Genomic DNA, 243793 nt, shown 5'->3' with positions numbered 1-243793 from the left:
GACGGGCAGTCACCAGATTCTGATAATGGAGGGGACAGGCGATCACCAGATACTGATAATGGAGGTGACAGGCGGTCACCAGATACTGATGATGGATGGGACAGGCGGTCACCAGATACTGATGATGGAGGGGACGGGCAGTAACTAGATACTGATGATGGAGGGGACGGGTGGTCATCATATACTGATGATGGAAGTCACGGGCGGTCACCAGATACTGATGATGGAGGTGACGGGTGGTAACTAGATACTGATGATGGATGGGACAGGCGGTCACCTGATACTGATGATGGAGGGGACGGGCAGTAACTAGATACTGATGATGGAGGGGACGGGTGGTCATCATATACTGATGATGGAGGTGACAGGCGGTCACCAGATACTGATGATGGATGGGACAGGCGGTCACCTGATACTGATGATGGAGGGGACGGGCAGTAACTAGATACTGTTGATGGAGGGGACGGGTGGTCACCAGATACTGATGATGGATGGGACAGGCGGTCACCTGATACTGATGATGGAGGGGACGGGCAGTAACTAGATACTGATGATGGAGGGGACGGGTGGTCATCATATACTGATGATGGAGGTGACAGGCGGTCACCAGATACTGATGATGGATGGGACAGGCGGTCACCTGATACTGATGATGGAGGGGACGGGCAGTAACTAGATACTGTTGATGGAGGGGACGGGTGGTCACCAGATACTGATGATGGATGGGACAGGCGGTCACCTGATACTGATGATGGAGGGGACGGGCAGTAACTAGATACTGATGATGGAAGTCACGGGCGGTCACCAGATACTGATGATGGAGGTGACGGGCGGTCACCAGATACTGATAATGGATGGGACAGGCGGTCACCAGATACTGATGATGGAGGGGACGGGCGGTCACCAGATACTGATGATGAAGGTGACGGACGGTCACCAGATAGCGATGAAGAAGGGGATGGGTGGTCACCAGATACTGATGATGGAGGGGATGGGCCGTCACCAGATACTGATGATGGAGGTGACGGGCGGTCACCAGATTCTGATAATGGAGGGGACAGGCGGTCACCAGATACTGATGATGGAGGGGACGGGCAGTCACTAGATACTGATGATGGAGGGGACAGGCGGTCACCAGATACTGATGATGAAGGTGACGGACGGTCACCAGATAGCGATGAAGAAGGGGATGGGTGGTCACCAGATACTGATGATGGAGGGGATGGGCCGTCACCAGATACTGATGATGGAGGTGACGGGCGGTCACCAGATTCTGATAATGGAGGGGACAGGCGGTCACCTGATACTGATGATGGAGGGGACGGGCAGTCACTAGATACTGATGATGGAGGGGACGGGTGGTCATCATATACTGATGATGGAAGTCACGGGCGGTCACCAGATACTGATAATGGAGGTGAAGGGTGGTCAGCAGATACTGATGATGGAGGTGACGGGCGGTCACCTGATACTGATGTTGGAGGTGACGGGTGGTCACCAGATACTGATAATGGATGGGACAGGCGGTCACCTGATACTGATGTTGGAGGTGACGGGCGGTCACCAGATACTGATGATGAAGTTGACGGGCGATCACCAGATACTGATGATGGATGGGACAGGCGTTCACCTGATACTGATGTTGGAGGTGACGGGCGGTCACCAGATACTGATGATGGAGGTGACAGCCGGTCACCAGATACTGATGATGGAGGTGACAGGCGGTCACCAGATACTGATGATGGAGGTGACGGGCCGTCACCAGATACTGATGATGGAGGGGACGGGCGGTCAGCAGATACTGATGTTGGAGGAGACGGGCGGTGACCAGATACTGATGATGGAGAGACAAGGGGTCACCAGATATTGATGATGGAGGTGATGGGCGGTCAGCAGTTACTAATGTTGGAGGAGACGGGCGGTCACCAAATACTGATGATGGAGGGGACGGGCGGTCACCAGATACTGATGATGGAGGAGACGGGCGGTGACCAGATACTGATAATGGAGGTGATGGTCGGTCACCAGATACTGATGATGGAGGTGACGGACGGTCACCAGATATTGATAATAGAGGTGATGGGCGGTCACCAGATACTGATGATGGAGGCGACGGTCGGTCACCAGATATTGATTATGGAGGTGACGGTCGGTCACCAGGTATTGATACTAGAGGTGATGGGCGGTCACCAGATACTGATGATGGAGGCGACGGACTGTCACCAGATACTGATGATGGAGGCAACGGACTGTCACCAGATACTGATGATGGAGGCGACGGGCGGTCACCAGATACTGATGATGGAGGTGACAGGCGGTCACCAGATACTGATGATGGAGGAGACGGGTGGTCACCAGATACTGATGATGGAGGTGACAGGCGGTCACCAGATACTGATGATGGAGGAGACGGGTGGTCACCAGATACTGATGATGGAGGCGACGGGCGGTCACCAGATATTGATTATGGAGGTGACGGTCGGTCACCAGGTATTGATAATAGAGGTGATGGGCGGTCACCAGATACTGATGATGGAGGCGACGGACTGTCACCAGATACTGATGATGGAGGCAACGGACTGTCACCAGATACTGATGATGGAGGCGACGGGCGGTCACCAGATACTGATGATGGAGGTGACAGGCGGTCACCAGATACTGATGATGGAGGAGACGGGTGGTCACCAGATACTGATGATGGAGGTGACAGGCGGTCACCAGATACTGATGATGGAGGAGACGGGTGGTCACCAGATACTGATGATGGAGGCGACGGGCGGTCACCAGATACTGATGATGGAGGAGACATGCGGTCACCAGATACTGATGATGGAGGAGACAGGCGGTCACCAGATACTGATGATGGAGGAGACATGCGGTCACCAGATACTGATGATGGAGGAGACAGGCGGTCACCAGATACTGATGATGGAGGAGACGGGTGGTCACCAGATACTGATGATGGAGGTGACAGGCGGTCACCAGATACTGATGATGGATGGGACAGGCGGTCACCAGATACTGATGATGGAGGAGACGGACTGTCACCAGATACTGATGATGGAGGCGACGGGCGGTCACCAGATACTGATGATGGAGGTGACAGGCGGTCACCTGATACTGATGATGGAGGAGACATGCGGTCACCAGATACTGATGATGGAGGAGACAGGCGGTCACCAGATACTGATGATGGAGGTGACAGGCGGTCACCTGATACTGATGATGGAGGAGACATGCGGTCACCAGATACTGATGATGGATGGGACAGGCGGTCACCAGATACTGATGATGGAGGAGACAGGCGGTCACCAGATACTGATGATGGAGGAGACAGGCGGTCACCAGATACTGATGATGGATGGGACAGGCGGTCACCTGATACTGATTTTGGAGGTGAAGGGAGGTCACTAGATACTGATGATGGAGGGGACGGGCGGTCACCAGATTCTGATGATGGAGGAGACGGGCGGTCACCAGATACTGATGATGGAGGTGAAGGTAGGTCACCAGATACTGATAATGGAGGTGACAGGCGGTCACCAGATACTGATGATGGAGGTGAAGGGTGGTCACCAGATACTGATGATGGAGGCGACGGGCGGTCACCAGATACTGATGATGGAGGTGACAGGCGGTCACCAGATACTGATGATGGATGGGACAGGCGGTCACCTGATACTGATGATGGAGGGGACGGACGGTCACCAGATACTGATGATGGAGGAGACAGGTGGTCACCAGATACTGATGATGGAGGAGACGGGTGGTCACCAGATACTGATGATGGAGGTGACAGGCGGTCACCAGATACTGATGATGGATGGGACAGGCGGTCACCAGATACTGATGATGGAGGGGACGGACGGTCACCAGATACTGATGATGGAGGAGACAGGCGGTCACCAGATACTGATGATGGAGGAGACGGGTGGTCACCAGATACTGATGATGGAGGAGACAGGCGGTCACCAGATACTGATGATGGAGGAGACGGGTGGTCACCAGATACTGATGATGGAGGGGACGGACGGTCACCAGATACTGATGATGGAGGAGACAGGCGGTCACCAGATACTGATGATGGAGGAGACAGGCGGTCACCAGATACTGATGATGGAGGAGACAGGCGGTCACCAGATACTGATGATGGAGGAGACGGGTGGTCACCAGATACTGATGTTGAAGGAGACGGGCGGTCACCAGATACTGATGATGGAGGTGAAGGGAGGTCACCAGATACTGATAATGGAGGTGACAGGCGGTCACCTGATACTGATGTTGGAGGTGAAGGGAGGTCACCAGATACTGATGATGGAGGTGACGGGCGGTCACCAGATTCTGATGATGGAGGAGACAGGCGGTCACCAGATACTGATGATGGAGGAGACGGGTGGTCACCAGATACTGATGTTGAAGGAGACGGGCGGTCACCAGATACTGATGATGGAGGTGAAGGGAGGTCACCAGATACTGATAATGGAGGTGACAGGCGGTCACCAGATACTGATGATGGAGGTGATAGGCGGTCACCAGATACTGATGATGGAGGTGACGGGCGGTCACCAGATACTGATGATGAAGGAGACGGGCGGTCACCAGATACTGATGATGGAGGTGACAGGCGGTCACCAGATACTGATGATGGAGGTGACAGGCGGTCACCAGATACTGATGATGAAGGTGACGGGCGGTCACCAGATACTGATGATGGAGGTGATGGTCGGTCACCAGATATTGATTATGGAGGTGACGGTCGGTCACCAGGTATTTATGGGATTTATATTTCTCTTCAGTGGTTTTCTATTTTGTTAGTTGATATAAACTGTTGACTAGAGATGAGCGGATGGATTCGGGGGTCTCCGGTCCGGGTCAGCGGGACCTGGCTGCTTCATGGGAGTTCCACGAACTTCTTCCCTTCCGGCATTCCTGGAGGGGCATTTGATTTGTCAGGACTGGTATCATCATTGCTAATGAGAAGCCAAGCCGGTGCCGCCTGAAGGGGGAGATGCGTGGGCCTCCCGTGCAGCCGCCAGGCTCCGCTCATCTCTACTGTGAACATTTCAGGGCTGGGGTCCTGGGTTCAAATCCCACCAAGGACAACATCTGCAAGGAGTCTGTATGTTCTCCCCGTGTTTGCGTGGGTTTCCTCCGGGTCCTCCGGTTTCCTCCCACATTGCAAAGACATACTGATAGGGAATTTAGATTGTGAGCCCCATCGGGGACAGTGATGATAATGTGTGCAACTGTAAAGCGCTGCCGAATATGTTTGCGCTATATAAAAATAAAGATTATTATTATTTCATACTCTGCAGCGTTTTTCGCCCCCGCCTAGGACTTTTGCACAGGGCTGCACACATGGATGATGAGACTTCTTGTTGCCGCCATCGCTCTGGAGGGGCAGGATCCCCTGGTGATCTCTGTGGGGGGCACACGCTATTTACAGTAAACACTGGAGATTACCGGCCCCGATCACAGACCAGATAGTAGAAGCCAATTTGTATTGATCGGTTTGGAGCCTCGGAGCAGGCTGTGTAGTGAGGGCAGCGCCGCGCCATGACCTGCAGCCCATACAGATCCATGAGCCGAGCATTAGGAGGGCCAGGGTCGGATTACCTCCCCGGGGTGATCTCCCTGTGACCCGCCACTCACGTGTAGATCTATACAAATTACATCTGGAGGTCAGGAGCGGGTGTGGCGCCATTATCAGCAATGTACAGACATTCCTGGAGCCGATCAATGGTGCCCACCGCCCTCATCACCTCTGCTGTCGGTCCTGAGGTCACCGAGCCGCCGGCTCCAGTCACATCCGGTCACTGACGGCTTCTCCCCGAACCCCAGGGACAAGATGCTTCACTGCGCAGACCCCAGCGTGAAGAGCGGCGACCCCAAACCGCGACAAGGCCAACCACTCCGCCAGACAGCGGAGGAAGAACCCCCCAAACATCACTAACACCCCGAACCGCTCTCTGATACTGTAAGAGAATATGGCTGCGATCATCCCGTACCCCGAGTGTCAGTGTCATCCCGTACCCCGAGTGTCAGCGTCATCCCGTACACCGAGTGTCAGCGTCATCCCGTACCCCGAGTGTCAGCGTCATCCCGTACCCCGAGTGTCAGCGTCATCCCGTACCCCGAGTGTCAGCGTCATCCCGTACCCCGAGTGTCAGCGTCATCCCGTACACCGAGTGTCAGCGTCATCCCGTACACCGAGTGTCAGCGTCATCCCGTACCCCGAGTGTCAGCGTCATCCCGTACACCGAGTGTCAGCGTCATCCCGTACACCGAGTGTCAGCGTCATCCCGTACACCGAGTGTCAGCGTCATCCCGTACACCGAGTGTCAGCGTCATCCCGTACACCGAGTGTCAGCGTCATCCCGTACCCCGAGTGTCAGCGTCATCCCGTACCCCGAGTGTCAGCGTCATCCCGTACACCGAGTGTCAGCGTCATCCCGTACACCGAGTGTCAGCGTCATCCCGTACACCGAGTGTCAGCGTCATCCCGTACACCGAGTGTCAGCATCATCCCGTACCCAGAGTGTCAGCATCATCCCGTACCCCGAGTGTCAGCGTCATCCCTTACACCGAGTGTCAGCGTCATCCCGTACCCCGAGTGTCAGCATCATCCCGTACCCCCGAGTGTCAGCGTCATCCCGTACCCCCGAGTGTCAGCGTCATCCCGTACACCGAGTGTCAGCGTCATCCCGTACCCCGAGTGTCAGCATCATCCTGTACCCCGAGTGTCAGCATCATCCCGTACACCGAGTGTCAGCATCATCCCGTACCCAGAGTGTCAGCATCATCCCGTACCCCGAGTGTCAGCGTCATCCCTTACACCGAGTGTCAGCGTCATCCTGTACACCGAGTGTCAGCGTCATCCCGTACACCGAGTGTCAGCGTCATCCCGTACACCGAGTGTCAGCGTCATCCCGTATCCCGAGTGTCAGCGTCATCCCGTACCCCCGAGTGTCAGCATCATCCCGTACCCCGAGTGTCAGCAACATCCCGTACCCCAAGTGTCAGCAACATCCCGTACCCCAAGTGTCAGCATCATCCCGTACCCCGAGTGTCAGCAACATCCCGTACCCCAAGTGTCAGCATCATCCCGTACCCCAAGTGTCAGCATCATCCCGTACACCGAGTGTCAGCATCATCCCGTACCCCCGAGTGTCAGCATCATTATCCTGTGCCCCGAGTGTCAGGATTATCCTTTACCCTGAGTATCAATGTCATAAAGCCAATAATGAAGTGAAGATTACAAGGGAGACCAAGAGCAGTAAAGGGATTTTGTGGGTTTGTCAAAAGTCAAAGGTGCTCTAGGATTTTTAAGGATGAAAATAGTGAAGTGGTCAGAAATTATATTGAGAAGCCGAACTTTTACATTTGTATTTTGCATCTGTTTTCTCTAAGAAAGCAAATGTAACATCAACTGATCTTCACGGGGCCATCAAAGGAATAGAAGAATCTACAATATCTATAAACAGAGCGATGGTGAGGGAACACTGAGCTAATTTACATCTCCTGCTCCAGATGAATTACATCCTAGGGTACTGAAAAGTTAAGGCCCCGTCATACATAGCAATGCACCAGCGATCCCGACCACGATAGGACCAGGTCAGGATCGCTGGTGCATCGCTAAATGGTCGCTAGTGAGCTGCCACACAGGCAGATCTCACAGAGATGTAGTGACGCAGCAGTGGTCGTTACTTACCTGTCAGACGCGGCGATGAAGACGTCCTCCCACCCGCGTCCACGCGTCGCTCGTCGGGCCCAGCAATAAGCCCAGCAGGAAGCAGCCGACGAGAAACGGTCCAGGACGTTCTTGCGCGATCAGCGATAACCAGCGGGGGAGCTGTCGGAGGTAAGTATCACACATAGCGATATCGCTAGCGATATCGCTATGTGTGACGGGGCCTTTAGCAGAGGAAATTGCAGAACTACTAGCCAGAATCTTTGAAAAATCGTGGAAAACAGGAGAAGTCCCAGAAAATTAGAGAAGGGCAAATATTGTCCCTATTTAAAAAAAAAAAAAAAGAAGACGGAGACGGGAAATTACAGGCCAGTTAGCCTTACTTCTGTACCAGGAAAGATCTGTGAACAAATTATTAAACAGCGTGTATGTAAGTACCTGGATAAGAATACAGTAATTAACCAGAGCCAGCATGGGTTTGTAGCAAACAAGACATGCCAGACTCATCTAATTTCCTTCTATGATGGATTCTCTGACTTTGTGGATCAGGGAAATGAGGTAGTTATAGTATATCTCGACTTCAGCAACACATTTGATAAAGTATCTCATACTATCCTTATTGAAAAAATTACCAAGTATGGGATTGACAAGGATATGGTTAGGTGGATTCATAACTGGCTCAATGATTGTACTTAAAGAGTGGTAATAAATGGTCGCACGTCCAATTGGAACCAGAGTGTTTCAAATGGGGTACCGCAAGATTCTGTCCTTGCCCCAGTGTTATAAATGGGGACCACAAGTCTCTGTCCTGACCCAAGTGTTATAAGTGGGGACCACAAGGCTCTGTCCTCACCCCAGTGTTATAAGTGGGGACCACAAGGCTATGTCCTGACCCCAGTGTTGGTCAACATTTTTATAAATGATCTAGATAAGGGAACTGAAGGTAAACTAATCAAATTTGCAGACAATGCAAAGCTAGGAGTGATAGCTAACACCAGAGAAAACAGAGAGGATTCAGAAGGATCTAGAGAAGCTTGAACAATGGACAGCGACTAATAAAATGGCATCAGGGAGAAATGTAAGATTCTACATCTGGGCAAGAAAAACGAAAATTACATCTACACTGCTCAAAAAAATAAAGGGAACACTTAAACAACAGAATATAACTCCAAGTAAATAAAACTTCTGTGAAATCAAACTGTCCACTGAGGAAGCAACACTGACTGACAATCAATGTCACATGCTGTTGTGCAAATGGAATAGACCAGGGTTCCTCAAGGCCCACCAATGGATCATGCTTTCAGGATTTCCTTTGTATTGCACAGGAGATGCAATTATAACCAGAGTAATACTAAGGAAATCCTGAAAACATGATCTGTTGGTGGGCCTTGAGGACTGGAGTTGGGGACCCCTGGAATAGACAACAGATGGAAATTATTGGCAATTATCAAGACACCCTCAATAAAGGAGTGGTTCTGCAGGTGGGGACCACAGACCACATCTCAGTACCAATGCTTTCTGGCTGATGTTTTGGTCACTTTTGAATGTTAGTTGTGCTTTCACACTCGTGGTAGATATAAAGACTTGGCACACACAAACTGTGATTTCCAGTGAAAGATAGTTTTTAATATACAGTATAGATGTTTCGGTCACATTGACCTTCATCACAGTACTAGGTATTGTACTGGTGTTGTTTACACAATACTCTAACAAAGAGCCAAAAGATATAGAATCCCCCCGGGAATAGGGACATAAAGCACAATTGTGCAGGGTCCGTCCGGTGAGTGTGCCGAGTATGGGGCAATGACGCGGCATCCACCACGAGTCAGTGATTCGCGGTGGATGCCGCATCATTGCCCCATACTCAGCACACTCACCGGACGGACCCTGCACAATTGTGCTTTATGTCCCTATTCCCGGGGGGGATTCTATATCTTTTGGCTCTTTGTTAGAGTATTGTGTAAACAACACCAGTACAATACCTAGTACTGTGATGAAGGTCAATGTGACCGAAACATCTATACTGTATGTACAAGACTATCTTTCACTGGAAATCACAGTTTGTGTGTGTGCCAAGTCTTTGTATCTATATGATTATGGATTAGGATCCTACTTGCTGCACCACCGCTCTATAGCTGTGCTAACGGCCTTGATTTCAATTCACACTCGTGTTAGCCTGAGATGGACGCTACAACCCACACAAGTGGCTCAGGTAGTGCAGCTCATCCAGGATGGCACATCAATGCGAGCTGTGGCAAGAAGGCTTGCTGTGTCTGTCAGCGTAGTGTCCAGAGGCTGGAGGCACTACCAGGAGACAGGCCAGTACACTTGGAGACGTGGAGGGGGCCATAGGAGGGCAACAACCCTGCTGCAGGACCGCTACCTCAGCCTTTGTGCAAGGAGGAGCACTGCCAGAGCCCTGCAAAATGACCTCCAGCAGGCCACAAATGTGCAAGTGTCTGCACAAACGGTTAGAAACCAACTCCATTAGGATGGTCTGAATGCCTGACGTCCATAGATGGGGGTTGTGCTCACAGCCCAACACCGTGCGGCCCTCCAAAGAAATGCCACCCCACACCATTACTGACCCACTGCCAAACCAGTCATGCTGAAGGATGTTGCAGGCAGCAGATCGCTCTCCACGGCGTCTCCAGACTGTCACATGTGCTCAGTGTGAACCTGCTATCATCTGTGAAGAGCACAGGGCGCCAGTGGTGAATTTGCCAATCCTAGTGTTCTGTGGCAAATGCCAAGCGTCCTGCATGGTGTTGGGCTGTGAGCACAACCCCCATCTCTGGACATCGGGCACTCAGACCATCCTCATGGAGTAGATTTCTAACCATTTGTGCAGACACATGCACATTTGTGTCCTGCTGGAGGTCATTTTACAGGGCTCTGGCAGTGCTCCTCCTGTTCCTCCTTCCACAAAGGCGGAGGTAGCTGTACTGCTGCTGGGTTGTTGCCCTCCTACTGCCGCCTCCACGTCTCATAGTGTACTGGCCTATCTCCTGGTAGCGCCTCCAGTCTCTGGACACTACGCTGACAGACACAGCAAACCTTCTTGTCACAGCTCGCATTGATGTTCCATCCTGGATGAGCTACACTACCTGAGCCACTTGTGTGGGTTGTAGAGTCTGTCTCTTGTTACCACGAGTGTGAAAGCACAACCAACATTCAAAAGTGACCAAAACATCAGTCAGAAAGCATTGGTACTGAGATGTGGTCTATGGTCCCCACCTCCAGAACCTCACCTTTATTGAGGTAATCAATATATAAAGCTCAAAGTGTGTGTGTGTGTGTGTCCGGGATAGGCATCCGCACCGTCGCAGCTACAGCCACAAAGTTTAGCACAGTCACACGTCTGGACCTCAAGAGCGTCCTAAGCTATGTTGTGAGGTGAAATTTTAACCTCGCGCGCTCCAATTCGCCAAATAATTTTGCCCCTATCTACATACTGGGGAAACAGTGTGTGCGTATCAAGCCCCGCCCCTCATTATGATGTCATAATGGTATAATGGTTGCCAAGGTGACGCTGATGTCATCATAGGTTGCAAGCCCCGCCGCTCACTATGATGTCATAATGGTTGACTATGGGATGGAGGATGTGTGATGGGTATATGGGCACTGGACTATGGGATGGAGGATATGTATGATGGGTATATGGGCACGGGACTATGGGATGGAGGATATGTATGATGGGTATATGGGCACGGGACTATGGGATGGAGGATGTGTGATGGGCATATGGGCACGGGACTATGGGATGGCAGATATGTATGATGGGTATATGGGCACGGGACTATGGGAGGGAGGATGTGTGATGGGTATATGGGCACGGGACTATGGGATGGAGGATGTGTGATGGGTATATGGGCATGGGACTATAGGATGGCAGATATGTATGATGGGTATATGGGCACGGGACTATGGGATGGAGGATATGTATGATGGGTATATGGGCACGGGACTATGGGATGGAGGATGTGTGATGGGTATATGGGCACTGGACTATGGGATGGAGGATAATTATAATTTGTTATAACTAACCACAGTTAGTTACTATGCCCGGGCAGCGCCGGGCTCTTCAGCTAGTTGCCAATAATTTCCATCTGTTGTCTATTCCATTTGCACAACAGCATGTGAAATTGATGGTCAATCAGTGTTGATTCCTAAGTGGACAGTTTGATTTCACAGAAGTTTGATTTACTTGGAGTTATATTCTGTTGTTTAAGTGTTCCCTTTACTTTTTGAGCAGTGTACATAATGGCAGTGTATATAATGGGAGGAATAGCAACAGCACGTGTGAAAAAGATTTGGATATACTAATAGATCACAGAATGCACATGAGTCACCAGTATGATGCAGCAGTAAAAAAGGCAAACACAGTTCTAGGATGTACACACAAGGTCAAAATTGTTGGTACCCCTCGTTTAATATCAGAAAAACCCACAATGGTCACAGGAATAACTTGAATCTGACAAAAGTAATAATAAATCAAAAATCTATGAAAATGAACAAATGAAAGTCAGACATTGCTTTTTAACCATGCTTCCACAGAATCTTTTAAAAATAAATATCATGAACTAGGACTGGACAGAAATGATGGCACCCCTGAAAATAATGTGACAAAAGGGACATGTTACATCGCGGTGTGTCCACTAATTAGCATCACAGGTGTCTACAATCCTGGAGTCAGTGAGTGGCCTGTATAGAGGCTACAGATCCTCACTGTGCTGTGTGGTGACACGGTGTGTATCACACTCAGCATGGACCAGAGGAAGCGAAGGGAAGAGTTATCTCAGAAGATTAGAAAGAAAATTACTGACAACCATGTTACAGGTAAAAGTTATAAGACCATCTCCAAGCAGCTCGATGTTCCTGTGACTACAGGTGCACATATTATTCAGAAATTTAAGCTCGAAAGGACTCTAGCCAACCTCCCTGGACGTGTCCGCAGGAGGAAAACTGATGACAAATCAAAGAGACGGATAATACGAATGGTAACAAAAGAGCCCAGAAAAACTTCTAAATAGATTAAAGGTGAACTTCAAGCTCAAGGAACATCAGTGTCAGATCGCACCATCCGTCGTCGTATGAACCAAAGTGGACTTCATGGGAGACGATCAAGGAGGACACCATTGTTGAAAAAAAAAATCATAAAAAAGCCAGACTGGAATTTGCCAGACTACATGTTGACAAGCCACAAAGCTTCAGGGAGAATGTCTATGGTCAGAAGAGACACAAATGGAACCTTTTGGCAAGGCACATCAGCTCTATGTTCACAGACGGAAAAATGAAGCATATCAAGAAAAGAACACTGCCCCTGCTGTGAAGCATGGAGGAGGCTCTGTTATGTTCTGGGGCTGCTTTGCTGCATCTGGCACAGGGTGTCTAGAATCTGTGCAGGGTACAATGAAATCTCAAGACTATCAAGGCATTCGAGAAAGAAATGTGCTGCCCAGTGTCAGAAAGCTTGGTCTCAGTCGCAGGTCATGGGTCGTGCAACAGGATAATGACCCAAAACACACAGCTAAAAACACCCAAGAATGGCTAAGGGGAAAACATTGGACAATTCTGAAGTGGCCTTCTATGAGCCCTGACCTAAATCCTATGGAGCATCTTTGGAAAGAGCTGAAACATGCCGTCTGGAAAAGGCGACCTTCACACACGAGACAATGGAGCAGTTTGCTCTTGAGGATTGGCCAAAATACCTGTGAGAGGAGCAGAAGTCTCACTGACAGGTACAGGAATCATTTGATTGCAGCGATTGCCCCAAAAGGTTGTGCAACAAAATATTAAGATAAGAGACCATCATTTCTGTCCAGGCCGAATTCATGAGTGTTATTTTTAATAACTTCTGTGGAATCATGGCTGAAAAGCGATGTCTGACTCTCATTTCCATAGATTTTTGATTTATTATTACTTTTGTCAGATTCAAGTTATTTCTGTGACCATTGCGGGTTTCTCTGTCATTAAACGGAGGGCGCCAACAATTTTGACCACGTGTGTATTAAGAGAAGCATAGAGTCCAGATCACGTGAAGTCATTATCCCTCAACTCCTCCTCGGTCAGGCCTCACCTGGATACTGTGTCCAGTTCTGGGCACCATATTATAAAAAAAGATATTGAAAAACTGAAGCAAGTCCAGAGAAGAGCGACCGGGATGGTGAGCGGACTGCAAAGTATGTTCTACGAGGAACGGTTAAAGGATCTGGGAATGTTTAGCTGCAAAAGAGAAGACTGAGAGGAGACTTAATAGCGGTCTACAAATATCTGAAGGGCTGTCACAGTGTAGAGGGATAATAATCATCCTTATTCTCATTTGCACATGGAAACACGAGAAGCAATGGAATAAAAGTGAAAGGATAAAGATCACTGAGGGTGAGCAATGAGTGGAACAGTCTTCCACGAGTGCTGGTGAGTTCTCCTTCAATGGAAGTCTTCACACAGACAGATGTCTGTCTGAGATGGCTTAGTGAATCCTGCATTGAGCAGGGGGGTTGGACACGATGAACTCCGGAGGTCCCGATGACCCTGGGGGTCTCTTCCAACTCTGATATTCTAGGATTGTATCTCGTACCCCGAGTGTCAGTATTATTATCCTTTCAGTATTGCAGCAATTCCAAAATACATGGATCTAGGTCCTATACTGGGAAACATTGTGTATAGCTGTGGGTCAGGTTCGGATCACATTGTTTTTGGGGTTCAGGTGATGCATTTGACTAGATTTGACGGAGTGTACCTGATCACGATCGCTGTCATTGGCCGTGCTGATACAAGCGTTGCTGTTCCACATTGGGGGCTGGACAAGGCAGCGGCTTCAGTGTGCTCCTTCCCCGAGGATCAGCATAGTAGCTGTGAAGTCTCATCGCCGCCACTCAGCAAAACAAACATTAAATTCAAATCTGATTTAATCTGCAGAAATGATTGTAAATAATCGTCTGATCGTCCAGAGATGAGACCATAGAAAAAGTATGAATCACAGAAATGGACTCTTAATATTTGATATAAAATACACCCTCCCCGCCGCCACCAGATCCGCGAGACGCCGGCAAATGATTTATCGGATACATTGGAAACATGCTAATCGCGTGACAGCGAGTGCCTGGGGGGTAATTTATCAAAAAGGACGATGTTGTTGGGGAATCTATATCTAATTACCGGTAATGAATGAGGTGCGGTGCATTAACACTCCAGAGTTTGTTATGGAAATGCGCCGCTCCCAGCAGGCACAACACTTAATTAAGGTGACGCACATCGCACTGCAAACAGCGAGACACGACAACCCCCGATTGTTCTATGAGTTTTCATTAAGATTGTTTTTTTTTTACTCCCCGTTCCATGGCTTATAAAGTGGATAAAACCGAATGTGAGACTCATTACCAGTCGGAGCCGCCGTCCCGAGACCCGCTCTGAATAATAAGCACTAATGATAATTCTCTGCTTATTATATGTGAGCTGCACAGTATAACTTCTTAATCTGTAATTATTAGTGAATCTTTTCAAATTCACCAACACCGATAAATTTTGCTAGAAAACTAAATTCACATCAAATCAACATTATTGCATATCTTACAATTACAAAAAAGTGTAACACTCTGAAGCCCCCTAGGACTGTAGGACTGTATATATACACACTCCAGGTACAGTCACTGCTAACGCCATGACATCCCAAGAACTACTCACTTCCAGCACCAGCCGTTTGTACAGGTTGACTGGACGCCTAAAGGTAGCATATGGCTTTGGGGTGCGGTTTACAGAACAAAAGGAACAGAACTATTAAATTTGATTTTTTAATCCAGAATGATAGACAGTCTGTTGTGATTGGGTCACCGAGGAGGAAAACAAAAACCAAGCTAAGTCACAGAAAACCAGAGAGGTTGGTAACTACGCGGATTGCAGACCCCTGATCCTAACCACACAACTAACAGCAGCCGTGGAGCGTACCTACGATGATTCTAGATGCCTCGTCACAGCGGGAGGACTAAATAAGCCTAAAGCAAGAAAAGGGGAAATGTAAACTGCCCCAGAGCAGACCCCTAAGGAATAGACAGCCCCCACACATGTATTGACGGTGAAACAAGATGAAAGTACAAACACAGGTAGGAAAATAGGCTGAGGAAACGATGGGGCCCACACTAACTAGAAAGGAAAGATACTGTCTGCAATCACGCCAAAAAACCCTGCAAAAAATGTCCAACACTTCTGATAGCAAAAAAACCCCTGAAGTCACTAGACTTCTCCCACTATATCAGCACTCTGGCATATTCTGAGAACAGAGCAAAAAGAGGCCAATCTAATAAGGGACAAAAAGCAAACTGGCACATACAGTAACATAAGAGTGGAAATTCAGCACAGCCCCAGCCGGAGCTGGCTGACCACACAAAAACTGAATTGACCAAACCAAATCAAATGTGAACATTAGCAGAGAAAACTTAGCTTGAGAAGACAGGAACTGAGCTGGAAACCAAGACCTCAGGAGGCAGGAAAAAATCACCAGCATGGGAATCGGGATTCTGCTGTCTTAAATCCAGTCTGAGACTCCAGATGTCCATTCGTCGTCCTCATTATCAGATGGCAGGTCTCTGTTAATTAGATCAGCTTCATTACCTCCTGCCACCACCAGAGGGAGCCCGGAAAGAGAACTCACGACTCCTTTGTCAGCACAAACAGTTCCCTCACCAGAAACCAGAGGCAGACCAGAAAATGAGTTCACAACACAGTCTTTACCAAAAAATATACAAAAGATTTTACTAATGGGACAAAACATACAGCATATAGAGTACATAAAATACACAGGATTAACAAAGAATTTATTATACTGATCACAGAGATGATTCAGCTTAGCGAAGGAGAGTACTTTGATTGAAAACGTTTAGTGACAGGATCGTGCATGCGCGGATATGTATCTCTATACACCCACATAGATCATAATTTGCCGTGACCTTTTAGCAATACCTACAGTAAATTACACTCACACACCCCCTTTGCTGACCTCACGTGGGCCAGGTTGTGGGATGTTCCCAGCAGTCCTGAAGTTGAAAATGTACGTCAGTATCGGATCTATAGAAACCCAGATATTCATAACTTTACGTCAGAGACACAAAGTCTGGGGGGAAAGTTCTATCATCATAGCAGCTCATCATGGAGAGAGCACAATGGGTATTCTGCCTTGCTTGTTCACACCAGGGAGCCTTGGCTTCAATGGGAACTTGAAAGGTTAACCCCCTGGCTATATGTAATTTACCTACTTCCCTATGTCCTCTGTACAATTCCAAGTTAGGGTCCCGTTACACTAAATGATGCACCAGCGATCCCGACAACGATACGACCGGGTCAGGATCGCTGGTGCGTCGCTACATGATCGCTGGTGAGCTCTCACTCAGGCAGACTCACCAGTGATCCGGACCAGCGAGGATGCTGGTAACCAGGGTAAATAGTGGGTAACTAAGGGACGCGCGCGCTACGTTACCCGCTATTTACCTTGGATACCAGCTCCCAGCGGCTGATTACAGCGCTGGGAGCTCGCTGATCGTTGGTCTCCCCCTGTGATGCGTGCTGGCCAGCGGGAGGCCAACGATCAAAAAGTCCCAGGACACTCCTGCACGATCAGCGATAACCGGCGGGGGGGGCGGTCGCTGATGCGAGCCACACACAGCGAGATCGCTGGCGAGAAACTCGATTTCCCCTACCAAGAAATTCTAAGTGTCAAGGATGACCCCAAGGGGTCGCGCAGATCCCACCGCTATCGCCAGTTTGTCAGGGGACACAACTCCAAACGTCAGAACAATTACACAATTGTCTGACGAATGATAGACGAGATCGCAGCTGCTTCCACCGCCAGGCCGATTATTGGGGAACTCACAGTGAGCGTATGGTATATACACCTAGCGTCTGGGCCCTTCCTGATTGCCTGTGTTTCTCACACCTAAGTGTTTTGATCACCAAACAAATGTAAATATTAGAGACAGATAGCAGAAGTAAACACAAAATATCATTTTTAGTAAATAATTTTATTAAGTTTAAGGCAAAGTGAACAAAGTATCGCTCATATCACATATAAAATGTAAATGTACATCGGTTAAAGTTAATTCAAACATGTGGATCAGGCAAATAGCACTGTATTGTGAATACTTTTACCAAGGTAGGAATGGTAAAATAAGAAAAGAAAACAGAAAAAACAGAGAAAGCAAATCAATTCAGATTATACCGTGTCATGGTTAGACTTCTCAAAATAGTATTATAGAAACTATTTTAACTATAAAGACTGAGTGAAGATCAGAAAGAGAGAAGAGGGAAGAAAGAGATAGGTATAGGAAAGAGAAGAGGGTATGAGGGGGGGGGGGAATAGATAGATAGATAGGAGTAAGTCGGGCGTCCAGAGAGCTCATACGCACAAATATCCGAATCTTCATAAAGATTACAAATATCAGTTAAAGGCACCTGGGGGATAAACGACCACAGTATAGTCCCTTATCTGTGCCAAGACGAATATTCCGGAGTCTCTCGGAAAATGAGCCAGGAAGTCCACGTGCTAGCATGTGCATCCCATTTGTCACTGTCATCTGCCATCAGGGATTCCATACGCTCCAATCTATTTATCTCCTCCAAAAATTCCCTCATAGAGGGGGTGGTAGTTGTCTTCCAATGTCTTGGAATAATCATACGAGCAGCGATGAGAAAAAAACGCAAGATACCTCTTTTGGTCACAGAGAGAGATCCAGGAATTAGGGACAGTAAGGCTATTTGAGGAGTGGGGATTACTCGAATACCCGACAGTTGAAAGTACACTTCAAAAATGGAATCCCAGAATGACCTTATCAAGGAGCAATCGCACCATATATGTTTCATAGTACCAATTTCGACTCCGCATCTCCAGCAGGTATCTGGTACTGTGGGGAAGATCTTATGCAGTACGTCAGGGCATCTGTACCAGCGTGTAAGAATTTTAAAATTTTTCTCCTGTGCACTACAAGAAATGGACATTTTATGAGAGAGTGTAAAGATTTTGAGATGATCTTGTTCCGACAACGTAATCTGGAGCTCTCTTTGCCAGGCCTCCAAATACGTTGGGGCACCTTTATACTGGGCTGTACACAAGAGGTTGTAGATCAATGCGATGGCATGTTGCGGCACGGCTTTTAATGAAATTAGGGTCTCAAAGTGTGTAGGTTTGGATAATAGAGCGTTTCCCGGGAATTTCTTTTTTAGAAATGTGGTCAATTGAGTATATTCCAGCCAGGATAATCTCCTCTCCGGGCATGACTCCTGCAAAGCCCCAAAAGACGCCGTTCCAGATAATTTCCTAGCCACCTGTCCCAGTGTAGCTCCGTCTGCGGAGTCCCAACATAAGAAGGTAGATCTTTTCAACGCAGGGGCAAAAGTCTAAATTATTAAAAAGTGAGCTCATACTCCCCGGTCTGTGGGATAAGTTTAATGTCTCCAGATGTCTGTCCCAGAAAAGCATGAGCGCCTGAGTCAGAGGTTGAAACCCCGAGACCGCCGGTCTAAAATATCATTTTTAAGTGAAAAAGAAATCCAAACCTCCAGGGATCCATCAGTCTGAGAATAACAGAAAGTCTGAAGAGTCACATATTTATGCACAGCAGGACTCAGGAATAATGCAAAAGATAAGACAAGTGACACAGCAGAACGATCAGTATGGGAAGGGAAGAAATAGTTGTGACCATAAATATGGAAGCAGTTCATATATAAGGAGGGTGGAAGCTGTAATGTCCTGTGATTGAGGTCTGCACCATGGCTGTGATGCCCCCACATGGTCTGAGGAACACGTTTCTTAGTTGATGTAGAATAATTATTTACAAACTGCTGCTATACCTAGAAGTAACAGCAGAGGGCAACATTAAATAGGATGATCCGGATGTAGCAGAGCCCAGGCGCAGGATGCAGCACATTCACTGTGGGAGGATGAGACTCAGCTGTGCAACTTTACTAGGTCTGCAGGAGGATGAGACTCTGCTGCGCAGCTTTACTAGGTCTGCAGGAGGATGAGACTCAGCTGTGCAACTTTACTAGGTCTGCAGGAGGATGAGACTCAGCTGTGCAACTTTACTAGGTCTGCAGGAGGATGAGACTCTGCTGCGCAGCTTTACTAGGTCTGCAGGAGGATGAGACTCAGCTGTGCAACTTTACTAGGTCTGCAGGAGGATGAGACTCTGCTGCGCAGCTTTACTAGGTCTGCAGGAGGATGTGACATCGGCGCAGCTTTACTAGGTCTGCAGGAGGATGTGACATCGGCGCAGCTTTACTAGGTCTGCAGGAGGATGTGACATCGGCGCAGCTTTACTAGGTCTGCAGGAGGATGACTCTGCTGCGCAGCTTTACTAGGTCTGCAGGAGGATGACTCTGCTGCGCAGCTTTACTAGGTCTGCAGGAGGATGACTCTGCTGCGCAGCTTTACTAGGTCTGCAGGAGGATGTGACATCGGCGCAGCTTTACTAGGTCTGCAGGAGGATGTGACATCGGCGCAGCTTTACTAGGTCTGCAGGAGGATGTGATATCGGCGCAGCTTTACTAGGTCTGCAGGAGGATGTGACATCGGCGCAGCTTTACTAGGTCTGCAGGAGGATGTGACATCGGCGCAGCTTTACTAGGTCCACGGCCGATAAAATCAATCAATAGTGAAACACTTCAAGGGATCAGGAACATAGAAAAGATTCAGGACTGAAGGGACCTGCTGTGGGACCTCCACAGACACAAGCTTGTACTGGACCCTGGTGTTGGGGAATGATCCATCAAGATGTGATGTCAGTTTCTGGTATCAGCCATGTCCGTACAGGAAGCCGCTGCCGCGAACAGGGAATTGGTCTCTCTGTTAATATTAATAAATTAAACACATTTTAGTTTTTTTATCTTTAATTTGATACTTTCCAAAGTAGTTTTCCCACTGTTAACCTTTAGCATAGAATAGGAGATGCCGGACTGATCGCTGGGGGTCCAACAAACCAAACCCCCTCCAATGATCCCCAGAGAGACCAGCTTGAATAAGGAGGATGTGCACACCAGACACTGTCTATGGGACTGCCAGGACTGGACGTGCCATAAACTATGCATGGCGTGAAGGGCAAGCATGCTTCTCCTCGGCTCCTTGGAGAATTGGTGGAAGGTGCCAATGTATGGACTTCCAGGGGTCAGTAAGTCATCCCTTATCTAATGCCTGGGTGATAACCTTCAGTCTTTACAGACTTCAGTCTTTGTAGGTTAATGTCCAGAGATACAAAGACTCATTACTTTATTTTTACAGTGGTTTGAGCTTTGTTTCATTGATACACAGATCCAAATCCTCTACATACACAATTACAGGCAAAAAAATATGATTATCTGCAGCCACCACTAGAGGGAGCTCACTGAATACATTATTCAGTTCCATGTGGACAGTGTATGCAGGGAGCTCCCCCTAGTGGCGGCTGCTGGCAGACAATCAGAGCTGGTGAACGGGTCTATGTAGAGCAGATGAAGCGCTGCAGCATATAAAGAAGCTCTGCAGCACATAGAAGCTCTGCAAAGATTTTGGACAGATGTGAGAATAACCTTTAGGATAACAACTAAAAAGAAATAAACAAAACACAAACAGAAAGAAAAAGAAAAAAAAAAAAAAAAAAAAAAAAAAAATCAATAAAACTGTAACCGCCAGGTTTTAGCTGGCTTTAGAAGGCACTTATAAAATCACAGCAGCCCTTACACCAAGATACAAGGGCGGTCTCTACGTCATCTAAAATGAGGGGATCTTGCTGCTGAACGCGGAGCGGGACGCTTTGATGACGCAGTCTCTGAGGAAGGAGCTGCAGATAGCGGCATACCGCTCCGGATATTTGCGATAATGGCACACGTGATCTGAATTCTCAAAGTCCACAGACTGCGTGGGCAGCTGCCGGCGTCGCCTGCTAGCCACCATGTTCTCAATGTCGCGGTGGGCGATTATGGTGTCACTGGGGGAGTAGAGGTAGAGATGCGGCCAGAGGGACGGGTCGCTCTTCATGGCGTCGTAATGATTTTCATGCAGGAATCGTGTGGCGGGATACAGCAGGACCCTCAAAATAAACACCAAGATAGCAAATAACAGCAGCGCCAGGTAGCGCAGCGGGGGGCTGGTGCGGGGTCTAAGGACTGTGCTCAGTGCTCGCACGGATCCAAGGACATTGCGGTTTCCAGGAGCGCTGTCAAATATGGTGCCAACCACATGGAGTCTGCCAAGCTGGCGGTGGGAGTGCAGCAGCTCCACCATGTAGCGGTACAACATGAAGCCACCATTGCTGAACACGTGGAACATAATGGGATTCTTATCGATCTCATAGTCATACAGGAGCTCCAGGAGCTTCCTCGCCTGATCCCGAAGAGAGCTGAGGCCGAAGGACTCCGCAAAAAAGACGGTGTGCCAGGCGGCCGTGTATCTGATCACAACACAGCCCTGTAAGAACAAGGAAAGCACAAGATCAGGATTAAAAATCATCAGCAAAAAACATTACATTAACCAGTTATAGGATAGAAGATCTCTGCGTGTCGTCAGTCTGAGCAACGTTATGTATAAAACGAGACCGAAGAAGACCAGTCATTAACGACTCTCACAGCTGATGGGCTTACAACATTCGTATTAACTAAAGGTAATCCAGAGCTGCACTGAAAATTCTGCTGACTGCTAATAAAAGATAAAAGATGTAGACAGTCATCAGTACTCCAGAGCTGCACTCACTATTCTGCTGGTGCAGTCACTGTGTACATACATTACATTACTGATCCTGAGCTACCTCCTGTATTATACTCCAGAGCTGCACTCACTATTCTGCTGGTGCAGTCACTGTGTACATACATTACATTGCTGATCCTGAGTTACATCCTGTATTATATTCCAGAGCTGCACTCACTATTCTGCTGGTGCAGTCACTGTGTACATACATTACATTACTGATCCTGAGTTACAACCTGTATTATACCCCAGAGCTGCACTCACTATTCTGCTGGTGCAGTCACTGTGTACATACATTACATTGCTGATCCTGAGTTACACCCTGTATTATACCCCAGAGCTGCACTCACTATTCTGCTGGTGCAGTCACTGTGTACATACATTACATTGCTGATCCTGAGTTACACCCTGTATTATACTCCAGAGCTGCACTCACTATTCTGCTGGTGCAGTCACTGTGTACATACATTACATTGCTGATCCTGAGTTACATCCTGTATTATACCCCAGAGCTGCGCTCACTATTCTGTGTATGCTTTGCGTATGGTCGTCCTATTCCTCCGGCTTCTCAGATAAGAGAGCAGACATATCTTTCCTCTAGTTTCTTTCTCATCTCTGTCCTAATTTCAGGTGAGAATCACGCGCCCGCAGGGGTAGAGGAGTCACTCACTTCCTGGTGATAGATGGAGCTGTACTTCGCTAGGTTCTTGTCCTTACATCCTCCCCATCCGAGCAGAATCACAACTGGCTCCCTCTGCTGGTCCCACTGACAACCTGCAGGAAAAAAGGGCAGTGTTCAATCCCGCTAGGTCTAATTTCGAATCGCAGACTTTGGTTCTCAGTCCGATTTACCAGATACGATGGAGAATGCAGAGATTTCCCATCACCGGCATCTAATCCACTCGTGGACTGTCTGTGTGTGCTCAACAGTAGCTGGGCTTTCTGACATCACGAGGAACAAACGGACACCACTGGAGACACCACACAGCCCCAGTGACGCCACTGGAGACGCCACACGGCCCCAGTGACGCCACACGGCCCCAGTGACGCCACACGGCCCCAGTGACGCCACGCCGCCCCAGTGACGCCACTGGAGACCCCACACCGCCCCAGTGACGCCACACCGCCCCAGTGACGCCACTGGAGACACCACACCGCCCCAGTGACACCACGCAGCCCCGGTGACGCCACTGGAGACACCACGCAGCCCCAGTGACGCCACGCAGCCCCAGTGACGCCACGCAGCCCCAGTGACGCCACGCAGCCCCAGTGACGCCACTGGAGACCCCACACCGCCCCAGTGACCCCACACCGCCCCAGTGACGCCACTGGAGACACCACACCGCCCCAGTGACACCACGCAGCCCCGGTGACGCCACTGGAGACACCACGCAGCCCCAGTGACGCCACGCAGCCCCAGTGACGCCACGCAGCCCCAGTGACGCCACGCAGCCCCAGTGACGCCACGCAGCCCCAGTGACGCCACTGGAGACGCCACACCGCCCCAGTGACGCCACTGGAGACCCCACACCGCCCCAGTGACGCCACTGGAGACCCCACACCGCCCCAGTGACCCCACACCGCCCCAGTGACCCCACACCGCCCCAGTGACGCCACTGGAGACACCACACCGCCCCAGTGACACCACACAGCCCCAGTGACGCCACTGGAGACACCACGCCGCCCCGGTGACGCCACTGGAGACACCACGCAGCCCCGGTGATGCCACTGGAGACACCACGCCGCCCCAGTGACGCCACTGGAGACCCCACGCCGCCCCAGTGACGCCACGCCGCCCCAGTGACGCCACTGGAGACACCACGCAGCCCCAGTGACGCCACGCAGCCCCAGTGACGCCACTGGAGACCACACGCCGCCCCAGTGACGCCACTGGAGACCACACGCCGCCCCAGTGACGCCACGCAGCCCCAGTGACGCCACGCAGCCCCAGTGACGCCACGCAGCCCCAGTGACGCCACTGGAGACCCCACGCCGCCCCAGTGACGCCACTGGAGACCCCACGCCTCCCCAGTGACGCCACGCCGCCCCAGTGGCGCCACTGGAGACGCCACGCCGCCCCAGTGGCGCCACTGGAGACGCCACGCCGCCCCAGTGACGCCACTGGAGACGCCACGCCGCCCCAGTGACGCCACTGGAGACGCCACGCCGCCCCAGTGACGCCACTGGAGACGCCACGCCGCCCCAGTGACGCCACTGGAGACGCCACGCCGCCCCAGTGACGCCACTGGAGACGCCACGCCGCCCCAGTGACGCCACTGGAGACGCCACGCCGCCCCAGTGACGCCACTGGAGACGCCACGCAGCCCCAGTGACGCCACTGGAGACGCCACGCAGCCCCAGTGACGCCACTGGAGACGCCACGCAGCCCCAGTGACGCCACTGGAGACGCCACGCCGCCCCAGTGACGCCACTGGAGACCCCACACCGCCCCAGTGACGTCACTGGAGACGCCACACCGCCCCAGTGACGCCACTGGAGACACCACGCAGCCCCAGTGACGTCTCCCCACGCCTGGCACTGACCCCGTGACGTCTCCCTTGTGCTGCCATGTTTGGGGGACTCTTTTTTCGTTTTCCTGATTTTCCCCTTGAAGCCGCTCTGCAGGACCTGGTTGCTATGGTAACAGCCCCTTTCCCGCCAGGCTCTCGGCAGCCGGCACACTCCATGTGGCGAGCTCTTACCCTGCAGCGCCGGCTCCGGCAGCACGATCGTATAGTCCATGTCTGTATCGGACACGCTGCGCCGCGCCGACCTCCCGACCCCGAGTCCAACAGAGCTGACTCCTCCGCGCCGCCGGAACTCTCTCAGCCACTGAGCCAATCAGCAGCTTCGTAAGAGATCACCTGATCTCACCACGCCCACACTTAGTGATCCTGCACACTGGCTGCCAAAGAGTCCTTAGATATTGTCGCTAAGCAACCTGCCCGCTAGTTCACCCGAAAGTGATTGTTTATAGCTGGATACCCCGCCCCTCAGCTCATATCTGATTGGCCGCCGTAACTTGTCCCTGTATATAATTGGTTCACGTCTTCGTGTCAGTGATTGGTTTTCATGCTTGTTCGAGAGCGCGGGCAGGTGAGAGGGGAGCGTCACCGGACGGGATGAGATACAGCGGGGAGCGTCACAGCAGGACGGGATGAGATACAGCGGGGAGCGTCACGGGACGGGATGAGATGCAGCGGGGAGCGTCACGGGACGGGATGAGATGCAGCGGGGAGCGTCACGGGACGGGATGAGATGCAGCGGGGAGCGTCACGGGACGGGATGAGATGCAGCGGGGAGCGTCACGGGACGGGATGAGATGCAGCGGGGAGCGTCACGGGACGGGATGAGATGCAGCGGGGAGCGTCACGGGACGGGATGAGATGCAGCGGGGAGCGTCACGGGATGAGATGCAGCGGGGAGCGTCACGGGATGAGATGCAGCGGGGAGCGTCACGGGATGAGATGCAGCGGGGAGCGTCACGGGATGAGATGCAGCGGGGAGCGTCACGGGACGGGATGAGATGCAGCGGGGAGCGTCACGGGACGGGATGAGATGGAGCGTGACGGGATGAGATGCAGCGGGGAGCGTGACGGGATGAGATGCAGCGGGGAGCGTGACGGGATGAGATGCAGCGGGGAGCGTGACGGGATGAGATGCAGCGGGGAGCGTGACGGGATGAGATGCAGCGGGGAGCGTCACGGGACGGGATGAGATGCAGCGGGGAGCGTCAGTGTGGTGCTTGCAGGTACGCAGGATGCAGTGACGAGTCGCGAGACAATTTGGTGCTTTCTATAATTACGTTTATAAGACTAGAGGGAACTTTCCTCAGTCTCGGCCTGATCGCCAACAGGTGTAACACGGGTTACTGTTATGAATGAGTCGCCGAAGGAGGGAGAAACAAATACAAGCTAAGTCCAGAAAACCGGAGAGGTTGGTAGCTATCGGATTGCAGACCCCTGAACCTATCCACAACAACTAACAGTAGCCGTGGGGGGTTCCTACGGTGCCCTAGACCCCTCGATCACAACCGGAGAACTAAATAGGCCTAAAGAAAGAAGGGAAATCTAAACTGCCCCAGAGCAGACCCCAAAGCAATAGGCAGCCCCCAACATATAATGACGGTGAAGAAAGATGAAAACACTAACACAGATAGAAAGATAGACTGAGCAAATGATGGGGCCCAAGCTAACTAAAAAGGACAGGATAGAAAAGCTGCTGTCTGCAATCCATAAAAAACCCCACCAAAAAATGTCCCAACCGTCTGATAGGAAAAACAGGCCCTGAAGTCGCTAGGACTTCAAAATGACTATATCAGCACTCAGGTAAATTCTGAAGACAGAGCAAAGAGACAAACTGATCAGAGACAAAAATGGAACTCAGCACACCCCCGACCGGGAATGGCTGAACACCAAAAAACAAGGTAAACAAAACAAAACTAATAAGTTCAATAGCAGAGCAAAAACTTATCTTTGGGAAGCAGGAATCAGACTGGTCTCCAAGAATCCAGCAGAGAAATCACCAGCGACTCAGAAGGGCGTCGGCTGCCTTATATCCAGTCAGAATTTCCTGTTACCCAGTCATCATCTACCAGATCAGGTGTTTGGTAATCAGCCTCACTACCTTCCTTCACCAGAAGAGGGAGTTCATCAGACATCGACAGTGAAGGGGGGAAAATGAACTCACAACAGTACCTCCCCCTTGAGGAGGGGTCACCGAACCCTCATCCACGCCACCAGGGCGATCAGGATGGGCCCGATGAAAGGCACGAACCAATCTTTCGGCATGAATATCAGATGCAGGGACCCAAGAATTATCCTCCTGGCCATAACCTTGCCATTTAACCAAATACTGGAGTCTCCTTCTAGCCAGGCGAGAATCCAGTATCTTCTCAACCTCATATTCCACATTACCTTCAACCAATACAGGGTCTGGAGGTGCCACCACAGGAACTACTGGCTCAACAAACCTCTTTAACAGAGACTTATGAAACACGTTATGGATCTTAAATGTAACAGGAAGAGCCAATCGAAAAGAGACAGGATTAAGAATCTCCAAAATCTTGTAAGGTCCAATAAATCTAGGTTTAAACTTTGGAGAAGCCACCTTCATAGCGATATTCTTTGATGACAACCAAACCATATCACCCACTTTAAACTGGGGACCAATGGTCCTATGCCGGTTGGAAAACCGCTGGGCCTTTTCCTGGGAGAGAGACAACTTATCCACCACTTGGTCCCAGATCTGGTGCATTCTCTCCACCACAGTGTCAACACCTGGGCAGGCAGAAGGCTCCACCTGCCTCGAAGAGAATCGAGGATGAAACCCAAAGATACAAAAAAAAGGTGACATCAAAGTGGCAGAACTAACTCTATTATTTAAAGCAAATTCGGCCAAGGGCAAAAATGAAACCCAATCATCCTGATCGGCAGAAATAAAACATCTCAAATACGACTCCAAGGTCTGGTTTGTTCTCTCCGTCTGCCCATTGGTCTGAGGGTGAAACGCAGAGGAGAAGGACAACTGAATTCCCAGCTTGGAACAGAACGTCCTCCAAAATCTAGACACAAACTGAACTCCTGTGTCAGATACAATGTTCTTAGGAATCCCGTGCAAGCGAACCACCTGTTGCAAAAACAGGGGCACCAACTCAGAGGAAGATGGCAACTTAGGGAGTGGTACAAGATGGACCATCTTAGAGAATCTATCACAAATCACCCAAATAACAGTCATTCTCTGAGAGACAGGCATATCAGAGATAAAATCCATTGAAATATGGGTCCATGGCCTCCTGGGCACCGGCAAAGGCATCAACAATCCACTAGAGCGAGAACAAGGTTTAGACCGAGAGCAAGTCCCACAGGACTGCACAAAATTCCTGACATCACGAGACAAGGTGGGCCACCAAAAAGACCGACTCACCAAATCTCTAGTACCAAAAATACCTGGATGACCAGCCAATGCGGAGCAATGAACTTCAGACATCACTCTCTTCCTCCACTGGTCAGGAACATACAATTTTCCAATGGGACAACACTCAGGTTTGTCCTCCTGAAACTCTTCCAGAGCACGTCTCAAATCGGGCGAGATGGCAGAAAGAACTACCCCCTCACCTAAGATGGTAGCAGGCTTGGTCACAACAGGAGAATCAGCAAAGAAACTCCTAGAGAGGGCGTCTGCCTTGACATTCTTGGTGCCCGGAAGAAAAGAGACCACAAAATCAAAACGTGTGAAAAACAAGGCCCACCTAGCCTGTCTAGGATTCAAGCGTTTGGCCGACTCCAGGTAAATCAAATTCTTGTGGTCAGTAAGGACCACGACTTGATGTTTAGCTCCCGCCAACCAATGTCTCCACTCCTCAAATGCCCATTTCATGGCTAACAGTTCCCGATTCCCCACCTCATAGTTACGTTCGGATGGGGAGAACTTTCGGGAAAAGAAAGCACAGGGATTCATTTTAGATGTTACAGGATCTTTTTGGGACAAAACAGCTCCTGCACCAATCTCAGAAGCGTCCACCTCTACCTGAAACGGGAGTGAGACATCAGGTTGCCGCAAAACCGGAGCAGAAGTGAACCTCCGCTTCAGCTCCTGAAAGGAAGAAACAGCCTCCGGAGACCAATTCAGCACATCAGCACCCTTCTTAGTCAAATCAGTCAATGGTTTGGCAATACCAGAAAAATTAGCTATAAATTTACAATAAAAATTAGCAAAACCCAAAAACTTCTGGAGGGCCTTCAAAGAAGTGGGCTGAACCCAATCATAAATGTCCTGTACCTTGGCCGGGTCCGTTTCAGTAGTTGACGGAGACAAAATAAATCCCAAAAATGAAATCCTCTGTACCCCAAAAAGGCATTTCGATCCCTTGACATACAGGGAATTCTCCCTCAAAATCCGGAACACAGTCCGAACATGTTCCACATGAGAATCCCAATCCTTGGAAAAGATCAAAATATCATCCAGATAGATGATCAAAAATGTATCCACAAAGTCTCGGAATATATCATTCATGAAGCACTGGAAGACAGAAGGGGCATTAGTGAGCCCCAAAGGCATCACCAGGTACTCAAAATGTCCCTCCGGAGTATTAAACGCCGTCTTCCATTCATCCCCATGCTTAATGCGAATAAGATTATACCCCCCCCCCCCCCCCCCGAGGTCAAGCTTGGTAAACCAGCAAGCACCTTTAACTCTGGAGAATAGATCAGAAATCAGGGGTAACGGATACTGATATTTAACGGTAATTTTGTTGAGGGAATGATAGTCAATACGAGGCCTTAATGAACCATCTTTCTTAGCCACGAAAAAAAAAACAGCCCCTAAGGGTGAAGAGGATGGTCTAATATGACCCTTCTCCAACGACTCCTTAATATAGGATCGCATAGCCTTGTGCTCGGGTACAGATAAATTGAAAAGTCGACCCTTGTGAAATTTATACCCAGGGCTCAGCTCAATTGCACAGTCATAACTCCTATGAGGAGGCAAAGACGCAGACTCATTCTCACTAAATACATCATAAAAATCAGCCAAATAGTCAGGAACATCATGCGACTGGGTAGAGGTGGAGAAAACAGGAGCATCACTAAGGGCACACCGACAACCCCAACTCACCACAGACACAGATTTCCAATCCAAAACTGGATTATGGATTTGCAACCAGGGAAACCCCAGAACAATGGTATCATGCAAACTATGCAACACCAAAAATCTGCAATTTTCTTGATGGTCTGGGGCGACCCGCATTACCACCTGGGTCCAAAACTGAGGTTTATTCTTCGCCAAAGGAGTAGCATCAATACCCCTCAAAGGAATAGGCGTCCGCAGAGGTGTCATAGGAAATCCACAACGTTTAGCAAAATCCAAGTCCATCAGGTTCAGAGCTGCTCCTGAATCCACAAAAGCCTTAGCAGAAAATGTGGCCAGGGAGCAGATCAGAGTAATTGCCAGAAGAAACTTAGGTTGAACACCACCCACAGCAAATGTGTGTGTGTGTGCAAAACGTTTCTCTCGTTTAGGGCAGACAGAAATAATATGCGAGGCATCTCCACAGAAGAAACACAGCTCATTACGCCTTCTGAACTCCTGACGTTGCGACCTAGACAAAACTCTATCACATTGCATAGGTTCAGACATTTGTTCAACAGGTGGCAACACCTCTTGTGCGGTCTTGCGTTCACGCAAACGCCGATCAACCTGAATGGTTAATGACGTAGAATCGTCAAGACCAGAGGGAACAGGAAATCCCACCATAGTATTTTTTTTACGGTTTCTGACAAACCCTTCTGAAAGAGAGCTGCCAAGGCACCATCATTCCAGATAGTAAGGACCGCCCACTTTCGGAATTTTTGACAGTACAACTCTGCAGAATCCCGACCCTGGCTCAATGCCAACAGGGCCTTTTCAGCCTGATCAATAGCATTAGGTTCATCTTACAACAACCCCAAGGCTTGAAAAAATGCGTTCACATTAGTAAGAATAGGATCATCAGGCTTCAAAGAAAACGCCCAATCCTGGGGATCGCCGCGCAGCAAAGAGATGACAATTTTAACCTGCTGCGCGGAGCTCCCCGACGAGTTAGGCTTCAAGGCAAAAAATAATTTACAATTCTTAAAATTCAAAAAATTTAGACCGATCCCCAAAAAACACATCAGGAGTAGGGATCTTTGGTTCAGCAGCATGTGAATGAGCAAGATAGGCGGAAATTCCCCGCACTTCAGCAGTGAGCTGCTCCACATGATCAGACAATTGCTTCATCTCCATTGAGCAAGAAACAAAAAAAAAAATTCCCCCTACGGCCTCAGAGACAGAGGAAAAAATATACACAAAAAAAAAAAAAAATTCTGACAAACTATCGGATTGCAGACCCCTGGTACTATCCACAACAAACAGTAGCCGTGGGGGGTTCCTACGGTGCCCTAGACCCCTCGATCACAGCCGGAGAACTAAATAGGCCTAAAGAAAGAAAGGGGAAATCTAAACTGCCCCAGAGCAGACCCCAAAGCAGTAGGCAGCCCCCAACATGTAATGACGGTGAAGCAAGATGAAAACACTAACACAGATAGAAAGATAGGTTGAGCAAACGATGGGGCCCAAGCTAACTAAAAAGGACAGGATAGAAAAGCTGCTGTCTGCAATCCGTAAAAAACCCTACCAAAAAATGTCCCAACCGTCTGATAGGAAAAACAGGCCCTGAAGTCGCTAGGACTTCAAAATGACTATATCAGCACTCAGGTAAATTCTGAAGACAGAGCAAAGAGACAAACTAATCAGAGACAAAAAATGGAATTCGGCACACCCCCGACCGGGAATGGCTGAACACCAAAAAACAAGGTAAACAAAACTAATAAGTTTTTGCTCTGCTATTGAACTTATCTTTGGGAATCAGGAATCAGACTGGTCTCCAAGAATCCAGCAGAGAAATCACCAGCGACTCAGAAGGGCGTCGGCTGCCTTATATCCAGTCAGAATTTCCTGTTACCCAGTCATCATCTACCAGATCAGGTGTTTGGTAATCATCCTCACTACCTTCCTTCACCAGAAGAGGGAGTTCATCAGACATCGACGGCGAAGGGGAAGATGAACTCACAACAGGTTGCCCTCGCAGGGGCTATAGACAAGCAAACACAAATAGGTAGAACACGACTACTTCCGGCAATAGCCGGTCACTATAGGGCCGTGGTATTGCCGACTATGGTTCCTTAATTGTAAAGTCAACTTAGCCGTCCAGACGTCCCTCGCCGTTCGTGTTGGTGGTCTTTCGGCGTAGTAGTTTCTGGGCCCAGTTTCTGAGGTGTTGACGGAGTCTTCACGCCCTCCGGTGCGCTGGTGACACTGGAGCCCCATAGGCCCCGGCGGAGTCCTTGGACGGGTGGGCCGCAGGCCCCGGCCTGGGGCAAGCGGTAGCGATGGGTGGTGGCGAATGACAGGCCACCTGCGCAGCTAGCGGCTGCGACGGGGAGTCCGCGGGTGGCAGGGAACAGGCCGCAGGCTGAGGGGAGGCGGCCGCGGGTGACTGCGGGTAGGCTACAGCCACGGGCTGAGAAGAGGCAGCAGCGGCCGCGGGTTGAACTGAGACCACAGTGGCCGCAGGCTGGAGCAGGGCAGCAAGTCTCAGCCGGTCGCCTTGGCACCGTCCCTCTGGAGTCCTCGGTGAGCGTCCTCTCTGGCACTGGTGGGTCGCTCTAGCTTCCAGTCGCTCCCACACTCTCCTGCAGTCTCTGTCCTGGTCTGCTGACTCATCGTCCGGGGAATTCCCCGCCTCCTTTCTACTGGTCCCTCCCCCAGCCCATCTGTCTGTCAGAACAGTCCATCCCAAATTCTGTCCCCCGGGGACAGTTTTCCCCCAGAACCCAGGTGACCTCTCCTTTGGTTCCGGCCCGGACACTCGACGGGGGCCGTTCATCCCACACTCCCCCGCCCTGTATGCTCGCCAATCCTCGGGCGAGGGTTTTTGTAGACTTGGGTTAGTCTTTTGAGACGACAGTCCTTGTCGCCATACGAACTGGTCCCGTTCGTAATGTTCAGGGGGTTTTCCAACTGTTGACCGCTCGGAGCGTCGAAGCTCGGGTGTAGTGGAGTCTTCAGGGGTGGTGGAGGGTGGTCGACTAGTTGGTTCAGGTGGGATTTCTGGGTCTACTGTAGTGCCACTACTGGGGCGCCCCGCAGATGTGACGGGGAAGTCCTCTTCGTCATCCAGGTCCCAGACCGTAGGCAGGGGGTCAGGGGCCTTGGGGGTCGGTTCGGACCGTGGGGGATCGGTAGACGTACATGGTCGTAACATGTTATGGTGCACAACTCGAGTGAGAGGCGCGTCGTTTCCTTCAGATTGTATTTTCTACACAGGCCCGTCAGGGCTTATTCGGCGTAACACTCGGTACGGGTTCGCCTCCGACCGGGGTTCTAACTTGTTTTGGGGGCGTTGATCAAGTACGAGTACCCGATCCCCAGCTTGAAAGTCAATGGGTGGGAGCAGTGCTCCCCCTTGATGTTCTAGATCTTGGAGCTTCGTGTGGACAATACGGTGGAGGGTCTGCAGCAGATGTCGGAGGTTTCGGACCCACGAGGATACCCCGGGCCAGGGTTGTGGTTCCTCCGGGTTCAAGTCCACCTCCGTAATTCCTTTGCCTTCTTGTCCGAACAGCAATGAGTAGGGGGTGTTAACAGTCACTCGATGCACCCCATTGTTATATACCCACACTAGTTCGGGGACATATTAAGGCCAACGGGCCTTGCGGTCGCTCTCCAGGGTGCGCAGCATTTGGATTAGTGTACGATTGAATCGCTCGCAGGCTCCGTTCCCCTGCGGGTGATATGGTGTAGTCCGCGATTTTATCATTATCGTAAAATTAGTGTAGCTCTTCCATGACTTTTCCTAGGGAGCACGTTCCTTGGTCCGAATGTATTCGTTGTGGACAGCCGTACACTTGAATAAAGTTCTTACAAATCGCATAAGCGGCCAACTCCGCTGTTTGGTCTCGGGTGGGGGTTACCACGGCGAACTTGGTGAAATGATCCACCATAATGAGACAATGTTCATACCCCTGATAGGCAGGACCTATGGTCAGAAAATCCACCGTTAGAAGCTCCAGAGGGGCTGATTTTACAATCGTTTGCACCTGGGCTCGCTGCGCAGGGGGTTTAGCGAGCTCGCACGGGCGGCAGGTTCGACAAGCTTCTACGGCAGCGTGTAAGCCTGGGTTTTACATCATCTGCTGCAACCATTGTAAAGTCTTTTGAGCACCAAAGGGAGCCCCTTTTTCATGGGCTTCCCGGGCCAGTTGGTTGAGATGAGCTCCGGGCATGATCACCTGCCATATCGTAGCTGACGTGGTTCGTGACATGGCCTTTCGATATAAAAGTCCCTTTTTGATGACTAGTTTTTCCCACTGGCGCAGCATCAGCAACATATCTTGGGTCAAATTCTGTCTCTGCGAGCCCGTGGCCATTCATCGGCGCAGGAGTCCAGTTTCTGTATCTTCTTATTGCTGCTGGATCCAGTTGTCGCAGGGTTGTCCCAGCATCCCTCCTAGGAGTCCCGGATGAGGCACTTCTTGCGTGTTGACTGTAAGCGCGGCGGTGGTGAGGGCGAATGGCGTCTCATCTGCTTCTAATTCGTCATCTCGGTTCCTCCCTGGGGTGGTGTGTCAAATTCTGGAGAGCGCGTTGGCGTGCACGTTTTCAGCTCCACGTTTGTAGATGATTTTATAATTGAATTTGGCCATCCGAGCCACCCACCGCTGCTCGAGGGCCCCTAGTTTGGCATTCTCTAAATGGGCTAACAGGTTATCGGTCCGCATTACTACTTCAGAGCCCGCCAGATACCCTGCGACTAGCTCCGTCATTGCCCGCACTACCGCTAGGAGCTCAAGCTTAAAAGAGCTGTAATTGTCTGGGTTGCGTTCGGAGTCGTGCAGCGACCGGCTACCATAGGCGATCACTTTCTCCCGGCCATGCTGCACCTGTGATAACACAGCTCCTAGTCCCTGGAGACTCCCGTCGGTATGCAGGATGAACGGTTGCGAAAAATCCACATATGCCAGTACCGGGGCGTCTGAGAGAGCAGCTTTAAGAGGTCTTGAAACGCATCCTCTTGCGGTTGCTGCCACTGGATCTTCCGTCTATTCGCCCCGGCGGGAGCCCCCTTCAGCAGGTCCTGCAGGGCTCGGGCTCAGTTTGCAAAATTCTTCACGAACCGACGGTAGTAGCCGGCCAACCCCAAGAAGGCCTGCACGTCCTTTACCGTCTCGGGGATAGGCCACCCCTGGATGGCAGCGACCTTTTCCAGGGATGGTCGAACGCCCTCTGCCGAGACGGTATGCCCCAGGTACTCTATCTGGGTACGGAACAGGTGGCATTTCTGGGGCTTTACCTTTAGCCCATACTTCTGCAGCCGGCCGAGCACCTGCCCCAACCGCTTCAGGTGGTCCTCGAACGTGGCGGGATAGATAATGATATCGTCCAGGTATTTCAACGTGGCTTCAAAGTTGAGGTCTCCTAGACACCGCTCCATCAACCGCTGAAAAGTTCCGGGGGCGTTGGCCAGCCCAAACGGCATCCGATTGAACTCGAACAGTCCCATGGGAAGGATGAATGCTGTCTTGGCTCTGTCTTCCTCCGACATCGGTACTTGCCAGTACCCGCTGGCCAGGTCAAGGGTCGAAAAGTATGTTGCGTTCCCCAGGGCGGACAGAGACTCTTCTATGCGGGGCAGTGGATACGAATCCTTGATGGTGCAGGCGTTCAACTTCCGGTAATCCACGCAAAAACGTAGAGTGCCATCTTTTTTTCCGAACCAGGACAATAGGGGCTGCCCAAGGGCTTTGGCTTTCTCGTATGACCCCCTTCCGTAGCATTTGGGCTAATAGAGTTTTCACTTCCTGATATAGCTGCAGTGGTATTTGCCGATACCGCTCCCGGATGGGGCCACTCCTGCCGTGGGGATCCCATGCGTGATGGCCGTGGTACATCCAAAGTCCTCGTGGCTGGCGAAGACACTGTGATATTGCCCAAGGAGTGTCTCTACTTGGAGAAGCTGGGCTGGCGCTAGGCCAGAAAGTTCAGCCCGCATTCTCTCCAGAATGACTCGACCTTTTTGTTGGGCCGCGGACGCGGCAGCCTGTTGGGTTCGTACCGTTACTGCCCAGGGATCTTTGGGGTGCACCCACAACTGGACTGTGGGGTCCGGCAGCAGCTCCTCCAATGGCCTTACTAGTTTGGCCATTTCGACCCGGGGCTTCAGGGTGATATCCTGATCTTCCAGGTTGACACAACGTACCAAGACGGTCCCCTCCCGCACTGTGGCCAGGGAGTGGGCCACCAGGATGCCAGGGTGCAGGCGCTCTGAGTAACATGGTTCCACCTGCACCTCCGCCCTCCAGTAGTATTAGGGCGCGGATCGGCAGAGCCACCACCATCTGCCCCGGAGGAAGCACGAGTGGGGGGGGGGGGCGTCGGCGCGATGACCTTGCCCAGCGCCTCACCCTCCTGACACTCCTGGAGCACTCGTGCCTCCCGCACCAACCGCTGGAAGACCTGCCCATGGGCCGTGCGAGAACCCCACTGACTTGGGGTCTCCTGCGTGGAATCGTTGAGTAGATTGCCGAACTCCCGCAGTACATTCATGCCCAAGATGATTGGATGACGGTCGTTAGTCTCTCCTTGAGTCAGGACCACTCCCCGGCGACCGAGGGATTTACCACTCAATGTCATCTGAAGCCACACCACCCCGGCGACAGGTACCGGCAGTTGGTTTGCGGCCACTAGTCGTATCATGGGTCCCCACTGGGGCCTTGCTGCTTCCGGGAAATGCTGCCAGAAGTACGTTGCCGGCATGGTCGTCACCTGCGACCCCGTATCCACTAGGCACCGCACAGCACGACCCTCAACTTCGGCCCATACTATTGGGCACTTAGCGACCAGTTCTTCGGGACTTCGACCACCCCTCGTTGTTGTGGCTTCTGGCTCCGAGCGGCGTCCCCCATGCCCGGAGCCCTCTAGTTTAATACCCACCCCGGCGGGCATTAATCTCCCGTGCGAAGTGGCCCAGTTCTCCATACTCATAGCACCAGGGCGGTGAGGCTCGGCCACCCCGGGTATTGCGAGGCCCCCAGGGCCTGGAATTGTAGCCAGGTCGGCCGGGCGCGGGCTCCGTTCTTTTCTTCACTTCGGCCAGCTCGCCCCAGATACTATTCAGTTCTTGTCTCATTGCCTCAATCCATTGAGGTTCTTCGACAACGCTTACGGAGGACTCCATGCTCCGGGCTTTTCCCACAGGAGCCGTCATCCCCTGCTCTTGCTCTCGCACGCGGGCCTGACTCCCCACTTCGGAAAAGGCTAAACGTGGGTTCACTCGGACCTGTTCCCCCAATGCCTGCTTAATTAGCGGGTCACGGAGTCCAGTCACTAGCAGGTCACGCAGGGTAATGTCGATGGGCCCTAATCCGTCTTATGGCGGTGTGTAGCTCCTGGAGGGCGTTCATATATTGGGTGATGGTCTCCCCCCTCCCCATGCATCCGACTGAATAACCGGGTTCTCAACTCTCCCATTTCTGTTGGATCCCCGTGGGTCTCTTCCAGGATCTGTAGGACCCTTGCGAAGGTGTTACGACGCCTCGGGCGTCTCAACATTACCGACTTCCGGGCCTCCCCATCTAGTGCCATAAGGGCCACCTCAGCCTCTAAATCGGGGGTCATGGGGTGCATGTGGAAAAGGCCCCGCATACGTTCTGTCCAGCTCCACAACAGCGTATCGGAGCCAGAAAACCGGGGCAGGTTACTCGGCATAGCCCCCAGGGAGATGTTGGAGCGGGGACCCCCGTCATCCACCCTGATCAGGCGCACCGCCATCTGCGCTCGGAGACTGCATCCTGCCGACTACGCCAAATGTGGTATTTGCAGGTACACAGGATACAGTGACAAGTCACGAGACAATTTGGTGCTTTCTAAAATAACGTTTATAAGACTACTTTAGAGGGAACTTTCCTCAGTCTCGGCCTGATCGCCAACAGGGGTAACACGGGTTGCCCTCGCAGGGGCTATAGACAAGCAAACACAAATAGGTAGAACACTACTACTTCCGGCAATAGCCGGTCACTCTGGGGCCGCGGTATGGCCGACTACGGGTCCTTTAATTGTAAAGTCAACTGAGCTGTCCAGACGTCCCTCGCCGTTCGGGTTGGTGGTCTTTCGGCGTAGTAGTTGCTGGGCCCAGTTGCTGAGGCGTTGACGGAGTCTTCGCGCCCTCCGGCGTGCTGGTGACACTGGCGCCCCACAGGCCCCGGCAGAGCCCCTGGACGGGTGGGCCGCAGGCCCCGACCTGGGGCAAGTGGTAGCGATGGGTGATGGCAAATGACAGGCCACCTGCGCAGCTAGCGGCTGCGACGGGGAGTCCGCGGTCAACAGAGGCCTGGGCCCTGCTGCGGACCGGAGCGGGACAGTGGTTGCCGCTGAAGGCACGGTACTGGCCACGGGCGAGAGTGGGGCGGTAGCAGGGAACAGGCCACAGCCGCAGGCTGAGGGGAGGCGGCGGTGGCCTCAGGTGACCGCGGGTAGGCTACAGCCGCGGGCTGAGAAGTGGCCGCGGGCTGGAGTGGGGCAGCAAGTCTCGGTCGGTCGCCTTGGCACCGTCCCTCTGGAGTCCTCGGTGAGCGTCCTCTCTGGCACTGGTGGGTCGCTCTAGCTTCCAGTCGCTCTCCTGCAGTCTCTGTCCCGGTCTGCTGACTCATCGTCCGCGGAATTCCCCGCCTCCTTTATACTGGTCCCTCCCCCAGCCCATCTATCTGTCAGAACGGTCCATCCCCTAATTCTGTCCCCCGGGGACAGTTTCCCCCGGAACCCAGATGACGGCTCCTTTGGTTCCGGCCCGGACACTCGACGGGGGCCGTTCCTCCCACAACAGGACGGGATTAGATACAGCGGGAGTGTCACAGGATGGGATTAGATACAGTAGCCAGTATCCCACAGGATAGGATTAGACGAAAATGGGAAAGCAAGGCCAATGCATATGAACTGTGCCACCAGAAATGCAGAATAAACATCAATTACTTTATTGTCATAGAAGCAAACATGGTAAAAAAACATGTAAAAATGGACAATAACAACAATTACACCGCCATCTCCACATGGGCTAAGAAAAAGCCGTATGCTGTGATATTACAGCGAGTGGTGACAGGTGTGAGGTGGGATATGTACAAACGAAACCGTAAGCACCGAATACCAATAATAATAATGTAATGCAGAACATCAGCATGGATCCATGATCAGTACAGACCCGTGAGTAAAATATGAAATCCACTCATGTAGTGAACAGGACTGGCCAGGCAGATGGTGAGTGGGCGTCCCACAGGTGAGCAGATGGTGAGTGGGCGTCAAACAATAAAAAAAGTTGCAAGGTCCGTCCAGGCATGCCGGCGGACGTGAAAAATGTGGCGGTTCCGCAAAGAAACGGATCCAACGGATGGCCATCTGTCAAGATCCGCCAGTAATGCAACTCAATGGGGAAAAAAATGGATCCGCAAAAAAAAATGGCGGATCCGTTTTTTTTTCAAAACCTGGCGGATTTTGACTGATGGTCAAAAACGGAAGTGTGAAAGAGGCCTTAGTCTGTATCTCTATATACTGTTCTCTTAGTCTGTATCTCTATATACTGTTCTCTTAGTCTGTATCTCTATACGCTGTTCTCTTAGTCTGTATCTCTATACACTGTTCCCTTAGTCTGTATGTCTATACGCTGTTCTCTTAGTCTGTGTCTCTATACGCTGTTCTTAGTCTGTCTCTCTATACGCTGTTCTCTTAGTCTGTCTCTCTATACGCTGTTCTCTTAGTCTGTCTCTCTATACGCTGTTCTCTTAGTCTGTATCTCTATATACTGTTCTCTTAGTCTGTCTCTCTATACGCTGTTCTCTTAGTCTGTCTCTCTATACGCTGTTCTCTTAGTCTGTATCTCTATATACTGTTCTCTTAGTCTGTACGGTGTTCTTAGTCTGTATCTCTATACACTGTTCTCTTAGTCTGTCTCTCTATACACTGTTCCCTTAGTCTGTATCTCTATACGCTGTTCTCTTAGTCTGTATCTCTATACGCTGTTCTCTTAGTCTGTCTCTCTATACACTGTTCCCTTAGTCTGTATGTCTATATGCTGTTCTCTTAGTCTGTCTCTCTATATGCTGTTCTCTTAGTCTGTCTCTCTATACGCTGTTCTTAGTCTGTATCTCTATATACTGTTCTCTTAGTCTGTATCTCTATATACTGTTCCCTTAGTCTGTATGTCTATACGCTGTTCTCTTAGTCTGTCTCTCTATACGCTGTTCTTAGTCTGTATCTCTATATACTGTTCTCTTAGTCTGTCTCTCTATACGCTGTTCTTAGTCTGTATCTCTATATACTGTTCCCTTAGTCTGTATCTCTATATACTGTTCTCTTAGTCTGTACGGTGTTCTTAGTCTGTATCTCTATACACTGTTCCCTTAGTCTGTATGTCTATACGCTGTTCTCTTAGTCTGTCTCTCTATACACTGTTCCCTTAGTCTGTATCTCTATACGCTGTTCTCTTAGTCTGTCTCTCTATACACTGTTCCCTTAGTCTGTATCTCTATACGCTGTTCTCTTAGTCTGTATCTCTATATACTGTTCTCTTAGTCTGTATCTCTATACGCTGTTCTCTTAGTCTGTATCTCTATATACTGTTCTCTTAGTCTGTGTCTCTATACACTGTTCTCTTAGTCTGTATCTCTATACCCTGTTCTCTTAGTCTGTATCTCTATACGCTGTTCTCTTAGTCTGTATCTCTATACGCTGTTCCCTTAGTCTGTATCTCTACGCTGTTCCCTTAGTCTGTATCTCTATACGCTGTTCTCTTAGTCTGTGTCTCTGTACGCTGTTCTCTTAGTCTGTGTCTCTGTACGCTGTTCTCTTAGTCTGTATCTCTATACGCTGTTCTCTTAGTCTGTATCTCTATACGCTGTTCTCTTAGTCTGTATCTCTATACGCTGTTCTCTTAGTCTGTATCTCTATACGCTGTTCCCTTAGTCTGTATCTCTATACGCTGTTCCCTTAGTCTGTATCTCTATACGCTGTTCCCTTAGTCTGTATCTCTATACGCTGTTCTCTTAGTCTGTGTCTCTGTACGCTGTTCTCTTAGTCTGTGTCTCTATACGCTGTTCTCTTAGTCTGTGTCTCTATACGCTGTTCTCTTAGTCTGTATCTCTATACGCTGTTCTCTTAGTCTGTGTCTCTATACGCTGTTCTCTTAGTCTGTATCTCTATACGCTGTTCCCTTAGTCTGTATCTCTATACGCTGTTCCCTTAGTCTGTGTCTCTATACGCTGTTCTCTTAGTCTGTGTCTCTATACGCTGTTCTCTTAGTCTGTGTCTCTATACGCTGTTCTCTTAGTCTGTATCTCTATACGCTGTTCTCTTAGTCTGTATCTCTATACGCTGTTCTCTTAGTCTGTGTCTCTATACGCTGTTCTCTTAGTCTGTATCTCTATACGCTGTTCTCTTAGTCTGTATCTCTATACGCTGTTCTCTTAGTCTGTATCTCTATACGCTGTTCTCTTAGTCTGTATCTCTATACGCTGTTCTCTTAGTCTGTATCTCTATATACTGTTCTCTTAGTCTGTATCTCTATACGCTGTTCTTAGTCTGTGTCTCTATACGCTGTTCTTAGTCTGTATCTCTATATACTGCAATGCGCCATTTTTACACCTGGTGACAGGACCATTAGCGCTAACTGCAGTTCATCTTCCGTACAGGATCTGATCGCCATGTCATCTGTCAAGGAGCAGGAAGCCATCAATCGACTCATGACGTTTTTTAGAGACTGGGACAACGGGAATAAAGTGAAGCGGAGCCGGATCCTGAACGACTTCATCACCTACAACCGGGGAAAGACGGCTCCGGAGCTGGAGCAAGAGTTCTCCCAGGGCGGCAGCTTGTTCTTGGCCCGGCTGACAACCTGGTTACGCCTGTCGTATCCTTCACTTAGTGACACATGGGTCACTGCTCTGCTGCTGCTCTCTGTATACACTGCACTGTACACTAGCATTCCTGTATATACTATATACTGCACCGTACTAGCACTCCTGTATATACTATATACTGCACCGTACTAGCACTCCTGTATATACTATATACTGCACCGTACTAGCACTCCTGTATATACTATATACTGCACAGTACTAGCACTCCTGTATATACTATATACTGCACCGTACTAGCACTCCTGTATATACTATATACTGCACCGTACTAGCACTCCTGTATATACTATATACTGCACCGTACTAGCACTCCTGTATATACTATATACCGCACAGTACTAGCACTCCTGTATATACTATATACTGCACCGTACTAGCACTCCTGTATATACTATATACTGCACCGTACTAGCACTCCTGTATATACTATATACTGCACCGTACTAGCACTCCTGTATATACTATATACCGCACAGTACTAGCACTCCTGTATATACTATATACTGCACAGTACTAGCATTCCTGTATATACTATATACTGCACAGTACTAGCACTCCTGTATATACTATATACTGCACCGTACTAGCACTCCTGTATATACTATATACTGCACCGTACTAGCACTCCTGTATATACTATATACCGCACAGTACTAGCACTCCTGTATATACTATATACTGCACAGTACTAGCATTCCTGTATATACTATATACCGCACAGTACTAGCACTCCTGTATATACTATATACTGCACAGTACTAGCATTCCTGTGTATACTATATACTGCACAGTACTAGCACTCCTGTATATACTATATACTGCACCGTACTAGCACTCCTGTATATACTATATACTGCACCGTACTAGCACTCCTGTATATACTATATACCGCACAGTACTAGCACTCCTGTATATACTATATACCGCACAGTACTAGCACTCCTGTATATACTATATACCGCACAGTACTAGCACTCCTGTATATACTATATACTGCACGGTACTAGCATTCCTGTATATACTATATACTGCACGGTACTAGCATTCCTGTATATACTATATACTGCACAGTACTAGCACTCCTGTATATACTATATACTGCACAGTACTAGCACTCCTGTATATACTATATACTGCACCGTACTAGCACTCCTGTATATACCGCACAGTACTAGCACTCCTGTATATACTATATACTGCACCGTACTAGCATTCCTGTATATACTATATACTGCACAGTACTAGCACTCCTGTATATACTATATACTGCACCGTACTAGCACTCCTGTATATACTATATACTGCCCCAGACTAGCATTCCTGTATATACCGCACAGTACTAGCACTCCTGTATATACTATATACCGCACAGTACTAGCACTCCTGTATATACTATATACTGCACCGTACTAGCATTCCTGTATATACTATATACTGCACCGTACTAGCACTCCTGTATATACTATATACTGCACCTTACTAGTATTTCTGTATATACTATATGCTGCACAGTACTAGCACTCCTGTATATACTATATACTGCACCGTACTAGCACTCCTGTATATACTATATACTGCACCTTACTAGTATTTCTGTATATACTATATACTGCACAGTACTAGCACTCCTGTATATACTATATACTGCCCCAGACTAGCATTCCTGTATATACTGCACAGTACTAGCACTCCTATACAGTATATAGTATATACTGCACCATACTAGCATTCCTGTATATACTATATACTGCACAGTACTAGCACTCCTGTATATAGTATATACTGCACCATACTAGTATTCCTGTATATACTATATACTGCACCGTACTAGCACTCCTATATATACTATATACTGCACCATACTAGCACTCCTGTATATACTATATACAGCACAGTACTAGCACTCCTGTATATAGTATATACTGCACCATACTAGTATTCCTGTATATACTATATACTGCACCGTACTAGCACTCCTATATATACTATATACTGCACCATACTAGCACTCCTGTATATACTATATACTGCACCATACTAGCACTCCTGTATATACTATATACTGCACCATACTAGCACTCCTGTATATACTGCACCATACTAGCACTCCTGTATATAGTATATACTACACCATACTAGCATTCCTGTATATACTATATACTGCACAGTACTAGCACTCCTGTATATAGTATATACTGCACAGTACTAGCACTCCTGTATATACTATATACTGCACAGTACTAGCACTCCTGTATATACTATATACTGCACCGTAATAGCACTCCTGTATATACTATATACTGCACAGTACTAGCACTCCTGTATATACTATATACTGCACCGTAATAGCACTCCTGTATATACTATATACTGCACCGTACTAGCACTCCTGTATATACTATATACTGCACCGTACTAGCACTCCTGTATATACTATATACTGCACCTTACTAGTATTTCTGTATATACTATATACTGCACAGTACTAGCACTCCTGTATATACTATATACTGCACAGTACTAGCACTCCTGTATATACTATATACTGCACCGTACTAGCACTCCTGTATATACTATATACTGCCCCAGACTAGCATTCCTGTATATACTATATACTGCACAGTACTAGCACTCCTGTATATACTATATACTGCACAGTACTAGCACTCCTATATATAGTATATACTGCACCATACTAGCATTCCTGTATATACTATATACTGCACAGTACTAGCACTCCTGTATATACTATATACAGCACAGTACTAGCACTCCTGTATATACTATATACTGCACAGTACTAGCACTCCTGTATATAGTATATACTGCACCGTACTAGCACTCCTATATATACTATATACTGCACCATACTAGCACTCCTGTATATACTATATACTGCACCATACTAGCACTCCTGTATATACTATATACTGCACCATACTAGCACTCCTGTATATACTATATACTGCGCAGTACTAGCACTCCTGTATATACTATATACTGCACCGTACTAGCACTCCTGTATATACTATATACTGCACCATACTAGCACTCCTGTATATACTATATACTGCACCGTACTAGCATTCCTGTATATACTATATACTGCACCGTACTAGCATTCCTGTATATACTATATACTGCACAGTACTAGCACTCCTGTATATACTATATACTGCACCGTACTAGCACTCCTGTATATACTGCACAGTACTAGCACTCCTGTATATACTGCACCGTACTAGCATTCCTGTGTATATACTATATACTGCACCGTACTAGCACTCCTGTATATACTGCACAGTAATAGCACTCCTGTATATACTATATACTGCACAGTACTAGCACTCCTGTATATACTATATACCGCACAGTACTAGCACTCCTGTATATACTGCACAGTACTAGCACTCCTGTATATACTATATACTGCGCAGTACTAGCACTCCTGTATATACTATATACTGCACAGTACTAGCACTCCTGTATATACTGCACCGTACTAGCACTCCTGTATATACTATATACTGCACAGTACTAGCACTCCTGTATATACTATATACCGCACAGTACTAGCACTCCTGTATATACTATATACTGCACAGTACTAGCACTCCTGTATATACTATATACTGCACAGTACTAGCACTCCTGTATATACTATATACTGCACAGTACTAGCACTCCTGTATATACTATATACTGCACAGTACTAGCACTCCTGTATATACTATATACCGCACAGTACTAGCACTCCTGTATATACTGCACAGTACTAGCACTCCTGTATATACTATATACTGCACAGTACTAGCACTCCTGTATATACTATATACTGCACCGTACTAGCACTCCTGTATATACTATATACTGCACAGTACTAGCACTCCTGTATATACTGCACAGTACTAGCACTCCTGTATATACTATATACTGCACAGTACTAGCACTCCTGTATATACTATATACCGCACAGTACTAGCACTCCTGTATATACATACTATATACCGCACAGTACTAGCACTCCTGTATATACTATATATTGCACAGTACTAGCACTCCTGTATATACTGCACAGTACTAGCACTCCTGTATATACTATATACCGCACAGTACTAGCACTCCTGTATATACTATATACCGCACAGTACTAGCACTCCTGTATATACTATATATTGCACAGTACTAGCACTCCTGTATATACTATATACCGCACAGTACTAGCACTCCTGTATATACTGCACAGTACTAGCACTCCTGTATATACTATATACTGCACAGTACTAGCACTCCTGTACAGTCATGGCCAAAAGTATTGACACCCCTGCAATTCTGTCAGATAATATTCAGTTTCTTCCTGAAAATGATTGCAAACACAAATTCTTTGGTATTATTATCTTCATTTAATTTGTCTTAAATGAAAAAACACAAAAGAGAATGAAGCAAAAAGCAAAACATTGATCATTTCACACAAAACTCCAAAAATGGGCCGGACAAAAGTATTGGCACCCTCAGCCTAATACTTGGTTGCACAACCTTTAGCCAAAATAACTGCGACCAACCGCTTCCGGTAACCATCAATGAGTTTCTTGCAATGCTCTGCTGGAATTTTAGACCATTCTTCTTTGGCAAACTGCTCCAGGTCCCTGATATTTGAAGGGTGCCTTCTCCAAACTGCCATTTTTAGATCTCTCCACAGGTGTTCTATGGGATTCAGGTCTGGACTCATTGCTGGCCACCTTAGAAGTCTCCAGTGCTTTCTCTCAAACCATTTTCTAGTGCTTTTTGAAGTGTGTTTTGGGTTATTGTCCTGCTGGAAGACCCATGACCTCTGAGGGAGACCCAGCTTTCTCACACTGGGCCCTAAATTATGCTGCAAAATTTGTTGGTAGTCTTCTGACTTCATAATGCCATGCACACGGTCAAGCAGTCCAGTGCCAGAGGCAGCAAAGCAACCCCAAAACATCAGGGAACCTCCGCCATGTTTGACTGTAGGGACCGTGTACTTTTCTATGAATGCCTCTTTTTTTCTCCTGTAAACTCTATGTTGATGCTTTTGCCCTAAAAGCTCTACTTTTGTCTCATCTGACCAAAGAACATTCTTCCAAAATGTTTTAGGCTTTTTCAGGTAAGTTTTGGCAAACTCCAGCCTGGCTTTTTTATGTCTCGGGGTAAGAAGTGGAGTCTTCCTGGGTCTCCTACCATACAGTCCCTTTTCATTCAGATGCCGACGGATAGTACGGGTTGACACTGTTGTACCCTCGGACTGCAGGGCAGCTCGAACTTGTTTGGATGTTAGTGGAGGTTCTTTATCCAACATCCGCACAATCTTGCGCTGAAATCTCTTGTCAATTTTTCTTTTCCGTCCACATCTAGGGAGGTTAGCCACAGTGCCATGGGCTTTACACTTCTGGATGACACTGCGCACGGTAGACACAGGAACATTCAGGTCTTTGGAGATGGACTTGTAGCCTTGAGATTGCTCATGCTTCCTCACAATTTGGTTTCTCAAGTCCTCAGACAGTTCTTTGGTCTTCTTTCTTTTCTCCATGCTCAATGTGGTACACACAAGGACACAGGACAGAGGTGGAGTCAACTTTAATCCATGTCAACTGGCTGCAAGTGTGATTTAGTTATTGCCAACACCTGTTAGGTGCCACAGGTAAGTTACAGGTGCTGTTAATTACACAAATCAGAGAAGCATCACATGATTTTTCGCACAGTGCCAATACTTTTGTCCACCCTCTTTGTTATGTTTGTTGTGGAATTATATCCAATTTGGCTTTAGGACAATTCTTTTTGTGCTTTTTCATTTAAGACAAATTAAATGAAGATAATAATACCAAAGAATTTGTGTTTTCAGTCATTTTCAGGAAGAAACCGAGTATTATCTGACAGAATTGCAGGGGTGTCAATACTTTTGGCCATGACTGTATATACTATATACTGCACAGTACTAAGTACTAGCACTCCTGTATATACTGCACAGTACTAGCACTCCTGTATATACTATATACTGCACGGTACTAGCACTCCTGTATATACTGCACGGTACTAGCACTCCTGTATATACTATATACTGCACGGTACTAGCATTCCTGTATATACTGCACCGTACTAGCACTCCTGTATATACTGCACTCCTGCATATACTATATACTGCACAGTACTAGCACTCCTGTATATGCTATATACTGCACAGTACTAGCACTCCTGTATATACCGCACAGTACTAGCATTCCTGTATATACTATATACTGCACAGTACTAGCACTCCGGTATATACTGCACCGTACTAGCACTCCTGTATATACTATATACTGCACGGTACTAGCACTCCTGTATATACTATATACTGCACAGTACTAGCACTCCTGTATATGCTATATACTGCACAGTACTAGCACTCCTGTATATACTATATACTGCACAGTACTAGCACTCCTGTATATGCTATATACTGCACAGTACTAGCACTCCTGTATATACTATATACTGCACAGTACTAGCACTCCTGTATATACTGCACGGTACTAGCACTCCTGTATATACTATATACTGCACGGTACTAGCATTCCTGTATATACTGCACCGTACTAGCACTCCTGTATATACTGCACTCCTGCATATACTATATACTGCACAGTACTAGCACTCCTGTATATGCTATATACTGCACAGTACTAGCACTCCTGTATATACCGCACAGTACTAGCATTCCTGTATATACTATATACTGCACAGTACTAGCACTCCGGTATATACTGCACCGTACTAGCACTCCTGTATATACTATATACTGCACGGTACTAGCACTCCTGTATATACTATATACTGCACAGTACTAGCACTCCTGTATATGCTATATACTGCACAGTACTAGCACTCCTGTATATACCGCACAGTACTAGCATTCCTGTATATACTATATACTGCACGGTACTAGCACTCCTGTATATACTATATACTGCACCGTACTAGCACTCCTGTATATACTATATACTGCACAGTACTAGCACTCCTGTATATACTATATACTGCACCGTACTAGCACTCCTGTATATGCTATATACTGCACCGTACTAGCACTCCTGTATATACTGCACAGTACTAGCACTCCTGTATATACTATATACTGCACAGTACTAGCATTCCTGTATATACTATATACTGCACAGTACTAGCACTCCTGTATATGCTATATACTGCACAGTACTAGCACTCCTGTATATGCTATATACTGCACAGTACTAGCACTCCTGTATATACTATATACCGCACAGTACTAGCACTCCTGTATATACTATATACCGCACAGTACTAGCACTCCTGTATATACTATATACCGCACAGTACTAGCACTCCTGTATATACTATATACCGCACAGTACTAGCACTCCTGTATATACTATATACCGCACAGTACTAGCACTCCTGTATATACTATATACCGCACAGTACTAGCACTCCTGTATATACTATATGCTGCACAGTACTAGCACTCCTGTATATACTATATACTGCACAGTACTAGCACTCCTGTATATACTATATACTGCCCCAGACTAGCATTCCTGTATATACTATATACTGCCCCAGACTAGCATTCCTGTATATACTATATACTGCACCGTACTAGCACTCCTGTATATACTATATACAGCACAGTACTAGCACTCCTGTATATACTATATACTGCACAGTACTAGCACTCCTATATATACTATATAATGCACAGTACTAGCACTCCTGTATATACTATATACTGCACAGTACTAGCACTCCTGTATATACTATATACTGCACCGTACTAGCACTCCTGTATATACTATATACTGCACAGTACTAGCACTCCTGTATATACTATATACTGCACAGTACTAGCATTCCTGTTTATACTATACACTGCACCATACTAGCACTCCTGTATACACTGCATAGTACTAGCATTCCTGTGTATACTATATACTGCACCGTACTAGCACTCCTGTATATACTATATACTGCACCGTACTAGCACTCCTGTATATACTATATACTGCACCGTACTAGCACTCCTGTATATACTGCACAGTACTAGCACTCCTGTATATACTATATACTGCACAGTACTAGCACTCCTGTATATACTATATACTGCAAAGTACTAGCACTCCTGTATATACTATATACTGCACAGTACTAGCACTCCTGTATATACTATATACTGCACAGTACTAGCATTCCTGTTTATACTATATACTGCACAGTACTAGCACTCCTGTATATACTATATACTGCACAGTACTAGCATTCCTGTATATACTATATACTGCACAGTACTAGCACTCCTGTATATACTATATACTGCACCGTACTAGCATTCCTGTATATACTATATACTGCACAGTACTAGCACTCCTGTATATACTATATACTGCACCGTACTAGCACTCCTGTATATACTGCACAGTACTAGCACTCCTGTATATACTATATACTGCACAGTACTAGCACTCCTGTATATACTATATACTGCACCGTACTAGCACTCCTGTATATACTATATACTGCACCGTACTAGCATTCCTGTTTAAACTATATACTGCACCGTACTAGCACTCCTGTATATACTATATACCGCACAGTACTAGCACTCCTGTATATACTATATACCGCACAGTACTAGCACTCCTGTATATACTATATACCGCACAGTACTAGCACTCCTGTATATACTATATACCGCACAGTACTAGTACTCCTGTATATACTATATACCGCACAGTACTAGCACTCCTGTATATACTATATACCGCACAGTACTAGCACTCCTGTATATACTATATACCGCACAGTACTAGCACTCCTGTATATACTATATACCGCACAGTACTAGCACTCCTGTATATACTATATACCGCACAGTACTAGCACTCCTGTATATACTATATACCGCACAGTACTAGCACTCCTGTATTTACTATATACCGCACAGTACTAGCACTCCTGTATATACTATATACTGCCCTGGACTAGCACTCCTGTATATACTATATACCGCACAGTACTAGCACTCCTGTATACACTGCATAGTACTAGCACTCCTGTATATTCTATATACTGCACCATACTAGCACTCCTGTATATACTATATACTGCACCGTACTAGCACTCCTGTATATACTATATACTGCACCGTACTAGCACTCCTGTATATACTATATACTGCACCGTACTAGCACTCCTGTATACACTGCATAGTACTAGCACTCCTGTATACACTGCACAGTACTAGCACTCCTGTATATACTATATACTGCACCATACTAGCACTCCTGTATACACTGCATAGTACTAGCACTCCTGTATATTCTATATACTGCACCATACTAGCACTCCTGTATATACTATATACTGCACCGTACTAGCACTCCTGTATATACTATATACTGCACCGTACTAGCACTCCTGTATATACTATATACTGCACCGTACTAGCACTCCTGTATATACTATATACTGCACCGTACTAGCACTCCTGTGTATATACTGCACAGTACTAGCACTCCTGTATATACTATATACTGCACAGTACTAGCACTCCTATATATACTATATACTGCCCCGTGCTAGCATTCCTGTATATACTATATACTGCCCGGTACTAGCACTCCTGTATATACTATATACTGCAAGGTACTAGCATTCCTGTATATACTATATACTGCCCGGTACTAGCATTCCTGTATATACTATATACTGCCCGGTACTAGCACTCCTGTATATACTATATACTGCCCGGTACTAGCACTCCTGTATATACTATATACTGCACGGTACTAGCACTCCTGTATATACTATATACTGCACGGTGCTAGCACTCTTGTGTATACTATATACTGCACCATACTAGCATTCCTGTATATACTATATACTGCACGGTACTAGTATTCCTGTATATGCTATATACTGCACGGTACTAGCACTCCTGTTTATACTATATACTGCACGGTACTAGCAGTCCTGTATATACTATATACTGCACGGTACTAGCACTCCTGTATATACTGCCCCGTGCTAGCACTCCTGTATATACTATATACTGCACAGTACTAGCACTCCTGTATATACTATATACTGCACAGTACTAGCACTCCTGTATATACTATATACTGCACAGTACTAGCAATCCTGTATATACTATATACTGCACCGTACTAGCACTCCTGTATACACTGCATAGTACTAGCACTCTTGTATATACTATATACTGCACCATACTAGCACTCCTGTATATACTATATACTGCACCGTACTAGCACTCCTGTATATACTGCATAGTACTAGCACTCTTGTATATACTATATTTTGCACCATACTAGCACTCCTGTATATACTATATACTGCACCGTACTAGCACTCCTGTATATACTGCATAGTACTAGCACTCTTGTATATACTATATTTTGCACCATACTAGCACTCCTGTATATACTATATACCGCACAGTACTAGCACTCCTGTATATACTATATACTGCCCCGTACTAGCATTCCTGTGTATACTATATACTGCACCGTACTAGCACTCCTGTATATACTATATACTGCACCATACTAGCACTCCTGTATACACTGCATAGTACTAGCACCCTTGTATATACTATATACTGCACCATACTAGCACTCCTGTATATACTATATACTGCCCCGTACTAGCATTCCTGTATATACTATATACTGCACGGTACTAGCACTCCTGTACATACTATATACTGCACAGTACTAGCATTCCTGTATCTACTATATACTGCACCGTACTAGCACTCCTGTATATACTGCACCGTACTAGCACTCCTGTATATACTATATACTGCACAGTACTAGCACTCCTGTATATACTATATGCTGCACCGTACTAGCACTCCTGTATATACTATAGGCTGCACAGTACTAGCACTCCTGTATATACTATATACTGCACCGTACTAGCTCCCCTGTATATACTATATACTGCACGGTACTAGCATTCCTGTATATACTATATACTGCACGGTACTAGCACTCCTGTATATACTATATACTGCACGGTACTAGCACTCCTGTATATACTATATACTGCACGGTACTAGCACTCCTGTATATACTATATACTGCACTGTACTAGCACTCCTGTATATACTGCACCGTACTAGCACTCCTGTATATACTATATACTGCACCGTACTAGCACTCCTGTATATACTATATACTGCACCATACTAGCACTCCTGTATATACTATACACTGCACAGTACTAGCATTCCTGTATATACTATATACTGCACCGTACTAGCATTCCTGTATATACTATATACTGCACGGTACTAGCATACCTGTGTATACTATACACTGGACCATACTAGCACTCCTGTATACACTGCATAGTACTAGCACTCCTGTATATACTATATACTGCACCATACTAGCACTCCTGTATATACTGCACAGTACTAGCACTCCTGTATATACTATATACTGCACCATACTAGCATTCCTGTATATACTATATACTGCACCCTACTAGCACTCCTGTATATACTATATACTGCACCATACTAGCACTCCTGTATATACTATATACTGCACCATACTAGCACTCCTGTATATACTATATACTGCACCATACTAGCACTCCTGTATATACTATATACTGCACCATACTAGCACTCCTGTATATACTGCACAGTACTAGCATACCTGTGTATACTATACACTGCACCATACTAGCACTCCTGTATACACTGCATAGTACTAGCACTCCTGTATATACTATATACTGCACCATACTAGCACTCCTGTATATACTATATACTGCACCATACTAGCACTCCTGTATATACTGCACAGTACTAGCACTCCTGTATATACTATATACTGCACCATACTAGCATTCCTGTGTATACTATATACTGCACCGTACTAGCACTCCTGTATATACAATATACTGCCCCGTACTAGCATTCCTGTATATACTATATACTGCCCCGTACTAGCATTCCTGTATATACTATATACTGCACCGTACTAGCATTCCTGTATATACTATATACTGCCCCGTGCTAGCATTCCTGTATATACTATATACTGCACGGTACTAGCACTCCTGTATATACTATATACTGCACGGTACTAGCACTCCTGTATATACTGCACAGTACTAGCACTCCTGTATATACTATATACTGCACCATACTAGCATTCCTGTGTATACTATATACTGCACCGTACTAGCACTCCTGTATATACAATATACTGCCCCGTACTAGCACTCCTGTATATACTATATACTGCACCGTACTAGCATTCCTGTATATACTATATACTGCACAGTACTAGCATTCCTGTATATACTATATACTGCCCCGTGCTAGCATTCCTGTATATACTATATACTGCACGGTACTAGCACTCCTGTATATACTATATACTGCACGGTACTAGCACTCCTGTATATACTGCACAGTACTAGCACTCCTGTATATACTATATACTGCACCGTACTAGCACTCCTGTATATACTATATACTGCACGGTACTAGCACTCCTGTATATACTATATACTGCACGGTACTAGCACTCCTGTATATAGTATATACTGCACGGTACTAGCACTCCTGTATGTAGTATATACTGCACGGTACTAGCACTCCTGTATATAGTATATACTGCACGGTACTAGCACTCCTGTATATAGTATATACTGCACGGTACTAGCATACCTGTGTATACTATATACTGCACGGTACTAGCATACCTGTGTATACTATACACTGCACCATACTAGCACTCCTGTATATACTATATACTGCACCATACTAGCACTCCTGTATATACTATATACTGCACCATACTAGCACTCCTGTATATACTATATACTGCACCGTACTAGCACTCCTGTATATACTGCACCGTACTAGCACTCCTGTGTATACTATACACTGCACCGTACTAGCACTCCTGTATATACTATATACTGCACAGTACTAGCATTCCTGTGTATACTATATACTGCACAGTACTAGCACTCCTGTATATACTATATACTGCACCATACTAGCACTCCTGTGTATACTATATACTGCACCATACTAGCATTCCTGTGTATACTATACACTGCACCATACTAGCACTCCTGTATATACTGCACCGTACTAGCACTCCTGTATATACTATATACTGCACAGTATTAGCACTCCTGTATATACTATATACTGCACCATACTAGCACTCCTGTATATACTATATACTGCACCGTACTAGCACTCCTGTATATACTGCACCGTACTAGCATTCCTGTATATACTATATACTGCACGGTACTAGCATACCTGTGTATACTATACACTGCACAGTACTAGCACTCCTGTATATACTATATACTGCACCATACTAGCACTCCTGTATATACTATATACTGCACAGTACTAGCATTCCTGTGTATACTATATACTGCACAGTACTAGCACTCCTGTATATACTATATACTGCACCATACTAGCATTCCTGTGTATACTATACACTGCACAGTACTAGCACTCCTGTATATACTGCACAGTACTAGCACTCCTGTGTATACTATATACTGCACCATACTAGCACTCCTGTATATACTATACACTGCACAGTACTAGCACTCCTGTATATACTGCACCGTACTAGCACTCCTGTATATACTATATACTGCACAGTACTAGCACTCCTGTATATACTATATACTGCACCATACTAGTACTCCTGTATATAGTATATACTGCACTGTACTAGCATTCCTGTATATACTATATACTGCACGGTACTAGCACTCCTGTATATACTATATACTGCACCGTACTAGCACTCCTGTATATACTATATACTGCACAGTACTAGCATTCCTGTGTATACTATATACTGCACAGTACTAGCATTCCTGTGTATACTATATACTGCACCGTACTAGCACTCCTGTATATACTATATACTGCACCATACTAGCACTCCTGTATATACTGCACAGTACTAGCATTCCTGTGTATACTATATACTGCACAGTACTAGCACTCCTGTATATACTATATACTGCACCATACTAGCACTCCTGTATATACTGCACAGTACTAGCATTCCTGTGTATACTATATACTGCACAGTACTAGCACTCCTGTATATACTATATACTGCACCATACTAGCACTCCTGTGTATACTATATACTGCACCATACTAGCATTCCTGTGTATACTATACACTGCACCATACTAGCACTCCTGTATATACTGCACCGTACTAGCACTCCTGTATATACTATATACTGCACAGTATTAGCACTCCTGTATATACTCTATACTGCACCATACTAGCACTCCTGTATATACTATATACTGCACCGTACTAGCACTCCTGTATATACTGCACCGTACTAGCATTCCTGTATATACTATATACTGCACGGTACTAGCATACCTGTGTATACTATACACTGCACCGTACTAGCACTCCTGTGTATACTGCACAGTACTAGCACTCCTGTATATACTATATACTGCACAGTACTAGCATTCCTGTGTATACTATATACTGCACAGTACTAGCATTCCTGTGTATACTATATACTGCACCATACTAGCACTCCTGTGTATACTATACACTGCACAGTACTAGCACTCCTGTATATACTGCACCGTACTAGCACTCCTGTATATACTATATACTGCACAGTACTAGCACTCCTGTATATACTATATACTGCACCATACTAGTACTCCTGTATATACTATATACTGCACCGTACTAGCATTCCTGTATATACTATATACTGCACGGTACTAGCATACCTGTGTATACTATACACTGCACCGTACTAGCACTCCTGTATATACTATATACTGCACCGTACTAGCACTCCTGTATATACTATATACTTCACAGTACTAGCATTCCTGTGTATACTATATACTGCACCGTACTAGCACTCCTGTATATACTATATACTGCACAGTACTAGCATTCCTGTGTATACTATATACTGCACCGTACTAGCACTCCTGTATATACTATATACTGCACCGTACTAGCACTCCTGTATATACTATATACTGCACCGTACTAGCACTCCTGTATATACTATATACTGCACGGTACTAGCACTCCTGTATATACTATATACTGCACCATACTAGTACTCCTGTATATACTATATACTGCACCGTACTAGCATTCCTGTATATACTATATACTGCACGGTACTAGCATACCTGTGTATACTATACACTGCACCGTACTAGCACTCCTGTATATACTATATACTGCACCGTACTAGCACTCCTGTATATACTATATACTTCACAGTACTAGCATTCCTGTGTATACTATATACTGCACCGTACTAGCACTCCTGTATATACTATATACTGCACAGTACTAGCATTCCTGTGTATACTATATACTGCACCGTACTAGCACTCCTGTATATACTATATACTGCACCGTACTAGCACTCCTGTATATACTATATACTGCACCGTACTAGCACTCCTGTATATACTATATACTGCACAGTACTAGCATTCCTGTGTATACTATATACTGCACCGTACTAGCACTCCTGTATATACTATATACTGCACCGTACTAGCACTCCTGTATATACTATATACTGCACAGTACTAGCATTCCTGTGTATACTATATACTGCACCGTACTAGCACTCCTGTATATACTATATACTGCACCGTACTAGCACTCCTGTATATACTATATACTGCACCGTACTAGCACTCCTGTATATACTATATACTGCACCGTACTAGCACTCCTGTGTATACTATATACTGCACCGTACTAGCATTCCTGTGTATACTATATACTGCACAGTACTAGCACTCCTGTATATACTGCACAGTACTAGCACTCCTGTATATACTATATACTGCACCATACTAGCACTCCTGTGTATACTATATACTGCACAGTACTAGCACTCCTGTATATACTATATACTGCACCATACTAGCACTCCTGTATATACTATATACTGCACAGTACTAGCACTCCTGTATATACTATATACTGCACAGTACTAGCACTCCTGTATATACTATATACTGCACCATACTAGCACTCCTGTGTATACTATATACTGCACAGTACTAGCACTCCTGTATATACTATATACTGCACCATACTAGCACTCCTGTATATACTATATACTGCACAGTACTAGCACTCCTGTATATACTATATACTGCACAGTACTAGCACTCCTGTATATACTATATACTGCACAGTACTAGCATTCCTGTGTATACTATATACTGCACAGTACTAGCACTCCTGTATATACTATATACTGCACCATACTAGCATTCCTGTGTATATTATACACTGCACAGTACTAGCACTCCTGTATATACTGCACCGTACTAGCACTCCTGTATATACTATATACTGCACAGTACTAGCACTCCTGTATATACTATATACTGCACCGTACTAGCACTCCTGTATATACTGCACCGTACTAGCATTCCTGTATATACTATATACTGCACGGTACTAGCATACCTGTGTATACTATACACTGCACCGTACTAGCACTCCTGTATATACTATATACTGCACAGTACTAGCATTCCTGTGTATACTATATACTGCACCGTACTAGCACTCCTGTATATACTATATACTGCACCGTACTAGCATTCCTGTGTATACTATATACTGCACCGTACTAGCACTCCTGTATATACTATATACTGCACAGTACTAGCACTCCTGTATATACTATATACTGCACCATACTAGCATTCCTGTGTATACTATATACTGCACCGTACTAGCACTCCTGTATATACAATATACTGCCCCGTACTAGCACTCCTGTATATACTATATACTGCACCGTACTAGCATTCCTGTATATACTATATACTGCACAGTACTAGCATTCCTGTATATACTATATACTGCCCCGTGCTAGCATTCCTGTATATACTATATACTGCACGGTACTAGCACTCCTGTATATACTATATACTGCACGGTACTAGCACTCCTGTATATACTGCACCGTACTAGCACTCCTGTATATACTATATACTGCACGGTACTAGCACTCCTGTATATACTATATACTGCACGGTACTAGCACTCCTGTATATACTATATACTGCACTGTACTAGCACTCCTGTATATAGTATATACTGCACGGTACTAGCACTCCTGTATGTAGTATATACTGCACGGTACTAGCACTCCTGTATATAGTATATACTGCACGGTACTAGCACTCCTGTATATAGTATATACTGCACGGTACTAGCATACCTGTGTATACTATATACTGCACGGTACTAGCATACCTGTGTATACTATACACTGCACCATACTAGCACTCCTGTATATACTATATACTGCACCATACTAGCACTCCTGTATATACTATATACTGCACCATACTAGCACTCCTGTATATACTATATACTGCACCGTACTAGCACTCCTGTATATACTGCACCGTACTAGCACTCCTGTGTATACTATACACTGCACCGTACTAGCACTCCTGTATATACTATATACTGCACAGTACTAGCATTCCTGTGTATACTATATACTGCACAGTACTAGCACTCCTGTATATACTATATACTGCACCATACTAGCACTCCTGTGTATACTATATACTGCACCATACTAGCATTCCTGTGTATACTATACACTGCACCATACTAGCACTCCTGTATATACTGCACCGTACTAGCACTCCTGTATATACTATATACTGCACAGTATTAGCACTCCTGTATATACTATATACTGCACCATACTAGCACTCCTGTATATACTATATACTGCACCGTACTAGCACTCCTGTATATACTGCACCGTACTAGCATTCCTGTATATACTATATACTGCACGGTACTAGCATACCTGTGTATACTATACACTGCACAGTACTAGCACTCCTGTATATACTATATACTGCACCATACTAGCATTCCTGTGTATACTATACACTGCACAGTACTAGCACTCCTGTATATACTATATACTGCACAGTACTAGCATTCCTGTGTATACTATATACTGCACAGTACTAGCACTCCTGTATATACTATATACTGCACCATACTAGCATTCCTGTGTATACTATACACTGCACAGTACTAGCACTCCTGTATATACTGCACAGTACTAGCACTCCTGTATATACTATATACTGCACCATACTAGCATTCCTGTGTATACTATACACTGCACAGTACTAGCACTCCTGTATATACTGCACAGTACTAGCACTCCTGTGTATACTATATACTGCACCATACTAGCACTCCTGTATATACTATACACTGCACAGTACTAGCACTCCTGTATATACTGCACCGTACTAGCACTCCTGTATATACTATATACTGCACAGTACTAGCACTCCTGTATATACTATATACTGCACCATACTAGTACTCCTGTATATAGTATATACTGCACTGTACTAGCATTCCTGTATATACTATATACTGCACGGTACTAGCACTCCTGTATATACTATATACTGCACCGTACTAGCACTCCTGTATATACTATATACTGCACAGTACTAGCATTCCTGTGTATACTATATACTGCACAGTACTAGCATTCCTGTGTATACTATATACTGCACCGTACTAGCACTCCTGTATATACTATATACTGCACCATACTAGCACTCCTGTATATACTGCACAGTACTAGCATTCCTGTGTATACTATATACTGCACAGTACTAGCACTCCTGTATATACTATATACTGCACCATACTAGCACTCCTGTATATACTGCACAGTACTAGCATTCCTGTGTATACTATATACTGCACAGTACTAGCACTCCTGTATATACTATATACTGCACCATACTAGCACTCCTGTGTATACTATATACTGCACCATACTAGCATTCCTGTGTATACTATACACTGCACCATACTAGCACTCCTGTATATACTGCACCGTACTAGCACTCCTGTATATACTATATACTGCACAGTATTAGCACTCCTGTATATACTCTATACTGCACCATACTAGCACTCCTGTATATACTATATACTGCACCGTACTAGCACTCCTGTATATACTGCACCGTACTAGCATTCCTGTATATACTATATACTGCACGGTACTAGCATACCTGTGTATACTATACACTGCACCGTACTAGCACTCCTGTGTATACTGCACAGTACTAGCACTCCTGTATATACTATATACTGCACAGTACTAGCATTCCTGTGTATACTATATACTGCACAGTACTAGCATTCCTGTGTATACTATATACTGCACCATACTAGCACTCCTGTGTATACTATACACTGCACAGTACTAGCACTCCTGTATATACTGCACCGTACTAGCACTCCTGTATATACTATATACTGCACAGTACTAGCACTCCTGTATATACTATATACTGCACCATACTAGTACTCCTGTATATACTATATACTGCACCGTACTAGCATTCCTGTATATACTATATACTGCACGGTACTAGCATACCTGTGTATACTATACACTGCACCGTACTAGCACTCCTGTATATACTATATACTGCACCGTACTAGCACTCCTGTATATACTATATACTTCACAGTACTAGCATTCCTGTGTATACTATATACTGCACCGTACTAGCACTCCTGTATATACTATATACTGCACAGTACTAGCATTCCTGTGTATACTATATACTGCACCGTACTAGCACTCCTGTATATACTATATACTGCACCGTACTAGCACTCCTGTATATACTATATACTGCACCGTACTAGCACTCCTGTATATACTATATACTGCACGGTACTAGCACTCCTGTATATACTATATACTGCACCATACTAGTACTCCTGTATATACTATATACTGCACCGTACTAGCATTCCTGTATATACTATATACTGCACGGTACTAGCATACCTGTGTATACTATACACTGCACCGTACTAGCACTCCTGTATATACTATATACTGCACCGTACTAGCACTCCTGTATATACTATATACTTCACAGTACTAGCATTCCTGTGTATACTATATACTGCACCGTACTAGCACTCCTGTATATACTATATACTGCACAGTACTAGCATTCCTGTGTATACTATATACTGCACCGTACTAGCACTCCTGTATATACTATATACTGCACCGTACTAGCACTCCTGTATATACTATATACTGCACCGTACTAGCACTCCTGTATATACTATATACTGCACAGTACTAGCATTCCTGTGTATACTATATACTGCACCGTACTAGCACTCCTGTATATACTATATACTGCACCGTACTAGCACTCCTGTATATACTATATACTGCACAGTACTAGCATTCCTGTGTATACTATATACTGCACCGTACTAGCACTCCTGTATATACTATATACTGCACCGTACTAGCACTCCTGTATATACTATATACTGCACCGTACTAGCACTCCTGTATATACTATATACTGCACCGTACTAGCACTCCTGTGTATACTATATACTGCACCGTACTAGCATTCCTGTGTATACTATATACTGCACAGTACTAGCACTCCTGTATATACTATATACTGCACAGTACTAGCACTCCTGTATATACTATATACTGCACCATACTAGCACTCCTGTGTATACTATATACTGCACAGTACTAGCACTCCTGTATATACTATATACTGCACCATACTAGCACTCCTGTATATACTATATACTGCACAGTACTAGCACTCCTGTATATACTATATACTGCACAGTACTAGCACTCCTGTATATACTATATACTGCACCATACTAGCACTCCTGTGTATACTATATACTGCACAGTACTAGCACTCCTGTATATACTATATACTGCACCATACTAGCACTCCTGTATATACTATATACTGCACAGTACTAGCACTCCTGTATATACTATATACTGCACAGTACTAGCACTCCTGTATATACTATATACTGCACAGTACTAGCATTCCTGTGTATACTATATACTGCACAGTACTAGCACTCCTGTATATACTATATACTGCACCATACTAGCATTCCTGTGTATATTATACACTGCACAGTACTAGCACTCCTGTATATACTGCACCGTACTAGCACTCCTGTATATACTATATACTGCACAGTACTAGCACTCCTGTATATACTATATACTGCACCGTACTAGCACTCCTGTATATACTGCACCGTACTAGCATTCCTGTATATACTATATACTGCACGGTACTAGCATACCTGTGTATACTATACACTGCACCGTACTAGCACTCCTGTATATACTATATACTGCACAGTACTAGCATTCCTGTGTATACTATATACTGCACCGTACTAGCACTCCTGTATATACTATATACTGCACCATACTAGCACTCCTGTATATACTATATACTGCACCATACTAGCACTCCTGTATATACTGCACCGTACTAGCACTCCTGTGTATACTATACACTGCACCGTACTAGCACTCCTGTATATACTATATACTGCACAGTACTAGCATTCCTGTGTATACTATATACTGCACAGTACTAGCACTCCTGTATATACTATATACTGCACCATACTAGCACTCCTGTATATACTATATACTGCACCATACTAGCACTCCTGTATATACTATATACTGCACAGTACTAGCATTCCTGTGTATACTATATACTGCACAGTACTAGCACTCCTGTATATACTATATACTGCACCATACTAGCACTCCTGTATATACTATATACTGCACCATACTAGCACTCCTGTATATACTATATACTGCACAGTACTAGCATTCCTGTGTATACTATATACTGCACCGTACTAGCACTCCTGTGTATACTATATACTGCACAGTACTAGCATTCCTGTGTATACTATATACTGCACAGTACTAGCACTCCTGTGTATACTATACACTGCACCATACTAGCACTCCTGTATATACTGCACCGTACTAGCACTCCTGTATATACTATATACTGCACAGTATTAGCACTCCTGTATATACTATATACTGCACAGTATTAGCACTCCTGTATATACTATATACTGCACCATACTAGCACTCCTGTATATACTATATACTGCACCGTACTAGCACTCCTGTATATACTGCACCGTACTAGCATTCCTGTATATACTATATACTGCACGGTACTAGCATACCTGTGTATACTATACACTGCACCGTACTAGCACTCCTGTGTATACTATATACTGCACAGTACTAGCATTCCTGTGTATACTATATACTGCACAGTACTAGCACTCCTGTATATACTATATACTGCACCATACTAGCACTCCTGTATATACTATATACTGCACCATACTAGCACTCCTGTATATACTGCACAGTACTAGCATTCCTGTGTATACTATATACTGCACAGTACTAGCACTCCTGTATATACTATATACTGCACCATACTAGCATTCCTGTGTATACTATACACTGCACAGTACTAGCACTCCTGTATATACTGCACCGTACTAGCACTCCTGTATATACTATATACTGCACAGTACTAGCACTCCTGTATATACTATATACTGCACCATACTAGTACTCCTGTATATACTATATACTGCACCGTACTAGCACTCCTGTATATACTGCACCGTACTAGCATTCCTGTATATACTATATACTGCACGGTACTAGCATACCTGTGTATACTATACACTGCACCGTACTAGCACTCCTGTATATACTATATACTGCACAGTACTAGCATTCCTGTGTATACTATATACTGCACCGTACTAGCACTCCTGTATATACTATATACTGCACCATACTAGCACTCCTGTATATACTGCACAGTACTAGCATTCCTGTGTATACTATATACTGCACAGTACTAGCACTCCTGTATATACTATATACTGCACGGTACTAGCACTCCTGTATATACTATATACTGCACGGTACTAGCACTCCTGTATATACTATATACTGCACAGTACTAGCACTCCGGTATATACGGCCCCGTGCTAGCACTCCTGTATATACTGCACCGTACTAGCATTCCTGTATATACTATATACTGCACAGTACTAGCACTCCTGTATATACTATATACTGCACAGTACTAGCACTCCTGTATATACTATATACTGCACAGTACTAGCATTCCTGTATATACTATATACTGCACAGTACTAGCATTCCTGTATATACTATATACTGCACAGTACTAGCACTCCTGTATATACTATATACTGCACAGTACTAGCACTCCTGTATATACTGCACAGTACTAGCATTCCTGTATATACTATATACTGCACCGTACTAGCACTCCTGTATATACGGCCCCGTGCTAGCACTCCTGTATATACTGCACCGTACTAGCATTCCTGTGTTGTGAATTTGCTTTCTGGCCTACCTCTGGTTACTAGTGAAAGTAAAGGAGCTGGTTACATTGACAGAGTGGTCGCGAGTTCTCTTTCTGGGCTCCCTCTGGTGGTTACAGGAGGTAATGGAGCTGGCTGGTCTAATTAACAGAGTCTTGCCACCTGATAATGAGGAGGATGACTGGAGATCTGAAGTTTCTGACTGGTTTTAAAGGGAAGGTGCCGTGTTTTTTTATAATTTAATGTGAAAAAGAAAATAGTATAAAAAGATATTGTCCCCTAAGCTTGACTCAGTGGTGTGTATGGATTTTTTTTTTTTTTTCTGTATTAATGCAGCCACTGGGGGCTGCCATCTTACCTCTCTGGCTGCTGAACGACACTTTCCATGCTCATTTACGGCAGTCCCTGGGCGTAAGAGACAATAGTCGGCTGCCGACCCCATCTCTTTCATTGCAGCTGCATCAGGAGTGGACTGGGCACGCCTCTTTGAGCAGCTCAATTCACAGCTGTAGGTGTGGCCAGGCGCCATCTTATTAGAGCCCAGTACTTTCCTTTTAACTTCATTTACACTCTATTGCAAGCCCTGGATGCTGTACTGTTCCACCATAACAGGGCTGGGATGTTCACTCTGCACATACCAGCTGCAGGAGAGGAACCAGTACGGAGACCGAGCTGCTATTTCCAAAATACCCGACCAGCTGCTGCCCCTGCACTTGCAAAACATAGGAGGAGCTGCTCCCTGCTGTTTCAAAACACTTGGCAATCTGCTGAACATCTAATCCTCTCCTGTGTGATACTGACTGCTGAGCCGTGTATCTAATCCTCTCCTGTGTGATACTGACTGCTGAGCCCTGTATCTAATCCTCTCCTGTGTGATACTGCTGAGCCCTGTATCTAATCCTCTCCTGTGTGATACTGACTGCTGAGCCCTGTATCTAATCCTCTCCTGTGTGATACTGACTGCTGAGCCCTGTATCTAATCCTATCCTGTGATACTGACTGCTGAGCTGTGTATCTAATCCTCTCCTGTGTGATACTGACTGCTGAGCCGTGTATCTAATCCTCTCCTGTGTGATACTGACTGCTGAGCCGTGTATCTAATCCTATCCTGTGTGATACTGACTGCTGAGCCGTGTATCTAATCCTCTTCTGTGTGATACTGACTGCTGAGCCGTGTATCTAATCCTCTTCTGTGTGATACTGACTGCTGAGCCATGTATCTAATCCTATCCTGTGTGATACTGACTGCTGAGCCATGTATCTAATCCTATCCTGTGTGATACTGCTCTCCTGAAATACTCTGCTGCTGTCACCCTGCTCCCAGAATCCTTGCTGCCTGCCATCCTCGGTGACCGAAGACCCCATTCCTCTCCTCAGATCCTGTCCTGGCGATGTGTGAAAGCGAGGCGACAGGGGCCTGATATATGGTGGAGGAGCAGGGTGACAGCAGCACAGAGTATTTCAGGAGAGCAGTGTGCTGGTCTGTGGGGGGCGCCCTGTTCGGTGCCAGGGATTGTACATAGAGCGCTGTCTTTTATACACATGGATGGACCGTCTTCTTGTCTGCTCCATAGAAATCCAGGAAACATTTCTGCTGATTGATGGCCTGTTCTGATCCAGACTTTACATGAAAAGACAGTCAGTAACTTTGCAGGCCCCATCAAAATGGCTGCTCACTGTGTTCCTAAATGTCATCCTCTTTTCCCTTAGCAAGCACCCAGAAGGGGAGGAGAGGAGTGACACCACACCCATGTCAGCAGACTCCGCCCATATTTACTCCAGTGCAGTAATGTGAGCTAGTTGCACTAGGTTTTTGTGCCAAACTTCAGTAGCTGCTCCCCCTAGTGTTAACAAGTGGAAATGGCAAACTTTTTAAAATTATTTTTCATATTTTATAAAATTAAAAACAAATGATAATATTTTTTTAAGAAAATGTAAACATTAATTCTTTACATTTTTTTCAATTGCTGAAAAAAAATTTCTCCTTCGTCTCATTGGGGGACACAGAGACTGTGGGTGTGTGCTTCTGCCGTCTGGAGGCTGACACTAAGTATACAAAAAAAGAGTTAGCTCCTCCTCCGCCGCATACACCCTCGCCCCCAGACCGGGCGTAACTCAGTTTTTTGCTTAGTGTCTGATGGAGGCACACGCAGTCTGGAGCTCCAGACTAGTTTTTTTTTTTTTTTTTCGCTTTCTATGAAGATAAGACAGGGGCGACGGATCCTATAGAGAGGGTCCGATCTCCCCAAATCATCAACGGGCGACCACGTGTGAGTAGCCCTCCACGTGTTCTCTCCCGCACCGAGGGACACATCTGGGACTTTTCCCCAGACAACCATTTTTCTTTTTTATTTTGTAAAGAGGTGGCAACGCATCCTGATAAGAGGATTCGGTTTCCCCATAACCTCAACGGGCGAGCACGTGTGAGTGACTCTCCACGTTGTTCCTCTCCTGCAACGCGGGAATTCATTGATGCCCCTTCCACCCCTAGGTAGTGAGACCAAGGGTTGAGTTGGAGGCGCAGGTGAGCTGAGGGATCGAAGATTCGTCCCGGTACCAGAAGCCTCCCCCTCCCTGCCCGGGGATGGAGTTGAGAGCACCCCATGAGAGCCCCCACGGCGGAAGGCCCTGCTCACCTTTTGTTAATAGGGGAAAAGGTCGGGGCCCGGTAGGTCCGCCTCTCTCCCGGAGCACACCGCAAGTTTTCGGAACCCGGTGCTGCCCCCGGCGAGTAACGCCGCACGCCCCGTGTACGGAGTGCGGCCGGAAGCCCCGCCGGCGGCCGCGGCCCCCGCTGCATGAGGAAGTCCGTGGGTACCGCGCGAGGCCCCGCCCGCCGACTTCCGGTGGTAGCCGGAAGCCCCGCCCACTGACTTCCGGTACGGCTTCGCATGTCCGTGGTCGTCCGACAGGAGGAGGCCTGGAACGTTACCTGTGGGTGAGTGCAACCCCGTTTCGAGAGCCGCACTGGTAGTCAAGAAAGGGGTTACCCTCCTCCTCCTTCTACCCTACCTTCAAGCTTGGGCAATATGTCTGGCAAAGGGAAAGCTCACTCTTTCCTGTACGCTGTTTGCGTTTCCTGTGGGGTCAGGCTGCCAAAGGCGCAGGCGGGTAAATTTTGTGAAGCCTGCGAGTCGGGGGACCCCCCAGAATGGGCGGTGTCTTTATCGCATTCTATGTTGTCCCTTACAAGGGCAATTGAATCTCTTCGTGGCCCGGGCAGGGACAAGGATGGTGGTCTGCCAGCGGAAGACAGCTCGTCCACGTCTCAGGACCCTCCGACCGTTAGAGGCCGCTCCAGTACCAGACGAGCTCATGGCAAAAGAGCTCGTTCCCCGTTGGCCGGGCCCTCCGGGGCTTCGGCGGCGGGTATTAGGGCATCTCGTTCCCCGTCGCTAAGCTCAGGGAGCGATCAGGATGAGGGCGAGGAGGCCTGGAATATAGAAAGCCTGGGGTACCAAGACTCGGTGGACAGCCTCATTGAGGCAGTCAACCAGACATTAGAGATCGAGGACGATTTGTCCACGGCCTCAGGTCACAAGGTCTCCTTCAAGAAGACCAGGCGACCGCATAGAAGGTTTGCCACGCATCCGGAGTTCGAGGATCTAGTCCATAAACATAGAGAACACCCGGATAAGCGTTTTGCAATGCAAAAAGCGCTGCAAGCAAAGTATCCGTTTCCTCCTGAGCTCCATAAAGGATGGGTGGAGTTGCCAGTAGTGGACCCACCGGTATCACGTTTAGCATCAAGATCGCTATTGTCGATACCCAGTGGTTCTTCCATCAAGGATCCAACTGATCGCCTCATAGAGGGGCTTGCCCGCTTGATGTATGAGGCAGCAGGGTCGGCTCTAGCCCCCTCCTTTGCGGCAACTTGGGTGGCGAAGGCCATGGTTTCATGGGCGGACGCTCTGCATAAGGCCCTCCAAGACAGGGATCTGCCCGCGGAGATCTTGGAGGTGGCAAATCAGATATCAGGAGCGAGTGATTATCTCATCAGCGCCTCACTGGACGCGGCCAAGTGTTCTGCTGTGGCAGCAGCAAATGCGATCGCCGTTAGGCGAGCATTATGGCTGAGGTTGTGGAAAGCGGATTCTATCTCTAAAAAATCCTTAACCTCTTTGCCTTTTCAGGGCAATCGGTTGTTCGGTGAGAAGCTTGATAAGCTTATCTCAGAAGCCACAGGGGGGAGGAGTAGTTTCCTCCCGCAGCAGAGGAGTTGCCCGGCATTCAGGCAGACGCAGAGGCGTTTTCGGCCCTTTCGTAGCCCCTGGGGGGGGGACTTCGGCCAGGGCATCCACCTCCGCAAACGATGGCCAGAGTAGGGAAAGGCAAACCTCTTACAGGGCCAATCCGCTGGGTAGAGGCCGAGGCCGTTTGCCCAGAGCGAGGGGGGCCAGATCCCAAAAGCCTCCAGCAAAATGACTCGAGGCGCTTCGTACCTACGGACGACAGAGTGGGCGGACGCCTGCTAGGGTTCAGCCACGTTTGGGTCGCAGTGGCACGCGACGCTTGGGTGGCGGAATTGATATCGTCCGGGTACAAGATAGTTTGTCGGACTCCCACCACGGCGATTCTTCCGTTCCCGACTTTCCGGGACAGAATCGCAGGCGGAAGATTTGTTACAGGCTATAATGACGCTACAGCGCAACGGGGTCATTGTCCCAGTGCCGCAAGGCGAAGAGACGCAAGGTTTTTACTCCAACCTGTTTTCGGTCCCCAAAAAAGATGGGACAGTGAGGCCAGTACTGGATCTAAAGATCCTGAACAAATTCATCAGGGTCAGGCGGTTCCGGATGGAATCCCTCCGCTCGGTCATTGCAGCCATGGATCCAGGGGAATTCCTAGCCTCGATCGATGTGCAGGATGCATATCTACACATTCCGATATTTCCTCCACACCAGAGGTTCCTGCGTTTTGCGATCGGAGAGCGACATTTCCAATTTGTGGCTCTGCCCTTCGGTTTGGCCACTGCCCCCAGAGTCTTTACAAAGATAATGGCGGTGGTTATGGCCATCCTGCATGCACGGGGCATAACGGTACTACCTTACCTGGACGACCTTTAGGTAAAGGGGCCGTCGTTTCAGGCGTGCCAGGGGAATGTCAGTATCACACTGGATACCCTGGCCCGTCTAGGCTGGTTGATCAATCGAAGCAAGTCGTCCTTGGTTCCAGCCCAGAGAATCGTATTCCTAGGCATGATTTTCGACACCTCCCGGGAGCTGGTGATCCTCCCTCAGGACAAGGCGCGAAGGATCAAGCAGGGGGTACGGAACCTTCTACAGCCGGGCACCAGATCCATCCGGTACGGCATGAGTGTGTTGGGCAGAATGGTGGCGGCGATGGAGGCAATCCCGTTTGCCCAGTTCCATCTCCGTCCGCTTCAGCATGCGCTCTTGTCAGCATGGGACTGGAGGCTGCTGTCTCTCAGTCATCGGTGCAAGTTGTCTCCGCCGGTCCGACGATCACTCCGATGGTGGACTCGCGACTCGTCTCTGGTCCAGGGGAAACCTTTTCCCCCGGAACAGTGGTTGGTGGTGACGACCGATGCAAGCCTGCACGGTTGGGGAGCAGTTTTCCAGAGTCACACAGCCCAGGGGCGGTGGTCCATTCGGGAGGTAATTCTCCCGATCAACATTCTGGAGATACGGGCAATACGATTGGCCCTGCAACATTTTCAGCGTTTGCTGAGACACCGGCCGGTGCGCATTCAGTCGGACAATGCTACAGCAGTAGCATATGTCAACCATCAAGGGGGCACGCGCAGCCAGGCAGCCATGCGCGAGGTTGGGCTGGTACTGCGTTGGGCAGAGAAGAACCACGTGGTAATTTCGGCGGTGCACATTCCGGGAGTCGAAAACTGGGCGGCAGATTTTCTCAGCCGACAGGGGGTCGCGGCAGGAGAATGGTCCCTGCACCCCGAGGTCTTTCAACAGATCTGCCAACGGTGGGGGACACCAGACGTGGACCTTATGGCATCCAGAGAGAACGCCAAAGTGCAAAGGTTTGTCGCTCGATCCCTCGACCCGCAGGCAATCGCAGCAGACGCTCTGGTGCTCCCGTGGAGCCAGTTTCGTCTCCCGTACTTATTCCCCCCGCTGCCTCTGCTTCCAAGGGTCATCAGAAAAATAAGGAGAGAGAAGGTTCCAGCAATTCTGCTGGCCCCAGACTGGCCCCGGCGGGCCTGGTATGCAGATCTGGTTCATCTAGTGGTGGACGTACCCTGGCGTCTCCCAGATCGGCCGGACTTACTGTCCCAGGGGCCGATCTGCCATCCGAACTTAGGGGCCCTGCGTTTGACGGCGTGGCCATTGAATCTTGGCTGTTAACACAGGCAGGATTCAGGCGCGAGGTGGTGGCCACGATGGTGAGTGCCCGAAAGCCTTCCTCGGCGAGAGTATATCATCGGACTTGGGAAGTTTTTTTCCGTTGGTGTAGGGATCGCGGAGTGGCTCCTCTAGTTTTTTCGATCCCCAACGTACTGGCTTTTCTGCAGGCAGGGCTGGACGCGGGATTGGCTCCGAGTTCGCTCAGAATGCAAATCTCGGCCCTGTCGGTGCTTTTCCAACGAAAGGTCGCTTCCGTCTGGCAGGTTAGGACGTTTATGCAGGGGGTCGAACATTTAGTACCCCCCTATAAGGCGCCGACGGAATCATGGGACCTGAACTTGGTGCTCAGGGCCCTTCAGGAGGCTCCTTTCGAACCATTGCAAGAAGTCTCCTTACCTTACCTGTCCAGAAAGGTCGTTTTTCTGGTAGCTATAACGTCTATTAGGCGGGTTTCGGAATTGGCGGCTTTATCTTGTAAACCGCTGTTTCTGACCTTTTATAAAGATAAGGTAGTTTTAAGGCCAGCTCCTCCCTTCTTGCCGAAGGTTGTGTCTGCATTCCATATCAACGAAGACATTGTCTTACCCTCCTTTTGCCCGGCACCGGTGCACAGGGTAGAAAAGGCATTGCACACCCTGGATCTGGTAAGAGCCCTTAGGAGGTATGTGACAAGGACAGCGCCATTCCGCCAGACAGACTCTCTATTCGTGATTCCAGAAGGGCGGCGGAAGGGGCTCGCTGCGTCCAGAGCGACTTTGGCCAGATGGGTTCGCCTGACGGTCCAAGAATCTTATCAAATCAGTGGCACGCCGGTTCCGGCAGGGATCAAGGCACACTCGGCTCGAGCAGTGGGTGCCTCATGGGCACTGCGACACCAGACTTCAGCGGAGCAGGTGTGCAAAGCAGCTACCTGGTCCAGTTTGCATACGTTTGTCAAACATTATAACGTACATACCCAGGCATCCTCGGATGCAAGCCTGGGAAGAAAGATTCTCCAGGCAGCAGTTGCGCACCTCTAATCAGGGGCGCAAATTAGCATGGACTGGGTGAGCTAAGATCCCGCCCAGAGGACTGCTTTAGAACGTCCCACAGTCTCTGTGTCCCCCAATGAGACGAAGGAGAAACATGGATTTTTGTGAGTACTCACCGTAAAATCCTTTTCTCCGAGATGCTCATTGGGGGACACAGCACCCACCCTATTAGCCAGTTGGCATTTACTTATTTTGAGTTATACAAATCCTTGTGTAAGGATTAGGGTGGCCCCTTTTTCAGACGTATAATTTCTTGCCTGAGTTTAAGGCGCGTTCTCCTACTGCTTATACACTAAACTGAGTTACGCCCGGTCTGGGGCGAGTGTGTATGCGGCGGAGGAGGAGCTAACTCTTTTTTTGTATACTTAGTGTCAGCCTCCAGACGGCAGAAGCACACACCCACAGTCTGTGTCCCCCAATGAGCGTCTCGGAGAAAAGGATTTTACGGTGAGTACTCACAAAAATCCATGTTTTTGGGATGTCACCTTCCCTTTAAGACAGCCGACTCCCTCTATCCCTGCTGGTGATTTTTTTCCTGCCTCCTGAGTTTCCAGCTCAGTCCCTGCATGCTCAGCTAAGTGTTCTTTAGGTATTGTTCACATTTGCTCTGTTTTTTTTTCTATTTCAGCTAGCTCCAGCTGGGGCTGTGCTGAATCACCGTCCATATGTTACTGCCTGTGCCTGTTTGTTTTTGTCCCTTATTAGATTGGGTTTCTTTTTTTCTCTGCTTTCAGAATATACCAGAGTGCTGATATAGTGGGAGAAGTCTAGTATTTTTCTATCAGACGTGTTGGACATATTTTGCAGGGTTTTCTGCGTGATTGCAGACAGTGGCTTTCCTTTTCTGTCCTGTCTAGTCAGTGTGGGCCCCATCGTTTGCTCAGTCTATTTTCCTACCTGCGTTTGTGTTTTCATCTTGTCTCACTGTCAATACATGTTGGGGGCTGTCTATTGCTTTGGGGTCTGCTCTGGGGCAGTTTAGATTTCACCTTTCTTGCTTTAGGCTTAGTTAGCTCTTCGGCTGTGCCGAGGCGTCTAGGATCATCGTAGGCACGCTCCACGGCTACTGCTAGTTGTGTGGATAGGATCAGGGGTCTGCAATCCGGTTAGTTACCAACCTCTCTGGTTTTCTGTGGCTTAGCTTGGGCCTGCTATCCTCATCGGTGACCCAGTCATAACACTCCTGTATATACTATATACTGCCCCGTGCTAGCACTCCTGTATATACTATATGCTGCACGGTACCAAAGCTCCTGTATGTACTATATACTGCACAGTACCCGTCTTCTCTACTGTATACCCTGCACAGTACCCGTCTTTTCTCCAGGTTTTTTGTCCTCCTGTTTTGCCTTCTTATCCTTCCCTTAGTTATATGTTTGGGACGTGTCTTCAGGAAATCCTCCAGTCTATAGCGATATTTCTGTCAGCAGTGAACAGGTAATATCTGCCAGGTTGTCGGTGCTTTCTGATTCCTGCGCTCTCATTTCTGCGCTCCATTTACTGCCCGGTCCATGGGTGATTTCACGTCCTGCCTCTGTCCTCCTCTGGGCCATGGGTGAGAACAAGCGGTATAAAGCTAAAATGGGTTCTGTGGCCCCTTAGAACAGTCCCATTATGGCGTGAGCCCCATTGTTATGGGGAACGCTTTGATTTTGGAGGCGACAGCTCTGATCCTCTGCGCACCTGATACATGGTGGTGTAATACAAATAACTGGATTACTTTTTAATAGCTAACAATAATAAAATCAATGATGTTACACGGCAGCTTTCAAAACTTCTTAGGTCACAAAAAAAGCAGAGGCAGAAACGTTCCTTTATGATGCCATGCCTATGTATGTTTTGTGTAAATATTTGTGTCTCTTCAGATACTCTGCTATAATTGATGCCTGAGGAAGGGCCTTAAGAAGTCTGAGTCAGTGTAAGACCACATTCACACGCTCAGTATTTGGTCAGTATTTCACAACAGTATTTGTAACCAGGAGGGTGATAAATCCAAGAGTGGTGACTAGTTTCTATTCTAGCCACAATACGTTAGCTCGTAACCCGCGCCAAGGGTCCCCACGTTTACGAGTCCCTACACTATACTAATTAGCAAAGCCATTAAAGAAGACTCAGTCTCCAAAAATTAAATTTAGAATCATAGAATGGTAGAGTTGGAAGGGACCTCCTGGGCCATCTGGTCCAACCCCCCCCCTGCTCAAAGCAGGATTCACAAAATCATCCCAGACAGATGTCTGTCCAGCCTCTGATTGAATACTTCTATTGAAGGAGAACTCACCACTTCTCGTGGCAGCCTGTTCCACTCATTGATCACCCTCACTGTCAAAAAGTTTTTTCTAATATCTAATCTGTGTCTCCTCCCATTCAGTTTCATCCCATTGCTTCTAGTCTTTCCTTGTGCAAATGAGAATAAAGTTGATCCTTCTACAATGTGACAGCCCTTTAGATATTTGTAGACAGCTATTAAGTCTCCTCTCAGTCTTCTCTTTTGCAAACTAAACATTCCCAAATCCTGCAACCTTTCCTCATAAGACAGGGTTTGCAGACCGGTCACCATTCTGGTTGCCCTTTTCTGAACTTGCTCCAGTTTGTTGATGTCTTTTTTTAAAATGTGGTGCCCAAAACTGGACACAATATTCCAGATGAGGTCTGACCAAAGAGGAGTAGAGGGCAATAATGACTTCACGTTATCTGGACTGTATGCTTCTGTTAATACATCCTAGAATTGCATTTGCCTTTTTTGCTGCTGCATCACACTGTTGACTCATATTCAGTCTGTGATCTATTAGTATACCCAAGTCTTTTGCACATGTGCTGTTGCTTAGCCCTATTCCTCCCGTTCTGTATATGCTTTTTTTCATTTTTATTGCCCAGATGTAGTACTTTGCATTTTTCCCTGTTAAAAACCATTCTGTTAGCTGCTGCCCACTTCTCCTGTTTATATCTTTTTGAATCCTTTCTCTCTTCTCTAGTATTAGCTATCCCTCCTAGCTTAGTGTCATCAGCAAATTTAATCAGTTTACCCTCAATTCCTTCATCTAAATCATTGATAAAGATGTTGAACAATACAGGGCCCAGGACAGAGCCCTGTGGTACCCCACTTGAGACATTCTTCCAACTGGATGTGCAGCCATTTACGACCACTCTTTGGGTCCGATCACTAAGCCAGTTATGAATCCACCACTCAGTTGCCTTGTCCATTCCATACAAAGTCATTTTTTCAATAAGGATGGTGTGAGATACTTTGTCTAAAATGCTTTCCTGAAGTCAAGATATACTATATCTACAGCATTTCCCTGATCCACCCAGTCAGTGATTCTGTCATAGAAGGAAATTAAGTTAGTCTGACATGACTTATTAGTTACAAACCCATGCTGACTCTGTTTAATCACTTCATTCTTGTCAAGGTACTTACACGCATGTTTAATAATTTGTTCAAAGATCTTTCCTGGTATTGAAGTCAGACTCACCGGCCTATAGTTTCCTGGGTCCACCTTCTTCCCCTTTTTGAAGATTGAAACAACATTTGCTCTGCCCCAGTCTTCTGGGACTTCTCCTGTTCTCCAAGAATTTTCAAAAATTATGGAGGGGAGTTCAATAATTTCTTCTGCTATCTCCTTCAGTACTCTGGGGTGTAGTTCATCTGGACCTGGAGACTTGAATTCATTTAGGTTAGCTAAGTGTTTCCTCACTATCTTTCTGTTTATAGATATCCTGGATTCTTCTATTCCCTTAATAGGACAGTGAAAAACAGTTGATGTTACAGCAGACAAAAAGGCAGCAACACTTGCCTGCCCAGATCTTGGAACAAATGCACTACAGGGTGCAGCCAGCCCATATAGCAAGATGTTAGCAGCACAAGTGCAAAATACCAGATCAACAGCCACTCTCCACATACCCATTCCTGGAGGAGATGACTGCCCAGTATACAATTGCACAATAAAGGCCCGCATGTCTGCTGTTCGAATTTTTGGGGACTGAGTCTTTAGTGGTTTTGTTAATTAGTTTAGTGTCGGGACTCGAAAGTGTGGGGACCCTTGGCACGGGTTACGAGCTTTCGTATTTTGGCCAAAATATCAACTAATACCTCACTATTTATGTAATTTTGGCACTATATTTTTTGGGGTGCAGCGAAGCCCAAACATTTCTGGCCTCGCATGAGGGGTGTTCACACTGATGCATTGAGTGTGCTGGCCAGCCCACCTAATCGAAGAGTAGGGGCGTGACTAATAGGCTTTGTCATGAATTACCAGGGAGGATATATTCATATATCCCACTGCTGCCACCAATTGTCAGGAATTACCAGGGAGGATATATTCGTATATCCCACCGCTGACACCAATTGTCACATACCCGCTTACCAGCACGTGACTTGGGGTTGCGCCTGCAAGGGTTAATCTGCCTACTCTCACTCAGTCCAGCATTCAACCTCTGTCCTATGCTGCAATGGGAGCATAAATCACACCCCGACACAGACCACACACCCCGCTCATACGCGCTGCCACGACTCACCGAATACACGGGTGATGAGTCCCGGAAGTAGTACTACTATGTGCCAATCACCAGGAGCGCACACTCTAAGGCTATGGATTCTTTAGAGCAACAAGGTTCAGACTTATTAATGTTTTAAGCTTTAATATAAAAGTTACAGTGCTTACAATAAAAAAGGATATAAAATTGGAAATAAAAAGTGACATACTAATATGCAAAAACAATGCTAAAATAAAAGGGAGAAAACTTACAGAAATATCGAACTTTGCATCCTGATGCTCTGTCCTTGAGGGAGGGGGGGATATGAAATGGAGCACATCAGCTAGGCTGCCCCTCACTGTGAACAGGCCTAATTTATAGATTAACTTGGAGATCGGATTTCTAGACCAGCCTCTCATGTTAATATTCTAATCCTTGGTTTGTGACTGGACTGTGGTTATTTTACCAATGAATACATTATTTTCTTTGAACACTATTTGTGTGACCTTTCTCATAGATGGATAGTGTCATTCTCCAATTGGCATCTCTTCTTCAAAAGAGCTGGAGGGTGTGAAATGTTTCCGCTTGTGGTTCTCAGTAAAGCCCCCTGGTGAGATTGGAGACAGGAGACTGCCTTCTCAGGATAACATGAGGTCTTGACCTGTGTGGAGAGCTGCAGTGTAAGGACAAATGTTAATTACTGCTGGTCATACATCCTATATACTGTACATATTTCACTACAGGCTGTGAACCAGGCACTGTGCAGTACCCTTGTGTGAACAACGCCCTATGCGGGCCTTTATTGTGCAATTGTACACTGGGCAGTCACCCCCTCCAGGATTGGGTAGGTGGAGAGTGGCTGTTGATCTGGTATTTTGCACCTGTGTTGCTAACATCTTGCTTTATGGGCTGGCTGCACCCTGTAGTGCATTTGTTCCAAGATCTGGGCAGGTAAGTGTTGCTGCCTTCTTGTCTGCTGTTTAAATTGAGTTTCTATTCTACTTTTCCTCTGATTGTTCCTCTCCTGATTTTGGCCACAAATACTGATGTAAAATACTGACCGTGTGAACGTGGCCTTGTACATAGGTTTAATGGGGCAGGATGAGTCTTCAGCCTCTGGACACATAGGCAGGTGTTTGTATTCACTGACAGCAGGCACAGGTCTTGGAAAGCCTCACCTCTTCCCATTTTCACCCGCAGCGGTCGTTACAAGGTGGAGTTTGTGGAGGTCGGGGGAACTCTCACACTACTTGAAATCTTGGGCTTGAAACAGTTAAATGAAGAGCACAAGATGGAGGCTCTCGGGATCCTGCAGATTTTGGCTAGAGCCGGACACCAATACAAAGAGCTGATCTGTGAGAGTTACGGTGAGTGCGGAGATCTGGGTCATGATCGCTCCTCTTATCTCCTATAATAACCCCCATCATTCACCTCCCGGCAGGAGTGCGTGCTGTCGCTGAATGTCTCGCCAATGCCAAGATGGAGGCGACTCAGGAACAGGCGCAGATCTTACTGGAGCTGCTGGCTCATGGGAACCCCAAGTACCAGAGCCAAGTGTACAAGGGTCTGATCGCCCTCTTACCCTGTGCCTCCCCGAAAGTTCAGCACTTGTCTCTACAGACGCTGCGCATCGTCCAGGTAATTGGTGACCGAATATAAACCCCTCAGTGACCGGTTTTCTCCCAGAGCTTGGCAGCTTGATTTGTGGGGCCCTAAATTGGCGTCCATGTTGGTTCTCCATGGTGGCCAGCCAGGGTTCAGCGACCGTCCTCAGATGACACGGCCCCTGTGACGCCATGATTTGTGTCACGCTGGAGGCCTTCTAAAATTCAGAGGCACCAGGATGCCGGCAATACTCCTGGTCCGGCCTCTGCGGAGGACTGACATGGAGGCTGACCCATTGCGCAGGTTTCACACGTCCACCATTCATGGTTGGAGTACGAACCAGCTGCAAGTTTCCTGACTCAGACCTGTGGTGCGGACCGCGATGTCCGGACTGTGATTGTCAGACTAAGCGCAAATTCAGACGCCTGTAAAACACGGTCCGAGTGCAGACCAAGATGTCCGCACCGGCCGTGGGTCTCCCGATCTCACCTCTCCAGACTCTAAGCTGCCGTCAAAAGATGAGAAGGGAAGCGGGCGCGTGTAAAGGGAAGCGGGCGCGTGAAAAGGCCTAAAATATATTGGGAGCCTGTTCTATGCAGCAGACTGAGCTCTTCTTAGCGGGGCTGTTGGGCTCGCTCTGACAGTGATTTGGATGCGTTTTTCCTGCTACTTTTTTGGGGGATAAAACCCGCACGTTTTACATTAGCACCAAACCCTCAGCCCACGTTACTGTTTTCCCTTTGCGTTATTTGACCCGTGCCACGTTTTCTTTTTCTAAAGCCAGATTGTCAATTCTTTCAGTATTTTCCCTTTGAAGCTTTTTCTGCATTTCGTTTTTGTTAACGTGACTTTTTTCTTTTCAGTCTCATGGCATTTTTTGCTGATTTTTACGCCAAAGTCTTTGCAATGAGAATGCTGGTTGTTGAATTTGTCACAAAATAGAGAAAGTGCTATTTTTATGTCTTCAACGCTTTTTATAACGTTGAAAAAGTTACGCCATTAAAGGGGTCGTAGATAACATCACTCCGGGGGGACTGTAATACATTTGTCCCAAATTTTGCAGCTTTTTAAGATGTCACATTTCACCGGGTATCACCGGGCGTAGTGCTGCCCCACGTAGCATCGCCCGGTGGGAGGGTGTAGTAGGGTGTCGCCAAGCGTCATGCTGTGTGACTCTGAGGATAGAAGGAGGGAGAAGACGGTAGATGGATGTTAGGGGAATTACTGTGGGTGACGCTTCTTAAATCTGCGGTGCTGCAGCAAATCGGCCCAACGCTGCGGAGTTGTGAGCGCAATCCTGAAAAGAGCTGCTTACTCCAAACCTCCAATAACACGTGAGACCCCCTGATTACATCACTGGGGGACATCTACGCTCTGTGCCCGGCCTGAACTGCGGATTGTGATTGCTCCCTACAGGACATTGTACAGACGCCTCATCCGGCCATAGTGGATCCGCTGCTGGGGGCGCTGCAGTCCATGCACATGGAGGTGCAATATGAAGGTGAGTGCAGTGATGATATGGCGTTATAATCTCCGGTGTCCGCGCTGATGGCGATATACACTGTGTACGGTTATAATCCCTGACGTCCGCGCTGATGGCGATAAATGTAAAGTGCTGCGGAATATGTCAGCGCTATAGAAATAAAATTTATTATTATTATTATATACACGGTGTACGGTTATAATCTCCGGTGTCCGCGCTGATGGCGATATACACGGTGTACGGTTAGAATCCCTGACGTCTGCGCTGATGGAGATATACATGGTGTACGGTTATAATCTCCGGTGTCCGCGCTGATGGCGATATACACAGTATACGGTTATAATCCCTGACGTCTGCGCTGATGGCGATATACACGGTGTACGGTTATAATCTCCGGTGTCCGCGCTGATGGCGATATACACAGTATACGGTTATAATCCCTGACGTCTGCGCTGATGGCGATATACACGGTGTACGGTTATAATCTCCGGTGTCCGCGCTGATGGCGATATACACGGTGTACGGTTAGAATCCCTGACGTCCGCGCTGATGGTGATATACATGGTGTACGGTTATAATCTCCGGTGTCCGCGCTGATGGCGATATACACGGTGTACGGTTATAATCCCTGACGTCCGCGCTGATGGCGATATACACAGTGTACGGTTATAATCTCCGGTGTCCGCGCTGATGGCGATATACACGGTGTACGGTTATAATCCCTGACGTCCGCGCTGATGGTGATATACATGGTGTACGGTTATAATCTCCGGTGTCCGCGATGATGGCGATATACACGGTGTACGGTTATAATCCCTGACGTCCGCGCTGATGGCGATATACACGGTGTACGGTTATAATCTCCGGTGTCCGCGCTGATGGCGATATACACGGTGTACGGTTATAATCCCTGACGTCCGCGCTGATGGCGATATACACGGTGTACGGTTATAATCTCCGGTGTCCGCGCTGATGGCGATATACACGGTGTACGGTTATAATCCCTGACGTCCGCGCTGATGGCGATATACACTGTGTACGGTTATAATCTCCGGTGTCCGCGCTGATGGCGATATACATGGTGTACGGTTATAATCCCTGACCTCTGCGCTGATGGCGATATACACAGTGTACGGTTATAATCCCTGACCTCCGCGCTGATGGCGATATACACGGTGTACGGTTATAATCTCCGGTGTCCGCGCTGATGGCGATATACATGGTGTACGGTTATAATCCCTGACGTCCGCGCTGATGGCGATATACACGGTGTACGGTTATAATCTCCGGTGTCCGCGCTGATGGCGATATACACGGTGTACGGTTAGAATCCCTGACGTCTGCGCTGATGGCGATATACACGGTGTACGGTTAGAATCCCTGACGTCTGCGCTGATGGCGATATACACGGTGTACGGTTAGAATCCCTGACGTCCGCGCTGATGGCGATATACACGGTGTACGGTTATAATCTCCGGTGTCCGCGCTGATGGCGATATACACGGTGTACGGTTATAATCTCCGGTGTCCGCGCTGATGGCGATATACACGGTGTACGGTTAGAATCCCTGACGTCCGCACTGATGGCGATATACACGGTGTACGGTTATAATCTCCGGTGTCCGCGCTGATGGCGATATACATGGTGTACGGTTATAATCCCTGACCTCTGCGCTGATGGCGATATACACGGTGTACGGTTAGAATCCCTGACGTCCGCACTGATGGCGATATACACGGTGTACGGTTATAATCCCTGACCTCTGCGCTGATGGCGATATACACGGTGTACGGTTATAATCTCCGGTGTCCGCGCTGATGGCGATATACACGGTGTACGGTTATAATCTCCGGTGTCCGCGCTGATGGCGATATACACGGTGTACGGTTAGAATCCCTGACGTCCGCACTGATGGCGATATACACGGTGTACGGTTATAATCCCTGACCTCTGCGCTGATGGCGATATACACGGTGTACGGTTAGAATCCCTGACGTCCGCACTGATGGCGATATACACGGTGTACGGTTATAATCTCCGGTGTCCGCGCTGATGGCGATATACATGGTGTACGGTTATAATCCCTGACCTCTGCGCTGATGGCGATATACACGGTGTACGGTTAGAATCCCTGACGTCCGCACTGATGGCGATATACACGGTGTACGGTTATAATCCCTGACCTCTGCGCTGATGGCGATATACACGGTGTACGGTTAGAATCCCTGACGTCCGCACTGATGGCGATATACACGGTGTACGGTTATAATCTCCGGTGTCCGCGCTGATGGCGATATACACGGTGTACGGTTAGAATCCCTGACGTCCGCACTGATGGCGATATACACGGTGTACGGTTATAATCTCCGGTGTCCGCGCTGATGGCGATATACACGGTGTACGGTTAGAATCCCTGACGTCCGCACTGATGGCGATATACACGGTGTACGGTTATAATCTCCGGTGTCCGAGCTGATGGCGATATACATGGTGTACGGTTATAATCCCTGACCTCTGCGCTGATGGCGATATCCATGGTGTACGGTTATAATCTCTGGTGTCCGCTGATGGCGATATACACGGTGTACATACAGTATATGGTCAGTGGTGCAGTATGTCGATGCTTCTGCAGATAACCACATGGCAGCTCTGACACCTCGTGGTCTGGGTCGGCAGTTCTGGGTGCAGGTCTTTGCTCAGACTGTGGTTTGTAGGGGGCGTTACAGGAAGGACAGACAGCGGCTCTGGCGCCTCTGTGATTTGTGACTGTTTTGCTTCTTGTTAAATCCTCCTGAGAGCTCTGCATGGATCGGAGGGTGAACCTGTGCCCCCCCCCCCCCCCGTTCCCCCTGTGGCAATAAGGGGTCACCACCAGCTAAAAAGCAGATAGGATCGTGCATTATGATGAGCTATTGGGCTGCAGAGGGCCCATATCCCCGTACAGGGGCCCATTCTGTGTCTTCTCCTGTAAGCCGCACATTATAAACTGTGATAATTGACAGAATCCAGTGAAATAGATCTCTACAGTTCTCTGTGCTGATCATCTCTACATATAAAACTGAATATGTGTGTGTATGACCAACCAATCACTAAGCATCTCTCATTTCACCAGAGCTGGTTAAAAGAAGCTGAGCTGTGATTGGTTGCTATGAGCAAGTTTTCCCACTTGACAACACCTCACAGACACTGACATGGTGGGAGAAATCTAGCATCCCCGGGAACATAAGCTCCAGCCGTCGTCTGCCCCAGAGAGGAGCAGAGAGCACATGACAGAAATGAATCCCCCCTCCCTGCCCATATACCCATCACACATCCTCCATCCCGTAGGCATCATCTTCCCTCTTAAAGGAATCTCCGGTATGGAAGTCAGAGCAAATCCATCCAGTGCTTTGGTTTTGACCCCAGGCCTCTCTTAAAGGGAACATTGGTATGGAAGTTAGGACCATTCCACTCAGCTGTGTGGTTCTGACCCCAGGCTGACGGGATGATGCGGGATATTAGTGGTAGTAGTCTGGTGGCTCTGGCTGATGGGATGATGTGGGATATTAGGGGTAGTAGTCCGGTAGCTCTGGCTGACGGGATGATGTGGGATATTAGGGGTAGTAGTCCGGTAGCTCTGGCTGACATGATGATGTGGGATATTAGTGGTAGTAGTCCGGTGGCTCTGGCTGACGGGATGATGTGGGATATTAGGGGTAGTAGTCCGGTGGCTCTGGCTGACATGATGATGTGGGATATTAGGGGTAGTAGTCCGGTAGCTCTGGCTGACATGATGATGTGGGATATTAGTGGTAGTAGTCTGGTGGCTCTGGCTGACGGGATGATGTGGGATATTAGGGGTAGTAGTCCGGTGGCTCTGGCTGACATGATGATGTGGGATATTAGTGGTAGTAGTCTGGTGGCTCTGGCTGACGGGATGATGTGGGATATTAGGGGTAGTAGTCCGGTGGCTCTGGCTGACATGATGATGTGGGATATTAGGGGTAGTAGTCCGGTGGCTCTGGCTGATGGGATGATGTGGGATATTAGTGGTAGTAGTCCGGTAGCTCTGGCTGACGGGATGATGTGGGATATTAGGGGTAGTAGTCCGGTGGCTCTGGCTGACATGATGATGTGGGATATTAGGGGTAGTAGTCCGGTAGCTCTGGCTGACATGATGATGTGGGATATTAGTGGTAGTAGTCCGGTGGCTCTGGCTGACGGGATGATGTGGGATATTAGGGGTAGTAGTCCGGTGGCTCTGGCTGACATGATGATGTGGGATATTAGGGGTAGTAGTCCGGTAGCTCTGGCTGACATGATGATGTGGGATATTAGTGGTAGTAGTCTGGTGGCTCTGGCTGACGGGATGATGTGGGATATTAGGGGTAGTAGTCCGGTGGCTCTGGCTGACATGATGATGTGGGATATTAGTGGTAGTAGTCCGGTGGCTCTGGCTGACGGGATGATGTGGGATATTAGGGGTAGTAGTCCGGTGGCTCTGGCTGACATGATGATGTGGGATATTAGGGGTAGTAGTCCGGTAGCTCTGGCTGACATGATGATGTGGGATATTAGTGGTAGTAGTCTGGTGGCTCTGGCTGACGGGATGATGTGGGATATTAGGGGTAGTAGTCCGGTGGCTCTGGCTGACGGGATGATGTGGGATATTAGGGGTAGTAGTCCGGTGGCTCTGGCTGACATGATGATGTGGGATATTAGGGGTAGTAGTCCGGTAGCTCTGGCTGACATGATGATGTGGGATATTAGTGGTAGTAGTCCGGTAGCTCTGGCTGACATGATGATGTGGGATATTAGTGGTAGTAGTCTGGTGGCTCTGGCTGACGGGATGATGTGGGATATTAGGGGTAGTAGTCCGGTGGCTCTGGCTGACGGGATGATGTGGGATATTAGGGGTAGTAGTCCGGTGGCTCTGGCTGACGGGATGATGTGGGATATTAGGGGTAGTAGTCCGGCGGCTCTGGCTGACGGGATGATGTGGGATGTTAGGGGTAGTAGTCCGGTGGCTCTGGCTGACGGGATGATGTGGGATATTAGTGGTAGTAGTCCGGTGGCTCTGGCTGACGGGATGATGTGGGATATTAGGGGTAGTAGTCCGGTGGCTCTGGCTGATGGGATGATGCGGGATATTAGGGGTAGTAGTCCGGTGGCTCTGGCTGACGGGACGATGCGGGATATTAGGGGTAGTAGTCCGGTGGTTCTGGCTGACGGGATGATGCGGGATATTAGGGGTAGTAGTCCGGTGGCTCTGGCTGACGGGATGATGTGGGATATTAGGGGTAGTAGTCCGGTGGCTCTGGCTGACGGGATGATGTGGGATATTAGGGGTAGTAGTCCGGTGGCTCTGGCTGACGGGATGATGTGGGATATTAGGGGTAGTAGTCCGGTGGCTCTGGCTGACGGGATGATGTGGGATATTAGGGGTAGTAGTCCGGTGGCTCTTGCTGACGGGATGATGCGGGAGATTATAGTGAATGTGACTATGTGGAGTGGGCGGGGCTATACACTCAGCGCTATATTTATATATCTATATATATCTATATTCATTATAATTTGTTATAACTAACTGCAGTTAGTTACTATGCCCGGGCAGCACCGGGCTCTTCAGTTGGTATAGAATAAATACCAGAAATAACTGTATGGATAGTACTAATGATCGTCTGTGCTACGCATGTGAAAGCGTAGTGTGTGTAAATGTCCACAAGAGGGCAGCAGACGATAACGTGTGGAGCGCTGTGTCAAGGGGGAAATGACGCCCCGAGACCCCTGCAGACTATCAATTATACATCACAAATTCAAATTCAAAGAAGCTTTATTGGCAGGACTAAATACACATTAGTTTTGCCAAAGCAACTGTACAGAAGGGAATAGGGATAGGGACTGTAGGGATGTTTGGAAGGGGCTGTAGGAAACGTGGATGGGGCAGATCCAGGGTCGGGGCTATAGAAGTCCATGGCATATCATAGTTCTCTTTCTCGCAGTGTATGATATGCGCTCACATATTGCGCTGCTATCTCCACTGCTCTCTCTTCTTCCCCCAGCAGGATATATGTTTTCTCTTCCTCCTTCATGGTGGTGAAATCCGGGAAGAGATGTGAGAGTCTCCTGAAGTGAGTGTCCCTCACTGCTGAGTATTTGGAGCAGTGTAGCAGGAAGTGGGTCTCATCCTCCAGGGCCTCCTGGTCACAGTGTTGGCACAGTCTTTCCTCCCTGGGCTTGTAGCTCTGCCTGTGTCGGCCGACCTCGATGGCCAGACTGTGGGCACTGAGTCTATACCGGCTCAGGATCTTGCAGTCTCTGGGGTCCGGGACTTTCTCCAGGTATGGGGCCACTATACCGCTATAGACCCCTGCAGACTATCACTTATAGCGCTTCAGATGTTGTATTTTCAGCTACATAACGTCTAATCCTGAGAGTCAGGCGCGTTCACCTTGTGATGGAGAATCCACTGCAGGTCCCCAATCTCCCGCTCCCTGGAGTTCCCCAGGCCTCCCACACATAATGTTCTGCTCTGAGAACATGGCAGACTCCAGGGGTCTCGGTCACTGCAGTAACCCTATAAATGCCGCTCCGGGGGTGGGAAAAGTCCCAGGGAGAAGAGGAGGAATGAGTCAGAGCTCTGGAGGTTATCTGAGGACACATGGGAAGAGCCCTGCAGCCATGTGACGCCCCGCCTCCGGCTGTGATTTGCATATCCCCCAGGATGCACCTGACCCGTCCTCAGAACTGTAACGTTTTTTCGTCCTTTTCCGTTAGTTTTTGTGGTAAAGTTCAGTAACAGATCAGATACATTGTGTCCGGGGGCCGTAGAACGTGGCCCCCACCATCCACCCAGGAGCCGTCCTCTCCGCGGGGGTGATGAGCGCAGCGCAGGCCCCGGGTGACGCCGGCCGCTCTCCTCTCTATACTCTGGTTTCTCTTCAGATCGAATAAATCTTTCGCCTTTTACTAAAGATTTCCGTGGAGAGGAACAATTATGAGTTTCATATAATTTTTTGCTGCCCGGCGCTCGCTGGGTTTCCTGCACTGGTGAAAAGCAGATGAAGAGAAGGTGACGGGACTGGTGCTCCGGCCTCATCACCGTTCTGACCACTGTCCCTTTAGGAGGTGATCACTCTGGAGCGTCTGTGGATCCCGCCGATTCTGAGATTGTGGTTGTTTTCGTGACACATTGTATTTCATGTAACTGGTGACATTTATTCGATATGATTTGTGTTTATGAAAAAAAAAACAACAGAGCGTCATGTCACACAGAATAGTTAATAAATGACATTTCCCACATGTCTACTTCACATCACAATTTTGGAAACATAATTTTTTTTAGTGAGGACGTTATAAGGGTTAAAAGTTGACCAGCGATTTCTCATTTTTCCAACAAAATTGACAATCCATGTTTTTAGGGACCACCTCACATTAGAAGTGAGTGTGGGGGTCAATATAACAGAAAATACCCAAAAGTGCCACCAATCTAAAAACTGCACCCCTCAAGGTGCTCAACACCACATTCAAGACGTTTATTAACCCTTCAGGTGCTTCGCGAGAACTAAAGCAATGTGGAAGGAAAAAATGAACATTTAACTTTTTTCACAAAAAACTTACACTAGAGCCAAACTTTTTTATTTTCATAACTGTATCAGGAGAAAATGGATCACAAAATTTGTTGTGCAATTTCTCTATAGTGCGCCGATACCCCGTATGTGAGGGAAAGCCGCTGTTTGGGCGCATGGCAGGGCTCAGAAGGGAGGGAGCACTGTTTGACTTTTTGAACGCAAAATTGGCTGGAATCGATGACGGGCGCCATGTCGCGTTTGAACACCCCCTGATGTATCTAAACAGTGGAATCCCCCCAATTCAAACTCCAACCCTAACACAGCCCTGCCTCTAATCTTAACCCTAATCCCAACCCCAAAACCACAATCGCAACCCCCAACACTAAGTTCAAAACAACCCTAACTGCAAAGAATGTAAAAAAAATAATAAAATTGTGTTATTATTTTTACCTAGCTAAGGGGGTGATAGGGGGGGGAGGGGGGTTACTACTTTTTTATTTTGCTCATTGTGTTAGGGTCTATCACAGTGATCATAATGAACCAATACGATAAAATCTCTTGTTGCCGGGTACCAGCCTGCAGATCTCAGCGGGCGCACTGCACATGTGTCACCATTTTCTTCCAGGAAGATGACATTTGGGGCCGGGGCAGGAGGATCCGGGGATGGCGGAGGTATCAGGGGGCTCGGGGGACCCTATTCCTTTCTCCTCTGGTATGCGTGATCATTTCAGAGGAGAAATGAATGGAAAACCAGACTTTTTTTTCGTGTGTTGATCGCTGTTATTCGGTGAATAATGGCGATCACAGGACTGGGGACGGTAAAATCCGACCCGAATCATATTCTCCAGGATCTCCGCTACCCCTGGTAGCAGAGTCCCCCGAGATTCTCTGACGTTGGGGGGCGCTATACACTTATTTCTCAGTGCCGTTAAAAAGCAGTGCCGAGGAATAAGTTCCCTTAACTGTTGCCGTTAAAAGGCGTATTGACGGTCATTAAGGGGTTACGATCAAGTGATCTAATGGTCGATTCTTTGGTCATGGTTCGCTACCTGGCGCCTTGTTGTGGGGGAATCGCTTCACTCTCTGCTGCTAGGTGGTCGGATTAGTCCTTGGGCAACGAGAGGCAGCTGAGGAAAAATGGTGGTAAAGCGGGGTTGTGGACGATGACTGAAGCACAAGGCAGACGGCTGGAGGAAGCGGCGCTCTGCCTCTACTTTGATGTAACTTAAGAGAAAAAAGACCAAGCAGAGAATGGCCTGCACACCAATTAAGTCTGATAACACATGATAACCCCCTTGGAGTTCGGGCCTTCGAGCTGTCCTGGCAGTTTTGGACACGTCCTTCTGGCGGATTTCTCCACATTGGAAATCCGTTTGCTCCTGTTTGGAGACGTTACACCACCAGCCTCACTATCAGGACTCGTCGGTTTTCTGCACTGGAAATGAATCCTCCCCTATTTGGATCCGTCCATCGGCTCTATGATCCGGACCTGGCGTTTGGTTTCTACAAGGTTAATATCTTGTTCCGTTTCATCAGAACTGGTTTCTTTTTGATACTATATAGGTAAAAATGATTTGTTATCTCTTTACCTCACACTTGTATATTCCTTCACAGGATTTTCTTTGTCTATTGCCTCATTTTTTCATCGTTGTATATGGTGGACACTGTCTATTTGTACATTATCCCCTCCCAACCTTCCCATTGTTAATGAGGGCGCTTTTTACACATACATGACCATTTGGATATAATATTCAATTCCCAGATGTACAAATATGTGACCTTGGCTGGTTTGAGTACGGTCAAGGTTTTTTGCTATATTATAATATCAAAGCCATGGAGGTCTATATATATATTGTTAACCATCCATTGTACATTTATTATTATGCATATATATTTTATTTTTGGTATATACACACACTTTATGTATGCATAGTGATTACCTTTTTTGCGCACTTACTGGTTGGAGCGCATAAAAATACATTTTGGCTGATTTGCTCCATGTTTTCTCTCTTTAGATGTAGGAGGTACGGTGTGTTTTCATGATTTTGATGGATTATATACATTTTTTCTTACCATGTGATGCATAGACTGTGCCAGGTTAGTGATTATACGGAGGCAAAGGATACTTTTTATTTGTGCTGAAGGTTTTGCAGCCTCTGGTTTGCAGCTTTTCACTAGTTACTGTATCAGACCGGTCTGAATAAACTGAATACACTGCGCAGGTGCAAACAAACCATTACAGCGGTATATGGAATGATCTTGTGGCCTTCCCGCGAGATGGGACAATCCAGTGGTCCTCTCGCGAGATTTCGGTGTGAACGCCGGGCTGCACGAGACATCTTCAGGGCCATGACCGCTGGGGAGTTTTCACACACCAGGTATTATCTACATGCCATTTAAACGCTGAGTTTGGGCCAGCAGGCACACTTCCCATACGCGTGGGGCTGCTCCTCACACCCCTGCTCCATGTCTTCAGCCCTGTCTTAGCTTGATTTTGGATGCCTATGGGCATGATTCCCTTGGCTATCCACAGACTTCATGGGTGCCTGGCCGTCCACCAGCACGTCATCTGGCAATATTGAGCTGCTTTCAGGGTGTTTGCTCATTAGTGGCTCAGTGAGTATGTAGCTACAACTTCTCTTACATCTTAGCAGCCTTATTTGTTTGCAGGCTCCTGAATTGTGGTCCTGGAAAGTTTGTACATTGGGCTGATATATAGGAATCAATGTGGAGACTACATATGTCTGAGAACAAACTCTGCACACATGGTGTATTGTGACGGCTTTTCATGGTCTGTGCTCCATCCCTATTATGGCTGTATGTGATTGTTACAGGCGGGGGTGTCGCATGGACTTCCTTTGTCCTTTTTAATAGTTTTTAGCACGTGTGTTGTGTTTTCCAGTAAAGCATTTTTCTTTGGTTCTTATGTGTTATCAGATGTAATTGGTGTGCAGGCCGCCATTCTTTGGTCTTTTTTCTCTTCCAGTTCATGGTTCTCCATGCCAGGCTTTTGCACCCCCATATATAGAACCCATTGATTGTTTGGGGCACCCCACACCTTTCATACAACATACTGTGATGTAACTCTGAGGAGAAGTGTCGGCATTTCCATGAATCGTGGCCTGAAAGCTGTGGGATGTAAAGGGAGGTTTTCGTGTTTGTGGTCTAATAGTTGGGAAACCGAGGAGTCCGAAGGACGATCTGAAGAAAACTGGAGTCTGGAGCAGTAAACGGAGGCTTCTGTAACGGAAAAACGGGATATTGAGAAACTGCCGGAAGAAGTGAAGACGAAAGGATTGTGTGCGGGGACGATTGCGGGAAGATGAGGAGGCCGACTGTTATCATGGAAGAGTAATAGGAGAAACGGGAGGGAGGAAGAGAAAACCTCTGTAGATATCAACGTGGAAAAGGTAGTAGATAGGAAAGAGAGCGAGAGAGCGGTCACTGTCACCGATACAGAGTCGTGAATATCGTACAGATGAAGATTATAGTGTGGAGCCAATGGATTGTGATGAGAGAAATGGAAAGAAAATGTTGGTATTTGGGCTAAAGGGGAAACTGGTCTGTAATTGGTATGTGAAAAAAGTCCATTTGTTATGTATGTAAGTGTTGTTTGTTTAGGTAATATCTGTGTTAGTTATTTACACATCACCAAACCAGATCTCACACTTTGCACTGACGAAGGGCAGCACCCCGAAACACGGTGTCTGCAAGCGGAGATTCTGGTTTGGGTTTTATCCTAAGTCATGTGACGAGGTAAGGGGCCGACGTTGACTTCTAGGATTGTTACTTCCTGTGGATGGCGCTAGAGATCTAGTCCTCCTGGTGAACTCCTGGTGTTTCCTCCCTCTACTAATGTACCTATACCCGACATTGCCATTTCTGTGTGTGGTTCCACTATTACTCCCCAGCAACATGCCCGCTGTCTTGGGGTCATACTTGATTCCGAGCTTTCCTTTGCCCCCCACATTCGATCACTGGTTCGCTCTTGTCATCTGCACCTCAAAAACATTTCTAGAATTCGACCTTTTCTTACCTTTGACTCTGCAAAAACTCTTACTGTTTCTCTTATTCATTCTCGTCTCGACTATTGTAACTCTCTTCTAATCGGTCTCCCTCTTACCAAACTCTCCCCTCTCCAATCTGTCGTGAATGCTGCAGCCAGGATCATATTCCTCACCAATCGTTACACCGATGCCTCTACCTTGTGCCAGTCATTACACTGGCTACCCATCCACTCCAGAATTCAGTATAAACTTATTACCCTCACCCACAAAGCCCTCCATGGCTCAGCACCACCCTACATCTCCTCCCTTGTTTCAGTATACCACCCTACCCGCGCCCTCCGTTCTGCTTATGACCTGAGGTTAGCATCCTCAATAGTCAGAACCTCCCACTCCCGTCTCCAAGACTTTACACGTGCTGCGCCAATTCTTTGGAATGCACTTCCCAGGTCAATACGATTAGTCCCCAATCCCCACAATTTTAAGCGTGCCCTGAAAACTCATTTATTCAGACTGGCCTATCGCCTCAACACATTAACCTAATCTATCCCTGTGTGGCACAGCCAAAAGTTTTACCATAACTAGGTTCCCGCATCATGTTCCCACATGCTTTATGCATCCATTAGCCCTCTGTGTCTGTACTGTTACACACTTAACACTATGGCTGGTCCATACAATCAGGGGCATCTGTTACCACCCACCTTCCGTGTCTCCCTCTTTCCTCATAGACTGTAAGCTTGCGAGCAGGGCCCTCACTCCTCTTGGTATCTGTTATGATCTATGTGATTATTGTTATGCTGTAATGTCTATTGTCTGTACAAATCCCCTCTGAAATGTAAAGTGCTGCGGAATATGTCGGCGCTATAAAAATAAAATTTATTATTATTATTATTATTAGTCCTCTCTGAAGAGTCTGCAGAGACGATTTGCATTTGTTATTTTATAGACTTAAAGGTCTCTAATGATGAAGGTTAATTTGTGGAAGTTTTCTTCCATGATGGACGATCTGAGCGAGACTGGAAATGGAAAAAAAAAAAAAAATTGCTCCTCTCATCCCCCGTCGCGGTCCCTCCGCGTCCTGTGGCTGTAAGAACGGTCTCCGAAACTCACAGTAACGAGAGAAAAGAAGAAGCCGCGGGTTCAGGATAAGAAAATAAAAAAATGAAACTGATGGAAAGTTCAGAGTTCTCTGCAAAATCCTGCAGCCATGTGACGCCCCGCCTCTGGCTGTGATTTGCATATCCCCCAGGATGCACCTGACCCGTCCTCAGAACTGTAACGTTCTCTCATTATTTTCCGTTAGTTTTTGTAGTAAAGTTCAGTAACAGATCAGATACATTGTGTCCGGGGGCCGGAGAACGTGGCCCCCACCATCCACCCAGGAGCCGTCCTCTCCGCGGGGGTGATGAGCGCAGCGCAGGCCCCGGGTGACGCCGGCCGCTCTCCTCTCTATACTCTGGTTTCTCTTCAGATCGAATAAATCTTTCGCCTTTTACTAAAGATTTCCGTGGAGAGGAACAATTATGAGTTTCGTATAATTTTTTGCTGCCCGGCGCTCGCTGGGCTTCCTGCACTGGTGAATAACAGGTTAATCGGGAAAAATATTCAGAATTGAGAGTTCTCAGTAGTTGATACCTTTTAATGGCTACCTGAAAAGATGGTGACACATTGCAGCTTTCCAGACTCCTCAGGTCTCTTCATCAGGCAAAGACTAATACAACATCTGAAGTCACATATTTATGCACAATACAACACAGAAATAACACAATAGATAAGACAAGTGACGTGAAGCAGAACTATCAATATGGGAGAGGGAGAAACATAAATATAAACATTGGACCAGTTCATAGATAAGGAGTCCGGATGTTTTATGGTCCTCTGATTGGGGTCTAGTTCTGTGTTGTGATGCCCCCACACGGTTTTAAAAGGAAATTCCTTAATTGATGTAAAAAGACATAAATCCATGCGACATATTCATTCCAGCACTGAGAGTGTCAAAGTTCGTTATAAATTTGTACTCCCAGGTTAACCAGGTCCTAGGTTAATCGGGGTGTGATCTCCTGTACAGGAGACTGATGTGCTGACTGACTACTGGGGACTGTAGCTTTTCCTTCCATGATCTCAGCTCTAGATGTGACCTCGCCGGGAGCCCTGGAATCTTCTCCATCGTGTGCTGATGAGCTTGTGGATAGTCACAAATGGGCACAAAAGACAAGAAAAACAACATCCATATCCAAAATGGCAACATCTGGCTCCAGTACTTCAGAGACCTCTATAAAGACATTCCACAGGAAGAACTAAGCCAAGAACAGGAAAGCATAATGGCAAAGCTAAAAGCAATGGAGGAAAAAGTAAAAAATTTCCAAAACCCCGTGGATGCACCTATCACACTACAGGAAGTAGCAGAGAGAATCTCTTCCATAAGATGTAGAAAAGCCGGTGGCCTGGATGGAATCCTACCAGAAATGCTGAAGTACAGCCCACCAGAAATACAGGCCGCAATGGTGAAACTCTTCAATATTGTGCTAAGTGCCGGCTACTTCCCTCCTACCTGGAATCAAGGCCTCATCACACCCATCCACAAGAATGGGGACAGGTATGACCCTGCCAACTACAGAGGAATATGTGTCAGCAGCAACCTGGGAAAACTGTTCAACAGCATCCTGAACAAGAGGATCCTGTTTCCTCACCGAGCACAACGTCCTCAGCAAGAGCCAAGCAGGGTTCATGCCAAACCACCGCACTACCGACCACATCTACACCCTGCACAGCCTCATTCAGAGCCACGTCCATAATACAAAGAACGGGAAGATATACGCCTGTTTCGTGGACTTTAAAAAGGCCTTTGATTCGGTGTAGCACCCAGGCTTATTCCTGAAACTGCTGGAGAGCGGAATAGGAGGAAAGACCTACGATGTCATCAAAAGCTCCTACACCGAGAACCTCTGCAGTGTGAGTGTGAACGGCAGAAGAACGGCCTATTTCCAGCAGCGCCGGGGAGTCAGACAAGGCTGCAGCCTAAGCCCAACGCTCTTCAACATTTACATCAACGAGCTGGCTACCACTCTGGAATCTTCCACAACACCAGGTCTCACCCTCCACGACGCGCAGGTGAAATTCCTGCTGTATGCAGATGACTTGCTGCTTCTGTCACCAACCGAGAAGGGCCTCCAAGACAACCTGAAAATCTTAGAGAAATTCAGCTCCACCTGGGCTCTACCGGTCAACCTAAAGAAAACCAACATCATGGTGTTCCAGAAAAGAAAGAGAAAATCAGACCAGCACCCTTCATTTGTCCTCAACAACTGCGCCCTTACAGGAACGGACAAATATACCTACCTGGGCCTAGAGATTCACCGGTCAGGGAGCTTCTAACAAGCCATAGAGACCCTGAAAGACAAGGCCTGCAAAACCTTCTATGCCATCCGAAGGAAACTCTACCATCTGCAGCCACTGGTGAGGGTCTGGTTAAAAATCTTCGACTCTATCATCGCCCCAATCCTCCTGTATGGCAGCGAAGTCTGGGGCCCTCACACCTACCCAGACTGGTCAAGGTGGGATTCCAGCCCAACAGAAATATTCCACCTGGAATTCTGCAAGCACCTTCTCCAAGTCCATCGGAGCACCTCCAACAGTGCTTGCCGGGCCGAGCTGGGCAGATTCCCTCTACATCTAACGGTTCTAAAGAGGGCACTGTCATTCCGGGCTCACCTACGTAGGAGCAATCCAAGCTCCCATCACCATAAAGCCCTGACACATGTAGGGGAAACAGAAAAACCAAGACCCTCGGAACAGCCCACCCAAACCCAACCAGACCAGACCACCAATCACAGCAACCTGACAAAAGCCGGAGCCAGGAGAGGTACGTAAGTGACTGGAAGAACGACATCATCAGCTCACAGAAACTGACCATGTACCGGAGTCTACAGAGAGACTACAGACTGGCTCCATACCTGGAGAAACTCCCGGACCCCAGAGACCGCAAGATCCTGAGCTGGTATAGACTCAGTGCCCACAGTCTGGCCATCGAATCCGGCCGACACAGGCAGAGCTACAAGCCCAGGGAGGAAAGACTGTGCCAACACTGTGACCAGGAGGCCCTGGAGGATGAGACCCTCTTCCTGCTACACTGCTCCAAGTACTCAGCAGTGAGGGACACTCACTTCACGAGACTCTCACATCTCTTCCTGGATTTCATCACCATGAAGGAGGAAGAGAAAACATATATCCTGCTGGGGGAAGAAGAGAGAGCAGTGGAGATAGCTGCGCGGTATGTGAGTGAATGTCATAGGTTAGTTTCACACTAGCGTTTTTTTTTGCGCTGCGTTTTTGCGCAGTGCAAACGCATACAAGAAACGCATCATGTGTTATGTATGCATTTGCTGCTTTTTTGCGCATGTGTTTTAACAATTTTTTAGCCATTATTCCTCTTAAAACGCATGCGTTTTTAAACGCAGACGTACGCATTTCCATGTGCACATCTGCATTCCCATAGACTGTAATGTGTTTTTTTTGCGCATTCCGTGCGCATGCGTTTTCTTGAGACAGGTCGGATGGACCAAAAATGCAACAGGCAGCGACCGGCGCGCCTGGGCGCACACCACAAAAAAACGCATGCACACGTAAAACGCGTGCAAACGCTAGACCATGCGCTCCCATGTTAAAGATTGGGGAAAAGGATGCATGCACATGTATGCGCAAAAACGCAGCGCTAAAAAACGCTAGTGTGAAACCAGCCATAGACTGTGAGAAAGAGAACTATAATATGCCATGGACTTCTATGGCCCTCACCCTGGATCTGCCCCCATCCACCTTCCCTATGCCATGGACTTCTGTAGCATCATCCTGGATCTGCCCCCATCCACCTTCCCTATGCCATGGACTTCTATAGCCTCATCCTGGATCTGCCCCTATCCCCCCGATCCACCTTCCCTATGCCATGGACTTCTATAGCCTCATCCTGGATCTGCCCCCATCCCCCCATCCACCTTCTCTATGCCATGGACTTCTATGGCCCCCACCCTGGATCTGCCCCCATCCCCCCCATCCACCTTCCCTATGCCATGGACTTCTATTGCCCCATCCTGGATCTGCCCCATCCACCTTTCCTACAGCCCCTTCCCAACATCTCTACAGTCCCTATCCCTATTCCCTTTTGTACACTTGCTTTGGCAAATCTAATGTGTATTTAGTCCTGCCAATAAAGCTTCTTTGAATTTGAATTAGTCCTGTCCCATCCAGTCCTCCAGGGACGCCGGGCGAAGCAGTGGGACATGCAGCAGAGAGGGCCGGTCACCCCTCTGGGGTTTCTTGTACATTTTTTATTTTGGACAAATGCTTGTTCTTCCTTCTGTCGGATCTTCTACCATTTTGCAGTCTTGTTGACAGAAGTCGTGGTTGGGTCCGCAGAGTTTCTGAGTTGTGGCTGAGAATCGTTTTCTGCAGATGATCATTGGTCTTACAGATCACGGCTCCTGGAGCTTCTGCGATATAGGCAGATCCTCCATGGGGCGACCTTTTTCTATTGAAAATATGTTTTGCAGAAATTTATAATGGAAACACTACAATTTACTGTGTCCCAGCACAGCGCATACATGATCACATTCACATTTTATAAGTCTTATGCCTCTCCTAGACTTCGATCACTAGGTCTTCTGGCATGTGGGAGGAAAGCGGGGGACCCAGAGAAAACCTACACAAGCATGGGGGAGATATACAAACTCCCTACAGATGATGTATTAGATGGAGTATGGATCTGGGACCTCGGTTTTGCATAGCTTCAGCGATAGTCACTAAGCCATCTTGCTGCCCGTTCATGGGGGTTTGGACAGCATTTCCCAGGTCATCCTCCAAGGCACCCAACAGGAGCTGTGCAAAACGTCAATCCCAAAAGATGTGCGCAGATGATGTGGGATATTAGGGGTAGTAGTCCGGTGGCTCTGGCTGACGGGATGATGTGGGATATTAGTGGTAGTTGTCCGCTGGCTCTGGCTGACGGGATGATGTGGGATATTAGGGGTAGTAGTCCGGTGGCTCTGGCTGATGGGATGATGTGGGATATTAGGGGTAGTAGTCAGGTGGCTCTGCCTGACGGGATGATGCGGGATATTAGTGGTAGTAGTCCGGTGACTCTGGCTGACAGGATGATGTGGGATATTAGGGGTAGTAGTCCGGTGGCTCTGGCTGACGGGATGATGTGGGATATTAGGGGTAGTAGTCCGGTGGCTCTGGCGGACGGGATGATGTGGGATATTAGGGGTAGTAGTCAGGTGGCTCTGGCTGACGGTATGATGTGGGATATTAGGGGTAGTAGTCCGGTGGCTCCGGCTGACGGGATGATGTGGGATATTAGGGGTAGTAGTCAGGTGGCTCTGGCTGACGGGATGATGCGGGATATTAGGGGTAGTAGTCTGGTGGCTCTGGCTGACGGGATGATGTGGGATATTAGTGGTAGTAGTCCGGTGGCTCTGGCTGACGGGATGATGTGGGATATTAGGGGTAGTAGTCCGGTGGCTCTGGCTGACGGGATGATGTGGGATATTAGGGGTAGTAGTCCGGTGGCTCTGGCTGACGGGATGATGCGGGATATTAGTGGTAGTAGTCCGGTGACTCTGGCTGACAGGATGATGTGGGATATTATGGGTAGTAGTCCGGTGGCTCTGGCTGATGGGATGATGTGGGATATTAGGGGTAGTAGTCAGGTGGCTCTGGCTGACGGCATGATGTGGGATATTAGGGGTAGTAGTCCGGTGGCTCTGGCTGATGGGATGATGTGGGATATTAGGGGTAGTAGTCAGGTGGCTCTGGCTGACGGGATGATGCGGGATATTAGGGGTAGTAGTCTGGTGGCTCTGGCTGACGGGATGATGTGGGATATTAGGGGTAGTAGTCCGGTGGCTCTGGCTGACGGGATGATGTGGGATATTAGGGGTAGTAGTCAGGTGGCTCTGGCTGACGGGATGATGCGGGATATTAGTGGTAGTAGTCCGGTGACTCTGGCTGACGGGATGATGTGGGATATTAGGGGTAGTAGTCCGGTGGCTCTGGCTGATGGGATGATGTGGGATATTAGGGGTAGTAGTCAGGTGGCTCTGGCTGACGGTATGATGTGGGATATTAGGGGTAGTAGTCCGGTGGCTCTGGCTGATGGGATGATGTGGGATATTAGGGGTAGTAGTCAGGTGGCTCTGGCTGACGGGATGATGCGGGATATTAGGGGTAGTAGTCTGGTGGCTCTGGCTGACGGGATGATGCGGGATATTAGGGGTAGTAGTCCGGTGGCTCTGGCTGACGGGATGATGTGGGATATTAGTGGTAGTAGTCCGGTGGCTCTGGCTGACGGGATGATGTGGGATATTAGGGGTAGTAGTCCGGTGGCTCTGGCTGACGGGATGATGCGGGATATTAGGGGTAGTAGTCCGGTGGCTCTGGCTGACGGGATGATGCGGGATATTAGGGGTAGTAGTCCGGTGGCTCTGGCTGACGGGATGATGCGGGATATTAGGGGTAGTAGTCCGGTGGCTCTGGCTGACGGGATGATGCGGGATATTAGTGGTAGTAGTCCGGTGGCTCTGGCTGACGGGATGATGCGGGATATTAGGGGTAGTAGTCCGGTGGCTCTGGCTGACGGGATGATGCGGGATATTAGGGGTAGTAGTCCTGTGGCTCTGGCTGACGGGATGATGCGGGATATTAGTGGTAGTAGTCCGGTGGCTCTGGCTGACGGGATGATGCGGGATATTAGTGGTAGTAGTCCGGTGGCTCTGGCTGACGGGATGATGCGGGATATTAGGGGTAGTAGTCCGGTGGCTCTGGCTGACGGGATGATGCGGGATATTAGGGGTAGTAGTCCGGTGGCTCTGGCTGACGGGATGATGCGGGATATTAGGGGTAGTAGTCCGGTGGCTCTGGCTGACGGGATGATGCGGGATATTAGGGGTAGTAGTCCGGTGGCTCTGGCTGACGGGACGATGCGGGATATTAGGGGTAGTAGTCCGGTGGCTCTGGCTGACGGGACGATGCGGGATATTAGGGGTAGTAGTCCGGTGGCTCTGGCTGACGGGACGATGCGGGATATTAGGGGTAGTATTCCGGTGGCTCTGGCTGACGGGACGATGCGGGATATTAGTGGTAGTAGTCCGGTGGCTCTGGCTGACGGGACGATGCGGGATATTAGTGGTAGTAGTCCGGTGGCTCTGGCTGACGGGACGATGCGGGATATTAGGGGTAGTAGTCCGGTGGCTCTGGCTGACGGGACGATGCGGGATATTAGGGGTAGTAGTCCGGTGGCTCTGGCTGACGGGACGATGCGGGATATTAGTGGTAGTAGTCCGGTGGCTCTGGCTGACGGGACGATGCGGGATATTAGTGGTAGTAGTCCGGTGGCTCTGGCTGACGGGACGATGCGGGATATTAGGGGTAGTAGTCCGGTGGCTCTGGCTGACGGGACGATGCGGGATATTAGGGGTAGTAGACCGGTGGCTCTGGCTGACGGGACGATGCGGGATATTAGTGGTAGTAGTCCGGTGGCTCTGGCTGACGGGACGATGCGGGATATTAGTGGTAGTAGTCCGGTGGCTCTGGCTGACGGGACGATGCGGGATATTAGTGGTAGTATTCCGGTGGCTCTGGCTGACGGGACGATGCGGGATATTAGTGGTAGTAGTCCGGTAGCTCTGGCTGACGGGACGATGCGGGATATTAGGGGTAGTAGTCCGGTGGCTCTGGCTGACGGGATGATGTGGGATATTAGGGGTAGTAGACCGGTAGCTCTGGCTGACGGGATGATGTGGGATATTAGTGGTAGTAGTCCGGTGGCTCTGGCTGATGGGATGATGTGGGATATTAGTGGTAGTAGTCCGGTGGCTCTGGCTGATGGGATGATGTGGGATATTAGTGGTAGTATTCTGGTGGCTCTGGCTGACGGGATGATGTGGGATATTAGTGGTAGTAGTCCGGTAGCTCTGGCTGACGGGATGATGTGGGATATTAGTGGTAGTAGTCCGGTAGCTCTGGCTGACGGGATGATGTGGGATATTAGGGGTAGTAGTCCGGTGGCTCTGGCTGACGGGATGATGTGGGATATTAGTGGTAGTAGTCCGGTGGCTCTGGCTGACGGGATGATGTGGGATATTAGGGGTAGTAGTCCGGTGGCTCTGGCTGATGGGATGATGTGGGATATTAGGGGTAGTAGTCCGGTGGCTCTGGCTGACGGGATGATGTGGGATATTAGGGGTAGTAGTCCGGTGGCTCTGGCTGACGGGATGATGTGGGATATTAGTGGTAGAAGTCCGGTGGCTCTGGCTGACGGGATGATGCGGGAGATTATAGTGAATGTGGCTATGCGGAGTGGGCGGGGCTATACACTCAGCTTTATATATATATATATATATATTTATATATATATATATATATATAATTCATTATAATTTGTTATAACTAACTGTAGTTAGTTACTATGCCCGGGCAGCACCGGGCTCTTCAGTTGGTATAGAATAAATACCAGAAATAACTATGGATAGTACTAATGATCGTCTGTGCTACGACGGTGGCTGACACATGTGAAAGCGTAGTGTGTGTAAATGTCCACAAGAGGGCAGCAGACGATAACGTGTGGAGCGCTGTGACAAGGGGGAAATGACGCCCCGAGACCCCTGCAGACTATCAATTATACATCACAAATTCAGAGAAGCTTTATTGGCAGGACTAAATACACATTAGTTTTGCCAAAGCAACTGTACAAAAGGGAATAGGGATAGGGTCTGTAGGAAAGGTGGATGGGGGGGATTGGGGCATATCCAGGGTGGGGGCCATAGAAGTCCATGGCATATCATAGTTCTCTTTCTCGCAGTCTATGACATTCGCTCACATATTGCGCTTCTATCTCCACTGCTCTCTCTTCTTCCCCCAGCAGGATATATGTTTTCTCTTCCTCCTTCATGGTGGTGAAATCCGGGAAGAGATGTGAGAGTCTCCTGAAGTGAGTGTCCCTCACTGCTGAGTATTTGGAGCAGTGTAGCAGGAAGTGGGTCTCATCCTCCAGGGCCTCCTGGTCACAGTGTTGGCACAGTCTTTCCTCCCTGGGCTTGTAGCTCTGCCTGTGTCGGCCGGATTCGATGGCCAGACTGTGGGCACTGAGTCTATACCGGCTCAGGATCTTGCAGTCTCTGGGGTCCGGGACTTTCTCCAGGTATGGGGCCACTATACCGCTATAGACCCCTGCAGACTATCACTTATAGCGCTTCAGATGTTGTATTTTCAGCTACATAACGTCTAATCCTGAGAGTCAGGCGCGTTCACCTTGTGATGGAGAATCCACTGCAGGTCCCCAATCTCCCGCTCCCTGGAGTTCCCCAGGCCTCCCACACATAATGTTCTGCTCTGAGAACATGGCAGACTCCAGGGGTCTCGGTCACTGCAGTAACCCTATAAATGCTGCTTCGGGGGTGGGAAAAGTCCCAGAGAGAAGAGGAGGAATGAGTCAGAGCTCTGGAGGTTATCTGAGGACACATGGGAAGAGCCCTGCAGCCATGTGACGCCCCGCCTCCGGCTGTGATTTGCATATCCCCCAGGATGCACCTGACCCGTCCTCAGAACTGTAACGTTTTCTCGTCATTTTCCGTTAGTTTTTGTGGTAAAGTTCAGTAACAGATCAGATACATTGTGTCCGGGGGCCGGAGAACGTGGCCCCCACCATCCACCCAGGAGCCGTCCTCTCCGCGGGGGTGATGAGCGCAGCGCAGGCCCCGGGTGACGCCGGCCGCTCTCCTCTCTATACTCTGGTTTCTCTTCCGATCGAATAAATCTTTCGCCTTTTACTAAAGATTTCCGTGGAGAGGAACAATTATGAGTTTCATACAATTTTTTGCTGCCCGGCGCTCGCTGGGCTTCCTGCACTGGTGAAAAGCAGATGAAGAGAAGGTGACGGGACTGGTGCTCCGGCCTCATCACCGTTCTGACCGCTGTCCCTTTAGGAGGTGATCACTCTGGAGCGTCTGTGGATCCCGCCGATTCTGAGATTGTGGTTGTTTTCGTGACACATTGTATTTCATGTAACTGGTGACATTTATTCGATATGATTTGTGTTTATGAAAAAAAAAACAACAGAGCGTCATGTCACACAGAATAGTTAATAAATGACATTTCCCACATGTCTACTTCACATCACAATTTTGGAAACATAATTTTTTTTAGTGAGGACGTTATAAGGGTTAAAAGTTGACCAGCGATTTCTCATTTTTCCAACAAAATTGACAATCCATGTTTTTAGGGACCACCTCACATTAGAAGTGAGTGTGGGGGTCTATATAACAGAAAATACCCAAAAGTGCCACCAATCTAAAAACTGCACCCCTCAAGGTGCTCAACACCACATTCAAGACGTTTATTAACCCTTCAGGTGCTTCGCGAGAACTAAAGCAATGTGGAAGGAAAAAATGAACATTTAACTTTTTTCACAAAAAACTTACACTAGAGCCAAACTTCTTTATTTTCATAACTGTATCAGGAGAAAATGGATCACAAAATTTGTTGTGCAATTTCTCCATAGTGCGCCGATACCCCGTATGTGGGGGAAAGCCGCTGTTTGGGCGCATGGCAGGGCTCAGAAGGGAGGGAGCACTGTTTGACTTTTTGAACGCAAAATTGGCTGGAATCGATGACGGGCGCCATGTCGCGTTTGAACACCCCCTGATGTATCTAAACAGTGGAAACCCCCCAATTCTAACTCCAACCCTAACACAGCCCTGCCCCTAATCTTAACCCTAATCCCAACCCCAAAACCACAATCGCAACCCCCAACACTAAGTTCAAAACAACCCTAACTGCAAAGAATGTAAAAAAAATAATAAAATTGTGTTATTATTTTTACCTAGCTAAGGGGGTGATAGGGGGGGTTACTACTTTTTTATTTTGGTCATTGTGTTAGGGTCTATCACAGTGATCATAATGAACCAATATGATGAAATCTCTTGTTGCCGGGTACCAGCCTGCAGATCTCAGCGGGCGCACTGCACATGTGTCACCATTTTCTTCCAGGAAGATGACATTTGGGGCCGGGGCAGGAGGATCCGGGGATGGCGGAGGTATCAGGGGGCTCGGGGGACCCTATTCCTTTCTCCTCTGGTATGCGTGATCATTTCAGAGGAGAAATGAATGGAAAACCAGACTTTTTTTTCGTGTGTTGATCGCTGTTATTCGGTGAATAATGGCGATCACAGGACTGGGGACGGTAAAATCCGACCCGAATCATATTCTCCAGGATCTCCGCTACCCCTGGTAGCCGAGTCCCCCGAGATTCTCTGACGTTGGGGGGCGCTATACACTTATTTCTCAGTGCCGTTAAAAAGCAGTGCCGAGGAATAAGTTCCCTTAACTGTTGCCGTTAAAAGGCGTATTGACGGTCATTAAGGGGTTACGATCAAGTGATCTAATGGTCTTTGGTCATGGTTCGCTACCTGGCGCCTTGTTGTGGGGGAATCGCTTCACTCTCTGCTGCTAGGTGGTCGGATTAGTCCTTGGGCAACGAGAGGCAGCTGAGGAAAAATGGTGGTAAAGCGGGGTTGTGGACGATGACTGAAGCACAAGGCAGACGGCTGGAGGAAGCGGCGCTCTGCCTCTACTTTGATGTAACTTAAGAGAAAAAAGACCAAGCAGAGAATGGCCTGCACACCAATTAAGTCTGATAACACATGATAACCCCCTTGGAGTTCGGGCCTTCGAGCTGTCCTGGCAGTTTTGGACACGTCCTTCTGGCGGATTTCTCCACATTGGAAATCCGTTTGCTCCTGTTTGGAGACGTTACACCACCAGCCTCACTATCAGGACTCGTCGGTTTTCTGCACTGGAAATGAATCCTCCCCTATTTGGATCCGTCCATCGGCTCTATGATCCGGACCTGGCGTTTGGTTTCTACAAGGTTAATATCTTGTTCCGTTTCATCAGAACTGGTTTCTTTTTGATACTATATAGGTAAAAATGATTTGTTATCTCTTTACCTCACACTTGTATATTCCTTCACAGGATTTTCTTTGTCTATTGCCTCATTTTTTCATCGTTGTATATGGTGGACACTGTCTATTTGTACATTATCCCCTCCCAACCTTCCCATTGTTAATGAGGGCGCTTTTTACACATACATGACCATTTGGATATAATATTCAATTCCCAGATGTACAAATATGTGACCTTGGCTGGTTTGAGTACGGTCAAGGTTTTTTGCTATATTATAATATCAAAGCCATGGAGGTCTATATATATATATATATATTGTTAACCATCTATTGTACATTCATAGAATCGTAGAGTTGGAAGGGACCTCCTGGGCCATCTGGTCCAACCCCCTGCTCAAGCAGGATTTGCTAAATCATCCCAGTCAGATGTCTGTCCAGCCTCTGTTTGAAGACTTCCATTGAAGGAGAACTCACCACTTCTCGTGGCAGCCTGTTCCACTCATTGATCACTCTAACTGTCAAAAAGTTTTTTCTAATATCTAATCTGTGTCTCCTCCCATTCCGTTTCATCCCATTGCTTCTAGTCTTTCCTTGTGCAAATGAGAATAAAGTTGATCCTTCTACAATGTGACAGCCCTTTAGATATTTGTAGACAGCTATTAAGTCTCCTCTCAGTCTTCTCTTTTGCAAACTAAACAATCCTAAATTATGCAACCTTTCCTCATAAAACCGGGTTTGCAGACCGGTCACCATTCTGGTTGCTCTTTTCTGAACTTGCTCCAGTTTGTTGATGTCTTTTTTAAAATGTGGCGCCCAAAACTGGACACAATATTCCAGATGAGGTCTGACCAAAGAGGAGTAGAGGGAAATAATGACTTCACGTGATCTAGACTGTATGCTTCTGTTAATACATCCTAAAATTGCATTTGCCTTTTTTGCTGCTGCATCACACTGTTGACTCATATTCAGTCTGTGATCTATTAGTATATCCAAATCTTTTTCACATGTGCTGTTGCTTAGCCCTATTCCTCCCATTCTTTATATGCTTTTTTCATTTTTATTGCCCAGATGTAGTACTTTGCATTTTTCCCTGTTAAAAACCATTCTGTTAGTTGCTGCCCACTGCTCCAGTTTATTTATATCTTTTTGAATCCTCTCTCTTCTCTAGTATTAGCTATCCCTCCTAGCTTTGTGTCATCAGCAAATGTAATCAGTTTACCCTCAATTCCTTCATCTAAATCGTTGATAAAGATGTTGAACAATACAGGGCCCAGGACAGAGCCCTGTGGTACCCCACTTGAGACATTCTTCCAACTGGATGTTGCAGCCATTTACGACCACTCTTTGGGTCCGATCACTAAGCCAGTTATGAATCCACCTAACCGTTGCCTTGTCCATTCCATACTTAGTCATTTTTTCAATAAGGATTGTATGAGATACTTTGTCAAATGCTTTGCTGAAGTCAAGATATACTATATCTACAGCATTTTCTTGATCCACCCCGTCATAGAAGGAAATTAAGTTAGTCTGACATGACTTATTAGTTACAAACCCATGCTGACTCGGTTTAATCACTTCATTCTTATCCAGGTACTGACATACATGTTGTTTAATAATTTGTTCAAAGATCTTTCCTGGTATAGAAGTCAGACTCACCGGCCTATAGTTGCCTGGGTCCACCTTCTTCCCCTTTTTGAAGATAGGAACAACATTTGCTCTTCTCCAGTCTTCTGGGACTTCTCCTGTTCTCCAAGAATTTTCAAAGATTATGGAGGGGAGTTCAAAAATTTCTTCTGCTATCTCCTTCAGTACTCTGGGGTGTAATTCATCTGGACCTGGAGACTTGAATTCATTTAGGTTAGCTAAGTGTTTCCTCACTATCTTTCTGTTTATAGATATCCTGGATTCTTCTATTCCCTTAATAGGACAGTGAAGAACAGTTGATGTTACATTTCCTTTCTGAGAGAAAACAGATGCAAAATAGGAATTTAAAAGTTCGGCCTTCTCAACATCCTGTCTTACCATTTCATCATTTTCATCCTGTAAAAATCCTATAGCATCTTTGACTTTTCTTTTACTTTTGACATATCCCCAAAATCCTTTTGACATCTCTTGCAAGCCTCGATTCATTGTCAGCTTTAGTTAATCTGATTTGTGCCCTGCAGGTTCTGCATATTATATTATGCATATATAGATTTTATTTTTGGTGTGTGTGTGTGTGTGTGTGTGTGTGTGTGTGTGTGTATATATATATATATATATACACACCAAAAATAAAATCTATATATGCATAATATAATATGCAGAACCTGCAGGGCACAAATCAGATATATATATATATATATATATATATATAATATACACACACTTTATGTATGCATAGTGATTACATTTTTTGCGCACTTACTGGTTGGAGCGCATAAAAATACATTTTGGCTGATTTGCTCCTTTTTTTTTCTCTCTTTAGATGTAGGAGGTACGGTGTGTTTTCATGATTTTGATGGATTATATACATTTTTTCTTACCATGTGATGCATAGACTGTGCCAGGTTAGTGATTATACGGAGGCAAAGGATACTTTTTATTTGTGCTGAAGGTTTTGCAGCCTCTGGTTTGCAGCTTTTCACTAGTTGCTGTATCAGACCGGTCTGAATAAACTGAATACACTGCGCAGGTGCAAACAAACCATTACAGCGGTATATGGAATGATCGTGTGGCCTTCCCGCGAGATGGGACAATCCAGCGGTCCTCTCGCGAGATTTCGGTGTGAACGCCGGGCTGCACGAGACATCTTCAGGGCCATGACCGCTGGGGAGTTTTCACACACCAGGTATTATCTACATGCCATTTAAACGCTGAGTTTGGGCCAGCAGGCACACTTCCCATACGCGTGGGGCTGCTCCTCACACCCCTGCTCCATGTCTTCAGCCCTGTCTTAGCTTGATTTTGGATGCCTATGGGCATGATTCCCTTGGCTATCCACAGACTTCATGGGTGCCTGGCCGTCCACCAGCACGTCATCTGGCAATATTGAGCTGCTTTCAGGGTGTTTGCTCATTAGTGGCTCAGTGAGTATGTAGCTACAACTTCTCTTACATCTTAGCAGCCTTATTTGTTTGCAGGCTCCTGAATTGTAGTCCTGGAAAGTTTGTACATTGGGCTGATATATAGGAATCAATGTGGAGACTACATATGTCTGAGAACAAACTCTGCACACATGGTGTATTGTGACGGCTTTTCATGGTCTGTGCTCCATCCCTATTATGGCTGTATGTGATTGTTACAGGCGGGGGTGTCGCATGGACTTCCTTTGTCCTTTTTAATAGTTTTTAGCACGTGTGTTGTGTTTTCCAGTAAAGCATTTTTCTTCGGTTCTTATGTGTTATCAGATGTAATTGGTGTGCAGGCCGCCATTCTTTGGTCTTTTTTCTCTTCCAGTTCATGGTTCTCTCCATGCCAGGCTTTTGCACCCCCATATATAGAACCCATTGATTGTTTGGGGCACCCCACACCTTTCATACAACATACTGTGATGTAACTCTGAGAAGTGTCGGCATTTCCATGAATCGTGGCCTGAAAGCTGTGGGATGTAAAGGGAGGTTTTCGTGTTTGTGGTCTAATAGTTGGGAAACCGAGGAGTCCGAAGGACGATCTGAAGAAAACTGGAGTCTGGAGCAGTAAACGGAGGCTTCTGTAACGGAAAAACGGGATATTGAGAAACTGCCGGAAGAAGTGAAGACGAAAGGATTGTGTGCGGGGACGATTGCGGGAAGATGAGGAGGCCGACTGTTATCATGGAAGAGTAATAGGAGAAACGGGAGGGAGGAAGAGAAAACCTCTGTAGATATCAACGTGGAAAAGGTAGTAGATAGGAAAGAGAGCGAGAGAGCGGTCACTGTCACCGATACAGAGTCGTGAATATCGTACAGATGAAGATTATAGTGTGGAGCCAATGGATTGTGATGAGAGAAATGGAAAGAAAATGTTGGTATTTGGGCTAAAGGGGAAACTGGTCTGTAATTGGTATGTGAAAAAAGTCCATTTGTTATGTATGTAAGTGTTGTTTGTTTAGGTAATATCTGTGTTAGTTATTTACACATCACCAAACCAGATCTCACACTTTGCACTGACGAAGGGCAGCACCCCGAAACACGGTGTCTGCAAGCGGAGATTCTGGTTTGGGTTTTATCCTAAGTCATGTGACGAGGTAAGGGGCCGACGTTGACTTCTAGGATTGTTACTTCCTGTGGATGGCGCTAGAGATCTAGTCCTCCTGGTGAACTCCTGGTGTTTCCTCCCTCTACTAATGTACCTATACCCGACATTGCCATTTCTGTGTGTGGTTCCACTATTACTCCCCAGCAACATGCCCGCTGTCTTGGGGTCATACTTGATTCCGAGCTTTCCTTTGCCCCCCACATTCGATCACTGGCTCGCTCTTGTCATCTGCACCTCAAAAACATTTCTAGAATTCGACCTTTTCTTACCTTTGACTCTGCAAAAACTCTTACTGTTTCTCTTATTCATTCTCGTCTCGACTATTGTAACTCTCTTCTAATCGGTCTCCCTCTTACCAAACTCTCCCCTCTCCAATCTGTCGTGAATGCTGCAGCCAGGATCATATTCCTCACCAATCGTTACACCGATGCCTCTACCTTGTGCCAGTCATTACACTGGCTACCCATCCACTCCAGAATTCAGTATAAACTTATTACCCTCACCCACAAAGCCCTCCATGGCTCAGCACCACCCTACATCTCCTCCCTTGTTTCTGTATACCACCCTACCCGCGCCCTCCGTTCTGCTTATGACCTGAGGTTAGCATCCTCAATAGTCAGAACCTCCCACTCCCGTCTCCAAGACTTTACACGTGCTGCGCCAATTCTTTGGAATGCACTTCCCAGGTCAATACGATTAGTCCCCAATCCCCACAATTTTAAGCGTGCCCTGAAAACTCATTTATTCAGACTGGCCTATCGCCTCAACACATTAACCTAATCTATCCCTGTGTGGCACAGCCAAAAGTTTTACCATAACTAGGTTCCCGCATCATGTTCCCACATGCTTTATGCATCCATTAGCCCTCTGTGTCTGTACTGTTACACACTTAACATTATGGCTGGTCCATACAATCAGGGCAACTGTTACCACCCACCTTTCGTGTCTCCCTCTTTCCTCATAGACTGTAAGCTTGCGAGCAGGGCCCTCACTCCTCTTGGTATCTGTTATGATCTATGTGATTATTGTTATGCTGTAATGTCTATTGTCTGTACAAATCCCCTCTGAAATGTAAAGTGCTGCGGAATATGTCGGCACTATAAAAATAAAATTTATTATTATTATTATTATTATTAGTCCTCTCTGAAGAGTCTGCAGAGACGATTTGCATTTGTTATTTTATAGACTTAAAGGTCTCTAATGATGAAGGTTAATTTGTGGAAGTTTTCTTCCATGATGGACGATCTGAGCGAGACTGGAAATGGAAAAAAAAAATAAAAAATTGCTCCTCTCATCCCCCGCCGCGGTCCCTCCGCGTCCTGTGGCTGTAAGAACGGTCTCCGAAACTCACAGTAACGAGAGAAAAGAAGAAGCCGCGGGTTCAGGATAAGAAAATAAAAAAATGAAACTGATGGAAAGTTCAGAGTTCTCTGCAAAATCCTGCAGCCATGTGACGCCCCGCCTCTGGCTGTGATTTGCATATCCCCCAGGATGCACCTGACCCGTCCTCAGAACTGTAACGTTCTCTCATTATTTTCCGTTAGTTTTTGTAGTAAAGTTCAGTAACAGATCAGATACATTGTGTCCGGGGGCCGGAGAACGTGGCCCCCACCATCCACCCAGGAGCCGTCCTCTCCGCGGGGGTGATGAGCGCAGCGCAGGCCCCGGGTGACGCCGGCCGCTCTCCTCTCTATACTCTGGTTTCTCTTCAGATCGAATAAATCTTTCGCCTTTTACTAAAGATTTCCGTGGAGAGGAACAATTATGAGTTTCGTATAATTTTTTGCTGCCCGGCGCTCGCTGGGCTTCCTGCACTGGTGAATAACAGGTTAATCGGGAAAAATATTCAGAATTGAGAGTTCTCAGTAGTTGATACCTTTTAATGGCTACCTGAAAAGATGGTGACACATTGCAGCTTTCCAGACTACTCAGGTCTCTTCATCAGGCAAAGACTAATACAACATCTGAAGTCACATATTTATGCACAATACAACACAGAAATAACACAATAGATAAGACAAGTGACGTGAAGCAGAACTATCAATATGGGAGAGGGAGAAACATAAATATAAACATTGGACCAGTTCATAGATAAGGAGTCCGGATGTTTTATGGTCCTCTGATTGGGGTCTAGTTCTGTGTTGTGATGCCCCCACACGGTTTTAAAAGGAAATTCCTTAATTGATGTAAAAAGACATAAATCCATGCGACACATTCATTCCAGCACTGAGAGTGTCAAAGTTCGTTATAAATTTGTACTCCCAGGTTAACCAGGTCCTAGGTTAATCGGGGTGTGATCTCCTGTACAGGAGACTGATGTGCTGACTGACTACTGGGGACTGTAGCTTTTCCTTCCATGATCTCAGCTCTAGATGTGACCTCGCCGGGAGCCCTGGAATCTTCTCCATCGTGTGCTGATGAGCTTGTGGATAGTCACAAATGGGCACAAAAGACAAGAAAAACAACATCCATATCCAAAATGGCAACATCTGGCTCCAGTACTTCAGAGACCTCTATAAAGACATTCCACAGGAAGAACTAAGCCAAGAACAGGAAAGCATAATGGCAAAGCTAAAAGCAATGGAGGAAAAAGTAAAAAATTTCCAAAACCCCGTGGATGCACCAATCACACTACAGGAAGTAGCAGAGAGAATCTCTTCCATAAGATGTAGAAAAGCCGGTGGCCTGGATGGAATCCTACCAGAAATGCTGAAGTACAGCCCACCAGAAATACAGGCCGCAATGGTTAAACTCTTAAATATTGTGCTAAGTGCCGGCTACTTCCCTCCTACCTGGAATCAAGGCCTCATCACACCCATCCACAAGAATGGGGACAGGTATGACCCTGCCAACTACAGAGGAATATGTGTCAGCAGCAACCTGGGAAAACTGTTCAACAGCATCCTGAACAAGAGGATCCTGTTTCCTCACCGAGCACAACGTCCTCAGCAAGAGCCAAGCAGGGTTCATGCCAAACCACCGCACTACCGACCACATCTACACCCTGCACAGCCTCATTCAGAGCCACGTCCATAATACAAAGAACGGGAAGATATACGCCTGTTTCGTGGACTTTAAAAAGGCCTTTGATTCGGTGTAGCACCCAGGCTTATTCCTGAAACTGCTGGAGAGCGGAATAGGAGGAAAGACCTACGATGTTATCAAAAGCTCCTACACCGAGAACCTCTGCAGTGTGAGTGTGAACGGCAGAAGAACGGCCTATTTCCAGCAGCGCCGGGGAGTCAGACAAGGCTGCAGCCTAAACCCAACGCTCTTCAACATTTACATCAACGAGCTGGCTACCACTCTGGAATCTTCCACAACACCAGGTCTCACCCTCCACGACGCGCAGGTGAAATTCCTGCTGTATGCAGATGACTTGCTGCTTCTGTCACCAACCGAGAAGGGCCTCCAAGACAACCTGAAAATCTTAGAGAAATTCAGCTCCACCTGGGCTCTACCGGTCAACCTAAAGAAAACCAACATCATGGTGTTCCAGAAAAGAAAGAGAAAATCAGACCAGCACCCTTCATTTGTCCTCAACAACTGCGCCCTTACAGGAACGGACAAATATACCTACCTGGGCCTAGAGATTCACCGGTCAGGGAGCTTCTAACAAGCCATAGAGACCCTGAAAGACAAGGCCTGCAAAACCTTCTATGCCATCCGAAGGAAACTCTACCATCTGCAGCCACTGGTGAGGGTCTGGTTAAAAATCTTCGACTCTATCATCGCCCCAATCCTCCTGTATGGCAGCGAAGTCTGGGGCCCTCACACCTACCCAGACTGGTCAAGGTGGGATTCCAGCCCAACAGAAATATTCCACCTGGAATTCTGCAAGCACCTTCTCCAAGTCCATCGGAGCACCTCCAACAGTGCTTGCCGGGCCGAGCTGGGCAGATTCCCTCTACATCTAACGGTTCTAAAGAGGGCACTGTCATTCCGGGCTCACCTACGTAGGAGCAATCCAAGCTCCCATCACCATAAAGCCCTGACACATGTAGGGGAAACAGAAAAACCAAGACCCTCGGAACAGCCCACCCAAACCCAACCAGACCAGACCACCAATCACAGCAACCTGACAAAAGCCGGAGCCAGGAGAGGTACGTAAGTGACTGGAAGAACGACATCATCAGCTCACAGAAACTGACCATGTACCGGAGTCTACAGAGAGACTACAGACTGGCTCCATACCTGGAGAAACTCCCGGACCCCAGAGACCGCAAGATCCTGAGCTGGTATAGACTCAGTGCCCACAGTCTGGCCATCGAATCCGGCCGACACAGGCAGAGCTACAAGCCCAGGGAGGAAAGACTGTGCCAACACTGTGACCAGGAGGCCCTGGAGGATGAGACCCACTTCCTGCTACACTGCTCCAAGTACTCAGCAGTGAGGGACACTCACTTCACGAGACTCTCACATCTCTTCCTGGATTTCATCACCATGAAGGAGGAAGAGAAAACATATATCCTGCTGGGGGAAGAAGAGAGAGCAGTGGAGATAGCTGCGCGGTATGTGAGTGAATGTCATAGGTTAGTTTCACACTAGCGTTTTTTTTTGCGCTGCGTTTTTGCGCAGTGCAAACGCATACAAGAAACGCATCATGTGTTATGTATGCATTTGCTGCTTTTTTGCGCATGTGTTTTAACAATTTTTTAGCCATTATTCCTCTTAAAACGCATGCGTTTTTAAACGCAGACGTACGCATTTCCATGCGCACATCTGCATTCCCATAGACTGTAATGTGTTTTTTTTGCGCATTCCGTGCGCATGCGTTTTCTTGAGACAGGTCGGATGGACCAAAAATGCAACAGGCAGCGACCGGCGCGCCTGGGCGCACACCACAAAAAAACGCATGCACACGTAAAACGCGTGCAAACGCTAGACCATGCGCTCCCATGTTAAAGATTGGGGAAAAGGATGCATGCGCATGTATGCGCAAAAACGCAGCGCTAAAAAACGCTAGTGTGAAACCAGCCATAGACTGTGAGAAAGAGAACTATAATATGCCATGGACTTCTATGGCCCTCACCCTGGATCTGCCCCCATCCACCTTCCCTATGCCATGGACTTCTGTAGCATCATCCTGGATCTGCCCCCATCCACCTTCCCTATGCCATGGACTTCTATAGCCTCATCCTGGATCTGCCCCTATCCCCCCGATCCACCTTCCCTATGCCATGGACTTCTATAGCCTCATCCTGGATCTGCCCCCATCCCCCCATCCACCTTCTCTATGCCATGGACTTCTATTGCCCCATCCTGGATCTGCCCCATCCACCTTTCCTACAGCCCCTTCCCAACATCTCTACAGTCCCTATCCCTATTCCCTTTTGTACACTTGCTTTGGCAAATCTAATGTGTATTTAGTCCTGCCAATAAAGCTTCTTTGAATTTGAATTAGTCCTGTCCCATCCAGTCCTCCAGGGACGCCGGGCGAAGCAGTGGGACATGCAGCAGAGAGGGCCGGTCACCCCTCTGGGGTTTCTTGTACATTTTTTATTTTGGACAAATGCTTGTTCTTCCTTCTGTCGGATCTTCTACCATTTTGCAGTCTTGTTGACAGAAGTCGTGGTTGGGTCCGCAGAGTTTCTGAGTTGTGGCTGAGAATCGTTTTCTGCAGATGATCATTGGTCTTACAGATCACGGCTCCTGGAGCTTCTGCGATATAGGCAGATCCTCCATGGGGCGACCTTTTTCTATTGAAATTATAATGTTTTGCAGAAATTTATAATGGAAACACTACAATTTACTGTGTCCCAGCACAGCGCATACATGATCACATTCACATTTTATAAGTCTTATGCCTCTCCTAGACTTCGATCACTAGGTCTTCTGGCATGTGGGAGGAAAGCGGGGGACCCAGAGAAAACCTACACAAGCATGGGGGAGATATACAAACTCCCTACAGATGATGTATTAGATGGAGTATGGATCTGGGACCTCGGTTTTGCATAGCTTCAGCGATAGTCACTAAGCCATCTTGCTGCCCGTTCATGGGGGTTTGGACAGCATATCCCAGGTCATCCTCCAAGGCACCCAACAGGAGCTGTGCAAAACGTCAATCCCAAAAGATGTGCGCAGATGATGTGGGATATTAGGGGTAGTTGTCCGCTGGCTCTGGCTGACGGGATGATGTGGGATATTAGGGGTAGTAGTCCGGTGGCTCTGCCTGACGGGATGATGCGGGATATTAGTGGTAGTAGTCCGGTGACTCTGGCTGACAGGATGATGTGGGATATTAGGGGTAGTAGTCCGGTGGCTCTGCCTGACGGGATGATGCGGGATATTAGTGGTAGTAGTCCGGTGGCTCTGGCTGATGGGATAATGTGGGATATTAGGGGTAGTAGTCCGGTGGCTCTGGCTGATGGGATAATGTGGGATATTAGGAGTAGTAGTCCGGTGGCTCTGGCTGACGGGATGATGCGGGATATTAGTGGTAGTAGTCCGGTGACTCTGGCTGACAGGATGATGTGGGATATTAGGGGTAGTAGTCCGGTGGCTCTGCCTGACGGAATGATGTGGGATATTAGGGGTAGTAGTCCGGTGGCTCTGGCTGATGGGATAATGTGGGATATTAGGAGTAGTAGTCCGGTGGCTCTGGCTGACGGGATGATGTGGGATATTAGTGGTAGTAGTCCGGTGGCTCTGGCTGACGGGATGATGTGGGATATTAGTGGTAGTAGTCCGGTGGCTCTGGCTGATGGGATAATGTGGGATATTAGTGGTAGTAGTCCGGTGGCTCTGGCTGATGGGATAATGTGGGATATTAGGAGTAGTAGTCCGGTGGCTCTGGCTGACGGGATGATGTGGGATATTAGTGGTAGTAGTCCGGTGGCTCTGGCTGACGGGATGATGTGGGATATTAGTGGTAGTAGTCCGGTGGCTCTGGCTGACGGGAGGATGCGGGATATTAGGGGTAGTAGTCCGGTGGCTCTGGCTGACGGGATGATGTGGGATATTAGTGGTAGTAGTCCGGTAGCTCTGGCTGACGGGATGATGTGGGATATTAGGGGTAGTAGTCCGGTGGCTCTGGCTGACGGGATGATGTGGGATATTAGGGGTAGTAGTCAGGTGGCTCTGGCTGACGGTATGATGTGGGATATTAGGGGTAGTAGTCCGCTGGCTCTGGCTGACGGGATGATGCGGGATATTAGGGGTAGTAGTCTGGTGGCTCTGGCTGACGGGATGATGTGGGATATTAGTCCGGTGGCTCTGGCTGACGGGATGATGTGGGATATTAGGGGTAGTAGTCAGGTGGCTCTGGCTGACGGTATGATGTGGGATATTAGGGGTAGTAGTCCGCTGGCTCTGGCTGACGGGATGATGCGGGATATTAGGGGTAGTAGTCCGGTGGCTCTGCCTGACGGGATGATGCGGGATATTAGTGGTAGTAGTCCGGTAGCTCTGACTGACGGGATGATGTGGGATATTAGGAGTAGTAGTCCGGTGGCTCTGGCTGACGGGATGATGTGTGATATTAGTGGTAGTAGTCCGGTGGCTCTGGCTGACGGGATGATGTGGGATATTAGTGGTAGTAGTCCGGTGGCTCTGGCTGACGGGAGGATGCGTGATATTAGGGGTAGTAGTCCGGTGGCTCTGGCTGACGGGATGATGTGGGATATTAGTGGTAGTAGTCCGGTAGCTCTGGCTGACGGGATGATGTGGGATATTAGGGGTAGTAGTCCGGTGGCTCTGGCTGACGGGATGATGTGGGATATTAGGGGTAGTAGTCAGGTGGCTCTGGCTGACGGTATGATGTGGGATATTAGGGGTAGTAGTCCGCTGGCTCTGGCTGACGGGATGATGCGGGATATTAGGGGTAGTAGTCTGGTGGCTCTGGCTGACGGGATGATGTGGGATATTAGGGGTAGTAGTCCGGTGGCTCTGGCTGACGGGATGATGTGGGATATTAGGGGTAGTAGTCAGGTGGCTCTGGCTGACGGTATGATGTGGGATATTAGGGGTAGTAGTCCGCTGGCTCTGGCTGACGGGATGATGCGGGATATTAGGGGTAGTAGTCCGGTGGCTCTGCCTGACGGGATGATGCGGGATATTAGTGGTAGTAGTCCGCTGGCTCTGGCTGACGGGATGATGTGGGATATTAGGGGTAGTAGTCAGGTGGCTCTGCCTGACGGGATGATGCGGGATATTAGTGGTAGTAGTCCGGTGACTCTGGCTGACAGGATGATGTGGGATATTAGGGGTAGTAGTCCGGTGGCTCTGGCTGACGGGATGATGTGGGATATTAGGGGTAGTAGTCAGGTGGCTCTGGCTGACGGTATGATGTGGGATATTAGGGGTAGTAGTCCGGTGGCTCTGGCTGATGGGATGATGTGGGATATTAGGGGTAGTAGTCAGCTGGCTCTGGCTGACGGGATGATGCGGGATATTAGGGGTAGTAGTCTGGTGGCTCTGGCTGACGGGATGATGTGGGATATTAGTGGTAGTAGTCCGGTGGCTCTGGCTGACGGGATGATGTGGGATATTAGGGGTAGTAGTCCGGTGGCTCTGGCTGACGGGATGATGTGGGATATTAGGGGTAGTAGTCCGGTGGCTCTGGCTGACGGGATGATGCGGGATATTAGTGGTAGTAGTCCGGTGACTCTGGCTGACAGGATGATGTGGGATATTAGGGGTAGTAGTCAGGTGGCTCTGGCTGACGGGATGATGCGGGATATTAGGGGTAGTAGTCTGGTGGCTCTGGCTGACGGGATGATGTGGGATATTAGGGGTAGTAGTCCGGTGGCTCTGGCTGATGGGATGATGTGGGATATTAGGGGTAGTAGTCAGGTGGCTCTGGCTGACGGGATGATGCGGGATATTAGGGGTAGTAGTCTGGTGGCTCTGGCTGACGGGATGATGCGGGATATTAGGGGTAGTAGTCCGGTGGCTCTGGCTGACGGGATGATGTGGGATATTAGGGGTAGTAGTCCGGTGGCTCTGGCTGACGGGATGATGTGGGATATTAGGGGTAGTAGTCCGGTGGCTCTGGCTGACGGGATGATGTGGGATATTAGGGGTAGTAGTCCGGTGGCTCTGGCTGACGGGATGATGTGGGATATTAGGGGTAGTAGTCCGGTGGCTCTGGCTGACGGGATGATGTGGGATATTAGTGGTAGTAGTCTGGTGGCTCTGGCTGACGGGATGATGTGGGATATTCGTGGTAGTAGTCCGGTGGCTCTGGCTGATTGGATGATGTGGGATATTAGGAGTAGTAGTCCGGGGGCTCTGGCTGACGGGATGATGTGGGATATTAGGTGTAGTAGTCCAGTGGCTCTGGCTGACGGGATGATGTGGGATATTAGTGGTAGTAGTCCGGTGGCTCTGGCTGACGGGATGATGTGGGATATTAGTGGTAGTAGTCCGGTGGCTCTGGCTGATGGGATAATGTGGGATATTAGTGGTAGTAGTCCGGTGGCTCTGGCTGATGGGATAATGTGGGATATTAGGAGTAGTAGTCCGGTGGCTCTGGCTGACGGGATGATGTGGGATATTAGTGGTAGTAGTCCGGTGGCTCTGGCTGACGGGATGATGTGGGATATTAGTGGTAGTAGTCCGGTGGCTCTGGCTGACGGGAGGATGCGGGATATTAGGGGTAGTAGTCCGGTGGCTCTGGCTGACGGGATGATGTGGGATATTAGTGGTAGTAGTCCGGTAGCTCTGGCTGACGGGATGATGTGGGATATTAGGGGTAGTAGTCCGGTGGCTCTGGCTGACGGGATGATGTGGGATATTAGGGGTAGTAGTCAGGTGGCTCTGGCTGACGGTATGATGTGGGATATTAGGGGTAGTAGTCCGCTGGCTCTGGCTGACGGGATGATGCGGGATATTAGGGGTAGTAGTCTGGTGGCTCTGGCTGACGGGATGATGCGGGATATTAGTGGTAGTAGTCCGGTGGCTCTGGCTGACGGGATGATGCGGGATATTAGGGGTAGTAGTCCGGTGGCTCTGGCTGACGGGATGATGTGGGATATTAGGGGTAGTAGTCCGGTGGCTCTGGCTGACGGGATGATGCGGGATATTAGTGGTAGTAGTCCGGTGGCTCTGGCTGATGGGATAATGTGGGATATTAGTGGTAGTAGTCCGGTGGCTCTGGCTGATGGGATAATGTGGGATATTAGGAGTAGTAGTCCGGTGGCTCTGGCTGACGGGATGATGTGGGATATTAGTGGTAGTAGTCCGGTGGCTCTGGCTGACGGGATGATGTGGGATATTAGTGGTAGTAGTCCGGTGGCTCTGGCTGACGGGATGATGTGGGATATTAGTGGTAGTAGTCCGGTGGCTCTGGCTGACGGGAGGATGCGGGATATTAGGGGTAGTAGTCCGGTGGCTCTGGCTGACGGGATGATGTGGGATATTAGTGGTAGTAGTCCGGTAGCTCTGGCTGACGGGATGATGTGGGATATTAGGGGTAGTAGTCCGGTGGCTCTGGCTGACGGGATGATGTGGGATATTAGGGGTAGTAGTCAGGTGGCTCTGGCTGACGGTATGATGTGGGATATTAGGGGTAGTAGTCCGCTGGCTCTGGCTGACGGGATGATGCGGGATATTAGGGGTAGTAGTCTGGTGGCTCTGGCTGACGGGATGATGCGGGATATTAGTGGTAGTAGTCCGGTGGCTCTGGCTGACGGGATGATGTGGGATATTAGGGGTAGTAGTCCGGTGGCTCTGGCTGATGGGATGATGTGGGATATTAGGGGTAGTAGTCAGGTGCCTCTGGCTGACGGGATGATGCGGGATATTAGGGGTAGTAGTCTGGTGGCTCTGGCTGACGGGATGATGCGGGATATTAGGGGTAGTAGTCCGGTGGCTCTGGCTGACGGGATGATGTGGGATATTAGGGGTAGTAGTCAGGTGGCTCTGGCTGACGGGATGATGCGGGATATTAGGGGTAGTAGTCCGGTGGCTCTGGCTGACGGGATGATGCGGGATATTAGGGGTAGTAGTCCGGTGGCTCTGGCTGACGGGATGATGCGGGATATTAGTGGTAGTAGTCCGGTAGCTCTGGCTGACGGGATGATGCGGGATATTAGGGGTAGTAGTCCGGTGGCTCTGGCTGACGGGATGATGTGGGATATTAGGGGTAGTAGACCGGTAGCTCTGGCTGATGGGATGATGTGGGATATTAGTGGTAGTAGTCCGGTGGCTCTGGCTGATGGGATGATGTGGGATATTAGTGGTAGTAGTCCGGTGGCTCTGGCTGATGGGATGATGTGGGATATTAGTGGTAGTATTCTGGTGGCTCTGGCTGACGGGATGATGTGGGATATTAGTGGTAGTAGTCCGGTAGCTCTGGCTGACGGGATGATGTGGGATATTAGTGGTAGTAGTCCGGTAGCTCTGGCTGATGGGATGATGTGGGATATTAGGGGTAGTAGTCCGGTGGCTCTGGCTGACGGGATGATGCGGGAGATTATAGTGAATGTGGCTATGCGGAGTGGGCGGGGCTATACACTCAGCTTTATATATATATATTATTCATTATAATTTGTTATAACTAACTGTAGTTAGTTACTATGCCCGGGCAGCATCGGGCTCTTCAGTTGGTATAGAATAAATACCAGAAATAACTATGGATAGTACTAATGATCGTCTGTGCTACGACGGTGGCTGACACATGTGAAAGCGTAGTGTGTGTAAATGTCCACAAGAGGGCAGCAGACGATAACGTGTGGAGCGCTGTGACAAGGGGGAAATGACGCCCCGAGACCCCTGCAGACTATCAATTATACATCACAAATTCAGAGAAGCTTTATTGGCAGGACTAAATACACATTAGTTTTGCCAAAGCAACTGTACAAAAGGGAATAGGGATAGGGTCTGTAGGAAAGGTGGATGGGGGGGATGGGGGCAGATCCAGGGTCGGGGCTATAGAAGTCCATAGCATAGGAAAGGTGGATGGGGGCATATCCAGGGTGGGGGCCATAGAAGTCCATGGCATATCATAGTTCTCTTTCTCGCAGTCTATGGCATTCGCTCACATATTGCGCTGCTATCTCCACTGCTCTCTCTTCTTCCCCCAGCAGGATATATGTTTTCTCTTCCTCCTTCATGGTGGTGAAATCCGGGAAGAGATGTGAGAGTCTCCTGAAGTGAGTGTCCCTCACTGCTGAGTATTTGGGGCAGTGTAGCAGGAAGTGGGTCTCATCCTCCAGGGCCTCCTGGTCACAGTGTTGGCACAGTCTTTCCTCCCTGGGCTTGTAGCTCTGCCTGTGTCGGCCGGATTCGATGGCCAGACTGTGGGCACTGAGTCTATACCGGCTCAGGATCTTGCAGTCTCTGGGGTCCGGGAGTTTCTCCAGGTATGGGGCCACTATACCGCTATAGACCCCTGCAGACTATCACTTATAGCGCTTCAGATGTTGTATTTTCAGCTACATAACGTCTAATCCTGAGAGTCAGGCGCGTTCACCTTGTGATGGAGAATCCACTGCAGGTCCCCAATCTCCCGCTCCCTGGAGTTCCCCAGGCCTCCCACACATAACGTTCTGCTCTGAGAACATGGCAGACTCCAGGGCTCTCGGTCACTGCAGTAACCCTATAAATGCCGCTCCGGGGGTGGGAAAAGTCCCAGGGAGAAGAGGAGGAATGAGTCAGAGCTCTGGAGGTTATCTGAGGACACATGGGAAGAGCCCTGCAGCCATGTGACGCCCCGCCTCCGGCTGTGATTTGCATATCCCCCAGGATGCACCTGACCCGTCCTCAGAACTGTAACGTTTTTTCGTCCTTTTCCGTTAGTTTTTGTGGTAAAGTTCAGTAACAGATCAGATACATTGTGTCCGGGGGCCGGAGAACGTGGCCCCCACCATCCACCCAGGAGCCGTCCTCTCCGCGGGGGTGATGAGCGCAGCGCAGGCCCCGGGTGACGCCGGCCGCTCTCCTCTCTATACTCTGGTTTCTCTTCAGATCGAATAAATCTTTCGCCTTTTACTAAAGATTTCCGTGGAGAGGAACAATTATGAGTTTCATATAATTTTTTGCTGCCCGGCGCTCGCTGGGTTTCCTGCACTGGTGAAAAGCAGATGAAGAGAAGGTGACGGGACTGGTGCTCCGGCCTCATCACCGTTCTGACCGCTGTCCCTTTAGGAGGTGATCACTCTGGAGCGTCTGTGGATCCCGCCGATTCTGAGATTGTGGTTGTTTTCGTGACACATTGTATTTCATGTAACTGGTGACATTTATTCGATATGATTTGTGTTTATGAAAAAAAAAACAGCAGAGCGTCATGTCACACAGAATAGTTAATAAATGACATTTCCCACATGTCTACTTCACATCACAATTTTGGAAACATAATTTTTTTTAGTGAGGACGTTATAAGGGTTAAAAGTTGACCAGCGATTTCTCATTTTTCCAACAAAATTGACAATCCATTTTTTTAGGGACCACCTCACATTAGAAGTGAGTGTGGGGGTCAATATAACAGAAAATACCCAAAAGTGCCACCAATCTAAAAACTGCACCCCTCAAGGTGCTCAACACCACATTCAAGACGTTTATTAACCCTTCAGGTGCTTCACGAGAACTAAAGCAATGTGGAAGGAAAAAATGAACATTTAACTTTTTTCACAAAAAACTTACACTAGAGCCAAACTTTTTTATTTTCATAACTGTATCAGGAGAAAATGGATCACAAAATTTGTTGTGCAATTTCTCCATAGTGCGCCGATACCCCGTATGTGGGGGAAAGCCGCTGTTTGGGCGCATGGCAGGGCTCAGAAGGGAGGGAGCACTGTTTGACTTTTTGAACGCAAAATTGGCTGGAATCGATGACGGGCGCCATGTCGCGTTTGAACACCCCCTGATGTATCTAAACAGTGGAAACCCCCCAATTCTAACTCCAACCCTAACACAGCCCTGCCCCTAATCTTAACCCTAATCCCAACCCCAAAACCACAATCGCAACCCCCAACACTAAGTTCAAAACAACCCTAACTGCAAAGAATGTAAAAAAAATAATAAAATTGTGTTATTATTTTTACCTAGCTAAGGGGGTGATAGGGGGGGGAGGGGGGGTTACTACTTTTTTATTTTGCTCATTGTGTTAGGGTCTATCACAGTGATCATAATGAACCAATACGATAAAATCTCTTGTTGCCGGGTACCAGCCTGCAGATCTCAGCGCGCGCACTGCACATGTGTCACCATTTTCTTCCAGGAAGATGACATTTGGGGCCGGGGCAGGAGGATCCGGGGATGGCGGAGGTATCAGGGGGCTCGGGGGACCCTATTCCTTTCTCCTCTGGTATGCGTGATCATTTCAGAGGAGAAATGAATGGAAAACCAGACTTTTTTTTCCTGTGTTGATCGCTGTTATTCGGTGAATAATGGCGATCACAGGACTGGGGACGGTAAAAACCGACCCGAATCATATTCTCCAGGATCTCCGCTACCCCTGGTAGCCGAGTCCCCCGAGATTCTCTGACGTTGGGGGGCGCTATACACTTATTTCTCAGTGCCGTTAAAAAGCAGTGCCGAGGAATAAGTTCCCTTAACTGTTGCCGTTAAAAGGCGTATTGACGGTCATTAAGGGGTTACGATCAAGTGATCTAATGGTCGATTCTTTGGTCATGGTTCGCTACCTGGCGCCTTGTTGTGGGGGAATCGCTTCACTCTCTGCTGCTAGGTGGTCGGATTAGTCCTTGGGCAACGAGAGGCAGCTGAGGAAAAATGGTGGTAAAGCGGGGTTGTGGACGATGACTGAAGCACAAGGCAGACGGCTGGAGGAAGCGGCGCTCTGCCTCTACTTTGATGTAACTTAAGAGAAAAAAGACCAAGCAGAGAATGGCCTGCACACCAATTAAGTCTGATAACACATGATAACCCCCTTGGAGTTCGGGCCTTCGAGCTGTCCTGGCAGTTTTGGACACGTCCTTCTGGCGGATTTCTCCACATTGGAAATCCGTTTGCTCCTGTTTGGAGACGTTACACCACCAGCCTCACTATCAGGACTCGTCGGTTTTCTGCACTGGAAATGAATCCTCCCCTATTTGGATCCGTCCATCGGCTCTATGATCCGGACCTGGCGTTTGGTTTCTACAAGGTTAATATCTTGTTCCGTTTCATCAGAACTGGTTTCTTTTTGATACTATATAGGTAAAAATGATTTGTTATCTCTTTACCTCACACTTGTATATTCCTTCACAGGATTTTCTTTGTCTATTGCCTCATTTTTTCATCGTTGTATATGGTGGACACTGTCTATTTGTACATTATCCCCTCCCAACCTTCCCATTGTTAATGAGGGCGCTTTTTACACATACATGACCATTTGGATATAATATTCAATTCCCAGATGTACAAATATGTGACCTTGGCTGGTTTGAGTACGGTCAAGGTTTTTTGCTATATTATAATATCAAAGCCATGGAGGTCTATATATATTGTTAACCATCCATTGTACATTTATTATTATGCATATATATTTTATTTTTGGTATATACACACACTTTATGTATGCATAGTGATTACCTTTTTTGCGCACTTACTGGTTGGAGCGCATAAAAATACATTTTGGCTGATTTGCTCCATGTTTTCTCTCTTTAGATGTAGGAGGTACGGTGTGTTTTCATGATTTTGATGGATTATATACATTTTTTCTTACCATGTGATGCATAGACGGTGCCAGGTTAGTGATTATACGGAGGCAAAGGATACTTTTTATTTGTGCTGAAGGTTTTGCAGCCTCTGGTTTGCAGCTTTTCACTAGTTACTGTATCAGACCGGTCTGAATAAACTGAATACACTGCGCAGGTGCAAACAAACCATTACAGCGGTATATGGAATGATCTTGTGGCCTTCCCGCGAGATGGGACAATCCAGCGGTCCTCTCGCGAGATTTCGGTGTGAACGCCGGGCTGCACGAGACATCTTCAGGGCCATGACCGCTGGGGAGTTTTCACACACCAGGTATTATCTACATGCCATTTAAACGCTGAGTTTGGGCCAGCAGGCACACTTCCCATACGCGTGGGGCTGCTCCTCACACCCCTGCTCCATGTCTTCAGCCCTGTCTTAGCTTGATTTTGGATGCCTATGGGCATGATTCCCTTGGCTATCCACAGACTTCATGGGTGCCTGGCCGTCCACCAGCACGTCATCTGGCAATATTGAGCTGCTTTCAGGGTGTTTGCTCATTAGTGGCTCAGTGAGTATGTAGCTACAACTTCTCTTACATCTTAGCAGCCTTATTTGTTTGCAGGCTCCTGAATTGTGGTCCTGGAAAGTTTGTACATTGGGCTGATATATAGGAATCAATGTGGAGACTACATATGTCTGAGAACAAACTCTGCACACATGGTGTATTGTGACGGCTTTTCATGGTCTGTGCTCCATCCCTATTATGGCTGTATGTGATTGTTACAGGCGGGGGTGTCGCATGAACTTCCTTTGTCCTTTTTAATAGTTTTTAGCACGTGTGTTGTGTTTTCCAGTAAAGCATTTTTCTTTGGTTCTTATGTGTTATCAGATGTAATTGGTGTGCAGGCCGCCATTCTTTGGTCTTTTTTCTCTTCCAGTTCATGGTTCTCCATGCCAGGCTTTTGCACCCCCATATATAGAACCCATTGATTGTTTGGGGCACCCCACACCTTTCATACAACATACTGTGATGTAACTCTGAGAAGTGTCGGCATTTCCATGAATCGTGGCCTGAAAGCTGTGGGATGTAAAGGGAGGTTTTCGTGTTTGTGGTCTAATAGTTGGGAAACCGAGGAGTCCGAAGGACGATCTGAAGAAAACTGGAGTCTGGAGCAGTAAACGGAGGCTTCTGTAACGGAAAAACGGGATATTGAGAAACTGCCGGAAGAAGTGAAGACGAAAGGATCGTGTGCGGGGACGATTGCAGGAAGATGAGGAGGCCGACTGTTATCATGGAAGAGTAATAGGAGAAACGGGAGGGAGGAAGAGAAAACCTCTGTAGATATCAACGTGGAAAAGGTAGTAGATAGGAAAGAGAGCGAGAGAGCGGTCACTGTCACCGATACAGAGTCGTGAATATCGTACAGATGAAGATTATAGTGTGGAGCCAATGGATTGTGATGAGAGAAATGGAAAAAAAATGTTGGTATTTGGGCTAAAGGGGAAACTGGTCTGTAATTGGTATGTGAAAAAAGTCCATTTGTTATGTATGTAAGTGTTGTTTGTTTAGGTAATATCTGTGTTAGTTATTTACACATCACCAAACCAGATCTCACACTTTGCACTGACGAAGGGCAACACCCCGAAACACGGTGTCTGCAAGCGGAGATTCTGGTTTGGGTTTTATCCTAAGTCATGTGACGAGGTAAGGGGCCGACGTTGACTTCTAGGATTGTTACTTCCTGTGGATGGCGCTAGAGATCTAGTCCTCCTGGTGAACTCCTGGTGTTTCCTCCCTCTACTAATGTACCTATACCCGACATTGCCATTTCCGTGTGTGGTTCCACTATTACTCCCCAGCAACAGGCCCGCTGTCTTGGGGTCATACTTGATTCCGAGCTTTCCTTTGCCCCCCACATTCGATCACTGGTTCGCTCTTGTCATCTGCACCTCAAAAACATTTCTAGAATTCGACCTTTTCTTACCTTTGACTCTGCAAAAACTCTTACTGTTTCTCTTATTCATTCTCGTCTTGACTATTGTAACTCTCTTCTAATCGGTCTCCCTCTTACCAAACTCTCCCCTCTCCAATCTGTCGTGAATGCTGCAGCCAGGATCATATTCCTCACCAATCGTTACACCGATGCCTCTACCTTGTGCCAGTCATTACACTGGCTACCCATCCACTCCAGAATTCAGTATAAACTTATTACCCTCACCCACAAAGCCCTCCATGGCTCAGCACCACCCTACATCTCCTCCCTTGTTTCAGTATACCACCCTACCCGCGCCCTCCGTTCTGCTTATGACCTGAGGTTAGCATCCTCAATAGTCAGAACCTCCCACTCCCGTCTCCAAGACTTTACACGTGCCGCGCCAATTCTTTGGAATGCACTTCCCAGGTCAATACGATTAGTCCCCAATCCCCACAATTTTAAGCGTGCCCTGAAAACTCATTTATTCAGACTGGCCTACCGCCTCAACAGATTAACCTAATCTATCCCTGTGTGGCACAGCCAAAAGTTTTACCATAACCAGGTTCCCCGCATCATGTTCCCACATGCTTTATGCATCCATTAGCCCTCTGTGTCTGTACTGTTACACACTTAACACTATGGCTGGTCCATACAATCAGGGCAACTGTTACCACCCACCTTCCGTGTCTCCCTCTTTCCTCATAGACTGTAAGCTTGCGAGCAGGGCCCTCATTCCTCTTGGTATCTGTTATGATCTATGTGATTATTGTTATGCTGTAATGTCTATTGTCTGTACAAATCCCCTCTGAAATGTAAAGTGCTGCGGAATATGTCGGCGCTATAAAAATAAAATTTATTATTATTATTATTATTATTAGTCCTCTCTGAAGAGTCTGCAGAGACGATTTGCATTTGTTATTTTATAGACTTAAAGGTCTCTAATGATGAAGGTTAATTTGTGGAAGTTTTCTTCCATGATGGACGATCTGAGCGAGACTGGAAATGAAAAAAAAAATAAAAAATTGCTCCTCTCATCCCCCGCCGCGGTCCCTCCGCGTCCTGTGGCTGTAAGAACGGTCTCCGAAATTCACAGTAACGAGAGAAAAGAAGAAGCCGCGGGTTCAGGATAAGAAAATAAAAAAATGAAACTGATGGAAAGTTCAGAGTTCTCTGCAAAATCCTGCAGCCATGTGACGCCCCGCCTCCGGCTGTGATTTGCATATCCCCCAGGATGCACCTGACCCGTCCTCAGAACTGTAACGTTCTCTCATTATTTTCCGTTAGTTTTTGTAGTAAAGTTCAGTAACAGATCAGATACATTGTGTCCGGGGGCCGGAGAACGTGGCCCCCACCATCCACCCAGGAGCCGTCCTCTCCGCGGGGGTGATGAGCGCAGCGCAGGCCCCGGGTGACGCCGGCCGCTCTCCTCTCTATACTCTGGTTTCTCTTCAGATCGAATAAATCTTTCGCCTTTTACTAAAGATTTCCGTGGAGAGGAACAATTATGAGTTTCGTATAATTTTTTGCTGCCCGGCGCTCGCTGGGCTTCCTGCACTGGTGAATAACAGGTTAATCGGGAAAAATATTCAGAATTGAGAGTCCTCAGTGGTTGATACCTTTTAATGGCTACCTGAAAAGATGGTGACACATTGCAGCTTTCCAGACTACTCAGGTCTCTTCATCAGGCAAAGACTAATACAAAATCTGAAGTCACATATTTATGCACAATACAACACAGAAATAACACAATAGATAAGACAAGTGACGTGAAGCAGAACTATCAATATGGGAGAGGGAGAAACATAAATATAAACATTGGACCAGTTCATAGATAAGGAGTCCGGATGTTTTATGGTCCTCTGATTGGGGTCTAGTTCTGTGTTGTGATGCCCCCACACGGTTTTAAAAGGAAATTCCTTAATTGATGTAAAAAGACATAAATCCATGCGACATATTCATTCCAGCACTGAGAGTGTCAAAGTTCGTTATAAATTTGTACTCCCAGGTTAACCAGGTCCTAGGTTAATCGGGGTGTGATCTCCTGTACAGGAGACTGATGTGCTGACTGACTACTGGGGACTGTAGCTTTTCCTTCCATGATCTCAGCTCTAGATGTGACCTCGCCGGGAGCCCTGGAATCTTCTCCATCGTGTGCTGATGAGCTTGTGGATAGTCACAAATGGGCACAAAAGACAAGAAAAACAACATCCATATCCAAAATGGCAACATCTGGCTCCAGTACTTCAGAGACCTCTATAAAGACATTCCACAGGAAGAACTAAGCCAAGAACAGGAAAGCATAATGGCAAAGCTAAAAGCAATGGAGGAAAAAGTAAAAAATTTCCAAAACCCCCTGAATGCACCAATCACACTACAGGAAGTAGCAGAGAGAATCTCTTCCATAAGATGTAGAAAAGCCGGTGGCCTGGATGGAATCCTACCAGAAATGCTGAAGTACAGCCCACCAGAAATACAGGCCGCAATGGTTAAACTCTTCAATATTGTGCTAAGTGCCGGCTACTTCCCTCCTACCTGGAATCAAGGCCTCATCACACCCATCCACAAGAATGGGGACAGGTATGACCCAGCCAACTACAGAGGAATATGTGTCAGCAGCAACCTGGGAAAACTGTTCAACAGCATCCTGAACAAGAGGATCCTCAGTTTCCTCACCGAGCACAACGTCCTCAGCAAGAGCCAAGCAGGGTTCATGCCAAACCACCGCACTACTGACCACATCTACACCCTGCACAGCCTCATTCAGAGCCACGTGCACAATACAAAGAACGGGAAGATATACGCCTGTTTCGTGGACTTTAAAAAGGCCTTTGATTCGGTGTGGCACCCAGGCTTATTCCTGAAACTGCTGGAGAGCGGAATAGGAGGAAAGACCTACGATGTCATCAAAAGCTCCTACACCGAGAACCTCTGCAGCGTGAGTGTGAACGGCAGAAGAACGGCCTATTTCCAGCAGCGCCGGGGAGTCAGACAAGGCTGCAGCCTAAACCCAACGCTCTTCAACATTTACATCAACGAGCTGGCTACCACTCTGGAATCTTCCACAGCACCAGGTCTCACCCTCCACGACGTGCAGGTGAAATTCCTGCTGTATGCAGATGACTTGCTGCTTCTGTCACCAACCGAGAAGGGCCTCCAAGACAACCTGAAAATCTTAGAGAAATTCAGCTCCACCTGGGCTCTACCGGTCAACCTAAAGAAAACCAACATCATGGTGTTCAAAAAAAAAAAAAAGGGAAAATCAGACCAGCACCCTTCATTTGTCCTCAACAACCGCGCACTTACAGGAACGGACAAATATACCTATCTGGGCCTAGAGATTCACCGGTCAGGGAGCTTCTAACAAGCCATAGAGACCCTGAAAGACAAGGCCTGCAAAACCTTCTATGCCATCCGAAGGAAACTCTACCATCTGCAGCCACTGGTGAGGGTCTGGTTAAAAATCTTCGACTCTATCATCGCCCCAATCCTCCTGTATGGCAGCGAAGTCTGGGGCCCTCACACCTACCCAGACTGGTCAAGGTGGGATTCCAGCCCAACAAAAATATTCCACCTGGAATTCTGCAAGCACCTTCTCCAAGTCCATCGGAGCACCTCCAACAGTGCTTGCCGGGCCGAGCTGGGCAGATTCCCTCTACACCTAACGGTTCTAAAGAGGGCACTGTCATTCCGGGCTCACCTACGTAGGAGCAATCCAAGCTCCCATCACCATAAAGCCCTGACACATGTAGGGGAAACAGAAAAACCAAGACCCTCGGAACAGCCCACCCAAACCCAACCAGACCAGACCACCAATCACAGCAACCTGACAAAAGCCGGAGCCAGGAGAGGTACGTAAGTGACTGGAAGAACGACATCATCAGCTCACAGAAACTGACCATGTACCAGAGTCTACAGAGAGACTACAGACTGGCCCCATACCTGGAGAAACTCCCGGACCCCAGAGACCGCAAGATCCTGAGCCGGTATAGACTCAGTGCCCACAGTCTGGCCATCGAATCCGGCCGACACAGGCAGAGCTACAAGCCCGGGAGGAAAGACTGTGCCAACACTGTGACCAGGAGGCCCTGGAGGTTGAGACCCACTTCCTGCTACACTGCTCCAAATACTCAGCAGTGAGGGACACTCACTTCACGAGACTCTCACATCTTTTCCCGGATTTCATCACCATGAAGGAGGAAGAGAAAACATATATCCTGCTGGGGGAAGAAGAGAGAGCAGTGGAGATAGCTGCGCGGTATGTGAGTGAATGTCATAGGTTAGTTTCACACTAGCGTTTTTTTTGCGCTGCGTTTTTGCGCAGTGCAGACGCATACAAGAAACGCATCATGTGTTATGTATGCATTTGCTGCTTTTTTGCGCATGTGTTTTAACAATTTTTTAGCCATTATTCCTCTTAAAACGCATGCGTTTTTAAACGCAGACGTACGCATTTCCATGCGCACATCTGCATTCCCATAGACTGTAATGTGTTTTTTTTGCGCATTCCGTGCGCATGCGTTTTCTTGAGACAGGTCGGATGGACCAAAAATGAAACAGGCAGCGACCGGCGCGCCTGGGCGCACACTACAAAAAAACGCATGCGCACGTAAAACGCGTGCAAACGCTAGACCATGCGCTCCCATGTTAAAGATTGGGGAAAAGGATGCATGCGCATGTATGCGCAAAAACGCAGCGCTAAAAAACGCTAGTGTGAAACCAGCCATAGACTGTGAGAAAGCGAACTATAATATGCCATGGACTTCTATAGCCCCACCCAGGATCTGCCCCCATCCCCATCCACCTTCCCTATGCCATGGACTTCTATAACCCCCACCCTGGATCTGCCCCCATCCCCCCATCCACCTTCCCTATGCCATGGACTTCTATAGCCCCACCCTGGATCTGCCCCCATCCCCCCCATCCACCTTCCCTATGCCATGGACTTCTATAACCCCCACCCTGGATCTGCCCCCATCCACCTTCCCTATGCCATGGACTTCTATAGCCCCGCCCTGGATCTGCCCCCATTCCCCCCATCCACCTTCCCTATGCCATGGACTTCTATGGCCCCCATCCTGGATCTGCCCCATCCACCTTTCCTACAGCCCCTACCCAACATCTCTACAGTCCCTATCCCTATTCCCTTTTGTACACTTGCTTTGGCAAATCTAATGTGTATTTAGTCCTGCCAATAAAGCTTCTTTGAATTTGAATTAGTCCTGTCCCATCCAGTCCTCCAGGGACGCCGGGCGAAGCAGTGGGACATGCAGCAGAGAGGGCCGGTCACCCCTCTGGGGTTTCTTGTACATTTTTTATTTTGGACAAATGCTTGTTCTTCCTTCTGTCGGATCTTCTACCATTTTGCAGTCTTGTTGACAGAAGTCGTGGTTGGGTCCGCAGAGTTTCTGAGTTGTGGCTGAGAATCGTTTTCTGCAGATGATCATTGGTCTTACAGATGACGGCTCCTGGAGCTTCTGCGATATAGGCAGATCCTCCATGGGGCGACCTTTTTCTATTGAAATTATAATGTTTTGCAGAAATTTATAATGGAAACACTACAATTTACTGTGTCCCAGCACAGCGCATACATGATCACATTCACATTTTATAAGTCTTATGCCTCTCCTAGACTTCGATCACTAGGTCTTCTGGCATGTGGGAGGAAAGCGGGGGACCCAGAGAAAACCTACACAAGCATGGGGGAGATATACAAACTCCCTACAGATGATGTATTAGATGGAGTATGGATCTGGGACCTCGGTTTTGCATAGCTTCAGCGATAGTCACTAAGCCATCTTGCTGCCCGTTCATGGGGGTTTGGACAGCATTTCCCAGGTCATCCTCCAAGGCACCCAACAGGAGCTGTGCAAAACGTCAATCCCAAAAGACGTGCGCAGATGATGTGGGATATTAGTGGTAGTAGTCCGGTGGCTCTGGCTGACGGGATGATGTGGGATATTAGGGGTAGTAGTCCGGTGGCTCTGGCTGATGGGATGATGTGGGATATTAGGGGTAGTAGTCCGGTGGCTCTGGCTGACATGATGATGTGGGATATTAGTGGTAGTAGTCCGGTGGCTCTGGCTGATGGGATGATGTGGGATATTAGTGGTAGTAGTCCGGTGGCTCTGGCTGACGGGATGATGTGGGATATTAGTGGTAGTAGTCCGGTGGCTCTGGCTGACGGGATGATGCGGGATATTAGTGGTAGTAGTCCGGTGGCTCTGGCTGACGGGATGATGCGGGATATTAGTGGTAGTAGTCCGGTGGCTCTGGCTGACGGGATGATGCGGGATATTAGTGGTAGTAGTCCGGGGGCTCTGGCTGACGGGATGATGCGGGATATTAGTCGTAGTAATCCGGTGGCTCTGGCTGACGGGATGATGTGGGATATTAGTGGTAGTAGTCCGGTGGCTCTGGCTGACGGGATGATGCGGGATATTAGTGGTAGTAGTCCGGTGGCTCTGGCTGACGGGATGATGCGGGATATTAGTGGTAGTAGTCCGGTGGCTCTGGCTGACAGGATGATGCGGGATATTAGTGGTAGTAGTCCGGTGGGTCTGGTTGACGTGATGATGTGGGATATTAGTGGTAGTAGTCCGGTGGCTCTGGCTGACGGGATGATGTGGGATATTAGTGGAAGTAGTCCGGTGGCTCTGGCTGACGGGATGATGTGGGATATTAGTGGTAGTAGTCCGGTGGCTCTGGCTGACGGGATGATGTGGGATATTAGGGACAGTAGTCCGGTGGCTCTGGCTGACAGGATGATGTGGGATATTAGGGGTAGTAGTCCGGTGGCTCTGGCTGACGGGAAGATGTGGGATATTAGGGGTAGTAGTCCGGTGGCTCTGGCTGACGGGATGATGTTGGATATTAGGGGTAGTAGTCCGGTGGCTCTGGCTGACGGGATGATGTGGGATATTAGTGGTACTAGTCCGGTGGCTCTGACTGACGGGAGGATGTGGGATATTAGGGGTAGTAGTCCGGTGGCTCTGGCTGACGGGATGATGTGGGATATTAGGGACAGTAGTCCGGTGGCTCTGGCTGACGGCATGATGTGGGATATTAGGGGTAGTAGTCCGGTGGCTCTGGCTGACGGGAAGATGTGGGATATTAGGGGTAGTAGTCCGGTGGCTCTGGCTGACGGGACGATGTGGGATATTAGGGGTAGTAGTCCGGTGGCTCTGGCTGACGGGACGATGTGAGATATTAGGGGTAGTAGTCCGGTGGCTCTGGCTGACGGGACGATGTGGGATATTAGTGGAAGTAGTCCGGTGGCTCTGGCTGACGGGACGATGTGGGATATTAGTGGTAGTAGTCCGGTGGCTCTGGCTGACGGGATGATGTGGGATATTAGGGATAGTAGTCCGGTGGCTCTGGCTGACGGGATGATGTGGGATATTAGTGGTAGTAGTCCGGTGGCTCTGGCTGACGGGATGATGTGGGATATTAGGGGTAGTAGTCCGGTGGCTCTGGCTGACGGGATGATGTGAGATATTAGGGGTAGTAGTCCGGTGGCTCTGGCTGACGGGACGATGTGGGATATTAGGGGTAGTAGTCCGGTGGCTCTGGCTGACGGGACGATGTGGGATATTAGTGGTAGTAGTCCGGTGGCTCTGGCTGACGGGACGATGTGGGATATTAGTGGTAGTAGTCCGGTGGCTCTGGCTGACGGGGCGATGTGGGATATTAGGGGTAGTAGTCCGGTGGCTCTGGCTGACGGGAGGATGTGGGATATTAGGGGTAGTAGTCCGGTGGCTCTTGCTGACGGGATGATGCGGGAGATTATAGTGAATGTGACTATGTGGAGTGGGCGGGGCTATACACTCAGCTTTATATATATATATATATTATTCATTATAATTTGTTATAACTAACTGTAGTTAGTTACTATGCCCGGGCAGCACCGGGCTCTTCAGTTGGTATAGAATAAATACCAGAAATAACTATGGATAGTACTAATGATCGTCTGTTCTACGACGGTGGCTGACACATGTGAAAGCGTAGTGTGTGTAAATGTCCACAAGAGGGCAGCAGACGATAACGTGTGGAGCGCTGTGACAAGGGGGAAATGACGCCCCGAGACCCCTGCAGACTATCAATTATACATCACAAATTCAGAGAAGCTTTATTGGCAGGACTAAATACACATTAGTTTTGCCAAAGCAACTGTACAAAAGGGAATGGGGATAGGGACTGTAGGGATGTTGGGTAGGGCCTGTAGGAAAGGTGGATGGGGGCATATCCAGGGTGGGGGCCATAGAAGTCCATGGCATATCATCAGAGTTCTCTTTCTCGCAGTCTGACATGCGCTCACATACCGCACTGCTATCTCCACTGCTCTCTCTTCTTCCCCCAGCAGGATATATGTTTTCTCTTCCTCCTTCATGGTGGTGAAATCCGGGAAGAGATGTGAGAGTCTCGTGAAGTGAGTGTCCCTCACTGCTGAGTACTTGGAGCAGTGTAGCAGGAAGTGGGTCTCATCCTCCAGGGCCTCCTGGTCACAGTGTTGGCACAGTCTTTCCTCCCTGGGCTTGTAGCTCTGCCTGTGTCGGCCGACCTCGATGGCCAGACTGTGGGCACTGAGTCTATACCGGCTCAGGATCTTGCAGTCTCTGGGGTCCGGGACTTTCTCCAGGTATGGGGCCACTATACCGCTATAGACCCCTGCAGACTATCACTTATAGCGCTTCAGATGTTGTATTTTCAGCTACATAACGTCTAATCCTGAGAGTCAGGCGCGTTCACCTTGTGATGGAGAATCCACTGCAGGTCCCCAATCTCCCGCTCCCTGGAGTTCCCCAGGCCTCCCACACATAACGTTCTGCTCTGAGAACATGGCAGACTCCAGGGCTCTCGGTCACTGCAGTAACCCTATAAATGCTGCTCCGGGGGTGGGAAAAGTCCCAGGGAGAAGAGGAAGGAGTCAGAGCTCTGGAGGTGATCTGAGGACACATGGGAAGAGCTCTGCAGCCATGTGACGCCCCGCCTCCAGCTGTGATTTGCATATCCCCCAGGATGCACCTGACCCGTCCTCAGAACTGTAACGTTTTCTCGTCATTTTCCGTTAGTTTTTGTGGTAAAGTTCAGTAACAGATCAGATACATTGTGTCCGGGGGCCGGAGAACGTGGCCCCCACCATCCACCCAGGAGCCGTCCTCTCCGCGGGGGTGATGAGCGCAGCGCAGGCCCCGGGTGACGCCGGCCGCTCTCCTCTCTATACTCTGGTTTCTCTTCAGATCGAATAAATCTTTCGCCTTTTACTAAAGATTTCCGTGGAGAGGAACAATTATGAGTTTCATATAATTTTTTGCTGCCCGGCGCTCGCTGGGTTTCCTGCACTGGTGAAAAGCAGATGAAGAGAAGGTGACGGGACTGGTGCTCCGGCCTCATCACCGTTCTGACCGCTGTCCCTTTAGGAGGTGATCACTCTGGAGCGTCTGTGGATCCCGCCGATTCTGAGATTGTGGTTGTTTTCGTGACACATTGTATTTCATGTAACTGGTGACATTTATTCGATATGATTTGTGTTTATGAAAAAAAAAACAGCAGAGCGTCATGTCACCCAGAATAGTTAATAAATGACATTTCCCACATGTCTACTTTACATCACAATTTTGGAAACATAATTTTTTTCAGTGAGGACGTTATAAGGGTTAAAAGTTGACCAGCGATTTCTCATTTTTCCAACAAAATTGACAAAACCATGTTTTTAGGGACCACCTCACATTAGAAGTGAGTGTGGGGGTCAATATAACAGAAAATACCCAAAAGTGCCACCAATCTAAAAACTGCACCCCTCAAGGTGCTCAACACCACATTCAAGACGTTTATTAACCCTTCAGGTGCTTCGCGAGAACTAAAGCAATGTGGAAGGAAAAAATGAACATTTAACTTTTTCACAAAAAACTTACACTAGAGCCAAACTTCTTTATTTTCATAACTGTATCAGGAGAAAATGGATCACAAAATTTGTTGTGCAATTTCTCTATAGTGCGCCGATACCCCGTATGTGAGGGAAAGCCGCTGTTTGGGCGCATGGCAGGGCTCAGAAGGGAGGGAGCACTGTTTGACTTTTTGAATGCAAAATTGGCTGGAATCGATGACGGGCGCCATGTCGCGTTTGAACACCCCCTGATGTATCTAAACAGTGTAAACCCCCCAATTCTAACTCCAACCCTAACACAGCCCTGCCCCTAATCTCAACCCTAATCCCAACCACACCCCCAACCCTAACCTCAAAACAACCCTATCCCAACCCTAACTGCAAAGTATGTAAAAAAATAAATAAAAAATTGTGTTTTATTATTTTTACCTAGCTAAGGGGGTGATAGAGGGGGGAGGGGGGGTTACAACTTTTTTATTTTGGTCATTGTGTTAGGGTCTATCACAGTGATCATAATGAACCAATATGATGAAATCTCTTGTTGCCGGGTACCAGCCTGCAGATCTCAGCGGGCGCACTGCACGTGTCACCATTTTCTTCCAGGAAGATGACATTTGGGGCCGGAGCAGGAGGATCCGGGGATGGCGGAGGTATCAGGGGGCTCGGGGGACCCTATTCCTTTCTCCTCTGGTATGCGTGATCATTTCAGAGGAGAAATGAATGGAAAACCAGACTTTTTTTTTCGTGTGTGTTGATCGCTGTTATTCGGTGAATAATGGCGATCACAGGACTGGGGACGGTAAAATCCGACCCGAATCATATTCCCCAGGATCTCCGCTACACCTGGTAGCAGAGTCCCCCGAGATTCTCTGACGTTGGGGGGCGCTATACACTTATTTCTCAGTGCCGTTAAAAAGCAGTGCCGAGGAATAAGTTCCCTTAACTGTTGCCGTTAAGAGGCGTATTGACGGTCATTAAGGGGTTACGATCAAGTTATCTAATGGTCGATTCCTTGGTCATGGTTCGCTACCTGGCGCCTTGTTGTGGGGGAATCGCTTCACTCTCTGCTGCTAGGTGGTCGGATTAGTCCTTGGGCAACGAGAGGCAGCTGAGGAAAAATGGTGGTAAAGCGGGGTTGTGGACGATGACTGAAGCACAAGGCAGACGGCTGGAGGAAGCGGCGCTCTGCCTCTGTTGGAGACTTGGCTTCAGGCAGGAATTACTTTGATGTAACTATTGAGAAACTGGCGGAAGTGAAGACGAAAGGATTGTGTGCGGGGACGATTGCGGGAAGATGAGGAGGCCGACTGTTATCATGGAAGGGTAATAGGAGAAACGGGAGGAAGGAAGAGAAAACCTCTGTAGATATGAACGTGGAAAAGGTAGTAGATAGGAAAGAGAGCGAGAGAGCGGTCACTGTCACCGATACAGAGTCGTGAATATCGTACAGATGAAGATTATAGTGTGGAGCCAATGGATTGTGATGAGAGAAATGGAAAGAAAATGTTGGTATTTGGGCTAAAGGGGAAACTGGTCTGTAATTGGTATGTGAAAAAAGTCCATTTGTTATGTATGTAAGTGTTGTTTGTTTAGGTAATATCTGTGTTAGTTATTTACACATCACCAAACCAGATCTCACACTTTGCACTGACGAAGGGCAGCACCCCGAAACACGGTGTCTGCAAACGGAGATTCTGGTTTGGGTTTTATCCTAAGTCATGTGACGAGGTAAGGGGCCGACGTTGACTTCTAGGATTGTTACTTCCTGTGGATGGCGCTAGAGATCTAGTCCTCTCTGAAGAGTCTGCAGAGATGATTTGCATTTGTTATTTTATAGACTTAAAGGTCTCTAATGATGAAGGTTTATTTGTGGAAGTTTTCTTCCATGATGGACTATCTGAGCGAGACTAGAAAAGGAAAAAAAAAAAAAAAATCGCTTCTCTCAGCCGCCGCCGCCGCGGTCCCTCCGCGTCCTGTGACTGTAAGAACGGTCTCCGAAACTCACAGTAACGGGAGAAAAGAAGAAGCCGTGGGTTCAGGATAAGAAAATAAAAAAAATAAAACTGATGGAAAGTTCAGAGTTCTCTGCAAAATCCTGCAGTCATGTGACCCCCCCCCGCCTGTGATTTGCATATCCCCCAGGATGCACCTGACCCGTCCTCAGAACTGTAACGTTTTCTCATTACTTTCCGTTAGTTTTTGTAGTAAAGTTCAGTAACAGATCAGATACATCGTGTCCGGAGGCCGGAGAACGTGGCCCCCACCATCCACCCAGGAGCCGTCCTCTCCGCGGGGGTGATGGGCGCAGCGCAGGCCCCGGGTGACGCCGGCCGTTCTCTTGTCTATACTCTGGTTTCTCTTCAGATCGAATAAATCTTTCGCCTTTTACTAAAGATTTCCGTGGAGAGGAACAATTATGAGTTTTGTATAATTTTTTGATGCCCGGCGCTCGCTGGGTTTCCTGCACTGGTGAAAAGCAGATTAATCGGAGTGTCCTGTTATGGCGAGTAATGTACTGATTTATCACTGCTCCATCTATCAGGAGCGCCATAATGTCATCTGTCACCATTACTCCAGCACCACCCTGAGGCTAAGTGCACATGTAAATTACCGCGAGAATTCCGGAATTCCAGTCCGCTGGAAAATCGCATTTTAAATTCCCGCGATTTTCCCGCGGAAAAACTAGCATTTTGCAAGCGTATTTAGCTTGCAAAATGCTAGCGTTTTTCCAAGCGATCTGTAGCATCGCTTGGAGAACTGATTGACAGGTTGGTCACACTCGTCAAACATAGTGTTTGACGAGTGTGACCAACTTTTTACTACTGAGGCCGCCTATGCGGCATCAGTAGTAAAAGATAGAATGTAAAAAAAAATAAGAAATGGTGTTATTCTTACCCTCCGACGTCCCGCGCAGCCGTTCCCAGTAATCCTTTGCGAAAATGCCCGCGATGACGTTCGTTCTCGCGGGATCGCGATGTCTCGCGGTTATTCGCGATGACGTCGCGCGAATGACCGCGAGACTTCGCGATCCCACGAGAACAGACGCCATCGCGGGCATTTTCGCAAAGGATTACTGGGAACGGATGCGTGATGAGAAGCGGGAAGACTGCGCGTGACGTCGGAGGGTGAGAATAACAATATTTTTTATTTTTAAATTCTTTTTTTTACAGGGATATGGTACCCAAAGCCTGGAGGACAGTCTCCTCTCCTCCGGACCGTGGGTACCATCCGCAATTGTTCTGCTTACTTTCCGCATGGTGAGCTCAGCCACATGCGGGAAGTAAGCGGAACAATGCATTCCTATGGGTGCGGGATCGCCGCGATTCCGCAAATTAATGAGCATGCTGCGGTTTTTACCGCGTAGCGATTCCGCCGCGGTAAAAACCGCAGCATTAGCACAGTATTGCGGAATCCCATAGGAATGCATGGGATGCTTATTTTTCGCGGCAAAATCACGCGATTTAAACCGCCGCGGAAACGCGAAAAAAACGCCACGTGTGAACTCAGCCTGATAGTACCAGCTTTTTCTGCTTGTTTGTAAGGTTGCCGCACTGCTACATGGACAGGTCTTCAGACATGTGTCCTATACATTCCAACCCCCCTTGTTCAGAAAGTCAGACGGAATCCCCCAACCAAGGGCCAAGCCGGGGGAAGGTGGTTGGACCGGCCTGGCCCTCCATAGTAAACTGAGAAGCCGGAGTCTGATGATTTTGTCTTTTTATGGGGACTCTGGCAACAATTTTCTTCCTTCAGAACAGCCAGAATGTTGACGTTCAGTTCCCTGGGAAAGTAATCAGCACAAAAACTTCTAGGTGTGGATAATGCCGGAAGTGTATGTCCGCGTATGCAGCAGGCTCAGGAGCTGTGTTGTACAGCCGGCATCTGCATGTAAGTGTAATGACAACAGCCACAATCGCTGCGATTTAACTACACTGCTCAAAAAAAATAAAGGGAACACTAAAACAACAGAATATAACTCCCAAGTAAATCAAACCTCTGTGAAATCAAACTGTCCACATAGGAAGCAACACTGACTGACAATCAATTTCACATGCTGTTGTGCAAATGGAATAGACAACAGATGGAAATTATTGGCAATTATCAAGACACCCTCAATAACGGAGTAGTTCTGCAGCTGGGGACCACAGACCACATCTCAGTACCAATGCCTTCTGGCTGATGTTTTGGTCACTTTTGAATGCTGGTTGTGCTTTCACACTCGTAGTAGCATGAGACGGACTCTACAACCCACACAAGTGTCTCAGATAGTGTAGCTCATCCAGGATGGCACATCAATGCGAGCTGTGGCAAGAAGGTTTGCTGTGTCTGTCAGCGTAGTGTCCAGAGGCTGGAAGCGCTACCAGGAGTCAGGCCAGTACACCAGGAGATGTGGAGGGGGCCGTAGGAGGGCAACAACCCAGCAGCAGGACCGCTACCTCCGCCTTTGTGCAAGGAGGAACAGGAGGAGCACTGCCAGAGTCCTGCAAAATGACCTCCAGCAGGCCACAAATGTGCATGTGTCTGCACAAATGGTTAGAAACCGACTCCATGAGGATAGTCTGAGGGCCCAACGTCCACAGATGGGGGTTGTGCTCACAGCCCAACAACGTGCAGGACGCTTGCCATTTGCCACAGAACACCAGGATTGGCAAATTCGCCACTGGCGCCCTGTGCTCTTCACAGATGAAAGCAGGTTAACAGAGCACATGTGACAGATGTGAGAGTCTGGAGACACTGTGGAGAGCGATCTGCTGCCTGGAACATCCTTCAGCTTGACCGGTTTGGCAGTGGGTCAGTAATGGTGTGGGGTGGCATTTCTTTAGAGGGGTGCACAGCCCTCCATGTGCTTGCCAGAGGTAGCCTGACTGCTATTAGGTACCGAGATGAGATCCTCAGATCCCTTGTGAGACCATATGCTGGTTGCGGTTGGCCCTGGGTTCCTCCTAATGCAGGACAATGCCAGACCTCATGTGGCTGGAGTTTGTCAGCAGTTCCTGCAAGATGAAGGCACTGAAGCTATGGACTGGCCCGCCCGTTCCCCAGACCTGAATCCGATTGAGCCCATCTGGGACATCGTATCTCGCTCCATCCACCAACGTCACGTTGCACCAGACTGTCCTGGAGTTGGCAGATGCTTTAGTCCTGGTTTGGGAGGAGATCCCTCAGGAGACCATCCGCCGCCTCAACAGGAGCATGCCCAGGCGTTGTACTGTGGGGAGGTTATACAGGCACGTGGAGGCCACACACAGTACTGAGCTTCATTTTGACTTGTTTTAAGGACATTACATTCCACTTTAATTTTGTGTGTGACTCCAAATCCAGGCCTCCATTGGTTAATACATTTGATTTCCATTGATGATTTTTGTGTGATTTTGTTGTCAGCACATTCACCTTTGTACAGAACAAAGTATTCAGTGAGAATATTTCATTCATTCAGATCTAGGTTGTGTTATTTGAGTGTTCCCTTTATTTTTGAGCAGTGTATTTAGATGCCACAGACAGGCAGCTGCAGTGATCGCTGGTGCATGGGGGCCTATGGGTCATAATAGCAGCCGGGCGTCTGCTGGTACTTGAGGTGCAGTCTGTTGCCGGGCTTCATGGGAGGCTGTCAGTACAATGCTCTGGGACAGCAGTATGTAGACTGAGGCCCTGATTCATCGCTGCCTTTGCGTGTTTTTTTTCTAGTTTTGTGTAACTTTCTGTTTGCCTCCAATTATTCTATTTGCGCCTTTTTTGAAGTTTGTCTTATATTTCCTCACCTGCTGTTATTTTTTTCCGCTTACTGAGCAGAGTTTAGCGATTTTGAGATGTTTTTGGCTTTTTCATCAATTGCATCTTTTTAAAAATCTGTAAAATGTTGTGCCCCCCGCCGCCCCCTGGGTGGTCTTATGCTTCCTTCAAAAAGGAAATAAGTGATAGGAAAAAGGTTAATTTTTGACTTTGTACCAAATTCATTAACCACCTGCGCCATTTGTAAGCATTTGGCGCAATAATAGTGAGCGATATTAGAAGACAAAAGAAGAAAAGTGAAGTAAAAGTCTCAGAAATGATGAATCGGGGCCATAATGCCACAATTGCTGTTTTCAGTGGCCGCATATCTCAGAAAAGAACATCATAATGGTATCAAGAAAGCTTCAGCCGTCACCGAGCTCCAAGGACGGGAAATGTAAAACAAAACCATAATTTTCTGAGACCAATAACGTTCACAAAGATCTGAATTTATAAACCACTAAAACAACAATAATAATAACGCCCGTCTAGTTCTGGCCACAGTCGCGTTTCGCTGCATTTTGTCTCCCGTTCACTTCACCGTACAGATGAGTCACTGGAAAGTAACAGTCGCCGCACTTGGTAAAAGCAGGTAATCCACTTGTTCTACCATTGTACAAGATCGGGGGTCGGGCAGATCACGGCTCCTGGAGGTTCTGCAATGTAGGGAGATCCTCCATGGGGCAACCTGTACCCATCCAAAAATTCCTCTCACATAAGCAGTGAGGAGCCAGGTGTCACCTGCCTCGTTATTTCCTTACTCATTAGTTTAAGGCATACCCTCCCTGTGTGACCCCGGAGCTGTCGCCCTGTGGGGCCCCCGGACTGTATTAGGGAGAGCTGATTGGCGCCTCCTCCGCCTCGTGTCACACGGTGGAATTACATAATAGTCAGTGCTCGGTGATGAGGACGAGGTGTGAAATAATCGTACATAACCTATTAATAATACACCCTTGAATGATCATCTCAGGTGAAATGCATTATGGGTAGTGACGACTTCAGATTGCCGCCACCCACTTGTTGTGTAGTGCCGCCATCATGCACTGTAAAGCCTGGGAATAATAATCCTATGTCCACATCCAGAACCTGCAGTGATCTCCTGCTGGATCCCGTGTGCCCAGAATTGTCCGGTTTCATCAGAGGCCGTAGTATGGCGGCATTCTGCGCTAGCAGTAATATGGCGGCACATGAGCTGTATATTGATGTGGTGCTGCCTGGTGTCAGACACCTCGTTATGACGGCTCTATGGAAGGCAGCATTTTCTGTGCATCATTTCTTGAGACTCCCGGGATCTGACAGCAGCTTTTTTCTTCCTACTCATTTTGACAAATCTCATTTCTTACTGCCCAAGTGGAAGATACAGAAAGGAAATGGAGACATGCTCTGCCCACAGGCTGTGCCTCATCTACATAATACCCATGATGCACCAAGACGCTGATGGACTAATATACACAACACTCTCTCCATTAAAAGGAAATGCGTACATCAGATCCATTGGTACACAAAGCTCTGGACAGTACCGCAACCACCCTACATCTCCTCATCTGTCCACCACCCTGTCTTCTCCTCAGTGCTGCACTGCCCTAAATCTCCTCAACTGTCCACCACCGTCTTCTCCACAGTGCTGCACCGCCATACCTCTCATCTGTCCATCACCCTCTTCTCCACAGTGCTGCACCGCCATACATCTCCTCATCTGTCCATCACCCTGTCCTCTCTACAGTTCTGCACCGCCCTACATCTCCTCCTCATCTGTCCACCACCCTGTCTTCTCCACAGTGCTGCACCGCCATACATCTCATCTGTCCACCACCCTGTCCTCTCTACAGTGCTGCACCGCCCTACATCTCCTCATCTGTCCACCACCGTCTTCTCCACAGTGCTGCACCGCCCTACATCTCCTCATCTGTCCACCACCGTCTTCTCCACAGTGCTGCACCGCCCTACATCTCATCTGTCCACCACCCTGTCCTCTCTACAGCGCTGCACCGCCCTACATCTCCTTCTCATCTGTCTACGTTACCCATCCTCTCTACAGTGCTGCACCACAGATAAGTCATCATACAGATGAGTCACTGGCATGTAACAGTCGCTGCCCTTGGTAGAAGTAGACAAATAATTATTTTGTTGTTCTATCATTGCACAAGATCGGGGTCAGGCAGATCACTGCTCCTGGAGGTTCTGCAATGTAGGGAAATCCTCCCTGAGGTGACCTGTACCCTTCAAAAAATTCCTCTCACATAAGCAGTGAGGAGCCAGGTGTCAGCTGCCTCATAAATTTCCTTACTCAGTTTAGGCCCCATTACACATAACGATGTCCCAGCGATCCCACCAACGATCTGACATGGATGGGATCGCTGGGACATCGTTAGCCAGCCCCTCCAGCGATCAGGACCAGCGAGCAAGCTGGTTTGTAATGTAAACATCGTGTATCCAGGAGCCGCAGCTCCTGGATACCCAATGTTTACATTAGAAACCAGCGTCGCTGATCGCTGGTCTCTCTCTGCCACACGCAGTGATGTGTGCTGGCCAGCGGGAGACCAGTGATCAAAAAATGTCCCAGGCCGATCAAGCACGATCAGCGATCCCCGTCACACACAGCGATCTCGTTGGCGAGATCGCTGTGGTGTCACAAAATCAGCAGTTGTGCACTCTGGTAAGTCTGAGAACAGGTCCCTATTTCTCTGGAACAGTTCCTGGCGCTGCTGTTTCTGGGCCTTCGACAGCGTCTCCGCTATGGTGACACCTCCAACATTGCCTTCTAACTTGCCCAGCAATCAAGGCGTTTTAGCCGGTTCTCTGTCTTGCCACGGCTTGATGAGGTTTACATGGTTGATCTGATATGGTTTCCATCTTCCTGGCTGATGAATCTTATAGTTTACCTCACCAAGCTTCTCCACAACTTCATACGTCCCTTGCCATTTGGCCAAGAACTTGCTCTTCACAGTAGGAATTGGCACACAAACTCGGTCTCCTGGATTAAACTGCCTCACTCTGGCTGACTGGTTTTAGACCCTGGCCTGAGCTCTTGTGCCTGGAGATGTCCTTTTATGATGGGCACCACCTTTGCAATCCTCTGCTGCGTCAGTGCCACAAGTTCAATGACGCTTCTGTGGGGGGTGACTTCGGCTTCCTAGGTTTCTTTGGCTATATCCAGGAGACCTCGTGGATGTTGGCCATACAAAAGTTCAAAGGGTGAGAACCCCGTAGAAGCCTGTGGAACCTCATGGATGGAAAAGAGCAGATACGGTAACCTCTCGACAAGGCCATCCGTCTGAGGATGGTACACTGAAGTCCTAAACTGGGAGATTTGCAGGAACTTGCATAACTCCCTCATCAGCTTTCTCCTAAAAGGTGTTCCCTGGTCGGTCAGGATCTCCTTCGGTAAATCTGTATAGGAAAATGCATGTACCAATTTGCAGGCTATACTCTTCGTGGAGGAGTTTCTCAGGGGAATTGCCTCAGGATAGCATGTGGCAAAGTCCAGGATGACCAATATATACTGATGCCCACGAGCAGATTTAACCAGGGGACCGACCAAGTCCATAGCAATTCTCTCGAACGGCACTTCAATAATGGCACAAGGGTACTCCGAAAGTGAGAGGTGGGGGCGGTTAACTGACATGTGGGGCAGAACCTGCAATAGTTTAATATTTCCCGGTGACACCTGGGCCAATAGAATCTGTTCCTGCTTTTTTTCCTCTCCCAGATGTCCCCCCAACACCTTCCATCTATAGGGGCCCGGCGCTATTAACTGTTCCACCAGCTCCTCCCACACTTTCGTGACCCGATACAATTCCCCACTCATAAAATAGGGAAACCTTGTGTCCGCCCGACTCCTGTGCAACCCCATTAATGACAGCGACATTATTGAAGGCTTCTTTCAGAGTTGGGTCCCTATGTTGTACAGACCCAACATTCTCACTGGTCACCCTTAACTCTGGAAAGTCAGACACATGGGACACTTCCTCTTCATCCCCCACAAGGGCACAAAAGGGGAAACAGCCTGCCTCTGGGTGTGGTGATACCTTATTAGGGTTCACTGGTTTCCTGTTCACATCAGTGACCTCAGAACCCTTCCCCCACATATCCCAAAATAAACAAAAGTCCCGGCCTATAATAATAGGGTGCAACAAGTCTCGAACGACGCAGACCTCATGGGATTCAGTACCATGGGCTGCTTCAATGTCCTCTCTGGCCATAGGGTATTCCTTCGCGTCACCATATATGCACTGAACGCCGACTTTTTCCCCCGGGATCAGTTAGAGAGGAAACATGACCCCCACAAGGGTCACCAGACTCCCGGAGTCTAACAGTGCCATTACCTCCCTCCCGTTCACCTTCATGGGACACTCTTGAGGCCCCTTTTTGGGTGGAGAGTTCACACTGCAAGCCGGATATGCATATTATGAACTACGACGTCCCATCTGCTCAGGGGTCAGGGGACAACGGGCGGCTATATGGCCTGGGCCGTGGCACCTCCAGCAAACAATATCACCTGTAGGGACCTTGGGCACCACCTCCCCTGCCCCTTTGGACACCCCACCCCCTTTTGGGCCTTTGCCCCCGTGTGGGAGGACCCCCCCAGTATGGACTGGGCTGCTTTCCCATGGAACCTTCAACCTCCTGGTATCTCTGGACCAGTCCAACCACTTCATCAGCATACTGGGGATCACCCTGGGGAACCCAAGTCTGCAAGGGTCTCGGCAGGGAGTCCATTACTACCCGTTCTACCATCTGCACAGGCGTAGAGGACTCTGGCTGCAGCCACTTCTGGACCAGGTGCAACAGGTCAAACATTCGAGAGTGTGGTGGTTTGTCCCTGTGATACGCCCAGCATTGAACCCGCTGCACCCCGAGAAATTGTTACCCCCAATAGTGCAAGAATCTCAGTTTTAGCTTGCCATACTCTTTGGCATCCTGACAAGCTAAATCATAGTACACTTTATGGGGTTCTCCTGTCAAGTATGGAGCCAGTACCTCTGCCCACTGCTATGGTGGGAATTTCTCCCTTTTGGCAACCCTTTCAAACACCAATCAGGAAGGCCTCAACATCATCCCCAGGTGTCATTTTCTGCAAAGCCCGTCTTACCGCCTTTCGGATGTGGATGTCATCAGCCGGACCTGGGGCGCTCGTCCTGCCCTGGATGGCGGCGGTAGACAGAAGCTGCATCTGCTGCTGACTCTGCTGTAGCAACAGCTTGTTGGTCTTTTGCTGTTGCGATTGGACAAAGTGTTTCAGCAGATCCTCCATTTTGTCTGGCGATGCTTGTTGGCTTGCAACAGACTTAACTCAGGACACGCAGTCCTTCCTGGAGCAGTCGCACGTCTCTGCTGGAACGCTGCCCGCACGTCTACCACTTGTAAGATTTTACTCACTTGCCTGCAGTTTTCATAAAAATGTTCCGTCAGGTTTATTTGCTCCATAAAGGGAAGGTGCCACAATTTTTTTTGTATTAAATATGATTGTTTTACACCATGTTCCAAATTATTATGCAACTGATATTTTTCTCTGATTTTCCTAAGTGGTCGGTGCAAATGACAGTAAGTCTAATTAAAGTCATCACCGGTTAGATTATACATTGAATTTTATTGAGGAAACCTACCAATGATAACAGTATAATCTCCAAAATTAATAAAAACTCAGAATGCCCTGTTCCAAATTATTAGTCATAGTAGAATTTCTAAACATTTGATATGTTGTAAGGAACTGAAAATGCTCATTTGTGGAATTTGCAGCATGAGAAGGTCACATTCACTGAACAAAAAAGCTATTTAACTCCAAAACCTCCTAACAGGCCAAGTTCCATGTTAACATATAACAGAAGGGTTCCTATCACCTTCACAATTCTTGCATTCATTGAACTTGTGAGTTTTTGGAGAGTTTCTGCTTGGATTTCTTTGCAGAAGGAAGGTTTCTGCCAGGCAAGTTCATTGGATTAAGAGACCAGCTGCTAAAAAGCTAATTCTCAATTCTTCTCCTAAACTTCATTGTCTATTATCCTTTTGTAAACACCCAGAAGGAGAGGAGACATCCCACCCGGAGCAGCTCCAGCCCACATTTTCAGCACATGGTATGGCATGCCAGCCGTACACTAGGCAAATGGCAAATTTCAGCAGCTGCTCCCCGTAGTGTTTCAAACTGGAACGTATTAACATTTTTAAATTATTTTTCATATTTTACTCCATTAACAATTATAATATTGGAAAAACAAATCAAAACATTAATACTTTACATTTTTTCAATTGCTGATTTTTTTTTTATGGCACCTTCCCTTTAAGTTTAAGCAAACAAAAGATGGCCTTCTGTGGCACAAAGTTGAAACAAACAGCAGTTCACATAGCACAGCGGGTCTGCCCTCGCAGGTCAGTGTCTTCGCAAAACACACACTGGAAGCCTCCAGTCACAGACCATGTGACAAACAGCCTCCATTATATAGGCTGTCACCACACCCAGAGGTGAGGTATGTGGGTAGCCAGACCCCCCCCATCTCATAGCTAACCGCAATCCGGGTTTCATCACTGAGACAAGCCATCTCTGTGACACATACCTCCCATCGACTATGCGAACATTAGCCACACCACAAAGCACAGTGTTGTGAATTCACTCTCTGGCTTCCCTCTGTTGATTACTGAAGGTAGTGGAGCTGGTCAGATTGACAGAGGGGTTGCGAGTTCCCTTTCTGGGCTCCCTCTGGTGGTTACTGGAGGTAGTGGAGCTGATCTGATTGACAGAGGCTTGCCACCTGATGAGGAAGATGAGTGGAGATCTGGGGTTTCTGATAACTGACTCCCTCTATCCCTGCTGGTGATTTTCTTCCTGTGCCTTCTGAGGTCTGATGTCTCCTGCTCTTTCCCTGCATGGTTCAGCTAAGTGTTCATTTGTTATTCTGTTTGTATTTGATCTGGTTTTGTTTATCTCTGCTTTGAGTGGATCAACCAGCTCCGGCTGGGACTGTGATTGAATCACCGCCCATATGTTACTGCATGTGCCAGTTTGTTTTGTCCCCTGTTATATTGGTCTCTTTTTGCTTTGCTTTCAGAATATACCAGAGTGCTGATATAGTGGAGGGCGAAGTCGTGCAACTTCAGTGTTTTTGTGCATCAGACGTTTTGGACCTTTGCTGGGTTTTTTTGCGTGATTGCAGACAGCGTCTTTCCTTTCCTGTCTAGGCAGTGTGGGCCCCATCCTTTGCTCAGTCTATTTTCCTATCTGCGTTTGTGTTTTCACCTTGTCTCACTGACAATACATGTTGGGGGGCTATCTATTCCTTTGGGGTCTGCTCTGGGGCAGTTTAGATTTCCCCTTTCTTGCTTTAGGCTTAGTTAGCTCTCCGGCTGTGCCGAGGTGTCTAGGATCATCGTAGGCACGCTCCACGGCTACTGCTAGTTGTGTGGACAGGATCAGGGGTCTGCATCCGCTTAGTTACCAACCTCACTGGTTTTCTGTGGCTTAGCCTGGTCCTGCTATCCTCCTCGGTGACCCAACCATAACACACAGTAATTGGGTTCCTTAAAAGAAAACTTTCAATGTCTATGATGCCAGTGTGCAGCGGGCCTCATCGACGTGCCAATGAGTTGTCCTGGCAGCCGGGGTCTGCAGAAGACCAATGTCGCTTCCATCTTGGTCTTCCTATTCATACAGCGTCATTTTCTCTTGGTACTGGATATAGTATTGTAGTATGTAGGACAAGCGATCAGGCGACCACAGGGTTCAGTACAATACGGGGGAGTAAAAAAAAAAAAAAAAAAAATGACTTATTTTCCACAGTTTAGTTAAATATCAATTCGGTATCGCCATGTTTGGAAAAGTCTGATGATTATCCCATACGGCCAACTCAAAGAAGAAAAATCTAAATAAAATCGCCGGATTTCTGTCCCCCACATTTCCTTAAGATAATAGAACTGCGCCTTTTACATTAGTCGCTGACGTTCACCACTAATGAAGAGACACCATTATTAGTAGTCAACGCTCCTCTCATCAGCCGCCACGGTCCCTCCATGTCCTGAGGCTGTAAGAACGGTCTCCAAAACTCACAGTAATGGGAGAAAAGAAGCCGCGGGTTCACGATAAGAAAATAGAAAAAATAAAACTGTTGGAAAGTTCAGAGTTCTCTGCAAAATCCTGCAGCCATGTGACGCCCCGGCTCCGGCTGTGATTTGCATATCCCCCAGGATGCACCTGACCCGTCCTCAGAACTGTAACGTTTTCTCGTCATTTTCCGTTAGTTTTTGTAGTAAAGTTCAGTAACAGATCAGATACATTGTGTCCGGGGGCCGGAGAACGTGGCCCCCACCATCCACCCAGGAGCCGTCCTCTCCGCGGGGGTGATGGGCGCAGCGCAGGCCCCGGGTGACGCCGGCCGCTGTCCTCTCTATACTCTGGTTTCTCTTCAGATCGAATAAATCTTTCGCCTTTTACTAAAGATTTCCGTGGAGAGGAACAATTATGAGTTCTATATAATTTTTTGATGCCTGGCGCTCGCTGGGCTTCCTGCACTGGTGAATAACAGGTTAATCTGTGCCATAGCTGCTATACAGGAGACTGATCCTCTAATCTCTTGTTGGGGGTCTGCGTTTTTTCTCTTCTGTGGTTTAGTTGGATTTTGTCTTCATTAACGAATCGTAAGATTTTCTTGGGATTATTTAGGATTACTTGTCTCCTGTTTGACCAGGCCCCATGAACAAGCAAAATGCTAAAAAGATTTTCAAAGGGGATTTGTCCACGTCCCCAAAACACTTTTTATTTCCCCTTACTATACTGTGACACGTGCCGCAGTTGGTGGCGCCACAACGTTCGTAATAGACCTTGTCCTGTGATCTGCTAATCAGCGTGGGACCAGTGGAGCAGAGTTCTCCCAGACCAATGATGGCTTCCTGGCTCTGTGGGTGCGGGGATGTGATCTGCAGGACGGTGTCACCTTTGCCGCCCTGACACTGCAGTAATCCGGTGAACGCACCGATATGGCGCAGAGGGTCCAGCAGCCGTCTGTGCAGATGTCACAGCTGGCGGTGTCCTGCATCATCATCACCTGTCCAAACATATGAACTTCAGTCTCTCATCAAACAACCCCAGCAGATTGGGGAACATTCACCACTTTCTGAGGGGTCCCGACATGTGAAGCTTTAAAACTGCACATTGCAGATTATATCTCTACCATTGTACAAGATCGGGGGTCGGGCAGATCACGGCTCCTGGAGGTTCTGCAATGTAGGGAGATCCTCCTTGGGGCGACCTGTACCCATCCAAAAATTCCTCTCACATAAGCAGTGAGGAGCCAGGTGTCACCTGCCTCGTTATTTCCTTACTCATTAGTTTAAGGCATACCCTCCCTGTGTGACCCCGGAGCTGTCGCCCTGTGGGGCCCCCGGACTGTATTAGGGAGAGCTGATTGGCGCCTCCTCCGCCTCGTGTCACACGGTGGAATTACATAATAGTCAGTGCTCGGTGATGAGGACGAGGTGTGAAATAATCGTACATAACCTATTAATAATACACCCTTGAATGATCATCTCAGGTGAAATGCATTATGGGTAGTGACGACCTCAGATTGCCGCCGCCGCCCACTTGTTGTGTACTGCCGCCATCATGCACTGTAAAGCCTGGGAATAATAATCCTATGTCCACATCCAGAACCTGCAGTGATCTCCTGCTGGATCCCGTGTGCCCAGAATTGTCCGGTTTCATCAGAGGCCGTAGTATGGCGGCATTCTGCGCTAGCAGTAATATGGCGGCACATGAGCTGTATATTGATGTGGTGCTGCCTGGTGTCAGACACCTCGTTATGACGGCTCTATGGAAGGCAGCATTTTCTGTGCATCATTTCTTGAGACTACCGGGATCTGACAGCAGCTTTTTTCTTCCTACTCATTTTGACAAATCTCATTTCTTACTGCCCAAGTGGAAGATACAGAAAGGAAATGGAGACATGCTCTGCCCACAGGCTGTGCCTCATCTACATAATACCCATGATGCACCAAGACGCTGATGGACTAATATACACAACACTATCTCCATTAAAAGGAAATGCGTACATCAGATCCATTGGTACACAAAGCTCTGAACAGTACCGCAACCACCCGACATCTCCTCATCTGTCCACCACCCTGTCTTCTCCTCAGTGCTGCACCGCCCTACATCTTCTCATCTGTCCACCACCCTGTCTTCTCAGTGCTGCACCGCCATACATCTCATCTGTCCACCACCCTGTCTTCTCCTCAGTGCTGCACTGCCCTACATCTCCTCATCTGTCCACCACCCTGTCTTCTCCTCAGTGCTGCACTGCCCTACATCTCCTCATCTGTCCACCACCCTGTCTTCTCCACAGTGCTGCACTGCCCTAAATCTCCTCAACTGTCCACCACCCTGTCTTCTCCACAGTGCTGCACCGCCATACATCTCATCTGTCCACCACCCTGTCTTCTCCTCAGTGCTGCACTGCCCTACATCTCCTCATCTGTCCACCACCCTGTCTTCTCAGTGCTGCACTGCCCTACATCTCCTCATCTGTCCACCACCCTGTCTTCTCCACAGTGCTGCACTGCCCTAAATCTCCTCAACTGTCCACCACCCTGTCTTCTCCACAGTGCTGCACCGCCATACATCTCATCTGTCCACCACCCTGTCTTCTCCTCAGTGCTGCACTGCCCTACATCTCCTCATCTGTCCACCACCCTGTCTTCTCCTCAGTTCTGCACTGCCCTAAATCTCCTCAACTGTCCACCACCGTCTTCTCCACAGTGCTGCACCGCCATACATCTCCTCATCTGTCCATCACCCTCTTCTCCACAGTGCTGCACCGCCATACATCTCATCTGTCCATCACCCTGTCCTCTCTACAGTGCTGCACCACCCTACATCTCCTCCTCATCTGTCCACCACCCTGTCTTCTCCACAGTGCTGCACCGCCATACATCTCATCTGTCCACCACCCTGTCCTCTCTACAGTGCTGCACCGCCCTACATCTCCTCATCTGTCCACCACCGTCTTCTCCACAGTGCTGCACCGCCCTACATCTCATCTGTCCACCACCCTGTCCTCTCTACAGTGCTGCACCGCCCTGTCCTCTCTACAGTGCTGCACCGCCCTACATCTCCTTCTCATCTGTCTACGTTACCCATCCTCTCTACAGTGCTGCACCACAGATAAGTCATCATACAGATGAGTCACTGGCATGTAACAGTCGCTGCCCTTGGTAGAAGTAGACAAATAATTATTTTGTTGTTCTATCATTGCACAAGATCGGGGTCAGGCAGATCACTGCTCCTGGAGGTTCTGCAATGTAGGGAAATCCTCCCTGAGGTGACCTGTACCCATCAAAAAATTCCTCTCACATAAGCAGTGAGCCAGGTGTCAGCTGCCTCATAAATTTCCTTACTCAGTTTAGGCCCCATTACACATAACGATGTCCCAGCGATCCCACCAACGATCTGACATGGATGGGATCGCTGGGACATCGTTAGCCAGCCCCTCCAGCGATCAGGACCAGCGAGCAAGCTGGTTTGTAATGTAAACATCGTGTATCCAGGAGCCGCAGCTCCTGGATACCCGATGTTTACATTAGAAACCAGCGTCGCTGATCGCTGGTCTCTCTCTGCCACACGCAGTGATGTGTGCTGGCCAGCGGGAGACCAGTGATCAAAAAATGTCCCAGGCCGATCAAGCACGATCAGCGATCCCCGTCACACACAGCGATCTCGTTGGCGAGATCGCTGTGGTGTCACAAAATCAGCAGTTGTGCACTCTGGTAAGTCTGAGAACAGGTCCCTATTTCTCTGGAACAGTTCCTGGCGCTGCTGTTTCTGGGCCTTCGACAGCGTCTCCGCTATGGTGACACCTCCAACATTGCCTTCTAACTTTCCCAGCAAGCAAGGCGTTTTAGCCGGTTCTCTGTCTTGCCACGGCTTGATGAGGTTTACATGGTTGATCTGATATGGTTTCCATCTTCCTGGCTGATGAATCTTATAGTTTACCTCACCAAGCTTCTCCACAACTTCATACGTCCCTTGCCATTTGGCCAAGAACTTGCTCTTCACAGTAGGAATTGGCACACAAACTCGGTCTCCTGGATTAAACTGCCTCACTCTGGCTGACTGGTTTTAGACCCTGGCCTGAGCTCTTGTGCCTGGAGATGTCCTTTTATGATGGGCACCACCTTTGCAATCCTCTGCTGCGTCAGTGCCACAAGTTCAATGACGCTTCTGTGGGGGGTGACTTCGGCTTCCTAGGTTTCTTTGGCTATATCCAGGAGACCTCGTGGATGTTGGCCATACAAAAGTTCAAAAAGGGTGAGAACCCCGTAGAAGCCTGTGGAACCTCATGGATGGAAAAGAGCAGATACGGTAACCTCTCGACAAGGCCATCCGTCTGAGGATGGTACACTGAAGTCCTAAACTGGGAGATTTGCAGGAACTTGCATAACTCCCTCATCAGCTTTCTCCTAAAAGGTGTTCCCTGGTCGGTCAGGATCTCCTTCGGTAAATCTGTATAGGAAAATGCATGTACCAATTTGCAGGCTATACTCTTCGTGGAGGAGTTTCTCAGGGGAATTGCCTCAGGATAGTATGTGGCAAAGTCCAGGATGACCAATATATACTGATGCCCACGAGCAGATTTAACCAGGGGACCGACCAAGTCCATAGCAATTCTCTCGAACGGCACTTCAATAATGGCACAAGGGTACTCCGAAAGTGAGAGGTGGGGGCGGTTAACTGACATGTGGGGCAGAACCTGCAATAGTTTAATATTTCCCGGTGACACCTGGGCCAATAGAATCTGTTCCTGCTTTTTTTCCTCTCCCAGATGTCCCCCCAACACCTTCCATCTATAGGGGCCCGGCGCTATTAACTGTTCCACCAGCTCCTCCCACACTTTTGTGACCCGATACAATTCCCCACTCATAAAATAGGGAAACCTTGTGTCCGCCCGACTCCTGTGCAACCCCATTAATGACAGCGACATTATTGAAGGCTTCTTTCAGAGTTGGGTCCCTATGTTGTACAGACCCAACATTCTCACTGGTCACCCTTAACTCTGGAAAGTCAGACACATGGGACACTTCCTCTTCATCCCCCACAAGGGCACAGAAGGGGAAACAGCCTGCCTCTGGGTGTGGTGATACCTTATTAGGGTTCACTGGTTTCCTGTTCACATCAGTGACCTCAGAACCCTTCCCCCACAGATCCCAAAATAAACAAAAGTCCCGGCCTACAATAATAGGGTGCAACAAGTCTCGAACGACGCAGACCTCATGGGATTCAGTACCATGGGCTGCTTCAATGTCCTCTCTGGCCATAGGGTATTCCTTCGCGTCACCATATATGCACTGAACGCCGACTTTTTCCCCCGGGATCAGTTAGAGAGGAAACATGACCCCCACAAGGGTCACCAGACTCCCGGAGTCTAACAGTGCCATTACCTCCCTCCCGTTCACCTTCATGGGACACTCTTGAGGCCCCTTTTTGGGTGGAGAGTTCACACTGCAAGCCGGATATGCATATTATGAACTACGACGTCCCATCTGCTCAGGGGTCAGGGGACAACGGGCGGCTATATGGCCTGGGCCGTGGCACCTCCAGCAAACAATATCACCTGTAGGGACCTTGGGCACCACCTCCCCTGCCCCTTTGGACACCCCACCCCCTTTTGGACCTTTGCCCCCGTGTGGGAGGACCCCCCAGTATGGACTGGGCTGCTTTCCCACGGAACCTTCAACCTCCTGGTATCTCTGGACCAGTCCAACCACTTCATCAGCATACTGGGGATCACCCTGGGGAACCCAAGTCTGCAAGGGTCTCGGCAGGGAGTCCATTACTACCCGTTCTACCATCTGCGCAGGCGTAGAGGACTCTGGCTGCAGCCACTTCTGGACCAGGTGCAACAGGTCAAACATTCGAGAGTGTGGTGGTTTGTCCCTGTGATACGCCCAGCATTGAACCTGCTGCACCCCGAGAAATTGTTACCCCCAATAGTGCAAGAATCTCAGTTTTAGCTTGCCATACTCTTTGGCATCCTGCCAAGCTAAATCATAGTACACTTTATGGGGTTCTCCTGTCAAGTATGGAGCCAGTACCTCTGCCCACTGCTATGGTGGGAATTTCTCCCTTTTGGCAACCCTTTCAAACACCAATCAGGAAGGCCTCAACATCATCCCCAGGTGTCATTTTCTGCAAAGCCCGTCTTACCGCCTTTCGGATGTGGATGTCATCAGCCGGACCTGGGGTGCTCGTCCTGCCCTGGATGGCGGCGGTGGACAGAAGCTGCATCTGCTGCTGACTCTGCTGTAGCAACAGCTTGTTGGTCTTTTGCTGTTGCGATTGGACAAAGTGTTTCAGCAGATCCTCCATTTTGTCTGGCAATGCTTGTTGGCTTGCAACAGTCTTAACTCAGGACACGCAGTCCTTCCTTACAGCAGTCGCACGTCTCTGCTGGAACGCTGCCCGCACGTCTAACACCACTTGTAAGATTTTACTCACTTGCCTGCAGTTTTCATAAAAATGTTCCGTCAGGTTTATTTGCTCCATAAAGGGAAGGTGCCACAATTTTTTTTGTATTAAATATGATTGTTTTACACCATGTTCCAAATTATTATGCAACTGATATTTTTCTCTGATTTTCCTAAGTGGTCGGTGCAAATGACAGTAAGTCTAATTAAAGTCATCACCCGTTAGATTATACATTGAATTTTATTGAGGAAACCTACCAATGATAACAGTATAATCTCCAAAATTAATAAAAACTCAGAATGCCCTGTTCCAAATTATTAGTCATAGTAGAATTTCTAAACATTTGATATGTTGTAAGGAACTGAAAATGCTCATTTGTGGAATTTGCAGCATGAGAAGGTCACATTCACTGAACAAAAAAGCTATTTAACTCCAAAACCTCCTAACAGGCCAAGTTCCATGTTAACATATAACAGAAGGGTTCCTATCACCTTCACAATTCTTGCATTCATTGAACTTGTGAGTTTTTGGAGAGTTTCTGCTTGGATTTCTTTGCAGAAGGAAGGTTTCTGCCAGGCAAGTTCATTGGATTAAGAGACCAGCTGCTAAAAAGCTAATTCTCAATTCTTCTCCTAAACTTCATTGTCTATTATCCTTTTGTAAACACCCAGAAGGAGAGGAGACATCCCACCCGGAGCAGCTCCAGCCCACATTTTCAGCACATGGTATGGCATGCCAGCCGTACACTAGGCAAATGGCAAATTTCAGCAGCTGCTCCCCGTAGTGTTTCAAACTGGAACGTATTAACATTTTTAAATTATTTTTCATATTTTACTCCATTAACAATTATAATATTGGAAAAACAAATCAAAACATTAATACTTTACATTTTTTCAATTGCTGATTTTTTTTTTATTGCACCTTCCCTTTAAGTTTAAGCAAACAAAAGATGGCCTTCTGTGGCACAAAGTTGAAACAAACAGCAGTTCACATAGCACAGCGGGTCTGCCCTCGCAGGTCAGTGTCTTCGCAAAACACACACTGGAAGCCTCCAGTCACAGACCATGTGACAAACAGCCTCCATTATATAGGCTGTCACCACACCCAGAGGTGAGGTATGTGGGTAGCCAGACCCCCCCCATCTCATAGCTAACCGCAATCCGGGTTTCATCACTGAGACAAGCCATCTCTGTGACACATACCTCCCATCGACTATGCGAACATTAGCCACACCACAAAGCACAGTGTTGTGAATTCACTCTCTGGCTTCCCTCTGTTGATTACTGAAGGTAGTGGAGCTGGTCAGATTGACAGAGGGGTTGCGAGTTCCCTTTCTGGGCTCCCTCTGGTGGTTACTGGAGGTAGTGGAGCTGATCTGATTGACAGAGGCTTGCCACCTGATGAGGAAGATGAGTGGAGATCTGGGGTTTCTGATAACTGACTCCCTCTATCCCTGCTGGTGATTTTCTTCCTGTGCCTTCTGAGGTCTGATGTCTCCTGCTCTTTCCCTGCATGGTTCAGCTAAGTGTTCATTTGTTATTCTGTTTGTATTTGATCTGGTTTTGTTTATCTCTGCTTTGAGTGGATCAACCAGCTCCGGCTGGGACTGTGATTGAATCACCGCCCATATGTTACTGCATGTGCCAGTTTGTTTTGTCCCCTGTTATATTGGTCTCTTTTTGCTTTGCTTTCAGAATATACCAGAGTGCTGATATAGTGGAGGGCGAAGTCGTGCAACTTCAGTGTTTTTGTGCATCAGACGTTTTGGACCTTTGCTGGGTTTTTTTGCGTGATTGCAGACAGCGTCTTTCCTTTCCTGTCTAGGCAGTGTGGGCCCCATCCTTTGCTCAGTCTATTTTCCTATCTGCGTTTGTGTTTTCACCTTGTCTCACTGACAATACATGTTGGGGGGCTATCTATTCCTTTGGGGTCTGCTCTGGGGCAGTTTAGATTTCCCCTTTCTTGCTTTAGGCTTAGTTAGCTCTCCGGCTGTGCCGAGGTGTCTAGGATCATCGTAGGCACGCTCCACGGCTACTGCTAGTTGTGTGGACAGGATCAGGGGTCTGCATCCGCTTAGTTACCAACCTCACTGGTTTTCTGTGGCTTAGCCTGGTCCTGCTATCCTCCTCGGTGACCCAACCATAACACACAGTAATTGGGTTCCTTAAAAGAAAACTTTCAATGTCTATGATGCCAGTGTGCAGCGGGCCTCATCGACGTGCCAATGAGTTGTCCTGGCAGCCGGGGTCTGCAGAAGACCAATGTCGCTTCCATCTTGGTCTTCCTATTCATACAGCGTCATTTTCTCTTGGTACTGGATATAGTATTGTAGTATGTAGGACAAGCGATCAGGCGACCACAGGGTTCAGTACAATACGGGGGAGTAAAAAAAAAAAAAAAAAATCACTTATTTTCCACAGTTTAGTTAAATATCAATTCGGTATCGCCGTGTTTGGAAAAGTCTGATGATTATCCCATACGGCCAACTCAAAGAAGAAAAATCTAAATAAAATCGCCGGATTTCTGTCCCCCACATTTCCTTAAGATAATAGAACTGCGCCTTTTACATTAGTCGCTGACGTTCACCACTAATGAAGAGACACCATTATTAGTAGTCAACGCTCCTCTCATCCGCCGCCACGGTCCCTCCATGTCCTGAGGCTGTAAGAACGGTCTCCAAAACTCACAGTAATGGGAGAAAAGAAGCCGCGGGTTCACGATAAGAAAATAGAAAAAATAAAACTGTTGGAAAGTTCAGAGTTCTCTGCAAAATCCTGCAGCCATGTGACGCCCCGGCTCCGGCTGTGATTTGCATATCCCCCAGGATGCACCTGACCCGTCCTCAGAACTGTAACGTTTTCTCGTCATTTTCCGTTAGTTTTTGTAGTAAAGTTCAGTAACAGATCAGATACATTGTGTCCGGGGGCCGGAGAACGTGGCCCCCACCATCCACCCAGGAGCCGTCCTCTCCGCGGGGGTGATGGGCGCAGCGCAGGCCCCGGGTGACGCCGGCCGCTGTCCTCTCTATACTCTGGTTTCTCTTCAGATCGAATAAATCTTTCGCCTTTTACTAAAGATTTCCGTGGAGAGGAACAATTATGAGTTCTATATAATTTTTTGATGCCTGGCGCTCGCTGGGCTTCCTGCACTGGTGAATAACAGGTTAATCTGTGCCATAGCTGCTATACAGGAGACTGATCCTCTAATCTCTTGTTGGGGGTCTGCGTTTTTTCTCTTCTGTGGTTGAGTTGGATTTTGTCTTCATTAACGAATCGTAAGATTTTCTTGGGATTATTTAGGATTACTTGTCTCCTGTTTGACCAGGCCCCATGAACAAGCAAAATGCTAAAAAGATTTTCAAAGGGGATTTGTCCACGTCCCCAAAACACTTTTTATTTCCCCTTACTATACTGTGACACGTGCCGCAGTTGGTGGCGCCACAACGTTCGTAATAGACCTTGTCCTGTGATCTGCTAATCAGCGTGGGACCAGTGGAGCCGAGTTCTCCCAGACCAATGATGGCTTCCTGGCTCTGTGGGTGCGGGGATGTGATCTGCAGGACGGTGTCACCTTTGCCGCCCTGACACTGCAGTAATCCGGTGAACGCACCGATATGGCGCAGAGGGTCCAGCAGCCGTCTGTGCAGATGTCACAGCTGGCGGTGTCCTGCATCATCATCACCTGTCCAAACATATGAACTTCAGTCTCTCATCAAACAACCCCAGCAGATTGGGGAACATTCACCACTTTCTGAGGGGTCCCGACATGTGAAGCTTTAAAACTGCACATTGCAGATTATATCTCTACCATTGTACAAGATCGGGGGTCGGGCAGATCACGGCTCCTGGAGGTTCTGCAATGTAGGGAGAGCCTCCATGGTGCGACCTGTACCCATCCAAAAATTCCTCTCACATAAGCAGTGAGGAGCCAGGTGTCACCTGCCTCGTTATTTCCTTACTCATTAGTTTAAGGCATACCCTCCCTGTGTGACCCCGGAGCTGTCGCCCTGTGGGGCCCCCGGACTGTATTAGGGAGAGCTGATTGGCGCCTCCTCCGCCTCGTGTCACACGGTGGAATTACATAATAGTCAGTGCTCGGTGATGAGGACGAGGTGTGAAATAATCGTACATAACCTATTAATAATACACCCTTGAATGATCATCTCAGGTGAAATGCATTATGGGTAGTGACGACCTCAGATTGCCGCCGCCGCCCACTTGTTGTGTACTGCCGCCATCATGCACTGTAAAGCCTGGGAATAATAATCCTATGTCCACATCCAGAACCTGCAGTGATCTCCTGCTGGATCCCGTGTGCCCAGAATTGTCCGGTTTCATCAGAGGCCGTAGTATGGCGGCATTCTGCGCTAGCAGTAATATGGCGGCACATGAGCTGTATATTGATGTGGTGCTGCCTGGTGTCAGACACCTCGTTATGACGGCTCTATGGAAGGCAGCATTTTCTGTGCATCATTTCTTGAGACTACCGGGATCTGACAGCAGCTTTTTTCTTCCTACTCATTTTGACAAATCTCATTTCTTACTGCCCAAGTGGAAGATACAGAAAGGAAATGGAGACATGCTCTGCCCACAGGCTGTGCCTCATCTACATAATACCCATGATGCACCAAGACGCTGATGGACTAATATACACAACACTCTCTCCATTAAAAGGAAATGCGTACATCAGATCCATTGGTACACAAAGCTCTGAACAGTACCGCAACCACCCGACATCTCCTCATCTGTCCACCACCCGGTCTTCTCCTCAGTGCTGCACCGCCCTACATCTTCTCATCTGTCCACCACCCTGTCTTCTCAGTGCTGCACCGCCATACATCTCATCTGTCCACCACCCTGTCTTCTCCTCAGTGCTGCACTGCCCTACATCTCCTCATCTGTCCACCACCCTGTCTTCTCCTCAGTGCTGCACTGCCCTACATCTCCTCATCTGTCCACCACCCTGTCTTCTCCACAGTGCTGCACTGCCCTAAATCTCCTCAACTGTCCACCACCCTGTCTTCTCCACAGTGCTGCACCGCCATACATCTCATCTGTCCACCACCCTGTCTTCTCCTCAGTGCTGCACTGCCCTACATCTCCTCATCTGTCCACCACCCTGTCTTCTCCTCAGTTCTGCACTGCCCTAAATCTCCTCAACTGTCCACCACCGTCTTCTCCACAGTGCTGCACCGCCATACATCTCCTCATCTGTCCATCACCCTCTTCTCCACAGTGCTGCACCGCCATACATCTCATCTGTCCATCACCCTGTCCTCTCTACAGTGCTGCACCACCCTACATCTCCTCCTCATCTGTCCACCACCCTGTCTTCTCCACAGTGCTGCACCGCCATACATCTCATCTGTCCACCACCCTGTCCTCTCTACAGTGCTGCACCGCCCTACATCTCCTCATCTGTCCACCACCGTCTTCTCCACAGTGCTGCACCGCCCTACATCTCATCTGTCCACCACCCTGTCCTCTCTACAGTGCTGCACCGCCCTGTCCTCTCTACAGTGCTGCACCGCCCTACATCTCCTTCTCATCTGTCTACGTTACCCATCCTCTCTACAGTGCTGCACCACAGATAAGTCATCATACAGATGAGTCACTGGCATGTAACAGTCGCTGCCCTTGGTAGAAGTAGACAAATAATTATTTTGTTGTTCTATCATTGCACAAGATCGGGGTCAGGCAGATCACTGCTCCTGGAGGTTCTGCAATGTAGGGAAATCCTCCCTGAGGTGACCTGTACCCATCAAAAAATTCCTCTCACATAAGCAGTGAGCCAGGTGTCAGCTGCCTCATAAATTTCCTTACTCAGTTTAGGCCCCATTACACATAACGATGTCCCAGCGATCCCACCAACGATCTGACATGGATGGGATCGCTGGGACATCGTTAGCCAGCCCCTCCAGCGATCAGGACCAGCGAGCAAGCTGGTTTGTAATGTAAACATCGTGTATCCAGGAGCCGCAGCTCCTGGATACCCGATGTTTACATTAGAAACCAGCGTCGCTGATCGCTGGTCTCTCTCTGCCACACGCAGTGATGTGTGCTGGCCAGCGGGAGACCAGTGATCAAAAAATGTCCCAGGCCGATCAAGCACGATCAGCGATCCCCGTCACACACAGCGATCTCGTTGGCGAGATCGCTGTGGTGTCACAAAATCAGCAGTTGTGCACTCTGGTAAGTCTGAGAACAGGTCCCTATTTCTCTGGAACAGTTCCTGGCGCTGCTGTTTCTGGGCCTTCGACAGCGTCTCCGCTATGGTGACACCTCCAACATTGCCTTCTAACTTTCCCAGCAAGCAAGGCGTTTTAGCCGGTTCTCTGTCTTGCCACGGCTTGATGAGGTTTACATGGTTGATCTGATATGGTTTCCATCTTCCTGGCTGATGAATCTTATAGTTTACCTCACCAAGCTTCTCCACAACTTCATACGTCCCTTGCCATTTGGCCAAGAACTTGCTCTTCACAGTAGGAATTGGCACACAAACTCGGTCTCCTGGATTAAACTGCCTCACTCTGGCTGACTGGTTTTAGACCCTGGCCTGAGCTCTTGTGCCTGGAGATGTCCTTTTATGATGGGCACCACCTTTGCAATCCTCTGCTGCGTCAGTGCCACAAGTTCAATGACGCTTCTGTGGGGGGTGACTTCGGCTTCCTAGGTTTCTTTGGCTATATCCAGGAGACCTCGTGGATGTTGGCCATACAAAAGTTCAAAGGGTGAGAACCCCGTAGAAGCCTGTGGAACCTCATGGATGGAAAAGAGCAGATACGGTAACCTCTCGACAAGGCCATCCGTCTGAGGATGGTACACTGAAGTCCTAAACTGGGAGATTTGCAGGAACTTGCATAACTCCCTCATCAGCTTTCTCCTAAAAGGTGTTCCCTGGTCGGTCAGGATCTCCTTCGGTAAATCTGTATAGGAAAATGCATGTACCAATTTGCAGGCTATACTCTTCGTGGAGGAGTTTCTCAGGGGAATTGCCTCAGGATAGTATGTGGCAAAGTCCAGGATGACCAATATATACTGATGCCCACGAGCAGATTTAACCAGGGGACCGACCAAGTCCATAGCCATTCTCTCGAACGGCACTTCAATAATGGCACAAGGGTACTCCGAAAGTGAGAGGTGGGGGCGGTTAACTGACATGTGGGGCAGAACCTGCAATAGTTTAATATTTCCCGGTGACACCTGGGCCAATAGAATCTGTTCCTGCTTTTTTTCCTCTCCCAGATGTCCCCCCAACACCTTCCATCTATAGGGGCCCGGCGCTATTAACTGTTCCACCAGCTCCTCCCACACTTTTGTGACCCGATACAATTCCCCACTCATAAAATAGGGAAACCTTGTGTCCGCCCGACTCCTGTGCAACCCCATTAATGACAGCGACATTATTGAAGGCTTCTTTCAGAGTTGGGTCCCTATGTTGTACAGACCCAACATTCTCACTGGTCACCCTTAACTCTGGAAAGTCAGACACATGGGACACTTCCTCTTCATCCCCCACAAGGGCACAGAAGGGGAAACAGCCTGCCTCTGGGTGTGGTGATACCTTATTAGGGTTCACTGGTTTCCTGTTCACATCAGTGACCTCAGAACCCTTCCCCCACAGATCCCAAAATAAACAAAAGTCCCGGCCTACAATAATAGGGTGCAACAAGTCTCGAACGACGCAGACCTCATGGGATTCAGTACCATGGGCTGCTTCAATGTCCTCTCTGGCCATAGGGTATTCCTTCGCGTCACCATATATGCACTGAACGCCGACTTTTTCCCCCGGGATCAGTTAGAGAGGAAACATGACCCCCACAAGGGTCACCAGACTCCCGGAGTCTAACAGTGCCATTACCTCCCTCCCGTTCACCTTCATGGGACACTCTTGAGGCCCCTTTTTGGGTGGAGAGTTCACACTGCAAGCCGGATATGCATATTATGAACTACGACGTCCCATCTGCTCAGGGGTCAGGGGACAACGGGCGGCTATATGGCCTGGGCCGTGGCACCTCCAGCAAACAATATCACCTGTAGGGACCTTGGGCACCACCTCCCCTGCCCCTTTGGACACCCCACCCCCTTTTGGGCCTTTGCCCCCGTGTGGGAGGACCCCCCAGTATGGACTGGGCTGCTTTCCCACGGAACCTTCAACCTCCTGGTATCTCTGGACCAGTCCAACCACTTCATCAGCATACTGGGGATCACCCTGGGGAACCAAAGTCTGCAAGGGTCTCGGCAGGGAGTCCATTACTACCCGTTCTACCATCTGCGCAGGCGTAGAGGACTCTGGCTGCAGCCACTTCTGGACCAGGTGCAACAGGTCAAACATTCGAGAGTGTGGTGGTTTGTCCCTGTGATACGCCCAGCATTGAACCTGCTGCACCCCGAGAAATTGTTACCCCCAATAGTGCAAGAATCTCAGTTTTAGCTTGCCATACTCTTTGGCATCCTGCCAAGCTAAATCATAGTACACTTTATGGGGTTCTCCTGTCAAGTATGGAGCCAGTACCTCTGCCCACTGCTATGGTGGGAATTTCTCCCTTTTGGCAACCCTTTCAAACACCAATCAGGAAGGCCTCAACATCATCCCCAGGTGTCATTTTCTGCAAAGCCCGTCTTACCGCCTTTCGGATGTGGATGTCATCAGCCGGACCTGGGGTGCTCGTCCTGCCCTGGATGGCGGCGGTGGACAGAAGCTGCATCTGCTGCTGACTCTGCTGTAGCAACAGCTTGTTGGTCTTTTGCTGTTGCGATTGGACAAAGTGTTTCAGCAGATCCTCCATTTTGTCTGGCAATGCTTGTTGGCTTGCAACAGTCTTAACTCAGGACACGCAGTCCTTCCTTATAGCAGTCGCACGTCTGCTGGAACGCTGCCCGCACGTCTAACACCACTTGTAAGATTTTACTCACTTGCCTGCAGTTTTCATAAAAATGTTCCGTCAGGTTTATTTGCTCCATAAAGGGAAGGTGCCACAATTTTTTTTGTATTAAATATGATTGTTTTACACCATGTTCCAAATTATTATGCAACTGATATTTTTCTCTGATTTTCCTAAGTGGTCGGTGCAAATGACAGTAAGTCTAATTAAAGTCATCACCCGTTAGATTATACATTGAATTTTATTGAGGAAACCTACCAATGATAACAGTATAATCTCCAAAATTAATAAAAACTCAGAATGCCCTGTTCCAAATTATTAGTCATAGTAGAATTTCTAAACATTTGATATGTTGTAAGGAACTGAAAATGCTCATTTGTGGAATTTGCAGCATGAGAAGGTCACATTCACTGAACAAAAAAGCTATTTAACTCCAAAACCTCCTAACAGGCCAAGTTCCATGTTAACATATAACAGAAGGGTTCCTATCACCTTCACAATTCTTGCATTCATTGAACTTGTGAGTTTTTGGAGAGTTTCTGCTTGGATTTCTTTGCAGAAGGAAGGTTTCTGCCAGGCAAGTTCATTGGATTAAGAGACCAGCTGCTAAAAAGCTAATTCTCAATTCTTCTCCTAAACTTCATTGTCTATTATCCTTTTGTAAACACCCAGAAGGAGAGGAGACATCCCACCCGGAGCAGCTCCAGCCCACATTTTCAGCACATGGTATGGCATGCCAGCCGTACACTAGGCAAATGGCAAATTTCAGCAGCTGCTCCCCGTAGTGTTTCAAACTGGAACGTATTAACATTTTTAAATTATTTTTCATATTTTACTCCATTAACAATTATAATATTGGAAAAACAAATCAAAACATTAATACTTTACATTTTTTCAATTGCTGATTTTTTTTTTATGGCACCTTCCCTTTAAGTTTAAGCAAACAAAAGATGGCCTTCTGTGGCACAAAGTTGAAACAAACAGCAGTTCACATAGCACAGCGGGTCTGCCCTCGCAGGTCAGTGTCTTCGCAAAACACACACTGGAAGCCTCCAGTCACAGACCATGTGACAAACAGCCTCCATTATATAGGCTGTCACCACACCCAGAGGTGAGGTATGTGGGTAGCCAGACCCCCCCCATCTCATAGCTAACCGCAATCCGGGTTTCATCACTGAGACAAGCCATCTCTGTGACACATACCTCCCATCGACTATGCGAACATTAGCCACACCACAAAGCACAGTGTTGTGAATTCACTCTCTGGCTTCCCTCTGTTGATTACTGAAGGTAGTGGAGCTGGTCAAATTGACAGAGGGGTTGCGAGTTCCCTTTCTGGGCTCCCTCTGGTGGTTACTGGAGGTAGTGGAGCTGATCTGATTGACAGAGGCTTGCCACCTGATGAGGAAGATGAGTGGAGATCTGGGGTTTCTGATAACTGACTCCCTCTATCCCTGCTGGTGATTTTCTTCCTGTGCCTTCTGAGGTCTGATGTCTCCTGCTCTTTCCCTGCATGGTTCAGCTAAGTGTTCATTTGTTATTCTGTTTGTATTTGATCTGGTTTTGTTTATCTCTGCTTTGAGTGGATCAACCAGCTCCGGCTGGGACTGTGATTGAATCACCGCCCATATGTTACTGCATGTGCCAGTTTGTTTTGTCCCCTGTTATATTGGTCTCTTTTTGCTTTGCTTTCAGAATATACCAGAGTGCTGATATAGTGGAGGGCGAAGTCGTGCAACTTCAGTGTTTTTGTGCATCAGACGTTTTGGACCTTTGCTGGGTTTTTTTGCGTGATTGCAGACAGCGTCTTTCCTTTCCTGTCTAGGCAGTGTGGGCCCCATCCTTTGCTCAGTCTATTTTCCTATCTGCGTTTGTGTTTTCACCTTGTCTCACTGACAATACATGTTGGGGGGCTATCTATTCCTTTGGGGTCTGCTCTGGGGCAGTTTAGATTTCCCCTTTCTTGCTTTAGGCTTAGTTAGCTCTCCGGCTGTGCCGAGGTGTCTAGGATCATCGTAGGCACGCTCCACGGCTACTGCTAGTTGTGTGGACAGGATCAGGGGTCTGCATCCGCTTAGTTACCAACCTCACTGGTTTTCTGTGGCTTAGCCTGGTCCTGCTATCCTCCTCGGTGACCCAACCATAACACACAGTAATTGGGTTCCTTAAAAGAAAACTTTCAATGTCTATGATGCCAGTGTGCAGCGGGCCTCATCGACGTGCCAATGAGTTGTCCTGGCAGCCGGGGTCTGCAGAAGACCAATGTCGCTTCCATCTTGGTCTTCCTATTCATACAGCGTCATTTTCTCTTGGTACTGGATATAGTATTGTAGTATGTAGGACAAGCGATCAGGCGACCACAGGGTTCAGTACAATACGGGGGAGTAAAAAAAAAAAAAAAAAAATCACTTATTTTCCACAGTTTAGTTAAATATCAATTCGGTATCGCCGTGTTTGGAAAAGTCTGATGATTATCCCATACGGCCAACTCAAAGAAGAAAAATCTAAATAAAATCGCTGGATTTCTGTCCCCCACATTTCCTTAAGATAATAGAACTGCGCCTTTTACATTAGTCGCTGACGTTCACCACTAATGAAGAGACACCATTATTAGTAGTCAACGCTCCTCTCATCAGCCGCCACGGTCCCTCCATGTCCTGAGGCTGTAAGAACGGTCTCCAAAACTCACAGTAATGGGAGAAAAGAAGCTGCGGGTTCACGATAAGAAAATAGAAAAAATAAAACTGTTGGAAAGTTCAGAGTTCTCTGCAAAATCCTGCAGCCATGTGACGCCCCGGCTCCGGCTGTGATTTGCATATCCCCCAGGATGCACCTGACCCGTCCTCAGAACTGTAACGTTTTCTCGTCATTTTCCGTTAGTTTTTGTAGTAAAGTTCAGTAACAGATCAGATACATTGTGTCCGGGGGCCGGAGAACGTGGCCCCCGCCATCCACCCAGGAGCCGTCCTCTCCGCGGGGGGTGATGGGCGCAGCGCAGGCCCCGGGTGACGCCGGCCGCTGTCCTCTCTATACTCTGGTTTCTCTTCAGATCGAATAAATCTTTCGCCTTTTACTAAAGATTTCCGTGGAGAGGAACAATTATGAGTTCTATATAATTTTTTGATGCCTGGCGCTCGCTGGGCTTCCTGCACTGGTGAATAACAGGTTAATCTGTGCCATAGCTGCTATACAGGAGACTGATCCTCTAATCTCTTGTTGGGGGTCTGCGTTTTTTCTCTTCTGTGGTTGAGTTGGATTTTGTCTTCATTAACGAATCGTAAGATTTTCTTGGGATTATTTAGGATTACTTGTCTCCTGTTTGACCAGGCCCCATGAACAAGCAAAATGCTAAAAAGATTTTCAAAGGGGATTTGTCCACGTCCCCAAAACACTTTTTATTTCCCCTTACTATACTGTGACACGTGCCGCAGTTGGTGGCGCCACAACGTTCGTAATAGACCTTGTCCTGTGATCTGCTAATCAGCGTGGGACCAGTGGAGCAGAGTTCTCCCAGACCAATGATGGCTTCCTGGCTCTGTGGGTGCGGGGATGTGATCTGCAGGACGGTGTCACCTTTGCCGCCCTGACACTGCAGTAATCCGGTGAACGCACCGATATGGCGCAGAGGGTCCAGCAGCCGTCTGTGCAGATGTCACAGCTGGCGGTGTCCTGCATCATCATCACCTGTCCAAACATATGAACTTCAGTCTCTCATCAAACAACCCCAGCAGATTGGGGAACATTCACCACTTTCTGAGGGGTCCCGACATGTGAAGCTTTAAAACTGCACATTGCAGATTATATCTCTACCATTGTACAAGATCGGGGGTCGGGCAGATCACGGCTCCTGGAGGTTCTGCAATGTAGGGAGAGCCTCCATGGGGCGACCTGTACCCATCCAAAAATTCCTCTCACATAAGCAGTGAGGAGCCAGGTGTCACCTGCCTCGTTATTTCCTTACTCATTAGTTTAAGGCATACCCTCCCTGTGTGACCCCGGAGCTGTCGCCCTGTGGGGCCCCCGGACTGTATTAGGGAGAGCTGATTGGCGCCTCCTCCGCCTCGTGTCACACGGTGGAATTACATAATAGTGCTCGGTGATGAGGACGAGGTGTGAAATAATCGTACATAACCTATTAATAATACACCCTTGAATGATCATCTCAGGTGAAATGCATTATGGGTAGTGACGACCTCAGATTGCCACCGCCGCCCACTTGTTGTGTACTGCCGCCATCATGCACTGTAAAGCCTGGGAATAATAATCCTATGTCCACATCCAGAACCTGCAGTGATCTCCTGCTGGATCCCGTGTGCCCAGAATTGTCCGGTTTCATCAGAGGCCGTAGTATGGCGGCATTCTGCGCTAGCAGTAATATGGCGGCACATGAGCTGTATATTGATGTGGTGCTGCCTGGTGTCAGACACCTCGTTATGACGGCTCTATGGAAGGCAGCATTTTCAGTGCATCATTTCTTGAAACTCCCGGGATCTGACAGCAGCTTTTTTCTTCCTACTCATTTTGACAAATCTCATTTCTTACTGCCCAAGAGGAAGATACAGAAAGGAAATGGAGACATGCTTTGCCCACAGGCTGTGCCTCATCTACATAATACCCATGATGCACCAGGACGCTGATGGACTAATATACACAACACTCTCTCCATTAAAAGGAAATGCGTACATCAGATCCATTGGTACACAAAGCTCTGAACAGTACCGCAACCACCCTACATCTCCTCATCTGTCCACCACCGTCTTCTCCTCAGTGCTGCACCGCCATACATCTCATCTGTCCACCACCCTGTCTTCTCCTCAGTGCTGCACTGCCCTACATCTCCTCACCTGTCCACCACCCTGTCTTCTCCACAGTGCTGCACTGCCCTAAATCTCCTCAACTGTCCACCACCCTGTCTTCTCCACAGTGCTGCACCGCCATACATCTCCTCATCTGTCCATCACCCTCTTCTCCACAGTGCTGCACCGCCATACATCTCATCTGTCCACCACCCTGTCTTCTCCTCAGTGCTGCACTGCCCTACATCTCCTCATCTGTCCACCACCCTGTCTTCTCCTCAGTGCTGCACTGCCCTAAATCTCCTCAACTGTCCACCACCGTCTTCTCCACAGTGCTGCACCGCCATATATCTCCTCATCTGTCCATCACCCTCTTCTCCACAGTGCTGCACCGCCATACATCTCCTCATCTGTCCATCACCCTGTCCTCTCTACAGTGCTGCACCACCCTACATCTCCTCCTCATCTGTCCACCACCCTGTCTTCTCCACAGTGCTGCACCGCCATACATCTCATCTGTCCATCACCCTGTCCTCTCTACAGTGCTGCACCGCCCTACATCTCCTCATCTGTCCACCACCGTCTTCTCCACAGTGCTGCACCGCCCTACATCTCCTCATCTGTCCACCACCCCTGTCCTCTCTACAGTGCTGCACCGCCCTGTCCTCTCTACAGTGCTGCACCGCCCTACATCTCCTTCTCATCTGTCTACGTTACCCATCCTCTCTACAGTGCTGCACCACAGATAAGTCATCATACAGATGAGTCACTGGCATGTAACAGTCGCTGCCCTTGGTAGAAGTAGACAAATAATTATTTTGTTGTTCTATCATTGCACAAGATCGGGGTCAGGCAGATCACTGCTCCTGGAGGTTCTGCAATGTAGGGAAATCCTCCCTGAGGTGACCTGTACCCATCAAAAAATTCCTCTCACATAAGCAGTGAGGAGCCAGGTGTCAGCTGCCTCATAAATTTCCTTACTCAGTTTAGGCCCCATTACACATAACGATGTCCCAGCGATCCCACCAACGATCTGACATGGATGGGATCGCTGGGACATCGTTAGCCAGCCCCTCCAGCGATCAAGCTGGTTTGTAATGTAAACATCGGGTATCCAGGAGCCGCAGCTCCTGGATACCCGATGTTTACATTAGAAACCAGCGTCGCTGATCGCTGGTCTCTCTCTGCCACACGCAGTGATGTGTGCTGGCCAGCGGGAGACCAGTGATCCAAAAATGTCCCAGGCCGATCAAGCACGATCAGCGATCCCCGTCACACACAGCGATCTCGTTGGCGAGATCGCTGTGGTGTCACAAAATCAGCAGTTGTGCACTCTGGTAAGTCTGAGAACAGGTCCCTATTTCTCTGGAACAGTTCCTGGCGCTGCTGTTTCTGGGCCTTCGACAGCGTCTCCGCTATGGTGACACCTCCAACATTGCCTTCTAACTTGCCCAGCAAGCAAGGCGTTTTAGCCGGTTCTCTGTCTTGCCACGGCTTGATGAGGTTTACATGGTTGATCTGATATGGTTTCCATCTTCCTGGCTGATGAATCTTATAGTTTACCTCACCAAGCTTCTCCACAACTTCATACGTCCCTTGCCATTTGGCCAAGAACTTGCTCTTCACAGTAGGAATTGGCACACAAACTCGGTCTCCTGGATTAAACTGCCTCACTCTGGCTGACTGGTTTTAGACCCTGGCCTGAGCTCTTGTGCCTGGAGATGTCCTTTTATGATGGGCACCACCTTTGCAATCCTCTGCTGCGTCAGTGCCACAAGTTCAATGACGCTTCTGTGGGGGGTGACTTCGGCTTCCTAGGTTTCTTTGGCTATATCCAGGAGACCTCGTGGATGTTGGCCATACAAAAGTTCAAAGGGTGAGAACCCCGTAGAAGCCTGTGGAACCTCATGGATGGAAAAGAGCAGATACGGTAACCTCTCGACAAGGCCATCCGTCTGAGGATGGTACACTGAAGTCCTAAACTGGGAGATTTGCAGGAACTTGCATAACTCCCTCATCAGCTTTCTCCTAAAAGGTGTTCCCTGGTCGGTCAGGATCTCCTTCGGTAAATCTGTATAGGAAAATGCATGTACCAATTTGCGGGCTATACTCTTCGTGGAGGAGTTTCTCAGGGGAATTGCGTCAGGATAGCATGTGGCAAAGTCCAGGATGACCAATATATACTGATGCCCACGAGCAGATTTAACCAGGGGACCGACCAAGTCCATAGCAATTCTCTCGAACGGCACTTCAATAATGGCACAAGGGTACTCCGAAAGTGAGAGGTGGGGGCGGTTAACTGACATGTGGGGCAGAACCTGCAATAGTTTAATATTTCCCGGTGACACCTGGGCCAATAGAATCTGTTCCTGCTTTTTTTCCTCTCCCAGATGTCCCCCCAACACCTTCCATCTATAGGGGCCCGGCGCTATTAACTGTTCCACCAGCTCCTCTCACACTTTTGTGACCCGATACAATTCCCCACTCATAAAATAGGGAAACCTTGTGTCCGCCTGACTCCTGTGCAACCCCATTAATGACAGCGACATTATTGAAGGCTTCTTTCAGAGTTGGGTCCCTATGTTGTACAGACCCAACATTCTCACTGGTCACCCTTAACTCTGGAAAGTCAGACACATGGGACACTTCCTCTTCATCCCCCACAAGGGCACAGAAGGGGAAACAGCCTGCCTCTGGGTGTGGTGATACCTTATTAGGGTTCACTGGTTTCCTGTTCACATCAGTGACCTCAGAACCCTTCCCCCACAGATCCCAAAATAAACAAAAGTCCCGGCCTACAATAATAGGGTGCAACAAGTCTCGAACGACGCAGACCTCATGGGATTCAGTACCATGGGCTGCTTCAATGTCCTCTCTGGCCATAGGGTATTCCTTCGCGTCACCATATATGCACTGAACGCCGACTTTTTCCCCCGGGATCAGTTAGAGAGGAAACATGACCCCCACAAGGGTCACCAGACTCCCGGAGTCTAACAGTGCCATTACCTCCCTCCCGTTCACCTTCATGGGACACTCTTGAGGCCCCTTTTTGGGTGGAGAGTTCACACTGCAAGCCGGATATGCATATTATGAACTACGACGTCCCATCTGCTCAGGGGTCAGGGGACAACGGGCGGCTATATGGCCTGGGCCGTGGCACCTCCAGCAAACAATATCACCTGTAGGGACCTTGGGCACCACCTCCCCTGCCCCTTTGGACACCTCACCCCCTTTTGGGCCTTTGCCCCCATGTGGGAGGACCCCCCAGTATGGACTGGGCTGCTTTCCCACGGAACCTTCAACCTCCTGGTATCTCTGGACCAGTCCAACCAGTTCATCAGCATACTGGGGATCACCCTGGGGAACCCAAGTCTGCAAGGGTCTCGGCAGGGAGTCCATTACTACCCGTTCTACCATCTGCGCAGGCGTAGAGGACTCTGGCTGCAGCCACTTCTGGACCAGGTGCAACAGGTCAAACATTCGAGAGTGTGGTGGTTTGTCCCTGTGATACGCCCAGCATTGAACCCGCTGCACCCCAAGAAATTGTTACCCCCAATAGTGCAAGAATCTCAGTTTTAGCTTGCCATACTCTTTGGCATCCTGCCAAGCTAAATCATAGTACACTTTATGGGGTTCTCCTGTCAAGTATGGAGCCAGTACCTCTCCCCACTGCTATGGTGGGAATTTCTCCCTTTTGGCAACCCTTTCAAACACCAATCAGGAAGGCCTCAACATCATCCCCAGGTGTCATTTTCTGCAAAGCCCGTCTTACCGCCTTTCGGATGTGGATGTCATCAGCCGGACCTGGGGCGCTCGTCCTGCCCTGGATGGCGGCGGTAGACAGAAGCTGCATCTGCTGCTGACTCTGCTGTAGCAACAGCTTGTTGGTCTTTTGCTGTTGCGATTGGACAAAGTGTTTCAGCAGATCCTCCATTTTGTCTGGCGATGCTTGTTGGCTTGCAACAGACTTAACTCAGGACACGCAGTCCTTCCTGGAGCAGTCGCACGTCTCTGCTGGAACGCTGCCCGCACGTCTACCACTTGTAAGATTTTACTCACTTGCCTGCAGTTTTCATAAAAATGTTCCGTCAGGTTTATTTGCTCCATAAAGGGAAGGTGCCACAATTTTTTTTGTATTAAATATGATTGTTTTACACCATGTTCCAAATTATTATGCAACTGATATTTTTCTGATTTTCCTAAGTGGTCGGTGCAAATGACAGTAAGTCTAATTAAAGTCATCACCCGTTTAATTACCGTATTTTCCGCTTTTTAAGACGCACTTTTTTTCCCCCAAAATTGAGGGGAAAAAGGGGGTGCGTCTTACAAAGAGGATATACATTTGCGCTGCCACTGAGGGTACTTGCCGCGGCACTCTGTGCCCTGATGCTGCCGCTGCGCTGTCTGCTACGCTCCTGTCCCCCGGTGGTTTCTTCCGCCCCACCGCCGCCGCCGCGCTCTGTCCCGTTCAGCGTGGGGGGGTCTCTGTCGCTCCATGCCTGCTTTCTTCCTGGAAAATGGCCGCTGCGCATGCGCAGACGGACATCTCGGCACTGAAATCTCGGGAGATGAGATTTCAGCCCAGCAGCAATGTTCCACTCCGGCCTCCTCCATCACCACCCCTGGAAAGCAATAAGATGCATGGATTATAAGATGCACCACCATTTTATTAAAAATAAAGTTTTTTTCCTATTTTTCTCCTCAAAATTTGGGGTGCGTCTTATAATCCGGAGCGTCTTATAAAGCGAAAAATACAGTATACATTGAATTTTATTGAGGAAACCTCCCAATGATAACAGTATAATCTCCAAAATGAATAAAAACTCAGAATGCCCTGTTCCAAATTATTAGTCATAGTAGAATTTCTAAACATTTGATATGTTGTAAGGAACTGAAAATGCTCATTTGTGGAATTTGCTGCATGAGGAGGTCACAATCACTGAACAAAAAAGCTATTTAACTCCAAAACCTCCTAACAGGCCAAGTTCCATGTTAACATATAACAGAAGGGTTCCCATCACCTTCACAATTCTTGCATTCATTGAACTTGTGAGTTTTTGGAGAGTTTCTGCTTGGATTTCTTTGCAGAAGGAAGGTTTCTGCCAGGCAAGTTCATTGGATTAAGAGACCAGCTGCTAAAAAGCTAATTCTCAATTCTTCTCCTAAACTTCATTGTCTATTATCCTTTTGTAAACACCCAGAAGGAGAGGAGACATCCCACCCGGAGCAGCTCCAGCCCACGTTTTCAGCACATGGTATGGCATGCCAGCCGTACACTAGGCAAATGGCAAATTTCAGCAGCTGCTCCCCGTAGTGTTTCAAACTGGAACGTATTAACATTTTTAAATTATTTTTCATATTTTACTCCATTAACAATTATAATATAATACTTTACATTTTTTCAATTGCTGATTTTTTTTTTTATGGCACCTTCCCTTTAAGTTTAAGCAAACAAAAGATGGCCTTCTGTGGCACAAAGTTGAAACAAACAGCAGTTCACATAGGGTGGACCCGCTGTGCTCTCAGGTCAGTGTCTTCGCAAAACACACACTGGAAGCCTCCAGTCACAGACCATGTGACAAACAGCCTCCATTATATAGGCTGTCACCACACCCAGAGGTGAGGTATGTGGGTAGCCAGACCCCCCCCATCTCATAGCCAACCGCAATCCAGGTTACATCACTGAGACAAGCCATCTCTGTGACACATACTTCCCATCGACTATGCGACCATTAGCCACACCACAAAGCACAGTGTTATGAATTCACTCTCTGGCTTCCCTCTGTTGATTACTGAAGGTAGTGGAGCTGGTCAGATTGACAGAGGGGTTGCGAGTTCCCTTTCTGGGCTCCCTCTGGTGGTTACTGGAGGTAGTGGAGCTGATCTGATTGACAGAGGCTTGCCACCTGATGAGGAAGATGAGTGGAGATCTGGGGTTTCTGATAACTGACTCCCTCTATCCCTGCTGGTGATTTTCTTCCTGTGCCTTCTGAGGTCTGATGTCTCCTGCTCTTTCCCTGCATGGTTCAGCTAAGTGTTCATTTGTTATTCTGTTTGTATTTGATCTGGTTTTGTTTATCTCTGCTTTGAGTGGATCAACCAGCTCCGGCTGGGACTGCGCTGAATCACCGCCCATATGTTACTGCATGGGCCAGTTTGTTTTGTCCCCTGTTATATTGGTCTCTTTTTGCTTTGCTTTCAGAATATACCAGAGTGCTGATATAGTGGGGGGCGAAGTCGTGCGACTTCAGTGTTTTTGTGCATCAGACGTGTTGGACTTTTGCAGGTTTTTTTGCGTGATTGCAGACAGCGTCTTTCCTTTCCTGTCTAGGCAGTGTGGGCCCCATCCTTTGCTCAGTCTATTTTCCTATCTGCGTTTGTGTTTTCACCTTGTCTCACTGACAATACATGTTGGGGGGCTATCTATTCCTTTGGGGTCTGCTCTGGGGCAGTTTAGATTTCCCCTTTCTTGCTTTAGGCTTAGTTAGCTCTCCGGCTGTGCCGAGGCGTCTAGGATCATCGTAGGTACGCTCCACGGCTACTGCTAGTTGTGTGGACAGGATCAGGGGTCTGCATCCGCTTAGTTACCAACCTCACTGGTTTTCTGTGGCTTAGCCTGGTCCTGCTATCCTCCTCGGTGACCCAACCATAACACACAGTAATTGGGTTCCTTAAAAGAAAACTTTCAATGTCTATGATGCAAGTGTGCAGCGGGCCTCATCGACGTGCCGATGAGTTGTCCTGGCAGCCGGGGTCTGCAGAAGACCAATGTCGCTGCCATCTTGGTCTTCCTATTCATACAGCGTCATTTTCTCTTGGTACTGGATATAGTATTGTAGTATGTAGGACAAGCGATCAGGCAACCACAGGGTTCAGTACAATACGGGGGAGAGAAAAAAAAAAAAAAAATCACTTATTTTCCACAGTTTAGTTAAATATCATTTCGGTATCGCCGTGTTTGGAAAAGTCTGATGATTATCCCATACGGCCAACTCAAAGAAGAAAAATCTAAATAAAATCGCCGGATTTCTGTCCCCCACATTTCCTTAAGGTAATAGAACTGCGCCTTTTACATTAGTCGCTGACGTTCACCACTAATGAAGAGACACCATTATTAGTAGTCAACGCTCCTCTCATCCGCCGCCACGGTCCCTCCATGTCCTGAGGCTGTAAGAACGGTCTCCAAAACTCACAGTAATGGGAGAAAAGAAGCCGCGGGTTCACGATAAGAAAATAGAAAAAATAAAACTGTTGGAAAGTTCAGAGTTCTCTGCAAAATCCTGCAGCCATGTGACGCCCCGGCTCCGGCTGTGATTTGCATATCCCCCAGGATGCACCTGACCCGTCCTCAGAACTGTAACGTTTTCTCGTCATTTTCCGTTAGTTTTTGTAGCAAAGTTCAGTAACAGATCAGATACATTGTGTCCGGGGGCCGGAGAACGTGGCCCCCGCCATCCACCCAGGAGCCGTCCTCTCCGCGGGGGGTGATGGGCGCAGCGCAGGCCCCGGGTGACGCCGGCCGCTCTCCTCTCTATACTCTGGTTTCTCTTCAGATCGAATAAATCTTTCGCCTTTTACTAAAGATTTCCGTGGAGAGGAACAATTATGAGTTCTTTATAATTTTTTGATGCCCGGCGCTCGCTGGGCTTCCTGCACTGGTGAATAACAGGTTAATCTGTGCCATAGCTGCTATACAGGAGACTGATCCTCTAAGCGGTATGGTGACTGCTCGTATATACAGATCTTCTCTTGTTGGGGTCTGCGTTTTTTCTCTTCTGTGGTTTAGTTGGATTTTGTCTTCATTAACGAATTGTAAGATTTTCTTGGGATTATTTAGGATTACTTGTCTCCTGTTTGACCAGGCCCCATGAACAAGCAAAATGCTAAAAAGATTTTCAAAGGGGATCTGTCCACGTCCCCAAAACACTTTTTATTTCCCCTTACTATACTGAGACACGTGCCGCAGTTGGTGGCGCCACAACGTTCGTAATAGACCTTGTCCTGTGATCTGCTAATCAGCGCGGGACCAGTGGAGCCGAGTTCTCCCAGACCAATGATGGCTTCCTGGCTCTGTGGGTGCGGGGATGTGATCTGCAGGACGGTGTCACCTTTGCCGCCCTGACACTGCAGTAATCCGGTGAACGCACCGATATGGTGCAGGGAGTTCAGCAGCCGTCTGTGCAGATGTCACAGCTGGCGGTGTCCTGCATCATCTTCACCTGTCCAAACATATGAACTTCAGTCTCTCATCAAACAACCCCAGCAGATTGGGGAACAGTCACCACTTTCTGAGGGGTCCCGACATGTGAAGCTTTAAAACTGCACATTGCAGATTATCTCTCTACCATTGTACAAGATCGGGGGTCGGGCAGATCACGGCTCCTGGAGGTTCTGCAATGTAGGGAGATCCTCCTTGGGGCGACCTGTACCCATCCAAAAATTCCTCTCACATAAGCAGTGAGGAGCCAGGTGTCACCTGCCTCATTATTTCCTTACTCATTAGTTTAAGGCATACCCTCCCTGTGTGACCCCGGAGCTGTCGCCCTGTGGGGCCCCCCGGACTGTATTAGGGAGAGCTGATTGGCGCCTCCTCCGCCTCGTGTCACACGGTGGAATTACATAATAGTCAGCGCTCGGTGATGAGGACGAGGTGTGAAATAATCGTACATAACCTATTAATAATACACCCTTGAATGATCATCTCAGGTGAAATGCATTATGGGTAGTGACGACCTCAGATTGCCACCGCCGCCCACTTGTTGTGTACTGCCGCCATCATGCACTGTAAAGCCTGGGAATAATAATCCTATGTCCACATCCAGAACCTGCAGTGATCTCCTGCTGGATCCCGTGTGCCCAGAATTGTCCGGTTTCATCAGAGGCCGTAGTATGGCGGCATTCTGCTCTAGCAGTAATATGGCGGCACATGAGCTGTATATTGATGTGGTGCTGCCTGGTGTCAGACACCTCGTTATGACGGCTCTGTGGAAAGCGGCTATAGATTGTAGGAAAGTGCGGCATTTTCTGTGCATCATTTCTTGAGATTCCCGGGATCTGACAGCAGCTTCTTTTTCGTCACACTCATTTTGACTAATCTCATTTCTAGTTTGGGGATTTTTTTGTTCCCAAAAAAGCTTGAACAGATCTGTGACGAGAGACTTACAGAAGTAATCACCTCCCGAGTGTACACCCTGCAATGCTGACTGCCTTCCTATCGCTCATCTCATCCCCCGCCGCGGTCCCTCCGCGTCCTGTGACTGTAAGAACGGTCTCCAAAACTCACAGTAACGGGAGAAAAGAAGCCGCGGGTTTAGGATAAGAAAATAATACCGTAATATTGTTTGAAATTTCAGAGTTCTCTGCAAAATCCTGCAGCCGTGTGACGCCCCGCCCCCGGCTGTGATTTGCATATCCCCCAGGATGCACCTGACCCGTCCTCAGAACTGTAACGTTTTCTCGTCTTTTTCCGTTAGTTTTTGTAGTAAAGTTCAGTAACAGATCAGATACATTGTGTCCGGGGGCCGGAGAACGTGGCCCCCACCATCCACCCAGGAGCCGTCCTCTCCGCGGGGGTGATGAGCGCAGCGCAGGCCCCGGGTGACGCCGGCCGTTCTCTTCTCTATATTCTGGTTTCTCTTCAGATCGAATAAATCTTTCGCCTTTTACTAAAGATTTCCGTGGAGAGGAACAATTATGAGTTTCGAATAATTTTTTGGTGCCTGGCGCTCGCTGGGCTTCCTGCACTGGTGAAAAGCAGATGAAGAGAAGGTGATGGAGCTGTGAATGGTGTTATGGCCAACGGATTCAGCAGCGACTTCCTCGATCTTGTTCTAAGCTTCACCGGGGATCCGTCTCCTTGGTCCGTAAATTAATCAGTAAATGATAAGCTGCTGTTGTTTGGCAATACGGCTCTGTGCTGCACAACGCTAATACTGCCCAAGTGGAAGATACAGAAAAGAAATTATTTCTATAGCACCATTGGTTCCATGGTGCTGTACATGAGACAGGGTTACATACAAATTAGATATCACAGTAAACAAACTAACAATGACAGACTGATACAGAGGGGAGAGGACTCTGCCCCGGGGGGCTTACATGCTACAGGATGGTGGGGAAGGAGACAGTAGGTTGGGGGGTTGCAGCAGTTCCGCTGTTGGTTGAGGTGATATCTCCGGTAGTGGTGAGGAGGTAGCGGGATCACTGCAGTCTGTAGGCTTTCCTGAAGAGATGGGTTTTCAGGTTCCGTCTGAAGGATCGAAATGTGGTAGATAGCCGGACGTGTTGGGGCAAAGAATTCCAGAGCATGGGGGATATTCGGCAGAAGTCTTTGAGGCGGTTGGATGAGGAGTGAAGAAGTGTGGCGGAGAGAAGGAGGTCTTGGGAGGACCGGAGATTACGTGAGGGAAGATATCAGGAGATTAGTTTGGAAATATAAGCAGGAGACAGGTTATGGATGGCCTTGTAGGTCAGTATTAGTAATGTGAACTGGATACGCTGAGGGAATGGGAGCCAGTGAAGACATCTGCAGAGGGGAGAAGCGGAGGAGTAGCGAGGAGAAAGATGAATTAGTCGGGCAGCAGAGTTAAGGACGGACTGGAGGGGTGCGAGAGAGTTAGAAGTTAGGCCACAGAGGAGGATGTTGCAGTAGTCAAGACGGATGATGATTAGGGCATGCACAACCATTTTGGTAGAGTGAGGGTTGAGGAAAGGATGGATCCTGGAAATATATTTGAGCCGGAGGAGACAGGAGGTGGAGAGAGCTTGGGTGTGTAGTTTCAAGAACAGGGCAGAGTTGAGGGTTACTCCGAGGCAGCGGATTTCCAGGACAGGGGAAAGTGTAATTTCATTTATTGTGATAGATCAGGTAGGGAAGGTATGCGAGAAGGAGGATAGAGAATTAGTTCACATTTGTCCACATTGAGCTTGAGGAAGCGAGAGGAGAAGGGGGATATGGCTGATAGACACTCCGGGATTCTGGACAGCAGAGAGGTGACATCTAGACCAGAGAGGTAGAGCTGAGTGTCATCAGCATATAGATTGTACTGGAAACCGTAGAACTTTGAGTTGTCCCAGGCCAAGGGTATAGATTGAGAACAGAAGGGGTCCTAGGACAGAGCCTTGAGGGACACCAACAGAGGGGGGGGGGGGGGCGAGATGAGGAGGTGGTGTGGGAGTAGGGAACGCTAAATGTGCAGTTGGGTAAGTATGCTCCACCCACAGGATGTGCCTAATCTTCATAATACCCATGATGCACCAAGAAAAGATGCTGCTAGACTAATAAAAACACTCTCCATTAAAAGGAAATGCGTGCATCCAGATCCATTGGTACACAAAGCTCTCTACAGTGCTGCACTGCCCTATATCTCCTCATCTGTCCACCATCCTACATCTCCTAATCTATCACCTACCCATCCTCTTCCTCTCCACAGTGCTGCACCGCCCTACATCTAATCTCTATAAGGCTATGTGCCCATGTAGCGTTTTATTCAGGACACTAAAAACCGGACTCCTTCCCAGAAATCGTGCGTTTTTTTCCTTGCGATTTCACCGCGATTTTCGTGTGCGATATTCAAGCACTTTCCAAGCGATTTGAAGCATTGCTTGGAAAGTGATTGACAGGTTGGTCAAACTCGTCAAACATAGTGTTTGACAAGTGTGACCAGGTTTTTACTATTGAGGCCGCCTATGCGGCTTCAGTAGTAAAAGATAGAATGTTAAAATGCTAAAAAAAAATTAAAAAAAAAAAAAAATCGGGGTATATTTACCTTCCAACGTCCCGCGCTGCATTCCCGGGCCTCAGCGTTCCCAATAATGCCTTGCAAGACCTGTGATGACGTAGTCTCACGTTACTATAGCGATCTCGCGAGACTACGTCATCACAGGGCCTTGCCGCAAGGCATTACTGGGAACGCTGAGGCCGGGAATGCAGCGCGGGACGCCGGAAGGTAAATATACCCCGATTTTTTTTTTATTCTTTTTTTTTTTACAGGGCTATGGTACCCAGGGCCTGGAGGACAGTCTCCTCCACACCGTGGGTACCAACCGCACATGAGACGCTTAACTTCCCGCATGGTGGGCATAGCCACATGCGGGAAGTAAGCGGTTCTCATGCATTCCTATGGGTGCGGAATCGCGGCAATTCTTTGCGATTCCGCACAAAAGAATGAGCATGCTGCGATTTTTTCCGCGATGCGATTCCGCCGCGGAAAAACGCGCAGCATTAGCACAGCATGTGCGGAATGCCATAGGAATGCATGGGGGGCGTTCTGTACACAATTTTTAAATGTTTTTACAGCGTTTTCGCGCCGAAAATCGCGGCAAAAACGCTTAAAAATCGCTACGTGGGCACACAGCCTAATAATAATAGTAATCTTTATTTATATAGCACCAACATATTCCGCAGCGCTTTACAGGTTAACAGTTTCAAACACAACAGTTATAAGTAACATCGTTAACAATACAATAATGAAAACAAAATAAGATGACCCTGCTCGTGAGCACTTACAATCTACAATGAGGTGGAGGAGATATAAAGTACAGGTGTGTATTTACGATGATGGTCTGGCCATCTTGAGGGGGTGCAGGATAGATATAGTGAATGGGCTACACACGCACACTTACACATAAAATAACTTTGACTAGGGAATGTGATAGGCCGCTCTGAACAAATGTGTTTTCAGGGAGCACCTAAAACTGTGCAAGTTGTGGCAGGTCCTAATTTCTTGAGGTAGAGCATTCCAGAGGATTAGCGCAGCGCAGGAGAAGTCTTGGAGTCGGGAGTGGGAGGTGCGGATTAGTGCAGAGGTTAGTCGAAAGTCTTTTGCAGAGCGCAGCGGTCGGCTAGGCCGATAGACAGAAATGAGGGAGGAGATGTAGGGGGGTGCCGCACTGTGGAGAGCTTTGTGGGTGAGAACAAGTACTTTAAATTGGATCCTATAATGAATGGGTAGCGAATGTAACGATTGGCGAAGAGCGGACGTGTCAGAGTACCGATTAGCCAGATGGATGACCCTGGCTGCTGCATTAAGTATGGACTGGAGAGGGGATAGTCAAGTAACGGGGAGGCCAATTAATAGTGTTGCAGTAATCCAGGAGGGAGTGGATCAAGGCAACAGTAAGGGCTTTTGTTGTTTCCTTGGTGAGAAAAGGGTAGATTCTGGAGATGTTCTTTAGGTGTAAGCGGCAAGAGATTGCATATGAGATGTGAAGGAGAGATTGGTGTCAAACATAACACCGAGACAGCGCATCTGCTGCCGGGGTGTTATTGTGGTGCCACCCACGGAGAGGGAAATGTCAAATTTAGGGAGGCACAGACGGCGAGCACAGATGAAATTCAGCTTTGGAGAGGTTGAGTTTCAGAGTGGACATGATATTGGAGACTGCGGAAAGTCACTGGCGTTCTGTAGTACAGCGGGGGTGAGGTCAGGGGATGACGTGTATAGGTGTGTGTCATCAGCATAAAGATGGTACTGAAAGCCAAATCTGCTGATGGTCTGTCCAATTGGGGCCGTGTAGAGAGAAGAGACGGGGGCCAAGGACTGAGCCCTGAGGTACCCTGACAGCGAGAGGAAGTGGAGATGACGTGGAGCCAGAGAACAAAAGAGTGAAGGAGCGGTCAGAGAGATAGGAAGAGAACCAGGAGAGTGCAGTGTCCTTAATGCCTAGTGACTGGAGCCTAGACAGTAGGAGATGGTGGTCAACAGTGTAGAAAACTGCAGAAAGGTTGAGAAGAAAGAGCAGAGAGTGGTCACCGTTACATTTTGCTGTCAGAAGGTCATTGGTTACTTTGAGGAGTGCAGTTTCTGTCGAATGTAGGGGGCAGAAGCCGGACTGTGAAGGGTCTAGGAGGGAATGAGTGGAGAGATAACAGGTAAGGTGGGAGTAGACCAGGCGCTCCAAGAGTTTAGAGATGGAGGGGAGATTGGAGACTGGTCTGTAGTTGTTTGTGCAGGATGGGTCGAGAGCAGGTTTCTTTAGTAATGGAGTAACGATGGCGTGATTGAAGGAGGATGGGAAAATGCCAGAGGAGAGGGAGAGATTAAAGATTGTAGTTAGGCGAGTTGTGATGACTGGAGAGACTGGAAGAGATGTGAGGCAATGGGGTCAGTAGTGCATGTAGTCAGACAAGAAGAGATGAGTCTGGAGACTTCTTCTGTGATGGGATCAAATGTGGAGAGTGAGCCAGGGGAAATGCAGTGAGGGATGGAAGTCACAGGACTTGGTGGTTGGGAGCAGATTTCCTGACGGATATTATCTATTTTCCCTATAAAGTGGGAGGCCAGGTCATCAGCACAAATTTCTGTGATAGGGGCTTGTGCTTTCGACCTGAGGAGGGAGTGAAAAGTGTCAAAAATTTTCTTGGGGTTGTTGGATAGTGAGAAGATCAGGGTGGTGTAGCAGGTCTGTTTAGCGAGGTGAAGGGACCAATATACAGAGAGCAGTATACAGGGACCAATATACAGAGAGCAGTACACAGGGCACAATATACAGAGAGCAGTATACGCGGGACCAATATACAGAGAGCAGTATACGGGGGACCAATATACAGAGCAGTATACTGGGCACAATATACAGAGAGCAATATACGGGGACCAGTGTACAGAGAGCAGTATACAGGGACCAGTGTACAGAGAGCAGTATACGGGGGACCAATATACAGAGAGCAGTATACGGGGGACCAATATACAGAGAGCAGTATATGGGGACCAATATACAGAGAGCAGTATACAGGGCACAATATACAGAGAGCAGTATACGGGGACAAATATACAGAGAGCAGTATACGGGGATCAATGTACAGAGAGCAGTATACAGGGACCAATATACAGAGAGCAGTATACAGGGCACAATATACAGAGAGCAGTATACAGGGCACAATATACAGAGAGCAGTATACGGGGATCAATGTACAGAGAGCAGTATACGGGGTCCAATGTACAGAGAGCAGTATACGTGGACCAATATACAGAGAGCAGTATACGGGGACCAATATACAGAGAGCAGTATACGGGGACCAATATACAGAGAGCAGTATACGGGGACCAATATACAGAAAGCAGTATACGGGGACCAATATACAGAGAGCAGTATACGGGGACCAATATACAGAGAGCAGTATACGGGGACCAATATACAGAGAGCAGTATACGGGGACCAATATACAGAGAGCAGTATACGGGGACCAATATACAGAGAGCAGTATACAGGGACCAATATACAGAGAGCAGTATACAGGGACCAATGTACAGAGAGCAGTATACGGGGACCAATGTACAGAGAGCAGTATACACGGACCAATATACAGAGAGCAGTATACGGGGACCAATGTAAAGAGAGCAGTATACGGGGACCAATATACAGAGAGCAGTATACGGGGACCAATATACAGAGAGCAGTATACAGGGACCAATAAACAGAGAGGAGTATACAGGGACCAATATACAGAGAGCAGTATACGGGGACCAATATACAGAGAGCAGTATACAGGGCACAATATACAGAGAGCAGTATACAGGGCCAATGTACAGAGAGCAGTATACAGGGACCAATGTACAGAGAGCAGTATACAGGGACCAATGTACAGAGAGCAGTATACACGGACCAATATACAGAGAGCAGTATACACGGACCAATATACAGAGAGCAGTATACAGGGACCAATATACAGAGAGCAGTATACAGGGACCAATATATAGAGAGCAGTATACAGGGACCAGTGTACAGAGAGCAGTATACGGGGACCAATAGTCTTAGTTACTCACCGGTTAACGGTATTTTTCGGAGTCCATGACAGCACCACCTGAGAGAGGGGATCCGCCCTTCTTAGGAACAGGAAAACCTACAGATACAAAAGGGCGGCACCTCTCCCACGCATCAGTTGGATTACAGAGTATAAAAAGAGGACCTCCAAGGTTAATGCATGATTATATGTACAACAATATCAATACTTAAATCTTTATCACCCGTGGATATGTACAAAGGGAAGACGTGCACACCCAAATTAACTAAGGGAAGGGAATCTATGGGTGCTGTCATGGACTCCGAAAAATACCGTTAACCGGTGAGTAACTAAGACTTTATTCGGTCTTCCATGACAGCACCACCTGAGAGAATTACAGAGAGTAATCACTACTTTAGGGGGGGGACTACAGCCTGCAGAACCCTGATACCGAAGGAGAGGTCTGCAGAGGCACCCAAGTCTAGTCTATAATGACTATAAAAAGTGCTCGGAGAGGACCAAGTGGCCTCCTTACAAATCTGGTCGATGGAGACTTCCGACCTCTCGGCCCACGAGGTTGCCACGGCTCTGGTGGAATGCGCCTTCAATTTCTCCGGAGCTACTCTACCTTTTGAGGCATAAGCTAACGAGATTGCTTCTCTAATCCACCTGGCTAGTGTACTTTTGGACACCTTAAGACCTTTCCTAGGGCCTTGGTAGGAGACAAAGAGAGCATTGTCTTTCTTCCAGGGATCGGTAGCTGCTAGATACTCCAAGAGGCATCTCCTAACATCTAAAGTGTGTAGCTTCTCCTCTTTCTCATTAGTTGGTTTAGGGAGGAAGGATGGAAGGACTATTTCCTGCGACCTATGAAAGCTGGAGGCTACTTTTGGTAAATACGCTGGGTCGGGTCTAAGTATTACCCTATCCTTCTTTACCTGAAGAAAAGGTGGGCGCCTAGACAATGCCTGAATGTCGCTTACCCTACGGGCTGACGTTATGGCTATTAGGAAAGCTATTTTGAGGGACAGGCTCCTAATAGAGGCCGACGAGATGGGTTCAAATGGCGCTTCTGTCATAGCTGTGAGGACTAGGTTCAAATCCCATGGCGCGAGTCTATTCTTTACTATTGGTCTGGATCTACTCGCTGCTTTGATAAATCTTTTGACCCAATAATTAGCCGCGATGTTGCAGCTAAAGAGGGCCCCTAAGGCGGATACCTGTACTTTAAGGGTACTGGTGGAGAGACCCAAGTCCAGCCCTTTTTGTAAAAATTCCAAGATCTGGCCTATGGGGACGGAATCACCAGTATTTACATTTGAGCTTTCGAGGAACCTTTTCCAAATTCTGACGTAAATCTTAGTTGTCACCACTTTCCTACTTTTTAGTAGAGTGTCAATTAGGTCTGGGGAGAAGCCTTTACTTTCTAGCAGTGACCGCTCAAATTCCACGCCGTGAGATGTAGGCCAGCCACCTGAGGGTGGAAGACCGGGCCCTGGGACAGAAGGTCCGGGATGTCCGGGAGAACCCAAGGATCGTCTACCGACATGATCCTGAGGTTCGAAAACCATGCTCTTCTGGGCCAGAACGGGGCGATGACTATGACCCTTGCCCTGTCTTTCCTGATCTTCCTCAACACTAGAGGAAGTAGAGATAGGGGAGGAAAGGCGTAGGCTAGCCTGAAGTCCCATTTTATCAGAAGCGCATCTACTGCCAGAGGAGTCTCCCTGGGATTTAGGGAGCAAAACTGTGTCGTTTTCGAGTTCTCCTTGGTGGCGAATAGATCCACCTCTGGCTGACCCCATCTCTGCACAATCTGAACGAAAATGGAGATGTTTAAGGCCCACTCTCCTTGTTTTAACAGATTGCGGCTTAGGAAATCTGCCGCGATGTTCTCTTTCCCTCTTATGTGAAGAGCCGTGAGATAAAAAATGACGCTCTGCTAGCTGGAACAACTGTCCTGCCACATTCATCAGAGTTCTGGATCGAGTTCCGCCTTGGTGGTTGATATAGGCCACGGCCACTCGATTGTCCGATAGAACTCGTACGTGATGGCCCTGTAGATACATAAGGAGCTCTTTAGCTGCGAGTACTACCGCTGTTAATTCTTTCAAATTAGAAGACATTTGTATCTGATCTCGTTCCCATAGGCCCTGGACCAGAATTTCCTCCATATGCACCCCCCAACCGGAAGGACTTGCATCCGTGGTGACCACGCGGGTAATGTTATACTCCCAAGGGACCCCTCTAGACAAGTTATTTCTTTCTAGCCACCACTCCAGGGACTCTATTGTGTTTCTGGATAAGGTCAGTCGACCTTCTAAGTTACCCCCCAGGATTCTCTGATACCATAAAACTTCGCCCTGTAGAGTTCTCGTATGATCTTGGGCCCACTGGACTGCGGGAATGCAGGATGAGAGGGAACCCAACAGGGACATGGCTTTCCTGAGGGACATGGAGGGGTTGTTGGAGGCGTTCAGGACCCGGCCATGCAGGTGCAGCAGCTTCTCTGGGGGCAGACGGCATTCCTGCTTTTTTGAATCTAGGGTTAGGCCTAGAAATTGTTGAATTTTTAATGGCTGCAAACGGGATTTTTTGATATTAAGTAGCCATCCCAACCGCTCTAGAGCCGCCGTTGTTTTCTGTAATTGTTCTAAACACTGCTCGGCTGAACTGCCTATTATAAGGAGGTCATCTAAATAGGGGACGACTAGAATGTTTAGCTCGCGCAGATGGGCCATCACTTCTGCCATCACTTTGGTGAATACTCGGGGCGCAACCGCCACCCCGAAGGGTAGGGCTGTGTACTGGAAGTGCTGGATTGACGCATCCAACTGAACCGCCAGTCTAAGGAAAGATTGGTGTGCTAGACCTATGGGTATATGATAGTAAGCGTCTTTCAGATCTAGGACCACCATGAAGCAGTTTTGAAACAGCATTTTTATTGCGGTGTTAATTGTTTCCATTTTAAATGGACGTACAACCAGGAATTTATTGAGGGCTTTGAGGTTAAATATAGCCCTAAATAAGTCGTCCGGTTTACGGACCGAGAACAGGGGGGAATAGAAGCCTTTCCCCCTCTCTTCCTCTGGAACTCTCGTCAGGACTTTTTTGTCCAGTAGCTCGAGGACCTCGGTCTCCAGGGCAGCTTGTTCTAGCGGGGAAGATTTGAGTGGAGTTACCTTGAACCGATCTTGGGGAACGCAGGAGAACTCTAGGTGCAGTCCTGTAGCTATCACCCCCAGTATCCAGCTGCTATTTGAGATTCTGGCCCAGGCCGGGTAGAAGGCAGATAATCTTCCTCCTACCGGAGCCACTAGTCATTGGGGCGGCTTCTTATTATCCCGTGATGGACCTTCTTGGCGCCCCCCTCCTCCATACATGAAGCCCGTACCTCTGGTTTTTTTGTTGTCCCATCTGTTCTGATCTCTGGCCTGTCTCCTGCGGGAATACCCTTTCCTAGAAAAGGGACGTCTCCAGGATGTATTCGGCAGACTCGGAAATTTCTTTTTCTCATCCCCGGCCTTCTCTAACAGTTCGTCTAGGACGGGGCCGAACAAGTATTCACCCTCACAGGGGATAGAACAGAGACGGGACCTGGCTTGGATATCTCCCGGCCAGCATTTTAACCAGAGGGCTCTTCGGGCCGAATTAGACAAACTTGCAGACCTAGCCGCCATTCTTACTGAGTCCGCCGAGGCATCTGCCAGAAAGGCAGCAGCATTCTGGATAATTGGAAGAGACTTACGGATGGAGGCTCGTGAGGTTCCATCCTTTAGCTGAGAGTCCAATTGATCCAGCCAGACCATCATGGATCTGGCTGCGCACGTGGCTGCTATTGCTGGCCTTAGGGCGCCTGCTGACATCTCCCATGTGCCCTTTAAAAAGGAATCTGCCTTTTTATCTAGGGGGTCTTTAAGGGAGGCCATATCGTCGAAGGGTATAGATGACTTTTTTGAGGCCTTAGCTACCGCTGCATCCAGCTTGGGGGCCTTATCCCATCGACTTACTATTGGGTCCTCAAAGGGGTATCTACGCTTGAAAGCAGGCGGCATAGAACCCCTTTTTTCCGTTTTTTCCACTCCCTGTCTATCAGGCTCTGGACTTTTTCGTTTAGTGGAAAAGTCCTTTGTTTTCTGGGGTCTAGACCCCCGAACATAATGTCCTGAGCAGACAGTTCTGTCTTTTTTTCTTCTACCCCATGGTTGACCTTATGGTTTTAATTAATTTATCCATTTGGTCCAAGGGAAAGCAGAACCGGCTGGAATCCTCTTCGGAAGAAGAGGAGGAGGCCGAGGACTCTGAGGAGATATCTTCCTAGGGCCGACTGAAGACTCTGAGCCTGAAACACTAGCTCGTCTTCTTTTAGAAGAACCTTCTTTTGATAGGGCTTTTATTTCAGTCCTGATTAATTGCCTCAGGTCTGTAGCGAAGCTTGGAGCTTCTTCCGCTACCTGCATAAATAGGAAAGAGTGTAAGAGTCTGATACTCCACTCACGTTCTACCCCTCATCTCCGTCCCTACCGTCTGTCTCACGCAAGACTGACACAATCTCTTGGGGTGGCCATCTGGTAAGGGGCAACTACAGAGGGCACATTCCTTGTGCTTCTGCTTCCCTGTGGCCTTCTTCCCCTGAGAATCAAACACATAAGGGGACACTGCATCAGGGTACATTCTCGCAGATCTCTTACCCTTGCAGATGAGGACAGGTACCGGATCATGGGGGGCTGCGGGAGGATCCTTTGACCTAGAGGAACTGCTGTGGCTCCGTCCACTCGAACGTTCCTCCTTCCTCTTAGGTTGGTCACTGGGGCGCTTTGCCACGGGCTGCACCTCTTGTGGGTCCATGGGGGCTTCTGTTGTGTCCATCGCTGGGCCTCCAGAAGCACCTCAGCAGCGATGCCTTCTGTTTTAAGAAGGCTCCCCCTCCGGATTAGCAGGAACTCTGTCCGGTGTTCGGGCCCCCATTGGACCGCTCCCCGCGATCCTCCCCCTCCCCTTCAGGTGCCCGGCCCCCTCAGGCGGCGGGCGCGCATCGGCGCGCGTTCACCACAATCGGAAGCCGCCGGCATCCGACTTCCGGTTTCGGCGCTAGGCCCCGCCCCCTTCGCCGCGTCACTTCCACCGCGCGATAGAGGCCACAGGGACGCGCGGCAAGGGGCTAGCACTGCGCCGCCGGCTCGGAACCGCCGCTCCCTTTGTGGGACACCGCCGGCGGCGCCCGCCCGAACGGACCGCACCCCCGGGGGAAGGAGACACAGGGGGACCCGCTTACCTCACCGGCCCCGTGGAGAAGGCGACCGCCGGACCCTGTCTCCGCCTGCTCTTACCACTGCTGTGGAAATCCTACCCGGACCCACCGTGGCGCATCCAGGGCGCCCAGCGAGACCGAGGTAGGAGAACCCCCCGCTACCTGAGTCGGTCTGCTGGCCTGGGATTCGGTTATCCATGACGGACGATCTGTAGGGAGTTCTGTCCTTGTTAGGCACAGGAAACCAACTGATGCGTGGGAGAGGTGCCGCCCTTTTGTATCTGTAGGTTTTCCTGTTCCTAAGAAGGGCGGATCCCCTCTCTCAGGTGGTGCTGTCATGGACGACCGAATAAATACAGAGAGCAGTATACGGGGACCAATATACAGAGAGCAGTATACAGGGACCAATATACAGAGAGCAGTATTACAGGGGACAGTGTACAGAGAGCAGCATACAGGGACCAATGTACAGGGACCAATGTACAGAGAGCAGTATACAGGGACCAATGTACAGAGAGCAGTATACGGGGACCAATATACAGAGAGCAGTATACAGGGACCAATATACAGAGAGCAGTATACAAGGGACAGTGTACAGAGAGCAGCATACAGGGACCAATGTACAGGGACCAATGTACAGAGAGCAGCATACTGGGACCAATGTACAGAGAGCAGCATACAGGGACCAATATACAGAGAGCAGTATACAGGGACCAATGTACAGAGAGCAGTATACAGGGACCAATGTACAGAGAGCAGTATACGGGGACCAATGTACAGAGAGCAGTATACGGGGACCAATGTACAGAGAGCAGTATACGGGGACCAATGTACAGAGAGCAGCATACGGGGACCAATGTACAGAGAGCAGTACACGGGGACCAATGTACAGAGAGCAGTACACGGGGCCAATATACAGAGAGCAGTATACAGGGACCAATATACAGAGAGCAGTATACGGGGACCAATGTACAGAGAGCAGTATACGGGGACCAATGTACAGAGAGCAGCATACGGGGACCAATGTACAGAGAGCAGCATACGGGGACCAATGTACAGAGAGCAGCATACGGGGACCAATGTACAGAGAGCAGCATACGGGGACCAATGTACAGAGAGCAGCATACGGGGACCAATGTACAGAGAGCAGTACACGGGGACCAATGTACAGAGAGCAGTACACGGGGCCAATATACAGAGAGCAGTATACGGGGACCAATATACAGAGAGCAGTATACGGGGACCAATGTATAGAGAGCAGCACACGGGGACCAATATACAGAGAGCAGCATACGGGGACCAATGCACAGAGCAGTATACGGGGACCAATGCACAGAGAGCAGTATACGGGGACCAATGCACAGAGAGCAGTATACGGGGACCAATGCACAGAGAGCAGTATACGGGGACCAATGTACAGAGAGCAGTATACGGGGACCAATGTACAGAGAGCAGTATACGGGGACCAATGTACAGAGAGCAGTATACGGGGACCAATGTACAGAGAGCAGTATACGGGGACCAATGTACAGAGAGCAGTATACGGGGACCAATATACAGAGAGCAGTATACGGGGACCAATATACAGAGAGCAGTATACGGGGACCAATATACAGAGAGCAGTATACAGGGCCAATGTACAGAGGGCAGTATACAGGGACCAATGTACAGAGAGCAGTATACAGGGACCAATGTACAGAGAGCAGTATACACGGACCAATGTACAGAGAGCAGTATACACGGACCAATATACAGAGAGCAGTATACACGGACCAATATACAGAGAGCAGTATACAGGGACCAATATACAGAGAGCAGTATACAGGGACCAATGTACAGAGAGCAGTATACGGGGGACCAATATACAGAGAGCAGTATACAGAGAGCAGTATACAGGGACCAATGTACAGAGAGCAGTATACAGAGAGCAGTATACGGGGGACCAATATACAGAGAGCAGTATACAGAGAGCAGTATACAGGGACCAATGTACAGAGAGCAGTTTACAGGGCACAGTGGCTTCTTCTCCAGTGAAGACAGAGGATTTTTCTTTCTCATCTGCTTTTCACCAGTGCAGGAAGCCCAACGAGCGCCGGGCACCAAAAAATTAGACGAAACTCATAATTGTTCCTCTCCACGGAAATCTTTAGTAAAAGGCGAAAGATTTATTCGATCTGAAGAGAAACCAGAGTATAGAGAAGAGAACGGCCGGCGTCACCCGGGGCCTGCGTTGCGCTCATCACCCCCCGCGGAGAGGACGGCTCCTGGGTGGATGGCGGGGGCCACGTTCTCCGGCCCCCAGGCACAATGTATCTGTTCTGTTACTGAACTTTACTACAAAAACTAACGGAAAATGACGAGAAAACGTTACAGTTCTGAGGACGGGTCAGTTGCATCCTGGGGGATATGCAAATCACAGCTGGAGGCGGTCTCAAGGTTATCCCTCCAGTATATCTATTGTCTAATCTATTGTGTTATTTCTGTGCTGTCTTGTGTATGTGATTCTTCAGATGTTGTATTAGTCTTTGCCTCATGAAGAGACCGGAGGAGTCTGGAAAGCTGCAATGTGTCACCATCTTTTCAGTTCGCCATTAAAAGTTATCAACCACTGAGGACTCTCAATTCTGAATATTTTTCCTCCAGTATAAGGCTCATTCAGGGACCTGCGCTTACATGTTTAGCAAAGTAAAGACCCAGCGTGAAGCCAGCGGGGATGGGAGGAAAACTGCGGGAACAGATCCCTGAATGGTGACAGGACGTTCTCGTCTTTTACTCCATGTTTCAGGGCACAGTAATAATGTCTCATATAGAGGGGACGTGTACAGACAATAAAGACATCACAGAGTAACAGATCACCGGGAGGAGCGAGGGTCCTGATCACCAGCTACAATCTATGAGGAAATAGGGGGACACGAAAGGTAAAAATAAGTGTTATTGTACGGTTCAGCCATCAATCTAATTAATAGTGGTTATGGTATAAAGCTGCATGCTCCGGCCATTATTATATCACCTACCCGTCCTCTCCACAGTGCTGCACCGCCCTACATCTCCTCCTCATCTCTATCACCCTACCTATGTTGTCCATTCTGCAACTGATCTATGACTGACATCCTACATAATCCAAATCTCCCACTTCATCGCCAAGACTTCTCTCGTGCTGTGCTGGTTTTTTGGAATGCTCTACTCCAGCTGATCTAATACCTAGCCCTCACATTTTTGTGTTTTTTAGTCACATCTCTGTAGACAGGCCCATCACTGCACTTCACTAACCTAACTCTCCACTGTTCCCTCTTTCTAAATTTTCCTCAGACTCTGAACCTTCTTACTCATTTGTCTCCAGTTCCACCATGCACCAATAGCACACGGTAACTGCACTAATGTTTCAGTTTGTTTCCACTCTCAACCCCATAGTCCTGCACTGTCTACAACCCCCCTTAATCCCTACACCCAGTAAGGAACTGGTCATCTCTCCACATCCACAACATAAAATCCTCTCTCTCTGAAGAGGCGATCTGCATATCTCTCTCCATATACAGACAGCCCTCTCCTGCTCCTCCTCACTGCTGGCAATACCTCACCAAATCCTGGTCCTCTTCACCACATACCTCTCATCCACACTATCACATTTCCATCACCTCTCCAACCTTATACCCATTCGCCCAGTCCCCGCTTCCTCAGCCCCACTAACATATCTGTGGAACACTCGCTCTGTCTGCAACAAACTTTCCTACATCCATGACCTCATCATTACAAACTTTCCTTCCTCGCCATCATCGAAACCTGGCTCACCCCCTCTGACACAAACTTGCCTGCTGCATTTTTATATGGTGGATTCCAACTTCTCACCCCCCCACCCACCCCAGCTGCAAGCATGGCGGAGGAGTTGGTTTTCTCCTGTCAGATAACTGCTCCTTCACCCAAATCCCACTGCCACCATCCCTTTGTTAGAGGTGCACTCTGTGTACATCTGCTCCCCTTCCAACTAGCTGTCATTTACTGTTACCAATGGCTACCAACAACCTTCTTCGACCACTACACCACCTGGCTACTTCATTTCTTTTCCACTGACATGCCCACTATCATCATGGGCGATAATCCCCATTGACACTTCCCACTCAGCCGTCTCTACACTTCTCTCACTTCCTCCTTCGGCCTCAATCAATGGTCTTCTGCAGCCAACCACAAAGATGGCCACACACTGGACCTCATCTTCACCCTCCTCTGCTCCCTATCTAGCCTCACTAACTCACCTCTCCCTCTTTCCAACCACAACCTACTTACATTCTCTTCCTTCTCCAGGTCCACCATCCCGACTCCACAAACTTGCACACCCTCGCAGAAATCTCACTTTGATTCACACTCACTGTCTGAATCCCTTATCTTTCTTACAGACATAAGTTCCGTACACAATGCGGATGCCGCTCTATATAACACCATAATAGCTGCCGCTCTGGAATTGGTTGCACCTCTCACATATCAAAGCTCACACAATCAACAGGGAACCCTGGCACAGCAGTCTAACGAACTGAGGTGGGCTTCCAGGATTGCTGAGCAGAGATGAAAAAGATCCAATTCCAACGAGCACTTAATCACATTCAAACAGTCCCTCACTACTTTCCAGTCCCCACTCACTGCAGCAACACAAACCTACGTCTCATCTCTCATATCCTCCATCTCACAACCCTTAACAGCTACACAACACTTAATTCTTTTCTCCGGCCCTCAGCACCTCCTCCTTCCTCTCATCTCAGCTGAAGACTCTGCCTCTTTGTTCAAGCAGTAGATAGATAACATCAGACACAGCTTTTCCCTGAAGTCCCAGCAGCCCTTTCTCATAACTACTCAGCCCTCCTCCTCCAAAAGCAGCTTCTCCAACATTACAGAAGATCAACTTTCCTCTCTACTCTCCAGATCACATCTCACCACCTGTGCACTTGATCTGATCATGTACCTCATCCCAAACCTCACCACAGTCTTTATCACAGGAAAGATGTATATCTTTGTACCGTGTTAGCCAGTAGATAGAAAAATAATCAGAATTGAGAGTCCTCAGTGGTTGATACCTTTTAATGGCTAACTGAAAAGATGGTAACACATTGCAAGCTTTCAAGACTACTCAGGTCTCTTCATCAGGCATAGACTAATACAAAATCTGAAGGGTCACATATTTATGCACAATACAGCACAGAAAAAATGCAATAGATGAGACAAGTGACGTGAAGCAGAATTATGATTATGGGAGAGGGAGAAACAAATATTGCTCCAGTTCATAGATAAGGAGTCCGGATGTTTTATTGTCCTCTGATTGGGGTCTCCTAATGTGTTGTGATGCCCCCACAAGGTCTTAGGAGCAAATTCTGGTATTGAAAGGTAACTTCACATCTCAACAAAGAGAAAAGTCTGCGCGTATAAATTTATGATGACCTTTGACACTCAATGCTGGAATGAATGTGTCACATGGATTTATGACTTTTTACATCAATTAAGGAATTTGCTCCTAAGACCTTGTGGGGGCATCACAACACATTAGGAGACCCCAGAGGACAATAAAACATCCGGACTCTTTATCTATGAACTGGAGCAATGTTTATGTTTCTCCCTCTCCCATAATCATAATTCTGCTTCACGTCACTTGTCTCATCTATTGCATTTTTTCTGTGCTGTCTTGTGTATAAGTATGTGACTCTTCAGATTTTGTATTAGTCTAGCCTGATGAAGAGACCTGAGTAGTCTTGAAAGCTGCAATGTGTCACCATCTTTTCCGTTCGCCATTAAAAGGTATCAACCACTGAGGACTCTCAATTCTGAATATTTTTCACAGTCTTTATCCAAACCCTAACCCATCTCTTCAAACTGTCACTAACAACCAGTGTCTTCCCCTCATACTTTAGACATGTCGCAATCATACCCAACCTCAAAAAGTCCTCCCTCGCGGGCAGGGTCCCCTCTCCTCCTGTACCAGTCGCTGACTTGTATTATTCCGGATTATTGTACTTGTTTTTATTATGTACAGCCCTCTTCACATGTAACACGCCATGGAATAAATGGCAGTATAATAATAAATAATAGTGACCGGAGCATGCAGCTTTATACCATAACCCCTATTGATTAGATTGATGGCTGGACCGTACAATAACACTTATTTTTACCTTTCGTGTCCCCCTATTTCCTCATAGATTGTAGCTGGTGATCAGGACCCTCGCTCCTCCCGGTGATCTGTTTCTCTGTGATGTCTTATTGTCTGTACACGTCCCCTCTATAATGTAAAGTGCTGCGGAATATGTCGGTACTATAGAAGAGACATTATTACTATTACTGTGCCCTGAAACATGGAGTAAAAGACGAGAACGTCTTGTCACCATTCAGGGCTCTGTTCCTGCAGTTTTCCTCCCATCCCCGCTGGCTTCACGCTGGGTCTTTACTTTGCTAAACACATAAGCGCAGGTCCCTGAATGAGCCTTATACTGGAGGAACAACCTTGTGACCGCCTCCGGCTGTGATTTGCATATTCCCCAGGATGCACCTGACCCGTCCTCAGAACTGTAACGTTTTCTCGTCATTTTCCGTTAGTTTTTGTGGTAAAGTTCAGTAACAGATCAGATACATTGTGTCCGGGGGCCGGAGAACGTGGCCCCCCACCATCCGTCCTCTCCGCGGGGGTGATGAGCGCAGCGCAGGCCCCGGGTGACGCCGGCCGTTCTCTTCTCTATACTCTGGTTTCTCTTCAGATCGAATAAATCTTTCGCCTTTTACTAAAGATTTCCGTGGAGAGGAACAATTATGAGTTTCGTATAATTTTTTGCTGCCCGGCGCTCGCTGGGCTTCCTGCACTGGTGAAAAGCAGATGAGAAAGAAAAATTCTGTTTTCACTGCAGAAGAAGCCACTGTCCCCTGTATACTGCTCCCTGTACATTGGTCCCCGTATACTGCTCTGTACATTGGACCCTGTATACTGCTCTCTGTACATTGGTCCCCGTATACTGCTCCCTGTACATTGGTCTCCGTATACTGCTCTGTACATTGGACCCTGTATACTGCTCTCTGTATACTGCTCTCTGTACATTGGTCCCCGTATACTGCTCCCTGTACATTGGTCTCCGTATACTGCTCTGTACATTGGACCCTGTATACTGCTCTCTGTATACTGCTCCCTGTACATTGGTCTCCGTATACTGCTCTGTACATTGGACCCTGTATACTGCTCTCTGTATACTGCTCCCTGTACATTGGTCCCCGTATACTGCTCTGTACATTGGACCCTGTATACTGCTCTGTACATTGGACCCTGTATACTGCTCTCTGTATACTGCTCTCTGTACATTGGTCTCCGTATACTGCTCTGTACATTGGACCCTGTATACTGCTCTGTACATTGGACCCTGTATACTGCTCTCTGTATACTGCTCTCTGTACATTGGTCTCCGTATACTGCTCTGTACATTGGACCCTGTATACTGCTCTCTGTATACTGCTCCCTGTACATTGGTCTCCGTATACTGCTCTGTACATTGGACCCTGTATACTGCTCTCTGTATACTGCTCCCTGTACATTGGACCCTGTATACTGCTCTGTACATTGGACCCTGTATACTGCTCTCTGTATACTGCTCTCTGTACATTGGTCCCCGTATACTGCTCCCTGTACATTGGTCTCCGTATACTGCTCTGTACATTGGACCCTGTATAATGCTCCCTGTATATTGGTCCCCGTATACTGCTCCCTGTACATTGGTCCCTGTATACTGCTCTCTGTACATTGGTCCCCGTATACTGCTCTCTGTACATTGGTCCCCGTATTCTGCTCTCTGTACATTGGTCCCCGTATTCTGCTCTCTGTACATTGGTCCCCGTATTCTGCTCTCTGTACATTGGTCCCCGTATTCTGCTCTCTGTACATTGGTCCCCGTATTCTGCTCTCTGTACATTGGTCCCCGTATTCTGCTCTGTACATTGGACCCTGTATACTGCTCTGTACATTGGACCCTGTATACTGCTCTCTGTATACTGCTCTCTGTACATTGGTCCCCGTATACTGCTCCCTGTACATTGGTCCCCGTATACTGCTCTCTGTACATTGGTCCCTGTATACTGCTCTCTGTACATTGGTCCCTGTATACTGCTCTCTGTACATTGGTCCCTGTATACTGCTCTCTGTACATTGGTCCCTGTATACTGCTCTCTGTATATTGGTCCCCGTATACTGCTCTCTGTACATTGGTCCCTGTATACTGCTCTCTGTACATTGGTCCCTGTATACTGCTCTCTGTACATTGGTCCCCGTATACTGCTCTCTGTATATTGGTCCCCGTATACTGCTCTGTACAATGGTCCCCGTATACTGCTCTCTGTATATTGGTCCCCGTATACTGCTCTCTGTATATTGGTCCCCGTATACTGCTCTCTGTATATTGGTCCCCGTATACTGCTCTGTACATTGGTCCCTGTATACTGCTCTCTGTGCATTGGTCCCCGTATTCTGCTCTCTGTACATTGGTCCCTGTATTCTGCTCTCTGTACATTGGTCCCTGTATACTGCTCTCTGTATATTGGTCCCCGTATACTGCTCTCTGTATATTGGTCCCCGTATACTGCTCTGTACATTGGTCCCTGTATACTGCTCTCTGTATATTGGTCCCCGTATACTGCTCTGTATATTGGTCCCCGTATACTGCTCTCTGTATATTGGTCCCCGTATACTGCTCTCTGTACATTGGTCCCCGTATACTGCTCTCTGTACATTGGTCCCCGTATACTGCTCTCTGTACATTGGTCCCCGTATACTACTCTGTACATTGGTCCCCGTATACTGCTCTCTGTACATTGGTCCCCGTATACTGCTCTCTGTACATTGGTCCCCGTATTCTGTTCTCTGTACATTGGTCCCCGTATACTGCTCTCTGTACATTGGTCCCCGTATACTGCTCTCTGTACATTGGTCCCCGTATACTGCTCTCTGTACATTGGTCCCCGTATACTGCTCTCTGTACATTGGTCCCCGTATACTGCTCTCTGTACATTGGTCCCCGTATACTGCTCTCTGTACATTGGTCCCCGTATACTGCTCTCTGTACATTGGTCCCTATATACTGCTCTCTGTATATTGGTCCCTGTATACTGCTCTCTGTATATTGGTCCCTGTATACTGCTCTCTGTATACTGGTCCCTGTATACTGAGGGCCGTCTGGAGACTTCAGTTGCTGTCACTATGGAGCCGGCTCTTGGTCATCTAAATCACGGCCTCCAGTCTGCAGATGTTATATGTAAGAAACCCCAAAAATTAAGCTTGGATCAAGTTGGTATACCTCACATAAAACGCATGTTCACATCGGCCATAGAGCGCACAAAACCTACAAGAAACAAAATGAGCCGAAACCCTGCAGTAACTGAAGTAGTAAAAAGCACAAGAGCATCCGTGGAGAGGAACAATTATATATAATTTTTGCTGCCCGGCGCTCGCTGGGCTTCCTGCACTGCTGAGAAGTAGAACTGAAACTGTCCTATACGCAGTACAAAGCAAGTTATTACTCCTATGTGGTGTCCTGCGCCTCGCAGTGATTGAGGGGGGGGGGGGGTCGAGTATGAAGTCTCCCGGTAATTGGGGTCCTGCGCCTCGCAGTGATTGGTGTCTGGGGTGAGTCCTGCGCCTCACAGTGATTGGGGGGGTCGAGTATGAAGTCTCCCGGTAAATGGGGTCCTGCGCCTCGCAGTGATTGGTGTCTGGGGTGGGTTCTGTGCCCTGCAGTGATTGGGTATTGCGCCATCTTAATATGAATTTTTATGGACCTAAAATTGTAGTAATTTTCATTATCACTGTAGTCATCAGTCGGGGATGCTGCAGGTCTAAGGCCCAGGAGAGGCTCTGACGGTGCCCGATGCAGCAGCACGTCACAGGCGGGCAACTACACTGAATTACTCCATACAGGAAGAAATGGTGCCAAACAACAGCGCTGGCGCCTGCCACAGACTTGCTGTGACCGTGATTAGGATCCATATCTTATCTCTGCGAGCCTCCACATTTTGCACTTACTGTTACTGATCTCCATGTCATCTATCACTGTACAAGATCGGGGGTCGGGCAGATCACGGCTCCTGGAGGTTCTGCAATGTAGGGAGATCCTCCATGGGGCGACCTGTACCCATCCAAAAATTCATCTCACATAAGCAGTGAGTAGCCAGGTGTCACCTGCCTCGTTATTTCCTGCTCATTAGTTTAAGGCATACCCTCCCTGTGTGACCCCGGAGCTGTCGCCCTGTGGGGCCCCCCGGACTGTATTAGGGAGAGCTGATTGGCGCCTCCTCCGCCTCGTGTCACACGGTGGAATTACATAATAGTCAGTGCTCGGTGATGAGGACGAGGTCTGAAATAAATGATAGAAATGTTATTGACGCAGGTGAAATGCATTATGGGTAGCGAATGGCTGCTGGGTGTGGTGACATCATTGCCACCTCCCATTTCTATAGTGCCGCCATCAGTACCATGTAGTTGTATTGGTTTGGACACAACGCCGGATCGCAGCGCAGACGTCACATTACAAATAATGGATCCGCCTGTTCTGTGCGGTGATTATGTAATTTTTGGATGAGTGGAGGATAATTTTTTGTATCTGTTTCTGTACTGGTAACTGTATGTTGGGTAACGGCGCAGTATGGAGGCACCGAGACCGCACGTCTGGGGGGGAAATTCGGGATATGGAGCCCAAATAACCGCAAGCCCCGCCCCCAGAGGCGCCTCATCTGCACAGCACCCAGGATGCCCTGGGGAGAGCACTTACAATGTAGCACTTGTTTGCTGCAGAGATGGTTATGCTGTCGTTACCGGATTGTCGCTGGTTTTGGGTTTTGCTCTTTGGCTTCTCTTCTACTGATGAAATATTTATCTGCAGTTGGGGACAAAGAACGAGATCACAGAACGTCCTCAGATTTCTCGTGAATACATTTTCACCTTTTACTAAAGATTTCCCTGGAGAGGAACAATTATGAAAAAATAACTAATTTTCAGAATTTGCGTTTGAGATTTGGTAGATGTAAAGTTTTCACGTATCCTCCGGCTGGGCGATAGTAGGTGCCAGCCCGGTGACCGGCAGCGCAGGGCACCGCTTTCCCGTCTGGCACTCCTGCCCCTCACAGTCCCAAAAGGACCCTGAGGAAAGCGGAGCAGCATCCTACTGCCCCGAAGAAATGGCTGGAGCGGTGATCGGGCTGGGGCCAGCAGTTAGACCACCCCACCTATTCTGTGGATAGGATCTAGCATTCAGAATACCCATTTAAGGTTTTTTACTTCCCGATCAGTAATTTTAGAATTGAGAACAATAAAAATGAGGTTATTTATAGCATTCCCCTTTAAATAATACAGATGTCCCCGCTTTAGGTGGTCGCTCATTGCTTTCCTCCGCTCACTGGTCACTTTTTCCTGTGTTGCAGCTTTGCAGTTGATCAGAGAATTGACGAGAACGGAGGTTCGGCCGGATTTATTGCAAGAACTTGTGAAGCTGCTCAGACCGTCATGGAAGGACGGCGGGAGGGCGAAACCGCAGATCTTAGAAGGTGGGTGATCGACAGGTGGACAATTCTCAGATGTCTCATCCCTGAACTGAAACATGGTGTCTTAAAGAGAAACTGAAGCAGAGCAAAGAATATTTACCGCACATGTACAAAATACTGATTTGATTTTGGTGCAAAATCTCAAATGCAATAAATGACCAGAACATTGATGGGGTCAGTGCGGCGGCCCTTCCATCTGTGGGGTGCACCGCTGTGAACCCCTATAACTCCATTTTACAAATCTACACAGAAATCATTGATTTTTTCTCATCAGATCCTGATGCGCCCGCCATCTCGGCCCCTTTACCCATCTTCATCCAGCAGGCGGCCTGTGCCAAGGCCATAGGGTAAGTGCAGAACGGGTGCACATGGTATCTCCCAAGCTGTGATAACACTACCACCCAGTTTGTGACTATCGCATGTTGGGAGTTGTAGTTTAGCATTAGCTGGGAAGGAACAGGTCTCTGGTGTACGACGTATCTTCCATGTTGATGCTGTGACCTCAGCCGCTGCCTCTACCTCCAGGATGTTGGCGCGGGAGTCCTCGGAGCTGTGTGACCAGATGATCCGGCTGAGGGTTGTACATCACCTGCTGTACGTCATGGGGAACATGGATCACACGGAGAGTCAGAGACAGGCCAGCCTCGCCGTGCAGGTGAGCACCGCAGGTTATTCTACCCCCGCACTACTTGTAGGCAGAATGCAGCCCGAACGCAGCTCTAGACCTGAGTGGAGTACAGACTGCAGTCCGGTCTTGTTTCACGTCACCGCAGCGCTCACACTCCATGGCCAATTAGAATTGTGCGCTCATTATGTGTTGCGCTGTGATCTCATAGGCTGCTGTCCGTTACCGCACTGATCGGATCTGATCTATCCCCGATTCTTCCTCACTTTTCAGTACTTGGCATCCGTGTCCCCAGTTGTAGAAGAACAAGTGAGGCTCGCCATTGGAGAGAAGCTGTTCCAGATGCTGATGGTAAGATGGGGGTTCTGTCATGTGACTGGAGCTGCTGCAGCCCCCCAGCCTGATCCCGCGAGGGCAGGGCCTTGGCCCCTCTGTACCATCTTTCTCTTATTTCCTTCCCCTTCATGTTTTGTACGTAAATTCCTCATGTACAGCAGCCGGGAATCAATGCTCCTCTGGGGCTGCACATTGGGGTCAATGGTCTCCTCCAGCTCCGGATCTACAGTCAGCTCATAGAATATCCAGATCCGGGCGTTCTGTTCCACTAAACGTTCTTATCTTGGTAGCCGGAGACTGTCGACATGCTGCTGTTGATGGATCCGAGCTACTTGTTTCCTCCATAGCAGTTTGTATAATTGTGTCCTGCAGTGAATGGTCCCAGCGACCCTTCATTTCACCCTGGATGTGACTCCTTTTCCCGTATCCAGTAGACGTATCAGGTATTTATGTGCTCATGTGGCGGAGCCACAATCTGTGGACGTCCACACAAACCACAGAGTGTTCACACCACGGATTTCAGACGCGTCTTTCACAAACCCGACGCTGCAGGAATCAGACATCTTTTGTCCTGAAGCGTCCCTTTTGGAGGAGTCTTCTGTGGATTTTTTGTAATTGTACATAAAAACTAGAGAGCGTCTTCCAAGCAAACTCTGCCGGCAGACCGGTCGGGTCACTTGTCAGCCTTGTGGCGCCTTTGGAGACATGAAGTGGTTGAACGCTGCTGACAAGACTGAACACGTGAACAGGTTCATTTCTACATTTTTGCATGTTCTTTCGACCATTTTCTTAGCTCTTTTCAGGCGGGTTATAGAAAGGATCCACTGGGGAAAAAGACGCTGTGTGCACATGCCCTAAGAACGCCACTGAAAATTCTGTCAGCAGTAACTATTCCTACTTGTTGTCGGTTTCCAAGCAACAATTGTATATTTGTAAAAGAATAGTTAGTAACAATCATAAAAAGACAATGTGGTGGGAATTTGTTTTTAGAATTTTTTTTGTGTGCAGATCTGCTCCATAATCCACTTCAGAAACTCTTCCAATGTATTTCTATGGGAAATACCCTTTTCTGGTCCTATGAGGAGTTTTTCTGAGCATTTTTTTCCAGCGCCTAACTCAGCACTGTCCAATCAGACGACTGCAAAAGAAAACACACTCGAGGAGGAAAACTCAGCAAAAATTCTTCAGGAAATGAACAAAAACTTGATTTTGATTGGGACAAAAAAACAAAACAAAAAAAAAACAAAAAAAAAAAAACACACCTGTGTGAACCGAAGACTCCGGGAATATTGGTCTAAATTCAGACAAGCGCAAGACAAATCACCCGAATTTCATCCACAAAACACTGATGATTCTTCATCCGTGTCGTCGGTTTTTAAACATCAGCAATGAATAAAATGTAGATGACTGAATTTACGTTACTACCTGCAATGAATCCAAAAAATTCCGATGTGCTAAGGATGATCCGTGCGAGGTCTGATCCTTCTGCGCCCCCATAGACCTGACTAGGTGAGTCTCGTCGCACATACGGCCGCCACCAGAACAAGCTCCAACTTTTTTTTCCACATCGACACTTTCTGCGACAAATAACAAGAATTGCATTTTATCATAGACAGCGTATAATACTCTAGTCTGAACAAGCCCTAAATGTAAGGATTCTGCGTGGCTACGTGACAGACGGGTCATTGGACTCCTGAGAGCGGCCGAGTGACTTCCCACTGCGCAGGATCCATTTTTGGTCCATGTCAGGTTTTAGTTCCTTGTTGCATTTGTTTTTCACATTTTCTCCAAGTGTAAAACGTGCGCGGGGGGGGAACCAGGGGAATCGGGTAAAACACGGGCGGGGGGGGGGGGGGGGGACCGGGGTTTGGGGACCGGGTAAAACGCGCGCGGCGGGGGGACACCGGGTAAAACGCACGCAGCGCGGGGGACACCGGGTAAAACGCACGCAGCGCGGGGGACACCGGGTAAAACGCACGCAGCGCGGGGGACACCGGGTAAAACGCACGCAGCGCGGGGGACACCGGGTAAAACGCACGCAGCGCGGGGGACATCTTTTTTGTTTATGATTAGGGATGAGCAAATAGCTGCCATGGGAGCCCGGATACCTGGAGCGCTCCCTATAATCAGCTGATTACACCTGCATGTGTCGCGGCTGTGTGACAGTCACATGTATGGATATAGCCTGTGTGTAGGGCTCTCCATACACGTGTTGTGATAGTCACACAGCCGCGACACCTGATTATTGGGAGCGCTCCAGGTATCCGGGTCCTGATGCAGCTGGTCAGTAAGCGCTATTCGCTCATCCCTATTTACGATGCCTTCCACCTGAAACGGAGATTTTGATCCGCGACAGGGAACAAGGTAAGACGCGCCGTGCATCTATGGCTGCCACCATTTTCTGATAGTTTTGCAGTTTCCACGCAGCGAGATGCTGGTTGGTATAACACCGCCACAGTCGAGTACCGCCATTACAGTTGTCATCTATGTGCTGCCATATCCCAGCTGTACAGATCGCTAATACTGCACCCCAGAAATGACAACATAACGGCAGCAGGTCCCTCACACGATCGTCCACTGTCTCTGCAGGAGAACGCCGACATGTTGTACATGAAGTTGGATCTGATACAAGTGGACGTTCTGGTGTCCAACCAAGTGAACATCCCCGGCGGTGAGTGTGGGGGAGGCGAGCGCGGGAGCAACCGCCACTGATCGCCACCTGAGATCTTTATCTGCAGATCACTAGATCCAGATACATTGGGTCTGATCTACTGACAATCTGATGCTGCCGGAATAGCCCGGCTCTGCAGTGCGATCAGCGGCAGACGTCTGCGGGAAAGCCTTTCATTTTATATATATTTTTTGCAGTAAAGGAAGAGTCAGAATGACGACTGCCCCAGAGACACGGAGGACGCCGCTGATCCCACATCTATTCCACAGTTTTCAAGTATTATCGTAGGGCAATTTAAGTAACCGATTCACAGCAAAACCCTTACAGTGATCATAAAATCCAAAAACCTTATTACAAAATAAACCGGCCTGGAGTATTACCTGCTTCAGGTTTTCTTGCTCGTTTGCTGTGGAATGTGAATGTCGCATGGCTTGTTTGTTGGCGCGCCGCTGCTCAGCGTATTGCTGAACTGTAGGAGGGTTTCTGACCGGTACATAAGAGTCATTGACCGTGTAATGTCTGTCTTTAATACTGTTTCTGGTAATCCGTGTCTTCCATTCCTCCGTCATAAATACCCCTGTGTGCTAAAAATCTATAGAATTAATCATATATTCAGGGTTATCTTGTGAAAAACCCACAATACACGGATATATGAATATAGTGGTCCACTGACCACAGTCAGTACATAAGCAGAGCTAGAGGAGGAAGGAGAGTCTGCGGATCCATTCAAGACCAAGTAGGATCTTCCGTGTAGAGTGTTGCTAGTGATCAACAGATTACGCATCAAGAATTTATTATACCGAAGACATTCAACTCCTCCTTCCCCTTCCCCACCTGCTTTCTTCACATCCCTGCCTATTAAGGCCTTATAGGGGTAGCAGGGAGAGCCGTGGCAGACCGGGGGCGCCACTGCGCAGGTCATAGGGCGCCAACCTCCGCATGCCAGGCAGGGTCAAGTAGGTCAGAGTAGGGACAGGCACCTCCCTATGGCTATCAGTCTGTGGGTGGTGGTGTGATGCAATACTAATCATTATTAAAGGTGAATTTTATATATTTTGCAATAAAGTTTGTGGATTTTATGATAACTGTTAGGGTTTTGCTGTGAAATGATCCCACATCTACCGACTGTGACTGGAAGGTTCTTTATATACACGAGCGGCCAGAAAACCTGTAAATACCGCGCACAATAAAGGAGGAGACGTCACTAGCGGCACGGACATCCTCTATACACGTCCTGAAACACTGCGGAAGCCTGCACCCCTCTACTACACAGCTGCTGCAGAACATCCCAAGAATGATGGGAAGTCTACTGCCGTAACATCATGTTTCACCCTCCAGAGCTGCAGTCACTATTCTGCTGTTACATCATGTTATCCTCCAGTCACCTCCAGAGCTGCACTCTCTATTCTGCTGTTACATCATGTGTTATCCTCCAGTCACCTCCAGAGCTGCAGTCACTATTCTGCTGTTACATCATGTGTTATCCTCCAGTCACCTCCAGAGCTGCAGTCACTATTCTGCTGTTACATCATGTGTTATCCTCCAGTCACCTCCAGAGCTGCAGTCACTATTCTGCTGTTACATCATGTCTTATCCTCCAGTCACCTCCAGAGCTGCAGTCACTATTCTGCTGTTACATCATGTCTTATCCTCCAGAGCTGCAGTCACTATTCTGCTGTTACATCATGTCTTATCCTCCAGAGCTGCAGTCACTATTCTGCTGTTACATCATGTCTTATCCTCCAGAGCTGCAGTCACTATTCTGCTGTTACATCATGTCTTATCCTCCAGAGCTGCAGTCACTATTCTGCTGTTACATCATGTCTTATCCTCCAGAGCTGCAGTCACTATTCTGCTGTTACATCATGTCTTATCCTCCAGTCACCTCCAGAGCTGCACTCTCTATTCTGCTGTTACATCGTGTCTTAACCTCCAGAGCTGCACTCACTAATCTCCTGTTACATCATGTCTTATCCTCCAGAGCTGCACTCACTATTCTGCTGTTACATCCTGTCTTATCCTCCAGTCACCTCCAGAGCTGCACTCACTATTCTGCTGTTACATCCTGTCTTATCCTCCAGTCACCTCCAGAGCTGCACTCACTATTCTGCTGCTACATCGTGTCTTATCCTCCAGTCACCTCCAGAGCTGCACTCACTATTCTGCTGTTACATCGTGTCTCATCCTCCAGTCACCTCCAGAGCTGCGGTCACTATTCTGCTCTTGCTGCTGGATCATGGGAACCACAAGTGCCAGAGCCGGACTGACCATCCGTCACCTCCTGTGATGGGGAAGGCTGCCCGGGACTGACGGACATCCCTCCACAGACAGACAGCGCCCCAGGCCCGGACCCCTCCCCCCCACAGCGGAGGTGATCCTGCTCAGAGAAAACTGCGCTGATACATCACCGGGACCCCCGGACATTCCACTGGACTCATCCCCGCCTGACTCTCCCGCCTGTCACGTCACTACCAGTGAGCGCCCTCCTCACCTGCTCGTCCTCAGCGCATGCGCGCGCACCCTGCTTTCCCGCCTTCTGTAACTGACGTCACGCCTCCCAGGCAGCCACACACTCCAGCACGCCCTTCTTCCGGACAGGAAGCGGTCGCTGCTCTCACTTCCGCCCGGATATTTGCATATACCCATAATGCCTCACTGTCGGCGCTGATCGTTGCAGTTTATTTTCTATCATTATCCCGAGTTGTATTTACCGGAGGCGGCGGCAGCGCGTCACAGTCACATGAGTCATCAGCGGGAGCGCCGTATCCTGCCGGTCGCCATGATATGTCGGGGGTGGCTGCGCGGCCGGCTCCGGGGAGGAGGCAGAGAGTGGTATACTCTGGTTTCTCTTCAGATCGAATAAATCTTTCGCCTTTTACTAAAGATTTCCGTGGAGAGGAACAATTATGAGTTTCATATAATTTTTTGATGCCCGGCGCTCGCTGGGCTTCCTGCACTGGTGAAAAGCAGAACTAATGCACCACCAAGAGAGGGCGCTGTACACAGGAGGCCGCGGTCAACGCCGATCTCTCCTCTAGAGGGCGCCGTACACAGGAGGCCGCGGTCAGCGCCGATCTCTCCTCTAGAGGGTGCCGTACACAGGAGGCCGCGGTCAGCCCCGATCTCTCCACTAGAGGGCGCTGTACACAGGAGGCCGCGGTCAGCCCCGATCTCTCCTCTAGAGGGCGCTGTACACAGGAGGCCGCGGTCAGCCCCGATCTCTCCACTAGAGGGCGCTGTACACAGGAGGCCGCGGTCAGCGCCGATCTCTCCTCTAGAGGGCGCCGTACACAGGGGGCCGCGGTCAGCCCCGATCTCTCCTCTAGAGGGCGCTGTACACAGGAGGCCGCGGTCAGCGCCGATCTCTCCTCTAGAGGGCGCTGTACACAGGAGGCCGCAGCCAGCGCCAATCTCTCCTCTAGAGGGTGCTGTCAGCGTCAATCTCTCCACAACAGAGCACTGTACACAGGAGGCCGCAGTCAGCGCCAGTCTCTCCACAAGAGGGCGCTGTACACAGAAGGCCGCGGTCAGCCCCGATCTCTCCACTAGAGGGCGCTGTACACAGGAGGCCGCGGTCAGCCCCGATCTCTCCACTAGAGGGCGCTGTACACAGGAGGCCGCGGTCAGCCCCGATCTCTCCTCTAGAGGGCGCTGTACACAGGAGGCCGCGGTCAGCGCCGATCTCTCCACTGGAGGGCGCTGCACACAGGAGGCCGCGGTCAGCACAGATCTCTCCACTAGAGGGCGCTGTACACAGGAGGCCGCGGTCAGCGCCGATCTCTCCACTAGAGGGCGCTGTACACAGGAGGCCGCAGTCAGCGCCGATCTCTCCTCTAGAGGGCGCTGTACACAGGAGGCCGCTGTCAGCGCCAATCTCTCCTCTAGAGGGCGCTGTACACAAGAGGCCGCAGTCAGCGCCAGTCTCTCCACAAGAGGGCGCTGTACACAGGAGGCCGCGGTCAGCGCCGATCTCTCCTCTAGAGGGCGCCGTACACAGGAGGCTGCAGTCTGCGACGATCTCTCCTCTAGAGGGTGCTGTCAGCGTCAATCTCTCCACAAAAGAGCACTGTACACAGGAGGCCGCGGTCAGCGCCGATCTCTCCTCTAGAGGGCGCTGTACACAGGAGGCCGCGGTCAGCGCCGATCTCTCCTCTAGAGGGCGCCGTACACAGGAGGCCGCGGTCAGCGCCGATCTCTCCTCTAGAGGGCGCCGTACACAGGAGGCCGCGGTCAGCCCCGATCTCTCCTCTAGAGGGCGCCGTACACAGGAGGCCGGGGTCAGCGCCGATCTCTCCTCTAGAGGGCGCCGTACACAGGAGGCCGCGGTCAGCCCCGATCTCTCCTCTAGAGGGCGCCGTACACAGGAGGCCGGGGTCAGCGCCGATCTCTCCTCTAGAGGGCGCCGTACACAGGAGGCCGCGGTCAGCCCCGATCTCTCCTCTAGAGGGCGCCGTACACAGGAGGCCGCGGTCAGCGCCGATCTCTGCTCTAGAGGGCGCCGTACACAGAAGGCCGCGGTCAGCCCCGATCTCTCCTCTAGAGGGCGCCGTACACAGGAGGCCGCGGTCAGCGCCGATCTCTCCTCTAGAGGGCGCCGTACACAGGAGACCGGGGTCAGCGCCGATCTCTCCTCTAGAGGGCGCCGTACACAGGAGGCCGCGGTCAGCCCCGATCTCTCCTCTAGAGGGCGCTGTACACAGGAGGCCGCGGTCAGCGCCGATCTCTCCTCTAGAGGGCGCTGTACACAGGAGGCCGCAGCCAGCGCCAATCTCTCCTCTAGAGGGCGCTGTACACAGAAGGCCGCGGCCAGCGCCGATCTCTCCACTAGAGGGCGCTGTACACAGGAGGCCGCGGTCAGCCCCGATCTCTCCTCTAGAGGGCGCTGTACACAGAAGGCCGCGGTCAGCACCGATCTCTCCTCTAGAGGGCGCTGTACACAGGAGGCCGCGGTCAGCGCCAATCTCTCCTCTAGAGGGCGCTGTACACAAGAGGCCGCAGTCAGCGCCAGTCTCTCCACAAGAGGGCGCTGTACACAGGAGGCCGCGGTCAGCCCCGATCTCTCCTCTAGAGGGCGCTGTACACAGAAGGCCGCGGTCAGCACCGATCTCTCCTCTAGAGGGCGCTGTACACAGGAGGCCGCAGTCAGCGCCAATCTCTCCTCTAGAGGGCGATGTACACAAGAGGCCGCAGTCAGCGCCAGTCTCTCCACAAGAGGGCGCTGTACACAGGAGGCCGCGGTCAGCACCGATCTCTCCTCTAGAGGGCGCTGTACACAGGAGGCCGCGGTCAGCGCCGATCTCTCCTCTAGAGGGCGCCGTACACAGGAGGCTGCAGTCTGCGACGATCTCTCCTCTAGAGGGTGCTGTCAGCGTCAATCTCTCCACAAAAGAGCACTGTACACAGGAGGCCGCGGTCAGCACCGATCTCTCCTCTAGAGGGCGCTGTACACAGGAGGCCGCGGTCAGCGCCAATCTCTCCTCTAGAGGGCGCTGTACACAAGAGGCCGCAGTCAGCGCCAGTCTCTCCACAAGAGGGCGCTGTACACAGGAGGCCGCGGTCAGCACCGATCTCTCCTCTAGAGGGCGCTGTACACAGGAGGCCGCGGTCAGCGCCGATCTCTCCTCTAGAGGGCGCTGTACACAGAAGGCCGCAGCCAGCGCCGATCTCTCCTCTAGAGGGCGCTGTACACAGAAGGCCGCAGCCAGCGCCAATCTCTCCTCTAGAGGGCGCTGTACACAGAAGGCCGCAGCCAGCGCCGATCTCTCCTCTAGAGGGCGCTGTACACAGAAGGCCGCGGTCAGCACCGATCTCTCCTCTAGAGGGCGCTGTACACAGGAGGCCGCGGTCAGCGCCGATCTCTCCACTGGAGGGCGCTGCACACAGGAGGCCACGGTCAGCACCGATCTCTCCACTAGAGGGCGCTGTACACAGGAGGCCGCGGTCAGCACCGATCTCTCCTCTAGAGGGCGCTGTACACAGGAGGCCGCGGTCAGCGCCGATCTCTCCTCTAGAGGGCGCCGTACACAGGAGGCCGCAGCCAGCGCCAATCTCTCCTCTAGAGGGTGCTGTCAGCGTCAATCTCTCCACAAAAGAGCACTGTACACAGGAGGCCGCAGTCAGCGCCAATCTCTCCTCTAGAGGGCGCTGTACACAAGAGGCCGCAGTCAGCGCCAATCTCTCCTCTAGAGGGCGCTGTACACAAGAGGCCGCAGTCAGCGCCAGTCTCTCCACAAGAGGGCGCTGTACACAGGAGGCCGCGGTCAGCACCGATCTCTCCTCTAGAGGGCGCTGTACACAGGAGGCCGCAGTCAGCGCCAATCTCTCCTCTAGAGGGTGCTGTACACAGGAGGCCGCAGTCTGCGACGATCTCTCCACTAGAGGGCGCCGTACACAGGAGGCCGCAGTCAGCGCCAATCTCTCCTCTAGAGGGTGCTGTACACAGGAGGCCGCAGTCTGCGACGATATCTCCACTAGAGGGCGCCGTACACAGGAGGCCGCGGTCAGCGCCAGTCTCTCCACTAGAGGGTGCTGTACACAGGAGGCCGCGGTCAGCATCAATCTCTCCACTAGAGGGCGCCGTACATAGGAGGCCGCGGTCAGCGCCGATCTCTCCACTAGAGGACGCCGTACACAGGAGGCCGCGGTCAGCACCGATCTCTCCACAAGAGGACGCTGTACAATCGAGGGGTCAGTGCTTTTCTGTATTACGGGGGCACTGTGAGGGCTCTTGTCTTTATTACGGGGGCACTGCTGTGTTTATTATGGGGGCACTGTGAGGGCTCTTCTGTTTTTATTATGGGGTGTAACACAGCGTTTACTTCTTGTGTTGGGGGACACTCGCTTGGCAACGGGATTAAAGCACACAGGAACGGATTTCTCACACAGTCTATCCGGTTTACTGAAGCATCATAAACTGCACCGTATGCCTCTTTACACTTCACAGGCTTAACACATAGTCCATAACACTTCTTAGTACACGGCTTTAATACGCAGTCTCTAAACATGCTGGACCTTACTCCATCCAGTTACCATGGGTGACTGCACAGTTCATAAACATCCACGGAACACCATAGGCACTAACAGTCTTTTCCACTGGCAGATACTTATCTGCCCATAACCCCCTTGTCTGGCGTTACCTTACAGGAGCTCCTGCTCCACACACGGACTCCCGTCAGTCCTCTCTCCAGGGGGAAGCTGCCTTATTGGGATCACCGTCCTTATGACCGGGGCACTGTTGATAGTCCAGACCTGTAGAAGGAATGGTAGCTTCCCCTACGCAATGTCGTCACAGACTCTGCAAATGCGGCCTCTCCGTGTGCTATTCAGGAAGTCCACGCCTTGGACCTTCCAACACACAGGCCTTCAGGTCCATGGCCTCAACATGTGCTTCCAGGAATCTGATACCATTCCCAGGACCTTCCAACACACAGGCCATCCAGAACCTTACACTCTAACATGTGACCCAAACCAGGGTCACACTATGTAGCTGTTGCCGCCCCCACCAGTGGGCGGTTTATGTGTGGTTAGACAGTCCCGCCCAGCTCTCCGACTAACCCTATAAGCTCCCCTATTATAAACTAAGCAAAACTCATGGAACTACAAGTCCCAGCACAACATTATTTCGGGCTTAGAGCGCAGAGGACCTCTGCGACACATACCGGCCATTTACAATCATGCCGTTCACTGACTCACTATCATAATCACAGATACTATACATACATCAACCCCAACCAATCAAACGGGATAAAGAGGCATAGGCAAATGTTATAATTGCTAAGGCTATCCCCGTTTCGCCTTAATGGCTTCTTCACAATGATTGCCCCCATTGTAAGAAGCCATTACGGTGAACTGCGCTGTCGGGGTGGGGCAGTAAGAGACCGGGACACACGTCCATATAGCTAATGGCATATTGATGAATTAGCAATTGTTTTTTGTTGATGCACTGAAGCACTTTACAACTTTATATGCTGCTATGTGACTATTCTCCGTTGTGATTGATACCTTGATGTAATAGATGGGCACTATGCAGGTTTAAATTATTTTTGCTGGTGGTTGATATCAGGAGATAGCTTTAGGCTATGTGCCCACGTAGCGTTTTAAAACACACAATGAAAACCGGACTCCTTCCCAGAAATTGCGCGGAAATTTTACCACGATTCTGTTCGCGATTTTGCCGCGATTTTCTCAAGCACTTTCCAAGCGATTTGAAGCATCGCTTGGAAAGTGATTGACAGGTTGGTCACACTCATCAAACATAGTGTTTGACAAGTGTGAGCAGCTTTTTACTATTGAGGCCGCCTATGCGGCATCAATAGTAAAAGATAGAATGTTAAAAATGATTAAAAAAATCGGGGTATATTTACCTTCTGACGTCCTGCGCTGCCATCCCGGCCTCAGCGTTCCCAGTAGTGCCTTGCGAGACCTGTGATGACGTAGTCTCGCGTTACTATAGCGATCTCGCGAGACTACGTCATCACTGGACCTTGCCGCAAGGCATTACTGGGAACGCTGAGGCCGGGAATGCAGCGCGGGACGTCGGAAGGTAAATATACCCTGATTATTTTATTTTTTATTCTTTTTTTTACAGGGGTATGGTACCCAGGGCCTGGAGGACAGTCTCCTCTCCTCCACACCGTGGGTACCAACCACACATGAGACGCTTAACTTCCCGCATGGTGGGCATAGCCACATGCAGGAAGTAAGCGATTCTCATACATTCCTATGGGTGCGGAATCGTGGCAATTCTTTGCGATTCCGCACAAAGAATGAGCATGCTGCGATTTTTTCCGCGATGCGATTCCGCCGCGGAAGAAAGCGCAGCATTAGCACAGCATGTGCGGAATGCCATAGGAATGCATGGGGGGCGTTCTGTACACGATTTTTAAATGTTTTCGCGCCGAAAATCACGGCAAAAACGCTTAAAAATCGCAGCGTGGGCACACAGCCTTAGCGATTGTAACATTTGCTACTGATTTTACCAACACTGGTTCTCTTTTTGCCTATTGTCCCCATTTTTTAGCTGTTTGAGAAATTACCTTTGATTATTGTATTTTAATGTTACAAATAAATATTTAATTTTATCTATGGTGTTTGTCTATGCCTATAATATTGATATGAGGATGGTGATATATCTTCAATGGACATTTGATATTCATAATCACAGATACGCCTACGACTGCCATGCAGTCCTATGACCTCAATACGCTTCCGTGCGTATTCTGAGGAGCACATACAGCACCCCCTAGCTGTAACAGGGGTCACTGCTTCACATGGGGCACTGTGAGGCTTCTGTCTTTATTACGGGGGCACTGTGGGGGCTCTTCTGTCTTTATTATGGGGGCTCTTCGGTCCTTATTACGGGGGCACTGTGGGGGCTCTGCTATCTTTATTACAGGGGCACTGTGAGGGCTTTTCTGTATTACGGGGGCACTGTGGGGGCTCTTCTGTCTTTATTATGGGGGCATTGTGGGGGGGTTTCTGCATTATGGGGTCTCTGATGTCCTTATTACGGGGCCACTGTGGGGGCTATTCTGTCCTTATTATGTGGGCACTGTGGGGGCTCTGCTGTCATTATGGGGGCACTGTGGGAGCTCTGCTGTCATTATTATGGGGGCACTGTGAGGGCTCTTCTGTCTTTATTACGGGGGCACTGTGGGGGTTCTGCTGTCTTTATTACGGGGGCACTGTTGTCTTAATTATTACGGGGACACTGTGAGGGCTTTTCTGTATCATGGGGGCTTGTTCTGTCCTTATTACAGGGGCACTGTGGGGGCTCTCCTGTCCTTATTACCGGGCCCTTCTGTCTTCATTATGGGGGCACTGTGGAGGCTTTTCTGTCCTTATTACGGGGGCACTGTGGAGGCTTTTCTGTCCTTATTACGGGGCACTGTGGGGACTCTGCTGTCTTTATTACGGGGGCACTGTGGGGGCTCTTCTGTCGTCACCATGGGGGCACTGTGGGGGCTCTGCTAACTTAGGGGGCACTGTGGAGGCTTTTCTGTATCGGGGGGCTCTTCTGTCTTTATTATGGGGGCATTGTGGGGGGGTTCTGTATTATGGGGTCTCTGCTATTAGTGGGGCACTGCTGTCCTTATTACGGGGCCACTGTGGGGGCTCTTCTGTCCTTATTATGTGGGCACTGTGAGGGCTCTGTCATTATGGGGGAACTGTCAGAGCTCTGCTGCCGTTATTACAGGGGCACTGGGGGGGGGGGGCTCTTCTGTCCTTATGTGGGCACTGTGTCAGGATCCTGACAGCGCCGACGTACGGCCTCCGCTGAGCAGGGACTCACCCGCACTATAGGGGACCTGGGGACAGGTACAGCCGGAAAGAACAGATGCACAGGACCTGTGGACGCTTAAGTTTAGCAAGCAGTCACAGAACCTACGGTCATGTGACTGCAAGGGGGCGGGGCTTAGCGTCCTGCTTTCAGGGATGGCAGGACACTATATAAAAACTCAGAGTCAGGCAAAACGGAGGTCATACACAGTACAGGCAAGCGCGGTACAGGAGGGATATTCAGGAGGGAGGTCAGACAAAGCCAAGGGTCATACACAGCACGGGCAAAGCAGGTACAGAGTCAGCAAACCAGAGACGTAAACCGTAACAGAGCAGGGTCAGAATACCAGGACTTTCAGAACAGCAGAGAGAATTATAGGCTCCCCCCCTGCCTAAAATCCAGGATCTTTATGATAAGAGTATTCGATCCCACGCATTGAAAATTTCATCCGATCCCTCTCACCCGGGACACTCCTCATTCCAACTACTCCCTTCAGGACGTCGCTTCAGAGTCCCCAAATGCAGCACCAACCACCATATGAACAGCTTCTATCCACTCTCTGTTCAACAATTAAATCGTCATGTGTAGACTATATACTGTATCTGTCTTGTTAGATGTTACTTGTTGTATCTGTTGTTATATATTATGTTACCTCTTTGCCACAAAGAATTCCTTGTATATATGTAATATGTACTTGGCGATAATAAATTTGATTGATTGATTGATTGAATACCAGGCAGACGGACAAGGATTGCGGGGGCACTGTGGGGGCTGTTCTGTCCTTATTGCGGGGGCACTGTGGGGGCTCTTCTGTCCTTATTGCGGAGGCACTGTGGGGGCTCTTCTGTCCTTATTGCGGGGGCACTGTGGGGGCTCTTCTGTCCTTATTGCGGGGGCACTGTGGGAGCTGTTCTGTCCTTATTGCGGGGGCACTGTGGGGGCTCTTCTGTCCTTATTGCGGAGGCACTGTGGGGGCTCTTCTGTCCTTATTGCGGGGGCACTGTGGGGGCTCTTCTGTCCTTATTGCGGGGGCACTGTGGGGGCTGTTCTGTCCTTATTGCGGAGGCACTGTGGGGGCTCTTCTGTCCTTATTGCGGGGGCACTGTGGGGGCTCTTCTGTCCTTATTGCGGGGGCACTGTGGGAGCTGTTCTGTCCTTATTGCGGGGGCACTGTGGGGGCTCTTCTGTCCTTATTGCGGAGGCACTGTGGGGGCTCTTCTGTCCTTATTGCGGGGGCACTGTGGGGGCTCTTCTGTCCTTATTGCGGGGGCACTGTGGGGGCTGTTCTGTCCTTATTGCGGGGGCACTGTGGGGGCTGTTCTGTCCTTATTGCGGGGGCACTGTGGGGGCTCTTCTGTCCTTATTGCGGGGGCACTGTGGGGGCTCTTCTGTCCTTATTGCGGGGGCACTGTGGGGGCTCTTCTGTCCTTATTGCGGGGGCACTGTGGGGGCTCTTCTGTCCTTATTGCGGGGGCACTGTGGGGGCTCTTCTGTCCTTATTGCGGGGGCACTGTGGGGGCTCTTCTGTCCTTATTGCGGGGGCACTGTGGAGGCTCTTCTGTCCTTATTGCGGGGGCACTGTGGGGGCTGTTCTGTCCTTATTACGGGGTCACTGTGGGGGCTCTTCTGTCCTTATTGCGGGGGCACTGTGGGGGCTCTTCTGTCCTTATTGCGGGGGCACTGTGGGGGCTCTTCTGTCCTTATTGCGGGGGCACTGTGGGGGCTCTTCTGTCCTTATTACGGGGGCACTGTGGGGGCTCTTCTGTCCTTATTGCGGGGGCACTGTGGGGGCTGTTCTGTCCTTATTACGGGGGCACTGTGGGGGCTCTTCTGTCCTTATTGCGGGGGCACTGTGGAGGCTCTTCTGTCCTTATTGGGGGGGGGCACTGTTCTGTCCTTATTGCGGGGGCACTGTGGGGGCTCTTCTGTCCTTATTGCGGGGGCACTGTGGGGGCTGTTCTGTACTTATTGCGGGGGCACTGTGGGGTTTTTCTGTATTATGGGGTCTCTACTGTCTGTTAGTGGGGCACTGCTGTCCTTATTGCGGGGGGCTCTTCTGTCCTTATTACAGGGGGCTGTTCTGTCCTTATTACGGGGGGGCTGTTCTGTCCTTATTACGGGGGGCTCTTATGTCCTTATTACGGGGGGGCTCTTCTGTCCTTATTCCGGGGGGGCTGTTCTGTCCTTATTCCGGGGGGCTCTTCTGTCCTTATTCCGGGGGGCTCTTCTGTCCTTATTACGGGGGGGCTGTTCTGTCCTTATTACGGGGGGGCTCTTCTGTCTTTATTACGGGGGGCTCTTCTGTCCTTATTACGGGGGGGCTCTTCTGTCCTTATTACGGGGGGGCTGTTCTGTCCTTATTACGGGGGGGCTGTTCTGTCCTTATTCCGGGGGGGGCTCTTCTGTCCTTATTCCGGGGGGGGCTCTTCTGTCCTTATTACGGGGGCTCTTCTGTCCTTATTACGGGGGGGCTGTTCTGTCCTTATTACGGGGGGGCTGTTCTGTTCTTATTCCGGGGGGCTCTTCTGTCCTTATTACGGGGGGGCTGTTCTGTCCTTATTACGGGGGGGCTGTTCTGTCCTTATTACGGGGGGCTCGTCTGTCCTTATTACGGGGGGCTGTTCTGTCCTTATTCCGGGGGGCTCTTCTGTCCTTATTACGGGGGGGCTGTTCTGTCCTTATTACGGGGGCTCTTCTGTCCTTATTACGGGGGGGCTGTTCTGTCCTTATTACGGGGGCTCTTCTGTCCTTATTACGGGGGGCTCTTCTGTCCTTATTACGGGGGGCTGTTCTGTCCTTATTACGGGGGGCTCTTCTGTCCTTATTGCGGGGGGGCTGTTCTGTCCTTATTACGGGGGGCTCTTCTGTCCTTATTGCGGGGGGGGCTGTTCTGCCCTTATTACGGGGGGCTCTTCTGTCCTTATTACGGGGGGCTGTTCTGTCCTTATTACGGGGGGCTCTTCTGTCCTTATTACGGGGGGGCTGTTCTGTCCTTATTACAGTGGGCTGTTCTGTCCTTATTACAGGGGGCTGTTCTGTCCTTATTACGGGGGGCACTGTTGTAGTTATTACGGGGGGCTCTTCTGTCCTTATTACGGGGGGCACTGTTGTCGTTATTACGGGGGGCTCTTCTGTCCTTATTACGGGGGGGCTCTTCTGTCCTTATTACAGGGGGCTCTTCTGTCCTTCTTCCGGGGGGCACTGTTGTAGTTATTCCGGGGGGGGCTCTTCTGTCCTTATTACGGGGGGCTGTTCTGTCCTTATTACGGGGGGCTCTTCTGTCCTTATTACGGGGGGCTCTTCTGTCCTTATTACGGGGGGCTGTTCTGTCCTTATTACGGGGGGCTCTTCTGTCCTTATTACGGGGGGCACTGTTGTAGTTATTACGGGGGGGCTGTTCTGTCCTTATTACAGGGACTGTTCTGTCCTTATTACAGGGGGCTGTTCTGTCCTTATTACGGGGGGCACTGTTGTAGTTATTACGGGGGGCTCTTCTGTCCTTATTGCGTGGGGGGCTCTTCTGTCCTTATTACGGGGGGCTCTTCTGTCCTTATTACGGGGGGCACTGTTGTAGTTATTACGGGGGGCTCTCCTGTCCTTATTACGGGGGGGCTCTCCTGTCCTTATTACAGGGGGCTCTCCTGTCCTTATTACGGGTGGCTCTTCTGTCCTTATTCCGGGGGGGCTGTTCTGTCCTTATTACGGGGGGCTCTTCTGTCCTTATTACGGGGGGCTCTTCTGTCCTTATTACGGGGGGCTGTTCTGTCCTTATTACGGGGGGCTCTTCTGTCCTTATTACGGGGGGCACTGTTGTAGTTATTACGGGGGGGCTGTTCTGTCCTTATTACAGGGACTGTTCTGTCCTTATTACAGGGGGCTGTTCTGTCCTTATTACGGGGGGCACTGTTGTAGTTATTACGGGGGGCTCTTCTGTCCTTATTGCGGGGGGGCTCTTCTGTCCTTATTACGGGGGGCTCTTCTGTCCTTATTACGGGGGGCACTGTTGTAGTTATTACGGGGGGCTCTTCTGTCCTTATTACGGGGGGGCTCTCCTGTCCTTATTACAGGGGGCTCTCCTGTCCTTATTACGGGGGGCTCTTCTGTCCTTATTCCGGGGGGGCTGTTCTGTCCTTATTACGGGGGGCTGTTCTGTCCTTATTACGGGGGGGCTCTTCTGTCCTTATTACGGGGGGCTCTTCTGTCCTTATTACGGGGGGCTCTTCTGTCCTTATTACGGGGGGCTGTTCTGTCCTTATTACGGGGGGATCTTCTGTCCTTATTACGGGGGGGCTCTTCTGTCCTTATTACGGGGGGCACTGTTGTAGTTATTACGGGGGGCTCTTCTGTCCTTATTACGGGGGGCTCTTCTGTCCTTATTACGGGGGGCTCTTCTGTCCTTATTACGGGGGGCACTGTTGTAGTTATTACGGGGGGCTCTTCTGTCCTTATTACGGGGGGCTCTTCTGTCCTTATTACAGGGGGCTCTCCTGTCCTTATTACGGGGGGCTCTTCTGTCCTTATTCCGGGGGGGCTGTTCTGTCCTTATTACGGGGGGGCTGTTCTGTCCTTATTACGGGGGGCTCTTCTGTCCTTATTACGGGGGGCTCTTCTGTCCTTATTACGGGGGGCTCTTCTGTCCTTATTACGGGGGGCTCTTCTGTCCTTATTACGGGGGGCTGTTCTGTCCTTATTACGGGGGGCTGTTCTGTCCTTATTACGGGGGGATCTTCTGTCCTTATTACGGGGGGCTCTTGTCCTTATTACGGGGGGCACTGTTGTAGTTATTACGGGGGGCTCTTCTGTCCTTATTACGGGGGGCTCTTCTGTCCTTATTACGGGGGGCTGTTCTGTCCTTATCAGGGCTGTGGAGTCGGTAAGCCAAACCTGCGACTCCGACTCCTCAATTTCCCTTACACCGACTCCGACTCCACGACTCCGACTCCCACACATATTGCTTATATTTAAGTGAAAAATTTATTGTAGTACAATGTGAACCTCAGACATTTAATCATTTTTATGATCCCATAATCAAGATATTTAGATAGAACAGAATATATATTGGTGTACTACCCGGTTTTCATTCTTTTTGGTACAGATACGATATGGATAGACAGATATGGATAAATGGATATATAGATAGAGCAGATTTCTAATCTGCTTTTGCTATTGAAACCATTATCTATGAGCTCAAAAACCTTTCAGGTGATGCGGTTTTTTAAAAAGATGATCAGCTTTTGCAGCTGAAAAAAGTATCCTCAAAAAACACAGGAAAAACGCTGTGTGTGAATGTAGCCTTAGATCAGGAATAGAACAGCCATTTATAGGACATTTCATAACTTTCCCAAATTCCTATGAAAAAATATTCAGCACATCCTGCACTGAACTACTGTACCCAATTTATTATATATTTTAGGAGTCGGAGTCGGTCCATTTTATACCGACTCCAACTCCGACTCCGACTCCACCAAAATGAGCTCCGACTCCGACTCCACAGCCCTGGTCCTTATTACGGGGGGCTGTTCTGTCCTTATTACAGGGGGCTGTTCTGTCCTTATTACGGGGGGCTCTTCTGTCCTTATTACGGGGGGGGCTCTTCTGTCCTTATTACGGGGGCACTGTTGTAGTTATTACGGGGGGCTCGTCTGTCCTTATTACGGGGGGCACTGTTGTAGTTATTACGGGGGGCTCTTCTGTCCTTATTACGGGGGGGCTCTTCTGTCCTTATTACGGGGGGCACTGTTGTAGTTATTACGGGGGGCTCTTCTGTCCTTATTACGGGGGGCACTGTTGTAGTTATTATGGGGGGCTCTTCTGTCCTTATTACGGGGGGCTCTTCTGTCCTTATTACGGGGGCTGTTCTGTCCTTATTACAGGGGGCACTGTTGTAGTTATTACGGGGGGGGCTCTTCTGTCCTTATTACGGGGGGCACTGTTGTAGTTATTACGGGGGGCTCTTCTGTCCTTATTACGGGGGGCTGTTCTGTCCTTATTACGGGGGGCACTGTTGTAGTTACTACGGGGGGCTGTTCTGTCCTTATTACGGGGGGCTGTTCTGTCCTTATTACGGGGGGCTGTTCTGTCCTTATTACAGGGGGGCTGTTCTGTCCTTATTACAGGGGGGCACTGTTGTAGTTATTACGGGGGGCTCTTCTGTCCTTATTACGGGGGGGGCTGTTCTGTCCTTATTACGGGGGGCTGTTCTGTCCTTATTACAGGGGGGCTGTTCTGTCCTTATTACAGGGGGGCTGTTCTGTCCTTATTACAGGGGGGCTGTTCTGTCCTTATTACGGGGGGGCACTGTTGTAGTTATTACGGGGGGCTGTTCTGTCCTTATAACGGGGGGGCACTGTTGTAGTTATTACGGGGGGCTCTTCTGTCCTTATTATGGGGGGACTGTTCTGTCCTTATTACGGGGGGCTCTTCTGTCCTTATTACGGAGGGACTGTTCTGTCCTTATTACAGGGGGGCTGTTCTGTCCTTATTACGGGGGGGGCACTGTTGTAGTTATTACGGGGGGCTCTTCTGTCCTTATTACGGGGGGCTCTTCTGTCCTTATTACGGGGGGCTGTTCTGTCCTTATTGCGGGGGGGCTGTTCTGTCCTTATTACGGGGGGGCTCTTCAGTCCTTATTACGGGGGGACTGTTCTGTCCTTATTACGGGGGGACTGTTCTGTCCTTATTACAGGGGGGCTGTTCTGTCCTTATTACGGGGGGGCACTGTTGTAGTTATTACGGGGGGCTCTTCTGTCCTTATTACGGGGGGGCTCTTCTGTCCTTATTACGGGGGGACTCTTCTGTCCTTATTACGGGGGGACTGTTCTGTCCTTATTACAGGGGGGCTGTTCTGTCCTTATTACGGGGGGCACTGTTGTAGTTATTACGGGGGGCTCTTCTGTCCTTATTACGGGGGGGGCTCTTCTGTCCTTATTACGGGGGGCTCTTCTGTCCTTATTACGGGGGGCTCTTCTGTCCTTATTACGGGGGGCTGTTCTGTCCTTATTACGGGGGGGCTCTTCTGTCCTTATTACGGGGGGCTCTTCTGTCCTTATTACGGGGGGACTGTTCTGTCCTTATTACGGGGGGGCTCTTCTGTCCTTATTACGGGGGGCTCTTCTGTCCTTATTACGGGGGGGCTCTTCTGTCCTTATTACGGGGGGCTGTTCTGTCCTTATTACGGGGGGATCTTCTGTCCTTATTACGGGGGGATCTTCTGTCCTTATTACGGGGGGCTCTTCTGTCCTTATTACGGGGGGCTCTTCTGTCCTTATTACGGGGGGGCTCTTCTGTCCTTATTACGGGGGGACTGTTCTGTCCTTATTACGGGGGGGCTCTTCTGTCCTTATTACGGGGGGCTCTTCTGTCCTTATTACGGGGGGCTCTTCTGTCCTTATTACGGGGGGGCTCTTCTGTCCTTATTACGGGGGGCTCTTCTGTCCTTATTACGGGGGGCTGTTCTGTCCTTATTACGGGGGGCTCTTCTGTCCTTATTACGGGGGGGCTCTTCTGTCCTTATTACGGGGGGCTGTTCTGTCCTTTTTACGGGGGGCTCGTCTGTCCTTATTACGGGGGGCTGTTCTGTCCTTATTACGGGGGGGCTCTTCTGTCCTTATTACGGGGGGGCTGTTCTGTCCTTATTACGGGGGGGCTCTTCTGTCCTTATTACGGGGGGCTGTTCTGTCCTTATTACGGGGGGCTGTTCTGTCCTTATTACGGGGGGGCTGTTCTGTCCTTATTACGGGGGGGCTCTTCTGTCCTTATTACGGGGGGCTGTTCTGTCCTTATTACAGGGGGGCTGTTCTGTCCTTATTACAGGGGGGCTGTTCTGTCCTTATTACAGGGTGGCTGTTCTGTCCTTATTACGGGGGGGCACTGTTGTAGTTATTACGGGGGGCTCTTCTGTCCTTATTACGGGGGGCAGCAGTAGTTACAGTCACACTGCAGCGGTTCCTCCCTCACATGAGCCCTCTCGGCTTTGGCGCCGTCTGTCACGTTCCCTCTTGCTGTGATGGAGATCCTCTGCGCATGCGCCGTTTCACCAGACGCCGTGCGTTATGACATATGTGGGGGCGTGTCTTGTTTAAAAAGTGGCGGCGGCGGCGGCAGGCTGGCCGGGAAGTCCGCGGTGCTGCAGAGCGGCGGCGATAGCGGTTACCGGACGAGGCAGGGAGAGGCGCGGCGCCAGCTCTCACTCCGAGCTCTCCTAGCTTCCGCCCCTCTTTCCTTGGTCGGTGTTGGCGGTGCGCTGTACGTGACTCGTTATGGAGCTGTTGTCCAGAAGACTGGTGAAGGGCCTGGTCATCAAGATCATGCGGAGTAACGGTGAGTCCTGACCGGCACCGCCCGCTCTCTGCACCGGTGGGCGACATTCAAACCGTGTCCCACCCCTGTCGCTGGCGTTCATTGGCTCCTCGGTGACGGGCTTCTGCTCCTCTGCCACCGGATTGGCTGCTTCTCTTGTCATTCTAACGTGCTGATACAGTGAACACCGCCAGGTGGCGCCGTGATCGGCAATAAGTGACCCAGAGACCCCAAAATGTGACCCCCTGATACCGGCACCTCCCCTAATATGTGACATTGTGACCAGAGACCCCAATAATGTGCCCCCTGATACCGGCACCTCCCCTAATATGTGACATTGTGACCAGAGACCCCAATAATGTGCCCCCTGATACCGGCACCTCCCCTAATAAGTGACATTGTGACCAGAGACCCCAATAATGTGCCCCCTGATACCGGCACCTCCCCTAATATGTGACATTGTGACCAGAGACCCCAATAATGTGCCTCCTGATACCGGCACCTCCCCTAATATGTGACATTGTGACCAGAGACCCCAATAATGTGCCCCCTGATACTGGCACCTCCCCTAATATGTGACATTGTGACCAGAGACCCCAATAATGTGCCTCCTGATACCGGCACCTCCCCTAATATGTGACATTGTGACCAGAGACCCCAATAATGTGCCCCCTGATACTGGCACCTCCCCTAATATGTGACATTGTGACCAGAGACCCCAATAATGTGCCCCCTGATACTGGCACCTCCCCTAATATGTGACATTGTGACCAGAGACCCCAATAATGTGCCCCCTGATACCGGCACCTCCCCTAATATGTGACATTGTGACCAGAGACCCCAATAATGTGCCCCCTGATACCGGCACCTCCCCTAATAAGTGACATTGTGACCAGAGACCCCAATAATGTGTCCCCTGATACCGGCAACTCCCCTAATAAGTGACATTGTGACCAGAGACCCCAATAATGTGCCCCCTGATACTGGCTCCTGCCCTAATAAGTGACATTGTGACCAGAGACCCCAATGTGCCCCCTGATACTGGCTCCTGCCCTAATAAGTGACAGTGTGACCAGAGACCCCAATAATGTGCCCCCTGATACCGGCACCTCCCCTAATATGTGACATTGTGACCAGAGACCCCAATAATGTGCCCCCTGATACTGGCTCCTGCCCTAATAAGTGACATTGTGACCAGAGACCCCAATAATGTGCCCCCTGATACCGGCACCTCCCCTAATATGTGACATTGTGACCAGAGACCCCAATAATGTGCCCCCTGATACCGGCACCTCCCCTAATATGTGACATTGTGACCAGAGACCCCAATAATGTGCCTCCTGATACTGGCTCCTGCCCTAATAAGTGACAGTGTGACCAGAGACCCCAATAATGTGCCCCCTGATACTGGCTCCTGCCCTAATAAGTGACATTGTGACCAGAGACCCCAATAATGTGCCCCCTGATACTGGCTCCTGCCCTAATAAGTGACAGTGTGACCAGAGACCCCAATAATGTGTCCCCTGATACCGGCACCTCCCCTAATATGTGACATTGTGACCAGAGACCCCAATAATGTGCCCCCTGATACCGGCACCTCCCCTAATATGTGACATTGTGACCAGAGACCCCAATAATGTGCCACCTGATACCTGCTCCTGCCCTAATAAGTGACATTGTGACCAGAGACCCCAATAATGTGCCACCTGATACCTGCTCCTGCCCTAATAAGTGACATTGTGACCAGAGACCCCAATAATGTGCCCCCTGATACCTGCTCCTGCCCTATTAAGTGACATTGTGACCAGAGACCCCAATAATGTGCCCCCTGATACTGGCTCCTGCCCTAATAAGTGACATTGTGACCAGAGACCCCAATAATGTGTCCCCTGATACCGGCACCTCCAATAATATGTGACATTGTGACCAGAGACCCCAATAATGTGTCCCCTGATACCGGCACCTCCCCTAATAAGTGACATTGTGACCAGAGACCCCAATAATGTGCCCCCTGATACCGGCACCTGCCCTAATATGTGACATTGTGACCAGAGACCCCAATAATGTGTCCCCTGATACTGGCAACTCCCCTAATAAGTGACAGTGTGACCAGAGACCCCAATAATGTGCCCCCTGATACTGGCTCCTGCCCTAATAAGTGACATTGTGACCAGAGACCCCAATAATGTGCCCCCTGATACTGGCTCCTGCCCTAATAAGTGACAGTGTGACCAGAGACCCCAATAATGTGCCCCCTGATACCGGCACCTCCCCTAATATGTGACATTGTGACCAGAGACCCCAATAATGTGTCCCCCTGATACCGGCACCTGCCCTAATATGTGACATTGTGACCAGAGACCCCAATAATGTGCCCCCTGATACTGGCTCCTGCCCTAATAAGTGACAGTGTGACCAGAGACCCCAATAATGTGCCCCCTGATACTGGCTCCTGCCCTAATATGTGACATTGTGACCAGAGACCCCAATAATGTGCCCCCTGATACCGGCACCTCCCCTAATATGTGACATTGTGACCAGAGACCCCAATAATGTGCCCCCTGATACTGGCTCCTGCCCTAATAAGTGACATTGTGACCAGAGACCCCAATAATGTGTCCCCTGATACCGGTACCTCCCCTAATATGTGACATTGTGACCAGAGACCCCAATAATGTGCCACCTGATACCTGCTCCTGCCCTAATAAGTGACATTGTGACCAGAGACCCCAATAATGTGCCCCCTGATACCTGCTCCTGCCCTATTAAGTGACATTGTGACCAGAGACCCCAATAATGTGCCCCCTGATACTGGCTCCTGCCCTAATAAATGACATTGTGACCAGAGACCCCAATAATGTGTCCCCTGATACCGGCACCTCCCCTAATATGTGACATTGTGACCAGAGACCCCAATAATGTGTCCCCTGATACCGGCACCTCCCCTAATAAGTGACATTGTGACCAGAGACCCCAATAATGTGCCCCCTGATACCGGCACCTGCCCTAATAAGTGACATTGTGACCAGAGACCCCAATAATGTGTCCCCTGATACTGGCAACTCCCCTAATAAGTGACAGTGTGACCAGAGACCCCAATAATGTGTCCCCTGATACCAGCACCTCTCCTAATGTGACAGTGTGACCAGAGACCCCCAATAATGTGATAATGTGCCCCCTGATACCTGCTCCTGCCCTAATAAGTGACAGTGTGACCAGAGACCCCAATAATGTGTCCCCTGATACCGGCACCTCCACTAATAAGTGACAGTGTGACCAGAGACCCCAATAATGTGTCCCCTGATACCGGCAACTCCCCTAATAAGTGACATTGTGACCAGAGACCCCCAATAATGTGTCCCCTGATACCGGCACCTCCCCTAATAAGTGACATTGTGACCAGAGACCCTAATAATGTGCCCCCTGATACTGGCTCCTGCCCTAATAAGTGACATTGTGACCAGAGACCCCAATAATGTGCCCCCTGATACCTGCTCCTGCCCTAATAAGTGACTGTGACCAGAGACCCTGATACCGGCAACTCCCCTAATAAGTGACATTGTGACCAGAGACCCCAATAATGTGCTCCCTGATACTGGCTCCTGCCGTAATAAGTGACATTGTGACCAGAGACCCCCAATAATGTGTCCCCTGATACCGGCACCTCCCCTAATAAGTGACATTGTGACCAGAGACCTCCAATAATGTGTCCCCCTGATACCGGCACCTCCCCTAATAAGTGACATTGTGACCAGAGACCTCCAATAATGTGTCCCCCTGATACCGGCAACTCCCCTAATAAGTGACATTGTGACCAGAGACCTCCAATAATGTGTCCCCCTGATACCGGCAACTCCCCTAATAAGTGACATTGTGACCAGAGACCCCCAATAATGTGTCCCCTGATACCGGCACCTCCCCTAATAAGTGACATTGTGACCAGAGACCCCAATAATGTGTCCCCTGATACCGGCAACTCCCCTAATAAGTGACATTGTGACCAGAGACCCCCAATAATGTGCCCCCTGATACCGGCACCTGCCCTAATAAGTGACATTGTGACCAGAGACCCCAATAATGTGCCCCCTGATACCGGCTCCTGCCCTAATAAGTGACATTGTGACCAGAGACCCCAATAATGTGCCCCCTGATACTGGCTCCTGCCCTAATAAGTGACATTGTGACCAGAGACCCCCAATAATGTGCCCCCTGATACTGGCTCCTGCCCTAATAAGTGACATTGACCAGAGACCCCCAATAATGTGCCCCCTGATACTGGCTCCTGCCCTAATAAGTGACATTGACCAGAGACCACCAATAATGTGACCCCTGATACCGGCACCTCCCCCTAATAAGTGACATTGTGACCAGAGACCCCAATAATGTCCCCCCTGATACCGGCACCTGCCCTAATAAGCGACACATTTTAACCAGAGGAAAAAAGTGGATTCTGCAGCCGAACGTCCTCCAGTTAGTAAAACTTGAAGTTTATTTCACAGAAACCTTAAAACTAGGACTGGTAGCGCAGAGCAGACGATGGAGGTGAAGCCACCGACCAGTTTCAGCCTCACTCATCAATGATGAATAAATGGCGACTTTCCCCTTCTACAAATATAGAATCATAGAATCATAGAATCGTAGAGTTGGAAGGGACCTCCTTGGCCATCTGGTCCAACCCCCTGCTCAAAGCAGGATTCGCTAAATCATCCCAGTCAGATGTCTGTCCAGCCTCTGTTTGAAGACTTCCATTGAAGGAGAACTCACCACTTCTCGTGGCAGCCTGTTCCACTCATTGATCACTCTAACTGTCAAAAAGTTTTTTCTAATATCTAATCTGTGTCTCCTCCCATTCAGTTTCATCCCATTGCTTCTAGTCTTTCCTTGTGCAAATGAGAATAAAGTTGATCCTTCTACAATGTGACAGCCCTTTAGATATTTGTAGACAGCTATTAAGTCTCCTCTCAGTCTTCTCTTTTGCAAACTAAACATTCCCAAATCCTGCAACCTTTCCTCATAAGACAGGGTTTGCAGACCGGTCATCATTCTGGTCGCTCTTTTCTGAACTTGCTCCAGTTTGTTGATGTCTTTTTTAAAATGTGGTGCCCAAAACTGGACACAATATTCCAGATGAGGTCTGACCAAAGAGGAGTAGAGGGAAATAATGACTTCACGTGATCTAGACTGTATGCTTCTGTTAATACATCCTAGAATTGCATTTGCCTTTTTTGCTGCTGCATCACACTGTTGACTCATATTCAGTCTGTGATCTATTAGTATACCCAAGTCTTTTTCACATGTGCTGTCACTTAGCCCTATTCCTCCCATTCTATATATGTTTTTTCCATTTTTATTGCCCAGATGTAGTACTTTGCATTTCTCCCTGTTAAAAACCATTCTGTTAGTTGCTGCCCACTTCTCCAGTTTATTTAAATCTTTTTGAATCCTCTCTCTCTCTTCTCTAGTATTAGCTATCCCTCCTAGCTTTGTGTCATCAGCAAATTTAATCAGTTTACCCTCAATTCCTTCATCTAAATCGTTGATAAAGATGTTGAACAATACAGGGCCCAGGACAGAGCCCTGTGGTACCCCACTTGAGACATTCTTCCAACTGGATGTGCAGCCATTTACGACCACTCTTTGGGTCCGATCACTAAGCCAGTTATGAATCCACCTAACAGTTGCCTTGTCCATTCCATACTTAATCATTTTTTCAATAAGGATTGTATGAGAGACTTTGTCAAATGCTTTGCTGAAGTCAAGATATAATATATCTACAGCATTTCCTTGATCCACCCAATCAGTGATACCGTCATAGAAGGAAATTAAGTTAGTCTGACATGACTTATTAGTTACAAACCCATGCTGACTCTGTTTAATCACTTCATTCTTATCCAGGTATTGACATACATGTTGTTTAATAATTTGTTCAAAGATCTTTCCTGGTATAGAAGTCAGACTCACCGGCCTATAGTTACCTGGGTCCACCTTCTTCCCCTTTTTGAAGATAGGAACAACATTTGCTCTTCTCCAGTCTTCTGGCACTTCTCCTGTTCTCCAAGAATTTTCAAAGATTATAGAGAGGGGTTCAAAAATTTCTTCTGCTATCTCCTTCAGTACTCTGGGGTGTAATTCATCTGGACCTGGAGACTTGAATTCATTTAGGCTAGCTAAGTGTTTCCTCACTATCTTTCTGTTTATAGATATCCTGGATTCTTCTATTCCCTTAATAGGACAGTGAATAACAGTTGATGTTACATTTCCTTTCTGAGAGAAAACAGATGCAAAATAGGAATTTAAAAGTTCAGCCTTCTCAACATCCTGTCTTACCATTTCATCATTTTCATCCTGTAAAAATCCTATAGCATCTTTGACTTTTCTTTTACTTTTGACATATCCCCAAAATCCTTTATTATTGCTTTTGACATCTCTTGCAAGCCTCAATTCATTTTCAGCTTTAGTTAATCTGATTTGTGCCCTGCAGGTTCTGCAGACAGCATTATATTCTTCTTTAGATATGCCTCCCTCTTTCCATTTTATAAACATTTTTTTCTTCCTTTTTAGCATGTGCTTAAGTTCTGTGTTCATCCATCCTGGTTTCCTTAACTGCTTCCTATTCTTCCCTCTTTTCGGAATTGTTAACAACTGTGCTTTGAGAATTTCATTTTTCAAGATTTCCCATCCTTCCTGGACATTTTTGTCTTTAAGGATATCCAGCCATTGGATCCCTCCAATTCTCTTTCTGAATCCCTTAAAATCTGCCTTTCTGAAATCTAACCTTGATGTCTGAGTCTTCACAGGTCTTCCGCCTCTAGTTATCCAAAATTCTAAAATAGCATGGTCGCTACCTCCTAGGGTCCCAGCCACTTTTACCTCCTCAACCATTTCCTCCCTGTTTATAAGGATTAGATCCAAGGTAGCAGTTCCCCTTGTTTTCTCCCTTACCTTTTGGAAGATAAAGTTGTCAGCAAGAGAGGATAAGAATTTCCTTGACCTGTTAGTTTTGCCTGAGAGAGATTCCCAACAAATGTCTGGATAGTTGAAATCTCCCATGACAACTATGTCATATTTTTGGGAGAACTTGGCCAATTGATGCATAAAGAGTTCATCCATATCTTCAGCTTGCACAGGCGGCCTGTAGTAAATGCCTACAATGGTGTCCTTTCCATTGTTCTGTCCTTGTATTCTTACCCAAACAGTTTCCACAGAACTCCCAGTCTCTGAAGCTTCAATCTCTGTGCAGATATACGCGTTTCTAACATACAATGCGACACCCCCTCCTCGTTTATCAAGTCTGTTTCTTGCAAATAAGTTGTATCCTTCTAGTCTTGTATTCCAATCATGTGTATTGTCCCACCAAGTTTCAGTGATTCCAATGACATCATATTTCTTTTCCTGTGTTAGTAGTTCCAATTCTCCTTGTTTGTTGCCCATGCTTTGTGCATTAGTATAGAAACATTTTAGTTTGTGATTGGTTTCTCTTTCTCCAATATTTTTATTAATTAGATTCTTTCGTCTTTGTTCTTCCTTTCCACTTCTAATAGCAGAGTTCTCAATAGCATTTGTCAGGTCTATGGCTTTTTCTGGTCTTTTGCTTCCCTTCCCATGTTGTTCTAGTTTAAAGCTCTCCTTACAAGTGTAGCAAGGCGACTTCCAAATACATGTTTTCCAGTCTTCGTAAGGTGCACCCCATCTCTAGCAAGTAGTCCATCGTATAAGTAGTTCACTCCGTGATCCAGAAATCCAAATCGTTGCTGACGGCACCATCGACGTAGCCAGTTATTCACCTGCAGAATCTTATTCCACCTCCTTGTTCCATGGCCATCCACTGGGAGGATGGAAGAGAAGACCACCTGCGCTCCCAGTTCTTTCACTTTCTTGCCTAAGTCTTCAAAGTCTCTGCAGACTTATAAACATCATCCCCTGTGCGCTTCCTCCAAATCAGTAGTCGCTGCATCCTCAATGTCCCCCACTATGTGCCTCCCACTCCCATGCCCCCCACTATGTGCCTCCCGCTCCCCCCCATTCATTATATTGTCGTGTCTTCTCTCCCACCCATCATTTGCAGGAAAGCTTATATTTCCAATCAGCCAAAAGAGATGGAATTTCCTTTGTCTCGATGCATTAAGCGACCCTGATATCTATGTCCCTTGCTCATTAGTAGGGTCGATGCTGGTGCAGTGATCCTGCTCCATTGCGGTGAAGGTTATGCTATCCCCCCCATCATCATTTGCTGTTGCTCTCCCCAGTGGCGCTCATACCTGCCGGCGCGTGCACTCCATCACTAGACAGTGAGGAGGGAGCTGCGCAGCCGTCCAGGTTTGATGCCTGTGGATCTCCTGGGAATCTCCAGCACTGCGGTGTGCGCCGCGCACTGTACTTGGTTACACCCTGGGGCCCAGACTGGATCAGGGCCCACTCTGTACTCCTCACTGAGCCCCATATGGCAGTAATGCTCTGATGGTGGCCCTGCCACTAATTATCTGTTTAGAACAGATCCGACAGCAATCTATTATCTTAGCAGGATGATAAAGTGGTGCAGATTACTTTTCAGTGTTAAAAAAAAAAAAAAAAAAAAAAAAGACACTGGAAAATGAATTGGTTAAAGAGTCGTCCATTTTTCTTCCATTTAAAACTGATCTGGTTGTTTCTTACTGGATCAGTTTCAAACAGATGATTACTGGACGTGTGAACATGGTCAAAGTACAATTATGTCTCTTTTCCTCTTATTGTGCCATTAATTCCACAGCTCCAGTCATCACTGTCCCCATCGGGGCTCACAACCTGCATTCCTTATCTGTAGGTGTATGGAGTGTGAGAGTAGAGGAAATACAGGGAGAATATACACACTCCTTGCACATGTCGTCCTTGGTGGGAAATGAACCAAATACCCAAGAGCGGCCATCCGGTGCTAGCCTCCACCCCCCGCGAGCAGCCGTCCGGTGCTAGCCCCCCTCCTGTGGGCGGCCGTCCGGTGCTAGCCCCCCTCCTGTGGGCGGCCGTCCGGTGCTAGCCCCCCTCCTGTGGGCGGCCGTCCGGTGCTAGCCCCCCTCCTGTGGGCGGCCGTCCGGTGCTAGCCCCCCCATGAGCCACCATACTACAATTCTCAGAACGGGTCTTCCTGAGCAGTGAGCACCTCCTGGTCATCAGTCTGGGGACCCCTCTGCCTGTCGGCTTTCACTGTGCAGCGTGGTTGAGGATTTCCTGTGATCTTTGGTTCGGTTTCTTGCCCCCTTTAGTCTTATGGTCTCTTCTGTATTTCAGGGGCTATTCACAGCGCGACCATCACGTCTATTGACCTGGACCGGCAGTCGGTGCATGTGGAGTGGAAAGAAGGCAACGCGAGTAAAGGGAAGGAGGTGCGTGTCTGCTCACGGGCGGCCGGCGTGGTGACGAGTGCAGCCGGTTATACTGAGCGCACTCAATGTCCCCGTATCCCCAGGGAGCGGTCTCTCTGCTGTAAGGTCTCATTGTGGTCATCAGCAGCTCCAGTCTCCACCATTGTGAATGGCGTTAAACTGCGGCTAAGGTTTCTTTACACGACCTCTGACCCCCAAAATCCTGAGACTAATGATGTGGAAGGTTTCCTGACCCCCCCCATTACCCCCTGGGGCAGGATACAAACAATGAAGGGGATCTCGCCTTCTTTCTTGTATTCTTGTCTGGCCCCTCAGACCTGGAGGTTGCAGACCCTCGCAATCCTCGTGCTCCCGGTCAGATGTGAGGGACATTGTTCCTGTTATCAGTAACCCAGAAGGGCGCAAAGCGTCAGTGCACAGGGTTATAAAAAGCGGCGGATCACTGCTCCGCAGGCCTCTATTGTGTGGTGTAAATGGCTGCAGTATGGCGGTCCCGCCGGTACAATTACAGCTGTATGAAATCTGGGGGATGTCCACACAACGTCTTTTTCAGGCCCGTTCCACCTGGAAGTCACCTGAGAAAGTGACGCAGAAAACTGAAGATGTAAAGTAACGTGGAGCCGACATCGTGCGCGATCAGACTCCTCTTACCGCTGGTAAATGCTGCAGGGTTCGCCTGCCGCGACATGGAGACCAGCAGCAGCGGCCGCTCTTCACTCACCACTAGTTATAGTGTAAATTGTGGGAAAAGTCACTGGTGGAGCTGCCGCACAACCTCGGGGGGTGCACAGGACACTCATAAGGTTTTTCTTTATACAGTTAAAGGGGATCTGTCACCCTTTTTATCCCCTATTGGCTGCCGGCATACACATCGGGGGCTTATCTACAGCACTCTGTAATGCATTCTGTAATGCTGTAGCTAAGCCTCCAATGTAACCTGAAAGAAGAAAAACACGTTATATTATACTCACCGGGGTCGGCGGTCCGGCGCCTCCCTTCATGCGATGACGTCCTCTTCTCCCATCCTGTAATGGCGCAGGTGCATTGCTCTGCCCTGGACCTCTCCCGACGCCTGTGCACTGCAGGACTCTGCTCTGCCCTCAACAGGACAGAGCAGTGCGCCTGCGCCGGAGCCATTACAGGATGGGAGAAGAGGACGTTATCGCATGAAGGGAGGCGCCGGACCGCCGACCCCGGTGAGTATAATATAACGTGTTTTTCTTCTTTCAGGTTACATTGGAGGCTTAGCTACAGCATTACAGAATGCATTACAGAGTGCTGTAGATAAGCCCCCGATGTCTATGCCAGCAGCTGCAAAGCCAAAAAGTAATAGATTCCCTTTAAGAAAACTTGTCGCCTTTTTCTGAGACCTGTAACTTTTTTTTTTATTGGATTTTTATGCATTTCTGGCATTACGATGTTTAGTTGTCCCCAGAGTTCAGCGTCCGGTTTACACTTGTACATTGCTCGGTCGGACTTTTCTGGCACAATATCACCTAATGCGTTTACTTAAAGAACTTTTTTTTTTATGTTTGAAAGGAAGACGACTTACAGGGGTAACAGGCGCCTCGACTGCACTGATTGCCCATCAGGTCCTTGTGACTGCGGGGGTCTGGTGTGTTCCCACCAGGGATGGCATCGCTAAGGCTGTGCCCACCTTGCGTTTCTGCCGTGTTTTTTTTTTTTTCCGCAGTGGAAACGCTTAAAAACGCATCCCCATGCATTGCATTCCTATGCGATTCCGTAGTTGCAGTGTCCATGCTGCGGATGTTACTGCTGCTGAATCATGTAGCTATAAAATCTGCAGCATGTTCATTATTTCTGCAGAATTGTGGTGATTCTGCAGCCATAGGAATGCATTGAAATGCTCACTTTGTGCATGGGACTATGCCCACCATGCATGAGGTGAGCACTTCATGTGCGGATGGTACCCAGGATCTGGAGGACAGAAGACTCTCCTCCAGGCCCTGGGTACCATAATCTTCTAAAAAATAGAATGAAAATAAAAATTAGGGATATACTCACCTTCTGATGGCCCCCAGACTCCTTCCCACCTCTCAGCCACGCTGCCAGCATCTTCTGGTCTCAGGGATGCTCTGCGCGAATCACCTGAGATGTCGCGGTCTCACGAGGTGAAAATAACAGTCTTTATTTTTTACATTTTCTCTTTTACTACTGATTCCGCATAGGCAGCATCAATAGTAAAAAGTTGGTCACACTTGTCAAGCACTGTGCTTGTGTGACCAACCTGTCAATCACCTTTCCAAGCAATTTGAATCATCACTTGGAAAGCGCAGGCATTCTGCAAGCTAAAGACTCGCAAAATGCTTGTCTTGCTGGAAAGCGCATTATTACCCGTGGCAGGGAGTTGCGGAAATGCTACGGACATTTCTGCCACGTGGGCACATAGCCTTACATGCAGCAGTCAGAGTGAGTGATTTACATGGGTAACCTGCAGCGATCGTAGCTGGCACCGCAGTGTAACTCCTGAGCTCATGGTCAACTGTCATATCGGGAGCTGTGACGTCGGCCATCTGTGCAGGGAGCCTTTCGGGGCAGAGTCCGTGCCCCGTGTGATGTAGGGGCGTCTGATCGATGCTTCCTGAAATAACTGGAGGTAATGGGACACCCTCCTGCGGCTCTCGGGGCCTGCACGGATTACAGCTGTACTAAGATTAGCCGCCCGGATCGGAGTGCTGCGGGTGCAGAGCTGCAGACCCTGATCTACGGACGGCTCGCTGCATCCTGTGACCCCAGATTTATCTTCTATTTTGGGGGGAACCCTCGCAGCCTTTTTTTTTTTTTTTTTTTTTTTTTCCTTCTTGACTCCATGGATGATTAGAATCTTCCTGTCCTTGCAGATCTCGTTTGTAGATGTGGGAGCAGTGAACCCGGAGTTGCTGGAAGGGCTGGACGAGCAGCCCAGTGTGAAGGAGAACATGCCCCCGCACAGGAACCAGGCCACCCAGGTAGAGCCGCTGGTATTCAGGGAAGGATGGTAACGTGCACGCAGTGGGGGGGCCACAGGGGCCAAAACTACTGTAATCTCATATTCTGTATGCAGCACCTCTTGCGAGCTGAGCGTGGTCTGGGGGCGGCAGGAGTATCCCCAGTCCTTTACACTGCAGGTACCTCCGGTTGTTGGATATAATGGAGACTCCTCATATTGGAGTATGAAATACGGGGTGAGGGCAACAAGCAGTCAGCCCACTGTGAGGGTCTCTGGCTGCACCGTAGTGGAGGCGTCATGCTTATTCCCATGTTGAGCAGAACCTAATGGAGCAGATTTATTAACCCTGGGGCACCATGTATGGGGGCGGGCAATGTGCCGGTGTGCCCCCTTGCTTTTAGTGCACTGGTGGTCTCGCTTGCTTTGGGCGGTGCGCTGCTGTCCATCTTTGGGGTGGGGGGGTGCCAGTGATCCCACCCTGTTACTAACTGTTACTTTCCTTTCTAAAGAATTCAAAAAGGAAAACAGTTTCCCGGATTCCTGCGCCCAAGGAAGGTGAGCTCTGTGCCCGCTGCCCGTCCGATGGGGACAGGTGCATTGATCATGGAGGGTTCCCCTTTATCCTCTGGTTTTGGGGGAATCGGTCTGGACTGCAGGCTGCTTATTGCAGAGGGCGTCTAATGTCCCTGTGGATCCCGATCTAGTGCACAGATCCTGCTGGGCCCATTGGTTCACCTGTAACTATGTTGTCCTACCAGAACGAGCTGGCAACTAACTCAGAAATGGCTCCTGAACTGTCTGTGCTGCAGTACCAGATATGACCATGCTCGGGGGGGGGGGGGGGGCATTTCTGGGAAGATTCCAATCAAGCCCTTGTAGCTTTACATGGAGATCAGGAAACTAAGCCAAGGAAATGGTAGAAGCCCCTTTTATATAAGAGCCTGAGTCTCCTGCTGTCCGGGGTAATGTGGGTCTGATAATGCTCCTGTTCGGTCTGATGTCTCTGCACCCGGGGGGGAGACAGCCGCGCTCTCGTCCTCGCACCAGGTGGTGTTGTGGGGGCTGCAGTGTTTCCTGTTCTCTCCGTCCCTCGTCTCTGGTGTCCAGGTTATAAATAGGTTTTCTTGATTGCGTCCCCTTAAGGCGCAGGCTGTGCTGGCCCCCGGGGGCCCCGCTGTGTCGGCAGAGGTTGCTCAGGATCTAGAGATTGTGGCAGAGTGCGGTGAAGTTTCCGGGTGCTGCCCCCCCCCCTCCCCCCCGTTACCCTGAGCCGCCAGAATCATAACTGATGAAATCCATTTCCTGTGCAGGTTTCTGAGAAAGCTGGGTGACCAGCAATATGGCCGCTATCGATGCTCTCTCCGAGGTCATTGCCCAGGCTTTACAGACTCAGAAATCTGCTTAAACACAAGTCAGGACTGTTAGAAAGCTGGGTGCTGTGAACAATATGGCTGCCAGTCGGCGGTCTGGGTGGGTGCGTAGCTTTTCTTCCATTATGGGGGCTAAGATCGTTCTTTCCTGCAAAACTGGGTGACAAGTAATATGGCTGCCATCAAGCACCTTTAGAAGGGTTGGCACCCAGCTTTCCTGCATTACTAGGTGGGCTGGCATGCATGGTGAGGGTTCACCAGCAGGGAAAGCTGGGTGAGGGGCAGTAATGGTGGTCCAGCGATCTAATTACTAGACAGGTGTGGGGGGCCTGGAGGTGGCGAGCGCTGTATTAGTGACCCAGCTTTCCCAGGCACAGACATGAAGAGGCTTACACTTGGCAGAAGGTGGCACCTTATAGAAATTCCTTCCTAGGTTAGCGCCCCACTGTCAGCTCACCCCCCCCCGTATACAGTTACATGCGCCCTGCAGGTGACGAGTGGATATTTCATGACTCTGATCTCCCCTCTCTTTATCCCTGAAGTGTCTGTACAGAACAGTGTGGAGAACGGAGCACCGACAGGTAACGGGGTCACTGCGGCTGCTTCTCACCCTGCCGCTGCTTATCCAGAACCGCCCTGTAGTGGCCGTATAATGGCGAATTTCCGCTCTCGCCCTGAGCTGCGGCTGCAATGTCTGAGGCTTCGGTGCCTCACTACATAGGATTGATCACATGTAAAACGGGAGCATCGACATAACGTTGACTCCAGAGAGTGATCCTGAGCGGTGACCTGACTGTGGGCCGGGGTCCCTGACCGCTAGGCTGTCTCTATAGGGGGCTTCTGGATAATGCTCCGGCCGCTCCTTCCCCACTGATCGCCCATCAGTCTGTTGGGACTGAACACTTTTTTTTATTTTGTGATTTTACTTCTGATTCACGGTTTATCTGTAGATTTAACTTGCCCAGAATCCCTTACAAACCTTGTACTGACCCTGAGGTCGGAGCAGGCACAGCATCTGGATTGAGACCCCCTGTTTCTCTGTACTGCACTGTGCCCCTATAAAGTGCCTTCAGGGCAGGATACCTGGGATGGGGCGCAGCACAGTCTCTGGAGGGGGAGAGGAGTCTGAGATGTGCACCATCCAGCTGCAGCGCAACCCTTTCATGGGGTCACTCTAATCAAATCCAGTATATGATATAAAGCACCAGCAGTGTTTGGCGCACAGCTCTGGAGGGTATGGCGCCAGGCAGGGTTGGGAGCGCAGCTCTGGAGGGTATGGCGCCAGGCAGGGTTGGGAGCGCAGCTCTGGAGGGTATGGCGCCAGGCAGGGTTGGTTGCACAGCTCTGGAGGGTATGGCGCCAGGCAGGGTTGGGAGCGCAGCTCTGGAGGGTATGGCGCCAGGCAGGGTTGGGAGCGCAGCTCTGGAGGGTATGGCGCCAGGCAGGGTTGGGAGCGCAGCTCTGGAGGGTATGGCGCCAGGCAGGGTTGGGAGCGCAGCTCTGGAGGGTATGGCGCCAGGCAGGGTTGGGAGCGCAGCTCTGGAGGGTATGGCGCCAGGCAGGGTTGGGAGCGCAGCTCTGGAGGGTATGGCGCCAGGCAGGGTTGGGAGCGCAGCTCTGGAGGGTATGGCGCCAGGCAGGGTTGGGAGCGCAGCTCTGGAGGGTATGGCGCCAGGCAGGGTTGGGAGTGGAGGCAGCATCACTCCGGTTCAGTACAAGGGCTTGTTGGATTCACGTTGGTCCCAGCTCCTGTAATCACAATCAATGGTGTCCGTCTCCTTGCTGTTTGGGGCTCACACTTTTCTAAACCTCCTAACCCCAGTCTACTCCCATTCGCAGCCATGTCTCTAGTCCAGTGTCCCATTCCCCACCACGGTTCTCGCGTTTCTTGCTGGTGTTGGAGCGTTTGTCTACACGTAACGTGTTAATTGTCCATGGTGATGTTTCAGCTCTGCGAGGACGCTCCATCAGGATGACCGCCATTCCTGAGACTCTACTGGCGGACCAGGAGATGGAGGTGGAGGCGACGCCGCAACCCATCCTCAATGCTGGTGAGTCGCGCTCTCTCCTGCGCCGTTGCAGTAAAGCTGTTGGGTATTTTCAGCAATCCCGCTGTGAGCGCTCAGCGTGACGTCTGGATCCTTGCCCCCAGGTGTAAGAACGCGCTCCACCAAGCTGAGCAGCATCGGCGAGCAACGACTTGCACCACGAGTGACGGAGGCCGCCGACTCCACCTGCTCTAATGCGAAGAACAATCAAGGTGACGATCGGGAGCCATGAGATGGGGGCGGCTGCCGGGAAATTGTCACATTTCATTTCTTTCCAGGTAGAAGAAAATCCAATATAGTGAAAGAAATGGAAAAAATGAAAAGTAAACGAGAGGAGCAACGAGCGCAGAACACCGAGCTGCGGAGCAAGCGCGCACAGGTGAGGTGGCTGCAGGTCGCGGGTGACGACTGTTACCATTAGATTACCCCCCCCCCCCCTTACCTGACACTTCCAGCGCTGCTGATCTTGGGGGTAATTTTATATAATTCTCTGTTCCCACTGATGAGCTGCTCGATCTGTGGTGTGTGAGGGGTGTATACATGACCGTACACCGCGTGTTCAGGCCTGGACGGGAACGATGCTCTCATCTCATGCCACTGCTTTCTTGTGCACAGGATTATGACACCAGTGTCCCAAACTGGGAATTCGGGAAAATGATCAAAGAATTCAGAGCAACGCTAGATTGTCAGAGACTCAGCATGAACGACCTGGTAAGAGCAAATGGCGGCACTGCCCGCGGGGTCTGATGATTGGCGGGAAGGGTAAAATCCCTGCTCCGGAGCACAAAATGTACATTGCATGCCTGCACTGCTGAGACCCATCTATACCTGATATCAGCCCCTCTTATAACGCTCCAGCACTGATATAATGTGGGGGGCTGCAGGCTTGCTGCAGACGTTCCTTGCTTCCATCCTCTGGCCTCTTCTGCGCTTTGTGAATACCGCCCGTCTCTCTGCATCTTGTGATCACCTGATCGTCTCTTCCAGGCAGATGAACATCGTATCTGTGTTTGCGTCAGGAAGCGGCCACTAAACAAACAAGGTCGGTGTGGTTTCCGCGCTGTGGACCTGGTGGTGTTGGTTAGATAACAGCTGATAACCTTTCCTCCGCTCCTCCCCAGAACTGGGTAAGAAGGAGATCGACATCATTTCTATCCCCAGTAAAAGTGTCGTCCTGGTTCACGAGCCGAAGCTGAAGGTGGATCTGACCAAGTACCTGGAGAACCAGGCCTTCCGCTTCGACTACACGTTCGACGAGAGCTCGTCTAATGACATGGTGTACAGGTAAGATGGCGCAGTGAGGCCGGCCCGCTACCTGTGACCTGGGAAGTCACGCGTCTGTCGCCTCCAGGTTCACAGCTCGACCTCTGGTCCAGTCCATATTCGAAGGAGGGAAAGCCACTTGTTTTGCTTACGGCCAAACTGGGAGCGGTAAAACGCATGTAAGTATGGACTCCACCTGGAGAAGGAACACTTGTAAGCAGAGACTTGCCATATGCATCCCGGGCGGGAGGTGGATGGTGAGGGGCACACACGAGGTCTGCATGGCATGAGTATGGACCCGGAGGAGCAACCAGTGGTCCTGCAGCTACACGCCATCACATCTGTCCCAGGAAGAGAAGAAATGTCATGTTGACTTGTTCCCTTCTCTGCAGACGATGGGAGGCGACTTCTTGGGGAAGAGTCAGAATGTCACCAAAGGCATCTATGCGTTTGCATGTAAGTGCAAGGACTTAATGATTCTCGTTCCTGAGTTTTGTACTCTGAAGGGTAGTGCATGCTGGGCATTGTAGTCCTGTCAGCTGTATCCTGAGCCTCGTTCTGTGCTTCTCTGCAGCTCGAGACGTCTTCCTCCTCCTCGCTCAGCCGCGGTACAGGGATCTGGATCTGGAGGTGTTTGTGACCTTCTTTGAGATCTACAATGGAAAGGTGGAGTGTTAGAGGGGTCCTGTGGTTTCCCGGTCAGTCTGCCGTTCCTTTGGATCTTGACTTCAGGTGACTGGAAGTTTTTGTATTTCAGGTGTTCGATCTCCTTAATAAAAAAGCGAAGCTCCGGGTCCTGGAGGATGGAAAGCAGGAGGTGCAGGTGGTGGGACTGGTGGAGAAGGAGGTCACCTGTGCAGAGGACGTCTTCAAAATGATAGAAATTGGCAGCGCCTGCAGGTGAGCGCCATGTGAGACGGATTCTGGAATGCCTTATAATTGCAGGGAATTGCATTATAAGCGATTTTCCTATGTTCCACCATTTCACACAAGGTTTAGGCTGTGATCGCGGCATGTGGGGTCAGTCCGCAGATTGTAGATTTGTCCCAGTATTCCAGAACTGCTCCTGGTGCAGTTCCCTGAACGTTAGAAGCTCCAGGTCAGTGATGGATCCTGACATTTCTCTTCACAGAACTTCAGGTCAGACCTTTGCAAACAGCAGCTCCTCGCGCTCCCACGCCTGCCTTCAGATCATCCTGCGGCGAAGGGGTCGGCTCCACGGCAAGTTCTCTCTGGTGGATCTGGCTGGGAACGAGCGAGGAGCCGATACGTCCAGCGCCGACCGCACCACTCGCATGGAAGGAGCGGAGATCAACCGCAGCTTACTGGCACTGAAGGTAATAAACGACGGTGACTGTATGTTTAGGGGGCTGTGTAATACTGTGTGGTGGATATAAAGGGCCGGTCCACCCTCCTTTATCTGCTGCTCTGGGGTCTTGTTCTCAGGTTACTGTTCTTTTCTGTGACTTCCCGCTGCCATTTCTTGCAGGAATGTATCCGAGCTCTGGGACAGAATAAAGCGCACACCCCGTTCCGAGAGAGTAAACTCACCCAGATTCTGCGAGACTCCTTTATTGGAGAGAACTCTCGGACCTGCATGGTAAGAGACGCCCATCTGACACTGCGGCCATCACTGATCTGATGAGGTCTCGTGTGGGCATTAAAGGGACTTTCTGCAGCTTAGGCTGCATTGCACAAGACTGCATCAGCTCACGGTCTCACTAATTTCAGGATCTCTGCTTGCTGTCAGTGAGGTTTTCCTCAGCTTCCATTACTCATGTTAGGTGCATTTCTACGGCTTTACTATCCTCTTTATTTGCAGATAGCG

General features: G+C 48.8%; 3 protein-coding genes, 24 non-coding genes and 2 pseudogenes across 27 annotated transcripts in view; 17 read left to right on the top strand and 12 right to left on the bottom strand.

Annotated features, from left to right (window-relative positions):
* Window positions 1–20548: 20548 nt before the first annotated feature.
* Window positions 20549–25329, bottom strand: TMEM53 (transmembrane protein 53). The gene is made up of 3 exons (XM_073544946.1): window positions 25097–25329; window positions 23065–23168; window positions 20549–22118 (listed from the first exon to the last, which is right to left on the bottom strand). The coding sequence occupies exons 1-3, from the start codon at window positions 25134–25136 to the stop codon at window positions 21423–21425; spliced, it is 840 nt and encodes a 279-aa protein (XP_073401047.1). The 5' UTR covers window positions 25137–25329; the 3' UTR covers window positions 20549–21422.
* A 114-nt stretch (window positions 25330–25443) lies between these two features.
* ARMH1 (armadillo like helical domain containing 1) lies at window positions 25444–206777 on the top strand. The gene is made up of 12 exons (XM_073544945.1): window positions 25444–25490; window positions 41648–41865; window positions 74011–74079; window positions 78313–78479; window positions 78554–78750; window positions 80134–80218; window positions 202650–202772; window positions 203044–203116; window positions 203295–203424; window positions 203668–203745; window positions 206320–206401; window positions 206599–206777. The coding sequence occupies exons 1-12, from the start codon at window positions 25467–25469 to the stop codon at window positions 206616–206618; spliced, it is 1266 nt and encodes a 421-aa protein (XP_073401046.1). The 5' UTR covers window positions 25444–25466; the 3' UTR covers window positions 206619–206777.
* Window positions 87106–87219, top strand: LOC141048916 (U5 spliceosomal RNA). Its single transcript, XR_012220195.1, has one exon. It is a non-coding gene; the product is annotated as a U5 spliceosomal RNA (small nuclear RNA).
* Window positions 93207–93321, top strand: LOC141048920 (U5 spliceosomal RNA). The gene has a single exon (XR_012220199.1). It is a non-coding gene; the product is annotated as a U5 spliceosomal RNA (small nuclear RNA).
* LOC141048923 (U5 spliceosomal RNA) lies at window positions 102529–102643 on the top strand. Its single transcript, XR_012220202.1, has one exon. It is a non-coding gene; the product is annotated as a U5 spliceosomal RNA (small nuclear RNA).
* LOC141048919 (U5 spliceosomal RNA) lies at window positions 110616–110730 on the top strand. Its single transcript, XR_012220198.1, has one exon. It is a non-coding gene; the product is annotated as a U5 spliceosomal RNA (small nuclear RNA).
* On the top strand, window positions 121813–121926 carry LOC141048915 (U5 spliceosomal RNA). The gene has a single exon (XR_012220194.1). It is a non-coding gene; the product is annotated as a U5 spliceosomal RNA (small nuclear RNA).
* On the top strand, window positions 127914–128028 carry LOC141048918 (U5 spliceosomal RNA). The gene has a single exon (XR_012220197.1). It is a non-coding gene; the product is annotated as a U5 spliceosomal RNA (small nuclear RNA).
* LOC141048914 (U5 spliceosomal RNA) lies at window positions 135698–135811 on the top strand. Its single transcript, XR_012220193.1, has one exon. It is a non-coding gene; the product is annotated as a U5 spliceosomal RNA (small nuclear RNA).
* On the top strand, window positions 138709–138823 carry LOC141048913 (U5 spliceosomal RNA). Its single transcript, XR_012220192.1, has one exon. It is a non-coding gene; the product is annotated as a U5 spliceosomal RNA (small nuclear RNA).
* Window positions 142764–142911, bottom strand: LOC141048900 (U12 minor spliceosomal RNA). The gene has a single exon (XR_012220182.1). It is a non-coding gene; the product is annotated as a U12 minor spliceosomal RNA (small nuclear RNA).
* On the bottom strand, window positions 144289–144433 carry LOC141048903 (U12 minor spliceosomal RNA). Its single transcript, XR_012220185.1, has one exon. It is a non-coding gene; the product is annotated as a U12 minor spliceosomal RNA (small nuclear RNA).
* LOC141048912 (U5 spliceosomal RNA) lies at window positions 150511–150625 on the top strand. Its single transcript, XR_012220191.1, has one exon. It is a non-coding gene; the product is annotated as a U5 spliceosomal RNA (small nuclear RNA).
* On the bottom strand, window positions 151312–151459 carry LOC141048911 (U12 minor spliceosomal RNA). Its single transcript, XR_012220190.1, has one exon. It is a non-coding gene; the product is annotated as a U12 minor spliceosomal RNA (small nuclear RNA).
* LOC141048905 (U12 minor spliceosomal RNA) lies at window positions 153384–153525 on the bottom strand (annotated as a pseudogene).
* LOC141048910 (U5 spliceosomal RNA) lies at window positions 159606–159720 on the top strand. The gene has a single exon (XR_012220189.1). It is a non-coding gene; the product is annotated as a U5 spliceosomal RNA (small nuclear RNA).
* On the bottom strand, window positions 160407–160554 carry LOC141048934 (U12 minor spliceosomal RNA). Its single transcript, XR_012220212.1, has one exon. It is a non-coding gene; the product is annotated as a U12 minor spliceosomal RNA (small nuclear RNA).
* Window positions 162273–162414, bottom strand: LOC141048904 (U12 minor spliceosomal RNA; annotated as a pseudogene).
* LOC141048909 (U5 spliceosomal RNA) lies at window positions 168493–168607 on the top strand. Its single transcript, XR_012220188.1, has one exon. It is a non-coding gene; the product is annotated as a U5 spliceosomal RNA (small nuclear RNA).
* On the bottom strand, window positions 169294–169441 carry LOC141048933 (U12 minor spliceosomal RNA). The gene has a single exon (XR_012220211.1). It is a non-coding gene; the product is annotated as a U12 minor spliceosomal RNA (small nuclear RNA).
* Window positions 171109–171253, bottom strand: LOC141048902 (U12 minor spliceosomal RNA). Its single transcript, XR_012220184.1, has one exon. It is a non-coding gene; the product is annotated as a U12 minor spliceosomal RNA (small nuclear RNA).
* Window positions 177793–177907, top strand: LOC141048906 (U5 spliceosomal RNA). Its single transcript, XR_012220186.1, has one exon. It is a non-coding gene; the product is annotated as a U5 spliceosomal RNA (small nuclear RNA).
* LOC141048922 (U12 minor spliceosomal RNA) lies at window positions 178625–178772 on the bottom strand. Its single transcript, XR_012220201.1, has one exon. It is a non-coding gene; the product is annotated as a U12 minor spliceosomal RNA (small nuclear RNA).
* Window positions 179881–179995, top strand: LOC141048925 (U5 spliceosomal RNA). The gene has a single exon (XR_012220203.1). It is a non-coding gene; the product is annotated as a U5 spliceosomal RNA (small nuclear RNA).
* LOC141048921 (U5 spliceosomal RNA) lies at window positions 193308–193422 on the bottom strand. The gene has a single exon (XR_012220200.1). It is a non-coding gene; the product is annotated as a U5 spliceosomal RNA (small nuclear RNA).
* Window positions 197937–198051, top strand: LOC141048917 (U5 spliceosomal RNA). Its single transcript, XR_012220196.1, has one exon. It is a non-coding gene; the product is annotated as a U5 spliceosomal RNA (small nuclear RNA).
* On the bottom strand, window positions 201301–201447 carry LOC141048901 (U12 minor spliceosomal RNA). Its single transcript, XR_012220183.1, has one exon. It is a non-coding gene; the product is annotated as a U12 minor spliceosomal RNA (small nuclear RNA).
* Window positions 206778–209235: 2458 nt separating the features above from the next.
* Window positions 209236–209350, top strand: LOC141048907 (U5 spliceosomal RNA). The gene has a single exon (XR_012220187.1). It is a non-coding gene; the product is annotated as a U5 spliceosomal RNA (small nuclear RNA).
* A 15417-nt stretch (window positions 209351–224767) lies between these two features.
* Window positions 224768–243793, top strand: part of KIF2C (kinesin family member 2C) — a 25058-nt gene continuing 6032 nt past the window's right edge. The window contains exons 1-18 of the mRNA XM_073544944.1: window positions 224768–224999; window positions 234240–234334; window positions 237196–237303; window positions 237794–237839; window positions 239197–239235; window positions 240604–240705; window positions 240807–240914; window positions 240981–241081; window positions 241318–241413; window positions 241690–241744; window positions 241824–241986; window positions 242054–242144; window positions 242358–242421; window positions 242540–242631; window positions 242723–242865; window positions 243098–243302; window positions 243455–243565; window positions 243788–243793. The exon at window positions 243788–243793 is cut by the window's right edge and continues 62 nt beyond it. Coding sequence (XP_073401045.1) covers window positions 224939–224999; window positions 234240–234334; window positions 237196–237303; window positions 237794–237839; window positions 239197–239235; window positions 240604–240705; window positions 240807–240914; window positions 240981–241081; window positions 241318–241413; window positions 241690–241744; window positions 241824–241986; window positions 242054–242144; window positions 242358–242421; window positions 242540–242631; window positions 242723–242865; window positions 243098–243302; window positions 243455–243565; window positions 243788–243793 — 1686 coding nt within the window. The 5' untranslated portion in view covers window positions 224768–224938. The remainder of the gene's footprint in view (window positions 225000–234239; window positions 234335–237195; window positions 237304–237793; window positions 237840–239196; window positions 239236–240603; window positions 240706–240806; window positions 240915–240980; window positions 241082–241317; window positions 241414–241689; window positions 241745–241823; window positions 241987–242053; window positions 242145–242357; window positions 242422–242539; window positions 242632–242722; window positions 242866–243097; window positions 243303–243454; window positions 243566–243787) is intronic.

This window comes from Dendrobates tinctorius, unplaced genomic scaffold (assembly GCF_039654945.1).
Source record: "Dendrobates tinctorius isolate UK_male_01 unplaced genomic scaffold, ASM3965494v1 ptg000138l, whole genome shotgun sequence".
In the NCBI taxonomy this organism is placed as follows: domain Eukaryota; kingdom Metazoa; phylum Chordata; class Amphibia; order Anura; family Dendrobatidae; genus Dendrobates; species Dendrobates tinctorius.
The sequence above is the reverse complement of the archived record's forward strand: the minus strand, read 5'-3'. Positions and strand labels throughout refer to the sequence as shown.

Bases quoted from the DNA above. Each gene is read 5' to 3' on its own strand.
- ARMH1 (XM_073544945.1), top strand. From the start codon at position 25,467: ATGCTTGTTCGAGAGCGCGGGCAG. The intron at 202,773-203,043 runs GTGGGTGATCGA...TTTTCTCATCAG, and splicing joins GAAACCGCAGATCTTAGAAG to ATCCTGATGCGCCCGCCATC. The intron at 203,746-206,319 runs GTAAGATGGGGG...CTGTCTCTGCAG, and splicing joins AGCTGTTCCAGATGCTGATG to GAGAACGCCGACATGTTGTA.
- TMEM53 (XM_073544946.1), bottom strand. From the start codon at position 25,136: ATGGACTATACGATCGTGCTGCCGGAGCCGGCGCTGCAGG. The intron at 23,169-25,096 runs GTAAGAGCTCGC...TTTTTCCTGCAG, and splicing joins GCCGGAGCCGGCGCTGCAGG to GTTGTCAGTGGGACCAGCAG. The intron at 22,119-23,064 runs GTGAGTGACTCC...TTGTTCTTACAG, and splicing joins GCTCCATCTATCACCAGGAA to GGCTGTGTTGTGATCAGATA.